The sequence below is a fragment of the Equus caballus genome, chromosome 5, assembly GCF_041296265.1.
Source record: "Equus caballus isolate H_3958 breed thoroughbred chromosome 5, TB-T2T, whole genome shotgun sequence".
In the NCBI taxonomy this organism is placed as follows: Eukaryota; Metazoa; Chordata; class Mammalia; order Perissodactyla; family Equidae; genus Equus; species Equus caballus.
In genome coordinates, this window is record NC_091688.1 from 12,621,192 (window position 1) to 12,909,549 (window position 288,358).

The 288,358-nt window shown below is 41.0% G+C and overlaps 2 long non-coding RNA genes across 4 annotated transcripts; both read right to left on the reverse strand.

Moving 5' to 3' along the window:
• Window positions 1–12,748: 12,748 nt before the first annotated feature.
• LOC138924013 (uncharacterized) lies at window positions 12,749–147,605 on the reverse strand. 2 transcript variants are annotated; one of them, XR_011438468.1, is made up of 6 exons: window positions 147,550–147,605; window positions 147,004–147,084; window positions 129,381–129,465; window positions 60,728–60,969; window positions 29,040–29,103; window positions 13,656–14,431 (listed from the first exon to the last, which is right to left on the reverse strand). It is a non-coding gene; the product is annotated as an uncharacterized lncRNA (long non-coding RNA). The 2 variants fall into 2 exon arrangements; XR_011438469.1 differs by lacking the exons at window positions 129,381–129,465; window positions 147,004–147,084; window positions 147,550–147,605 and having other exon boundaries at window positions 12,749–14,431; window positions 60,728–61,004.
• A 10,347-nt stretch (window positions 147,606–157,952) lies between these two features.
• LOC111773450 (uncharacterized) lies at window positions 157,953–197,550 on the reverse strand. 2 transcript variants are annotated; one of them, XR_011438470.1, is made up of 4 exons: window positions 197,516–197,550; window positions 197,179–197,384; window positions 196,114–196,215; window positions 157,953–158,227 (listed from the first exon to the last, which is right to left on the reverse strand). It is a non-coding gene; the product is annotated as an uncharacterized lncRNA (long non-coding RNA). The 2 variants fall into 2 exon arrangements; XR_002807867.2 differs by lacking the exon at window positions 197,516–197,550 and having other exon boundaries at window positions 157,960–158,227; window positions 197,179–197,502.
• Between the last annotated feature and the right edge of the window lie 90,808 nt (window positions 197,551–288,358).

The window sequence follows — 288,358 nt, forward strand, 5'->3', positions numbered from 1 at the left end:
CTTTTCCCAATTCTCTAATGGATCAATCTCTTTTAATGTAAAGTTCTTTGAGAACTACATATCTATCAGGATGAAGTGAAAACAGAAGTTGTGGCCTAAACACTCACCCCCAGTGGGAGGTTCAAGATCATGCTCTGGTGAAGCTCTAGTGATGGGTAAGATGTAAGAGCTCTTCTTAAAGTCATATTTTGGCATCTTCTGGTGCCTTCCTTGACAGCACATTAGGGGGTCCAATGCAAGGTGAAATTCATCTAAACAAGCAGCACCCACATCCCCTAGCTGGAAACTGGGACTCAATCTTCCTGTGAGACACCTGGTCCTCCACGATCTTGCTTCCCCATGATTGCTACAACAATATATAATGCTTGCTACATGACCTCAGAAGTGGAATCTTCAAGTCGTTTCTCATGGTATCTATCGTAAATACATAGAAAGAACTTAAGATAACAATTTGAGATATCAACTGTGGTTCCCCTACCACGTCCAATGACCTTATTGCCCTTTCCTCCCCCATTTAGTAGAAATATCAATTTACCTCAAGGGAAGATTGTTACAACAAAAATACTGAAGGACGGTAAGGCTTTTGAGTCTCGAAATAGTGTTTTGAAGTGATTGCCAGAGAGAATAGTTTGAGAAAATGGTTTTTATGTTCCAAAATCTTGGCTTTTGAGTATCAAAAGCCAAAGTTTTGAAAGACTCTGAGACTAAAGTTTGTTGTATGTAAACACAGGCTTGGGGTGAACAGACGAACGATCAGACCATCCTACTCTGACCCAGCAAGAGGTTTTCTGTGAGGGTGAGGAAAGATAACCAAAAAGGGGAAGAAATGATCTCGGATGCCAAGAGTTCTCTGAGAAAAAGCTCTGTCCTGTATCCTATGCCAAGTGTTAGTGAAGAGGAGGTTAGAAATCCCAGAAAGGTTTGGGAATTTAAGATCAGTGAGGACCTGTGCCTTATGGGCCAGATAGAGGCCAGGAAAGTGCCAAGGTACTGGAGACCCCCATGCGTGTATGAGGCACTGGCATCGGGGTAGAAATGGCTGTAACATGTGTAGAAAGAAAGGTCCTGAAGCGGCCCCTGAGTTTCCCCATCCTTGCAGTGCCTGTGGGGAAGCATGTGGAATTTTTCCACCTACTCAAAAGACCGGAGAAAGCAGCCTGTGCAGGACTGGTGATCTGAAGTCGCCCCCCAGCTTCCACAGGAAGGGGACAGAATGATCTCAGTGGAACTCTCACGTCAGGCCATGTGAACAAGCCAACTTCTCAGTGGACAGCTGGGGGCAATGTGGCAAAGAGCAGGCTCATTGGTGTTATATGGAACCTGGGAACTCAGAAGCCCCCAAGGAGAGAGTTAGGAGGGGAACACTCTCAATTGACTGAGTTTATCTTGAATTGTCTAATATTAAGTTTCCTCATCAGAGGAAATGTGATATAATTAAAGTGATAAAATAGATTATATCTTGGCACATTTGCCTTTGTGGACTTAGATTTTGTAACTCCTACATGTTTTTTGCTTAAGTGAATTTTTAAAAATATAGTAGGACCCTGGAAATTGGCAGTAATCTTATATGATGCTCAGGTCCCTCAGGCAGGCCCGACACACCAATTGGTCTAAATCTCCAAGCTTTAGAAGCCCTATCATCAGTATAACTTCCAACATCCACTCTCTTCCCCCGCCCTCCTTCCCAAAAAGACCATCCAGATGACTTACAGTATGTGAGAAATGAGGGTGAACCCTGGGTAGGGTGGGGCAGAGAGTCTGCCCCCTATCCCAGCAAATGGTCCCAGAGCCATAGCCTGAATGCAGTAGTTTCTATTCTTCTTTAATAAAAATCTATTGAGCAGAATGGGAAAACACTGCAAAAATGAGCAATCACACAGATCCCTTTTGGGACACTTGTTCTGCTGCTTTCTGCCTCAGAGCTACCGCTGAGTGGGGAGAAGAGGGTATCATTAGCTCAGAGCTGCTGGCAATGGTGCTCCCCCAGCCAGTCCTGCTGCTAAGGCTGCTGTTGTTGGCAGTTCCGCCTACAGCAACTGCTCCATCCTCCCACTGTGAGCCCACACCCGAAACCCATCCTTGGGCCGTCTCAGAAAAAGCTGCAGAATCAGACTGTAGCCTCCCACTGGGTTGGACTCCTGCTCTTCTGCATCCCAGGTCTCAGGGTTTCTAACTGCTTTCTGCAGGGCCATAGAAAGCTCAGCTACAATCTCATTGGATCGGGCCCCTCCTGTGGCTGAACTCTTCCTACTTTGAAACAGACTTGATTTTCTCAAGGCACTTGGTAAGACTGAGGAATCAAAGAAAGCAAAAGAGCCCTAAGATTCAGGGTTTAGCATCTGGGGCCAGCTCTAAACTAAACTGAGTCACCTGAATTTAAAAATCTCAGTCTCCCAGAACTAAGCAGGAGTTCCATCACCTACAAAAAGCAGGATGCTCTTGGCCAGCGGCATTCCCTTGAGGTACCGTGAGGATTAAGTTAAATTTGGTTAATGGAGAAAACAAAAACTCGTTGGTTATACAGTGATGTTTAACTGGAAGTAATTACGTGTTTCAACATTAAATCTGAAAGGTGTCCTCCGCTGTTTAAAATAAGTAAGAAATATGTGATGTAGTTGGATTAAAGGCATATTAATCTCTCCTAAAATAACTAATCACAGCTGGGACAGGTAAAGGATTTAGAGAAAACAAAGACTGCCTTCAATATTTTCTCTCTATCCAAATTTAAATGGAATGTTTGCAAGCTCATTAAATTTAATATTAGCAACTTGCTTGCCTCTGAATTTCCTTCTTCTGTCTTGAACAGGAAAAGAAAATGTTGATGAATTTGACAGACAGAGAATCCATTCCACCAACATTTCTGGGGCATTCACTATGGGCCAGGCAATGCTAGGGATACAAAGAGGACTAAAACACAGGCAGAGCATTCCGAGGACTCAAACCTATCGAAGGATACTTACCCACAAATATGTATAATATGATGCGAAAAGGATGTAACAATGATAAGAGTACCCTATAATGGGAATCCAGCAAAAGGAGCAATTAATCCACCCAGGGGTGGGTCAAGAAGGATGGAGAAATATAGGTGACTTTAGAAGGGAGGCTTCCCAGGGTAAGTAGGGGTTTCTCCAGGAGACAAGTGGAGAGCAAGCTTTCTTGGCAGAAGGAATCACAGGTATGGGATAGCCTTGGTGTGTTCCATCTCTTCAGTTCTTAGGGAATTGTGGCTAAAGCCAAAGGTATATGGGACAGAGTCACAGTGCAAGAGGCTAGAGAAGTACACTGGGGCCTCATATACAAGGAGACCCGTATGCCAGGCTAAACAATTTAGTCTTCATCCTGAGGAATCATTGATGTTTTAATGAGCGCCATGACTCGATTAGAGACTGAACAGGCGGTTCAGATGGGGGCAAAGAAACCATATGGGAAGCTATTATAATAGCAGAGGCAAGATGGGAAAAGCGGTGATTTTTTTTTCTAGCTTAATCTAGACTCAGAACAATGCCTCACCAACTAACCAATTAAAAATATTTACACGTGGGCTAACATAAAATAGTTTGGACCATATAAAATTGCCATTGTTGTAGATCAACAGTGGTTGAGCATCAGCAAGTTCATAGATTCAATCTAATATAAAATGACTGCCCATAAACGACTCTGAATTTCAGAGAGATCCAAGGACCACATACCTTAGAAGAATTAAATTTCCAGTCCTGGGGATCATATCTTTGTAAGTTGCTTTGTACATTACCTACAACAGAATTGCCTATAGCTAGGTCTTGATGTTCTGATGAGAAAAAAAAAATCTGTCAAAAATGTTGCTTAGTATTTTGCTATTTCTTCCATCTCTCCTTTGTTGTTTTATTTAGAAGCATGTCATAGAAGACAGAAAAATATCACAACATACGCAGAATGAGAAAGAGAAAGGAAAGTGAAATTTAAAGTAGTAGTAAGAAGAGAGAAATAAAGAAATCGAGGGCAGAATTTGCCCACTGTAACTAGAGAAAATGAGAGTTACATTGTGGGGGTGAATTTGCCTGAGGAAATTCGAAGAGGATCTTTCTGGATTTCAGCTGGAAAGAGGAAAGAAATTGGAGGCCAGGGATGAGCAAAGGCGATGACAATCCGATGGAGCTTATGGTGTAGGAGGAGAGCTGGAGAAGGTTTGGGGTGAATATTTCTTCTACCACAGATGCAGGAGGATTTAGTTTGAATCCAGTCTCAATAACAGCAACGCCTCACCCCGACAAACATTTGTGCACACGCACGTGCGTGCATGAGCACGCACACACATCCATACACAGTTCCTCTTTGACTGAAAATTAACATTAAACTGTTCTATTCAAGGAACTAAGATTTTGTTATCACACCCAAAGAAGTGACAAGTTGCAACTTCCCACCATGTGGTGCTACCCAGAGCGGGGAAGGAGGGAGAGCAATCTGAAGAGGCAGAATGCAAGCGGGCCTGGAAATGCCGAGGTTACGTTCTCACACTCCTCCTCAGCACCAGCCCGCACCCATGCCATATGACGTGCTGCACCTGTTCTGTGAAATGAACTTACACACAGAGCACACCCCCTTGGCTCTCCCCTGGAACCGCAAACATTCACGACCTACAGAGGGAGCAAGTGGTCCCAGATCAAAGAGCATTTCCAGATGGAGAGAAAATTCTGAAGAGCCAGCAGGCCTATGAGGTTTCGCCATGGGTCCTCCCCGCACCCGCCTGGATAGACCTACCACCAGTGTTAACCCTAAGGCTCCCCCATGACCCAATATTTGTGAGACAAAGCGCAGGGGCAGAGGCAGTACGACAGGTGCCTGATGAAGAGCCATCTTAGGCTGCAGAGCCTGCGGTTAGACAGGAGGCTCGTCTGCTCTGATGCACCAGAGGTTGCAAAATTGGCCACTGTGCTTTGTAGCTCCTCCCATAAAGAAAGGTCTATTTCTGTAACCTTTGAACCTGGCTGACTTGGTGACTTGCTTTGACTGAAAGGGATGCTGTGTGTGTTCTGAGCCTGAGCTTGAAGAGCCCTTGGGAACTCTGAAACCATCACTGCATGAACCAGGTCAGCTAACCTGCTAGATGACAGGAGACAAATGGCCTACTGCCTCAGCCAACAGCCGGCTGACCGCCAGACAACATGAACGAGGCATTAACTGGCAGCTGAATCTAGAGGGAGGAGTGAAGCGAGTTGAGACCAGCAGAAATTCCTAGCTGATCCTAGCCCAAGTTGTGAACTAAAAAACCAGTTGTTGTTTAAATCCACTGAATTTTAAGGTGGTGTGTTATCATTGCAAAACTAACCAGTAGAAAGGTGGTTGAAAAAAGTGCAAAATAAAATCACTATTTAGATTCCTACATAAGCGTATCATCCAGGAAAAATAAAAAAGATTTTTTTTCTGAATTTTCCAGAAAAAATTAATAAGAATTTCCTCTTTTATCTATCTTGGGTAGAAATTTTTCTAAAAGGCATTATGCACTTTCCTCTTCCCTTAACAAAATATATAGAGCACGATTTCACCTCTCTTCAGGGTCATAAAATGAACACAAAATGATCACACTGTGTTATCGTCACCTGAAGACTTCAAGGCACTGGAGAGGCCCCTGGGGAGACGCCAGAGAGGCATGAGCTGTTGTTCGCCCCAAAAGATGTCATCTAGATTTTCTGTGATTTTACCTTTTATCTTTACAGAAGTGCTGTGATTTTAAGTTTCAGAAAGAATCATGACCTATGTTTCACAATTTATATCACTGATTCATATTCTATCATATTGCCAAAAGGTACAATTTTTCTCCTTTTGTAGCAGGAAAATTCAGGGTAAGTGCTGGATGAAGGGGCACCTTATGATGCGGTCTGGGGCCCACGTCACCCTGTCTCTGCACGTATGCCTGTGGGTTATTTACCATTTAACGAATAGCCCCAGATCACTGTCATTTTTGAGTTCTCATTCTGATTTTTGTTTTGTTTTGTTTTTTGCTTTCTCTTACTGTCTAGGTTTAGCTGCCATATCTCCTTTCTTTCTACTAGTCTGCTCTAGAAACCCGTTCTCTTTCCTTCTTATTAATGTATTAAATCAGCTGCTGTTTAGGAAATCATATAATTAAGCATAAAATAGAGGGAAATGAATCCAGAATAAGGGTCTAAGGACTTGGCTATGAGGAAAGTGAATGAAATTTAATAACTGTACTAATATTATGGTGGACTAGACATTCTGAAGGCCCTTCCACTATGAGAGAACTATACCCAAATAAACTGTAATCCACATTATTTTAGAAGCATTGCTGGGTTCTCACAGAAGGAAGCAGGGTGGGGCGGGGGTAGGGGGCGGTAGTGCCTGAAACACAAATGATGAACAGAAGCCAAAGGCAAATTCAAAGAAACCAGGAGGACAAATGCCAATAACAGCACTAGAACTATGAGACTACGGCTGTGGTGTGCTGCAAAGTGGGGAGCTCAACTTGGGGGACCAGCATTAAGACAGGACCCTCCAGGGGGCTAAAGAAGTCCCAGTGAACTGTGTCCCCTAACTTCTGAAGAAGTAAATAAAACTCCTGTCTGGGAGAAAGCAAACCAAAGTTAGGCCCTCAATATTAAAACAGGTCGGAGTAAATCAAGTATGAGTTCATAATTTTGAGAGTTGCCAAACACATATGGAAACAAGCTACTAGGAATAAAAAGTAAGCTCGGGGGGAAAAACACAAAGAATTTAGAACCTCAAGGACTCTAAGTACTAGAATTATCAGATCGAGAATATAAAATAAGTACAAATGAGATGTTCTTAAAAAGACAGAATAAAAATAAACGTGGAACAAAATCCAATCAGAAATTACCAGGACAATTTATAAAATCAAATAAATAGAATTTTTAGAGATGCAAAATAGAATCATTGCAATTAAAAGCACACTGGATAGGCTTATTACAGATGAAGAGAGACTTACTGGGAAAGCATCAGAAAGACAAGAACCAGGAAACCAGTGATGAAGGAAAGAAGAAACAAGGAGGACAGAATGAAAAGGCCTAACTTCTCATCAGAATCTCAGTGAATAGAATAGAAGAGAGGAAATGTTTGAAGGAATAATGACTGATAGTTTTCTAGAATTTACGAACATCAAGAATCCAGAGAGAAAGGAAGAAAAACATATCCCAGCAAGATAAATACAAAGAAGCCCTCATGGAGATAGATTGTAGTGAAACAGATGAACACCAGAGACAGAAGAAGATCCTACAAGAAGTCGGGGAGAAAAGACAGATCACCTACAAAAGACTGAGTTAGACTGAGAGAAGACTTCTCAAAAGCTATCCTGGAAGCTGGAAGACAGGGAATAATATTTGAAGTTCTGAGAAAAAAATAAAGACACTTTCAGGTAAACAAAACCCAAGGAAGTTTACCACGAGCGGCTTTCAATAAAGAGGCTCTCAAAGGATGTGCCTTAGGAACAAGGAAAGCAGCCCCAGTGGGAAGGTGTGAGACACAAGAAGCAGTGGCGAGCAAAACACCTGGTACTTATTTAGGTAAACAAAAATAAACATTTTCTGTCAAAATAATAGTAATATTAATAGGAAAAACGCTTCAGAATAAATACTTAGGAAGTAGAAAGAAGGAGATGATAAAGATAAAAACAAACATTAGCGATACCGAAAACAAGAAAAATTAACAAAATCAGATGATGGTTCTTTGAAGAAACCAATGAAAGACACAAACTTCAGGTGAGATTGATAAAGAAAAATAATAGTAATACGGGCAATGGAGGCTAACTACAGAAAAAGCAAGCGTTAAAAGCAATAAGAAAGCGGTACGAGTAACTCAATGACAAACACTTTGAAAAACTGGCTAAATTGGGCAAAATCATTAAAAAATATCTTATGAAAACCTATCCTAGAAAGCCCACAACCACTAAAGAAATTAAATCAGTAGTTAAAATATTTTCACAAAATATTGAAAAAATTATTCCAAGAGTGTATAAAAAATATGGTGTCGTAAACAGATTGGCTCATTCCAGGAGTTCAAGGGCAGTTTAACTTCCTAAAATCTAAAAGCAGATCCACTTATTAACATATTACAGCAGTAAAACTATACCATTAGGTCAATAAATGCAGAAATAAACATTTGAAAATATTCAACACTCAATGATAATAACAAACTAGAACTAGAAGGAAACTTTCTTAATCTGATAGAGCCTACTAGCCCAAGTCTACAGATCACTCTTAAATATGAAACATTAGAAGAATTCCATTTTAAACCAGGAAAAGGATATGATTATTTCTGACTGTATTCAATATTTTACTGAATGTGCTAGTTATTGCAATAAAATGAGGGGGAAAATATGAGGATTGAAAAAGGAGAAAACAATCATTTTCACAGATGATATGTCTATCTATAAAGAAACCCATGTTAATTACAAATTCTTAGAATTTTTTTAAAAGTTTAACAAATTTTCTAAATGTCTAGTTTATATCAAAAAGACAATTTTATTTCTATACACCAGCAACAACTGTTTTTTAAAAATTTTTTAAGGAGACTGTTTATAATTGCAAAAAAAGAAGAAGAAGATAGCCATCAAGGAATTGTAAAATATCTATGGAAAAAATTTAAAAGTTTATTGAAAGATATTAGAGGAGACATAAGTAAATGGATATATATACCATGTCTGTGGATAGGAGCTTCAATATTATAAGCTATCAGTTCTTCCCAAATTAATCTTTATATTCAATGTAATTCCAGTAAAATATTGATAAGGCATTTTGAAGTTCATAGAAAGCCTATTCTAAAATCTACATGTAAGAACAAAGATTGAAGAATAGCCAGGACAATCCTATAGAAGAGAAAAATATAAATATCAAGATGTGTTCAAAGCTGTATAATTAAGTCAGTGTGGTATTGGTGTTGAAATTGATAGTTTAAGCAAAGAAACAGAAAATAGAACTCAGAAACAGACGCATGTAAATATGGACGCTTTATGGATGACTTAGGTGTCACTGCAAATCAATGTGGAAAGAATGGACGATTCAGTAAATACAAGTATTTAGGGATATTAGAATACACGCATATTAACCTAGAGAAAACCAAAAGTTGATCCATACCTCATACCACAATAAGGCGAATTACGAAGACTTCACTGTGAAACCAAATATTTAAGCATTTTAGAAAATAAGAGAATATATTTGCAATGAGCTAAAAACAGTTTTCTAAACAAGACACAAAGAGCACTAAGCATATGAAAAATGTATTAATTTGATCACTTTACATTTAAGACCTTCTATTTCAAATAAATCACAGAGTAAGCAAAAAGAAAAAGCCTAGAGTGTGGGGTTATTACAACACATTTAACCGACAAAAGATTAATATGCAGATAAATACAGTACAAAAAAGTCCTATGTATATTTAAAAAATAACCAAATAGGAAAGTGGGCAAATAACATAACCAGTTATTTTACAGTAGAAGAACCTTGAAACGTTTGAAAAACACTCAATGTCATTAGAAATTCTGGAAATGCACAAAAATGCATAACATTTTACCATATCTAGAGTGCAAAAACTACTAAATTTGATAATACCAAGTGATAGCAAGGGTGTGAAACAACAAGACCTCTTATGTTCCAGTAATAGAGGTGTCAATGTGTGCAAACACTTTGGTGTTATTTTCTCAAGCTGAATATGCTCAAAGCCTTTTATATGACAATTCTACTGCTAGTATATTCCCTAGAGAAACTCTCACACAGGTATACGACAACATATGAATAAAAATGTTCAAATTAGTACTATTTGTAACAGTAGAGAGCTGGATATCGTCCAAATGCCAATCAACAAAAGAATGGATTAATAAATTATGATACATGTAAAATATATAGCAGTGAAAATGGATTATCTCCAAATACATCAACAACATAAATGAATATATGTATATTTTCTTTAACAAATATATAAAGTATGATCTATATACCAGGTACTGTTCTAAGTGATTTACAAATATTAACTTATCTAATTCTTATAAAAATACAGTAAGATAGGTACTATTACTATTTTGCAGAGGACAACACTGGGCACAGAGAGAGTACTTAACTACATTTTAAAAAGCAAGTTCAGCAGACTACATACAGTATGAAACTTTATTTCAATAAAACTAAAAACAAAACAATACTCAAGATTATGCTGTTTCAGGATTTATATGTAAGAAAACATTTTTCAAAGAACAGATAAATTACATACCCCAAATTTAGGACAGTAGTTATATCCAGGAGGTTAGCAGGCCTACAGATGGGAGACAGTTTGAAAAGTATTGGTGATGTTCTAGCTTTTATGACAGGTGGTGGACTCCTAGTTGATGATTATATCATTATCCTTCACAACTTATATATGCATTACATATAGTTTTACTTCTATCTAAATTATATTTTAAGAAATTTAGCACCTGCATTTTGTGACATTTAGATTAACTGTTCAGAGGACTATTTTGCTTATTTCTGGTTTTTAGCTGCATTTCAAAGAGATAGGATTGCTAGATAGCTGGCTCCCAGAGGGGCAAAAGCAATATTATAATTTTTTTTCAGTGTGTATACAGTCATTCTGAAGATAAATCAGTGGTTATAGCAGAATAAATGGTTAAAACCTGATCTTTTATTTTTTCACACTAAATGCAAAAACCAATTTGATTATTAAGAAATATAAATTAGCAGCTTCTACCTCATCTGTCTCAAACCAGTGTGCCTACCTTATTCAGAGAGTTGGGATAATAATGGTAACAAAAGCAGTGATGGTTCTTGTTTCAGTTTCAGTTTCAGCTCCAATATGCAAAAAGGTGAGAAGTTGTCACACTTGTTCTTATGACAAGAAAAAGCTGGACAAACCGAAAATCAAAGATTTTTCTTGCAACCATCAGAGAACTGACTTTGTAGGGCTACCTGCCATCCTGCAATCTGGTTAGAGAGGCTCATTCAAAGAGACATATCCAAGGTCTGTTCATCTGGAACAGGAGCGCTGGAGCAACTGATAGGAACACTTAGATGGTAATTTTGATGAAATGTTGATAATTGAGTGTGGACTAACCTGAGAATGAGAAAATCCTGGAGATTACAGTCTAAAGGGTTCACCACATGTTCGTGGGATTTACCTGAAAACATCCAGGCTCTCACAGTGAAGATCCAAGAAAAATTCCCATGTGGCTCTGTCAGGAGTGGGGAAGGGAGAAGAATCACTGGGAAATGTACCCTGAGCATTCTCCATAATGAAGACCTACACCCAGCGCCCCCCCCGGGGAAAAAGTTTTTACCAGAGCCTTATCCCAGCTAGGGAAGAGCATTCTTCCCACTTCAGCGCCAGCTAGCCTTACTGTCTCACTTTAAAAGTGGAAAAAAAAAAAAACTATACCACTGGAAAACACTTGTGAAAGTCACAGTCCAGAGCCACAAGCCTAGTAAAAGACCAAGATTTAATCATAGCATTATAGAATGCTTCCTCTCCCCTAAATCTGACCACCACACCAACAGGGATCCAGAGAACAGTGAATTACAGCTGAAAAAGTTGCAGGATGTAAACTCTCTCCGAAAAGGACTTAGGGCTCCAAATCAGGAGAGACAATAACAAGGGCACTAGAGGAATTTGAAGTCTCCAGGCATCTATAGCTACAGCAAACACTGAATGCAGGCAAACTTACAGCCAGATGAACAAATGCTCACACTACTGGTCCAAATACCTCAGTACTGGTTACTTGATATAACATGTCCCCCTTTCAATAAAAAGTTACAAGGAAAGCAAAGAAAAATAAAAGAAGAAGAAGAAGAAAAGAAATAAAAGAGAAAACTTTGAAGAGACAAAACAACCATCAGACTCAGATGTGACACAGATGTCAGAATTATCACATGGAATTTAAAGTAACTATGATTAATACGTTAAAGGCTCTAATGGAAAAGTAAACAGTATGCAAGAACAGACAGGTAAAGTAAGCAGAGAGATGGAAACACTAAGAAAGAAGCAAAAGGAAATGTGAGAAATAAAAAACACTATAACATAAATGATGAATGCCTTTGATGGGCTTATCAGTAGAGTGTACACAGGCAGAGAAAGAATCAGTGAGATTGATGATAGATCAATAGAAACTTCCCAAACTGAAAAGCAAAGAGGGAGAAAAAAAAACAAGAAGCAAAATCTACAACAAAACATCCAAGAAATGTGGGACAATTTCAAAAGATGGAGCATATGCATAATAAGAAAAGCAGAAGCAGATGAGAGAAGACAGCAGAAGAAACATTTGAAGAAATAATGAACTTTCCAAAGTTACACAAAGACATTAAACCACAGATCCAATAGTCTCAGAAGATACCAAGCAAGATAAATAATAAGAACAAAAACTATACCTAAGTATGTGATATTCAAATTGCTGTAAACCAAAGACAAATGGAAAAATCTTGAAAGAAATCAGAGGAAAAATCACCTTACCTATAGAGGAACCAGGATAAGAATTACTGTGGACTTCTTCTCAGAAACCATGCAAGCAAGGAGAGTGAAGTGAAATATTGAGAGTGTTGAAAGGAAAAAAGACACGAAACCTAAAATTCCATTGCCAGTGAAGTTATACTTCAAAGGGAAGGAGAAACAAAAATTTTCTTACAAAAACTAAAAACTGAGGAAATTCATTCTCAGAACATCTGCCATTCAAGAAATTTTAAAAGTTCTTCAGGAGAAGGTAAATGATATACATCACAAACTCAAAACTACATAAAACAATGAAAAGCATCAGAAAGGCCATAAATGAAAGCACGACAAAGTCTTTTATTTTTTTGTTCTAATTGATCTAAAAGTTAACTGTTCAAAGTAATAATACCAACAATTTATTGGGTGATTATTGCATAAGCTTAAGTGAAACGAATGACAATGTTATGGTGGATGAGAGGGAGGAATCGAAAATACTCTGTCCTAAGGTATCCGTACTACACATAAAATAGCATAGAGTTATTGGAAAGTGAACTTAGATTAGTTAAAAATGTACGTTGTAAAGTCCAGGGCAACCGCTAAATTAAAAAAATATGTATAATTGGTACACCAAGAGGTAAAATGTAATCATCTTAAATGCTCAATTAAAACTGAGAAAGCAGATAAAGAGTATAAAAGAAACAAAGAACAAATGCAACTTATAGGAAATAGTTACAAATATGGTAGATATTAATTCAACTCCGTTAATAATGACTTCAAATGTGAATGGACTAAATATACTAATTAAAGACAGATATTGTCAGAAAGGAAACAAAAATAAGACCCAACTATATGACTATATGCTGCCTACAAGAAACATATTTTAAATATAAATACTCGAATAGATGAAAAGAAATGGGAATATGTATACCATGCTAACACTAATCAAAAAAAAGTTGGAGTAGCTATTTTAATATCAGTCAAACCAGACTTCAGAACAAGGAAGATTATCAGTTATAAAGAAGGGCATCTCATAATGAGAAAAAAAGGTCAATTCTCCAAGAAGACAGAGCAATCTTAAATGTGTATGCACATAACCACAGACTGTCAAAAGCTGATATAACTAAAAGGAGAAGTAGGCAAATATGCTATTATAGTTGGAGACTTTAATACCCCTCTTTCAGCAATTGAAAGATCATGCAAGCAGGTAATAAGGAAAGAGAAAGACCTAAACAACACTATAAATCAACTTGATAATTGGTTTTATAGAATATTCCATCCAACAACAGCAGAATATCCATTCTATGCACACTCATGTGGAACATTACGGCCTAGATAGACAACATTTTGGCCATAAAGCATACCTTAACAAATTTGAAAGAACGGAAATCTTACAAAGTATGTTCTCAGATTATAATAAAATTTAACTAGAAATCCATAACAGAAGGACAGCTGAAAAAGCTCCAAAAATTTCGAAATTTAACACCACACTCCTACATAACACAAGTCAAAGAAGAAATCTCAAGATTAATTAAAAATACTTTTAACTAAGTGAAAATGAAAATACAACTCATCCAAATTTGTGAGATGCAGAGAAAGCAGTGCTGAGAGGGAAATTTGTAGCATTAAGTGTATATATTAGAAAGAAGATCTAAAATCAATTATCTGAGTTTCCACCAGGAAAAGTCTAGGTATAATCCATCTGTATATGAACCTGTGAAACACAAGAAACACGATATATGTTCCCAAAAGACGATGGTAAGAAAGGCATAGGATAACAGTTATAGAAACTTATTCACAAAAAAGGGAGAAAATGAAGGAAAAAAAATTACCATTCCCAAGCAATTTTGAAATCCAGCCAGGAAAACTCCATTTGGTTTCTAGCCTGGAAATAATCTTCTGTGATTCTCAGCTCTGCGCTCTGGGGTTTTAGCTCCTCCCTCTGGGCTCGATGCACCTTCAGAGGCACCAGCAAGATGTTGTCCAGCCACAATCCTTGGCTTTCTCTCCTGAGCACACGTTCCTGACAGTGAATCACCGAATTTTAGTGTCTTTTGCAATCTGGACAGGCTGAGCATTTCCCAAATCCCCAAGTCCTGGCTCCTCCTTCTTTAAGAATTCTTTTCCTCAATGTCTCTCTTTCCCCTCACATTTTGCTATAAGCAGCAAGAAAAGTAGGCCACATCTTCCACACTTTGTTTGGATGTCTCCTTGGTTAAATATCTAAGTTTATTATTTATCAGTTTTGCTGTCCATGTAACTGCAGGACAAGGTCCAGCTAAGCTTTCTGCCCTATATAACAAAAATCCCCTTTCCCTCGGTTTCCAATAGAACATTCCTCCTTTCTATCTGAGCCCTCACTGGCAGTGACTTTAATACCCATATTTCTACCAACAGTCTTTTCAGAATGATTTAGGTATGCTTTAAGACTACATGCATTTTCTACTATGCTTCTCACTTCTTTCTCAGTCCCCACTAGCAGAGTCATTAAGATACACATTTTAATTTACAGTCTGTTTAAGGCAGTGTAACTCTCTTCCATCATCTTCTACATTCTTCCAGGTTTGTCCATTGCCCAATTCAAAAGCCTCCTCTCCATTTCTAGCTATTTGTTAAAGCAGCACATCATTTCCAGATACTAAAATCTGTATTAATTTCCTATTGCTGCAATAACAAATTCCCACAAACCCTGTAGTCTAAAACAATGGAAATTTATTATCTTACAACTCTGGAGGTCAGGAGTTTGAGATGGGTCTCACCGGGTGCAAAATCAAGGTTTTTGGGTCCGAAGGGCTACATCCCTTTCTGAAGACTCTAAAGAGAATGTTATCGTATGTGTGAGGCTGCCCATATCCCTCAGCTCGTGGTTCCCTTCCATCTTCAAAACCATGACTGGTCACTAAAGTCTTTCTCACGTGGCATCACTTAGACGTTGACTCTTCTTCCTCTCTCTTCCACATGTGAGAACCTGTGTGATTACATCAGGCCCACTCAAACAATCCAGGATAACCGCGCTCTGTCTTAAGGTCAGCTAATTAGCAACCTTCATTCCATCTGCTACTTTAGCTCCTCTTTGCCACGTAACGTAACATACTCACAGGTTCCAGGGATTGTGATGTAGCGGTCTTTGAGGGGCCATTATTCTGCCAACTACAATCATCAAAAACAAGGACAGTCTGGGCCAGGCTGGTGGCATAGTGGTTAAAATTGCATGCTCCACTTCTTCGGTGGCCCAGGGTTCATGGGTTTGGATCCCCAGTGTGGACCTACACACTGCTCATCAACCCATGCTGTGGTGGTGTCCCACATACAAAGTGGACAAAGATTGGGACAGATGTTTGCTCAGGAACAATCTTCCGTAAGCAAAAAGAGGAAGATTGGCAGCAGATATTAGCTCAGGGCCAATCTTCCTCACCAAAAAGAAAAACCCACAAAACAAGGACAGTCTGAGAAACTGTCACAGCCCAGAGGAGTCTAAGGAGACATGATGACTAAATGTACTGTGGGATTCTGGAACATGCGAATAATATTAAGTAAAAAGTAAAGAAACCTGAATAAACTATGAACTTTTGTTCGTAATATTTATCAATATTGATTCATCAATTCTATAGGCTATACAGGAATTCTCTGTCTTGACCCATCCTTTTGCCAGGCAACACCAGAGCAAGGGATCCCTCCTCAGTGCTACGAGATACACAAAAACATAGTAAGCTCTTGCTATAAAATGAGAAAACTGGGGAATGTGTTCTTGAATGTGGAAAAACTACCTCTGGGCTTTAACTCAACTATCAGGAAAAAAAAAATGAGACAAATTCCCGTGATGGGTTCTTGGGGTTTCATCAATTGTTTTACTTTATATATAGGACTTTTAAATGTGGAGGAGTCTGCATGTGTGTTCATGAGAGTGTGTAGAGAAACATAGAGAACAGAAAAGCGGCTGAATTCATTTTCATGGGGAGCCAGGGGTGCATGAACCAGATGTGTTTAGAGGTGAAGCCAGTTGTGTGAGAGATGAGTATACAAGTAGAATCTGCACTGATTCAAATAAGAGGAGGCTTGAAGAAAAACATTTAAGAATTTGGGCTGATTAAAATCTTGACCACAAAAGAGGATCAACGCACACTCTTCCATGCCTTCAACCTCGCATCAGCTATTACCCTGCTACATCCTGATCTTAGGAACTTCGACTCATGCCAGAAGATCCCATTCAAATGTCACCTCTGAAAACCAACCCCAAGCAGACTTACCTGCTCTGCCTCTTGACATCTCACAGAGCCTGGGACAGATTTCTATTATGACTCATCACAGTGCATTTTGATTTTTCTCATTTGCCATTATTATAAAGTCCATTTCCCCATCACCACTGTCAGTTCCCACACCCCTCACCACTAAACTTTAGGGCAGAGACTTTGTTTGATTCAAAAACAAAAACTGGCTCCAGCACCTTGCACAGTGCCTAGCAAATGGCAAACAGTGAAAAAAGAGAGAGAGAAAGAGAGAGAGAGAGATCAATCTTGACTAAGAGACTCCCATCAGCTCAAAGGGAAACAAACCTACTAAAGCTCAATAAATTCCATGTTGTGCTTAGTTTTGTTCCAGGATTTGCAAGAGCCCAAGAAATTAGGTTTTTCAGAACATGCTACTCTTGGCTCTGCTCCTGCTAGTCAATCTCTCCACACCCTGCAGGGCCTATTTCCACTGAGACCTTTCTCACATCCTTCTATTTTCCTCCCGTCCCTTATGCATGGCAGCACCCCAATGGCAGACCATTACTTGAGAAGTGCGAGCTCACTGTGATTTATATTCCAGGCGCCTTCTGGAAGGGGCTGTGGTCCAGCTGCACATTTGTATATTCATTGAGCCGTACTCCCTACTCCACAGCCTCCTGACAGCTGCAGATGGCAAAGCCATTTTTCATAAGGTGTGTGAGAAGAGGAGAAGGACAGGCTTAAATATCACCCGGAGGAGACAACAGCTTTGGAACAACCAAGAGAGCCAGGATTGATAGAGAATTGGAAACTGAACGGGGAGTAGACAGTATCTTCTCATTCTATTGACATCCACTGAAAGTTACTGTACGGTTTCATCATTATCAATTACCATTACACACTGTTCAGAATATTCTAAATACCCTGGAACTGTATTTAGGAGCTTACAAGCAAAGGCACTAAACTTTAGCTTTCTCTCTCTCTCTTATTCTTTCTTGCAGTATGATCTTGCTGATCATAAGCCCCAGCGTGAACAGTTCAAAAACAAGTAAGAAGAAGCTGAAATGGCTGAAGATATACAGGAAGCAAGTTAGCAAAGAAGAAAAGGGTCAGAAACCTAGTATTCTTGCCAAGAGTGGAGTTCACAGAGGAGGTATTACCCATGGGTGTTGGCTATCGTTGCTGTAACAGAAGCGGCACTTGACTCATCAAAAAGCAAACTGCTGGCTCACAGGAGAAGGAATCAATGAACCAGAGCTGAACCAAAAGATGTATTTCCACCGATGAATGATCCTGCACCTCCACCTGGGCTACTCTCTCCTGTCATCCCATGGTTTATATTCCACATTTTGCTTCCTGCTGACATACAGCCTAACAAGACCCACTTGAGCTGTTTCCTATATGTTCCCTTCATATATCTTGTTTCCAGAATTACATTCCTTTAGGACCAGAACTGAGTTACCCATTTTATTTTTCAACCCCAATATTATTTAATATGACTACAGGCAGGGACTTAACCCTCCTCAAAAACCTGTCCTTCTCATAAAATGTTCAGGTTGTAATAAGAACACTTTGTTTTCTCTATGATGAGGCATTGCATTTTGAAGTGAATTTTCTTTTGTTTCATTACTTTAAACTGTCTTGGACTTCTTTTAATTTAAACGTAATTCCTATTGACAAATTAGCTCAGATCTTGGGATCTGCAACTTTAATTTTCTTTCCTTTTCCCTCTGTCCTTTCTTTCCTTCTTATCTCTTCCATATATCTGTTAGATTGCTCCAGCAGATTGAAGGAGAGTATTCCAGATACTACTGAAATGGAGCATTTTTACCTTATTTAACTACAAGACAAATAAGACAGAATGTGAGAGAAACTACATTATCTACAGTAATGTTGGAGGATTAGGCCTTCTTCAGGACCTAGCAATGGCTTCATTATGAAGGTTGGTAATGGTGCCACCGAGGCCACTCTATCTTTTGTGCTACAAAGCCACATCGTGGACCCCACAAAGGAAGACTCATCTGTTGGGTACATGTTGAGGTATTTGATGATAATAACATATACACAGGAGCTATACTCCAAAAGAATGAGTGTTACTGTGGCAGAACAAACTTTCTTCTATCAGAGGACAAATTTAGGAATCAAAAAGACTCTGCTTGGGAGGGGCATTTTCATCACATATGACTCGGATGTCATTTTCTGCCAACCTGATGGCTCTTTGTAATAAAAACAGGCTCAAAAATGAGTCAAATGCTCCTTACACAATACTACTAGGGTTTTTACTTCTCAAGATCTAGATTTAGTCATGTCAATAGGAAGAATATGCTTTCCTGTTTCAGGGACTAAACTGATTGTCTTCGCTCGCTGTGCCAAGAAATGTTTGCATTTGAGAAAATTGAGAAGAAATTGATCTTAGTCCCCAGTAGTAGAGAGATGGAACTGGAATCAAAGCATTTTCCTCATCATCACTCTGTTCTAAGAGCCAGCCTGTCCTTATTTGGAGTCAGAAAATCCCCGGACAGAGTAAAGAATCTCCTTTTTGTCCTCCTGACCTATGAAATGCCAATGTTTCCAAAACATAAGCAGACATAGAGGTTCCAGATTCCTTTCTTAAAAGTTTCCTGAAAAGCAGATTGGCAACTCCATATTTGGGGAGAAAATCTTGAAGAGCAACACACAAAGAGGACAAGAGGGGATTGAGGAACTAGAGAAGGGTCAAGAGAGAGGGTGTATTCATGTAGTCTCCCTGCAAGGACTTTGAAAGCTCCTTATCGTACTTCATAGCTCTTCTTCCACATCTGCCTCTTAAATGCTTAATGTTCCCAGAGGATTCTGTTCTCAGGCCTCTTCCCTTTTCATTCTGCACATACACTCTGCATGAGATGATCTGTGTTCACAATTTCACTGACTGTGTCTAAATATATGGCTTCAAAACCTTTACCCCTTACTAGGACTCTCTCCTGATTTGTACCAAAGCTGCTCACCATACCTTTCCATCTAGAATCCTCTACATAAACCTCAAACTGAGCATTCTCCAAACAAATTCATCATCATGAAGCATAAAACCTGGCCTTTTTCTTTTATTTATGAACTCACTGCAAGCAGCCATATTTATTGAGTAGCCCATATCAGAAATCAATTAGTCACCTTCTACTCCTCCCTTATTACTATGTCTTGCCTTTTCTACTTTCTTAATCTGCCTAGTATCTACCACCTTCTTTCCATGTTTGTTATCATGTTTGTTATCAGTTTTTGGGTTCACATTTCTTGCTTAGACAATTGCAGAAGTTTCCTGATTGGTTTCCTGTATCTATCCTTACCCTTGTCCAATCCGCCTTATACGTTGACACCAGGGAGATCTTTCTAATATACACATCTGATCATGTCACTTTCCAGTTCAAGACTGTCCTCTGGCTCCCCCTTGCCCTTAGAAAAAGATCGAAATTCCTTAACACATCCTGGAAGACTTCGTTATTTGGCTGTGGTCAAGCTCCCTAATCACACTCAACACATGTTTGGTCAACTAAATTAAATGACTTAGCCAAGGTCACAGAGCTGGCAAATGGTAGGACAAGGACTGAAATTTAAAGTCCTTGGACTCCATGCCCAGCATTTTCTTCGTTGCTTCATCCCACCCACACCATCTTATTAGAGAAACTGAGAGATGTTGCAGGAATCTAAAAGCTATGAACAGCCCAGTGCTCCTAGTTCCTTCTACGTTCTGGGCTCCACAATTGAATGCTTTTGTGCTCAGCCAACCAGTCACCTTACCAGATGCAAGTTGGTCAGTTTAGGCAAAGGTAGCTTCAGGTTCCCAGTGAGCTCTTAGAGGAAGAGGACAGTTCCGTGGTGATTAAATATTAATTAGAGCTGCTGCCAAGGAGAGAATATGAAGTGGCAACCAATTTCTGTGCAGCCCCAAATTTTGCCTAACTTGGACTCATTTTCAAGTTTTCCATGTCTAGGTAAGACATTTTAAAACCTTGTTTGTTTAAGTGGGTGAGGGTGAGAATAATTTGTTTGAGTTTACCTGGCATTTAGATTATTGAATTACTTCCCTGCTGTAAAGAAATCAGAGTGAAATTTTCAGTCCTTCTGGCCTGTGATCCTATGAAGCAGTGTCATTAAAGCCCCTCTTTTTCATTTACCTTTTAGTGGGTTTCCAAGTCAGAATCCTCTTCTGACCTTTAATCATAAAGAAGAGGGAAAAATCTAAAGGAATCTACAAGACAACCAATACCACCCAACCGTGAAGACAGGGTAGACCTAGAAAGCTCTTCTGAAATTTTTCTAAGTTCCAGTTTATTTCACAGAACTTCTGGACTTACTCCCATGCTGTCCACTGCCAGGGGAAGCTGCTTTCGTGAAAGGAGAAGCAACTGCACACAGCAGACCCAGCAGAGGCTCAGCACCTCATGCCCAGGACTTGCTGGGATCCACTCCTCGGCGATCTGACCTGAGATGGGCAGAGAGGGGTGCCTGCTTGTTCCATGCAGGTGTGATAATGCAGTTAGTAACTCAGCAGGAGTCAGCCCCAGAACCCAGCCATGAAAGTGGGTTTTGTGAACGAGCCTGGAGGCAACTACCTCACCTCACACTAATTTTTTTCTCTCTAAAGAAGTTGGTGTAAAATCATTTAATTACTGAGTGTTAAGTGAACACCTAATTATGTCAAGTTGGTGAAATCTAGGCTCCCAGGAGCTGGTAGAGTTTCTGTTTTTTACCCCTCTTTACAGCATCCACTTTGCCTTTCTCTCCTCATCCTCAACAGTGTGGATCTTTTAGGCTGTCTTTTAAAAAAAGTTATATTGAAGAAAATAGTTATTCAATGCTAACAAAATAATGGCAATATTTTTCAAAGTTTTCACAACCTAATTGTTTAAAAACTGAGAAATGTGGCACAGTGGGAAGAGTGAGAGCTCTGGAATACAAGACCCAGGTTCAAATCCCCCCTTTACCATTTGCTAGCCACTCGTCTTGGGCAAATTATTCAACTCCTCTGAGCCTTAGTTTCTGGAAAATGGATATAAAAAACAACTTTGAAGGTTTATCTTCCTCTATCTGGCCAGTAAATTTGGAATTCCAAAAGACTCATAGCTAAGCCCTCTTGTCTTTTTTATGTTTTTCTCTTCTTCCTTGGTGATCCCAATCACACGTATGTCTCTGACTATCATCTTTGTCCAGGCACCTCATAAACTTCTATCTTTGACACAGATCTCTCCTGTGATTTGTTGATATATGCATCCTACTGCCTTGCTGATAACTCCATTTGGATGTTATAAATGCAACCCATCTCAGCCTCTCCTCTGCCCAAGATGGCATTCTTCTAGCATTCTCAGTCTCAGGGAATGGTTCACCAGATGTGCCGTTCCAGGCCAAAAACTTTGGCATTATCCTTGACTACTTCCTCTCCTCATCTCCCATATTTGATCCATCACCAACTCCTATCAAGTTTACCTCCTAATATTTACTGACTATGTCCCATTTCTCCATCTCCTTGGATGCCACACTATTACAAACTGCCACCATTTCTCACCTTCAACATCCTCCTAACTGCTCTTCCTGTATTCACTATTACCACTTCTCTCCAATCCATTTTCCTCCTAGGCATCCAAGGTGATCTCAGCAAAGAAAAACTTAGTTCTGTTACCGTCATCTACTTAGAACAGTTAAGCGATTCTTCAGTGCTCTCATGATGGAGACCAAAATCCCTTTCAAGGCCCACAAGTTCCAGTCTCTGCTTATTCTCCAGCTTTAAGTCCCATTTTTCTCTCCATTACTCTCCTACCTCTAGTTTCATCGCACATTTTCTGTTTTTCAAGTGGCTCCTGTTTCTTCCTGCTGTAGGGCCTTTGCACACACAATTCTCTTTGTCTGGGGTACTACTCCGACTGTCACCTCTACCAAATACAAACACACATCTTCCCATATTTACAGTTAGTTTCTCTCCCTCTCAGATAACAAGAGTTCCAATACCGTTTTCTTGGGGAAGCCTCCTGACCCAAAGCTGCCATGTACATTTGTGCAGTTGCACCCCACATAAGAGCATCAGGCTAAGGAGCAAGTGAAGGGTGAAATCCAGCCACGCTCTACTCGCCAATCCCTGTATTCTGGCACAGAACTGCATCTCCCAGGACACTTTTATCTAATTCTCTCAAAGGTGTGGTGTGAGCTACTTGGCAGCTCTGCTCTCCTTCCCAAGACTGGGTCAAGATTTGCATTTCTTGCTGCCGTGATATCATATATTCTCATTCATAATACTTCCCCTAATTGCAACTTTACCTTTACTTGTATAAGATTATGTATTTACCATCTAGCTCTCCTTGTAGACTGCAAGCTCCCAGGAACTATATTTGATTGAGTCACCATTTTATCTATTGTCTAACATGATCCTTGGCATCTAGTAGATGCTCAATAAATATTTGTGGGATGAATGAAAAATGATAACAATATTATTATATGGATAAATTTTTGTTTGTGAAAGCAGCATGTCATTTCCTAAAACCTAGCAAACACTCAACACATATTTGTTTGAAGATGAAAATGCGTTATCTGACACTCAAATAGTAAATGACTCAACAAGTGGTCCATGTAAGGAAACACCACTCAGGGTATGGAGAGGCTCGGGGAACAGTTTTCTCTCACTATATAGGGCTTTGGAGACTTAATATGTCCACTTGGGACATGAGGCCCCTGTCATTCTTCTCCAATATCGTATTCAAGGCAGCATACTGGGAAGAGTGGGCTTCAGGGGCTGCCCGCTTGCTCTTTATACCTTTCAACAATGGGAGATAAAGCTGGGTATTCGGTCTGTGCCACTTAGAAAAATGGACCTGAGGGCAGAAGTCCAATTAGACCTCAATCACTGTCTCAGATAAAAATCGTTAGGATTGCCATAGCCAGCATGGATGGAGCACTTTTGTGACAGGCATTATGATAAGTGCTCTACATGCATTATTCATTTCACCTAGGACAATCCTACAATGTATTAAGTTGAGCTCTCTGAAATTGTCAATATTTGATCCTTTTGACCTACTAAAATGGCAATTTTATATGTTTCAACCTAACAGTACCATTACCCCCATTTTAAAGATGAAGAATTGAGGTTCCAAGAGCTAGGATTAGAACGCACGCAGTCTTAGGCCCAGAGGGTGAACAGCCCTGCCTGGTTCCCTGAGGGGGCCAGTCATGGGCAGGAACTTGAAACCAAGAATCATGTCTTTGACAGTTATTACAGATTATCTTAAGCTTTATAACTTCCCTATATTTACTATTTCAGTTTCCCCAACTGTGTCTTAGTGCTGATTCATAGTAAACCTCTACTTGATGACATGGGCTTGTGTGCGTCTCTGCAGGTAGACGACGCCCCACTTCCTATCCAGACCTGGGGAGAGAAGGTGTGGAGTGAGCGGCAGCCACGCTAAGGAAGAAAGGACTGCAGGCTCTTTCCAGGGCCTGCGGGAAGGAAGAAAGGAGAGGACGAGGAGCCCTTGCCAGTACCGGCTTAGCAGCAGAAAGACCTGGGTGGAATTTCTGATAAGAACCGGAATCCACAGCCTCTGCGGTCATGCCCTTCCTACAGAGTCAGCTGCCTGGGGACACGAAGTCCTACTCAGGTCTCTGACTTTTTGCTAGGTCTGCACATTATCCCCAGAAACACAGAACTGGTAGGAACTTCACAGGTCACGTGCTCCAGACATCGCTTTTTAAAGATGAGAAACTAAGAAGGCAAGTGTTCACTGAACACCTACTATGAGCTAGGCCCTGTACGAGTTCTTAGTCCCAAAGGTGTGAACCAGAGAGATACAGCCCCATCTACCCTGACGGGGTTTACAAATTGAGCAGAGAACAGAGTCACACTTCATTATAGAATGATAACAGCCCATCTACCCTGACAGGGTTTACAAATTGAGCAGAGAACAGTCACACTTCATTATAGAATGATAACAGCTAAAATCCCAGGATGCAACTATAACAGTGACGTGGCCACCTATGGAAATTTCCCGAGGAATGACTTAAACTGAGACTTGAAGGATTTGAACAAACTAGGCAAGCAAAGAGCAGCTGGCCACTAGAGCAGTCACGTAACCAGCTCTACACTGCAGGACAACTTACAGGTGTCTCTGTGCCTCTTCAGTAAACAGGGTGATAGTAGTGAACCCATGGAGTTGTGAGTATCACGTGGGCAGGTAGATGTAAAATATTAGCACATAACAGCTGCTCAAGAAGTGTCTGTTCCCTTCCCACATTGGTTCCTGGTCCAGCAGATTTTCTGCTTTGTGCCTTTGCCTTTATTCTTAGGACACCGAGCCCTTCAGGGGCAGTCACTTCAGTCTGTTTCGATATCTGTTTAACCTGTTGTGATGTTGTTCTCAGGGCCCAGGCAGTATGATTTGAAAATATTGGCCTTTCTCATTCCCTGGCCAAGAGCTTTATGTTGCAGCCAGGGGCTGGATATGTTCCATTTTCAGCTCAAACTGTTGTTTGTGTCTTTCCACCATTAACACTATTCACAACTGACTTTAGAAAGTGGAAAAACTCATTATTTCTGGCATGTTCACTTTGCAATATCACTCTTCAAATACCTAGGTACTGTTTACGGGGGTCTTTTTCGTCAATAATGTACTAATTATTATTATTAATAATTTTATAATATAATAATTATAAATAATGTTAGTTATTATATAATTATTACATCATAATAATATTGTTGTTGATATTGTCATCCTTATAGCTATTAATGAATATGTTCTCTGCAACAGTCAGTGTTATCAGTTCATTGCACGGATTACCTTATTTAATCCTCCAAACAATCTTCTGAGATAGTACTATTATTATCCTCATTTTACAGATAAGGAAATGAAGGCTCAGAAAGGGGGCACAGATTCATAAGCATATGATTATGATTGATGATGCTATGATGATGAGGATGGGAAGCTATGAGGGCACCAGGGACACTGAGGAAGGACATCAAGCCTATCCTGGGGATACCAAGCAAGGCCTCCCAGAGGATGTGTATCACTGAGCTGAGTTTTAAAGACTCACTCAGAATTAGCCAGACAGAAAGGAGGAGGAAGGGCTTACCAGGCAGAGGAAGCAGCATGAGCACCAGCCTGAACCCCATGTGACTGGAGAATGAGAGGATATACTGCCGGGACATAATGAGCTGGAGTGTGAAAGATAGTGGAAGATCAGGACAGGTGTGCAGGGCACCACACTGGAGGGGTGGGCAAGGACCAGATGGTGAACTTCCCTGCCTGGTCTCCTGGGGAACCAGATAGCACACAGTATGTGACAGGGACCCTTTGGAGTTTACGGCAAAGGCATGGCATGGTCAGATTGCAGGACAGGTAGGTCCCCAAGGGAAGAAAGGCAATGGGTGAGAGGCATGGAGATGAGACAGGAGTCCAGGAGAGAAACAGAGAGGGCCTCAGCTGGGGCAGTGCCAGCAGGGATGGCGGGGAAGTGAGGAATTAAAGTCTCTTTTGAAGGTAAAATCATCCTGATCGGGTGAAAGACTGATGGGGAAGGGTTTGGGTGGAAAGAAGGAAGAACGCAGGATGGCTTTACACACTGAGAAGCAGAATAAAGAAAGAAAAGCAAACTGAGCCTACAGAAAAGTTGAGACAGCAAATTCAGTTTAGAAACTACTCCGTGTAAGGTCACTGTGGGACAACCAGGAAGCAATGCCCAGCTGGCAGCTGGTATAGCAGACTGAGGCTCACGTCAGAGGTTAGGCTAGGGATAAAGACAGGGGGAGAGGAGGATCTGCATATACACAATAGTTTCAGCCCCAGAACTGGATGAGAGCCCCAGGCACAGCGGAAAGGGTGAGAAAATAAGAGGGCAGAGCAAAAAGTCCTGGGGAACACCAATATTGGAAAAGCCAGCAGAGGAAGAGCTTGCAAAGGAGGGAGGAGGACTGTCAGAAGAGTAGAAAGTAGAAAGGCAGAGTACGATGTTCTGGAAACCAAGAGGTGACATGATGCCCAGTGCTGCCGAGAGTCGAGGAAGGTGATAACTGAAGAGCAGGCACTGAATGCCCACCGAGAGTCACTGACCACCTGGGCAAAGCGGGCTTCTAGTGGTGGGCGTGGAAGCCACCAGGTTGAGAAGGAAATGGGATTAGAGGGCAGGGCATAGCATTCATTTTGGATTGTGTTCTCTGGTGTGACTAGGCTGTTGTCAGGGATCCCTGTGACCCTAGAAAACATATCCCATTACTCTTCCTTCTCCACCTGCTTCTTCTCCTCCAACTTCACCTACTCTGACTTCCTTCGTAGGTTCCAGATTCAGCTCTGATCAGAACCTGAGGCCCTAGAATAACAAGACCACGATTTCAAAAGCAAGATCGGGTGCTCTAATTGTAATATGGTGTTGTAGAATAGGCATGCAGACTTGTCAAATAGAGTATAATCTTTCCATCTGACAGTGATTGGGACAATTTGGTAAGAAGGCCTCCCCCACCACTACCCCCTATTCCAAGCCACCAACATTTCTCTCTGGACCAAAGCAAGAGACTCTTTACACCCTTGCCTCCTTACATCTATATTCCATGCTGCAGCCAGAACAATCTTTTTGGGAAGGAAATCAGACCATGTCTTCCCTTGCTCAAAGCCATTCAATGTCTTCCCCTTTCACCGGTAGTAAACCCTAGTCCCTAACACTACCTAAAAGCACTAAGTATCCTTGCCCCTAGCCCTTTCACCTCATTTCCTATACCTCTCCCCTTTGCTACTACACTTCGGTCACACTGGCCTCTTTGCTGCTCCTCCAACACAGCGAGCAGATACCTGTCTCAGGGACTAGGCAATTATTTTGTCTGGAATGTGCTTCCTCTATAAATATGCATGACTTCCTCCCTTGCTTCATTTAGGACCCTGCTTCAATTTCATATATATCCTATATATATAAACACACACACTTTCTCCTCCCACAAGAATGTAAGCTCTGAGAGGCATGAACTTTGTGTATATCTCTAGCTCGTAGAACAATGTTGGCTATTTAATACACAATTACTGAATGAATAAGGGGATAAACGCCTAAATGCAGCTATGAAAATATGTCCCAGAATCCAAAACCAAGAAGAATGGAACAAACAGAAACCAAGCACAGATGTCAATCCTCTAGCAGGCGTACAGGACAGCAAACACTTCCCCCATGCCTACACTTTAACAGACACGATGTCAACAGAAAATGAGTCTGCTCCTTGCCCATAATGAGCAGGCTCTTATGCTGAGTAGACATATTAAATAACTCAAGAATGAGACAGTTTATAGAAAAATACTGGCAGTCTTTACATTAAAACTCTAATTAGTTAATGAATTTGTATCTCCTTGTCCTGAGCCACTGGGTGTTTCCTGCCCTCATCACTGCTCCTAACCTCTGCCATAAATGTCGCCTTCCTCCACGACTCTCCTTGACAGGACCAATAACTGAAGCCCTGGCTTAACTCCTTGCTCACTTCCTCGCTGAAGGAGCCTTCTCATTTAGCTACTTAGGGTTTTTCCAGTCACTGGCCTTCTCCCTTCCATCCTAACATACGCCCCCTTCAGGATGGAAAGAAAACTCAGGGATCTAAGCAAAAGGCCACATCCGATACATCTGAGTAACTGAAACTAGAGACTTAAGCCATCTGTTTTCTATTGATTCACAAAGATTCTAACACCAATATATTAGGGGAATTTTTGCCTATTATCTCTCCATTAGTCAGAAATTACCTTTATGGTTATTAATATTGCCTCACTGACCCTAATAAGACACCAAAAAGGAAGCAAGATATATATCGACCATTTTCCTGTGGACAGACCGGTGCAGAAAGAAGTGGGTTGCTGGGGATCAAGCTGTTGGAATAAGAGGTCAGGTCTCCCAACATTTGGCCAATCTCCTCTTTATGGTCACTATTGATTGCTGAGTGGGGTCTCAGGGTTCAATGGGGGAGAAAGAAGAGCAGAGTCAATAACTTTGATTTCTTGGCAAGGCCTTTGCCTAAGTAGGCTTTCCTTCAGATGAATCCCTGCAAGCAAAGTCTCATCAGATTACCCCACCACTCTGAAGACCATCATATGTATGAGGAAGTGTTAACTCAAAGACGAAACCAGCAAAAGCTACGATCACACTACAGTAACAGACTGAAGAATCTTTTCTTTTGTTAGACAAAAAGTCAATATATAATGATTGACCTCATTCACAACATTCAGTCAGTCCTATGTGGTTACTCCCAGGATAAGAAAGAAAATAAAGAACTCTAACATAATGTTTTGATATCTTTAGAAACAGGAGGTTTAGGATGCTTTATGTATATCCTTTCCTGAGTTCAGAGGAAAGAATTAGAATCATTTATTCAACTAACATGTATTAAATACAAACAAATAAGCAGCACTCAAGTCAATACAGTGGAAGAGGAGGATATTGGGAACATACCTTTTTCTTCCAACAGCATTTCTGAGAAGCAGACACAGAAGCTGAGAAGGGACATCAAAAGCATCTATGGAAGGAGCAAAATATTATAATGTAAGAAAGGATGAGATGTAAAAAAAGGGCCTGAGTAAATTAAGTCAATTCATTCATTTTATAGTTATTTCCTGAGTACCTACAACATCCCTAATACCTACTGTAAAGCATAAGACAAAGGCACCATCTTGAAAGATCTTAAAATTTACCAGAGAAGATAGAACACACACATTACAGCTAAATAAAAAATGTGCAGTATAAAACACTATGTGTGATTTTCAAGAAAATGGGAAGAAAAAGCCGCTCTGGATTGGTGAAATTGTAGAAAGCTTTAACGAGGAGACAGAAATTGATCGAGGAAACAGATACGTAAAACTTAAACTTATAAAGAGGAAACTTATTATAGGCAACGAGAACAATGCAAATAAGTTCATGTAGATGAGAAAGTATGTGATGTGTATGTTAGTAATCCTTGCTACTATGACAAGAATGCAACAATTTCAGTGACTAAACAAAATTAAAGTTTATATAGAGTCCAATTCAGGTGTTCCCAGTGAGTGAGTGACCTTCTGCCCGGTCATATAAGCACCCAACTCTTTTTGTCTGTGGCTCTGTCCTCCTCTAGGGTCTGTGGAGACCTCTCCCTTTAACTGATGGGTGGGAAAAAGAAAGAGTAAGGAGAACTGATTGCATGTGGAAAATGTTCACAGGTCAAGTAGAGAAGTGATATACCTTACTTTTGCCCACATTCCTTCGGCTAGAACTCAGTCCGAAAACCCACCTAACTGCAAGGGAGGCCTCATTGTGTGTCCCGGAGGACAAGGAAGTGCGCTGTGGTGAACACATAGCATGTTTGGGAGAAAGAAAGTAAACCTATTTGGTCGGATCAGAGGGCTAAAGAAATAGATTAAATCAAAGATGGAACATGTAAGGCACAAGACTGCTCTCTAGGAGCTTAGAGAGGAAGGATAGGCACACACAAAAGGTTTAAAAACAAAAGAATGCACTTGATTCTCCTGAGAGTGATGCATAAAGTAGATGGGAAGGGGTCTTATGGCATTGAGAGGTTGCTCAGAGTCACACGATTGGGAAAGGTGTCAAGGAAGATGTGGAAATAATGCTGAGCCTTTAAGGATGAATTCAGACAGGTAGACAGTACATGAGTGGATATATCTCAGGTGGGATAGGTATAGATGTGAAAAGAAAAGAGGGTAAACACTTATACAAATGAGGACTGAGGACAAAGAATATGAGCAAGGGCAGAGAAGTAATTAGAAAGCTGTCTGGGGCCGGCCCCGTGGCTGAGTGGTTAAGTTCGTGTGCTCCGCTGCAGCAGCCCAGGGTTCGGATCCTGGACGCAGACATGGCACCGCTCATCAGGCCACGTTGAGGCTGCATCCCATATGCCACACCTAGAAGGACCTGCAACTAAGATATACAACTATGTACCAGGGGGGATTTGGGGAGATAAAGCAGAAAAAAAAGAAACAAGAAAAAAGAAAGCTGCCAGAGGGAGATAGTAATCACACAAATGGTATTTATCAATGGGTGCCCTTTTTGCATTGGGAACAGGGGAATAATTCTCCATTTATAGGACTGCCACACATCACAGGACTTTTAACATCCCTAAACCCCACCCATCAAATGCTGGTACTGCCCCCAAGCAATAGTGACTATTAAAATCCCCCCATACTTGCAAATCTCCCTCCAGGAGGTAGGAATGGAGCGGTAACGCTTCTATTGAGGGCATTGGCCAGAGACTAAAGAGAGATGAGGTCAGAAAAGTGGTGAGGAAAACTTTCATCTAGGTCCTGATGTTAGAATAAGGAGGTTAAGGCAGACAAAACAGGAAAGTGGAAGCTACTACAGGTCTTAAATGGGGATTGTGCTGAAAATATTGTTCAAATCTGTTACCTCTAGGATTGATGTCCAAGATGGCAGCACCAGTAATCAGAAACTGTGTTTCAAACTCAACTTGAGGTATAACTCACAAAAGACTTATACCAAATCAAGTCGATTAATCCAAGTGTCACATGTGGGCATTCAAATATTAAACAATAAATTCCTGAAAATTCAAGATGCTCCTAAATTAAGACTACTAAATCAGTCTCTTACCTCCTGAGGCTAGAATGGTATGTAGATGGAAGTAACTTCCCCTAATGAAAGAAATCAATCTGGCAAGAAACCAAAGAAGTTAAAGTAATCTGAAAGTGTCTACATTTCCTGTCCACCAGGCCTTATTTTGTGAATGTTTCCACTATTTAGAGAGCCACTGCGGTTACTTCAGAAATGTCAGGCCCTTCAGGATAGATATATCTTGCCCTGATTCCAAAACCATTGGAAAATATTCTGTATCAAATAATAGGATTTCTGATTTGCCAAGCTACACTTTTGTACCCATATCCTTTGCCCCTTGAGTGGCTCTTAAAATAAGAGTTTTTAGTTGAAGAGCAAGCTGAGTGAAATAGTGCGAACTCATTGGCCAGGATTGCCTGCTACCCCACAATCACAGAGCCTGGCCTGGCCCTCATAGCACTGATGTGGGACAATCAGGGAGGTCGGTCAGATGCACCTGCAGACCTGATGGGAAATGCCACTCAGAAACGCCTCAGCTGCAAGAGAAGACATCTCAAAATGGATGTTTGAAAATAACCACGATGAGACCCAAAGACAGCACACTTACAAGGTTTTAAAAGGATAAAACATAGGTTCACAAAAAAACAATTCTAAGGGAATAGCTCTCATAAAGGGAAGGAGGCAATAATTTTCCCAAACTACCTGACTTCTTTTAAAATTCAGTAGAAGTTTTTCATGATATTCCCAAGATCAAAATACCACATTGATGAACAAGCCTCCTCTTTTAAAAATTCAGACACCCCTATGAGGGCTCTGATGTAATTATTGGGACATCAAAGTAAATTACTTCAATAGATTATTTTCCTCCTTTCTCAGGGAAATGCGCTCCATTGAGGGAATGGGGGCTTTGATTGAGGAAGAGAAGGAATGAGTAACTTTGACACATGTGCAGCTTTGAGGTTTGGGGACTTAGGAAAGTTTGCTCTTTAGGAAAAGTGGAAAGTGGGAGTTTGGAGAGAGGTGGTGGAGAATGGAAGGGGAGCTCCTCATGCACATCGCCACATATGTCTCTCTCTATATCTGGAAGCAGATTAAAGGGAATTATTTCTGCTTTAAGACCAGAGAGAACCACCATTCTTTCCACTCACAAATCTTTATGGAATGCTTACTCGGCACCAGGAAATTCCAGGTTCTGAGTATCCATATGTGACATCCGACAGTGGGTAACACAAACGAACAAATGAAAACTCCTGCTATCATCTGAAGGCAGAAGAAGGGATTTCATCAAATGGAAAATTTGCAGCTTCCCTGGAGAGTAGAAGTTTGGGAGCAACACAGAAAAGGCTGGTAGGGGGCAGGCAGAGAGTGTGGGCTTGTGAGAAGGAAGAAACACCTGTGGGACTATGTATAGGTGGAGGCAAAGGTGATGAAGCTAAGGTCAGAGGGCCATGACCTTCTCAATGAGGTTGGAGGTATTTCCAAAAGTAAAGTTTGAAAAGGAAGAGAACAAAGAAGGTATAAAGTATAGAAAATGTGTTCCTGACCTTGATAAGTCTAGCGGTTGGCCTGCCTTTCACCCACTGGAGGTATGAGGTATTGCACGCAGCCTGGTTTCAAAGAATTGACATGCAAACATCTGATAAAATGCTGGTGATCAGTCTGATGTTTTCACCTGCATAAACCTTCTATGATTCCACAACAACCTGCTAAGTGCTCCTTTTGGTTCTAGCAGCCTGTGTAGTTTCTGGTCTCATAAGAGCTCATCTAGGAATCTCTTTGGAATCAATCAATCAGTCTTTAGTATCAACAAATGATAACTGAACACCTGAGAAACAACACATAAACGTTCAATAGCAACTTCACTGGGAAATTCAGACCTGCTCACTCCATTCCAACTTTATGGACCCCTTTGCTTTTCTTCAAATACTTTCAGAGTACTCCCATTTCAGGGAGTTTTCACTTGACGTTTCCTCCAAAAATCTTCCCAGAGAGAAACAAACTTGCTCCTTCACCTCCTCTTCCATCAAGTTTTGCTCAAATGTTACCATCTCAGCAAGGCCAACCCTGAAACTCCCTTTTAAAATTGCAACCTTACAGCACTCCCATCCTCCTCGCCCTCCTGTGTTTTTCCACCGTACTACCACTTTCAACATACTGTATAATTTACTTTTCAAATTATATAGGTCTCTCCATCCCCTGCCAAGAATGGAAGCTCTGTGAGTGTGTATATGGTTTTTCTTTCCCTTTATTTTCACTGCCTTATTCCAGAACCTAGAAGAATACCTCATATGAAATAAATTATTTGTTGAATGAATATAGTTATGGCTCATTCTATCTCTGAAAAAGAGAGTCTAATAAAGCCACTTCCTGTAGAATTTCCAGTCTCAGAGATCTTTGGCAACTGGTTCTAGAGTAAGATTATAATCAGCATAGTCAAGAAATACTGGAAGTCATTAACTGAGAACGCTACATCAAAATGACTAAAGGCAGCCTAGAAAAAAAAGGAGAGGGAGGTGAGGATGGAGGGAAGGCGAGGGAGAAATGGAGAGACAAAACCACTGAGGAGTCTGTGCAATGAGAAAGACAGCATGCGATTAAAAACAAGAGAAGACCAGCATGTGAGGAAGTGGCAAATGGGCTGCCCTCTGCCACTTTCCTGCCCTTCGTGCCACTGGAGAAATTGGGACAAGAGGGCATGCCACAGCTGGGCTGGGAGCTTCCACTTGCCAGCCCCCTTGCCACCTCCACGGTGGGAGGCAGTGTCCTTTTTGTTGCTATGCTTTAATTGAACTGGGCAAGATCAGGGCATTGATTACCCATTTAGCCAGTTTCCTCAGAGAATTAAATGCACTCTAAACTGCAGATCGACAGAGACAAACTGCTGCTTTGAAGTGAATGTTAGGATGCTTAAGAGTTGTTTTTATTAGGTCTTGTATTCAAGACCTTGAATTTCAGTGTGTATATTTTCCAAATAGGAGCAAAGTTTCAAAATTATGTCAAAAGAGGTTTTACATACAAATATTAGCTTTAAATTCAATTTAATGCATCTAGTGTATAAAGCAAGGTCAACTTTTACTTTCCTGGGGACTTTTAAAACTCCCTCAGCCCTCATTACCTTCCAACAAAACAGAAATTGGAAAGTGTACAGTTGTTTTACTGTATACACTCCTTCTGCATCCCCTCCGAAAAAGAAATCTTTGAGTTTCTCTAGAGCTTTTTTCCCACTTTGCCTCATGGCATATTTTAAAGCCTGGGGTTGCAGATGAGCATTAGCAAGTTCGCTTAATCAGTGCTCCAGTCAACACCACTATTTGACACCACACTGATGCTAGAAGCAGTGTATGGCTCTCCACCTTACTTTGGAGGGCTATGTATAAGCTTTAAGCAGTGTTAAGTAATGGGTTTTTGGGTCTTACAGTCCTAAATTTGAATCCCATCTTACAGCTCACTTTAATCTTGGATGTACTCATCTCTAAAATGGATATAATAATCTATCTCACATAATATTACGAGTATCAGAGATAAAATATATAACATGCCTATCATGAGCCTGTCACACAGTTGAGTTTCAACAAGAAGTAATTCCATTCCACCTCCCGCTTCTTGACCTTCCCACCTTCTATGACTTTTTTCTCTTATGCAAGGCTGTCTTAGATACTCGGTTCTACAAATCTCCACCTCTTTTCAAACCCAACTTGATCTGATTCAAAGTACATGAGTGGAACTGGGATGCTGACTCAACACAGTTCTATAAAAATGTCCACATCAGATGGTGAGCAATTGAAGCTACAGTTTAAGAGAAGATTGTCTCACTCGGCTAGAGGCAGTCCCTGTTTTGTTTCCATTTTGAAGGGAATACAGCCTTATTAATGTTAGTCGATTTATCCAATAAAGACCGTAAAATATGAAGCCATTGGTTTCCACCTGTTTAAAATTTCTTCTTTATAAATACAGAAATAAAATAATATCAATTATTCTTCACTAGAAATTTAGCAAAAGCTCAGAAGAAGTACAGAAGTCTCTGTAATAATTAGAATGAATATCACATATTTAGTATTATGCATCAGAAAACATCTTCTCATCTGATTCTTGTAAAATAATTTTGAGGTTTATCTATTTCTACATTTACAACAGTATAGTTAAGGAAAGTCAGTTATAAGGTTAAGATGGAAGTAAATAATAAAAGTGAGAACAGAAAATTAAAAATAAACAATAGAAAAAAACAACAAGACCAAAAGTTAATGTTAGAAAAGACCAGCAAAACTGACAAAACCCTGAACATACTCATCAAGGAAAAAACAAAAAAGAGAGATGACACAAATTACCAAGATCAGGAATGAAAAGGGGATTCTCACCAAAGATTATACACACACTTAAAAGGATAATAGGGGAATATTATAAACAACTTTATGCTAACAAATTCTATAGCTTAAATAAAATAGACAAATTCCTCAAAAAGTACACTTTACCAAACTGACATAAGATAAACCAGAAAATTGGAAGACCCATATATAGACTAAAGAAATTCAAATTATTATCAGAAAGTTTTCCACATGGGGCTGGCCCAGTGGTGCAGCGGTTAAGTGCACACTTTCCGTTTCTCGGCAGCCCAGGGTTCACCAGTTTGGATCCAGGGTGCGGACATGGCACCTCTTGGCAAAAAACCATGCTGTGGTAGGCAGCCCACATATAAAATAGAGGAAGATGAGCATGGATATTAGCTCAGGGCCAGTCTCCCTCAGCAAAAAGAGGAAGATTGGCAGTAGTTAGCTCAGGGCTAATCTTGCTCAAAAAAAAAAAAAAAAAAGTTTTCCACAAAGAAAATCCCAGGCTCAGGTATTTTTATTGGTGAATTCTATCAGACATATAAAGAAGAAATAAAACCAAACATACACACCTCTCTGAGAAAAAAGAGATCACTTTGTGAGACCACTAATTTTGTGAGACCAGAATAACACTAACAGCAGGACCTAAAAAACACATTACAAAGAGACAGATAGACAGACAGACAAAGAAAACAAGAATTACTGACCAATGTCCTTCATGAACAAAATGCAGAAATACTTAACAAAAATGTTAACTAAATTGGATCCAGTAATATATAAATAGGATCATGATGCAGAAAAAAAATTTTGACAAATTTCAATGCCAAATAATATTTACAAAAAAAAAAAAGCTCTCATCAAATGAGGAATAGAAGAGAAATTTATTAATCTGATAAAAGACATCTAGGAAAAACAAAAATTATCATCACACAATGATGAAAGACTAAATATCTTTTACATTAGATTATAAACAAGGCAAAGATGCCCATTTGCCCCACTCCTATTCAACATTTTACTGGAGGTGATGGCCAAGGCAATAAGTGAAAAAAAAAGAAAAGAAAACACATAAAAATCAGAACAGAAAAAGTAGTACTGTCTCTTTGCAGATGATATGATTGTTAACACAGGAAATTCTAAGGAATTTGCAAAACACTTACTAGAACTAATAGCTGTATTTAGCAAAACTGCAGAATATAAAGAAAAATCAACTGCATTTTACATAGCAACAGCCACTATAAAATTTAATTAAAAAACAACTCTACTTTCAAAATCATCAAAAATCATAAAATAAGAATGAATTTAAGAATAGCTGTAAACTGAAAACTGCAAACACTGCAGAGAAATTAGAGACCTAAATAAGTGGAAAGACATACCATGTTCATGGACTGCAAGACTTGATTTGTTAAGATGTTAATTCTTCACAAATTGGTCTCCACAATCCTCCACAAATTGTTTTTAAAGTAATTTCAATCATAATTCAAATAAATTTATTGGTAGAAATTTACAATCTGACCATAAAACATCTATGGAAATACAAAAGACTTAAACATCCAAAGTAATATTTAAAAAGAATAAAGTTACATAACTTGTACCACGTGTTTCCAGATTTGTAAAGAGTGTAATCAAGAAACATGATTATAACATAAGAGTCAATAAATTGATGCAATGGAATGGACTAGAGATTAGAAATATACCCATACTTATATGGTCATTAATTTTTGGCACAATGTCAAAGCAATCCAAAGTTGTAAGGAATGTCTTAATAAGTGACAAACAATGCATATATGGGAAAAATGAACCTTGATGCCTACTTCACATAATACACAAACATCAATTTACAGTGACTCCTAGTCCCACAGGTAAAAGCTAAAACTATTAAAATAATATCATTGTGAGTTGGAGGTAATCAATGGTTTCTTAGACTGGACACAGAAATCAATAACTATAAAAGAAAGAATTGATAAACTGGGTTTCATTAAAATTAAAAATTTCTGTTCAACCAAGGAAACCACCAAGAAAAATAGACAAGCCTGGAAAAAAATGTTTTTAAAAATTGTGTTTGACAAGTATTAGTATCTGGTTAATGTAAAATATTCTTACAACTTGTTAATAAAAATAAAATAATCTAACAAGAAATGCACAAAAGATTTGAACAAGACAGCTCACAAAGGAAGATGTGCCAAAGGCCAATAAACACATGAAAAAGTGCTCACTATCATTAGTCCTCAAGAAAATGCAGTTGAAATCACCATGAAATCAAAGCATACAACCACTAGAATTGTTAAAAATTAAAAAGACAGACAACACCCAGTGGTGACAGAACAAACCTCTTATACGTTGTGGTGAAAATAATGAATGATACAACCACTTAGGAAAAAGATCTGACAGCTTATTATAAAAGTAAACATACATTTATCTTATATCCCAGAAACGCCACTCCTAGGAAGAACAGAAAAACAAAAATGTATGCCAAAAAAATAAATAAAAGGAATTAGACAAGATGATTCATAGCAGTTTTATTCATAAAACTGATTTTCCTTTTCCTTCTGCTCACCAGGACTCAAATTCCATTCATCAAGCAAGTTGACTACAACCCTAGTGGGTTGCCCAACTGTCTCACTCCTAGGAACACCCTGATCTACTAGCCATCGCAAGCCAGGAAGAGGAAGAAAGATGCAGAGACTTTGTGGAGCCTTTGCGGAGAGCCTCTGCGAGTATGATTTTATTGGAACTGAGGGCTGGGGTTGCTGACACCTGCCAAGCTGGAGAACGAGCTAAAGCTTGACCCTTATTTCTGGGCAGGCTGAAGTAGCTGAGGGTATTAGGAGATGAGGCACAGCACGTGTATCCAAGAATCTCCATTGGCCAAACAGCTGCGGACGAGGGGGCATATGCAGTAGGCACATAAACTGTATTTCCACATAGTGTATGAACCCAACTGCTAATGCTTTGGTAGCTGAAGTGGGAACTCCATCATTCACTATATAAACTTTCACTTAATAACCATGTGTCCTGTACAGGACTTACACCCAACCTCAGCTGCATTTTGTATTCCTGAGTCCAGACTTTCTATATTGCAATCTCGTCCCAGTTTCAGCTCCACATCACACTCAGCCTTCAGATGTATCTGGTGCCTCCACTTCCAAAGACCTTCTGAGGTCCTGTGGTGTCAGCAGCCTTCCTTCTTTGTAACTTACTCCATTGCATTAGTTATGCATTGCCTCTCTCCAGCGTGCTAAATTAGTTAATACTCATTTGTCTTCTTTTATTCTTCCAAATTTTGTCACTATTTCTCTTCACCAATCGTCCTATCTCCGAATATTTGTTCTTTTAGATTTACTATTTTTTAAATTTATTTACTGTAATTTTATTGACTTCCAGGAGTGTTGGATCTATAATTTTTAACAGAATATTCTCTTCTCTACATCTCTTTCCTATTTTTCAAATTGTTTAGCCCACTGAGAGCGTTTTTAAATTTCAATTATCTCTTCAGCTAAGCAGGATATGATTATTTAACCAAACTATTAAGTTTTATCATGTATAACTATTTTTTATCTGTAATTTTTAAATAATTCCTTTTAGAAACTCCTTAGTCCTTTTATAGTATCTTGCTCTTCTATGTTTTTTATTTCTTTTTTCTTTTACTTAGTCATATTAGACATACCTGTCAGATTGTTCAATAATCTGAAATTCTTAACAACCCAATTCCCTGATATTTGTTGTATCTGCTGACTTTTGCATATGGTAGAGTGTTTCCCTGTATTATATAATTTAGATTTTGATTTGATCTTCAAAAGACTTTTATCTGTGGAAATACAGTACAGCTAAGATTCAGAATTTATTTCTCAAGAACAGTTTTATATCTGATTCTGTCAGTCATATCCAGAATATCACCAGCATGGGACGGAATTTTATGTTAACTTCTTAATTTGACATCTCTCAGGACAAGAATCTAGTGTAAATTCAAAACACTACTCATGTAATTCATAGGCCTAGGCTTAAAATAAATCAGGAAAGGTTTTTTTCCTACCCAGAAGCCAGGCTGAGACATACAGATATCCTTGTCATCTCTCTGTGATCCTAGGGAGATTGTTTTTATAATGTACATTTTCACTAAAGTTACAGCACATTTTTCCTTTTTCTTTTCTTTTCCTTTTTTTTTTTTTTTTTGGTGAGGAAGATTGTCCCTGAGCTAACATTGGTACCAGTCTTCCCCTATTTTGTATATGGGATGCTTCGATGGCATGGCTTGATGAGCGATGTGTAGGTCCACACCCAGGATCCAAATCACGAACCCCAGGCCCCCAAAGTGGAGCTGGCGATCCTAACCACTAATACAACCGGGCCGGCCCCTGAAGCTACAGCATTTTAAGGCTTCCTATTTTACATGTAAACATGTGTGTTGAGGGGAGGGGTGCTGTTCGTCTCAGCTATTTGCCTCATTTAGGTCCAAAGCTTCATCTCTCATTGGTGCATGAATATCAAAAGCTAAAACATGAGCTATCACTCTAGGCCAATTAGAGTAACTAGAATTGGATTCATCGTCCCATCCTAAAGAACTAGGAAACTCAACAAAATAAACAAGGCAACTGTTCACAGACATGAACAGCAGGCAGAGGAGAACTGTGAGAGAAGGGAAACACTTGAGTCGAGCCCATGTTCTCAACAGCTCTTTGGGTGAACCGTGGTGCAGGGAGGTGGAGTCAAAGCAGAGCAAAGGTCTTCCTGCTGGGAAGGCAGAGTTTATGGCAGCTGTGGCAGCTGGAATTTGTGGGCCACGTTATAAAAGAGGAACAAACTGCACGAATATTAGGGCCCCAAGATCCGTAGGGAGGCTCCCCTTCGGTTCCTAGTCAGGGGCTGAACTGAGTTTGCACAAGGTGGGATTCTGTGAAGCCTATCAGAGGGCAGCTGCTGCAAGGGAAACAGCTGAACGGAGAAACTGAAGGTCGTGCAGTGCTGGAAGATGTTAGAGTTCCAGCCCAGCCAGGGTGGAAAGGCCTCACTGAGCGCCTCTTTATTTGTTTGTAACTCCAAAAAGTAGACACTTGAGAAGCAAAGACCAAGCCCCAGAGCAGCGTCACAAATATTTTCTGTAAAGAATCAGATACTGAATATTTTAGGAATTACAGGCCATTTTTGGTCATCTTTGTTCCTTCTTCTCCTCCTCCTCCTATTCTTTAAAAATGTAAAAGCCATTTTGAGTTTGTGGGCCATATAAAAACAGTCTGCAGGTCAGATTATGCCCATGAGCCACAGTTCACAGATCCGTGGCCTAGATTAAGGGCCATGTCCTATAATAAGGACAAATGAAAAACAGTCCTGCCCCATAAATGTATAAAACCAAGTCTGAAAGTTCAAAGAGAGCCAGTGTTTAACTGTCTGCCAGAACAAAACTAACACAGTATAAAGGAAGACAAGATAAACCAAATTGTCTACCACATATTATCTACAATGTCTACCTACTATCAAAAATTTTCAGACAATTCTTACTTCCAATAATGGCAGAATATCCACAGATAACAATTATAAGATCTTGACAAAATATTTTAAGAACAATTATTTGAAGGCATTGGTGACTGTTGAGTTGAATTGTGTCCTCCCAAGAAAGATCGTTTGAAGTGCTGACCCCAGTAACTCAGTTGTGACCTTTTGTGGAAAGAAGGTCTTTACAGAGATAATCAAGTTAAAATGAGGTCATTAGGATAGGCTTAATCCAAGAGGACGATGTCCATATAAAAAAAGGAAATATGGACATAGAGACACACACAAAGGAGAACACCACGTGAAGATGAAGACAGAGTTTGGGTGATGCATCTACAAGCCAAGCAATGCCAAAGATTGCCAGTAAATCACCATGGAATGGATCCTCCCTCATAGCCCTCAGAAGGAACCAACTCTGCCAACACATCGATCTCAGACTTCTGGCCTCCAGAACTATGAGACAATAAACTCCCATTGTTTAAACTACCTAGTTTGTGACTCTTTATTACAGCAGCCTTAGAAAACTGATATAGTGACCAAGAGCAGGAAAACACTTTAGAGAACTTGATCCTTGAGAGAGTAAAGTCCACAAGGTTCTTCACCCAAGCGCCCTTCCCAGTATATATGGTGCAGAGTTGAAGAAAGTTGTAGCCTTACTTGCTTGAAGGATCAGAGGAATAAATTGGGGCTGACAAAGCAGCTGGAGGATTAAAGGGAAAATTATATGAGGAATGGGGCCACAGAGGGGAGTAAGCCCCTATATCCGAATATAAATCCTGCTCAATTCTTGGCTGATCACTGAAATATATGTTCATGGGGAGAACTTCAGGGGGTCTAATGAAAACAGAAGTCGAAAAGTCTGAGAGGGTATTTCGACTGCTGACCACCACAGGGAAGACACTGTTTGGAGTTCAAATCCAGCCAATTAACTTCTGCCTAGAACAAAAACCGACACTCAACAGATGAAAACAGCAGAATTCAAAGTCTCTAAAACCTATCATACACACAGTATCCACTTTAGAATAAAAATTACCAGACTTACAAAGAAACAGAGAACTATGCCCAAAGTCAAGAGAGGAAGCATTCAATAGAAACTGATACCCAAATAATCAAAGGGTAAAAATACACAATAAAAACTTTAAATAAGCTATTTTAAATATGTGCAGGATTTAAAAGAATTTTAGATCATTATCGATGATCATATGAGGAATCTCAGCAAAGAAATGGAGACCAAAATAATTAAAAATACCAGAATTAAAATGTACAATCACTGAAATGAAAAATTTAATGGAATTTCTTACCAGCATATTGGAGAAATAAGAAAAATGGCTAATTTGAAGATATATCAATGCAAATAATCTAGAAGGAAGAACAAAAAGAAAAAATTTCATATAAATAAACAGAGGCTATGTAACATGTAGGAAAATATGAATCTGCCCTCTTGTCCTTGGAGTCTCAGAAGGAAAAGAAGATATACTTGAAAAACAATGGCTGAAAATTTTCCACGTTTAAGGGAAAATATCAAATGACAGAATCAAGAATCTCCACAAATCCAAATAAAGGTAAACACAAAGACAATCTCATCTAGGCATATGAGAATCATACCAGTGAAGACCAAAGACAAAGTAAAACCTTAAAATCAGCCTAAGGGAAAAAAGACACATAATAACGCAGGAAAATGATAAAAGAAACTACAGCTATCTTCATAGTAGAAAGAATAAAGGTCAGAGGATGTCTTCAAGTGCTGACAAAAATTGTCAGCCCTGAATCTTAAATCCAGTGAAAATGTCCTTTAAATATGATGAGAAAAATATTCAAAAAGAAAAAGTTTCTGAGAGAACTCATCTCCAGCAGACCTGTGCTAGAGAAAATGATAAAAGAATTTCCTCAGAATAAAGGGAAATGACAGCAGGTCTACTCAAAGAAAGGAGAACCATCAAAACTGCAAATATAACAGATTATATTTTTTTCTTTGCCTAATTTTTAATTTAATTTTTATTGAGACAAAACTCACAGAACATAATATTTACCATATAGCCATTGTCGAGTGTAAATTTTAGTGGTTTATAGTATATTCACAATGTTATGCAACCATCATCACTGCATATTTCCAGAATATTTTCATCACCCCAAAAAGAAACCCTGTACCTATTAAGTAGCAATCCCCATTCCATCCTTACCCTAGCCCGTGGCAGCCACTAATGTACTTTCTATTCTACATATTTGCCTATTCAAGATATTTCATATAAATTGAATCATATAATATGTGAATTTTTGTGTCTGGGTACTTCCACTTAGCATAATATTTTCAAGATTCACCCATGTTGTAGCACGTATAAGTACTTCATTCCTTTTTATGGACAAATAATATTCCATTGTATAAATATACTACTATTTGTGTACCCATTGATCAATTGATGGATATTTGGGTGGTTCCACTTTTTGGCTATCATGAATAATACTGTATGAACATTCATGTACAAGCTATTGTACATGGACATATGTGACCATATGTCGTCAGTTCTCTTGGGTATATGCAAAGTTCCATATGCACTTGAGAAGAATGTGTGTTCTGCTTTTGTTGGGTGAAATGTTCTATAGATGTTTGTTTGGTCTAGTTGGTTACAGTCAATTCCTTGCGGACTTTCTGTCAAGTTGTTCTATCCATTATTGAAAGTGGGGTATTAAGCCTCCAACTATTTCTCCCTTCAATTCTGTTGGGGTTTGCTTCATTTTTTTTAGCTCTGTTGTTAAGTGCATATATGTTTATAATTGATATATCTTCTTGATGAATTGACCTTTTTATCATTATGCAATGTCCTTCTTTATTTCTCATAAACATTTTTGCCTTAAAGTCTATTTTGATATCAGTATAATCACTCCTGCTGTCTTTTGTATACTGTTTTCATGAATATCTCTTTCTATCCTTTTACTTACAATATATTTGTATATCTGAATCTAAAGTGAGTCTCTTGTATGCTGTCTAGCATATAGTTGGACCAAGCTTGTTTTTATCCATTTTACTCATCTCTGCCTCTTTTTCTGAGGTAACATTAGTTTATAACGTTATATAAATTTTAGGTATAGATCACTATATTTTGATTTCTGTGTAGACTACATTGTGTTCACCACCAAAAGGCTAGTTGCTGTCTGTCGTCATACAAATGTGCCCCTTTACCCCTTTTGCCCTCCCCCCTTTCCCTCTGGTAACCACCAATCTATTTCTGTATCTATGTGTTTGTTTATTATTGTTGTTTTATCTTCCACATGTGAGTGAAATCATACAGTATTTGGCTTTCTTTGTCTGCCTTAATACCTTCAAGGTCCATCCATGTTGTAACAAATGGAAAGAGTTCATCTTTTTTTATAGCTGAGTAGTATTCCACTGTGTGTGTGTGTGTGTGTGTGTGTGTGTGTGTGTGTGTGTATACCACATCATCTTTCTCCATTCATTCATTGATGGGCACTTAAGTTGTTTCCAAGTCTTGGATATTGTAAATAATACTGCAATGAAGATAGGGGTGTATATATCTTTTCGAATTAGTGGTTTTGTGTTCTTTGGATAAATGCCCAGAAGTGGGATAGCTGGATGATACGGTATTTCTGTTTTTAATTTTTTGAGGAATCTCCATACTGTTTTCCATAATGGCTCACCAGTTTATGTTCCTACCAGCAGTGTATGTACAAGGGTTCACTTTTCTCCATATTCTCTCCAACACTTGGCATTTCTTGTCTTTTTACTAACAGACATTCTGGTAGATATGAGTTGACATCTCACCATGGTTTTGATTTGCATTTCTCTAATCATTAGTGATGTTGCACATCTTTTCATGTTCCCATTGGCCATCTGTATATCTTTGGAAAACTGTCTGTTCAGATCCTCTGCCCATTTTTTAATTGATTTGTTTGTTTATTGTTGTGGAATTGTATGAGTTCTTTATAAATTTTATAAATTAATTTCTTATTGAATATATGATTTGCAAATATCTTATCCCAATTGGTAGGTTATCTTTTCATTTTCTTGATGGTTTCCTTTGCTGTGCAAAAGCTTTTTAGTTTGACGTAGCCCCATTTGTTTATTTTTTCCTTTGTTTTCCTTGTCTGAGGAGACATATTCAGATAGATACCACTAAGACCAATTCACAGTACATACAGCCTATGTTTTCTTCTAAGAGTTTTATGGTTTCAGGTCTTGTATTCAAGTCTTGAATCCATTTTGAGTTAATTTTTTTTTTTTTTTAGATTTTTTTTTTCCTTTTTCTCCCCAAAGCCCCCCGGTACATAGTTGTATATTCTTCGTTGTGGGTCCTTCTAGTTGTGGCATGTGAGACACTGCCTCAGCGTGGTCTGATGAGCAGTGCCATGTCCGCGCCCAGGATTCGAACCAACGAAACACTGGGCCGACTGCAGCGGAGCGCGCGAACTTAACCACTCAGCCACGGGGCCAGCCCCCATTTTGAGTTAATTTTTGTGTGGTGTAAGATAGTGGTCTGCTTTCATTCTTTTGCATATGGCTGTTCAGTTTTCCCAACACCATTTATTGAAGAGACTTTCCTTTCTTCATTGTAAGTTCCTGGCTCCTTTGTCAAAAATTAGCTGTTCATAAATGTGTGGTTTTAATTCTGGGCTCTCAATTCTGCTGCATTGATCTGTCTGTCTGTTTTTTCTGCTGGTACCATACTGTTTTGATTACCACAGTTTTACAGTGTACTTTGAAATCAGGGAGTGTGATGCCTCCAGCCTTGATCCTTGTTCTCAGGATTGCTTTGGCTATTGGAGTTCTTTGGTTGTTCCATATAAATTTTATGATTCTCTGTTCTACTTTTGTGAAAAACATCATTGGTACTTTGATAGGGATTGCATTGAATCTGCAGATTACTTTAAGTAGTATGGACATTTTAACTATGGAATTAATGGATTTACAATGGATTTCCAATCCATGAGCATGAAATATCTTTCCCTTTCTTTCTGGCTTCAATTTCTTTCAACAATGTCTTATAGTTTTCAGTGTACAGCACTTTCACTTCCTTGGTTATACTTATTCCTGGTTATTTTATTCTTTTTGTTGCAACTATAAACAGAATTATATTCTTGACTTCTCTTTCTACTATTTTGTTGTTAGTGTATAGACATGCAACTGATTTTGTATGTTGATTTTATACTCTACAACTTTACTCCATTTGTTTATTATTTCTAATAGGGTTTTAGTGGATTCTTTAGGGTATTCTATATATAAAATTACATCATCTGCAAATAGTGACAGTTTTGCTTCTTCCTTTCCAACTTGGATTTCTTTTATTTCTTTTTCTTGCCTAATTGCTCTGACTAGGACTTCCAATACTATGTTGAGTAACAGTGGCAAAGAGGGCATCCTGTCTTGTTCCTGTTCCTAGAGGGATAGCTTTTGGATTTTCAACATTGGGTATGATGTTAACTGTGGGTCTGTCATATACAACCCTTATTATATTGAGGTGCTTTCCTTCTATACTCATTTTATTCAGAGTTTTTATCATAAATGGATGGTGAATCTCGTCAAATGCTCTCTTTACAACTACTGAGATGACCATATGATTTTTATTCTTCATTTTCTTAATGTGGTGTACCATGTTGATTGATTTGTGGATGCTGAACCATCCTTGCATCCCTGGGATAAATCGTACTTGATCGTGGTGTATGATCCTTTTAATGTATTGTTGTATTCAATTTGTTAATTTTTTTGAGGATTCATCTCTGCCTTTAATTAGAGAGTTTAATTCATTTATATTTAACACAATTATTTATAAGGAAGTACTTACTTCTGCCATTTTGCTATTTGTCCCTACATGTCACATCAGTTTTTCTCCTCATTTCTTCCATTACTGTCTCCTTTCATGATCTTTTCTAACGTATCATTTTAATTCCCTTTTCATTTCTTTTATTATATAGTTTTGAGTTATTTTTCTAGTGGAAGCCCTGGGGATTATAATTAACATCTTAACTTATAACGACTTAATTTATTATAATCTTAACTCACAATTTAATACCTGCTCAGTTTCAATAGTATACAAAAACTTTCCTCCTATATAGTTGTGTCCCTCCTTATGTTATTATTGTCAGATTATATCTTTCTACATTGTGCACTCATCAACATAGATTTACAATTATTGTTTTATGCAGCTGTCTTTTAAATAAGATAGGAAAAAAGAGGAGGTGCAAACAAAAATACATTAATACAACTTTTATATTTTCATATGTAATTGCCATTACCGGTGTTCTGTATTTCTTTGTGTGCATTCAAGTTACTGCATTCTAGTAATGAACTCTCTCAGTTTTTGTTTACCTTGAGATGTCTTAATTTCTCTTTCATTTTTGAAAGATAGTTTTGCTGGATAGAATTCTTTGCTAACAGGTTTTTTTCTTTCAGCATTTTGAGTCATACAACTGCCTCTTAGCTTCCATGGGCTCTGATGAGAAATCAATTGCTAATCTTACTGAGGATCCTTTGTTTATGAGGAGTCACTTCTCTCTTGCTGCTTCCAACATTCTCTCTTTGTCTTTGTCTTTCAACAGTTCGGTTATATGTGTATCAGTGTGGATCCATTTAAGTTTATCTTACTTGGAGTTCGTTGAGCCTCTTGGATGTGTAAATTAGAATTTTTCAATAATTCTTGAATGTTCAGTCATTACTTCTTCAAATATTCTTTCTTCCCCTTCCTCTCTCTCTTCTCTTTCTGGGCCTCCCATTGCGCATATGTTGGTATGCTTGATAGTATCTCATAGGTCTATTAGGCTCTGATAATTTTTCTTCATTCTTTTTTCTTTATATTCCTCAGACTGTGTAATCTCAACTGACCTATCTTCAAGTTCATTGATTCTTTCTTTTGCCTCCTTAAAATCTGCTGTTGAGCCCTTCAAGTGAATTTTTCATTTCAGTTATTTCACTTTTCAATACCAGAATTTCTATTTGGTTCTTTTTAAAAATTCCCATCTCTTTACTGATGTACTCTATTTGAGATATAATTCTCATGGTTTCCTTTAGTTCTCTGCACATGGTTTCCTGGAACTTTCTGAACATATTTAAAATAGAGGATTAAAAGTCTTTGTCTAGTAAATTCAATGTCTCTGCTTCCTCAGAGACAGTTTCTAGTGATTGCTTTTCTCTTCCTGTGCGTGAGCCAGACTTTCTTGTTTCTTTGCATATCTTGTAATTGTTCAAAACTAAACACTTTTAACATTATGATGTGGCAACTCTGGAAATCAGATTCTGCCCCCTCCACAGTTTTGCCATTGTTCTTTGTTGTAGTTGTTGTTGTTTGTTTAGTGGCTTTTCTGAACTAATTTTGTAAAGTCTGTATTCTTGTCATATGTGGCCACTGAAGTCTCTGTTCCATTAGCTTACTGGCCAGGTAGTGATTATATAAAGATTTTCTTAAATGTAGGAAACGTAAAAAGCCTCCTAGTCTTACAGATGAGCCCTTGGGTGTGCCAGGGCATGCCTTCCAAACTAAGCCACATAATTTACATCTCTGCTTTAACCTTCACTTCCTGCTTATATAGAGCCAGAAGATCAGACAGAGCTGGGAGCTTAGGATCTTATCAGGTCTTTCCTAAGTGTATGCACAGTCCTGGGTATGCGTATTTCCAAGAATATGTTAGAGTTTGTCAGAGTCCTTCTTCCCCCAAACATCTCAGTCTCTAATCATTCCTCTCAAATGTATTTATTATCCACTTTTTGCCTGAACTTTTATTCATTCCTTCTGTCAGCAACAACTAATACCTTTTCCTGTAAAATTTTTTGGCAAATACCCCCTGAATAGCTGCTATAACACTAGGATAATTCTGTGCTAGGCAAGAGAAAGGTAAGCTTTTTGAGCTGGTCTACCAAGGAGGCCAGACAGGTCGAGTCCATCACGAACTTTTGCTAACGAAGTCCATTCTGCTCCCTCTAGTACCAGTACCAGAATACAAACTGCTATTTTCAAGGCTACCACTGAGATGCAGAGTGGGGATGAGACCAGGAAAGTTAAAATGCCACAAACCTCAATGTACTTACTGAGATTAAGCTGGGTTTTCTTAACTAACTATTCCCTGGTTGCTGCAAGCTTTTGGTTAGTTTTCTGAGCTCCTAAAATATTGATTCTGACAGTTTTTTCATTGATTCTTTTTGGTGGTATGGGCTTTTGGACTTCTTTACTCCACCATTTTCCTCTTCACTTAAAATTTTTAAAGAAATATGGGCCCTTACTTTATAGAGAGAGAACAGAGTTACCCTCCAACCCAAAACAACTGAAAACCTGGGGAAATACATGAAACAACGGTTTTCAAGATATTGGATATTAATCAGTCAATGAAAGTGATATCTCAGATAATGCAAATATATTAGTTAAATCCTGTGAATGCTTAAGCTCATTGTCTGGAGAGTTTCCTGGCTGTGGAGCATAAAGGAAGAATCCAGACAGAACTTATTGGTCTTCCTGAGTTGATGAGACAGAGCAGGGAGTATGGGGAGGAAAGACAGCTAGAGTTCAGAGGTCAGACTACTACAAAAAGGAGAGCTGCCGAGAGAGAAAGAGAGAGAAAGTGAGCTCTGGAAATCTGCAGAGGGTTCCCCCAAATATTCAGAGTATTGATCCTCAGATTCACGCATGGAAACTACCCAAGACCCGGGAAACAAGCAACCAAAAAGATTAGAGGCAGCAGTTCCCAGAGCTCACCTAGGCTGAGAATAGTTCCACCAGCCAAAACGGAAAACCTCATAATCCAGGGAGCATCAGGTAGAATAGTAAGAATGATTTTGCCTCAATAGTGGAACAAAATTACCCCAAGACTAGTACATTCATAGAATTAAATACTACTCAGCAACATAAATAAACAAACTGCTGATATATGCATCAACAAGGATGAATCTGGCATATATTTTGCTGAGTGAAAAAAGAAAGCCGGATACAAAAAAGTGTATATCATATGATTTTATTTATAGTGAAGATCTAGAATAGTCAAAGCTAGTCTATGATGAAAAAAATCAGAATAGTACTTGTCTCTAAGCGTCTAATTGACTCAGAAGAGGCATCGGAGAACATTTTAGTGAGAGAAATGTTTTATATCTTAATGCAGTTGTTGGTTACATATCAAAACTCACTGATATTGTACACATAAGGTTTATTTCAATATATGTACATTTTACCTCAAAAAACTATAAATAAATATTGAATTCTTGTTAATAAATTTTCTTTTTAGAAAAGTATGGGTTGGCAGTTATGACATACTTCTTGTGCATTCCACGTCGTGGCATGTAAGTTTGACAACTGACTTATCCCACCTTAACTGTGCACATCCCCTCCCAACTCTGCATTCGGTGATGCAGTCATGCTAGCAGATTGAATTTGGCTATGGAGGAATTATTCACACTATTAAAATAGGCAAATGCTATAAATCAGGCTTTTTAATTTTGTTTTATGTTTTATTTTGCTTTGCTTTTTGAAAAGCAATTTGTTAAACATTTGCCAGTGCACCCCTGATTCTAGGCTTCAGCAATGAATACACGGAGGATATGGGGAGCCAGGCTTCCCACTGTTGAAGAATGGATTTAAAACATGGGGAAAAGGAAGAATAACATATATCCTGTGGTATTGGATTTGAATTGAACATATAAGAATAAACTCATGCTTTTTAATATATAGATATAGGTAGAATTAAGAATGTGTGTGTATGTGTGTGCATGAGTGTGTGTAGTTTTTCAAGCTATGTCACTTAGAGGGCCTAGAAGTGACGGTACATCAGTAATAATAAGCACACATTGTGCACCAAGCCCATATCTTGGTTTCTAAATATTATTATCCTTACCAGGAACTAAAGACCTCTTAGAGAAATGACAATTCCAGGGCTAATGTAGGGAAAGTACAAACAAAGCCTACACATTAGGCCAGAAACTGAGAAAATACTCAAAGACACATGAAGACATCAAAAGATCACAGGTACAGCCAGAGGAAGTCTCCACTGGTCAAATTTGGGACAATTTGAGTGTCGAAATAAATAATGATGATAATGTATTATAATTCACTGATAAAATTTAAAAATCCATGAGTTTACCATCACAAAAATAGGAGAGCAAGGAAAGTATATTTCCTCATAATAGAATCCAGCTAATAAACATAGAGAGACTGATAGAATTGGAAAATCATCATTGGATGCTAAAACTGGTAGGTAAAAGTTTGATGACAGCTACACATTCATATATTTTAAAAATATTTCACCAAAGTTACTTATTAATTACAAAGGGGAAATTTTTTAAATAGAGAAACTTGGAAAACACCATTTATCCAAGTCATCAAAGTTAACACAGCCAATTTGGGAGCAAACTGACATTATGTACCTCCTAATAAGATTCACTGAGGAGAATACTCTATTGCTTCAGTAGTATTCTTGCCAAATATGCATGTCCTGAATCTAATCATGAGGAAACATCAGATGAATCAAAATTGAGAAACATTCTACAAAGTATATGGCTTAAAAAAATATCAAGGTCAAGAAGCACAAAGACTGAGGAACTGTTCCAAATTAGACACTAAAGAGATGTGACAACTAAAGGTAATGCAAGATCCTGGATTTTATCCTGGACTGTAAATAATCAATTGCTATTCAGGACATTATTGGGACAATTGATAAAAAGGATGAGATGACAGTATCATATTTATATCAAATTTCCTGGTTTTTATCACTCTAATCTCGTTATGTAAGAGAATGCCCTTGTTCTTAGTATATGTGCATTGATATATTTAACTACAAAGGCACACAATGTCTTGATCATACTTTCAAAATTTTTTTCTAGGAAAAACATACAGTGAGAGAGAGAGAACAAGCAAATAGGCAAAATATAAATAATTGTGGAAATGAGTGAAAGGAACATTAGCATACCTTACAGTATTTTTGAAACTTTTCTGTACATTTGAAATTGCATCAAAATATACTTTCATTTGAGTCAACATGAAGTAACAGAAACTGGATTCATCCTATCACCTGAAACAATTTAAAAAATTCACAAAATATATAAAACAATGGTTTTGAAGGCATAGGCTATCATGCAGTAGAAGACAATTATCAGTGAGAAAAGGGAAACAAATGAGGGAAGAACTACAATTGTTCCATCTTAATGTCTGAAGAGAGCTTCCAAGATGCAGGGCAAGGGAGGAGGAACCAAGACCGAGCCCAGTAATTTCCTTGAGTTGACGAGATGCAGATGTGATACTGGAAGGTCAATGTGACCAGACTTCAAATGGCAATGGACTGGAGAGGAGAAAAATTCACTGAAAGAGAACTTCAGAGGGTCTGCCTCAAGTCTTCAGCTAAGTACTAATTAGAGTATACATGTAAAGAAATCACCCAAGACTGGGGAAAGAAATACCAAAAAAGAATAGAGAGAAAAATTAGAACTCACACATGGTTCAAAGTAATTCATCTTTCCTCCACTAGAGTAGAAAATCCTCGCAATTCACAAGAGTATTGCTGTAGCAGTGTAAGTAGGGAAAGTTATCTCTAGATAAAGCCTTCTCTAGTGCCATCTAATAAAGCTTAAAAGTATTCCTAAAATGATCAAATGGTTTTCAAGCAACTTAACTGTGCCCTAAAACCCAGCTCAAGAATGTTTCTAGAAATATGAAAATATCCAGCATTCCAACAAAGTAAAATGTAAAATTACTGTCATCTAACCAAAATTATAAGACATGCAAAGAAGCTTAAAAAATAAAGCCTATAATGAGGATAAAAATCCATCCTTGGAAAGAGATAAATAAATGACGTGAAGATAGAATTAGTAGGCAAGGACATTAACAGTTATTATAACTATATTCCATTTGTTCAAGTAGGTAGAAGAAAGACTAGAAATGTTAAATAGAGGCCAGATAGACATTAAAAAGACCCAAACTGTACTTATAATATTAAACATATGAGATGAAAAGTATACTAGATGGGGTTAAAAGCTGATTTGTTTCTACAGAAGAAAACACTAGTAAAATTGAAGACATAGCAACGAAAACAAAGTTAAACACAGAAAAAAGACAGAAGAGAAAGCAGCAGCAGTGATGACCTTCGATCATCCAGTGTACATGTAACTGGAGTTTCTGAAGAAGTGACACAGGGTGCAGAAAAAATATTTGAAGAAACAACAGCCACTACATATTTGATGAGAAATAGAAACTCACAGCTCCAAGAAGTTCAACAAACCTCTAGAAAGAAAAATTTATCAACAGAGAATTCTATACCCAGTGAAAGTATCTGTCAAACTGAAGGAGAAACAGTCTTCAGATATACACAAGCTGAAATAATTCCTTACAAGCAGACTTGCACTACGGAAGTTTTTAATAATAGCCCTTCAGTCAGAAAGAAAATACCAGGTAGAAATCAGCATCTATAAAAGGGAAAGAAGATCTCTGGAAATGGTAAATATATGGATAAATATATAGAACTTTTTCTGAATTTTAAAATCTCCTTAAAAGATAATAGACCATTTAATAGGCAAAAGTAAGAGTAGTGTGTTGTGGAGTTTATAACATATGTAGAACTAAAATATTTAACAATAATAGCACAAAGGATGGGAGAAGGGAAATGGAAGTATAATAATGTAAGATTCTTATACTATATGAGAAATGGAATAATATTTTTTGAAGGTAGAATATGGTCATTTAAAAATGCATACTATAAACCCCAAAGCAACTACTATAAAAGAAAAAACTTATAGCTAATAAACCAAAAAAAGAGATAAAATGGAATGATAAATATTACTGAATTAATCTTAAAGAAAGTAGCAAAAGAAGATAAGGGAACAAAGAACAGATGGAACAAAAAAACAAATAGCAATACAGTAGATTTAAACCCAACTGTATCAATTCTCATTAAATGTAAATGGTCTAAAGACTATAATTTTCAAATTGGATAAAAAAGCAAGGCCCAATTATATGCTGTCTATAAGAATTCCACTTTAAATATAAGGATGAAAATAGGTTAAATGCAAAAGGATGGCAAACTTATACCATAATAACACAAATCAAATAAAATTGTTATCAAAGTTTAAAATCACTAGACACGTAAATAAGCAGGAAAATGTGACTGTAATCTAGAGACAAACCAATCAATAGAAACAGATGCTAGAATTTGTGTACAAAGATCTTCAAACAGCTGTTAATATTATGCTCAGTGACATTAAGTAAAAGATATGGGGCCGGCCTGGTGGCACAACAGTTAAGTTTGCAGTGGAACTGCTTTGGTGGTGTGGGGTTTGCCAGTTTGGATCCCGGGTGCAGACCCACACACCATTTGTCAAGCCATGCTGTGGCAGGCATCTCTCATACAAAGTAGAGGAAGATGGGCATGGATGTGAGCTCAGGGCCAGTCTTCCTCAGCAACAAGAGGAGAATTGGCAGCAGATGTTAGCTCAAAGCTAATCTTTCACAAAGAAAAAAGAAAAAGAAAAAGATGGAACTAATGTATGAACCAATGGGGAAACCTCAGCATAGAAATAAAAACTAAAATAGAAACCAAATAGAAAGTCTGATAGTATACTGGAACAACATCATATCTGAAATAAAAAATATTCATTGGGTGAGTTGCTGCCACATAAACTACAAAATCAAAATTGAAGTCACAAAAAAATAATAAATTAAAATCCAAAAATTTACAAGTCGATCATAAAAGAAAAGGGACCCAGAGTTGCCTGCATTCTTGTTGAAGCAGTAGCAGGAGGAAGAAGCTGCTGTAGAAAGTGTAAGAAGAAAATAGTTGAGCTTATGACATATTTTTAAAGCTCAAGGATGGGTTGACATGGCAACTGATGATCCCTAGAAGCCTCAGACCCAAGGGGAGTCTGCACCACCCTCAGTTCTTTTCTAAGGGCCTTTCCCGAGTACTTCTGAGAAAGACTGGGGTCAGAGGAGGAGAGAAGTCACCTCCTATGGTGCCAGTAAGAAGGGCCTGCTGAAGTCTCAGGGTAGAGTAGAAGAGTGGAGAGAAACTTCATGATAGTTCCAAACCTTACACTGAATTCCAAGCAGTGATTGTCTACAATGGGGATACAGAAAGAAAGCTGAGAGATAACACCTGAGCTGCACCCTTAAGGGGCCTGATGAAGTCTGAAGGAAATGCAAGAGAACTTAAAGAAATCCCATGAGCATTTTAGGCCTTACCTTGAGTTCAGGAAGTGGCCATTGGTTGCTGGGGCAAGGGCAGAAAATAATAAAACAAAAAAGGGAGATAAAATGGAATTATAAATATTACTGAATTAATCTAAAAAAAAGTGGTAAAAGAAGAAAAAAGGAACAAAGAACAGATGAAACAAACAAACAAATAGAATACAGTAGATTTAAACCCCTAAACAGCAGCAGCATGGGTCCCACAAAGTCTGAAGATGGAGCATGAAAACTAAGAGAAACAACACAGGAACTCCAGTCTGTATGCTGAGTACAAAGCAGTAGCCTCTGCACTAGAAGGACGGGCAAGACACCAGGAAAAGAATCAGTGAGGCGCAGGTGAGCATAGCCACCTGGCGTCTAATGGCAGGCCAGAGAACAGATACAAACCCTTGGATTCAAAGCCTTGCTAAGGGAAAGGTTCTGTGCCTGCCCTCAGATAATCCTAAGACTTGATGAAATGAATCTAACAAAAGTAAAAACAGCCTAAACCAAGACCAACTCCAGATTAGAATGACTCCAGCCTCTAAAAGCACTTGACAAAAAAAGCGGTAAGCCATTTTTTAGTATCAATATTACTTAGTTCAGTCTCTACTGTTATTTTACACATGATGTCCAGCACACAGGAATAAGTAAGAATATGTAGCCCACTATCAAGAGAAGAAACAAACAAAACAAACAGACACAGAGAAAACCCAGGTGAAATAACATATGTTTATATTCCTAATGGAAAATGTAAAAGAAGAAAAAGTGTGAACTGATAGAGAATTTCAGCCAAGAGATGAGAACTATACAAAAAAAACCAGGGAGTTGAGCTCAATCTCTTTTCCTTACTACAGACCGCACTGTAGTAGTTTCCCTAAATAAAGTCTGGTTTACTACTGTCTTTTTAAAAAAAAGAACCATATGGATGCCAAACGTGAAAAATACCGTATCTGAAATGAAATTTTTTTTCAATGGGATTATCATTGTAAACTGGATGAACTATATTCAGCAGATGAAAACATCAGTCAGTGCTAACACAGGTCAATATATATTATCCAAATCAAAACAAAAACAGAAAATCAATAAAAATGATCCAGAGCATCTAAGATAAGGGAAGGCAGGGGTATCAGATAATCTAACATCTATGTAATTGGAGTTCTAGAAGATAAAGAGAAAAAGAGAAGCAGAATAAATACTTTAACACATAATGACCAAGAATCTTCCAAAATTGAACAAAGACACCACCCCACAGATCACAGAATCTCAGCAAAACCTGCATAATATGCTGTATTACATAATATCTTATATTTTGAAGTGTAATATCAAAAAAATCACACTTAGGCACATTATAGTCAACTTCAAAAAACCAAAGATAAAGAGAAGATCTTGAAAGTAGACAGAAAAAAAAAAACTACATAAAAGTTCATAACAATAATAATATTCACTAACTTGTCATTACAAAGATTGGAGCGAAAAGACAATGGAACAACATCCTTAAAGTGTTAAAAGAAAAATTCCTTTGATCTATAATTCTACATCCAGTGAAAACATCTTTCAAAAGTAAGAAAAACAGATATTTTCAGACATACAAATGCTGGAAGAATTGTTTTCCAACAGACTTTTAAAAACACCGAAAACTTTCCTTAGGTGGAAGAAAAATAATGTCAGAGAGAAGCCTGATTCTGCAGGAAAGAAAAGGCACCCAAAAGAGTAACAACGCCAGTAAATAAAAAATGTAAAAGATTATGCACACACGAACACACACGTGCAAAGTGTAGGAGGTGGTAAAAAGAAGTGTATTATTGTAAGGTTTTTAAGTTGATCATAAAGTAACAAAATATATTTTAAAGTAGACTATGGTAAGTTAAAGATGCATATTGGGATCCCTAGAGAAATAATTTACAAAAAACACAAACATGACTACAATGTCAATAGAGGAGATAAATACAATACTGAAAAATACTTGAATCACCAAAAAAAAAGCAGTAAAGAAACATAGCAGGAACAAATAATACATGGAATACAGTAAAACAAACACCAAGATGACCTAATCGAAATATAGAAATAGATACATTAAATGTAAGTAGACCCAACATGCTAATTAAAAAGCAAAGATTTTCATACATGATAAGAACGCTTTCAATATGAAGGAAAAAAGGTAAAAAGTAAAAGGACAAAAAGAAAAACACATTATGCACAATTCAAATAAGAAAGCTTATGTGAATTTTTAATATCGGACAAACTAAACGAAGACAGAGCATTCCAAAAAATTAAGAGGGGAATTTGAGAATGAGAAAAGGGACCATTCACCAAGAAGACAAAATGATCTTAAATATCTGGGCACCTAATAAAAAAGCTCTCAAATACGTGATGGAAAACTAGAAACAATGAAAAGAACATATCCACATGGTTGAAGGTGTTAACACCTTTCTCTAAGCAATAAAACAAGAAGATAGAAATCAATAAGAATATTTGAATAACACTGTCACAACTTGGGTATTTAACATTTAGAAAAATTGCACTATGTGCAGCAGAATGTTTTTTTTCCTCAACAGCACATTCAACATTCACCAAGATAGGCCATGTACTGGGCTATAACGCAAGTTTCAATAAAAGCTAAAAGGATTGACATAATATTCTCTGACTAAAATAGAACTGCATTAGAACTCAATAACAAAAAACATATTTGGAAAAATCTCTAGATATTTGTATATTAAAAAATACTCTTCTGAATAATTTCAGAATCAGTAAAGAAATCAAAATAAATTAGAATATAGTTTAAAGAAAAATGACAATGCAACTTATCAATATTTGTGGAATTCAGCTAAACCAATCGTTAGTGGGAATTTTACAGTTTTAAGTACTTATATTATGGCTTCTTTAAAAAAAAGGTGTAAAATCAATAATCTATGCTTTTACCTTAAACTAGAAAAAAAGTAAAAATAAACTCAAAATAAATACAAAAAGAGAAAACATAACTTTAAGAGCAGAATTCAATGAAATAGGTAACTGACTACCAATACAGAAAAATCAACAAAGCCAAAATTTGGTTCTCTGAAAAATAACAATAAAAATTGATAAACTCGGGGCTGGCCCCGTGGCCGAGTGGTTAAGTTTGCGCGCTCCACTGCAGGCGGCCCAGTGTTTCGTTGGTTCGAATCCTGGGCGCGGACATGGCACTGCTCATCAAACCACACTGAGGCAGCGTCCCACATGCCACAACTAGAAGGACCCACAATGAAGAATATACAACTATGTACCGGGGGGCTTTGGGGAGAAAAAGGAAAAAAATTTTAAAAATCTAAAAAAAAAAAATTATTTAAAAAAAAAATTGATAAACTCCTTAGAAGACTGATTCAGATTTAAAAATTTAAAAAATATACATCCAGAACGAAATAGGAAACAACACTTTAGATCCTACAAACATTAAAAATAACAACACAGATACAATTTGAACAAAGCTATGCCAACACCTCCAACAACTTAAAAGGAACAATTTTCTTTGCCAAAACTGACACAACAGGGGATAGAATACCTGAAAATGAATTCATTAAAGAAATTCAATTCATAATTTTAAAACTTTCCATGAGGGATCCATACAGCTTCACTAATGAAGTTTATCAAACATTTAGGGAAAAAATAATGCCAATATTACAAATATGTTTTCAGAAAATAGATAAGAAGAGAACATTTCACAACTTATTTTATCAGGCCAGAAAATCCTGATATCAAAACTGGGCATGGAAATTACAGACCATTATCCCTCATGATCAGAGGCTCAAAAATATTCAACAAAATTTTATTAGATCAAATCCAGCAATACATACGAAGGATAAGACATCAAAACTAAATATGGTTCATCTGAAGAATATAATATTAGTTTATAATGCAAAAGTGAATACATGTAATTCACAAAATCAAAATATTAAAGGAGGAAAATCCTGTGATAATTTCAATTGATGAAGAAAAAGTATTTGATAACATTCAATACTCACTTATTTTTTAAAAAGCTCACAGCAAATTAGAAATAGAAAAAAACCCAAATTGATAAAGGGCATCTACTAATAAAATGACAGCTAATATTATACTTAATAGTGGTATAGTGAATTCTTTTCCCCTAAAATCAAGAAAAAGGCAACAATGTCTTCTCTCACCATTTATATTTAACTTCAATATCCAGTGCAATAAAGAAAGAAAAAGATAAAAGTGGCAATGAAGAATTGAAATTGTCTTTTTTGCAAGTGATATGATTGCATATGAAGAAAATCAATGAATCTTTTAAAATTAATAGAACTAATAAGCGAATTTGACAATGTCACAAGATACAAAGTCTTTTTACAAAACTCAATTTATATATACTAGGAATGAACAATAAGAAAATACATTTTAAAAAGCAATACCATTTGCAATAGCATCCAAAAATATAAAATACTTAGGGAAAAATACAGTAAAGAAATATAAGGTCTCCACATTGAAAACTAAAAAACATTGCTGAAAAAAAGAGAATCCAAATAAAATAAAGGATATAGTGAGTTCATGAACTGAAAGACTTTATATCTTTAAGATGTCAGTTCTCCCAAAGTCAATCCATATAGTCAATAAAGTTCAAAGAAAATATCTGCAAGTATTCCCATAGAAATTGGTAATTACTTCTTAAATTTTATATAAAAATGCAAAGGGCACAGAATTGCCAAAACAGTATTGAAAATGAAAAAATAAGTTTCAGGATTTATTCTAGCTGACTCCAAGATTCACTGCAAAGATACAGCCATCAGGACTGGTAGTAATGTCAAAAGTATAAACAAATAGTTGAGTGAAGCATATGGTCAAGAAATAGTCCCACACATAAACCATGAAATGATTTTCAACGAGGGTTCTAAAGAAATTCAATTTTAAAAAGTGTTGACTATCCACTTGGAGAAATAAAGCAAATCTCTACCTCACACCATGCTCCCAAATTAACCTGAGATAAATATTAGACCTAAATGTAAGAGCTAAAGCTGTTAAGCTTCTAGAATAAAAGACATGAGAATATTATAATGACTTTGTGGTAGGAAAATATGTTTTTTCAGATTGGATACAGAAAACAGTAATCAAAAAATCAAGCAATTGAAAAGTGAAGTGGAAAGCAATATCACTTACAATAGCGTAAAAATATCCTTGCTATTACTCTGATACCAAAGTCAAAGACATCGCAAAAAACTATAGACCAGTAGGCCTCATTAACACACATGTAAAAATCCTCAACAAAATAGTAGCAACATGAGTTCAGCACAGTTAAAAAGGATTATGTATTGACCAAGTGGATTTATCCCAAGATCGAAAAGTTGGTTTAACATCCAAAAATCATTTAATGTAATATACCATTTATTAGCAATGTTAATAGAATGTAGAATAAAAAGAATAGTGACAAATCATATAATACCGTGTTAATAGAATAAAGGATACAAACCACATTATCCCGTGCACATAGGTCCAGAGAAAGCATTTGAGGCTTTCCAACCTTCATGTATGATAAACATTCTCAAACTAGGAATAAAAAAACTTTATCAATTTGATTATATCTCTACTGTTGCCATGACAAATCACCACAAACTTAGTAGCTTGAAACAACACAAAGCTATTTTCTTACAGTCCTGTAGATTATAAGTTTGATGTGGGTCTCTCCAGGTGAACACGGTGTCAGCATGCCTGCATTCCTTTCTGGACGCTCTAGGGGAGAATTCATTTCCAGGCCTTTTGTAGCTTCTAGAGGCTGCCGTATTCCTTGATTCACAGCTCCCTTCTTCCTTCTTCAAAGCCAGTGATGCAGCAGCTCTCTGACCTTTTTCCATCATCACATCTCTTTCTCAGATCATGGTCAGGAAACATTCTCTGTTTTTAAGGACATTTGGGATTAGAGTGGACCCTGTAAATAATCCAGGATAATGTCACCATCTTTAGGTCCATAACATTAAACATTTCTGAAAAATTCCTTTTGATATATAAGGTAACATATTCATAGTTTCTGGGGATTAGGATGTGGACATCTTTGAGGGGCCATTGTTTTGCCTACCACACTGATGAAGGGCATCTGTGAAAACTGCATAACCAACATCATAATTAATGCCTAAAGACTGAATGCATCCCCCTAAGGTCAGGCACAAGGTAGGGATGTCTGCTTTGATACCAATATTCAGCATTGTACTGGGGGTTCTACCCAGGGCAATCACTCAACTAAAAGAAATAAAAGACATCCAGAAGGGAAAGAAAGAATTAACTCTCTTTATTGTCAGATGATATGATCCTATATTCAAGGATTTCCCTGCTCTAACATGAACACAGACATACACAAACTGCTGGAGTTAATAAACAAGTTTATCAAGGTTGCAGGATACAAGATTGATCAACATAGAAACATCAATTGTATTTCTATATAGGAAGCAATCAACAAGAGCAAACTGAAATTAAGAAAATTTCATTATCAAAAAGAATAAAATACTTAAGAGTAAAATTATCAAAAGTAATGCAAATCCTATACACTGAAAACTACAAAATATTGTTATGAGAAATTAAGATCTAAATAAATGGAAAAGTATTTCTTGTTCATGGATTAGAAGACTCGAAATTTAAAAGGTGGCAAGTGTCCTCAAATTGGCTTATAAAATCAATGCATCCCCACCAAAATCCCAGCAGGCTTTTTGTAGTAATTAACAAGCTGATGCTAAAATGTATATGGACCTAGAATTCAAAGGACATAGAACAGCCAAAAACAATTTTGAAAACAAAAGACAAAGTTAGAGGACTTTCGCTACCTGATTTCAAAACTTACTATAAAGCCAAACTAATAAAACCAATGTGATATTGGCTCAAGAATAAGCATATAAATCAATGGAACAGGACTGAGAGTCCAGAAACAAATCCTTATATTTATGGTCATTTGATTTCACACAAAATTGCCAAAACAATTCCATGGGAGAAAAAACAGTCTTTTTACAAAAATGGTTTGGTGATAATTGGAAATCTAATTACAAAATACAATAAACTTGAACCCTTACCTCACAATATACACAGAAAATTAACTCAAAATGGATCATAGACATAAATGTACGAATTAAAACTATAGATGTTTTAGGGAAAAAGGTGAAAATTTTTGTGAGCAACAGTTGGGCAAAGAGTTGTTACATATGATGTTAAAAGGACAAGCCATAAAAGAAACAATAGACAAATTAGACATCATCATAATTTAAAACTTTACCCTTCAAAAGACATCATTAAGAAAGTGAAAAAACAAGCTGCAGACTGGGAGAAATATTTGCAAATCATCTATCTGATAAAGGTCTTATATTCAGAACAGATAAAGAACACTTACAATCCAAAAATAAGAAGACAAAAAACCAATGTTTAAAAATGGGCAAAAGATTTGAGTAGATACAGAAGTGGTTAATGAGACCAAAAAGATGCTCAGCATCATGAGTCATTAGGGAAATGCAAATTGAAACCACAACAAAGTACCACCACACACCTGGTAGAATGGCTATAATCGAAGACAGACAATAGCATGTTTTGGCAAGTGTGTGAAGCAACCAGAACCTTGTATACTGCTGATGAAAAAACAGAGTTTAACCATGTTGGAGAACAGTTGCAAGTTCCTCAAAAAGCTAAACACAAACCTACCATAGAAACCACTGATTTAACTGTTAGGAATCCACCCCAAAAGAAATGAAAACACATATCTACACAAAGACATGTGTAAGAATGTTCATAGCAACTTTATTCATAATAGCCAAAAACCAAGGAAAAAATGTCCATCAACTAGTGAATGAATAAACAAATTTTGCTATATCCATGAATTCTATTCAACAGTTGAAAGGAACAGACCACTGATACATCCTACAAGAATGAACCTCAAAAACATTATGCTAATGAAAGAAGCCAGCTGCAAAAGATGACCTGTTGTATGATTCATTTATATTAAATGCCTACAGAGACAAATCTATAGAAATATCAAGTAGATCAGCAGTTGCCTAGGGCTGGGAGGGTGAATGGGGATTATCTGTAAATGAATATGAGGGAACTTTTCTGGGTGATGGAAATTTTCTAAAACTGGACTGAGATGATGTTTACATCATCTATAAATTTATCAAAAGCGTTGAATTGTACACTTGCAATGGATGTCTTTCATATTATGTAAGTTACAGCTCAATAAAGCTATCAAAAATATCTTTTGGAATAAATTTAATGAAAGTAGGCAAGTCTTCTATATTGAAATCTACATAACACTGCTAAGAGAAATTAAAGAAGACTATTATGAGATTTAATATTGTTAAGATGTCAGATTTAGCATCATCCCAAACAATATTTCAAACAGTCTCTCTTTGCAGAAAATGACAAAATAATTCCAAAATTTTTCTGTAAATGCAAAGGGCCTAGATATACCAAGTAATCTGGAAAAAGTAAAACAAAGTTAAAGACTTATGCTAACTGATTTTACAACAATCTATAAAGCTGTAGTAATCAAGACACTGTATTAGGGGGTTAAGAATAGATTTGAAAAATATTTAAGAAATATACCTACACAATATTGGATCAGTTGATTTTGACAAAGGTGCCAAGATAATTCAACAGGGAAAATGGAAGTCTTTTCAGCAAACATGGCTGGACCAACTGAGTAACATAAGAAAAACTAAAATTTCAACTCCTACCTCACACTAGACACAAAAATATAATTCAACAAGGATTATACATTTAAATATAAAAGCTAAAAAACTTCTAAACATAGGACAATGTCCTCACAAACTTGAGGTTGCCATAGCTTTCTTTGAGAGGACAAAATAAAGCAGTAGGACTGGTAAGGATCACATATAAGAACTGTTAAGAAATAAAAAGGCATGTCACAATCTGATAGAAAATATTTGTATTACATATACCTGACAAAGAATGTGTATCCAGAATACAGAAATAATTGCTATAAACTAGAAGAAGAAAACAAACAACCCAATTACATAGTAGACTGCAGACTTGAACAGACATTTCACAAAAAGGATATGAGCACACACTATAACACATAAACAGCACGTAAGTGTGTTCAAAACCATTATTTATCAGGAAGTCGAAAGTTAAAAGGACAATGAAATACCACTTACCATTTCAAACTAACTGAAAGAGCTAAAATTAAAAAGACAGACAATATCAAACGTTACTGAGAATGTGGAACAACTGGAATTCTTGCACGTTATTGCTGGTAGAAATGCAAAACAGTCAATCACTTCAGAAAAGTGTTTGGCAGTTCCTTACAAATTTGATACGTACCCATCCCTTGTCCAATAATTCCATTCCTATATATGTAACCAAGATAAATGAAAACACATGCCCACAAAAAGACTTGCATGAAAATGCTTACAGCAGTTTATTTCACAATAACCAAAAATTAGAAAAAATCTAAATATTCATGAGAATTAATAAATGCATTGTAATTTATTCATATAATGGAACACCACTCATTAATAAAATAAAAAAACTATTGAAACATACAACAACATGGATAAACCTTAAAACATTGCTTGTGGAAAAGAAGCCAGGCAGAAAAAAGTGCCCCTAGTGTATGATTCCATTTATATGATATTCAAGAACAGGCAAGACTAAGCTTTGTGATAGAAAGCCGATCACTGGTTGCCAGCTGGATGTGGGAACTGACTAGAATTGGCATGACAGACTTTCCGGGTGATGAAAATGTTCTATATCTTGATGGTGGTGGTATACATATTTGTTAAAATTCAGCAAAATGAATGCTTGAAATCTCTAAATCTTGCATTAGGCTAATTTTGCTTCCCACAAAGAGAGTGAAGCTAGAGTGAAGCTGAAATTTTTCGAACTTTTACAAAGCAAGTAATTCTTAAAAAAACACTTCTTTCTTTCTGGTGTGGAAGACTGGCCCTGAGCTAACATCTGCTGCCAATCTTCCTCTTTTTTTTTTTTTTTTTTGCCCCAAAGCCCGGTACGTAATTGTATATCCTAGTTGTAAGTCCCTCTAGTTCTTCTATATGGGATGCCACCACAGCACGGCTTGAAGAGCAGTGCAGAGGTCTGTGCCCAGAATCCGAACCGGTGAACCTTGGGCCGCCAAGGCAGAGTGCGTGAACTTAACCACTACGCCACTGAGTCGGCCCCCAAAATTAACATTTCTTTGAAACAAGTTTCAATCCTAGTATTTGTATACCAGTGAATCATCTGAAAAATCATCATATACTTTGAACGAAATAATAAAGCCAGTCTTCCAAAAAAGAAAAAGCCCTATAGTACTGAAACTGTACTGTACTGACAACCCCCTCCATCCAAAGGCAGCTATACCAACAGACTACGCAGAAGTACAGCGTCTTTCTATTTCCCTCACTCTTCTTCTATTTCTCCTTTTACCTCTTGACTGCTCCTGCACAGATACTTGCAATGCAGGCTCACAGGTCACGTGACCGTGCCTGTATAATTCATCATATGCCTACTCCTGCTCCATAAGAAAGTAGTTTAGTTTTGTTTTGCTTTGTTTTAAGTCTGGCATGATTCTAAATGAGAAATAAATATTTTCTGGACTGCCTGGAAGACCTTCTCTCATGACTCAATAATGTCTAATTGTGTGTGACTATTCCTGCCTCACATAGAAAACGTCCTCAGCTAAAGATTGAAGTTAAAAGCTCTTATGTGTGATAAAATTTAGCCTTAATTCACTCTATCCATGTATAACTAGGGCTTTGCTTTTTAACTCTTTAATACCTATATACATGTATCTCCCTTGGGCCTAGTGGATGTCACCTCTCTTGGCGGAAAACACAGAAAGCAAAGCAATTACAAGGGTGAGAATCATTCCATTTATTTTCTGTTCTCTGACCTCACACCACAGTGAACCCCAACTTTCAACTAGTGAAGGAAACAGAACTGGCACCACTCATTCTTTATTCAATAAGTTTTTCAGTTCTCCTTAAGTGTCTAATAAATAAACTATTAAGGTATTTCCACCAGAAGTTGTTTTCACCCTATAATTTGCCTAGATTTAAAATGGGGCAATCACACACTGCCGATTAGAGTGATAGCTCCTTTGAATGTAGTGTCATCACTGTGTGCCTATAGATTCTGTGTGTCACTGTACAGCATTACTCCCACACAGCTCTCATGTCCTGCATCTGAGAGGTGGTCACACAATCGCTGAAGAGAACACAGGTGCAAGAGCTTGAACCTGTGACATATGTGGGTGGCTATTTGGAATGACATACATTCTAGGAACAACTCTAACATTGAGAAAGGATAAAAATGAGAACCAGACAATAAATAAAAAGTAGAAAGACAGAAAGAGACTTAAGGAAATCTAGGCAGGGTTTATGAACAGGAAGGTGAATAAAAGAGGAAGAGCCCCAGAAAATCTCCTGGAGGTCAAGCAGAAACCAGAAATATGCTGATGTGAGTGCAGAACGCAGGAAAGGTCTCAAAAAACCAATGCTACTAATGGACTTTCAAAAAGAGCTAAAAATACTAGGGGTTACTGACTTCTGGCAAAAGAAAGTGACATGCAGATTAAACGTCCTTCCTCCATTCAGGGAGGGAGGGATGAGTAAACAGCATTTGTTTTTTCCTGAACAAGATGAGAGGAATTATCATTCATTAGAATTTCATCCGCATGGTAGTAAATCCCGCTGAGTGAATTTCACCTGGACAGGAAGCTTTGAGTTATGTCAAGCTGATTTTATGAATCCAAAATGGAAACTCCTTGGGAAAACTTAGAAATCTAATAATATTCCCATTTATTTCTTGGTTCTGCAACTCAAGGTCAGAGGAAAACTTTTAAGAATATGTCATCACCAATACTCACAGTTCTGACTTCATAGCATTAGTCACCATCTACTGTGACAAGCCATGCTGTCTCTTACACAGGGAGATGAGGCCCTTTCTCAAACCAAGCATGTAGCATTATTTCAGAATGTTTGATGTTCTTGACTTTGTCAATTAAAGAAAAACAAAGCATATGCTAGATTAAAAAGTGGCTAAAAGGGTGAAAATTTCATTATTATTATGGAATTCATAAATTTCCTTAGTCACCTAATCTTCTAGAACCTGCCTCCCACATATGGTGAGCATTTTCTCTTGAACAGTGTCTATATTCATATTTACTTTATCCAAACCCCAGTAGTTTTGCTCTCCTTCTCCACCTCTATGTAGCATCTTGTATGGGCAAAACCATCCTGTATGAGATAGTTTTGATCCCCAGTCAATAGGACAAACAACGTTGGGAGCAGATTCACAAACAGCACTGTAATCGTCTCTCTGCTTTCAAACTTGCCTATGCATCCTCCCTTTTCCTAAATTCATCCACATTCCAAAAATGTATATCTGTTTATGTCACTCCCCCCTTTAAAACCTTTGGAGCATCTTAATGTCTTCAAAATAAATTCAGACTTTGTAACAGGGTACAGAGGACGCTCATGATCTTCTTCTTGCCCGCCTTCACAGCCTCATCTGTTGACTCTCCCAGGTCGCTCCATTCATGACAAACTTGTTCCCTGCACACATGATGCTGTCACATACCTTAGACTTCTCCTGTGCATTCCCTGTAGGTGGAGTACCAAGCCCAGCCCTACCTCCAACAGCCCAGCCAGGCTGAGGTCTCCTTTCATTTAAGACTGCTCAAGCATCTCTTCTCCTTTGAAGCACTTCCTAAGGCTCCCTCCTCAATAATAGGCCATGTCCCACTCCTTTCCCTCCTTCTTCTCTTTGCCCCACACCACGAAGGTTATATTTATAAAGGTGTATATTTCTCCTCTGTACTTTCACTTCACGCATAACTATTTTAAAGTGCTCGCACACCACACTGGCATCTTTTATTTTCTTGCTTCTCTTTCCCCACCACACCTCTTTGAAGTAAGACATATGTTAGCTTATTTTTGTACCAACAGTGCCTAACACCATAGTTCACCCATAGAAGATATTCAATAAATGCAGGTTAAATGGAAAAAAATAAAAGATTGAAGGGAGGAAGGCAAAAAAGAAGTGCTATCAACTGCATGTTTGTGTCCCCCAAATTCAACATATTGAAGCCGTATGCCCAATATGATGGGATTTGGAGATGCGGCCTTTGGGAGATAATTAAGGTTGGATGAGGTCATGGGGGTGGGCCTTCGTGATGGGATCAGGCCCTTGTACGAAAAGATACCAGAGAGCTTGCTCACACTCTTTTCTCCACGGGCACTGAGGAAAGGCCACGTGAGCACACAGCAATAAGTCAGCCATCTGCATGCAGGAGGAGAATCCTCACCGGGAACTGAACCAGCCTGCACCCTGATCTGGGACTCCCGGCTTCCAGAACTGTGAGAAAGTAAGTGTCTGCTGTTTAGGCCACCCAATCTGCGGTATTTCGTTATGGAAGCCTGAGCTGACTAACATAGAAGGAAGGAATAAACAAATAAATGAATGAATAAATCAAAAAATAATGAGCGAGTGAACTAGTGGTTCTGCCCCTTGTACACTGTAAGCACTGGCTCAGGGCTGCAGATGATTAGCCACATATAGAAATTCAGTTTGTTGTTCTTCTCTCTGCAGGGGTAATTGGCTCCCCTGGGGAGTCACATTATTGACCTTGCTCTCATTAGTACCCCCGCAATCTAATCAGAACTAACAGCACCGACAAAGGAGAGCCATTATGCAGATGATTGTCGGGGTAAAGACCACGAAGATCTCTTCTATCCTTTACTTGAAAATGTTAACCTCTCCTTTAGGAGACATATGTGGGGGCGTTAGAGACATATGTGGGGTCTGTAATATTCATGAAATCCTAAATTAGGAAGAATATTCATACTAAGAAAAACTCCTCAAAATTGAATTAAACAAATGGAAATACCACATTACGTAGGGGCATCTCAGCTTCCTCGCTTGCTTCCCATCCTGCCTCCCCTCCCCTTAATAGTCCATTCATTCTACCATTATTGAAGAAAATTGTCTAAAACTACCCTTCTTAAACATTTCAGCGGCTCTTCACTGCCTTAGCAATTCAATTCAAACTTCCTGGAATCCATGGTTTATCAACTCGCCTTTACCATCTTAGCCTCAAAGAACACCAAGCCCTCTCTCACTCTTCACCTTCATATATGCTTTTCTTTCTACCCAGCACTCCCTTCCACTCACAACCACCCATCCCCGCGTCATCCTCTAGGTCTCACCTTATATATCATTTTGCCCAGGAAGCTTTGTCTGACCTCCCAAAGCTAGGTTCTTACAATATACCCTCTATTTCCCTCTAGAAAACTGTAATCACACGTCATTTATTTGCTCATTTCCCCTATAGATAAGAAGCCTGCAAGGTCTATGCCGGCCAGGTGACTGGCAAATAATAGGTGCCCATTAGATAATTTTTTGTTAAACGAGTAACTTAATAGTAAGGTTCTAGAACTTATCAATAGTCATAAGTCTAATGACAACACTAAATTTTTATGTTATTTTATGGTTGACTGAGTGCATTCACACCTCATGATCTCATTTAACTCTTATAACAACCCAGTGAAGCAGGGCAGGGACTATCAAACACTGTTGATCGTCCACTCCATAGGACATCTCTCTGCCATATCAGCAGAGCCCTAGTTTTCTCCTGAAGTCCCCTCCTCCCTCAAGTAACTAGAACTAATCCTGATTGGTTTGAGGTAATTATAGTGGTGGCATCAACCTGTTTCCACAGAAAACAAGGCCTGATGCGAGGCTGAAGTGCAAATATGTACTGGGAGGTGTGATGCCAGGGTGTAAAGAGCAAAGGCAGAAAGAATGGGAGCTAAAAGTTGATGCTTTTCCAGGTTGGCCCCCATTTCACAAAGAGACACAAAGTTATTGAGCCACTCAAGATGTCTCCAGACAAACTACAACAAAAACCAGTGTTTCAGACCCGGCCACCAGAGGGGGGAATAGAGAAGCAATTTATCTACAAGTCCCTTCCAACCTCTGTCTTCCATTGGTAAGAGTTTGCCCCCTAAGGAGTAGCCCCTGGCATGGTGCTTCGCTTCAGTGCAGAAGTGGTGGCAGAAGCCAGAGACTAACCAAATGCAGTGGGCTTGCATGGAACTGGCCCACAGTGCTACACCAGCAGCTGCTAACATCCAAGGCCCAGGAGAAAGACCAGGAGGACATAAACAAAATAAGGCAGATACAGTGGTACTTCCAGGGATTGGTTTAAGGGCTGGCATGTGGGAAGTCTGCTGACAGAGGGGGAATGGTGTGGCAAAAGCTTTTAGAGACATTCTTACAGACACTAGGAAAATATATTGTACATTGTATTTCATTGATTAGCTAACTCAGGATGCATTTGACAGCAAATAGCTTGTCATAATCTAATTGGTGGTGCTGTTTCTTTTGTGGTGGTATATCAAATAATGGTGCATCTTATAGCCAATGACATCTTATAATTGGTGAAATGCAATAGGTCCTGTGTTTGCCTTCAGACATTGGTGTATAATTATGTGATGCTAGGAGCTGCAGCAGCCCTCTTGTAACCATGAGAGCAGCTAATCTGACAGTCTGAGGATAGCAGAGCAGAAATATGGAATGAGCCTAGGTCTCTTCAGTGAGGTCTTCTCCCCATCTGATAGATTAAGAAACTGAGAATTGGGGGCTGATGTGACTTTTCCAGAGTCACCTGGGTGTTTAAACAATGGAGCTGAGACACTAACCCATGTCCTTGGTATTCTTTTCCATACAACTACAGCACAATATTCAATATCCTTCACAACTGGCCTGTTTACAGCCCCATCTGCTAATCTCTTCCCACATGTCTTTCCTAATCTCTAGCTGTCTAAAATTTGGGTTTCCTGAAAGCAGTCTGTTTTCTCATGCTTCTCTAACTTCTAACATCTTAGAAAAGTTGGCCAAAAAAACTTTATTATGGAGAAAGTACAGGGATCTGGGGCTTTATCTGCAGCCTTTATTTTTTTACCTAAAAATTGTATATATTCAAGGTTTGTATCTCCAGAGTTCTAAGGTGCAGTATATGGAGAGCAACACCATCTTTCCTTCAAAACACCTGGGGGCCACTGTCAAAACCAGAGCACTGAGCTGCACGCACGTGTGACATTCAAGCAACGAAACAACCAGTACATTGGGTACCTGCTGTCAGAAGAGGTTCAGTAGGGCCCCGTCAGTCAGAGTGCACCCGCTGAACACCATCCTCAACCCTGGCTGCAAGTCCCCGGTCAGCCCCAAAGCTCTCATTCTCAGCTACCCAGTGACTTTTCCCCAAGTAACTTTCAGATGCTTACACTGTCTGGCTTTGGCTCATATTACTTGCACTTGCAAATATTTTGGCTCAGGTAAATTACTAAATAATGAAGGAAGTTTGAAAAATTAGAAAACAATGTCTATAACAATTCAGGCCCCGATTGTTCTGAGATGGGGAAATGATTTATCTCCAATTTGGCCAATTTGGCCAAGCATCAGAATGAAAATCCAAATGATCCAGAGGAAGCTACTGATGAAGCAACATATTGACTTAGCGGATTACTGCCCAAGAGAAAGGATTTAAAAAAAAACCAAACCACTAGGGTCTAAAAACGCTCTACAGAAACAAGGCCGCTGGTTTCTGCATGTGGTGCCTCCAGCATTTGAGAATCTGCAGCTGGCTGTGGATATTCTGGGTGCCATTGCACATCTTCACCAGAGGAGCCACATGGCTTGAGGTTCCCAAGTCATGGGAGTGCCCTGTGGCAACAAGTGCAGTAAGACAATATCCCCAGTGTGGCGGTCATCTCGTGTCAAGTTAGCAATCACTGCCTTTTTCTCTTTTCACCTAGCATCGTGTGACACTCCTCCGGTATTTCCTCTGATAGGAAGAGGAAAACTACATATATGTAGGGATCCCCTTCCAATAAACAGCTCAGGCTGGAAATGAAGCCAACAACTTTTGTCTGCATAGTCCAAGGAGGTAGAGACCTGATAGACCACTCAACAGTTTTCTCTTTTCTTCTTGTCCCTCTCTCTTAATTGGAGTGGGGATGCGGCAGAGGCACTCCGCCACCTTCACTTTCTCCAATTCTCCAATGGCACAGAATTAAGTAAACATTTGTGCATGTGTGCAAGGGGTGCTGCAAGCCACCTGCTGGAAGGTTCATGAAATCTGGTCTTCTTAGGAGGTAAATTGCAGGTGTTTAGTTCCTTATGTTTTAAACTGAGAACGGTTCTAAATGCAGAACCGAGGAGGGGAAAAGTGGGAATATGAGAGTGATCATAAGTGCACTTAGGGTCCTCTGCTGTGTGGAAGCTGCCAAAGAAAGAAACATATTAGTCTTGCTTCTCTATCCGCCTCTTCTTGAAGTAATCACTTAATGCGTTCTCAGAGTTCAGGGGAATTGGAAGAGCAGCAGTAATAAGAGAAATACCTTGAATTTTCTTGCAAGGCACTCCATGGGCTTTGCAGACATTATTACATTTACCAGCCCTCCCACATCCCCACGCTTCCACCCAAAAAAGATTTCAGCCTCTTGAGGGAGGAAATCTTCCCTTACAAACAAGAAAAAAAGGAAAGCAGAGGATTTGAGACTCGCCAGGCGTGGTTCCTGAAACTTCTGGAGCCCAGGATTCTGAAATCCCCATCCAGCCATGGCTATTTCAGTGTTTCAGAGTACTCCTTCCAGGAATGCGAAAGGCGGGTTGCAGTGTTGACCCCCAGACTCCCTCCCTGAAAGGGAGACATTTGGAGGTCAACCTGAATGCCAGCCTCCTCTTTCCCACGCCTGCTCCCCACAGCTCTGCGCACCCACACCCTTGGGTAGCTCGGAGCTATTCTGGGCTTCAACCTCATCTGCCTTTCACATTAGGCTCTGTGTTAATTATGACGCTTCAGTGAAAATGAGCCTTCTGACAGTCTCAGGCTTGGAGAATGGACGGAGGAACAAAGGCAGCTCCAATTACAGGCCGTTAGCCCTAATTAATGCCTGCCTCCCACGCTTGGTATTCTAGACACAATCACCCCACAACTGGGGGAAAGGACTCAATTCCCTCCATGGCACAGGGACCAACAATATTAAGCCAGTCACTTGCTGGTCCCCACAGAACATGATCTTTCAGGCAAAGAAGCAATTTATATGCAATAACCAGGAGGAACGCATAATCCTGTGTTTCTCCTTTTAAACTGTCTTTTGACATTCTGGAGGCACATCTTCTGTTAGGGGACAGAGAGTACAGTCTTTTAGAAACCAAAAATGCTTTTCCTTCTTGGTTCTAGACCTCAAGCCAATCAAAAAACCAAATACGTATACTTATATACATATATATTAAGCACTCTAATAGGCTCTGCGACAAATATGAAAGACATAGAATCTGGTTCCTCCTCTCGGATGTATGCCATAAGCACCATCCTCACTAAATCAGGATGTCTTCTGGGCAAGTGATACTTCCCTGCTGCTTTCTGAAGGGCTTCAGCAATTGGTTCTGCAGGAAGTAGCTTCAAATGAAGAACGAAGCTGCCTTGCAGCCCCTGACCGGAGCCCTCTTTAAGGTACCAAGCCGCTCGAATTTGCAGCGACTTCTGCCTCCCTGCCTATCCTTCTGCTTTCTCTCTCCTATCTGCAGTTCCATGCCACCCGTTCAATGCAGTTGCACAGATGGTCACTGAAGACCGACCACAAAGCAGCCCTGGGCCAGGAGCTGAGCAGACACAAAGGGAGCCACAGTCCCAGTTCCTTCATTCTGCTGTAATCGGAATCCACCGCAATCTGACATCTCCAAGTCCCTCTCACCACTAGACTGCAAATTCCTCAAGGGCAGGATTAGGCCCTAACCATCTCTGGATCCTCAGAGCCAAGGTCAGAACCTCACACTCACGGGCTCAACAATGATAAAGGAATTATCAAATGAATGAACAAATTAGATAAAGGAAAGTTAGCAGGCTGAAGGATTGTGGCCTCAGAAGCACCTGCCCAGAGCACCTGCAGATGATGCCCAGGCCTGCTCCACGTTGGAGAGACGACGACTCTCTGTGAAGCAGTCTCCCTACCCCACTCGCCCTTCACTCATAATTTACCCGCCAGGGCCTACCGTGCTTAGAGGTTCTCCTGCCTATCCATATGCTTATTTGATTATTGTCCATCCTATTAGAAAATAAGTTCCAAGAGGACACAGACCTGTCTGGTTTGTCTCTGTATCCTTGGCACTTAGCGTAGTGCTTAGTATAATGCAAAAACCTGTATTTGATGAATGAAGGAGTGAGTGAATGAGTGAGTGAATGGATGGAGAATTGCGTGTCTAATCAGCCTGTAAGAATACCAGAGCTAAGAGAAAAGTTAACATAGCTTAATGTTTAGCCGACTAAATATTTGTTGATATGGAGGGCAGGGTACTGCTAAGAACCGTGGATACAAAGATAAGGAAGACACTGTCTTGAACCTCAAAGAGTTTACAATTCAGTAGGAGCCAAAAGGCATGCACAAGTGCGCACATACACACACAATTCCATTTTAAGAGCTCTAACAATAATGCAAATCAAGACACTGTAACTGGGAGGTATAAAATGGTCTAAATCTCAAGGGACTTATGACCTAGTAGAGAGACTGACTGCATACATGGAAAGATAACTAATAGTATCGAACGCCAGTTGATACCAGCCAGGCGAATCATAACCTCATGGACTGCAGAAGGGAATGGTCATCACCATCCCTTTAAATGGCTCAAAGACTCGCTTCTTCCTTCCCCACCGTTAAAGGGACAGACTCAGCCTAGAACCAGGGGGAAGACATTCCTGATGACAGCTCTGTGAGATGGATGTGCAGGTAATCTCAGGATGGGGAAATCATTCATGCCACCCAGCTATTCGAAGAAGTCTGTTTTTTACCTTTATGTTCTTCAGAGCACTTAACACACCGCCAGTTTACAATAAATTACAATTAGCAATAACGGCATTGTTATTCTGGGTTTTATTATTAGAGGCATTAATTTTTAATGTTTGCTGTACTCAGATATTTGTGGAAGACTTGAAATGTATTTAATAATGATAACTACCACCCTCCGAGCTCTAGGGATGGTCTAGTGAGATACAAGCAAACTGCACCACATGTAATGCTCTGAGCAGAAGGCAGCGAGACAGAGCAGGAAGTGAGGTGCAAGCTTTGAGCTGAGGAGGAATGTACGCTCTGTAGGGCCTGAAGCCCGCAGGCCTTCGCTGCAGGTCGTCGGTGTGGTCTGTAGTCTAGAAGGGCTCTCTGAGCCAGGCGGGGAGGGCAGGCCCTAAGAACCCCCAAGGTAAACAGGCTCAGAAAGACTGACTGCATTTGGAAATGAACCTTCTTAAAGGGAGCTGAGGAAGAAACTTTCTGGAGGAGGTAGGAGATAAAAAGAAAGAACCCTCCCCCTACCACGACCACCACATTCCTCCCCACATCTCCAGGCTACGTTCTTCTTGGGGCCCTGAAGGCTGATGACTCCCACCAGTTCCAGCTCAGGCTGACAGATCACCCCCCTCTGCCTCCTTCCCCAGGCCTGACGAAGCTAGGTAAAGAGGCTTTCCCCTGTCCGTGTGGCAAGATGTTGGTGGGGGTAAGAGGCTCGTATCCAGGTTCTACCTGACTCCCCATGTAGTCTTGGCTATCAGTTCCCTCAGTTTGAATTATGCTTCCTCAACCCTGCGCAAAGACACTGGCCCCCAACTCTTGATGACGGTAATTCAACCTGGGCAGAAGCTGCAGTTGCATCTTCACAGATGAGATTGGGACACAACAAAATTGGTTTTCAGCCTTGGTGCTTGACCAAAATCTGCTATTCTGTTTGAGTTGTAGCCATTGAAAAACCAAAAAAACCAAAGACCCACTTTAACATGGCTCCTGGGCCCCCTGACACACGTGTCATCAATGATCTTGTAACCATCCAAGTCACTAGCTTTTCTAGTCAAGATAATCCCACCAGTAAAAAAAGACAAGCCATGTCATTTGAATTCATTGTTAACATCTAAATATTTACTCTCAAATATAAGAAAGCATTGCACACAGATTTTGGAGTGAAAATCTCCTTATGTCCTTTACGCGTTGAAATTCTACAAGTCAATTATGGTTTAAATATACATTTATTATTGCAGGAGTAAAATGCTACAAAAATTAATAGTGATTGTGAAAGCTGTTAATTTTAAGAACAGAACTAACTATTTAGAACTTTCAAATTGCTAGATAAATGGGAAAAGTGGTGGGGAGTTAATATGAGTGTCTTTTCTAGACAACTTTAGAAGGAGCTCTGTGGCTCTCTGCAAACACCAGTGCTTATAACAATTTAAATAACCATCTGAGGCAGAGTAACAGAGATTAGATAAAATCATATTTCTAATCTCTGCTATTTTTAAAAAATCTGACATTTATAAGGTTAAACAAAACACTCTTGAAGAAACGTATTGGCTATTTACTGACTTTCTTTTAGGCCATGCTTCCTACCCCTCCACCCAGCCGAGAGGAGCATGAGCTTGGCTTTTGGGCGGTAGTTGACTAACCTGGGGACCTCACAGCCAGTGGCTGGCAGAGCTGAGAGATTGTTGCCCCTGCACCCACAACGTCAAACATAAAATATGACTCCTAAAATTTTCCATAGTAAAATTTTGGAAATAACTAAATTTTTAAAATAAAATTTGCTATTTACACCGGTAACCCAGAAGTTCTTTCTCTCATGGGAATATTTGGCTTCAGCCAGATGCTGACTGTAACACATGACTATTCAACATTAGGCCAAAATGTGTATTCCCTGCACCCCTCAGGCTTGTCTCCCTGACCCCCCCTCTCAGCAAGAACAAGGAACCACTTCCCAAGGAAGTCTATACACAGAGCCGAAAATAATGATTACAGATCTCCCCAGGTTCTGGTTCCCCAAGCTTCTTTCCTCCCTCAGTAACGAGCTTCTGTCATCTTCTGAAGCTACAGGGCTAGCTGTCTGCCCCCTATCACGTTCTGCACACTCAGCCTATGTTTAGCTTTTGTAACACATCTCGTGACATCGGAAACAGAAGAGACTGTGCCTTCTTCAGGCTTCTGTCCAGAGGCTTCCAGGCCCTCTCTCCTTGCTCCTACCCAGTTCAGATGTCCAGGCTCCACCCCACTGTTCTCTTCTCTTCTCTCATGCAGGTCTCCCACTCACACAACAGAGAGACTCACTCTGGGGGGTGGCCTGGGGGAAAGGTCTACAAGCCTGTATTTGCCTAGAGTGTGACACGTTTTACATTTTTACTGACCTCTAGGACTGAAAAAGCTTTGAACTTGGAGCACTCGGTGTCTTCGTTTCATTGAGTCAACATTAAAAGAAAAGCTAATTCTTCTACATGTTGAATCCACATGCCTCCAGGAAGAGAAGCAGCAGGCCTTGACTTCGGCTCCCTCAGACAGCGCTGTGGGGCTCCCCAGACACGCGAATGTGACCCAGCCCAGCCGTGCCTCCCATCACGGCGACCTCCTTAGACACGTTACAACTCGCCATGGCTGAGCACTGCCTGTGCAACCTAGAGCAGCAAACATGCCAGTGTAATTAATGTCTTAACAACTTATTACAATCCTCAGATAATTAATCACAAAAGCTAAACGTGCTGTCTCACCCTCCTAATGTGCTAATGCTCTAATTATTATGCCTCAATTAAGAGGAAGTCAATGCTCCTTGCTTAGAAGTGCTTGCTTAATAAGGGCTCACGTGCGGCTCCAACAAACAGTAGTATGTGGCAAGAAGGGAGGAAGAGAGTCCTTTTTAATGAAGCTTTATAGGCAGCTTCAGGCAAGAAACTGACAGCCTTCTTTTCTTGAATTTCACCCTTGGATGAACGCTGAGTTTCGAGAATCTACTGGGTCTTAGGGATGTCTCGTGGAAGAGGGGAAACCATTGCCATCGATAGTGTGCACATGTGTTGATACACGTATGTGTATTATCTGAGGTTGTAAGCTAGACAGCAGTCATTCCTTTTAAGAGGTTCATGTATGAGTGTGCTCCAGTGGCTGGCTACCTCTTGGAAAACCCAAGATTCAGTGTCCTTGGCATTTGGGGAGGGGGCTCAAGGAACGAAGTGTCTCCCTCTAAATTAGATCTTACACTTGTCTCCAAATTGTCTTGATTAGTGGGTTTTTTCTTGTGAAATATATTTCAAACTTATTTGAAATAGATTTTACATTGTTACCTAGGACCTACACAACCATATTCATAAATACACAACACTGAAACAATGTTTCGCAAAATAAAACCATCATTCATGAAGGCATTTTTGATATTTTATAGTCTATGTTATCCCATTTTCTAAAAATGCAGGTTGCAACTCACTAAATTGATCTCATAACCTACTAATATATCTCAATCCAGAGGCTGAAAAACACTGGCCTAGAAGCTGAATAGCCCACAAGAAGGTTTCCCTTTTTCTAAGTCTCTCAACTGATTTTGAGACTAGGATCTGACTTCCTCGTCCTGAGGGTCATTTATCAACTAATCAACGAATACTTATGGAGCAGTCAGAAGTCCTCACCTCCTGGAGCTTCATCCATCTGCTTCCTTATCTGGCTATTTCAAACCAGTGGAAGGTCAAGAATGATCCATCATTCTTGAAGCCTAACTACATACACACACACACACACACACACACACACATCCCACAAGGTTTCAGCATACTAAATAGGAAGCTTCTCAAAGAAAAGAAAAGTTTAGGACCCAAAGTTTTAAGGGATCCTTTTAAGAAAATAGAACTTTTGAACCACTCTGAGTATTAAAACTAAGACAAGCTAAAACTCTCTCCAGCCCTTGCTTGGAGCCATTTTGTTTTGTTTTATTTTTATATTTTTCTCTTCATTTACCACTGTTGGAAAGTTCTCTCTTTAATACACCACGTGTACCACACCAGAGTGCATTCTGGTAGGAAGAAGCCTGGCCTCTCTGAGACGCACATCTCCTCCCGTGAGAGACTGGTCTGGCCGTTGTGCCTGCATACCCCAAGTCCACTCCACTAGTGTCCAGTCCCTGGATTCTTCACATGCACACACTGCCATCCTTGTGCTGTGACCTGCCTCTGGGATGGGATTACTAAGATTCCTCAATCCTATATCGATTCATAATTAGAAGACCATTTTTGTTCCTTTTGTGCTAAACACTATTTCTTGAACTTTAGGAGATGCTGAGGAGTATCAGACACAGGTTCAGCTCTTTAACAGTTCACAGACTTCTTGGGAAGATGAAACACAGAAGGATTAAAAAGGGAACAATCTCAGGTCAGGGCAGTTTTTGATAAACGGTCCATAAATGCTATTTGTTTGCAAGAGAGACAGAGAGATTTCTGGAGTGCTCGGCAAAGTCCTCCTAGAGCAGCGGGTGCTGGAGGTGGCCCTTCAAGGAGGACAGACACCACTTTGCCGGGCTATAAATCTTGGCATTGTCCCTGACTCTTTATTCTTCCATACTTCCATCCAAATTCTGTCGACTCCTTCAAAATATACAGAAGATGTGACTACTTCTCCCTGCCCCCATCGCTATTGCCTTGTCCAAATCCCCATCATCTCCCACCTGGATGATTGTAATTGCCTCTTAATTAGTTTCTCTACTTATTGGCTTGCCCTCCTACAGACTATTGTCCACACCGTAGTCAGGAAGGTCCAATTAGAACCGAAGTCAGATCATGTCATTTCTTGACTTCTCATCTCACTCCTTACAGTGCCCTACAAGGCTCAGATAATCTGGCCTTCTGTTAACTGTCTGACTTCATCTACTACAACTTTCCTCCAACCTCCCATTCACTGTTTCAACCACACTGAGCCTCTTTCTATTCTCCAAACATACCCAGTACACTCTTGGAGTCCCGTCAGACACCTGCCTGGCTCACCCGTACCTCCTTCAGGTCATTGCTCAGACAGCATCCTCTCAGTGAGGCCTTCCCATACCACCTAATTAACACTGCAACCCCTGCCCCAAGACTCTCTAATATTCATCTATATTATCTTTCTCTGTAACTCTTATCACCACCTGATGCCACTGATATATTACTTGTTTATAGTCAATTTCTATTCACTTAAATGCAAGCTTCATAAAGGGAGGAATTATTCCCTGTTTATTTTTGCATCATACCTAGAGCAGTGCCTGGCACACAGTAGGTGCTCATTAATTGGGGTGGCTGGGAAAGGACACTGGGGCTGGGGAATGATGTGAACAAAACCACAAAGGTGGGGAAAGCACTGGGTGTGGCAGGCGGGGGCGGCCACAAGGAGGTGCGCCTGGGAGGAGCAGGAGTTTTGCCTTGGAGGAAAGTGGGAATTGAGGCTGAAAAGGTGAAGATGAAGGTTCTTTTCTTCCAGGCTATGGAGGTGGCCCCCCTTTCATCTAGCACTGTCTGCCCCAGCCACAGAGACCTATCTGTTAACATCTATTAAAGATGCCAGCCTTTTTGTCAGGAGCAACTATTTTTCGTTTGTCTGAGGTCTTGGACAGACCGTATTCTCTGAACACAAATAAAAATAGAGGCTGCCCTGAACACTTCCTCCTTGGCAGGAAATTCAAAGATGGCTTTAATTTTCAGAGATAGTGGATCATGAGGTGGACAAACCAACATGCCTTTCACGTAAGTTCCTTCCTGGAATTCAGCATGCTCCCAAGGAGGGCTGTTTTGGGAAACCAGAGGTGTCTTTGGGCTTTGATACAAGCTCTGGGGGACAGATAGGAGCAAAGGCCATGGAAGCTAAGAGAAAGCTTTCAATCAAGAATAGGGTGGGCTCTTCCTTGAGGTTCCAGCTGAGATGCCTTCCCATCCTCTCATTCCCCTGACAGATTTACCTGAGCTGCAGAAGAGCAGGATTTCCATCATCTAGTGAGTGTGCGTGTGCACATATGTGTGCATGCAGGTGTGGATTTACCAAGAGCCAATAAAATACATCAAGAATTAGCTACAAAAATCAAGAGCTCTAGATTGAAAAGGAAGTTGCTGCTTCTGGGATCTCAAGAGAGCTAACTGTCTTCCCAAATGGCTGGCTCCGAGCTCTCTGATTGGCAAAGAAGGCAAAGTGGTAGACTCAAGAGGGCAGGAGCCTTCAGCAGAAGCTGATCCTTGCTGGCATTCTTGCTCTCCCACTTACTAGCTGTATGCCTTAGAGCGAGTTGGGAGACTTCTCTGAGGCTCCGTTTCCCTCAGAGGCAATAATTTCTATCTCACAAAATTGCTATGAGGTTCACGTGAGGCAATGTCCATGCAAGTGCTTAATAAGGTGCTGTATCAGTTAGCTATTGCCAAAAAATATGCTGTATAACAAAGCACCTCAAAACTCAGGGACTTAAGGCATTAGTTTATTCTCATTGATGTGTGGGTTGGCTGATCCAGGCTGGGCTCAACGGGGCTGGGTTGAACAACTTTCCTGATCTCAGCTGGCTTCACCCAAGTCTGGTGGTGAGATTGGAGTCAACCGATCTAGGCCAGGCTTGGTGAGGCAGGTCATCTCTATTCCACATGTTTCTCATCCTCCTGCTGAAATCAGCAGGTTAGCCCAGGCATGTTCTTCTCACGACAATGGAATCAGCCTAAGACAGCAAGCCCACTTGCACAAGAGCTTCTCAAGCCTTCGCTCACATCATGCCTGCTAGCATTCTATTGGCCAAAATAAGTCACACTGGTGAACCTGAAGTAAAGGGATGAAGGATAAGATCTGCCTCTATGGTGGGTAAAACTGGAATGTTCCATGGCAAAGGGCAAGGATTCAGGGAGGGGTAAACAGTTAGGGTTGTTAATACAATCTACTAGAAGTATTTTAAAACTGCAAGACATTATTGCCAATGTGTTCTGGAGAACACGGGAAGGAGCAGGAGTCTTTCTGGCTTCTCAGTGTTGGAGTCTTCAGCCCCCACTCTCCAGTTGGTCAAATCTAGGAAAACTATTCACCATCAGCCATCAAAGAAGATAGGGTGCTCTACCGGTGAAGGGCACAAGCCTGGTGGTCAGACGGACCAAGATTTGATCTGCCATTGCTATATGAGCTTGGGTAAGTCATTGAATTGCCCTAAGTCCTAGTTCTCTTATTAATATTACTTCTAACATTATTATTCTCATTATTATTTCCTTGGTTACCTTATCCAGGCTCAGGCTTTAAACACCATCCATACGCTTGATGATGCTAAAATTTATATTTTGTAAGGTGAACTTCTTCCCTGAATTCCATATTTGCACATTTCCTACTCCACGTCTATACTTGGATATTTCACCAGCATCTAAAACTGAACGTATCTAGAATGGAGCGCCTAATATTTTCCTCTAAATCTGCTCCACCCATCTCTTTCTGATCTCATTAACTGGCATCTTCATTCTTCCAGTGCATCAAACCTTTCTTTTATACCCCATATCCAATGTGCAGAGGAATCCTGTTGGCTCTCCCTTTAAAATATATCCTAAACCCAGTCTCTTTTCACCAAGTCCATCTACTTCCAGAACCCTTGTCCAAACCACCATCATCTCTTATGCAGACTATTGCATTCGTTTCCTAATTCTCTCTGCCCACCACACCTTCAGTCAAGCCATTACCTGATGGGTCAGATCATGTCTTTTTTTTGCTCGAAACCACCAATGGTTTCCTGTCTCACTGTAAATGCCAGACTCCTTACAGTACCCTACAAGGCCTCCTGATCCTGCCTCCCAGTACTCTGCTCTCTGCTCTTTCCACTATTGCCACAGGGCTCTCCGTGCTCTTCTCCAGGGCTTTGTACTTTTAGCTTCCTCTCTCTGCAGTATTCTTTTGCCTAAATACTTACACGGCCCACTCCCTTCCCTCCTCCAGGTCTTTACTCAAAGTTCACCTTCTCTCTGAGGCCTGCCTGGCCATCCTGTCTTCCTTCCCTGCTCTATTTTTTTCCTTAGACCTTATCACCGTCTAACACACTGATTATATTACTTATTTTGCTGATTATCTGTTTCAGCTATCAGAATATATGGTCCATATGAGGTGAAATTTTTGTCCATAACATACATTGTTGTACATCCTGGGCCTACAACATTGCCAGGCACACAGTAGGTGCTCAACACACATTTGTTAAATGAATGAACGAGTGAGAAGAAAAGGAATATTGCACAGATTAAATGAGACAATAGGTGTAAAACTTTAGCATAGTATCTGATGCATAGTAAGCACTCAAGAAATGATAGCTCAACAGAAACAGCAGATAGAACCCAGCGCCCTGGGAGCCTAAGGTTCAGCTCTGACTCTGTACGTTGTGAGCTTACTAAGGCTCCCTGATGTGTCTTTTCAATAAGGCCCAAATCAGCGCTCCTTCCCTGGAACCTGGCACACAGAGCAAACTCGATATACTTTTATTCAAAGTAAAAGCAGATGAGTCTGAAGTTGCAGGTGACAGGTCAGGTTGTTCCCTCTGGTATTGATCAGAGTCTAAACACAGCTGCTGCTCTGAGGCATCAGTGATCACCGAGATTGCACTGGGCCCTGACACAGAGTCAGCTGCAGGACTGAAAACCCAGGGGGCGCCGGGGACACTGGCTGTAAGGTAGGTAGACGGCTGCCTGCCTACCCTACAAGCTCTCTTTTTCTCCATCTCCAGCTGTCTGCAGAAAATCCTATTTCCCATGAGAGTGCAGACCTATTTATATTCATAGTTATCCCAAAACAATTATAACAACCACTGCAGAAAAAATTATATACGTCTTTAGAGTTCCTTTCCTCTTAAACTCACAAGGTACATGAGCATGATTCATTTTCCAAGAGGAGGTTGACAACGAATGTTTCTAGATGTGTTTGATGAGGCTCCAGCTTAATTCCCTGCCATTTCACTCACCAAAAGAAAAACAGATGGTGCATCTGTGAACAGCACCTCTCCTCTCAATGATGCACAAAAGTACCAACAGAGATCTCTCCAAACCCACACCCCCAAATCCAAACTCTTACAAAGGCAACTGTGTTTTGAGGCACGTTTTCATTTCTTGCTACATAATTCAGCCTCTACCCCTAACTTGTCTGGCTTTGGCACACATTCATCAAAATAATATGCATTTATGGAGCATCTACTGTGTGCTTTTCTCTAGGCCTCGGGCTGCAGAGCCCAGACATGGTCACAATAGAAGCTCAGCAATAATCCTAGAATTAAACAACATGAAACAAATGAAGAAATATTACAACCTGGTGTGTGACTAAATGTCTGGTAATGCCACATGGACATTAGTTCATTAGCAATAGACCGTGTAGGCAGAAATCCCCAGGGAAGTCTTCATGGAAGAGGCAGCACTTGAGTTAGAAGGAGAATCAGCATAAATACATAGATGGGAGTGAGCAAAGCTCATGAGTTTGAGGCCCAAATTTTCCATGCGTTTTACACAAAAAAATTGCATCAGGAATAAAATGTCAAATATAAAGTCTAGGTCCTATCACCAGTAATATCTCAAATGTACATGTTATTGGTAGTAAAAAAAAAAAATTGTAAAGGATAGTTGAGCCAACACAATTTTTTAAAAGGTACAGAACAATTAAAACTTTTTCCTAAATTAAAGTCTCCTCCTGGGTTTTATAAGACCGACTTCCTGAGATTTTACTCCTAGTCCTGACTCTGAAGCTGCCTTGGCATTACAGCCCCACCCCCAACAAGGTGAGCTGACAGCTTCCCTTCCTTTCACTGCCACAATGACCCCAGATCATTGAGACATCTTTTTTCCTCTCAATCTCCAAAGATCTTCTCGGCCTCCACCCTCTAAAGCCCAAAGCAGCTTTATATCACTGCTCGTCCCACTAGACCCCTGCAGCCAAAGAACTGCTCGCCACGCGTTCCCCATTCTCCAGGCCGATAACCTGCACTCCTTCTCCTACCGCTGCTTGTCCAGGGCAGGGGCAGAGAGAAGCTCAAGCCTCAGATCCCTTTAAGCTGCACCTTTCGTGGCAGACTAGAACATGTTTGATCCCTTCCAAGGGCAGGGGGATTTAAAAACCAGGGTCCTGGGCCTGGCCCTGCGGCCAAGTGGTTAAAGGTCCCCACACACTGCTTCAGCCACCCTGGTTCATCGGTTCCGATTCCAGGCGCAGACCTACGCCACTCACCACCATGTTGTGGCGGCATCCCGAATATAAAATAGAGGAAGACCAGCACAGACGTCAGCTCAGGGCCAATCTTCCTCAATAAAACATAAAAAATAAATAAAAACCAGGGTCCTGACATACTGTGATATACAAAATTAGGAAAACTACCAAACATACAAGAGAAGCATTTTATCAATCCACTTTCTTAGGATCAGTGAGTCTTACACCTGCAACGTGTAGCAGAGATATATCACTTTTATTTTCTTGAGGACATATGAAAACTAAATTTTCCAGCCTCTCTCACAACTGGCTTAGAGGCCATGTGACTAAATTTTGGCCAATAAAAGGCATATGGAAGAGATATAAGGCCACTTCCAGTCCTGGCCCTTAAAAGCATCATGCCAGCATCTGCTGTCCTTTGCTTCTCTTTCCATTGAAACCCCAAGTCCCAGTTGGCATAATTACGTGATGGAAGAATCCCAAATCCCTGAGTCACCTCCTGAAGGAGAGCCACAAAATCCATGTCAGAATATGACACAGGCAATGAGTAAATCATTCTCATGTCAAACCACAGATGTTTCAGAGTTTGTTACTTTTACATAGCGTAGCATATACTGACTAATACACCCTGGATTATTGTTTTCATTAATAATAACTGCTACTTAAGATCTTCTCTATGCCAGGCATCATGCTCAGCACTATATATATTATAGCACTATATATATATATATATATATATATATATATCTCACATATATACATATGTATACACACATATATGTATATACACATTACATGCACACACATTTACATACACATACAACAATGTTGGCATTTTATATCCATTTTACAAATGGGAGAACTGAGACTCAGAGAAGTTTACAAAAAGCTGCTCCAAGGTCAAGCAGTTAGTGACGAAGATTTTCTGATGCCAGAGTTCACACGATTTCACTGAGTTTCTAATGTCTCTCTCATGGTAAAGATTCCCACTTCCCATTTTTGGTAGGAAGAGATTACCTAAATTATATTCATTTTTCTTTATTAAAAGCCCACTATTATTTCCACCAAATTCAGAATTTTCTGCATACTGCCTTATTACTTGGTCTACAGAGTCACTGAACACAATAGAGTTTCCAGCACATTCTGTATTGTTAATCATTATGGAAGCCCGATGGGAATTGTCTATCACTCTTAGTCCTTATTCTGAACATGAGAATCTGTCCTCTGATCCCATCAGAATTAAGGTGTTATGGGAAAAGTCACCTAGGTGTTTTGGTCTATGTCATTGCAGTCATTAGAATGTTAATTATACCCAAACTAATCGAGATAAACCTAGTCAATAAAAATGGATTGAGCGCCCTCTGTGTATAGGATATCATACAGGCAAAATGCTTTCATGATTTACATGTGAGCTCTGGGTCCTTGTGAGACCCATCAAGCATAGCCTCAGGCAACAAGTTTGGCTTCCAAATTATATACACTTTTCACATTAAAAGAAAAAAAAATTAGCCTTCATTTCTACTAATAAGATAACATAAATTGAGATCTTATTTTGATAGTGGATAACATGTATGTATACCTCAGTGCTTTCATATCTATAAGTAAATTTTATAGTCATAGCAATCCTGTGAAATAGCTAGAATGGTTAGAATTATCACCATTTGCCTATGCCAAAACCGAGGCTCAGCGACTTGGTGAAGATCTCACAGTGGTAGAACTGACAATGGAGCTAGATCTCCAGAATCTTCGTGCGGGGCGATTGATGCATTTCTTTAAAAAGAGCGCTCACTATCAGGTATAATTTCAAAACCTTCCATCCCATCCTAATCATGCAGATCAGTAGAAGCAACCCTTTATCGGGAATCTGTATCTGTAGGACAAGCTTTTAGTATTTTTCAGTGTTCCACCTACCCCACCTTTTCTTTTCTCACTTAAAAATAAATCTGCTGAATCACATGGAGCTGATCCACTGTCTCTTCCTCTGATCTTTTTTTCATCAGTGAAAACGTTATTCATATCAAAACTTTACCGTCTTACATACTCCCATAAGCTATGCATATAAAACGTACAATATGTTTTGTCTCCATTCAAAGTAGAATATTCTGGCCCCATTTTTTTTTCAGAAGTAAGCTTCAATTTTCTATAATTAATTACTTCTGATGATATTTCCATAGTAGGCCCCTTGATGGTCTTGAAAGAAAGGTCCAGACAGGTGACAGACAAGGTGAACAGATAGCTATTGGACAAGCAATTTATTGGGAAACTGCAACATCCGGTGTTTCCATCAGAATCCCAATTGGAAATTCAATACACCCTAAGTGGCTCAAATGAAGAGACCTGTGTGAAGGGATTACCTCAGAGAATGAGCGAGGATACTGAAGCACCCAGGGACTGGCAACTGATGAAAGCTCTTACACCTCCAGGGCAGAAGGGACACAGAGAAGAATTAGTGTAACCAGAACCCAGTGAAGGCTATCGTCACGGCAGGGTGTAGCCACTGCCAGAAACACCACACAAAAGCAGGGAGAGAGCAAGAAAGAAATACCATAATCTCTCTCCTCTCATCCTCTGCTGGTGCCTCCCACTAGCAAAACCAAATCAGGGGCCAGTGGGCAAAGGTGCCCAGCTGGTGCAGTCTGCAGTGGACAGCCTCCCAAGCACAGAGCAAGGCAGGAAAGGACAGAATATGGATTTAGGGCAGGGGTGGGAGTCAGGGGGAGATGGTACAGAGAATAACCAGTCATCTGATTATTCAAGGGCTTCAGTTGTACATTCTGTCTACAAGGGTAGGAGATGCCTTTTATAAGAATGAAGCCCCTTTTCATCATTCCGCCATCTGACACACACATAAAATATTGGTGCAAAAATGGCTCTGGCCTGAATACACATTGATGTTTTTTAATGTGTTAGTAAATACTGTCGTTGGCTGTTCCAGGAGAGAATTATGCATCATCAAGTGACATAAAAGGGAGTCTAATGTCATCTTCAATTGCTATTAGATGAAATTATGAGCAATTAGGAAAAGAAATATTGTATCCCTATGGCAGCTCAAGTTTTACAGGAAATCCTGTCAGATTGGTTATGTGAGCCACCACATAAATGTTTGGGGCCCACGCCCAGGCAGAGGAAAGTGTTATAACCTATCAGGATGTTTCCATGGTAAAGCTTTGGGGAATTTAATGCCCCGAAGTAGGCTGGAGCACATCAATGGCACAAGGTCAATGAAGAAACCTGTTCTAAACATGAGGAGTGTTTTCAAGCGTTCCGTAAATGTGATTTAGGAAACTCTTATCTCACAGATGCCAATATTTAAGATAACAAATGACTTATGAGAAAAGCAAGATGAGGCCCCTCAAGGGAATCGTGTGCTAAGAAAACACAGATCTGGATCTAAGGGAATGAAACCCGGGGCTGTGCCTTAGTTCTAAACAAACAGTATCTGTCTTCAGAAGTGGATTTTCAATTTTGGATTGACCATATGTGATGACTCTGTAATACGAATGAATTAACTTTCTCCTTGAAAAAGGGTCACAGTTCTTCTAATACCCATTTGTTCTGAAATTGGGGAAGGCATGGTATTGTCCTCTGAAATACCGTTGAAAGAGAGCTGAGCTCTTTGAACTATGAAATCAAACACAATCTCTTCACCCTAGTATTCAAGGCTTTAATCCATCTTCTCAGGTTTACCTTCCAACGTTCCCCTACAAACCAGGCAAACTTAATCCTCTTTGCCACTTTGATTTCATTGTTTCTTCTATCACTAACCTCTACTATCTTCGCTGATCACAAATCTGTTCATTCTTCAAGATCATCTTCTCCGTAGAACATTTCTTGACCTCTGCAAACATACTAATTCCTCCATCTTTGGAACATAGCGCTCAATTTGTTAATGTAAATGGCACTTACTTTATTCCACTTTGCTTTATAGTCATTTATAGTCTTGCTTACTGTTCTCTAAGATGTTAGAATTTCTTTGAAGAGAAGGTTCACTCCTTTTGTAAACTCTGCAGTACCTAATACAGTGGCTTTCATATATTAGGGTCTTGGTCAGGATGTTGAATCAATTTGACCTAAATGGTATTATTGAGGATGAAGGAATGAATCAGAGATTCCCTTTAAAGTTCATGAAAGTAATCTCAAAATTTTCTATCTCACTGAGGCAGAGATTAAATGGATCTTTTCAGTATTAACAGAAAAGATGCTTCTAGACAAAGGGAACTCAATACTCTAGACTGCTTTATCAGATGAGATAGTTAACTCCAGAAAGGAATTTGCTAAGCCCTTTTAATGCTCTCCAAAAGTGACTTCACTCATACCCACATTACAGAAATCCTGAACGCTGATAATTGCTCTCTATAAATTCCTGGATCCCACTCCTTCCAAAGATCCAGTCCTATATCACAACTTGTCTCCTGAATACAACCCCTTGGATGTCCCAAAGGTATCTCAAATTCAACATGATGCATTTGAAATTCATGGTCTCCATCCCACTTTCGCCTAGCTCTCATCCTCATAACTCTCTTCATTCTAAATTTCCCATCTCGATTAACAGCATCTTTATCAATCATATTTCGTCTATCTAAGTGTCTTCCTGTGCTGTCCTCTGCAAACACTTGCAAGGCCACAGTGAAGAAGCAGACCTGGCCCATGCTCTCCCCTCCTCTAAATGCAGGCCTAATCTTGTTACATCCCCACCTAACCACATTCTCTGGTTTCCATCACCTACAAAGCAAAATCGAGTCCTTTAGCCTGACACCCAGGGCCCCATAACTTGGCCCCAACTCCCTTTCCAGTTACATCTCCCATGAATCATACTATTTCAGAACCCCACATTCCCCGCTCTTCATGCCCTTCCCCCCAAAATAAATTCCTACACATTTTTAGAGACCCTATTTAAATATCACCTCATCTACAAAGACTTTTTCTGAACCCCTTTCTCTACACCTCTCCAAGGAAGCCTTACACATTCTCTTTTCTATTTTCATGGTTTTATTCCTTCTGTCTCAAAATACTTGGGGAAAGCGCTTGTGTGCTAAGCGCGGAGTTAGGCACTGGGGAGAGAGGGATGAGCTGACAGATAGACTTGCCCTTTGAACACACCTTATTAAGAAGTGTGTGTGTATGCTACACACATTATGTAAAAACATTTAGCACATGCCTATCTCCCTTGATCCTCTCCCCCATCACTGATTATGATTCAATAACACAAGTCTGTGTCTTAGCTATTCCAGGATCCTCAGCAACTATTTATTGTATTCTAGTTATTTCTTTGTGAGCTCATCCTGTGGTACCTAATACTTTTCTAGGTGTTCAGTAGATATGTAATAAATACTGCTCATCAAAGTAAAGGAATGGCTCATTGTCTAATTTCCTAACCTCCCAGAGAGAAAGATAACTTGGCTTTACAAAGATTATGTGTTCCTCGCATTTATTGATAAGACGGCTCTGTTCAGTTGTCTTCTCCATACAAAGCAGAGAAAACTGGTTGAGATGGAATCCATTCAGATGCTCTGTGTCTACAATAAGGCTACATTTTGTTCACGACTCTTCATGGGAAAGACAAAGGCTCTGCAGCCTTACCCTACGGTGTCTCAGAGAGCGGAAGAAGAGGCAGATGACATGGAACTGACATTTACATAGAGCCAGAGACTGCAGGTCATAGAAAATGAGAAAAACACACTGGAGCCTCAAGCTCTTAGGCTAGCTCCATGATGCAGCAGAATAGGAACTTAACTTAGAAGACCCATATTCAAGTCCTAATTTTCTGTTTTCTAATTGCATTACCTTAGGAAAGTCACCTAACTTTCCTGGGTCTCTGTTTTTCTTCTTCTGTAAAATAGGGATAATAATAGTTACCTTATAGTATAATTCAGGGCGTCAAATTAGATTTTGATTATGAACTATAGTGTTATGATTAAAAGATGGGCTTTGGAGTCTGGTAGATACGGGTAGGCTTACTAATTGTGTGACCCCCAAGCAGGCTCCTAAAACTCTCTGAGCCTTGGTTCCTCATCAGTAAAATGGGCATAATAAGGGTGCGATTTATGATGATAATGTATACAAAGTGCTCAGCACAGCCCCACCTGATACAAAGCAAACACACAATGATTATTTTATAATCATTAATAAAATGTAAAATTCCATATGAATGCATGGAGTATATCCTTGGGACTGATGGAGGGATAGATATTACCACCCAGGTGCTCTGCTCAGACAGTAAACCATTATTGAGGAAGAAATCTAAGAATCATATCCAGAAACAAAGCTACGGATCTGCAATTGACACTTGGAAGGAGCCGATCAGTATTTCATGAAGATGGCGTTTATAAAAAAGACAGGATTAAACAATGAAGGAATTATGAAAAAGAAAAGACCAAACTACAAAAACTGCAAGCAAGTGACATGGAGGGAGCCAGGTATTCAATCCATGAACAATGAGAACCAAATGCATCAGGTTTATATTCTGCCAAGGTCACTGCTAGCCCCAGAAAGGACCCTTAAAGGAGCTAATCCCCTGGAAGAAGGACATGTAGGCAGGAGGAACACCATGAACAAAGCCGGTGCAGCAAAAAAGCGTTAAGCATGGACCAAGGAAAGATGGAAAATCACCTTCCCGGGGGGTGAGCTGAATTAGGTGTTTCCCTGGCTTAGTGTACTCAGAATTAAAGTCCAGTGAGACACAGCAAGCTGTGCTCTGATTCTTTGGACCTCCTTGAGCACAAAGTGAAAGGGGAGCTGAAAACATGTATGTGTTTTTAATCCTCAAATCCCACCGCAGAACAGAGGTCTTAGAAGGACATTATAAGCCACTTCTCTCTGCTACTGATGAAAACGAGGCAAGTCCCAAAGCAAATTCCAGCTTACTGCAGGGTCTCAGGGTGCAAATGGCTACCTGGAAAGTACATTGGACCAGCACTCGATGTCCCTGTCAATAGCAAAGCCATCAGCAGAGGTCTGCAGTTTGCTGATCCGCCATCTCAGGTACCCAGCACTTACATCCTTGGGGTGCCCAAGCTTCTGGCAGCTGAATGTGCCCTGTGTTCAGTGCCTTTCTCTCCCAAGTTCTGCTCAAGAAGAAAGGCTGAGGAAACCTCCTACCTGCCAGCTGGGATATGTCTGAGGCATTAAAAGAGAAGGCTCTCCAGAGAAGTTCGAGTTGGGAATCTCTTCTCCGCATTTTCTAACAGGGAAGAGGTGTGGGCCATCATTCTTTCTCCTCCAGCTCCAAGTGATCAACAACTTTTTTCACATCCCCTTGGCCTCCACCCCAGAGAAAATATCCCTGGTAGCTGCCATGCACAAAGGCCCAACACTGGGGATGAAGCCTTAGCCCCACCCATTAAATCTTGGGCCTAATGGATTTCCCATTGATCTTACTTCAGCCCAGGCATAAAACCCAGGGCTCTGTGCAGCTCAGTTACTTCTTAAAATATCCTTATAAATCATGGCCATCGTATTCATTAATTACAGCCTAGCCAAGACTCTGGCTGTTAGTTCTGGGTGGCAACTTCATTTATTCCCACATTAAATGCTTTATCTCCGTGGAGCTATTTCAGTCTCACTCCATTACTTAGCTCACTCACCATTAAACTTCCCCAGCCATGTCATCAAGCAATTTTTTTAAAAAAAGAGACCCACCCCATATCAAAAAAAAGAAAAGATCAAATATCCAAGTGATTCTAAAACTTTATAGGAAACAAGAACATGAGACAACAGCAGTGAAACATTTATAGAGTTTTACCATGTCCCAGACTCTTTACAAAGTGCTATGAATACATAAGCCCATTTAATCCTTGAAACAACTCTGTAAAATAAATACTATTACTATTGTCCTGGTTTTATAAATTGAGGATTAGAAAGATTAAGTAACTGGCTCAAAGTTAAGTGGGTAGGGTCACCATTGGAATTCAGGTTTGTCTGATTCCAAAGCGCAAACTCTTATCAACAGACCTATAGTGAGTAATTCCGAAATTGTAACTGCACGCCTTGCTAAGCCATAGTATGGACATATGAATTGAAAAACAAATATAGCATTTTGGAGTTAAAGAGACCTTTAAAGTGTTTTAATCCAATCTCCATACTTAGCAGATGGGCTCTGGGTCCCCTCGGGGTGAGGTGCTGTGCCCAGGGTCACAGAGCCAGTAGAGGTAGAGCCAAGACTGGGACCCAGGCCTCCTCATTTTCAGCTCCATGCTCTCCCCACTGCTGTGTGCTGCTGTCCAAATGCTCTATTACACCAGAATTTGTTTTCCCCTGGGTACGGAAGAGAGCAGAAGGATCTGTGGAGTGGTGTTAAGTGAATTGAATGTTCCTTCTGCAAATGAAAATGAGAGGCTAATTAGATTCCATAATCACTCTCTCCGATGAAAGCTGCCCTCCCTCCTCCACCAGCTCCACACCTCTGACGTCTCTCAGTTGTGACTTGCAGTATCCCCCCACTTAGTCTAAATTTGTCTCCTCGCACATCTGTCCTGATCACAAGGCCTGATTTATTTCATTCTCTAACAGCCAGAGACTGTACCTGGCTGGATGGGGGTTGGGAGCCTGAAATCATGCTTCTTCTTACTGTTGAAAATCAGCAGGTTCTTACTCTACGATGGTAAAGTTGTGACTCAGAGGGTTTAAACTTAAAATCTCACAGAGGCCAGGCAGGGAACTGAAACAAGAGAAGGCGGTAGGTATTAGGACATACCAATATCTCAAAGGAATACCGGGAACTATAGTGGACAATAGGGGCCACACACCTCCCTAAAAGGAGCAGCTGCTCCTCATCTCCAGTGTTTGCTGTGGATTCTGTCTCTCTGATGATAAAACAAGTCCCATGAGGGTAGGGACTTTGTCTCATACCCTGCTGCATTTCCAGTGGATGAAGAGGGCCTGGAACATAGTAGGAATCCAATCAATGAATGAGATTCCATTTTGGGAGTTTTACAGTGTATTCTGTACTCAGTGTACAGGTAGGTACAGTCCCTGATCTATTAAAGTAGTGAAGCCCATTTGACTGCTCTGGAATAAGGGGAACTATGGTAGGGATGTTAATTTCCACCACAAGGCACTTCAGGTCATAAGTGAGGGCCACTGCCAGGAGGGAGTGACGGAGAGTGGTACACACTCATCAGCACCGTTATCACCAGTATCAGTGCTACCAGCTGGGCACCCTGAAGCTTAGAAGGTACCACGTGATAGTAGGAAGAGCTCTTGGTAGGGAAGTCTGACTTCACGCTCTGAAAAGTTATGGGATCTTAAACAGATCTGGCCCCTCTCTGATGCAGGGTCCCTCTCTTTAAAAGGAGTGGATTATTAGACCCTAGAGCCTCTAGGTTTCTTTTGGCTTTAATAGGCTTTGCCACGTGTTTTGTGAAAGGAATACACCTAGGAGTCTTGAGAGTTATTAATAAAGAGCCAACTGATGCCACAGAAATACATGAAAGACTATGAACAATTATATGCCAATAAGTTGAACAGCCTAGAAGAAATGGATAAATTCCTAGAAACATACAACCTACCAAGACTGAATCATGAAGAAACAGAAAATCTGAACAGACAAATTACTAGCAAAGAGATTGAATCAGTAATCAAAAACATACCAACAAAGACAAGTCCAAGACCAGATGGCTTCACTGGTGAATTCTACCAAACATTTAAAGAAGAATTAATACTAATCCTTCTTAAACTACTCCAAAAATTTAAAGAGAATTGAATACTTTCAAACTCATTTTAAGAATTACCCTCACACTCAAGCCAGATAGGGACTCTATAAGAAAAGAACATTATAGGCCAGTATCCCCGATGAACAATCTATGTTCATCAAAATCCTCAACAAAATACTAGAAAACTGAATTCAGCAGCATGTTAAAAGGATCATATACCATGACCAAGTGGGATTTATCCATGGGATGCAAGGATGGTTCAACATATACAGATCAATAAATGTGATATACCACATTAACAGAATGAAGGATAAAAATCATATGATGGTCTCCATAAATGCAGAAAAAGCATTTGTCAAAATTCAACATCCTTTCATGATAAAAACTCTCAGCAAATTAGGTATGGAAGGAATGTACTTCAGCATAATAAAGGCCATATATGAAAAGCCGACAGCTAACATCATACTCAATGGTGAAAAACTGAAGGCTTTTCCTCTAAGATTAGAAACAAGACAAGGATGCCTACTCTTGCCACTTCTGTTCAACAAAGCACTGGAAACCCTAGCAAGAGCATTTAAGAAAGAAAAAGAAATAAAAGGCATCCATGTCAGAAATGAAAAGGCAAAACTGTCTCTGTTTGCAGATGACATAATCTTATATATGGGAAACCCTAAGGACTCCACCAAAAAACTGTTAGAACCAACAAATGAATTTAGTAAAGTTGAGGGTACAAAATGAACATACAGAAAGCAGTTGCACTTCTACACACTAACCATGAACTATCCGAAAGAGAAATTAAGAAAACAATCCCATTTATGACAGCATCAAAAAGAAGAAAATGCTTAGGAATAAATTTAACTAAGGAGGTGAAAGATCTGTGCATTGAAAACTATAAGACACTGATGAAAGAAAATGAAGAAGACACAAATAAATGCAAAGATATTCCACGCTCATGAATTGGAAGAATTGATATTGTTAAAATGTCCAGACTACCCAAAGCAATCTACATATTCAATGCAACTCCTATCAAAATTCCAAAGGCATTTTTCACAGAAATGAAAAAAATTCCTAAAATTTGTAAGGAGACAAGAAGATCTCAAATCGCCAAAATATCTTGAGAAAGAAGAATAAATCTGTAGGCATCACATGTCCTGATTTCAAACTATATTACAAAGCTATAGAAATCAAAATAGTATGGTACTGGCATAAAAACAGACACAAAGACCAACAGAACAGAATAAAGAGCCCAGAAATAAACCTATTCAGATATAGTCAATGAATCTTGATGAGGGTGCCAAGAATACAGAATGAGGAAAGGATAGTCTCTTCAATAAATGGTGTAGAGGAAACTGAATATCAACACGCAAAAGGATTACATTGGACGCTTATCTTACACCACACACAAATATTAACCTAAAGTAGATTAAAGACTAAAATGTAATATCTGAAACCATAAAACTCCTAGAAGAAAACATAGGGAGAAAGCTTCTTGGCATTAGTCTTGACAGTGATCTTTTGGAAATGAAACCAAAAGCAAAAATAAACAAGTGGGGTTATATCAAACTAAAAAGCTTCTACACAGCAGAGGAAATCAACAACAAAACGAAAAGGCAACCTAGTGAATGGAAGAAGATATTTGCAAACCTTGTATCAGGTAAGGGGTCAATATTCAAAATATAAAAGAACTCATACAACTCAATAGCAAAAAAACACACACACACACACACAAAACAGATACACAAAGAACCGTATTTTTAAAATGGCAAAGAACCTGAATGGACATTTTTCCAAAGATATAAAAATGGCCAATAGGTATATGAAACAGTGCTCAATATCACTAATCATCAGGGAAATACAAATCAAAACCACAATGAGACATCCCCTCACACCTGCTATAAAACGGCTATTATCAAAAAGTCAGGAGATGCAAATGTTGGCAAGGGTGTGGAGAAAAGGGTACCCTTGCACACTGCTGGTGGGAATGTAAATTGGTATAGCCATTATGAAAAATATTATGGAGGTTCCTCAAAAAATTAAAAATAGAACCCCCATATGATCCAGCAATCCCACAGCTGGATATATCTAGAAAGGAAATGAAATCAGTATCTGGAAGAGATATCTACATTCCTATGTTCATTGCAACATTATTCACAGTAGCCAAGATATGGAAGAAACCTAGGTCTCCATCAACGGATGAATGGATAAAAAAATGTGTTATACATATACAATGGAATATTATTCAGCCATAAAAAAGAAATCTTGCCATTTTTAGCAACATGGGTGGGCCTTGAGGACTTTATGTTAAGTGAAATAAGCCAGACCCAGAAAGACAAGTACTATATGATCTCACTTATAAGTGGAATATGAAAAGGTTGAACTACAGAAGCAGAGTAGAATGGTGGTTGCCAGGGGTTGGGGGGGGGGGGGTGGAAATGGGGAGATGTTGGCCAAAGGGTACAAACTTTCAATTATAAGATGAGTAAATTCTTGGGATCTAATGTACAGCATGGGGAACCACAGTTAATGCTGTACTGTATACTTGAAATTTGCTAAGGGGGTAGAACTTAAGTACTCTCACCAAGAATAAAAAAAGCAAAGAATGTGAGAGTATATGAGGTGATAGATGTGTTAATTAACTTGACTGTGAGGATCATTTCACAGTGTATACATATATCAAATCATCATGTATACCTTAAATATACACAAATTTTACCTGTCCATTATACTTCAATAAAGCTGAAAAAAGTAAACAAATAATAAATAAATAAAGAGCCAAACCCACCACCCACCTCACCTAGCTGCTCTCTGAAGCCCCCACGTGTAAGGCCACCTTGGACGTTATTCCCACAGGCAGCTTGACTCCCTCAACCCTAAGTTCAGAGCAGCAACTGTAATCCAGACCCACTGAGGAGTTGTAAAATGATATCAATGCATTGCATATGTAAATAGAGTGATTTGACTTATCTGTATGCATATAAACCTAGCCCAGCTAATGCTCATCATTTGTGGATTTAATTCCTCATTTCTCCATTTCATGCTCCTACCTTCCTTACTCCATCTTACCAAGACAGGCACTATTTACAGGAGACTCTGCCCCTGAGGAAGAGACCTCGTTCTGCCTTCTTCTCTCATTCTACTCTACATGTAATATGTGTGTGTGTGTGTGTGCACCCGCACGCACAGGTGTGATTGTAAGTCACTTTGTAAAACGTCAACTGTGATCTAGCCACTCATTAATAACACCTAACTCTGCATTTCTGGGTAAATAACTAAATTGCCACTTTTCTTGTGTCATCTCTTCCTGCCTGTGTTGTCACATTGGTACTTCAAGACATCAAAATGTGGAAACTCATTTAGATCTTAAAATGCTATCTTCAAAGGAAGATTCTACAACTGACTTGAGTTGACATGCGTGGCTCCATATCATTATTCTTTCCTACGCAGTCTTCAAATTTTAAAATGCAATTTGGTGGGTTTTTCTGATATTACACATAATAATTGGATATAATTAGGCATAAATTGCTTCCAGGAATGAGTGAAGCATCTAACTGTGTTTTAAAAAAAAAAGCATGCCTTTAATGTCGAGACAACTTAGTTATTTACATTAAGTCCAGAGACTCAAGTAAGGAACCTGGAAATTTCCTTAGATGACAGCTGAAACGCGTTTGCACTGCAGCTTCAAGGAGGCAAGACAGAGCATAGGCCAAGGAAACTAAGAATTCAGATTCTGGGACTCATCCCATAACATGCGACCTGGATAAAATGAAATCCAATGTCTAGTTTTTTCTCGTAAAAAGTAGATTGAAATAAAAAGTCCTATCAAAGGAGGTAATTTACGACACAGAAAACTGTAGAAATATTTGAATGATCCCAGAACTCTTTCTGCCTGCAAAGGAGGAATATTAAGCGACAGGTGTGACACAGACACAGAAGGAATCAAAGCCCAAGTGAGTGGGATTGTTTACCATCATGGACACTGCAGGAAAAAAACATTCTGGGAGTCAAGGCTCAAGGTATGGGGCCTCAGAATGAGGATATATGAGAAGAGACAGGGCCGAGAGACAGACAACCCAGACATCCACAGTGATGTTGAGAGTGAAATATCAGTATTTCCTGCTGTGGCTCTGTGCTCCATAAATCCCTAGCTAATAAGGTACCTATGACAGAGGTGCTCTTTAATAACTTCTAGGGGGTTATAATTGATGCCATAGCCAGGTGGTTACTGCGATCAGATATAAATTAAATCATCTTTATTGTTTTACGTTTCCTCTAACTCCCTACTCTCCACCCAGTCCAACCACCTTTGCAGCCCCTCTTAACCAATCCTGGGAGAAAAATTTGTCTGCATCACTTATCAATGGCACACGCGGGAGGCAAAGAGAGAGGGAAGAGGATGAGAAACAAGTTCTAAATGGTTCTCAGTTCCTTGGGCCAGAGATTAGTCTCTTGGTTTGTTTGGGGTTTTTTTTCCCAAATGCTGAGCAATCACTTCCTCCCTGTACTTTCTGTGCTCACCTGCACCAGTCTAGCAATGGCTAGGCATCCTTTCATTTAAGAAGCATGGCTTGAGGGCCTCTAGCGAGCCAGGGCCTACAGTAGACATTGGGCACAAGAGGATTAAGCCAAGGTCATTCCCTCAAGGGGTTCACTGTCAGCATGGTGAGGAGGGAGGGGTGACAGACGTGTACAGACTGTTCTGACAGGTGCAACAGGTGCCACAATGCAGCTATAACTGAGAGAACAAAGGAGGGTGAGATAAATGCAACCCAAGTGGGGAAAATTCAGGGCAGGTTTATAGAAGCCAATGGAAGAAAAGCGAGAGGGACAGTGTCAGAGAAGTTCCGAGTCAAGCAAGGCTCGCTCTGCAATACCTCACCTGCCTGTCTTACTTTCTCTGTGTCCTGAGACAAAGGGTCCAGGCAGCAATTCAGTGCCTTAAAGCAAAGGGACACCCAGGTGGTTTGCCCTGGCTGCCTCTCAGTCCCTCTCCAGTGATCAGTCTTCTTTTCCTCACTCACTGGACGTGTAATTCCTGAGTGCCTGCTAGGTACCAGGCGTGTGCCCAGAGCTGGGGACAAAGAGATACACACGATACCTACCCTGCCTTTGAGCTCGCAGCCACGTGAACAGGTAAAGCCCCCACTGAAAGCAGATGTGATGAAGGCCCAGATGCTGGCACCACACGGTCTAGGTCCAGAATCCCGGCTCTGCCACTTACTAGTTAGACAACCTTGAGCAAGTTACTGATCTTTCTGTGCCTCAGTTCCTCATCTGTATCGTGAGGATAGCATAGTATACACCTCGCAGGATTATTGGAGGATTAGATGGGTCAGTAAATGTTAAGGTCTTAGAACAAACCAAACCTGGTACTTGTAAGGAAGGGCTGTGCAAGCATTGCATAGGACATCCTATTAATAACATGAACAGCATTATCAATTGAACTAGAAAGATTGTGCTTCGCAAACACAGAGGAAGGAGCTCTGTGCCTTGGTGACAGGCAGGCTTCTCAGAGGAGGGGTATGCAGACTCACTAACAGAGAAGTCTTTGCCTCCTTTGTTCATAGGCACTTACCTAGGAGCCAGCCAAATGTCGCTATTGTGACACAGAAGACAGAGAAAGGGAGCTGACAAAGAGAGGAGAGGTCACGCAAGGGGTGATGCAGAGGTGGCTTATTGGAGCAGGAGATGTGTTCCTGAGCAGTCAACGTGTGACAGAATCCTACCCGAAGGCACCAAGAAAGCTTCCTCTATGAAGAAACTCTTTAGAATCTTGCCTAAGGTGAATTACTACCTAAAATTCTTTTATTTAAACGTACACACTTTAAGTATTCATCTTTGATTACAGAGACTTTTGCCTATTTGGTTAGCTTAGACCTGGCGCAGGTTGCTAAACGTCTCAAAAACCTCAGTTTTTTCATCTGTAATATGGGGATAATAACAGTGCACTTTTAAGGTGGTAAAGACAATTTAAAGAATCTATTCTCATAAAACACTTGCCAAAGTGACAAAATAAGAAATATTCAATAACTTAACAGTTATTGTATTAACTTAAGATGATGCCAATGATGTGATGTTGGTAGTGGTGATGGTGATGGCAGGAACATGAGAAAAAAGATCGTAAATGGGTCATAAAATGCCCTCTTATTCATTTTAGCTCTTCCAAGCATTTTGCATCTCTAATATTTGTAATACCTCCATTCAGTTTAATGTTCTCTGTAGGCTGGCAGTGCCTCTTTTCAAAGGAACGTAGTTCAGACTTTCGTTGATTACATAAAAATATCCAAAAGGCGCAAATTTGGGAAGAAGAGACAGACAGACAGGCTTGTTCACTCTGAGTCCTTAAAATGTCTGGCTCTGGCTCCCCACACAGAGTGCAGCCCAGCAGACAAGGGCAAACAGCAAAGTGATCTGGGTATGATCAGGTGGGACTATCAATCATGATGAGGGTTTCAATTGAATCAAATGAGGGCACCTGTGCACACTATTTAGCAGTGCAAGCAACATGGAAAACACAGTCTTGTGAAATAAACCAAATTGCCAGCCATTGGGCAGTAATTCCTTTCTACCCTTCCCTTGTGGCTTGAGCTGCTTCCTGGCTTCTAAGAGAGATTCACAGGACATTTCGCTATATATCTTACTATCTACAGAAGGTTTCTCAGCCAAAAAAAAAAAAAAAAGGAAAAAACAGCAAACTCCTGTGCAGAAAGGTGATTTAGGAAAAGCAGCTAGAGCTGAGCTGAGGGTAAGTGAGCAGCAGGGGCCAAGGTTGGCTCTCTGAGTAGGTGGCTGCCTACCATTTGGTGATAAATTTCAGGGTCCCAGAGGCTGAGAAGCTTCCCCCAACACCCCCATACCCTCTCCATTCCAGCTTAACGACACATGAAATGGCAAAATGAAAGAGAAATTCTTTTCCCTTCTATCAAAAAGCAGAACCCCTCCCCGGAAGAGGTAACCCCCAGGCTTAAGTTAACGTGAGTAAATTTATCAGTTCCTGGGGGAGAGTATTGATGGTTCATGGGGGTGTGGGGGCAGGCAGATTCACTGTACCACTGGATACTTAGAAATCAGGAACGCTGAGAGAGAGGCGTGGTAAAAAGAAGGGAGGCTGAGACAGAAGAGGGGCGCAGGGCTACTGAGAACACTTACCTATTTCTTAGCGTTATGTGCAGCTGACCTCGGCCCGGGCCCTGAGGAAACAGGGCATTGAGGGGAACGTAGGGGTGAGGAGAGACACGTAGACTTCCAACCTGGAATCTGTCCAGAGGTTTCCCTGCCCATCCCACCCCCATCAAACATATGCAAATGGCAGTGGTAATAAACTCAGATAATGATAGAGTCAGCATTTAAACTCATCATAGAATGCATAAATTACAGGGGAAGCTGTTACAGATGCAAAGGCTGGATGCTTTATTGCTAGGGAGAGGATATTCTGATTTGCAGGTGCTAACTGGGTATCTTAGGCCAGGCAGGGAGTCCCACTCCTCTGGAATTCCTACAAGAAATAGAAGTCTGAGGCCAGGCTATGCTTGCGTTGGGCATGGAAGTTGCTCTAGTAGGTTCAATGGTCTTTTTTCCAGCCAGAGAAAGCAGCTCAGACTCCCCCTTTTCAACACACCTGCTTACTCACACTGCTCCAGCTTCACAGGCTGCTTTGCTGTTCCTGGAACCTGGCAGGCACACTCTTGCCTCCGCACTGACTGTCTCCTCTGTCTGCATCCTTCCTCCAGACAGGCAAGTGTTTCACTCCTTCACCTCCTTCAGGTCTTAGCTCAAAGGTCCCTTTCACAGTGAGGCTTACCCTAACTACCCTATTTATAATTACAACCCTCAATCCCCCTTACCATTGTCCATAGAACTTATCATCTTCTAACATACTATACAATTTACTTTTTGCTATATACGTTACTTATTTATTGGGCATACTGTTCATCATCTGTGTCCCTCTACTAAAATATAAGCCTCTTGAGAGCAGGAAATTGTCTTTTTTCATCCCCACACACACACACACAAACACATACACACACACAAAGTATCCCTAAACAGGGTCTGGTACATAATGGGTACTTATTAATTAAATGTTTGCTAAACACATTAAAAGCTGCCTCCTTTTAGAAGAAGGAGAACTTTCTTCTCAATAGAGGTAACTGAAATTTGCGAGATGCTTGTAACACTCCTGTTTTAGGCATTCTCTCCATTCCCAAACTTGTGATTTGTTACTGACTCAGGATGGAATACTTTTAACAATTAGCACAACACACATGGTTCAGAAGCACATCATCTCCTAAGAGCAAATGGGGACCAGAGAGGCCGGGGACCTGGGGAAAATATGCATCAGTTTGATTTCTCCTGTGCTCACATAAAGAACAATAATGACCTTTAGAACTGAAATGAACTTGCATCCTATCCAATCATCTTATTTGACAAATAAGGCATGAGGAGATTAAATGGCTTGCCCAGGTTCACATATCAAATTACTGGAAACACTGATATCAACCCCCATGTCTGTTAATTCCCTATCTCTTATGTGCCTCTTTTCCCCATGGTGTCTCTTGTGCAGTTGTATTACACAGGTTTTACATCTACGTATTCCATGCATCACCAAGAATTCACTCTCCGAGCAGTCCATTTTTAAGGTCTCTGTCAGGGATCCATTTTTAACAGGACCAAGAGTATCCCTGTTTCAGCACCTCTCTATATGGACAGCAGCCAATCCAGTTTATTCTAGCCAATCTATGCTTTATTGAACATTTGATTTCTTTCATTTCTATTTGCACGATTAGCCAGTGCTCATCCTTAGCCTTCAAAAGCATGTCTTTTCAGAGGATTTGATGATCCATGGTCATTTCTCAGTAACTTGTATGTCTAGTGGTCTAGACAGATTTTTCAGCCTGTGGACATTAGAACAGCAATGCCCAAAGAAAACTCTGAAAACTAGTAATTCTTAGGAGGCTAATAGACACTTTGATATCAAATAAATAAGTATACGTATATTCATATAAACAAATATAAATAACTTTCCTTCAGTGCTTTTTAAAAAGTACATTACAAATTTCCAAAAGAGGTGTGCAATATGCATCATTTCTAAATCTACGTTGACCATGAAGCCTTTTGTTGTGCAGCATCTCATAGATCTGAAGAGAACGTGCTTGGGAAATGCTTCTCTACAGGGCCAAAATATGTAAGGGTAGGAGAGAAAGAGCTACGAGTAGCATTAGCGAAGTAAAGCAGGGGCTAAGAAAAATACAAAAAAAAAGAAAGGCAGGCATAGGAGTCCAAGAATAGAGGAGCGATGGAATCGTAAAAATATGAGGATGAATCAAAGATTCACCAGATCTTTCAAGACAAGAGGCCTCTCTCCTAGATCTGGGAAGTGGAACTTCACCATAACATGACTAGCTGCTCATTAGCAAGGCCCAAGCCTCTGAAGTTCTAAACACAAATCACCAAGGAGCTGAAATCCAACCCTAAGCCTCTGATTTTAGCGGCTTATGCCTTTCCAGAAGAATTACCTTGCCTACTGAAATGGCTCCTGCCCGGGGCTGAAAAAGTTTGAATAAAATGCATTTAGCTACTATCTAAAGATCTTAAGTCATTGAGCTAAATGCGAGAGGCTTTTGTTAAAAATCATACTCAACTAGATATTGAGGTTTATTACATACTTTCTCCAATTTCCCTTCTCCTTTTATGTAATCTCAGCTGGGCCGATTTGCCTGCATTCTCTCCAGTGAAATCTTCTTATTACTCCCAAGACACAACAGAGAATCACCAACCCGGTACAGAGGGGCACATGGCTGCATCTGGATTAGAAAAAAAGGGGCTATTTATACCCAAATCAATAGGCAGATTTTAGCATAACACTTGCAGGCTTTCTGCAAAGAGAATGAAAGAAAAGAAAATGCAGGTTTTTTCATTCTTCTATACTGTATTATTTGCCCCATAGTATGCTTGTCACATGGCCCAGAGCAGTGTGATCTAATAATGATAGGCCTACTTGGCACAAGGGAGGGCAAAATCCAGCTGCACTGGGGGTTTCAGAGGATGTCTCAGACAGCTGGCCCAGCCTCGCCCCCTGTGCATTTCAGGGTAAACAAGCAGGATGCTGCTGATCTCACTTGCATTCAATTCCTCCCAGGGCTAAACCTGACTCTGGATCATGGCTGTTCAGAGCCTCTTCTCTCTCTAACAACCAGAGGGCCAGAAAACCTTGGATAATGCCAAAAGTAAACAAACCTGAGGCCACAGAAGTCTTTGATTACATTCCAGTTGGGAGGTCCTCCAAGTTTGTCCTCAAACCAGCCAGACCGTGGCCTCCCAGCCCAGCTGTAAGGAAGAGCCAAACAGCTTGCCTCTTTCTGCAGCTTTAATTAACCCCTGAGCCTTGTCAAACCAGTGGGAAATGCTTCAAGATGAGAGATTCATGAGTCAAACTCTTGAAACTTGAAAATGGAAGAGCGGGTGGCCCCTTCAGGAATCTGAAGGAAGCAGGGTAGAGCATGGACTTCTTCTGCACCAGTTCTAGCAAGCACTTAGGTCATTTGAGCTGCTCCAGGAAGATCCATCAAGACAAAATGCCAGGGCAGAGCAGAACTGCTAGCCTTCTAAGTCTCTGCCAAACTCTGCCAGTGCCCTCTGTCATTCTCAGGACAAATTCCCTTCTTTCGTCTGTTTGCACCTGCTAAGTCTCAGTGCCAGGAACAGTAACCCACACCCACTCAGTCACTGCGTAAAGGCATATGAGAAAATTCCCGGCTGCTGTCACTCAACGCCTTCTCCCCTTCATCCTCCAGGACACTCAGCCTGAAGTGAGCAGTAACTACAGGAAGAGTTCTGAATGTCAGAGAAACAGAGTTGCATGGCCCTCCCACCTCCAAATAGCTGGTGAAGTTTCCATCTCCTCTTCCTCCCTCCTTGCACTAACTCATGAGGCTGGAATCTAATCAACTCAACGAAACCCTTTGTTTAGATCCAATTATAGTGAGATCCACAACTGACTACTCGTCAGATTATCCTCTCCTGAAATTGTCACGATAAACTGTTGTTATATGGTTAGAGAGATCTCTGCCAGGGATCCACTGTGTTCTCTCTTCAGAACTGCGAAGAAAGTGAGGACATCATCTTTCATCAAAACCCTGGGAAGAGAACATTGCAGGGTTCAAAATCATAGCACTAGACCATGTATCAAGTCTCAGGAAGAAATTAAATAAAAAGAACTTTTGGTACAGGAAAATATAGCAGACATAAAATATCTACAAGTTCAGGGGTTTTAAAAAAGCATTTTGTAAAATGTCTCAAGAAGAAGATAAGATGCATTTCTGTCGTTGCACAGAAATGTTGTGGACTGCAGGGGAATGTACTTTCTTACCATATTAGGAAACCATCTCCCAGGCAATATACAAAAAAAATAAAATAAAATAAAACCTTAAAGAAATAAAATAAAACCATGTGTTAGAAGGCAACTTCATTCAAGGACTCACAATTAGATGAGCATTAAAGATGACGGAAGGTCTTGATAAGCTTAGGATCATGCAGCATGGGACATCTAGTGTGATTTCCTAGCGTTTCTGACCACCAAAAAAAAAATGGGACTAGGTCTTTCAAAATGAATAGCTAGATTATGCAAGTTAGGGTAATGCACACAACTATAATAAACCAATTCCAAAATTTCACCACCCTTACAAAATAAAACTGCATTTCTCACTTAAATAGCATTCCAGTGTAGGTGTGTTCCTGGTAGATAAGCTGCTTCTCTTTCTCCATTTGGTGATTGAAAGACCCAAGTTCCTTCAAACATCTTGCAGCTTTGTTATTCCTCTAGAGCCTTGAAGCCATCTGTTCTACTCTGGCAGATGGAAAAAATAGAGGCAGAAAAGTCACACCTCTCTTAATATCCTTGGTCTTGAAGTGGCATCATTATTTTTGTTTATATTCCATTGGTGAGAACTAGTCACACGACCTCCCTAGATGCAGAGGAACAGGGAAATCTAATTCCCGGATACAGAGCTGCTTTACAGTGACAACTCAACAATATGGAAGGACAAGCACGAATTCTGGTTTAAAGTTTGCCATCTCTGCCGCAGAAATACATACCAAAGCAAACCATGGGGATCTGACTGAGCCAGGCTACAAGTATAGTGGTCCGAATGTTATCAATTATTTTGTGTTAGTGGAGAGGAGGTAAGAGGCTCCAAGAAAGGTAAACAAGCCAACAGGGGCCAGCCCTGTGGCCGAGTGGGTTAAGTTCGTGTGATCCGCTGCTGCGGCCCAGGGTTTTGCCGGTTCGGATCCTGGGTGCGGACATGGCACCGCTCATCAGGCCACGCTGAGGCAGCATCCCATGTGCCACAACTAGAAGGACTCACAACTAAAAATATACAACTATGTACCGGGGAGCTTTGGGGAGAAAAAGGAAAAAATAAAATCGTAAAAAAAAAAAAAAAAACAAGCCAACAAATTTTAATCCTTTGCCTTCTCCCATAGTTCTTGTTCCCAAACTGCTTACTTTGTTCTGATTGCTAGGCTATTAAACATTATAAAGGAATTTCCATGTAAAGCTGGCAGAGTATAGGCATTTCTACTCCTTCTAAACTCACGAAAACAGCAAAAAAGAATTTTTTAAAACTTTAATTGTCTGTGAAGAATGAAAACAGCTATAAACAATGAGGCACATGTGCCAAATACCGAGAAATCTGGACCTTACACGACGAAGGAGGATTCTAGGAGCTAGCATAGCTCCTAAGTTCTTCAATAAGATCCTTAAAAGCAATTACCCAGGAAAGGCCGGTTGATAGATCACTGGTCGACAATGTTTGGGAGAAGCATTTAGTACTCAAGGGAGGAGAAATTTAAGAAGAAACAATCCATTGCTATTGTCTCTGACCTTAACCCCTGGCCAAGGGAGATCACTGGGGTGAAACAAGGTGAGTAAGACACGTGACTGTGATCACCAGGTCACAAGGCAGAAAGCCTGCAATTCCTGAGACCCCACTTTAAGCTGAACGAACATCTTAAAACCTGAACATTGTGGCAGCTGTGACTCCCAGAGCAAAATAGGGAACTGAGTAAAGGAATATGAACAAAAACACGTGAAGATTATATGATACGTTCAAAGAGGAATCACCAAAGGAGGGGAAATGTTATTTTAAATAAATAATTCTTCTTCTTATCTTCAAAAAGTTAGACACAACCGATCTCTCTTGCTAAATAATAATGTTTAAAAATTGATACATACATTCAAAGGAGAAAAATAAGAGTTCAAAGAAAATCTTATAAAACAATAAAAGCTAACACAAAATGTTCTGGGGAAAAAAAGATCCTTCAATTCAGGCCCCTAAACTTCCCAGAGAGTATGTTCCAATAAATACGAGTTCACAATAAAAGTCACGAAACTCAGGGTTAAAAAGCCACCATTTGTGAAAACCAGCTAGGAACAACAGTGACAACAACAAAACAGACTAAGACACTGGAATTACCAAATAGAGGATTCTGAAATAACTATTTTAACATGTTTAAGAATTAGAAAAGGAATTTATAAGTAAGGAGCAAAGACTGAAAAACATAACCAGGCAGATTTGAAAAACAACCAACTATAACTTCCTGAAATTAACAATGAAATAACTGAAAAGTTCAATGGAAGTAACTGGAAAAGAGGCACCAAGAAATTTTCTGGGGTAACAGTAATGTTTTCTGTTTTGTTATGGGTGGTAGTTATGTGGCTATATACAATCGTCTAAACTCATCAAACTAAATATATAGGAACTGTGCACTTTATTGTATGTTAATTATACCTCAATTTAAAAAAAAAAAAAGAAGCTCAGTGGAAGGATTAAACAGAATAAATACATCCAAGAGAGAATTGGAGAATGAGAAAAATGTAGAATATTGCTCAGAGATGTTTAAAAAATAGAAAATATTAAAGAGAAGTTAATAAACTCAAAAGTACAGAGTCAGAAGGTCAAAGATAGATTTAATCAGAGACACTGAAACTAGAAGGTAAAAGAAAGACAATAGTCAAAAGCCAATGGGTGAGAATTCTCCAGAACTGTTGAAAGACACGAACTCTCATTTTAGGAATCTCAACAATTCCAACATTCATCACAGTAAAACTGCAGGACACCAAAAATAAATTGAAGAGTTCAAATGCAATCAGAGATAAGAAAGATTACTTGCATAATCATAATAATTAAATTGACAGCTAACATCTCAACGGCAGCGAGGAAGCCGGGAGACAGTATGATATTGCAGTCTTCCCCAAGTAATGATCAAAAATAAGTACAGTAAAATCCCACAGAGTAATGCATTTCTTCATAAAGTGAATGCATGTATAATACAATTGAAGATAGGTTCCTTCTCTGGTTCAAGTTCTAATCCTGTATAGATCAAAGGGTAAAGAGAGTGGAAAAAAAAAGACCAATCCCAATCTCCCCAGCTAACCGGGAGATCCTTAGAATCATTGTTACTCTCTTGAAAATCTCAGCCAGCCAGGGACCCAAAATCATCCCCCTCAATGTTTAAACTGAAGTACATAACAGCCACTAGATTGTGCCTAAGGAATGCTGGGATCTAGATAGATCTGGATCATACAGCTAGAACTAGGGAACTCCCAGCCAGCTAGGTTCAATGCAGTCATTTCAACCTTAAAATAATGTGATCCTGCATTTTATAAAAATGAACATTTGGGCTTGTGCTTATTGTATTATGCTAGGGTTTTACTGTATCAACCTAAAATTGTACATTAATATGGGCTATATCTCAGGAACAGAGATGAAATGAAGATATTTTCAGCTATAAAAATCTGAGTTTACCACTATTAGACCTTTACTAAAGAAAATTTTAGAGCATGTATCTCAAGAAGAAAGGAAATAGCAGAAAGAAGCTCTGACATACAGGAAGAAATATGAGTGAAATAAAACATAAATATATAGATAAATTTAAATAAAAGCTGACTCTATAAAACAATAATAAAGTGTCTAATTTATGATCTAATTAAAAAGAGAGAGCTAAAAGGGTAGATATCTAGGCACTGTTAGGGGTGACTAGAATTAAACCATTCTAAGGTCTCATATTTTGAGAGAAGACAGTAAAAATGTTAACGTTATATTGTGTTAAGTATACATTTTAAAAACTTCAAATGTAGTCGCTGAAAAAATGGGAATAAAATTAACATCTTCAAAGCCAGTAGAGAAGAAAAAAATGCTTGAATCAATTCAAATAAAGGCAAGAAAGGAGGAAAAAAGAACACAGCAAAAGCAAAACAAAGAGGAAGCAGAAGATAAAATAGATGAAATAGAGCTAAATATGTCAGTAACTATAATAAATAAAAATAGACTCCCTGGTTAAAAGGCAGAGATTGTCAGGCAGGTTTTTTAAAAAGCTGTGTGGTGTTTATAGGAGATATACCCGAAACATGAAAACACAGAAAGGTTGAAAGTAAAAATCTGGAAACACTATATGATACAAACATTAACCAAAAGAAAAATAATATAGCTGTGTTCACATCAGGCAAAAATAGACTTTAAAGTAACGGCATTACTACAGATAAAGAGAATCATTTTATAATGGTAAAAATGTTCACTTCTCCAGAAAGATACAATTTTACATTTGAATATGCCCAATAAAGTAGCTTAAAACACATAAAGCAAAAAATGAAAGAACTACAGGGAGAAAGAACATCTACAATGTTATTGGGAAATTTTAACACCTCTCTCTCAGAAATTGATGGTAAGGGTATGAAATATTTGAACAACATAGTAAACACACTTGAGTTATATAAGACATACATAGAATATGCAACCAACAATTTGGTAACATATTTTTCTACAAACACACAGGAAACACTTATGAAAATTGATCACATATTAAGCTACAAAGCAAATTTCAACTGCTTTCAAGAATTACTACCACAAAGACCAGATTTTTCTGAGCACAATCCAATTTTTAAAAAAATTCATATGAATGGAAAACAAGGGTGTGCACCTTCATACCCACGCACATATACATTTCTAAATAGATCATGGGTAAAGAAAGAAGAACCCCTAATGGAAATTACAGAATATTTAGAACTGAATAGCAATGAAACTACCAGTCATCATATCTTGTAGGACTCAGACAAGGTGATGCTTAGAGAAAGTTTTATATATTTAAATATGTAGAACAGAAAAGTGGAAACAGTGAAACCTAATAAGATAAGAAAACAATCTAAGAAGTTAAAAGAACGTGAAAATAACCCAAATAAGGTATAAGGAAATAATTAACAAAGGAAAAGGAAGTTAGTGAAATACAAACAGTCATTAAGAAGGGTTTCCCCCAGTAGACAGCTCACACAATTTGGCCCATAATGATGCTCAAAACTGACAACACAACTCATGCTCAGAGCTTCCAAATAAAGTTTTAGGCTCCAGCTCTCAACCATTAACATACAGCAAAAGATTATCAGATGTACATGGAGAGCCTCTAACATGGAAGGCAAATAAAATTGATCAAATGCAATGGGAGCAACTTATATAAAGCAGAGATTACTCAGAAATGAAAACAAAGCCCTTTAAAAACCTTACCATTAATACCTTCAGAGATATAAGGAAAGACAAGTCTTTGATGAAGCAATAACAGAATGCTAGAATAAAAGGAACATATAGGGCACAAAATTGAATGTATGATAGCAGAAATAAAAAAAAATCAAGAAGTGGGATAAATTTAAGAAACTTTGCCATAAAGTAAAAAGACAATAAATTGATCACAGTAGGAAAAAATGATAAGCAAATTAGAGAAGCATTTCAATATGCCCAGCTTCCAAAAACAGAGAACAGATAAAATAAAGGAAGATATCATCAGTGAAGTAATTCATGAAGATTTATCAGGAATGAAAGACATGATTTTCTAGATTGAAAGGGTACAGCACAGTGGATGAAAATAAGCCCACTCTAAGGCATATTACTGTAAAATTTCAGACCACTGAGAACAAAAAGAAGTTCCTAAAACTTCCAGAGGGAAAACAAGAGGTGACATAGATAAGATCAAGAAGCATAATGGCTTCAGATATTTCTACAGCAATACAGAAAACCAGCAGGCAATTAGGCAATGACTTCAAAATCCTGAAGGAAAATATTTTCTAAATTAGATTTCTATACCAACCCAATGCCAAATAAATGGAGGGCAAAAAGTGTAGATATTTTCAGAAATAGATAATCTAAAAGTTTTTCCTGCTACATTCTCTTTCTCAGAAATCTACCAAAGAATGTGTCCCATTAAAGCTAGAAAGGAGAGCAAGAAAGAGAAATATATGACATACAAGACATGAAGGGTCAGTACAAGAGAAAGATGAAAGTGATCCCCAAGGTGATGTTGGATGGGGAGGTGTAAGATGACAAACGGACTAAATTGGATCATGTTTAAAATGTTTGGACAAGGAAAGTTTGGAATCCCACAAAAACAGTCACCCTTCCCTCTAAAACATACAAATGGGCATAATAAAAGTCAATAGAACGACATTATCTGTCCTGATGAGGTCCAAAGGATGCTGGTGTAAGGCCAAGTGTGAAAACCGAGACAACAAAAAATAGGCTCCTAAAATGAGTGGATTCACTAAGCCTGGTGATTCTTTTTTAGCCAATAAATTATCAAAAACCTTCTGACACCCACAGAAAAACACAATTTGAAACATAAGAGTGTTTATCCTATATATGCATGTATGTGCATAGAATATCTCTGGAAAAACACATCTGTTTGCCTCTGGGAAGAAGAACTCGGTGAAAGGGATACAAGGAAGACTCACTTTTCACCATTTACCTCTTTGTTTCTTTTGAATTTTATAACATATGTTCATATAGCCTACCCAAGATGAATAAAATAAATACACCCTTTGATCCAATAATTTCACTTCTAGGAATTTATCCTGATACATCTGCCCAGGTACTGCACAGGTACAAAGCGATGCGTGTGCCAAGTTATTTATTGCAGTGTCATTTTTAGCAGCAGAAGATTTGATATAATTTTATGTCCTTTGATAAAAAATTGGTAAAATAAATTATATATATCCATATGCTATGCATCCATAAAAGAGAATGAAAAAACTCATTATTTCCTGACAAAGAAAAAAATCTTCAACATATACTATTAAGTGCAAAAGATTAGGAGAACAAAAGCATGCTACCATTTAAGAAAATGTAAAACTACTTACATATACTTATGTTTACTTATGTACTATGTATGCTTATCTAGAAGGATATATAAGAAAATGATATCACTAGTTATTAGAGGGCAATTTAATGGTAGGAAAACAGAACGAGAGAGATATTTTCTGCCTATATTCTTCTCTACCTTCTGAATTTTAACCACGTAAATATATTACCTATGCAAAAAAAATGCACAAAATAAAAATCAAAACAAAGAAAAAGATATAAAAGGACAACTTAATAATATTTAAAATAAAAAAGGACACAACTACTGATACAGCAAAGAGGTAAACAATATAGATTATAGTCACTAATTTTATACCAATATGTGTTAAAATGTAGAGAAAATTCACAAATTCCTGGATAAATATAGCTTATCAAAACTGGCTCAAAAAAGAACAGAGAAACAATTACCATAAAGACATCAGGCCAGTAATTTTTAAACATTCCACAAAGAAAACACTGGTCTCATACTGTTTTACAAGTAAATTCTACCAAATATTCAAGGAACAATAAAACAAAAGATACATAAAGCAGGGATTTTTATCTGTTTTGTTCTGTGCCATATCTCCAATCTCCAGAGCCACTTCTGGCATATAGCAGACTTTCAGTTCATTTTATGAGGTTAGTATGAGCTTAATTCTGAAGACAGACATAAACGGTATGTGCATATAATATTTTCCTAAACCTAGTAAATGGCATCTTACCAGAAACCTGGAAGAACTATCACCTCAATAGAGACTTGTTAGAATTATTTTCTGTAGAATCAGTAATAGTATAGGGTTTCCTAATAAAAGAACTCCTGTTCAGCACCAAAGGAGAGCCTAGCCAGTACAATAGCATTAAAGAAAATAAAAGGTATAAAGATTGGAATGAGAGAAACAAAACTGTCATTATTCACAGATGGTCTGATTATCTATCTAGAAAACTCAAATGATTTTGCAGACAAATTATTAGAATTAATAAGAAAATTTGGCAGTGGCTAGACTAAAATCCATATACAAATATTGTACTTCCATATAACAATAATAAACTGAAAATATTTTTAAATATATTATTTTACACACCATAAAAATATATAAGGTGCCTGGACATAAATACGTATATCAAAACACGAGCAATGTTTTCATGGAGAAAGTATAAACCAAAAGTGAAAGACAATAATGAGAACTACATAAATGGAAATTTATAGCATATTCGTAGATAAGGATACTCTCTATCATGAGAATTTCAGTTGTCCTATATTTTATATATACATTCATGCAAGCTCAATTAAAACATCAGCAGTCTTTCAAGTAAGGTTATAAGTGACTCCAAAATTCACATGGAAATGGAAAAGAAAATACAGAAGAGACCCCAAGGAGCCCAGAAAAAATCAAAAGTCAAGGAAGACTTGAACTAAACTATCAGCCAACTTGACCTAATTGATATCTACAGAACTTTCCACCTTACAAAAGGAACAGAGGAAACAAATTAAAAAATATAATAATAAGAGGGCAGACTTAAGTCTACTATGTAATTACTCTAAATATAAATGGTCCAAATACACTAGTCACAAGACAGAAATGGGCAGAGTGGATTAAAAAAAAAATTACCCAACTATATGCTGCCTACAACAAACTCATGTCAAACACAACAACATAGGTAGGTTGAAAGTAAGAGAATAGAAAAAAAATGTATCATGCTAATGTTAATCAAAAAGTAAACTGGGTTAACTGAGTTAAAAGTAAAACAATGAAAAAAGATATGAATGACTTAGAATAAAATATATAACGTAGCTATGTTAATACCATAAAACAGGACTTCAGAACAGACTATTATCATGAATTAAGAGGGACATTTTTTAATGGTAATAACCTCTTCAAGAAGACAGAACAATCCTGCATGTGCATGCGCCTAATAACAGAGCCTCAAAGTTCATGAAGCGACAACTGACAGAATTGAAAGGAGAAATAGACAAACCCGTAATTAGAATTGGAAACATCAGCCCTCTACAATTAAGTTTTAAACAGTTTCTAAACATAAATAAAGAAACTAAGAGAAAACTGAATAGAAATCTTTTACAAAAATGATTCAAGAGAAGCTGATAGACACAGAAGAGAAAGGAGAGCCAATGTACACATAATTCAGAATTTGTACCACGGAACACACCAAATGGTGCAGAATAAACGCTTTTTAAAATCCTTCATGAATGAGAAATTCTTGAACATGCAGACTGGCATTATCCAAACAAAAATATTAACTTATCTACAGGGGATTAGAAACCCACATTATCCTGAATGCCTTCACAGCAATAGTCAGTGCCAAAAGACAAGGAAACATGACTCATGGCTTTTTACTTTGTATTAGTCTGTGAAGCTTGAAGTAAAAAATAAAAGTATATATCTTATTTACAGCTTTATGGAGAAATAGAATGAACTATGGAGAACGTGCACTATGCTGTTAGAATTCTGGGACCCAGGTGCCAGATTTCTCATTTACTCTCTGTATCCTCGAGCAAGCTACTTGAATTGTCCTAACTCAAGGTGAAAACTGTGTGGAAATCACAGTCTCAGAGGTATCGTGATGGCCTGGCTGCCAAGATTGGCCCTGAGGAGCAGGACAATGGTTCCATATCCAGTACTTAAAAGGAGTAGTGAGACCAGCAATGATCCAGGCGAATGCCCCATACTAGGAAGATCTAATCTGGTGAGCAAAGAAAATGCTTCCAGCTGAGGTGGGCAGGTATGGGCTATGACTGAATGGCAATATAAAGTGGTTAAGAACATGGACTTTGGGGTCAAACCTTTGTGGATTTGAATCTGAAGTCTGCCACCTTACTGTGTGACCTTAGGTAAATCACGTAACTTCTCTAAGCCTCACTTTCCTCATTTGTAAATTAAAGATAATAATCCTACTCTAATAAAATTAAGTTTCATATTGTTTGCAAAACACCCATAAGAGTGCTTGGTACAGAGTTGGCACTTAATAAATTGTAGTTGTCATTATTTAACAAGTTCTAGGCCTACCCAGATGTGGGCCAAAGACTTCTGCTAAGTGTCCTTCCCTAGCTCGTGTTGACTTAGAAATGAACAGGGTTGAGCCTGTCGGAGAAAGGCATTCCTTATGCCTCTGTAAAGAGCTAGGTAAGGCAGGGAGCAGAAATAGTGCCTCTTAGCTTCAATTTTGTCATCTCTACAATGAAAGGATTTGACCAGAAAATCTCTAAGGACCTCATAGCTCATAGTTCTAAAACTCTTTGATCTGTGAACCAAATCTAATGTGTATTCTATGTTTAGAATTGATATATTGTTAGATCAGCTGGGAATTGCTAAAATCATATCATCTATTGATTTATATAAAGGGTTATGGTGAATGACCTTGGATAAAGAATATAATCTAAAATGGTATTTGTAACATCAAATGGAGTGTAAAGATTTAATGGCTTACCCTTTGGACTGAGGACCTCTTAGACTCATATATTCTTACAGTTTAAAGGGATCTTAAAGCCAATTTGTCAAACCTTCCAACCGTTGGAGAAACCACTTCTACTGCAGCCCTACAATGCTCACAACCTGGCTTGACTATATCTTCTGACAGGGACCTCACTGCTTCACAGATGCCTTTTCCAATTTTTTGGAATCCTATTATTGAAGCATTCTTTTATGTTTGAGCCCAAAACTTTTTTGAGGCCAAAACTTTTCCTTCTTGAACATAATGGTCCTCCATATTTGAAGCAACTATCAAGCTTCCCCTCAATCTCTTTTCCAGGCTATACATCCTTAATCACTTAGTCATTCTCCATATAAGTTTCCAGAACCCACAGCACCCTGACTGCCTTCCTCAAGGCCACTTTGAAGCTAGCTAAAATGTAGTCCCTGGATTAAGTACAGTACTCCAAATGTGGTGCAAGAAGAAACACTCATCCCCAGTATGTGGGACACAATGCCCTTCTTATTGCTGTCAAAGACTTGAATAGACATTTCTCCAAAGGCAGCATACAAACAACCAACAGGAATATGAAAAAAATGCTCATCACCACTAGTCATCACGGAAATGCAAGTCAAAACCACAATAAGATATTACTTCACACCTGTCAGGATGGTTATTATCAAAAAAACAGATGACAGCAAGAGTCAGCAAGGATGTGGAGAAATGGGAACCCTCATGCACTATTGGGAGAAATGCAAAATGGTGCAGCTGCTTTGGTAAACAGTATGGAAGTTCCTCAAAAAATTAAAAGTAGAACTACTCTATGATCCAGAAATCCCACTTCTAGGTATTCAAAAGAAATGAAATCAGGACCTCAAAGAGATAATAGCTTTCCTATGTTCATTGCAGTATTATTTGCACTCACAAGAGGTGGAAATAACCTAAATGTTCATTGACAGATGAATGGATAAAGAAGATGTAGTATATACACATAGCACAATACCATTCAGCCTTAAAAAAGAAGGAAATTCTCAGGAGCTGGCACCATGGCCTAGTGGTTAAGTTTGGCATGTTCAGCTTTGGCGGTCTGGGTTCAGTTCCCAGGTATGGACCTACACCACTCATTGGTGACCATGCTGCGGCAGCAACCCACATACAAAATAGAGGAAGATCGGCATGGGTGTTAGCCCAGGGTGAATCTTCCTTAACAGAAAAAAAAGAGAGAAATTCTGCCATATGTGACAAAATGGATGAACCTTGAGGACATTATGGTAGGTAAAATAAACCAGTCACAGAAAGACAAATACTGCAAGATTCCAATTATATGATGTATCTAAAATAGTCAAACTCATAGAATCAGAGTGAAATGGTGGTTACCACGGGGTGGGGGAAGTGGGGGGAAATGGGGAATTACTAATCAACAGGCATAAAGTTTCAGTTAAGCAAGCTCTAAGACCTGCTGTATATCTCTGAACCTATCATCAACAATAATAACTGTGTACTTAAACATTTGTTAAAAGGACAGATCTCATGTTAAGTGTTCTTACCACAATAAAATAAATTCTTTAAAAAATGGAATCATACAGTGAGAAAAAAGAAGAGGTTTTGTGTTCGGGAAGCCCTACTTCATGGTAGACTCACGTAATAATCAGTAGTTTGGCCATGTTGCCCTCATCTACAAAACAAGAGTTTAGCCTACAAGATCAATGGTTTCACTTCTTTTTTTAAAAAAATTATGTGAACTCTTACTTCAAATTAAACTGTGTATGGATCACCAACAAGGACACGGAACCACGGACGTGTGCTGGTTTACTTGCCCCATTTGATCCCTGCCCACTCGGTGCCCCATCCTGTTCCTCCCTGAGGGGTCTGTAAGGCAATGCCCAGAAAGCCCTAGGAATCCATGGACAGCCCGATCTCTCAGCTTCTTTCAAGCTTGAATATTCTAAAATTCTCACTGAAAAAACTTCCCATATGAATACAGTATAGTGGTTACCAATGTCAGTTCAAATCCCAACTTTACCATTTTATGGATATACGACGTTGGGGAAACTTTGGTGCCTGTTTCCTCATCTGTAGAATAGGGGGAATAATTGTCTTAACTCACAGGGGTGTTCTGAGGATTAAAGGACTTATCTCACACAGAGCCCTCAGAATAGTACGTGGTCCTTATTTAGCTTCACATCAGCTGCCAGCTCAAGCTTCCCTAATCTTGATTCACCTCATACAATTTCTGAACCTAAACTCAGGACATTAAGCTTTTCTATATTTAAATTTTTTCTTCTTGGTATGGACTCAGCAATTAGGATTCAGGCACAAGATAATTTTGAATCTTGATTCCCTCCTCGTCTCCTTAGCTCTCTCTCCCAGGACTCGGCAGCTGCATTTTTGATAAGCAAACCACCTGTGCCTTCGTCCAGGTCACCAGTCTCTTCCTAGAGATCAAATCTGACTTTACTGAGTGGCTATGGCTAGAAAGACAACATGGCAATACTTAGCCAGTGTGCATGTGGATATCATAAATGTCCTGTTTAGGTAAAACTTGCTAAATTCCAATTTGGACTTCCAGATGTCAGAAATTCTGAAAATGAGGCATAAATAAGCATTTTATTTATCACAATGAATTAGAAGTATATAAGACTCTAATAAGAAGTATATGGAGACTAGTAATTACCTAAACTTTGAAGTAGCCCAATCAATTTTTTGAATTGCTTAGAAACTAAGGAAAATGTGAGAACCACAACTGATCAGCTAGAAACTGTTAAGAAAATTTCTAAGAGAAGAAATGAGCTTTTGCTTCTTTACCAGTCTCCAGGGCTCTATTCAATTCAAAAACCTCTCTTAGCACTGACACCATAAATCTCAGCTCCCTAACATGGCTCACAGCATTTTTTACAACTCTGACCCACCTGCCTCTCTCACCACTATTCCAGTCACAGAAAATTTGCTCTCCTTTCCCTGAACATACCATACACTCTCATAATTGTGCCATCTGACGTGCTAGTCCTTCTGCCCATTAATATTTCCCTCCTTTCCTCTCTGTGGCAAACTTTCATCCATTCCTATAGACCCGGGTCAAATGTCACTTCTTCTGTGAAATTAACTCCAATTCCCAAATCCTCACTCTTTCTTCTGAGTTTCCCACTGAATTCTGTAATTCCTCTTTCATAGCCCTGGAAACGTTCTATTGTGATCAATCATCTCCAAGTGTGTCCCATTGGCAACAGGTCACTGGCAGACATTGTATATCTCAACTAACGCCCTCAGCTTCAGGCATATTGCAGAACTTCAGATGTTACAGGCCTTACCTACCGTGAATAGCATTGTGTCTGTGGGAAAATGTGAACAGAGTTACAAATAGCAGAATTTCAAATTAACTTTGGGAACACAAGCCTGTCACTTAAAGGCCTAAAGGGGAAGATAGCCTGGTACGTTCAAGGACATCAGCGAGGCAATGTAGCTGAAGTGAGAAGAGCAAGGATGCAAGGATGAGAAGAGAAACAACCAGAAGCCAACTCACGCCGAGCCCTGTAGGTGAACATAAGGACTTTGGGTTTTAGTCTGATGAGATGGGAATCCAATGAGAGCAATAAACAGAAGAGTGATATGATCTGATTATATTTTCATAGGGTCCGTCTGGCTGCTTTGATAAAAATAGGTTTGGGGTAGACAGAGAGGACAAAGACAGAAGTTAAGATACCAGCTAGGAAGTCACTGCAATAACACACGTGAGACGTGATGGGAGTGGTGAGAAATGGTCAAATTTTAGAAAAATTTGCCAGGATTTTCTGACGCATCAGACGAAGGTTGTAAGAGACGGGAAAGTCAAGGCTTATAATTAAGATTTTTTTTATCTTAGCAATTTAAAGACTGAAGCTACATTAACTGAAATGGAGAAAAGTGTAAGAGAAGCTGGTTTGGAGAAAGAGCCAAACCAGCTTTGGAGACTTTAAATTTGCAATCCCTATTAAACATCCAAGTGGAGATGTCAAGGAGGCTATAGGATATATGGGGCTGGATCAGGAAAGACATCTGGGCTGGAGATAAGGATTTGGATGATATCAGCAGAGACGCAAATTAAAGCCATTTATCTGGACTAAATCACCTATGGAGTAACTATAGAAAGAAAAAAGAAGTCCAAGAGCTGAGCACTGGGGTACTCCAATATTTAGAAGACAAGAAAATGAGGAGAAACCAGGGAAAAGAAAAAAAAGAAAAAAGACCAAGAAGGAGCATTTAAAAGGTGGTGGGAAAACCAGGCAAGTGTGGTAATTGGAAGCCAAGAAGAGAAAGAGTTTCACAGAGAAGAGAGTGAACAGCTGTGTGTCAGGTGCTGTTGAGATTTTAAGCAAGATGAAGACTGAGAATAACCATTGGATTTAGCAACATGGAAATCAAGGGTGACCCTGACAAGAACAGTTTCAGGAGCGTAGTGGTGGTGAAGGCCTGAGTGGGGTAGATTCAGGAGAGAAGAAGAGGAGAGAAGTTAAAGTAACTAAAGAAATTTAAGACATATTGAAGTAACGAGAAGGAGATAATAGAGAGTTAACTAGAATGGGAATTGAGGTCAAGAAAGGTTTTCTTTCTTCCTTTGAGGATGGGAGAAACAATGGTTTGTATGCAGTAGAGAGGGGAATATTCAGTAGAAAATATTCAGCAGAGAGGGGAAAATTCATGATGGAGGAGAGATGGGGAGAACAGCCAGACTGATGTCCTTGAACAGGCTTTACGGAATACAGTAGCATAAGCTACGTGGGAGCAGGGCTATGGGCAGGATATGGAAGCTGGTCAGATACTGGGAAAGCCACATAAGCAAGTTACCAACCAAGGTTACAGAACAAAGGCAAGGATCAGGGCTAAGGTTGAAGCTGGAGACCAAGTCAGGAGCATGCAGCCCAAGCACAAGCAAACAGGAGGAGCAGAGTCAGAGGAGCAATCTGAGACTACATCCTGGAGGTTGCTATGAAGTCAAGGCAAAGGAAACAAGAATGCACGCACTGTAGGACCCATGACACTGCACAGAGAGCATTCTGCTATGCCAAGACTCCTTTTGAGGGCCTGCAATCCTTTCCCATGGATTTTCATCCTCTGGTTCCTGAATCTGAGCACCAATATACCCTTTTTAAGAGAGTGCCTTTATCATTATTTTAATGAAGAGTTATATTTGTAGACAAAAAGTATTACTGAATGTGTAAGGTACTAAAAGCTCTGAAAATCACTTGGCTAGTCCAGAGATTCTCATCAATGCTTCCAAAACCCAGAGAAGAAATCATGCAGTGATAAATATCAGGAGGGCAGACTGTGGTCACCAAACCATTTTCAACTTCCCAGGCACTCACCTTACTACCGTTTCTGTCTTCATGCGTCTATCTATGGACACTGAAATGTCGGAGAAGCAAGAAGGAAACGGTTTGAGTCCCTGAGTCCCTGGAAGACGATAGCACAGGAGGGCTATCTCCTGTGTCAGATCCCGATGAAAACGAGAAATAAATCTTTGTTGTATTAAGTCGCTGCCACTTATTTTTTCCCACAGCATAGCCTAACGTGACCCTGACTTCAATAAAGACACACCACTTTAGCAGAGGTAACCAGTTGGCCTATAAAATGCTAATCCTTTAAGTCACAGCAAGCATCACAGATGCTTAAATAACAAGTTCCCTTAGGACATAAAACATAATTTGATCCACAACAATTTGGTTTCCACACAGCACATCTGGTTTTCAGGAATACATCTATGTAAATTGAGTTACCTCTATGATGATGTTGTATTTGCATCTGAGGAACTGGAAAGACAAGACTGACTGCAGGTTAAATAAAAAATGCCTAGGTCTAGCTTGATTTGCTCTGCAAACTCCTGTGATAACGTATGTAAACACCCTGTCGGCAATTAGATTCTAAATTCTTCTTCACCGTAACGATCCAGGTGTCATTGGAATGATGGTTTTAAAAAAAGGCATTTTCCTACATCAGGTTACAGCATATTTTTTTCCTTTTTTAATTAAACCTCTGCACAGTGAATAATGCACCTGATTTAGACATTCAAATCTTTCCAGAACCCTCCAACTCAGCTAAGAGAGCCAGTGTAGCTGATTCAGGCAACTGTGTTGCTTTATAAAATACTGTCCCCAAAGAGTCCTTTATAGCCACTCAGAGCCAGCATAGAGTCAATTATTAAGGTTTCTACCTGTATTGCTCAGTCTGCACTTTCCACCTTAGCACTGTCCCTATTAATCTGCTCGGGAACTAATTGCTATTTTTGATGCTGGGGTAGGAATTGTTGAGGTGTCCCTTTGGATTTTCTTTGCTTGCATAACATTGGAGGAGGAGAACAGAAACAGTAGCAGCAGGCTGACGTTTAGGTTTGGACCATGCCTCCTAAGCCAGATGTTGAAGAGAGGGTCGCTGGAATGTGTCCTGCATCACGAACCTCATATTGAAAGTACTTTGTCCTCCATTGATAAAATGACAGCATTTATTAACCAGAATTTATCTCTACTGGTACTTTTATCACCAGCAGTAAATTTCTATAACAGCATCACTGTCCCAAATATTTGTTAAAGCTTAAACAGTTTCAAATATGTGCTCCTGTATTTCATTTATAGCTGTTTCCAAAAATGCACCATTCAGTGTTACAGCTTATGCCTCCTGTCATATTTCACATTTTGGTTTATGCTTTGGTAGATTTCATGGTGATCTCTTTTTAACCAAAAAAAAAATTTGCTTTAGGGAAGAAGATACGTTTTCTTTAAACAGTCAGGCTGCAGAAAGTGTCCTATATCATGAAACCTTTCCACTGGCCTACATATCAACAGTGGATCCTGCAGACATTTAGAAAATTTCTGTGCCTCTTAATTCTCATAGAGGTTGGTTGCATTCTCTCATGACCTCATTTCACAAAAGCAACTGTGGTATGGTGGGAGGCATGCTGGACCTGGACTCAGTTTACCTGGCTCTACATCCTGACTCTGCCGCTTGCAAACTTTGTAACTTTGGACAAATCATTTGGCTTCTCTGAGCCTTATCATCCCCATCTGTGAATTGGGGCTAAGAATACTTGTCCACAGGGCTATTCTAAGGAGTCAATACAGTACCCAGGTACCAGAGCCTACCACTGAGCCTGGCACAGAATAGGCAACCAAGATTCATTATTAGAATCTCCAGGGCACACGCAATCCAGCTGGCATGAGATCACATGAGTCAATTAGTTACATGGAGTCCCCTAAGGTGAAGTGATATGGAGAACTCCAACCAATTTAAGATGCTCTGATCATTAAAGATTTACAGGAGATACCCAACCTCCTGGCTTATCCTTCATCAATACAAGTCCTATAGTTCAACTTGCTACTATTTCATCTCTAAACTTTTTATTTTTACCCTCCCCACCAAGGATCAGCCCTGTGGGTCCCCACCAGAGTTCTGGCTTCCTGTCTCTCCCTACCACCTATTCCTCACTCAGCGCCAACAGAGCACAAGAGGCTCCCAGCAAGACCTTGCTTTTAACTCAGAGATGCAAGTGTTTGGGACTGAGGTGATGATGGTGCCAATCTATTTTCTCTTCCTCGGACACTTGGCTTGGAGGAATCCATGTTTGGAGTACAGGAGAGTCTCCTCCAAACACTCCCTATAAGAACCCACTGGCTGCCAAGCTTGGGGGCTGGAAGGAACCCCTCAGGTTCAGGGCCAATAGTGACATTGAGCCTGCAGAAAAGCTCAGAAAGAGCGCTGTATCACTGATCCCTCCCCCTTTCAACCTACAGGCAAGTGCTTCTGGGGCAGAAAGCACTTTGAAATAGCAAACATGAGCCTTTGGTCCAATCTGTACCTAGCTGACATACAATCCCCTAACCCAACTAGTGCCCATGGGCAGCAGGGGACTTCATCTAAATCAGCTTGAATAACTCTTCTCTCCCTCTCACCATTTTTGGCCTTCTAGGTGAGTGGCTTTCAAACTCTGTTGACTGTAACCCGTATTTAAGAAATACATTTTACTTTGCAACCCAGTATTCACACACTCATGCATGCACACACACACACACACACACACACACAACTATTGAAAATGTTATACAACAATTCTTGCCCTTACTGTGTACAATGTGCGTTATTTTCCACTCAATTATATTTTATTTCATTTTTTAATACTAGTCATGACCTATCAAATTAATTTTAGGACTCACTAATGAGTCACAGTCTGTAGTTTTAAAAACACTGATCCAGGTATTTAATAAGGAGCTAGTCGTTTGGAAAAGGAGTAAAAGAGGATCATACTTTAAAGTATATGGAAGGTTTGAGTTTTTTTAAAAGTATATGAACAGTTCTGGTAAGAAAGAAAAGATGTCCTTTCCCCTATTCCTCCCACTAAATACAACAGCTCTAGGAATTATATATAAAATAATTATATATAAAATAAACATAAGAAGACTCTGAAAAATGGAGAGAAGAATGAAGACCGGCTAGGGAATATGGGATCCAAAGAATGACATACTGCTGAACTCTCGGTTTTCTGTTTGCCTCATATATCTCAGACTTAGAGATGAAGAAGCTTGCAACCTGGAAATACCAGTAAGTGCAGCAGAAGTCGACTCTCTCTAAACAAAGGACCAAGAAAAGGGAGGCCTACAGAGACAGAAAACTTTTAGACAATAACCACTCTATGACAAACCCCACAGGTAAAACTGTGGCCCCATCCCCACCCATGCCAGCAAAGGCTGAATGGAAAGCCTAGACCAGGCTATAAAGAGGCACCCTAACCCGCCCAGCGTGGTGATGTCAGAGAAGGCTGAGTAGGGAGCTGGAACTTCCATCCCTGTTGGACAGTAACGAGTTCCTCTCACCTGTCTACAGTGTCATCAGACACATTGTGAGGAGCCTGGGCTTCCACCTCCACCCAGCAGGACCAAGGCATTCCTCCCCTTCCCCACTGGGGTAGTGTCAGAGGAAGCCTAGTGGAGAGTCAGGACTTCCACCACGGCCTAGCGGTAAGAGGACACCCCAGTGTGGTGCCAGTAGAGATCATGTGAGGGCCAGAAATGAGGAACTTCTATTTCTCACAGCCAGAGAGGTATCAGAGGGAAGCCAGAACTTCCGCTGCTGCCCAGCATTAACAAGGGGCCTCCTCCTCAGCTGTCAATGGAGGTTAAGGGGGGGACCTGAACTCCCACCTCCATATGGCAGTAATGAGTTGGTGAACCTCCTTCCCTTCCAGGGGGATTTCATAAGAAATCAAGTAAAACCAAGAGTTTTGTTTCTGTTTTTTTTTTTTTTTTTTTTTTTTGAGGAAGTTTAGCCCTGAGCTAACTGCTGCCAATCCTCCTCTTTTCACTGAGGTAGACTGGCCCTGAGCTGACATCCATGCCCATCTTCCCCTACTTTATATGTGGGACGCCTACCACAGCATGGTGTGCCAAGCGGTGTGATGTCCGCACCTGGGATCCGAACCGGTGAATCCCGGGCCACCAAAGTGGAATGTGCTCACTTAACTGCTGCATCGCCAGGCTGGCCCAACCAAGAGTTTTAATATAACCTAGAGTCTCATAAAATAATACCCAAAAGGTCAGCCTAAGTTGAAAATCATTCATCATGCAAAGAAACAGGAAGATATCAAACTGAATGAAAAAAATAATTAATATATGCCATCATTATTTGATAAATATTTTAAAGCAGCCATCAAAAATATGCTTCAATTATCAATTACAAACGTGCTCAAAACAAATGAACAATGAAACTCTAGACAAAGAAATAGAAAGTCCCAACAAATAAACAGAAGATATAAAGAACCAAACGGAAATTTTAGAATGGAAAAATATAATAACCAAATTTAAAAATTCAACAGCAGAATGAATAAGGCAGAGGAAAGAATCAGTGAAGTGGGAGACAGAACAATAGAAGTTACACAATCTGAACAGAGAAAAAATAGATTTAAAGAAAAAGAACAGAGACTCAGGGACTTGTGGGACTATAAAAAAAAATATCCAGTATAAATGTAATTGGAGTCTCAGGAAAGAAGAGAGTAGCATGAAAAAATATTCAGAGAAATAATGGCTGAAAAGTTCACCAAGTAGGCAAAGAATACAAACCTGCAGATTCAAGAGGCTAAGTAATATACCATCACTTAGCTAAGTAATAAGTGTGTTTTATCCCAGAAATGAAAGGGTGGTTCAACATAAGGAAATCAATCAATGTAGTACACCACATTAACGGAATAAAGAAAAAACAAGAAGGATAATTATCTCAATTGATGCAGAAAAAGCATTTGACAAAATCCAACATCCTCTCATTATAAATATGCTCAGAAAACTAGGAACAAAAAGGAACTTTCTCACCACGGTAAAGGGCTTTATGAAAAACCTGCAACTAACATCATACCCAATGGTGAAAGTCTGAAAGACAATTCTCCCTAGGATTAGGACCAAGACAAGGATTTCACTACTGCTGTTTTACATTGTATTAGAGGTTCTAGTCAGAGCAATTAGGCAAAAAAAAAGAGATGAAAGACAGCTAAATTGTAAAGAAAGAAGTAAAATTATCTGTATTTGCAGATAATCGTATATACAGAAAATTCTAAGAACCCACAAGAAAGCTACTATAACTAACAAACGATTTAAACAAAATTACAGGGTACAAGACCAAGCCACAAAAATCAGTTGTGTTTCTATACACCAGCAATAAACAATCCAAAAAGAAAACAATTCCATTATAATAGCATCTAAAAGAATAAAATATCTACAAATAAATTTAACCAAGGTAATGAGAGACTATTTTATACACTGAAAACTGCAATGCATTGTTGAAAAAAATTAAAGAAGACCTAAATAAATGGAAATACGTCCCATGTTCATGAACTGGAAGATTTAATGTGTTAAGAGGTCAACACTCCCCAAAGCACTCTACAGATTCAACACAAATTCTTTCAAAATTCCAACAGCTTTTTTTCACAGAAATTGAAAAATCTATCCTCAAATTCACATGGAATTGCAAAGGACCCTGGAGAACCAATCTTGAAAAAGCAAAAGAAAGTTAGAATACTCACATTTCTCAATTTCAAAATTTACTACAAACTTACAGTAATCAAACAGTGTAGTACTGGCATAATAATAGACATATAGACCAATTGACAGTCCAGAAATAAACCAATACATATAATGCCAATTGATTTTTCACAAGGGTATCAAAACCACTCAATGGGAAAAGAATATCTTCCACAAATGATGCTGGGGCAACTGGATTTCCACATGCCAAAGAAAGAAGTTTGACTCCCAACCTCACACCACATAAAAACGTTGACTCAAAATGAATGAACAACCCAAATATAAGAAGTAAAACCATAAAACTCTCAGAAGAAAACAGAAGGCTAAATCTTCATGACTTTGGATTTGGCAATGGATTCTTATTTATGACATGAAGAGCATGAGCAACAAAAGAAAAAATAGATAAATTGGTCTTTATCAAAATTAAGAAGTTTTTGCCTCACAGAACATCATCAAGAAAGTTATAAAAGCAAAAACGCCTTTGACTTCCAGTTTCTGGCCCAGCATGCAATAAGCTTGTAAGTTTCCACTGCATCCTAACAGCAAGTAAAAATGCTGAATCAACTGGAAAATCAACAGCTCTTCTTAGATCCATGAGAGAAGTCAGGTCACAGGACAAACCACTGCCCCTAAAACTGCAGAGATTAACAGGTGGAAACAGAGAATTACAAGTCACCTGAGCAGAAATCCGTGAGCTTAAACCTCCAAAGGAGCCACTGCTTGAGCAAGAAAACAACTGTAATTGATAACTGCTAGAGGTTCAGTGTGCATAACTCTGAGAGTCAAAACCTCCAAGGGGACACGTTCATGGCAGGGTTAGGGCACACGTTTGTCAGTTTTACCTCCAGGAGTTTGACTCGGTTCTCACAGTGAATATTGAAGAAAAAATCTGCTTGTGTTTCCAGTAGGGGGAAGGCAAAAGGAACCATTTTGAAAAATGCCAGAACATTCTATTCTCAACAAGGTGTGCCCTCAGGAGAAATTATTTAACCAGAGCCTAAACTGTTGTGGTTTTTATCAGAGCCTAACTGACCTGGGGGAAAGGAAATATTAAAAGTAGCAAAGTTTAGCCTTCTACATGGAGAAAGGGAAATACTCAACACTGGACCCCTCTAATCTTCCTCACGAGAGATGAGAAGTATCCAACTCCAGCACATTCTAACCATCCTGTCTCACCTAAGGGCAGTGGAGTGGAGGTGGGGAGGGGGGTGGCAAGAAGCATACATGAAGTTCACAGTCCAGAGGAACTAAAACTCACTAAAAGGTTGAAACCTAATCATAAAACTATAGAACATTTCCCTTCTACCAACACCACATCACTAAAAACCTATTTTACAGCACTCTCTTTCACCCACTACATCATATCTGGCTATCAAGAAAAAATTACCAGACATAGTAAAAGGCAAGAAACACAGTTTGAAGAGACAGACCAAGCATCAGAATCAGATTCAGATATGGAAGAGACATTGGAATTATCAGACCAGGAATTTAAAACAACTATGATTAATATGATAAGGGCTTTAACAGATAGAGATAACAGCATGCAAGAACAGAAGGGAAATGTAAACAGAGAGATGGAAATTCTAGGAAAGAATCAAAAAGAGATGCTAGAGATCAAAAACACTAACAGAAATGAAGAATGCCTTTGATGGGCTTATTGGTAGATTGGAACATAGCTGAAGAAAGAAACTCTGAGCTTGAGGATATCTCAACAGAAACTTCCAAAACAAAAGCAAACGAGAAAAAAAAGACTAAAAAAAAGCAGGACAGAATATCCAAGAAATGTGGGACAACTACAAAAGGTGTAATGCATATGTAAGGCGAATACCAGAAGAAGAAGAAAGAGAGAAAGAACAGAAGAAATATTTGAAACAACAGTGACTGAGAATTTCCTCAAATTATTGTCAGATGCCAAACCACAGATCCAGGAAGCTCAGAAAACACCAAGCAAGATACATACAAAAAGAAAAAATGGCACCTAAGCATATGATTTTCAATCAAGAGAAAATAAAAAATAAAGAAAAAATCCTGAAAGAAGGCAGAGGGAAAAAAACACCTTACCTTTGGAAAATCGAAGATAAGAATTACATCGGACTCCTCCCCAGAAACCATGCAAGCAAGAGGAGAGTGGAGTAAAATATTTACACTGTTGAGAGAAAAAATAAACACCAACTTAGCACTCTATACCCTGCAAAATTAGCCTTTAAAAGTGAGGGAGAAATAAAGACATTCTCAAATGAACACAAATTGAGAGAAGTTGTTGTCAATAGATCTGCCTCACAGGAAATGTTAACAGAAGTTCTTTGGAGAGAAGGAAAATGAAAAAGGTCAGAAACTCAAATCTACATAAAGAAAGGAAGGGCATCAGAGAGGAAGAAATAAGGACAAAACAAAAACCATTTTTAATTCTTAATTGGTGTAACAGATAGTCTGTTTAAAATAATAATAGCAATAATGTATTTGATTATTTGATTATGCATGCTTTATATAGAAAGTATATTTATTATTATATATACTACATATATAGTTATGTATGCTTACATGTAAGTGAAATGAATGACAGAAAAGATACAAGGAATAGGAAGGAGGAAATCAGAATTATTTTATCATATCATAAAGTACTTGCACTACCTGTGAAGTGGTATAGTATTATTTGAAAGTAGACTCGGATTAGTTGCAAACATATATTGCAAACTTTAGGGCAACAACTAAAAGAAAGCTAAAAAAATATAACTAATATGATAAGAAAGGAAAGAAAATGGACTCCTATAAAATGCTCAGTTCAAACCAGAAAAGGCAGAAAAGGAGTGGAAGACAAAAATAGGAACAAAAAACAAGAGCAATAAATAGAAAACTGTAACATATGGCAGATACTGATCCAACTACATCAATAATCACTTGGAATGTTAATGATCTAGATGCATCAATTAAAAGAAAGAGATTGTCAGAGATAAGACCCAACTGTATGTTGTTTATAAAAAACCCACTTTAAATATAAAGACATATATAGATTAAAAGTAAATGGATAGAGACATATATACCATGCTAACACTAATCAAAAGAAAGCAGGAGTAGCTACTTCAATTTCATGCAGACCAGATTTCAGAGCAAGGAAAGTTATCAGGGATAAAAAGAGGTACTACATAATGACAAAGGCATCAACTCTCCAAGAAGACATAACAATCCTTAAATCCTTGATGTGTATGGACCTAAGAACAGAGCATCAAAATACGTGAGGCAAAAACTGATAGAACTGCAAGGAGAAATAGATAAATCCACTGTTATATTTGGAGACTTCAACACCCCTCTATCAGAAGTGGACAGAGCCAGCAGGCAGAAAATCCTAAGGACATAGTTGAACTCAACAGCATCACTAATAAATTGAATACAGTGAATATCTATAGACTATATCATCCAGGTAGAGCAGAATACACTTCCTTCTTAAGCTCATATGCAACATTCACCAAGATAGACCACCTTCTAGACCATAAAACATACTTTAACAAATTGGGAAGAATAGAAATCATACAATGTCTGCTCTTAAACCACAATGTAATTACCTTAACAAATTTAAAAGAATAGAAATCATACAATGTCTGTTCTCAAAGCACAATTACCTTAACAAATTTACAAGAATAGAAATTATACAATGTCTGCTGTCAGACTACAATGGAATTAAACTAGAAATCAATAACAGAAAGATAGCTGGAAAATGCCAAACTATTTGGAGATTAAACAGTACACTTCCATATAACACATGGGTCAATAAAAGAAATATCAAAGCATATTTAAAAATATTTTGAATTAAATGAAAATGAAAACATGGCTTTTCAAAACTGTGAGATGCAACAAAAGCAGTGTTTAGAAGGAAATGACAGCATTGAAAGCATATATTAGAAAAGAAGAAGGATCTAAAATCATGCATCTAAGCTTCCACCTTATTTAACTAGGAAAAGAAGGCAAATTAAATCCAAAATCAGCTGAAGAAAAAGTAATAAAAATTAAAGCAGAAATCAATGAAATTGAAAATGGGAAATCAATACAGAAAATCAATGAAACCAAAAGCTGATTCTTTGAGAATGTAAATAAATCGATAAGCCTCTAGCCAGGCTAACTTAAGAAAAAGAGAGTGGGGACACAAATCGCTAATATCAGAAATGAAAGAGAGGACATCACTATAGATCCCATGGACATTCAAAGAATAATCAATGAATACTATGAATAACTCTATGCCCAAAAATTTGACAACCTAGGTGAAATGGACCAATTCCTTGAAAGACATAATCTTTCAAAACTCACAAGAAAAGAAATAGACAATGTGAATAGGCCTATATCTATTAAAGATATTGATTCAATAATTAACAACATTCCAAAACAAAAAGCACCAGGCCCAGATTGGTTCACTGGTAAATTCTACCAAACATTTAAGGGGTAAAGTATCCCAATTCTCTACAATCTCTTTCAGAAGATAGAAGCAGAGTGACTACTTCCTAACTTATTCTATGAAGCCAGCATTACTGTAATCCTAAAACCAGACAAAGAAATTACAAGAAAACTACAAAACAATATCTCTCATGAACCATAGATGCAAAAATCCTCAACAAAATATTAGCAAATTGAATCCAACAATCTAGAAAAAGAATCATAGGCCACAACCAAGTGAGATATATCCTAGGTATGGAAAGCTGGTTCAACATTTGAAAATCAGTTAATGCAATCCATCACATCAAAAGCCTATAGAAGAAAAAAATCACAAGATTATTTACATATGTGCAGAAAAAGCATTTGACAAAATCCAAAACCCATTCATGATAAAAACTCTCAGTAAACTGAGATTAGAGAGGAACATCTTCAACTCGATAAAGAATATCTACAAAAAACCTGCAGATAATATTATTCTTAATGGTGATAAATTGACAATTTTCCCACTAAGATCAGGAACAAGACAAGGATGTCCCCTCTCACCATTGCTTTTCAACATTGTACTGGAAGTCCTCGTGGATGCAATAAAACAAGAAAAGGAAATAAAGGTAAACAAACTGAAAAAGAAGCAATAAAACTGTTTGAAGATGACATCATCGTTTATGTAGAAAATTCGAAAGAATCAACAAAATAATTTCTGAAACTAATAAGTGATTATATCAAGGATGCAGGATATTAAGTTAATATACACAAGTTATTTATTTTCCTATATACCAGCAATGAGCAAGTGGAATTTGAAATTTAAAACACAATACTGTCTATATGAGCACCCCCATAAATAAAATACTTAGATATGTCTAAAAATATGTATGTAAGATCTGCATGACAAAAACTACAAAACTCCTATGAAAGAAATCAAAGAAAAACTAAATAAATAGAGATAAATGTGCATGAATAGGAAGACTTGATATTGTCAACACTTCAGTTCTTCCCAAGTTGATCTATAGATTCAATGCAATTCAAACCAAAATCCTAGCAAGTTATTTTGTGGATGTTGGTAAACTCATGCCAACATTTATATACAGAGGCAAAAGACCCAAAAGAACCCACATGATATTGAAAGACCAGGACAAAGTTGGAAGACTGACTCTACCCCACTTCAAAACTTACTAAAAAGCTACAGTAATCAGGACAGTGAGGTGTTGGTGAAAGAATAGACAAATAGGAAGAACATAGAACCCAGAAATAGACCCACATAAATATAGTCAACCTATCTTTGACAAAGGAGCAAAGGAGTACAATGGAGAAAACATAGTTTTTCAACAAATGGTGCTGGAACGACTGAACATTCATATACAAAAAAAGTAATAAATCTAGACACAGATCTCACATCCTCCACGAAAATTAATTCAAGATATATCACAGACCTCAATGTATAAACCAAACTATGTAAACCATATATAGAGAGACCAAACCTATATTTGGACCAAACTATAAAACTCCTAGAAGATGACATAGGAGAAAAAAATAGATGACTTTGGTTTGGTGATGACCTTTTTGGATACAACATCAAAGGCATGATATACAAAATAAAGAATTGGTGAGTTGGACTTAATTAAAATTAAAAACGTCTGCTCTGCAAAAGCACTGTCAAGAGAATGAAAAGACAAGCCACAGACTGAGAGAAAATATTTGCAAAAGACATATCTGATAAAGAACCATTATCCAAAATATAAAGAACTCTTAAAACTCAACAATAAGAAAACAATATGATTTAAAATGGGCCAAAGACGTTAACAGACATCTCACCAGGGAAGATATGCAAATGGAAAATAAGTATATGAAAAGATGCTCCACATCATATATCATCAGGAAAATGAAAATTAAAACAACGAGATATCACTAAATATCTACTAGAATGGCCAAAATCCAGAACACTGACAGCATGAAATGCTGGTGAGGATGTGGAGCAACAGGAACTCTCATTCATTGCTGGTGGGAACACAAAATGATATAGCTGCTTTGGAAGCCAGTTTAGAAGTTTCTTACAAAACTAAACATAGTCTTTACCATAAAATCCAGCAATCACATTCCATGGTATTTACCGAAAGGAGTTGAAAACTTATGTCCACACAAAAACCTACACACGGATGTTCATAGCAGCTTTATTCGTAATCGCCAAAACTTAGAAGCAACCAAGCTGTCCTTCAGTAGGTGAATGGATAAATAGCCTGTGGTATATCCAACCAACGGAATACTATTCAGGGCTGAAAAGAAATGAGCTATCAAAGCTTGAAAAGACAAGGAAGAAACTTAAATGCCTATTACTCAGTAAAAGAAGCAATCTGAAAAAGCTACATACTGTATGATTCCAACTACACGACATTCTGAAAAGGACAAAAATATAAAGACAGTAAAAAGATCAGTGGTTGCCAGGGGCTAGGGAGGGATGAATAGCCAGAGCACAGAGCACTTTTAGAGAAGTGAAACTGTTTTGTATGCCACTATAATGGTAGATACGTTTCATTATACATTTCTCCAAACCCAAAGAATGCACAACACCAAGAGAGAACCCTAATGTAAACTATAAACTCTGGGTGATAATGATGTGTCAGTGTAGGTTAATCAATTGTAACAAATGTACCACTCTGGTAGGGGATGTTGATAATGAGGTAGGCTATGCATCTGTAGGGACAGCAGGTATATGGGAAATCTCTGTACCTTCCTCTCAATTTTGCTATGAATCTAAATCTGCTCTAAAAATAAAGTCTATTAAAATTTTAAAAAAACACCTTTTTTACAGAGTGGGAGAAAATATTGGCAAATCATATATCTGATAAGAGTTCAATATACAAACAACTCCCACAACTCAACAACAAAAAGACAATCAACCTAATTTTTAAAGTGGGCAAAGTATTTGAATAGATATTTCCCCAAAGAAGATGTACAAATGACTGGGAGAAGGGGGAAAGAGGGAGTTTTTGCTTAATGAATACAGAGTTTCTGTTTGGGGTGATGAAAAAGTTTTGGAAATAATGATTACAGTTGTACAACATTGTGAATATAATTAATGCCACTGAATTGCATACTCAAAAATCGTTAAAAAGGCAAACTTTATTTTATATATATTTCACCACAATAAAAAAAAATCTAAGGGGGACTGGTCTGGTGGCATAGTGGTTGGGTTCATGTGCTCCACTTTGGCAGCCCGGGGTTAGCAGGTTCGGATGCCAGGCATGGACCTACACACTGCTCATTAAGCCATGCTGTGGTGGTGTCCCATGTGCAAAATAGAGGAGGATTGGCACAGATGGTGGCTCAGCAACAATCTTCCTCCAGCAAAAGGAGAAAGATTGGCAACAGATGCTAACTCAGGGCCAATCTTCCTCACCCCCACCCCCCCAAAAAAGGAGGAATCTAAGGAAATTGCAAAAAGGATAAACCCAAAGAAATCTATAGCAAGACATACCATAGTCAAATTCTGAAAACTAAAGACTAAGAAATAATTTTGAGAGCATCCAGAGAATAATGACACATTGCCTACAGGCAGAAAAACAATTCAAATGATAGCATGTATCTCTTCAAAAACCAGAGCATTGAGAAAGAAGTGGCACAACATTTTTCAAGTGCTGAAAGATATCCGGTGAAAATATCCTTCAGGAATAAAGAGAAAATCACAGCATTTTCAGATGAAGGAAAACTAAGGATTTGTCACCAGCACATCTATTCTAAAAATAATGGCTAAAGAAGTTCTCTATATACAAAAGAAATTATAAGAAAGGAATCTTGGAACACCAGGAAGGAAGAAAGAACACAGTAAGCAAAAGTATGGTATTACTCAGATTGATATTTTGATATTGAACCAACTTTACATTCCTGGCATAAACTCCATTTGGTCATAGTGTCTGATTTTTTTAGATATTGCTAATTTCTATTCGCTAATATTTTGTTAAGGATGTTTGCATGAAGGATATTTGTCTGCAGCTTTCTTTTTTGTACTGTCTTTGCCTAGTTTGGGTATCAAGGTAATACTACCTTTATAAAATGAATTGAGAAGTATTCCTTCCTGTTGTATTTCTGGAAGAGTTTCTTTAGAATGGTTTCATTCTTGATGATGGTAACTTGTGTCTTCTCTGGTTTTTTTCCTTTGTCAATATTGTTAGAGATGTGTCAATTTTATTGATCTTTTCAAATAACAAGCTTTTTGTTTCTTTATTTTCTCTATTGTTTTTCTGTTTTCCATTTCATTGATTTCTGCCTTTATCTTTACTATTTCCTTCCTTTTGCTTGCTTTGGGTTTATGTGCTCTTCTTTTTCTAGATTCTTGAGGAGAGAGTTTAGATGATTGATCTGAGACTCCGGTTTTCTAGTGTATGCATTTAGTACTATAAATTTTCCTCTCAGCAGTGCTTTAGCTGTGTCCTACAAATTTTGACTCTCATCACTCTTATTCAACAAAGTTCAAGAAGTTCTAGCCAGCGCAATAAGGCAAGAAAAGGAAGTTAAACATGTACTTATTGAAGCAAGAAATAGAACAGTCCCTAATTTTTAGGTGATATGCTTGTCTTCATAGGAAATACCAAGGAATAAACCAAAAGAGAGTTTTAACTCATAGAGCTAACAAGTGAGTTCAGCAAGGTTAGAAGATATAGATAAACATACAAAAATCATTTCTATTTCTGTATACTGGCAATGAACATGTAGACACCAAAATTAAAAACACAATACCATTTACAATAACAATAAAAGATCTAACAAAACATGAACAGAATTTTTATGGTGAGAACTGAAAAATGCTAATCAATGAAATCATAAAAGATCTAAATAAATGGAGAGAGATACTGTGTTCATGAGTTGGAAGACAACATAGTAAAGATGTCAGTTTTTCCCAAATTGCTATACAAAGTTTAACGAATTTTCTACCAAAATCCCAAAAAATATTTTGTAGATATGGACAAGATTATTATAAAATTTATGTGAAAAAGAAAAGGAACTAGAATAGCTAAAACCAATTTTGAATAAGAATAAAGTGGGAGAAATCATTCTACCTGATTCTAAGACTTAGTATATAATGACAGTAATCAAGACTGTGTAGTATTGGTAGAGAAGTCAACAGATAAACCAATGAAACAGAATACAAGACCCAGATACAGACCCACATAAATACGCCCAACTTATTTTTGACAAAGGTGCAAAAGTAATTCAATGAAGGAAAGAAAGGCTTTTCAACAACTAGTACTGGATCAATTTCACACCCATCAACAAAATCCAAAAGAAAACAAAGAACCCGGACCAAGGTCTGAGTCTCATGCATTCTATGAAAATTAACTCAAAATAGATCATAGACTTAAACATAAAATATAAAACTGTACAGTTTTTAGAAAATAACATACAAACATCTTCAGAATCTAGGACAAAGCAAAGAGTTCTTAGACTTGACACCAAAAACACAATACATGAAAGGAAAAATTGATACATTGGAATTTATTAAAATTTTTTAATTATGTTCTGCAAAAGTTGTTAAAAGGATGAAAAGACAAGCTATAGACTAGGAGAAAATATGCGCAAATCAATATCCAATGAAGAACTAGTATGTAGAGTATTTAAGAAACTCTCAACAGTTAAAAAAAAAAGAGAGAGAGAGAGAATGCAATTAGATAACAGACAAAAAACATAGACATTTCATTAAAGCAGATATATAGATGACCAATAAGTACATGAAAAGTTGTTCAACATCATTAGTCATCAGAGAAATGTATATTAAAATCACAATGAGATTATTACACATTTATTAGAATGTCTAAAATCAAAAATAATGACAACACTGAAGGCCGGTGAGGATATGGAAAAACTGAATCACTCATGCAATGCTGACGGGAATGTAAAAGGGTACATCAACTCTGGAAAACAGTTTGGCACCTCCTTAAAAAGTTAAACATTCAACTACCATGCATCCCAGAAATTGCACCCCTGGGCATTTATCCCAGAGAAATGAAAACTTATGTCCACACAAAAACCTATATGATGTTTATAGCAGCTTTATTTGTGATATGTCAAACTAGAAGCTACCCAGATGTCTTTGAATGGGTGAAAGGCTGAACAAACCCAAATGGTACATCCACACCGTGGAATGCTAGTCAACAGCGAAAACGAACCGACTACTGATACGTACATCAACCTGGACGAATCCTCAGAGAATTATGCTAATGAAAAAGGCATCCCAAAAGGTTGCATGCTAAATGATTTTGTTTACATAATGTTCATGAAATGACAAAATTATAAAAACGGAGAGCAAATTAGTGGTTGTCAGGATCAAGGAGGAAGTAGGGACAAGAAAAAAGTGGGATCCTGTGGTGCTGGCAATGTTCTGTATCCTGACTGAATCAGTGTCAATATCCTGGTTGTGACATTGTCCTGTAGTTTTGGAAGATTTCGCCATTGAGGAAAACTGTGTAAACGGTACAGTAGATCTCTGTATTACTTCTTACAAGCACATTCTTACATTTATTCCTAAATTAAAAAGTTATTTTTTTAGAAAAGCGTATGGACAGCATGGGCTTGAGACCCGAATTCTTTAACTTTTATCCATTGACCTTAGGCAAGTCACTTCACCTTCCTGGGCTCCCGTTTACACACTTGTGGAGCAGAATGGCAAAAGCTAGCCTCAGGTTCACTAGATCTTGATGTTACACATAAATATAGAAAGTGAAAGTTGGATGAAGGAAGTGTGCCCACCGTGGTTATAAATATTACCAGCCTTGCCTACTTTACAGGGCTGTTTTGAAAATCATACGAGATAGAATATGTGGACACTACAAAGCATCATACCAATATTCATTATTGTTACGTTCTTTTTAGGCAAAAAAATGGGGAAGGCATTCTGGACACATCCTGAAGGGCATAAAAGTCAATCAAATAATTGGGTTAAACTGCGTTGCATTATCCTGTGGGAACAATAACACCTGCTACAGCTTTACTGCCCCTTGTCTCTGCCCTTGTACCTCCTGCTACTGCTACTCCCACCTCCAGCTTCCTGAGGCTGGGCAGAGACGCTGTAGACCAAGGCTGCAAGGTCTGGGAGTCTTCCACATCCACACAGTAGGGAGCGGGCCCGGTGCTGTACACGACAACCAGCAATCTCCCAAAAGCTTGTGTCAGCACCCACTCTTAAGATACCATCCACTTCACTTTGTTCAAGAAAAAATCAAAATAATATTTTATGTATTGGGATGAGAGAGGTGGGAATAATGGAGTCAGAACTAGGAATCTCAAGTCATTCAATGACCACCAGCAACCCATGTGATGAGCCCTGGGACATCCAAGAAAGCATTCTATTCAAGGTAGACCACAAAGCCAGAAAGAAAGGGAGAGAGAGAAATAAAGGGAGAAAGGAAAAGGCAAAGGTAACTTAGCACCGCAGTCTGGGAGAATTACAGGCTCCTTCTGGGACCTGGCATGCGGGGAAAAGGACAAAAGGATAGTCCAACTCCACCAGACAAGAAGTTACTCTGCCATCTGTCATAAAAACACGGTCGTCACCGCGTAGAGGTACATTTATAACCCCTTAATTTCAGAGAAAGCTGCAGCAGAAGACAGCAAGTCCACTCTGTCAAAGAGAGGGAGAATGGAGGGTTTTGTTTCATTTTCTCGAGGGCGCCTGAAGTAAAAGGAGGAAGAGAAAAGAGGCCTGGGGACGCTGAAGAGACAGAAATGACAGAAAAGACCACTGACCTCCACTGAAGAAGAAGTGATGTTTTCCTGAGCCCGGGGCCCTAATACCTCTAGACAATGAAGGGCAGGGCTTCATGCAACAAGAAAAGAACTGGGACAAGCTGGTAGATAATTGGGCGCAAAGCAAATCCCTTTACCTCAATTGGTTGTGGACATTAATTATTCAAATAATTTCCACAGTTCCTCACTTACTAGCACAAGTAATGATGTGGCCAATCTTGCAGGTTTTCAGAACTTTTAGAATTTTGTAGAAGCACCTTACAAAAAGGAAATATAATAGTTTTTTCTAAGGAAAAGTTAGGATTTGTCAGCAAATGGCATTATTTAGCAAATGGCCCATTCCAGGATACAAGAGAGTATTCCAAACATCTTGAAAAGAGACAACACAATTCACAAAAAAAAACAAATTTACTTCCAAGCGGAAGATTGTTGTTTCTCGTTTTCCCCAACTTTATTGAGATATAATTGAAATATAACATTGTATAAGTTTAAGGTGTACGATGTGATGATTTGGCATACTTATCTGTTGTGAAATGATGACCACAATAGAGTTAGTTAACACATCCATCATCTCACATAACTATCATTTCTTTTTTGTGGTGAGGACATTTCAGATCTATTCTCTTAGCAAATTTCAAGTATATAATACAGTCTTGTTAACTATAGTCACCATGCTGTACATTAGATCTCCAAAACTTACTTATAACTGGAAGTTTGTATCCTTTGACCAACATCTCCCCATTCGCCCCACTCCCGGTCCCTGGCAACCACCATTCTACTCTCTATTTCTATGAGTTTGGCTTTTTTGCATGGAAAATTGTTCTTAACTAAGTTTAATTCCATTCCAATTCACATACTGTTAGCACTACCCTAGAAGTATAAAAGAGAGGAAAAAACAATATCTAAAACTGTGTCTAAATGCAACAAGTTTATAATCAAGAACAAACCAAAGAGCCCTATATATAGTGTATAGATAATAACTAACCTATAGATTTCAATTTATTAAAGATGGCTCAGAGATTACATATACATATTTCCACAGAATATTTGAAAATGGGATTTTACACTTGGTTTCAAATCTATTCATTCAATAAATTTACCTGAAACCCTGCAATAGGGTCAGCAGTGTGCTGGGCACAGAGTTGCAAAGATGACTATGACACACAATCAAATATGGGCGAGAGATGGGTACTTATAACTACAAAACAGTGACCTCTTTTGGGATGATGGTAAGAACAAGACAGAGTTACTGAAAAAAGGGGATGATTAAATTGTCTGGCTGATGGAGAAGGTGCAATGGAAAGAGGGAATGGTGGCGGAAGCACGGGGTGGGGGAGGCAGTCAGAAAGAGTCAATGGTCACTGTTTAGTCATGACATAAAACTGGATTAAAATGAGAGGAGGAATTGTACAGGCTGGAGCAAGGTGAGTGATTGGTTCTTGCTGAACAAATTCCTAAATAATGATTATCCTTATTTCCCTAGTATTCCCTGGCTGTACTTGATTTATTTCCCAAAACATAGGAGCAGCATTAGACTGGCTTCTTCCCTGGGACTTGCTTTACTGAGCCTGATGATACTTGTGGATGAATTTTTCACTGCAATTTTCCCCCTCTAACTTTTCCCAACATAGTATTTATCTGAGAGTAATTGCAAGAAAAGATGTAACCATCTTGACTCAGGCCATGATACTCCTGATTTCCTGGTCTTTTATCTCTTTCCTAAACTTTGGTACTGACCACAAATACCAGTGACTCTGAAGCAACATATACAGAGATGGTTGTTGGACATGCTCTTCCTGAAAGATCTAAACTCTGCTTCCTATTTCTGGCCTGAAATGTGATTCTAGCTCTGTTTACTTCCTCTGTGGTACTTCCCAAGACAACTGCGACAGGATACCAAAGTTTGATTTTCGAGCAAACTGCATCCGACCATCTACAAGGGGGATTTCATATTAGCAACAAGGGGAATCTTTCCATAGCTGGAAGCCCATTTAGTTAGAGTGAGGCAAGGGTAAAATCAGAGCCACTGGTTGAAAGTCCCACGCCTTCCATTGTCTCCTGTATTCACAGTTTCTGTTATGCACTTGGATACATGCCTGTGCACAGATGAACAATTGTATTCTGCATTTTGCTTTCTGCTTTGTTTGTGGAGACCTGGAGAGATTTGCGGACACTGGGATAAATTATGTGAGGTGATGTGACTATTCTTTACCGTTCCGGCTGATGAGAGCTGGAAGCCTATGGACATGTAGAGAAATTATATTCAGAAAATGAGCAGTGGTGGTGGATCATGTGATGAACTCTGGGAACAGAAATAAATTATGGTCGGAGACAGCTTGGACATTCGTTATTACTGATGGAGCTGGGCCCTCATTTGGATTGGGATAGTGTTGTGATGTGTGTACCTCAGGCAGAAAATTCCTCACCCCTTTGTTACAAAATGAACTCAGGAGCCGAAGGTAAGGTACGAGCCACTGATCATCCTAAATTTGAGAGAAGCTATTTTCCTTGCTTTTGTTTCCATATGTACGATACATTGGAGAAGGGTCCTGAAAATTAACCCCTTCATCAATACATTAAGCCATAGGAAACTCTGCTTCAGACTGGGGTACATGAACTTGAAAGTCCTTCTTCTAAATTCACAAAGCCAGTTAGACATAAAATTTCTCAAGGGAAATTTGAAGGGCTTTTATTTTAAGGAACATAATAGGAACAATGGATCTTATTTTTCACTGGATAAAGCCAATAAAAATGGAGCATTTCATTTGGGGCCACTGTAGATGCATAATGAGCCAATTAGAAGATGCCCTGTCTTGATTACATGATGAAAGCCTGGGTAATCCTCTGGTGTTGACTTGTCATGAATTGTGGCTTCCATCTTAGAATAAGCTACTTAAAATAACAAAAACGGAAAGTTTACGTTTGCTGGCAAAGAACAGCACCCCTTTTTCCTTCCTTTCCTGATAACAACTGTCTCAGGGCATAGCATATTTTATTACCATCAAAATTTGGATCTCATTTCTGGCCTCATGCCAATTAGGCCTGGTTACATCCCAGTGCATTTGGGGGAATGTGTCAAGTGGCAGGTGTAATCACTTGCACCTTTATGCATCTGAGTTTTGGTGGGGAGGGATCCCCAGTGTCAACCCTCCGGATCCTTGGCCCAGGGCTGCAGCATGGCGGGATGTGACCTAGCTCTGGATGTGCATCTCATCTTTATGTTAGGAGATTCCAAAAAGCTAATTCTGGTTCAAGAACTCGGCTTTAGGGAACCAGTTGATTTTGTTTTCTGCTGTTCTGCCAAAGCTGCCATCCTGAGTCTCCCATGATATTTTAAAGCAGTGCATATTGGTCAACAGAAGGACCACTGTCAGCACCCAACTGCTGTCCCTAGTCGAGAAAACAGGACGCTTTCTGACTGCGGAGTCTGTGCAGCTTGGGAAGCTGGCCTGACTGCTTCTACTAGAGACCTCAGCTCTTCCAACTCAAAAGTGTACCTTGGGAGTCAAAAAGAACACTAACTATGCAAATCCTCTGCTAGGGCTGAGTAAGTGACAGCCCTCACAAAGAAAAAGATGATATGGGCCTTGTACAGAAAACCTCACTCTGAGCTGGCCTGCTGACCCAGGCATATTGGGGTGTGTCTTCTCTAGAAGCATCTCCCCCTGGCTTATCTGGGAGCACGGAGGACCTGGGATGCCTGGGGCTGGCTTATTAGTCAGCTCTACTGTGACTTCATGGAGATCACTGGTAACTGATACTCAAGTGTCCAGGTGGTACCCACAGGGACTTTGGCCTCTGTAGCCAAGGACTCAACTGATTGGTAGGATTCACTACCTAAGCTTATGTCAACGGGCTTAGGGAGCTGCTAAAATGACAGGGAACATGCACAACAGAGTAGGGAAGAGCTCTAGGGCCAGGTGCACAGGATTGGGTTCTGACTACAGCATTGACCATCTGGGTAACCTAATATCTGGGTAAAATAATATCTGGTCCTAAACAAGCTCCAAATATTGCTAGTGGCATTATTATTAGGAAAGTACTAATAGGAAACAAACTGTTTTTGCTTGGCCATATCTTTGCCAACAAGCATGTAATCTACTAAACTGGGGGAAGCAGGAGCTCAAAGGAACCAAACAAAGCACATAAAATATGACCTTTGAAGAATTACTACTCTGTCCTAGGCTTCCCAAACCTTCCCCTTACTCTCTTTCCAAAAACCTAAAGATTAGGGTCCTCTCAAGACCTGCCATGAGCCACCCAGGACACCACAAGCGTTGCTCTTCTCCAGTACTGACTTCGAGGTAGAAAGTGGTCTCTTCCCACCTCCTTCTAAAACATGGTGCAAAGTAAGCTTTGTGCCCTTTCCTTTAATCAGTTCTTCTGCTGTCTCCATAGGAAAGCAGTCATTGAATCATAAATTATAAACCTGGGGAATGGTACTCAAAGACCAAACATCTCCAATCCTGTTCTCTTTTCTCAAGACATTACCCTCAGTCTCCTGTCTTTTTATAGGTCCTCTAGGGCCTTTGCTACTGAAACTGTGGTCCATAGACCAGGAACACCAGCATCATCCGAGAGCTTGTTAAAATTTCAGAAGCTCAAACATTCTGAACAAAAATCTTCATTTTAATAATATCCTGCAGAGATCTGTATGCACATTAAAATTCAAGGAGCACTGTTATAGGTCCCCTTCTCTCGCAGAGTGAAGACAGGATAACAGTGTTAAATATTGATAAAGATGATAATAATAAAACAAGAATGGCATTATTACTTCTACTAACAATAATGATGATAGGGTTTATTGAGAGTGTACTGCTTGAAAGGACCATGCTAAGGGCTTTCCATTCATTAGCTGCTTTAACTATGCCCATTCTAGTATCCCTCTGTCTCAATGAATTTCAGGATCTCTCATCCCGGGACAGCCCTCATTCCATGCTTCACATGGGAAGAGTTACCTTGGGGCGTAAACTCACAGGAAGTCCAGGACTCAGAGAAACCAGAAGCCTAGCAGGGCACAATGTCCACACAAACAGTAATGAGGACTGCTGCTGGAGCTGCCACAGTGGGCCAGACAGTCAGCCAAAAGGAGAGTCACAGAAATCATAATCGAGGGACCAGGGCAGGAAGGAGAATAGAGGAGGCTAGGCACCGGGAACTAGGAAAGGACTGCTGGCGAGGCAACCTGGTCCAGGTCCACTGCCATTACCATCCCTCACCCTCCTGAGTCCATCCAGAGAGAGCTCAGCCTTTGACCTGCAGGTAAAGGTAATAACATCTAGAAACACACGCACACACCGACCTCATTGAAAGTGTGTAGGCAGAGCTGAGGGAGAGCAGGAAACAAACAGCTCACTGTGGCTGCAATGGGACTAGAATCCAGGTCTTTGAACTGCAAGTCCACGCCTCTCCACTCCACTCTGACACCTTCTTATCTGTGTTTATACATTCAGCTGCCCCTCAACTTATAAGGACAAAAACTCCAGAATTGGCAGGATGCTGCAGGAGATTGTGGTTTGGCAAATGGCTGGGCCACAAACAAATGAAGCCAAGCTTGTGTGTTCAAGCCCCATATGGGTCACGTCCCATGTGGTGTCCATGGCCACAGACACACGCCCTAGAGCTGATTCACTGTCCTGCAACCAAGTTGCAATTCTTCCCACTCAAAAAGAATTGAGTGGGAAAGTGGCCACTCACGAGCACAAATGCTCCCTAATGCTGCATAGGTCCTGCTCCTGAGAGTCAGTAGTATTGACCTCATGCATGAAAGGCCACAGAACTAAACCATGCTCTCCCTGAAGTCAGAGAATAAATATTCTTCAATCTAAGCAGGACCCAGTACAGCGACTAAACACGTCATGGGAAAGGAGTGCCCGATCATTAAAGAAGAGAAAGAGTCATTTCTAGACTAAGCTGGTGAAAGGGTTAACTTTGCAATTCCTCAACCTAAGTCTCTTTTCACTCAGGCTTGTCCCACTGTTCAAATAAAGAAAAATGAAGGCCAAATAGATAGGACATTATCTCTCCCTTCTAGATCTTGGAAGCTTTTTTCCTATTGCTGTTTCAGCTCTAGTCCAACTGACATGAGTATGTTGTTTATGTGTCTTAACCCCTCCTGTACTGTAAGCTCCTCACAGGGAGGGACAAGCTGGCTCCTCCTTATAGCTCACCATGCACTGGACGATGGTGAGAACAAAACAAGGACGCAGCAAGTAACTGTTTAACTGAAACTGACTTTGAATCCTGAGCCCTCTGACCAGCTTGAACCTAGAGGGCAGCTATAATAAACTCCACTCTAGGCTACAAGTCTTCTCAAGATGTTGTCTTCCTAGATCACTGATCTCTGCTCGTGGATACAAATGGGTTTCAGCAGCTCCTAATATCAGAACTGATGCCGAGAGCCGAAGCCGACGCTCATTTGGGCTGTCAATTACTATCTCATATGCTTAACCTAAACAATGTATTGATCCTGATTGCCTGGAAATGCACTTGAAAAGGGCTAGGTGACATTTCCAAGGAGAGACAAGATACTTTCAAATCAATTAGAAGCATCAGAGGATTCTGTGCGTGGGGGAGGAACTCACCTCAGAGAAGCAGCCCCTGGAAATGTGAATTGAATCAAGCCCCCTCTTGTACACCAAATCCTCCAATAAACTTGGACATCTAAGAGATATAGTTGCTTGCCCCATCACATGTGCCACAGTTAAGGTGCCACGGCTTTTTGCACTAGACATATAAAACACAAAGTGGTTCTGATTGTCAGAAGGACAAATGCAGAGAATACTGACTGACTTAGAATGCCACACTAAGTACCTAAAATCTTAGGTTGGAACATGGTTGCTTTGACTTTATAAATAAAACATAATCCCTTCCATTTGCAAAGCACTCTCTACTTTTCAGATAATTTTAACCTCTCATTTAATCCCAACGGTACCCACCCTACCCGGTAAGAGAGAGTGGGTATCATAATTATGCTCAGACGCAAGATGAGGATATTGGAGTCTAAAGAGATATATTGATATAGTAGGTAGCATCTGACTTTCAACTAGAATCAGATTATGCCAGGGATCTTCCCATTAAACCTCACAGGCTTTAACCCTGAATTTAAAAAAAAAAAAAAAAAGGCCTTAGGAAAGGCAAGATACTCCAGGGAATTTCAGTTCTGTGTATGAGGGTTTAAAGAAGCGATTGGGAGCGTTCATTCCTTGGATCTGCCTGTAGCTTAAACACCAGATTTACAGTCAGGCAGACAGAGTCCTGAGAAAGCGGGAGAGCTCCCAGGAGCATAGATTCCCAAAGACAAGTCAAACACTTGGGGACAGATTCCAGATTTACCAGCCTGAAGCTTACGCAATTTGGAAATTCCTCTTTTAGAAAAGAGTACAAAATGGCAAATTCAAAAGTAAGTGTAAAAGCGAATATTCGTTTAGAATGAGAAAACAAATCACAATAAATTACACATTTTAAAAAGTTTACAAACATCAAAAATTTTTTTAGTTTTTTAAAATAATCTAATACTGTTATTAATTACCTGACACACCTCTACATTGTTTCTTTTTTCATATATTATTAAAGGTATAATCACCTCTTCATATATCAGTTGTAACAATTTCTGTAGAAAGAACAAAAAGATACTTCAGTCTTTTCTCTGCATTAGCAACGAGCATTCATTTTCTATTATTAATTTAGAGAAGTTGCTTTCCACTTCACAACTTCTAATTAGAAATGTTTATGTCGATCTTTAGGATTTCTGACAATTTGGGGAAAACTTCTGTCACGTTTCTTTTATATATGAGCTGTAAGATTTAAAAGAATTTTCCATAGGCTAGCTTTGAACTCTGCACATTTCACACCTTGTTTCTGCTCTCCTAACCACATACATCCAGGACCACATCTTCACATCATGACATGACTTCCAGCCCCACAACTTTGGAGGCTGGTGAGTTGGCACAGTAGGTGGCAGAAATATTCCCGGAAGGCATTCCTATACTGGGACAGCTGGTAATAACTTAACAATGAATGGAAATAACAGTGATCTATATTTACATATCCACTAAAACCAAAGTATATGTCTCACCTCAGCTTCTCCTTAGTTGGATTCCCAAAAGCCCATGGACATCCCAACACCGCCGTGCCCAAGCGGAAGTGAGACAGAGGGGAAGTTTGAATTGAAAGAGGCAGTGACCTTAACAAATTGTTAAAAAATGTCTACCCAAAATGTATAATCACGTGAATGAATGTGGGTCTCTCCCAGGGCCTTGGAAGTGGCCTGTACTAGTGAGGAACTCTGCAGATGTCCCATTTGCCCATTGGTGGGTTTGCCCATCAGTAAAATACGTTACCAATCATTCTTACTCTAAGAGGAAATAGGATGGACCTGGATTAGAGACAGATCCATGGGAACTAAACATGGGTTCTTGGATCCTGATCCAGAATGGCTGGCATCTGCCACACCCATTCTCAGCTCAAGATGCGGGATATCAATTGAATGCTGTGTGGGTACAGAAAGCACTTTGAGCTTCTTGGAGAAAGAACAAACAAACACAAGTCAAACAGAAAAAACATACAAAAGGATGGTTTTGTAGACTCCCTGGGGTCTGCTCAGAAACCTGCTTCATTCTGGCACTGAAAGTCTGGTCAATGAATCCCACCGCACCCTGGCATCCTGGCTTCCAGGTCCCTCCAGCGCCCAGGCCTTAATGCAGATCTGGATAATGGCTCTCTCCTCCCTCCAACCGGGCCAGGCAGGCTCATCTCGCTTACTCCAACAAATCTCCTCCAGCCCCAGGAACTGCTGCCACTCACTGCTTCTTTAAGGGTCTTAACAAAACTCTCCTAATCCTCCTGGCATGGGGTCCAGCAGCAGCAGGGCAGGTTTTATGGCGCGTGTAATCACAGGATTTTGTGCTCCAGCTTCCTTAGCATGACGTGCGCTCCCCCGCCCCGCACACTGCCCCGCTCACTGCAGTGTCGTCTGGAGCACTGCTCTCCCTCTGCTGCCCCCACCACTGCCTTTCTTCGAGGACTGAGTTTTGTGTTACGCTGTGCAGGGTGGGGAAGCGGGAGGGGAGGGGAAAGGGAACAGAAACAGGAAGGGAAGGCAGATGTAGAAAAAAGACAGAGGCAGAGAGACAGAAAAGAGAAGAAAAAGTTAGAGAAAACTATATCAAGTCCCTAAGGAAATCAGATGGAGATGTTCTTTCAACTCAGCCAAAGGAAAGAGCGAGCTTGTGTTTTTAAGCCCGCAGGCTGTTGGCAAGGAAAGTAAACCTCGTAACAGACCCTGAATTTGATGGCAGCAAAGAGGAACGGATGGAAAAGTGAGGACAGGTGAGTGGGGGGAGTTGGGGAGATGAGGGGATTTTCCCTCAAGGATCCTAGGAGAAGGGTCCTCGGAACGCAGAGCTTTGCTTTCCTCAGCAGTACTCGGCACTGACAGACATCAGTCATGGATTTTTCCACAAAGGTTGTGGATCAATGAATTACACCAGCGTTTACACTAATGTAGAGATTAAAAGGGTGTATTCTGGGCTTGGGGAGGTCACATGGGAACTTCATGGCATGTCTGACCCAATAGTTATTACTGTCACCATTATCACCATCAACACCACCACTTTCATCGTTATTGATCTTTTAGTTGGGGGAATCCTTCAAGAATAGGTTCCTGTACTTCCAACTTCCCTTCCCACCCTAAGTCTTCTGCATGAACAGACCCCAGGGCATAGCAGCAATAATATCTTGCCCACGTAGCTCTCTCCTCTCTCGGCTCTCCTCTTCAAAGTGCTTCCATGTATGCAACCGTGTGGATTCTGGAGTGAAGCCAAATATCATACAGTTGTGGGCAGGAAAAAGAAGAAGAAGACAAAGAGGGAAAGACCAAGGAAAAAGAAACAAAATTTAAACTCGGAATTGCCTGAAAAACAGAGCACTGTTTGTCTAGGTACTCAGAAACCATATGCAGATCACATGCAAATGAACCCATGGTCCTCTTAACTAATTTGATGCACCTGGATGTGGCTCTAAGGAAAAGCCTAATGCAGACACCTGCTGTGAACACTGAAGGAATAGGCCCCTTGGTGGTATTTCACCCCTTCTGTCTCTGCTACCAATTCTAACTAGGGGAAGTAATGAGCTGGTGCAAAACAATAACTAAGAGTCAAAAAAAAAAAAAATAGTAACCATGGAATTTCATTCAAGCTGTCGTGATTTTGTGCTGAAAAATTACCAGGAGGCATCGACCTACCCATCAAACCTCAAAATGCAAAACACACTACACATCCTATGACAAGGGACTTAGGGCAAACTAGTCAGAGGTACCAGTGTTTCCAGGCTCTATCTTTTGCGATGGGAGTGGGAGGGGCCCAGTTTCTGCTGCCTGGGATAGGAGAAGGGAGTGTCAGCCTTCATCTCCCAGTTAGCTCCCAGCAGTCAGCAGGGAGCCAGGGGAGACAGTTGGACCAAGCTGGCTTCTTGTTTGGAACTTTCTCTGATCTTAGACTGAGCGACAGGTCTGTGATGCTCGGCACTGCAATCAAAGAAAGCAAATTATGCTTCCTCCTTCATCTGTCTGCCCCGCGCTGGAGGGGCTGCTATCGGGGTCTGTTGCACTGACTTCCCAGCTGGGCTCTTTCCTTGAAGTCTCCCACCTACCTGGCTCCTGCAGAGAAGTTGGTCTATTAGGCATAGGACAATTCAGGGCAAGACACTCTCAAATTTCCCCAAGACTCAAGTGGGAACAGGGATGAGAAGGAGGAAAATATGTACAATAGGGGGGACAACTGATAGGTAGCTGAAAGAGCCCTTTGTAATATAATCCATTTACCCATACAGCAAACATGACTTCCTATATGTGTGGAATATGTAGGGATGGCACCATTTCCCAGAAGGCAAAATGGGGAAACATGTTTCAGTGTGCCCAGTCATGAGCGCACTATCCTCAAGTCCCCAGATGGCAGTCTTAAGGGGATCTAGCCTTAGAGGATTCATGGGCTTCACTTCTCTATTTCAATCTGTGTCAGAGTTCTGTCAAAGTAGCAGAACCACTAGGAGAGTTGATAGACAGATATATAGACACATAGGTAAGCAGGCTGACAGATGGATGGATGGACAGACAGATCTATTCCAGGGATTTGACTTTATGCAATTGTGAAACCTGGTTGAACAGGTTTCTTCTGTGCATCTGTAGCTGATGTTGGAGCTTGGAGACCACAGAGCAGGCAGCTGGGAAGGTGGGGGAAAGTAAAAACAAGCAGGAACCCACAAGCCCATAAGGATGGACTGAAATGCATGTCAGTTCTGGCCTCTGGCCTCTGGCCTCGGTGATGTGGCTGTCTTGAAGCCAGGCTCCTTTGTCTTGGAGCCAAACACAGGCATCTCACCTAAGAGTCAGAGAAACTGGAAGACCCAGAAGACGGTAGAATCAGCAGGCCCAGTTGCTGCTTCATGCTGACAAGGTGAATCAGCAGATCGGGGACAAAGTACGTGAACTACAAAATGGCTGCTGCTTCACTTTCGTCCTCCAGTTCTCACACAAGAATCTCTTTTGTGGCTCACCCTAACAAGAAACGTACAGGAAAGGGAATTCTGGGAAAGGAAGTTCAGCCTACCCAAGTCCGTATGTTACAAAGCCTTCACACTATCTAAAGCCTCTCTCTGCAGCAATGGATTGGGCCCTGGGCTCAGCCATCTCTAGCAGGCTGAGTGTCAGAGCATCATAAACAGGAGCTCTAGGCTTGCAGCACTGGCCCTTGATAGGGCTGGAGGAAGGACACAGAAGCACATCTGAGTGAAGGAATTTGCAGAGTCATCCTAATGTGCCAAAGGCCAGTGATAGAGAGGGAGGCCTGGCCTGACAGCCTCCACTCTTCTTCCCCAGGCCTAGGGCACTTGAACCAGTGAAGTGACCACACACTGCCATCTTTCCAACCTCACTGGCAGATGTTGCTGTCTCCTCCCAGGCTGGGGACTGGTTCAATTCATTGTTCAGCTCTGACTACTGTAGAAGGGGACTTCAGTGCTGCTGAGGGAAGCAGACAGGAAAGCTCTCTTCATCCTCAATTTCCACTTTGATAATGGGTTTCATTGCAGGGACTTGCAACTAGCTGGGTTCTACCAGTGCTGCTGTGCAAACGAAGGAAAATTGCCTGGGGTTGGGTAGAAAGAAGTCAAATGTTATGGCCCCACGTTGGCATGCCCAGAGATTATTAAACTCCTCATTAACTGAATCGGGGCTTTGCCAGGGGCCCAGGCAGGTGGTCTGGGACTATGAGCACACGCAGGACTCACACAGGATGAGCGCATCCAAAAGGTGACGGCGATGCTTGGGGTGGGGAAGGGTGGCTAAGTCCTGACATTCCTCTCAGTGAGGCAGGCTGCAGAAATGCCTCCTTTCCCTGAGAGCCCCACGGGAACATCAGCAATTCAGTCCCAAAGAGGTCTGTTTCAGCACAACAGACACGCGCCCCAGTGCCGATGCTCAATCTAACTTACCAGATGGCATTGAAAAGTCACAGCTTCCGTTTTTCTTATCCTGACAAGGTTTTAGAAGGGTAGAAATGAAACACTTCTTCCAAGTGAAATAGTGTCTGTTCTGCCACTGAGGAGGCTTCATTCCAATACCAGAATGCGGAGGCCTGCATATGCGTGTGTGCACGTGTCTGTGAGCCTGCGTGAACAGGAGGCTGGCACAGGGATGGGAGGCAGTGTGACTCCTAAAACTCTGTACTCCTCTCGTGTCCTTGCAAGCTCGAATGCTGAAAAGTGAATAACTTGGGTCATAGAACAGGCACAAAGCACAGTCACAACACTCATCAGGTAAAAGCAAATTAAGCGTAAAAGTACTTAACTCGAAATCAGTCTTCACAGCCTAGAATATCAACAGCGTCATCTTAATCAAGGGCATCAAGAAAGTCAAACAGCCAGGACAGAGATAGCCCTAGGTTGGAGCTCTGTTCTCACTGATGTGGTGCCTTGTATTAGCAAGCCTAGCCACACTCTTGTAAATTATGGGTTGCCCTGCCAAACACTCCAGGGAAGCTGGTCAAGATCATCAGGGACGCCAGGGCAAAGAGTAAGCTGAGACTCAGAGAGGTGAAGAAAATGGTGAACTGTGGCAGAGGAGGCAGCGAGAGGTTCAGAAGGTGGCACTGGCTTTCCCAATGCTGCTACTTCCAGGCAATGACCAGAGGAGATCCTGAGCCTCAGTTTCCTCACCTGTATTATCAAGGTAACCACTTGTATCACAGAGATTTTTCCCAAATAAATAAGAGATGACATGTATACCAGACAAAGAAAAAATAAAGCTGATATTTGAGACTTTTCACACAGTAATAATTGTTAGTATTTATTATATTCATTGGCTGCTTGATCCTGTAAATGCTCTATTTTATCCACGAGGAAATTGAATCTGAAAAGGTTAAGCATCTTGTCCAGTCACAGACAATAAAGAAAATGGCTAAGATTTCATCTCAGGCTGTTAACTTCAACGTCCACCTGTTCATCTTCATTCCATTCTGCCTGCTTTCAATGCCATGATTGGCCTCAGTCAGCCAAAAGCAGGCACTTGCCCAATCACACTGCTGGGCTCAGGTTTTCACCGATCTGGGACTCTACAGAAAGGTCAGTAGACTGAGTTTAATATTCACATCACTGTTGCAGAGGCTGCATCTTTGTTGCAGCTCACTTGAGCCTGGATCTCAAAACTTTGGCCTGCTCCCACCTGCTCCTCAACCTTCAATTCGGGACCCTATATGCACCTCTTGGAAGAACAATTTCTTAATTCTTTTCTTGGCTGTCTGGGACCCTACTAGACCTTCTTACAGGGACAGTCTCTAGTAACAGTGGCCCCATAACTCTTTGTAAGACTTAGCCTTGCCTCTTAGCACAGCTAGCATCCTGTTTCTTCCAACATCAGATGAATGCATTCTGGGTCCTACGTTCTTCACATCTCGCCCAGCAAAATCATTAGAGGCTTTGCGCCTAGGTGCAAGAAATATTCCTTCTTCTTGATAATCCATGTGAATCAGTGGATAAGGTATCCAACAAGGACCAAGCTCCAGCCACTGTGAGGAAAGCTGATGCCGGCATTGATCAGTACAGGAGGAGGATATAGCCAAATTTTGGCATCATTAAACCAGTCAGCCAGCTGCAAGACATTACCAGCTGCCGTGTTAATCATTAATGAGGCAGACAGTGCCTGTTGCCTGCGTAGTGAACCAAACATTATGACTTGGGTTTTCATTTCATTTAAAATTAACTCACTGAATGAAGGATCAGCCTCCAGCTTGTGAGAGACAGAGCTGTTGGCACAAGGAGGGGACTGGCGGGCCAGAAGCACAAAAGAAACAGAAAGTCCCTCACTTATATGATCCAACTGTTTACATGTAGGCCGTGTCTTTTAATTCAATTCGATCTCAGCTCCTCAAAGCTGCCACTCAAAATATTTCTGTTCCCAAGCCGAGCCTCCACGTGTCACAGCTCCTTCCTGTTGTGGCATGTGCTGACGCTTCTCCAAATTACTTTTACTATGTCTTAAAATATAGGCAAAGTGGAACTGCAGTCCTACGCTTTATTTTTGGATTGTATTTTCTTTTTCAAGAAAAGCCAACACAATTTTTTAAACTTGTTATTGTGTTTAAAAGTTCACAAAGGTAGAGAGAGTAATATAAAGAACCCCTATGAATCCACCATTCTCCTTCAATAATCAACTGGCGAAAATCATTTTTACCAATCTTGTTTCATCTATCTCCCCAAAATTTGTTGTTTTTGTTTTTCCCACAATATTTTAAAATAAAACCGTGACGTGTCATTCCACCCAAAAATTCTTTTCTATGGATTTCTAAGAACATTACCTATCAATCAATGCGTATTAAACCATTATGTCATTATTAAACATAACAAAAATTAACAAGTGTTTATGATTACCATCAAATAGTGAGAACATATTCAAATTTCCCTTCCTGTCTCAAAGATGTCAGTTTACAATTGGTTGTTCTATTCAGGATCTAAACAGGTCCACACGTTGCATTTTGTTGTCAGGTTTTATTTTATAACACTCCTCCCTTCCTTTCCTCACAATCATCCTTTTTTCCAGCACAGTTAGTAAAACTGGGTTATTTGTTCTCTGAAATATCCTATATTCTGAATTTGGCTGATTGCTTCTTCATGGTGCTATTGAACTTGTTCTTCTATCCTCTGTATTTCCTGTAAACTGGAGGTTAAAGCAGGAGATTTGATTAAATTCAAGTTCAGGTTTTTTTTTTTTAAGTAAAATCATTAGTAGATGGTACCTTATACTTCTTATTGCCCCATATCATAAGGCACATGATGTTTGGAGTCCCATTTTTAGTGATGCTAAGATTGATCAATGAAATCAATGAATCCCTCCACTATAACACTTTTCATTAATCTTTCACCTAAAAATTGTGTATCACTTGGTCAATTGATGATCCATTGTCTCGTTAGGGGTTGCTCACAAAATTTCCATTCCATTATTACACTTACATCTGTTAACTAGAATTCTGTAAAGAAGCGCCTCTCCTTATTAGTCATTGATTTCCCTGAATATGGTTCCTACAGGAAAGGCAAGATAAATGCTTAATTCTTTCCCGTTATTTACCAGTCTTCAGCGCAGTGAGTTGTGCCTTAGAAAGGCCCAATGGTGACAATTTCTTTTTTTAGTATCAGTTTGGAGTCATAGGTTTTTATATTTTACATATAAAATAACTAAATGTAGTTTTCCTTTTTAATGATCAACTTGTCCCAATGTAAGCCAGTTGGGAGTCCTTTCAGGTTGGCTTCATTGTTCTTTTAACATGACCATAGTTTTTTAAAAATATGTCTTATTGTGGTAAAAAAGATGTATAACATAAAACTTGCTATTTTAACCTTCTTCTTCTTTTTTTTTTTTGGTGAGGAAGATTGGCCCTGAGCTAACATCTATTGTCAATCTTCCTCTTTTTGCTTGAGGAAGATTGCTCCTGAGCTAACATCTGTGCCAATCTTCCTCTGTTTTGTATCTGGGACACCACCACAGCGTGGCTTGATGAGCCATGTGTAGGTCTGCACCCAGGATCTGAACCCGTGAACCCTGGGTGGCCAAAGTGCAGTGTGCAAACTTAACCACTATGCCACTGGGCTGGCCCTTAACCATTTTTAAAGGCATAACTCAGTGGCATTAACTACATTTGCAGTTTTGTGCAACCATCACCACTATCTGTTTCCAAAACTTTTACATTACTCCAAACAGAAACTCTGTACACATTAAACAATAATTCCCCAGTCCCACCCCCAGCCTCTGGTAACTACTAATATACATTCTGTCTCTATGAATTTGTAAATTCTAGATATTTCATGTAAGTGGAATCATACCATATTTGTCCTTTTTTGTCTGGTTTAGTTTACTTAATATAATATTTTCAAGATTAATCTATATCGTAGCAATTATCATCTCTATTCACTCCTTTTTATGGCTGAACAATATTCTATCATGTGTACATACCACATTTTGTTTATCTATTCATCTGTCAATGGACACTAGTTGTTTCCACCTTTTGGCTATTATGAGTAATGCAGCAATGAACATTGGCGTACGTGTATCTGCTTGAGTCCCTATTTTCAATTCTTTTGGGTAATATACCTAGGAGTAGAATGCTGGATCATATGGTAATTCTGTGCTTGACCTTTTGAGGAACTGCCAAACTGTTTTTCACAGCAGCTGAACCACTTTACATTCCCACAAGCAATGTACAAGGCTTTCAGTTTCTCCACATTCTTGCCAACATGACCCACTAGTATTTGACAGCTTGCCAGTTTTCTGGCACAACATGATGCTCAAAATCATCTTGTACATTTATCGCCCTACACTTGGAATCAGCCATTTCTCCAAGGAGTCCTGGTTGTGATACTATTTAGAAGCCAGAGACTGGGTACTATGAGTGCTCACAGATACTGGGCTATTGTTGCTTCTGGGTCATTTCAATGAACAGAGATATTTACCCTACTGGTACTCTTAATGCCCAGACTTTCCAGCTGGCAAAAGTGCTTTAGGTAAGAATAGTCTCAGGGCAAAGACCAAATCTAGGGCACTGCTAGTACAATGTAGCCTCAAGGTAAAGATCAAACTAAAGGTATGGCTACAAGACCTCTTGTTAAGACTTCGTAAAGATTTATGATGGAGTCTCATAAACACCATCTGCTAAACAAACAAACGAAAAAAGCTTCTAAGGGTCTTTCAGGCATTGTACTGAAGCACCCCGACTTCCAGCACAAAGTGGAGGAGGCTTGCCTCAAAGAGATTTGTAGGTGTGGCTTTGTATAACTCAGTGAACCCCCAGTAGATTCATAGAAAAGAAAGTTTTAAAGATGATTTTACTAATAAAATCACTACAAGTTTGGACTAAAATGTACAGAAAGAGTACATAAGACTTTTATGGACATAAAGAGGGCTAAGGAAGCTATTCAGCTGAAAAATCAAACCATTTCCAAAAGAGAAAGAAGTATACCTCAGAGATCATAGCCCAGAACACAGAACGCAGAGCCAAAAGCTGCAGAGAATCAATCTCCAAGAGCAGAACTGGGCCAATGGAACCCATGGAATGTTCCATGCTCCCCAGAGCAGGGGTGCTGTGGAATATGCCCCACTGGGTTTCAGAATTGTTATAGACCATTGGCTGTTAGGTGCCTCCCATTCCTTTCTCTTTTTAAATAGGAGTGTCTATCACAGTTATTCTATCACTGTCTCATTATTTTATGTTAAGGGGGTGACTTTTCCTCCAGATTGAGAAGAGAAGCACTTAAGAAGACTCATCCACATCTGGACTTGATGCAGAGCATGAGATGATGGAGTTGGGCCTGATGCCATAATTGGAAGAGGCTTTGGTGACCTTGCAAGAGAGTGTGGTGTAGTTTTCACACGGGAGTGATGTGAATTGTCACTGGCAAAGGGAAAAGTGATAGTCTCCAAGAAGGCCACCATCAATTCTTCCCCTCTTGAATACACCTGCTATTCCACATACTAAGTGGTGAAATCTAGGCTGGACTTGCCACATTCTTTGAACAAGAGAACGCATGAGAAATTATGTTTTAGGACTTACGAGTCCAGATCACAGCTTCACTTCTTCCTTCTTGGAAACCAGGAACCATATATTAAAAACCCAACTACCCTGAGACCATCATTCTTTAAGGAAGCCAAGGTATAGCAACTTGGAGGGGCTCCATAGAATGAGAGAAAGATGACCAGCACCTCCAACACTTCTGGCAAACTACAATGGTTAAAGCACTGCAATTTTGAGCACCGAATATATGAATAAAAAAAGCCACCTTGGACATTTGAGGCCCAGCAGATACCACACGGAACAGAACTGCCCAACTGAGCCCAGCCCAGATAGCAGAATAATGAGGAAAAAATAAGTTGTTATTCTCTAAACCCGCTACTTGTGGCATCTTGTTACGCAGCGATAGATAACTGAAATACTGACTGAATGAACTCTTCATTTCTCATATTTTATTTTTTTTATTTCTATCATGTCCACTTGGTTCTTTTTTTACAGATTCCATTGCTTCTTGGAATTCCCCATGTATTAATGCATGTTGTTCACCTTTTCGTATATTTATTATAGTCATTTTAAAGTCCTTTGTCCGATAATTTTAACATTTAGGCCATCTGAGGGTCTGTTTCTACTGACTCTTTTTCTGTTGATTATGTGTCACATGTTCTTGCTTCTTCCATTGTTCCATAATTTACTATGCCAGAAATTCTGTGTAAAAAAATGAGATTGAAAAGTAAGTATTTACTCCCAGAAAATAGTGCACCCCTTCTTCTATCAGGCCACAATCGTAAGAGTCTATTTCCATCCATTCTGTATTAAACTGGGCTTCATGGCAGCTTTAATTAAATTCAGCTTAAAATTGGATTTAAATATTCTGAAGACAGGATTAGAACCTTTCCTACAGCATAACTTGGGATCTGAGCACCAGGGAGACTCTGGAGATTTTTATATGCTTTGCTTCCCAGGCACCATCTGAACCATGAGCCATCTGTGCACTGCAGCAGGACCACTAGCTTTTAGTCATTGGGGAGTTCTCTTTTCTCTCCAGCCCCACTTCTAACTTTCTGTACCTCAGAGATCCCTCTTCACCTTGATGCCCTGTCTCCAGTTTTTGGAGGGCTGCAGCAATGGATTCAGTAAAGTCCTCAAGGGTCTAGAAGGGATTTTTGCTTCACCTTTGCTACTCTTTGCCCATCCTTCAAGAAGCATCTTCAGTGCATTTGGTGAAGACGCAGTGTGTCTTAGAGGGATTTCTATAAATTCTCCAGTCCTGATGCCAGCCTTCAGTGTAAATTGCACTCAGGAAAGGCCCCTGCATCCAGGTGAGGGATTTTTTTCAGTTCCCCTGCCCTCCCCCAGGCTTCATCAGGCTGCGCATAGAGAAGGTCCCTGCCTTTCAGTTAGGGAAGATCCTATGTTTCTCAGGGGAATTTCCCTCAGTTCTTTTGCCTGATTTCCACTTTTGACATCCTTTCCCTGTGCACTTAGTGAAGACCCAAGGTAGTGTTGGCAGTTGGGTACTGACATGCTCTGTGACTGAGGATGCCATCACATCAGCCCCCATGTGGTCATGAAAGTTCATGGTCAGTTAGCTTGGTTTCTCTTTACCTGTCTATGGTGGACTTCTCCCTTTCCCACTCTTCTTCTAGTGATGAACAGTGCCATGTGTCTCCTTTCTCTACAAATATAACTCACTTAGGTTTCTTTGTATCTTCAGCTCTCTAATGGATTTTTTTAATATGATTTTTTTTTAGAAAGATTAGCCCTGAGCTAACTACTGCCAGTCCTCCTCTTTTTTGCTGAGGAAGCCTGGCCCTGAGCTAACATCCATGCCCATCTTCCTCTACTTTATATGTGGGACGCCTACTACAGCATGGCATGCCAAGCGGTGCCATGTCCACACCTGGGATCCGAACCAGTGAACCCCAGGCTGACGAGAAGCGGAACGTGCAAACTTAACCACTGCGCCACCAGGCCAGCCCCTAAAAATGATCTTATATCTTTCCCCGTTTGTTCTTATTGCTAAGGTGCCCGATTAAAAAGGAGACTGCATTAAGAATTGATGATATTTTCAGATTTGCTATTGACTTAGTGAGTTTCAATTCTACAAAATTCACTTTCTCTATTGTAAAACAGCTGCCACCTACCACTCAAAAGGCTTAAGGATTAAGTAGTAAAATATTTGAAAGTGGGGAAGAGGGTGAAATGTTTGTTTTGATTTAGACACAACCCACCTACTTGTTTGCTTCATCTCCCTCTTCTCTATACACCATGGCTCTGATTTTCTTTCAGTGAGTTCCTCAAAAGTGTCATGTCCTCTAACCCCTGAACATACGGTTTCCTTTGCCAGGAACACTTGCTTCCTCTTCCCTCCCTTTGCCTTACTAACTTTTAGCTTATATATTATTTCTTCCAAGAAATCTTCCCTGACCCTCAGCCCTCCAGTTAAGTGCTTCCCCATCAGGGCACTTATCGTTCTGTATTATAATTATGTATAAACATTCCCCACTGGACTATAGGTTCTCTGAAAGCAGGAACTATGCATGTCTTGTGAGTTCCTACACCACAGCACATAACAGAATCTATATATAGTGAGTGCACAAGAAGCATTTGTTCATAAATGAATAAGTGACTGAATGAACACTTCACTCTGAATAGTGCTATTTCTTCATTTAGAAAATATTTATTATGCACCAATTTGTGCATAGCATGAAGCTAGTTGCTCTTGGAACTACAATCTATATCTATCTATCTATCTATCTATCTATCTATCTATCTATAACATACAGTTCCCAGGCTCAGGGAACTTACATCTAGCCATCAAGAAGAGAGAAACACATGGAAAAGCTAAATTGCATCCAAACATTCAATAAAAATAAGATGGTCATATAGAAAAGAAAATAATTTCAATGAGGAAAGATCCGATCAACTATTTTAAGCACCAGTGTTGCTGACAGGACAAAGGACATAAAATCTGAGAATGAGCTCTTATGTTTGGCAGTTAGGAGGCTAACAGTGAACTTTGAGAGAGGAACTTTAGAATTTGGTGACAATAGAAGCCAGATTGCAGGGCATTTGGAGTGAAATAGTAGTGAGGAAGCCCAGTGCATGTGTGGAGCACACGAATTCAAGAAGTTTGGCAAGGGGAGAACAGAGGACCACTCTTTTGGAGGCAACAGATCAAACTGATTTAAAGGTAGATGGGAAGAATCCTACAGAGAGGAAGAGACATTGAAAATGCCCAGAAAGAGCAGAATGCCTGATAGAGCTAGGGACCAGCACTATCTACTGGGGCCGAGAGTGAGCCTAGGAAAGGAGGACTCCTCCTCCAAGTGGGAGAGAATGAAGGCAGAAATTTTGAGAGAGCAGGTGGAGAAGAAGAAACTGCCAGATGGCTTCCATAGTCTCAGAAAAGCACAAAGCAAGACCATTTGCTTAGAGGTCAAGAGGGAGTAGGCAAACGTGGGAAACTTAAGAAGAGTGGAGAAGGTTTAGAAGAGCTAATATGCAGCAGTGTCCTCTCTGGGAACACAGTCTATGTCAGGTGTCCTTGTTGTATTCAGCAAACAGGGCAGAAAAATGAGGGACATCTGACATAAAACCTTCCAGGGTGATAGGGCTGGCTTCTCCCAGACAGGCTGATGCAGAACACTTACAGGGAAGGCAAAGGCATATTCAAGTGCATCCTATGGTAGAGTAGAGGAGAAAGGAAGGAAAAGGAAACCCAAAGGAGTGTTGCATCAGATCCCAGGGGTACCTGAGAGAACTGCTCAGCACCTAATCCAAAAGGGAAAGGCCATGCTGAGCAGTGAAGACTGGAACAGGAGCTCAGAAGCAAACACAGAAACAGAAACAGGTATTAGAGTGCTAACCAGTGAAGTTCAGTGAACTCTGCTATTTCACAAGACCCAAGGCAGTTTCACTATATTCTTAAAAGCTGTCCACAATTGTGGCCACTTTCCTCCTAGAGCATTTTAAAGGTGTGCTTGGCCTTTGGCATCAAGAAACAAGCAGGTGGCACCAGAGAAATGTGTCACAGACAGAAAGGCTCAATGTCAACGTCAGGACTCCAGCACAAGGCAAGGTTACAGTCCCGGAAAAGACTAAAGCACTAATGCATTACCAAAGCAGGACTGGCACAAAGGGAAGAAGTCAAAAGCTTTACATTACAACTGAGATTCAGCCTGAAGATTGGCTGTTGAGCAAAAGGTACAGTAGACCATTTATTAGAATTTGGGACAGAGAGGTAACTGGGACTTAAAAATCTGATAAATCTTGGGGCTGGCCCCGTGGCCAAGTGGTTAAGTTCGCGCGCTCCGCTGCAGGCGGCCCAGTGTTTCGTTGGTTCGAATCCTGGGCGCAGACATGGCACTGCTCATCACACCACGCTGAGGCAGCGTCCCACATGCCACAACTAGAAGAACCAACAATGAAGAATACACAACTATGTACCGGGGGGCTTTGGGGAGAAAAAGGAAAAAATAAAATCTTAAAAAAAAAAAAATTGACAGGATTCAAAATTAAAAAATATATATATATATATGATAAATCTTGAGCCTCTCTTCTAACTAGCTACAAAAGTCATATTACATTAATTGCTCCTACCACCATGAACATGAGTTCTGGAAATTCCAAATGATTGAGCCAGCAACGACAGTGCATAGGCTCAGGACATAGTGCAGATGGATTTGGATACAGAATCCCAGGAGATGTGGTTGGCCAGAGAGAAGCCACATAAGACTCACGAACTAGACTAGAAGCACAAAGTGGAAATAATCACCACCAGAACATGCAGAAGTGAAGACTACCGATCAGAAGTAGGTAGACACCAAGGCATTCCTGAAAAGAGAAGTCTAGGCTATGGCAACGAAAGAAAGGAAAATCAGTAAATTTTAAAAACTGAAAGAGTGAGAGGGAGTAGAAAGGGAGGCAAATGCATTTACATGGTCAAGGATCCAGAACACAGGAGCAGGCTTGGAAAGATGTCTCAGAGGAGTGAGCTGGGGAGGTATGTGAGCCTATGGCCAAGACATTGTGCTATAAATAAGATGGGATAATTGTGACTGTCCGCAAGGCATTTTTTGCTCCCAATTTTTAAGGTCTGTGCCCAACCCGGGGAACCAGGCAGGCCTCCATAGGCACACAGAGTGTAGAAATCAAAAGCACACAAAGGATTCAGCACAAGGAAGCTTATTCAGTGAGATTATATGGGATATTAGTGGACCTGGGCTGTATTCTGAGAGACTTTGTGATCTTGGGAAGTTGGGATTGGGAAATTACAGGGCGTGGCCAGAGTTAACAATTGAAATGTGCAGTGGACAAATGCAATTTTTTTGTTGTCAAGCATTCATCTCCTTTCTTTGTGAGGAAATATCTTCCACCTGTGTGTATATGGTCTCAACATGGCTGATTGACTGACAGTGCCATCCACTACCACTTGTCATTACAGAAGCTGAAAGGAGCCAGATTCTGGTTCCTCCCATACTTTGCCATCCTTGGAAGTGGGCACTGGGCCCTATGCTCAGCCATTCAGACTCCAGGACTTTGAATCCTGAACATACAAGAGGAGGAGGTGGGGGTTGGTGGAGGCTGCAGTGAGGGTAACAGGATCCTTGGTTCCTTCTCATTTTTTAAGCCTGGTCCTGATCTCATCAATACTCTGAGCCCTTCACATCCTTCCAATATATGTCCCTTTTACTTAAAATTATCAGAGATAGTTTCTATCACTTGCAATCAAAACCCCTGACTGATACTCACAGTATGGTAGATGGTCAGAAGGATAAGAGCAAATCTAGTTGTCAGCAAGGGCAATATTGATGTAACCTTGAAATAGAGATTAGACTAGAAGTCAAGAACACAGAGAAAGATGGTTCTGGTTGAGGTGAAACTGAGGAGTCAAAAGGTAAGAAAGTTGTGGGTATCAATAGGTTATGGAGAAAGGGAGGCCACACATAAGTTAGCGGTCACTTTGGAAAGAATGAGGGGCTGGTGGATACAGAGAGCTACTGTCCAGCAAAGAAAAGAAAATTACATGAACAATTACCATAACACATCATAAATGTCATAGTTAGGAATATGAGCTTTGGAATAAAAATATCTACACTTAAATCCTACCCCTCATGAGTTAGATGAAGTCTCTGTACCAAATTGCTTTATTTGTAAAATGGGGTCATAGTATATACATGGGAAAAAATCCAAATAGTGCAGAAAACCTGGGACATACTCCAGAAAGTGTTATTTCTTCTTACAGAGAATGCAGAGCGTTCTATGGAAGCATAAAGTCATTCACTTGACCTTGTCTTGGAATAGGGGCGGAAGTTAGTGGTAAAAAGGAAAGTTATATTTGAACTAATACCTAAAAGATTAGTAATAACAATAGTAGTAATAATTATTAATATTTATCAAGCTTTTTCCACGTGCCAGGAATATGATCTCCTTAATTCCTCACCCAAGCCCTATGAGATAGGCATTATTATCCCTATTTTGCAGATGAAAGAATGTGCTGCTCAGAAAAGTTAAGTGCCTAGACCACTATGTTAACTACACAACAGAAAAATGAGAAGTGGGAGAGAGGCAGATGGATCAGCATACATGAAGCCACTCAAAATAAGCTTCTGATCTGGAGTCATGTGAAATCCCTCATTGTGCAGACACTACCTGCACCCCTACAGATTAAAGGTATGTTCCTTCCCATAAACATCCTTGCCTTTATAACATAAGATGTTAGGAGGACACGATTCTTTAGACGAAATTTTGTTTTCCACCTCTCTTTTCAAGAGCATGTATTTTTCATAAGCGAAGAGTAACTGATGTGGTTATTGATCATGATAAAATTAATATATTTTTCTTAATTAGATCCATATCAGAGCACTCTCAAAGCTGGCTCTCACAGAACCTGCTTCCAGTTGACTCCTGCTTCTGATGCAAGTGAGGAAAAACATGCCAAACGCCCTCCCTTCCGTTCAAAGAGAGGCCACATTTGTCCTGCACGCTAATCAAAGAAATGTGCCAGCATCTTGCCCAATTTGAGTCCTGACTTCATTACTGAAATGCGGTGTCTGCTGAGGTGGGTGACTGGGGCAGCTGTTCAACATATGCCTAGCAACACTGAACGGCCCCGCTGGTCCAGCAAGTGAGGGATGCTCTATCCCTTCGAAGCTGAAGGGGAAATGGTAAGTAAGCATAAAGTAATTACCCACTTGGAACCTGTCCAGGCTGTGTTCAATGCAATTGAAAGCTTTTGTCCTTGATGCCAACCTTCCCCAGCTTAGGGAGGTCAGAGAACTTGGAATATTTTCACCACTCTGTGCTGCGGAGACCTGATCTACTTTGAAGATCTGTCTGAAATTCACTGAGGTCACTGAGGGGAGGGATTACCGCCTTCCCAGCCAAAGAACATCCTGTCTCCTGAGAGTTAATATCATTTCAAATGCTCTTTGGTTCATGTTAACTGTTGCTGCCTTCTCTCTTCCTGTGTTAGCGGTGTACAGAGTGCCTTCCACAGACATTATCCTATTGAGCAGCACAACAACCATGTGAGGGAAACGGCATGCATTCTTATTCCCAATTTACAGGCAAGGGAACCTGATGACAGAGAGGGTAATCGACTGAATGAGGATGGAGTCATGGTCTTCCAAGTCTTGTCATCCGGGCAGTCCGTCTCTTTTCTTCTTTACCCAACTTCACCTCTAAATACCATGATTCCCAACTGTGATGGTTAATTTTATGTGTCAGCTTGACTGGACCAAGGGGTGCCCAGATTAAACATTGCTTCCAGGTGTGTCTGCAGCGTGTTTCTGGACAAGATTAGTATTTGAATCTGTGGACTCAGTAAAGCACATGGTCCTCCCCGGTGTGGGTGGGCATGATCCAATCTGTTGAGGGCCTGAATAGAACAGAAGAGGTGGAGGAGGGAGGAATCCACCCCTTTCGCTTCCAGCTTGCCCACTTGGGTAGAGAAGTGGGTCTTCTGCCCCTGCACTGGGATTTACACCCTGGCTCCTGCAGCTCTCGGGCTATCAGGCTCACACTGGAATTACACCACCAGCTTTCCTGGGTCTTGAGCTTCCAAACAGCAGACGGCAGGACTTTCCAGCCTTCAGAAACACACGAACCACTTTCTCATAATAAATCTCTTCCTATATATATATATATATATATATATATATATATATATATATATATATATACCATTGGTTCTGTTTCTCTGAAGAACCATGACTAATACACCAACAAACCCTCATTTGGGAAATCTGAGTTCCCTTTCAATTGCCTTAAAGGTCTTCAAGAAATAACCAAAAAATATATACATCTTTTTCAAACTAGAAATCACATAAAGTAATATTTTTAAAGACACACATTTAGGCTTCCAGATCTTATGAAGATGATGACCTAGTACCTGCTGACTCCTTCAAATTCAAACCTGGAATAGATGAAGAAGCAGGAGAGAAAGAGGAGCGTTTGAGCCACTAAAAAAGCATGTGATGCTCACAGGAGACTGAAAGATGTTTTGAACCGGTAGGCGGGGAGTGTACTGCATTCCGAGACAAAAGGCTGTGAGAGGTAGCAGCGAGAAGGTGGATTGGATAAAAGCTTTTCACTGTGGCTCTTGGCTTTCCCCCTCATTGTTTTGAGAAAATTATCACCAGCCTCTTCCCTGCAGAAGTCCTTTTACGTTTCAAATAATTAGTGTTGGCAGTAAAATCAAGGCAGTGCAGATGCATGCTGGGGTGAGGAGATGCTGAAAGCACGGGCAGCTGACCGGGCACTCTTGGAATGCTGCTGCTGGAACATATGATGACACTGTGCATTAAGAAAAGGCACCCTTGCCTCCAGACAGGCAGAGCCTCACGTGAGGGTATACAGTTTTGGAGTGAAGGTGGATTTCAGTGCCTGCTCCCCCCTCTCCTATAAGTAGGAGCCACCTGCACAATTATGAGCAGCAGCCCTGGCCCTTCAGTATCCTGATCCCCACTCGCTCCTCCTCCAAACTCCCACGCCTGGGGGAATTACAATGTGTGGAGACTGACTCATCCCAGTGCTGCTTGTCCCCAGTAATGCAATTTAAAGGAGAAATTCTGCCCAGGGAAGAAGCAGTGTAATAGAATGACACAAAGTGCTTTCTTGGTGCCTATGGTGCCATGCCATGAGGCTCACTTCTCATTTTTTAAACATGTCTGAATAGGTAGAGACTAGAGCCTGATATTTGTCCTTTCCCAACAAACATTGCCAGGCAGAGTAGCTGATATCCACAGTAGCACATGAGCTTACAAACACAAATAACTAGAGTCTAGTAAAGAAAGACAAAAACAGGGACTGGCCCAGTGGCGCAGCAGTTAAGTGCACACATTCTGCTTCTCTGCAGCCAAGGGTTTGTCAGTTCAGATCCCAGGTGCAGACGTGGCATCACTTGGCACGCCAAGGGGTGGTAGGCATCCCACATATAAAGTAGAGGAAGATGGGCACAGATGTTAGCTCAGGGCCAGTCTTCCTCAGCAAAAAGAGGAGGATTGGAAGCAGTTAGCTCAGGGCTAATCTTCCTCAAAAAAAACCAAAAGAAAAGAAAGACAAAAACAGAATATCATACACTCCCTGAAGCAGAACGATTTGAACAAATGAAAGAAGAATATAACATTACTATAATAACTATGCTTAAGGAGATGTGGGAAGATATTTGTAAAGTAAAGCAAGAATGAAAATCTTAAAAAGAACCAAGTGAAATATTAGATGCAAAAAATATGTAATTGAAATGGAATAAATAATAGAATGGAATAGAGCTAAAGAAAGAATTAGTGAATTGGAGGATCAAAATGAAAAATTTCCTATTCCTAAAAGCAATAGGAAAGAAAAGAGAGACAGAAAATATAATTAGAGAAAATTTTAAGCTAATAAGTGTGGAGGATAGAAGCAGAAGTGCTAGCATCGAGATAATAGGATCCCAGAAGGAAAGGGGTGGAAAAATGGAAAGGAGAAAATATTTAAAGAAATAACAAAGATAAATGCTCCAGGATTAATGAGTGATAGAATCCTTTAGCTTTTCATGAAAAGCCTCTTAGAGGACCAAATAGGACAGATAAGGAAAAATCCACACCTATTCACATTATAATAAAAGTAAGGAATATTAGAGAAAAAATAAGAATACTTAAAGCTTCCACAAAATGGAAGGAAAAAGGTCCCCTGTGAAGTAACAAGAGTCAGGCTAACCATAGAATTCTCAGGAACATTGAAAGCAAGATAATAATGGAATTTTTAAAAAAAAGATAATATAATTTTCAAGCATTAAAGGAAAAATAATTTCAGACCTAGAATGTTATTATCATTCAAATATGAGGACATAAGAAAGACATTTTCAACTATATAAGACCTCAGGATTTTTGACATACAAAAATCTCCACTAAAAACACTCTTGCAGGACATATTCAAATAAGAAAACAGTAGAAATGTTCCAAAAGATGGGCAAAGCAAATGTAGTTAAATATCTTGGTAATGTTTATTGTTCATTGTTCAAGTGCTTCTTTGAAAAGATCAGCAAGAGAAAGAGACCTCTGATAAAACTGATCAAAGAAGTAAGGGAAATAAATAAATAAAATACAGGGGGGAAACAGCCAAGAACCATAAATACAACAGAGATTCAAATGATAATATTGCGAACAACTACCTATTAATAACTTTGAGACCTAGAGGAAAATAGAAAATATGAAGTGCCAACATTAGTGCAAGAACAAATAAAGGACATGAACAGGAAAACAAATATTTTTAAAAGGTAAACTCTAAGTTCAAGACCTCTCCTTTGAAAAAAATTATAATTCCCATGTTCATATCATTTTAGAGGTGACTTCTGCCAAAATTCTAAGGATGAGCTATTTCCTAAATTATACAAACTTTTCAAGAGAAAATGAGGCAACAATAATCAGCCTTTTCTTTAAACCCAAATAAAAATAATATAAGAAATTAAAGTAATCATGTTAAATGTAGATTAAAAAAATCTAAATAAAATTTTAGCTAAATGATTAAACATAAATACATAATAATGATATAGTGACTATGTGGTTTTAAAGCTCTTTTCCTTGAAAGAGACATACTAAAGCACTTTTTGATGAAATAATAAAATATCTGGAATTTGCTCAAATGATCCACTCTAGGGGATGTGAAGAAAGGACAATAGATGAAACAAGATGGGCCACAAGTTGATGAGTACTAAAGTTAGATGGTGGGTATACAGAAAATGTAGTCAATGGTTATACTATTCTCTGTACTCTTTATTCTTAATTTTGCATAAGAAAAATAAAGAAAATGATTACGTGTGTCCTAGTATTGAAACAGTGGTTTGAAAAATCAGAGAAATCACAATAGTAATAGACAAGAATAAAAATAAGATTTTCTCAATTGAGGAGAAAGAGTATTTGACAAGATTCAACACCTCCAGATATGATGACATTTTTTAAAACACATTCGTATCAAATGAGGAATCCAGTCAATTTCTTTAACTTTTTAAAGATTATATCACAAGAACTTCTAGCAACATTAAATTTAATGGAGAATTTTAGGTGTTTTCCCTGTAAAATTGGGAGCAAGAAAAGGAAGTCATCATTAGCACTACTTTTTAACACAGTACTGGCAGTCCTAGCCAGCACTATAAGGAAAGAAAAGAAGAAATCTGAAAAATAAGGTATTCCAAGAAAGAGATAAAACTGTCATTATTTGTAGACATAAAAAAGAGAATTCAGCAAATTTGGAGGATACAAGAGCAATTTATAAAAATCAATAGCATTTTAATATCATAAAGATGTCAGTTCTTCCCCAAATCAATCTAGAAATTCAATGCAATCTCATTCAAAATACCAGCTGGAATTTTGAGAAACTCAATAAACTCGTTTCAAATCCTACCTGGAAAATTAAAGAGCCACAAATATTTCAGGCAACCTTGAAAAAAGAAGTTTAAAGAATAGAAGCAGGAAGTTCTTCTATCAGATATTAAAAATAATGATAAAGCCATAGTAATGAAAACAAGGTGATACTGGCATGAGAACAAAATGTGGACAATGGAACAGTATCGTTCCATCAAGAACAACAGTAGTTCAGAGTGAGCCATGGGTGCGTGAAAACTTAATGTATGATCAAGATGGCACCACAAATCAAAGTGGAAAGAATGGCATTTTAGAGTATGAGGTTGGGGAAGCCGGATCGTTATATGGAGAAAAATAAAACTGGATCTCTACTTAATACCTCAAAGTGAATGGATTAAAGATCTAAATGTAAACAGCATTTCTCATAAACTTAAGCAGAAAAAACCCTAAGTGACTATCTATGTGGCCTAGATGTGAGGAAGGACTTCTTAAACAAAGCTACCAAAGCACAAGTCATAATGACTAAAAAAAAAAGGTTTGCATCAAAATTAAATATTTTTCTTTGCAACAAAAGGCATCACAAAGTTAACAAAGAGACAACAGATTAGGAGAATATATTTACAATATCTCAAATTAGAAAAAATCCATCTGGAATATACAAGGAATTCCTACAAGTCAACTTTTAAAAAGTATATACAAGAACGTAACTTTGCAAATGAGCAAACGACAGGAACATACAATTCACAGAGAGGAAAGCTAAATGGTTACGAAACATGAATGCATGCTGAAAATTACAAATAATCAGACCATAAATTAAAGCCACAATGAGATGTCACTTTACACCAATTAAAGTGGCAAGAATTAGAAAGCCGGTCAATGTCAATGTTAGCGAAGGTGTGGGATTGTAGGAACAGTTGAGCACTGTGCAAGGATATTCGCTGAAGCATGGATTGAGATAGTGAGCAGGAGGAGATCATCCGAGTGCCCGTCAATGGCAGAGTGGATAGGCAATCCATACTATGATATCCATCAAGAAGCTAATAACATTAGTATGACATTCTTTGCCTAGATAAATGCACTTCATGGAATAAATCAGAAGCAATAATGCGTATGTACATATAGCAACATGGATGGATCTGAAAACACAGTGCTGCTGTGTATAACAGAATACAATCTATGTAAATTGAAAATACATATATACAAAACAATAATTTACACTTTAAGATAATACATCCAAACAAAAGGATACATATTTAGACATTAGAATGGTTACCTATGGGTACAGGGAAGGAAATGAGGTAAAAGGGAATGAATGAATACATGAATGAATAACTAACCTTACACAGATCAATGACAAGGTACCATGAACAAAGGGGTATGATTAACTTAACATTCACCAACAGACTTCATAAATAAATTCATAAGTACCCATGTCAGATGGCATCCCTAAGACAGAGAAACAGTGAAGAGATGAGGCAGGCCAGTTAAGCATACAAGGCAAAATCAACTACGTGCAGCAAACAATCAAAGGTTAAAAACTCTTGGTTTGGTTTATGGTTCATACACTTGCTTGGTCTCCAGACCACATCCTTCATCAAGGCTAGAGACCCTGAGAAGCACCAATCCTACCCACTCCTGCTTCATCTCATCTCTCTAAACCCTCTCTGAGGGCCTGGGAAGATGACTGGCTTTTTATGAGAGGCTAAGGAAGACTGACACAAGCAAATGACGATTCATACCAGGAACGTTATAAAGACCTGCCATGGTTCCAAACATTTCTCATCTCAACCCTAAATTGCAAAACAAAGCTGTGGAATCCTAAAGTCTAAAGGGGAAGTAAAAAGGTAAAATCTTTAATTAATGGTGAAATTTGTGCCACCAATGACTGCTGCAATATCAAAAGAGACTTACCCTTAGGTTTGGAGTCCAACTTTCCCAAGACTTGTTTCTCTTTCTCCTTCCATTCTCCCCTACCCTGACACATTCAGAAAACCAATGAGGAAGCAAAAATTATATAACTTGTTTCTGCCTAAGAAGAGCTCCCAGTGGACCTGTGCATTGCCGGGGTCTTAGAGCAGCTTGAAGAGGTGTCTTCACTGCTACAATGGGTGAGATCCTTGCATTGACGTTTTCCTCCAGCCAGCTCCTCCCCACAAAGGAAGGCTTTCCCAGAAAGGAAGCCTACTGTCCCCACGCAGATCCACTCTTAATTATGTTCCACATGGCTCTGTTGTCCACAAGTCTATGCAGACTACATCTATGGGTCCTCTTGTCCTCTAGCTTCCAGCTGAGTTTGCCCAGTTAGGAGCAATGGCAGGAGACGAGAGGGAGGGGGGAATTCCCCCACTTCCCCTCCTGAAGGGTTGCTGTAGGCTGGCTGTGTTTCCAGAGATCGCAGCTATGGTCAACGAGCTCTCTGGAAGGCCCGTTTGTCCCAGGGTTTCAGGAACCGCTTGGTCTCCCCACTCCTTCAGACAGAGGGGTGGTACTGGAGCCCACTGTTCCCAGCCCCAGGGTACTGCACTATCACTCATGGTTTTCCTACACCCTTACTTTGAAAATGGTTCCTTTAACAAAAATCTCCTAAAATTATTCTAATGTAATCATGTCATCCATTTCCTACTGCAACCATGACTGATGAACCCAATCTGCTCCATATTTGGCAAGGGGGTTAGAAATAAGTTCATCTTTCTTTGCAGACATTTTTTAGGCCCTCTGTAAACATTTAGAGTTTCAAATTTTGATGTTGATTAGAGGCTGTGAACCAAAGTTATAAATAATACTGGTTCGGGGCCCTGGCCTGGGATCATCCAAATATGCTGAGATGATCTTTGAGAATGACTAACCAAAGCTTTCCTCAATTTGCTCTCAGAGGTATCATCATCCCCCTCTGGGACGTTTTACCCAAGACTATCCTCTGTGCTTTTATGGGTTTCATTACAATTGTAACAGTTTTATGTTTCACTGTTAAGAGTTGAATAAAACTTTACCCATAAAAAGTAAATCATTGCAAAACTCTAGACAAATGGAATGGTCTTAGCATCATAATATTAACTTATATGGCATGTGTGGCATAACTTTCATCTGCAGAGCATCTCAGATTAAAGTGACTTACAGGGTTAAAGAATAGTTGGGGCAGGCTGAGAAGGAGCTAGTCTAGAAGACAAATGTACCAAATGGATATCGATAAGCTAACACAGGGATCACTTCGCCACACCACTGGGCACCAGACAACTCAGAGGTGAAGCGCCACAGCTGTTAACTGCTAGAGCAAAGAGTCTCAATTTACAAAAGAGAATAAAGAAAAATGGCCTGCCCACACTTTCTGCACAAGGGCAGTGTAGAAGGCACAATACAATGAACACACCAGAACCACTCTGGAGACCCACAGAGTTTCATCTCATGCAACTTAGCCCAGTCTCCTAACTACGCTATTACTTAAAGGTGTGGTGCTGGTGTTACTTTTTAATAAACCCTCTTCTCAGTGCATACCCAACTCAGAGACACACATTCATGGGACAGATACATGAGGCAGTGTTCAAGAGCACCTACCAGCCATTTATTCATCCAGCATGTCCTGCTATGTTCCTAGCACTGTCTGAGCTCTGAGAAATGAACAGTAAATAAAAGAGAGTCCCTGTTCTCATGATGCTTATATTTCAGTTGTCTATGTTGTTGGGTGGGGTGGAGGAGAGATAGACAGTAAATATCAAACACATGAAGTAGCAGGTAGTATGAAGGGTTAAGAAAAAAAATGAGCCAACTGAGAGTAATGGAGGATGCTATTTTACAAAGTTTGGACAAGGAAACCAGTATCTAGGAAAGAAAGACAAATCAGATATGATCTTCTCTGCCAAGGTAAGTATTCCCACTTCTTACTACAGTGGTACAATGGATATACTTAGTACACAGTGGGGCTAATTAAATACTGTAGACTAGGTGACCACAAGTTGACCAGACTTCAGCCTCTCCTAAAATGCCTCCTGCTGCTGCAGAAGACAGGTAGGTCCTGGAGAAAACAATGCATTGACAGCACCAGCCCCCATGAGCCTGATTTTATACACACTTTTGATCCTGAGATGCAGTGACAGATAAAGCTCTGTAGGAAGGGATCGAGAGGAACGTAAGTGACAGGAACCAAGTGAGTCCCACAGGCTATAAACCTGTCACAAGGAAAATAAGGATGATAAGAGTTTGTATCTGCAAAGCGCTAGCCTCCAAGGAAACCATGGGTCTCTTCAGATTGCCTTTTAAGTAATTAAACACCAAGACATCCCTTACTGACACAGGGAAGCTGTCCTCGGCTGCATTTCATAGATGGTAAAACTGAGGCCCAGAGACATTCTTTCACGGCCCTACCTAAGGTTAACTCTGACTAGCACAGGCAACACATAGGGCCAGGGCAACTGGGTACTTTATTAGAAGGAAAGTGGACACACACACCAGACTGCTGCAGGGAAAATGGGGGACTTTCACCTGAACTGTATACAGTGACTACACATACATAATAAGTGTTTCCCTCTCCTCTTCACTATGCTTATAAGGTCTTGCCAGAGACCATTAATGCAGTTTGAGAGATCCTATGTCAGGGCTGAAAGAGCATAGGCCATTCAAATGACCACACGTTTCACAAGAACACAGAAACTATATACATACATGTAGATCTGAGTAGTTTCCAAAGGGAGTGGGAGGGGGTGGCTGGGCCTGAGTAACAGAGGTAAAAGGGAATACATAAATAAATCAAACCATTTAAAAAACAACTCAGTTTGGATTGATGATAATATATACAGTGAACACAACTCTTTGTACCTGACGTAAAAATCAAATAGACACGTAGTCTATGTATGAGCGTCAAACAGACCTGCCTTGAATGTTGACCCAGTGGCTCACTGGCAAGCCCTTAACTTTTCCAAATCCCAGTTTCTCACTCTGAAAAACAGGGCTAATAAGTCAGACAGCCCATATCTTTCATTTTCACCATTACAGCACATGGGAAGAATGCTGTGGTAGACAGCACCAGTAATCGCCAATATGCAGTTATCTTATTCTCCCAGGGCTTGTGGAAGATCATGAAATTTAGCCACCTTGAAGTCTGCAAAATCATACTATGTGATCCAGGCAAAAAGTTTCCGTGAGATTCTCCAACTTCTCTCCTTCCCTTTGGTAGAGAGTTTGGAGGCCAGAGGTTGAGATGATAGGGCCAAAAGATGGAAGCAGCCTGGATGGATGCATGCATGAATGGATGGAGACAGCTTCCCTCACAGTTGCTGGGAACCACAGTGGACCTTGCAGGAGCAAGAAATAAACCTTTGTTGTTCAACTACTGAGATCTTGGGGTCGTTCATTACTGCAGCCCAGTTTAATCTCACCTGGTGTATACACATGTGGTAATCATTAGTGTCCTTTCTCATATAGCCAGGAGCAGCTGACCGCAGCTCCTGCAGGACATGAACGCTAAGAGGAAACCAACCATTGATCTACTGACCTTTTGAACTTTCAATGTGAGGTTAGCGGCTGGGTATGAAGAGTGGAGAAGGGGAAAGAGGCCACGATCTACCCCTGGAATTCAGAAAGCTCAGTTCATGTTCAGGAATCACTGTAAATCTGACTGGCCTGCCTCTGGGAGGGAGCTTACTCTAATCCCTGACACTCTCCCTGAGATCTTCCGGTCCCCTGCGCATTTTTCCTCCAGGAGCCACTGAAACCCAGAACAAATCCTGTTGTGTGAAGATTTTACAGTAGCACTTCCCTGCCTCAGAGCAATAGGAGTTGTCTGTTATCTGTAGCTAGAAAATTAGAGTTTTACTTGGCCAAAGCCAAAAGGTAATACAATTCTATAACCTTGTGGTTTCATGTGTTTATTACCTACTGTTTGGAGAGAAGACAATAAATAAAATATCTGTGCCTGTAATCTCACCTTTTCCCTCCAGGGACTCATATAGGTTCCAAATTCCTAAACAACCTCCGTGTGAAGCAATGTTTGCAAACAGTCTACCAGCTTCTTTTATGACTCTCTCATTAACCTGTTCAACCTTCCAATTCCTGTTTCTTGAGTCCAGTCACTTCTATTTAATAATATTGGTACGAACTATTGCATAGACTAGAATAACAGAACGGGCATGTCTTCACACATACGCAAACAGTGTGTCAGCCCTCGTGTAATTATAGGGCTATAAAACACCAAGCGTGGACCACAGAACAAAGAGGGGGCTCTACGGATGACAACATAAGTCACAGAAAAACTGATCCTGGTCGTTATATCGAGCAGCTGGTTCCACACCCCAAGACATCTACCTTCCCTCCCTCCCAGCTGTTTCAGCGGAAAATGCAGAAGCCAAGAACTGTGCTGAGAAGAAGAACCAAAAAGCAGGAGAGCCAAATCCTTGCACCCTGCCGCCTTCTGACCTTAGAGTTTCTAGATGCCCTGGAAAGAGTGAAGAGATCCTGAGGATACTGGGAGGCCCAGGAGGGGCAACTCCTTGTTGTTAGAAGGGTAGCCTGTCACTTGCCCTCTCCACTCTCCTCGCCTGCTGCTCTGGCTTGGGCTTGCCACAATATTTCTATAATATGAGCCAGAGGGACACCGGACCTCCAGCATTTTCATTTCTTAAAGACTCATGAGAAGTCGTTAAGATTCCAGGGTAACAGTCTCCCTAATGTGGTTCTTTCCAATGCGGTCTGCCCAGTCTTGATCTCTTGGTCCTTCTGCCTTCTTATGGCTTCTACCAAAACAGAAGAGGATTCCACAACCTTAAGTCTTTTATAATTTGACAAAAACACCTTCATAATAATCCATTAGTCCCCCTGGGTAATTTTAAACCTCTTATCTTTAACTGTAGAATTAGGGATTTTATCTCCCATGAAAGAAATTTCATGCATCAACTAAGCAATGTGCAGGGTAGAGGTGGAAGGGAACTGCCTAGGGGTCCTAAAAACCATGCTAATCTTGGGGGCCCAGAGCTGACACTGCTTCAGGAATGTGAGGGATGGAGGTCAGGGGAGATGGCATGAGTCAGAGAGAACTGACTCTGTGATTGTTGTGTTCTCTTGCTCACTTGGCTGTCCTCAGGTGCACGTATCTGGGCTGCTCTCTGAGAAGCTATTTTCTGCAGTGGTCGCGAGGGGAAAACTCTGGAATTGCTGGTTTCTTGCACTGCAGCCCTTGAGCCTGGAGCCAGAAGTATTGGAGCCGCCTTCCCCTCCTTTGTCTTTCAGGATCCTCTCTAATCCCTAGGCCCTGGGACTAAACAAGCCAGTCCTTCTGTCCTTTCATCTCCCCTCCCCTCAGCCACCATTACTGACTTGTTTGTGCCTCTTCACCAAATGCCACCCACACTGCTGCCACTTTCCCTCTAGAAGGACTGCCCCCTCAGTGCACAGAGTTCTCTGCCTTGAGGTCTGTAGCAAAGGGACACCTGGGAGTGTGGGAGGAGAGAAGGAGCTGGAAAATTCCTTGGTTTGGTCAACAAACATCAGCTCCAGAGACAGGAGAGCCTAAGTGATCACAGAGGGAGCTTCAGTCACGGGAGAGGCAGGTAGAGACAGCAAAGACATGGAGACTGATCTAGGACATTCACCACTTTCCCTGCATGTGCGAGTCCTCACACGTGTGTGTGAACATGAGCATGTTGAGAGAAAATTGACATCTTTGACAATAATTATAGTTACCAAGAAATTTTAAAAGTGAGAAAAATAACTGAAACTTTGGCTAGCTAAAAGTAATACTAATTACAGCCTTTATGCAAATTAAGTCTAATTATCATGCAACACAATAATAATATGTCTATCACTATAATGTGTCAGATTAACTTTCCTGTAAATTTTCCGTAACAATTCTGAGCTTTCCTCATGTACAAGAGTCGTGCAAGTAAAAAGAGTATAAATTAATAGGACTACATTGTCTTTTCGAGTCCTGTGTCCATATTTCGACACAGTTTATCTTTTGCCTTAGCGACTTTTAAATGGTCTTTATGCATGGAGGAGAGAATTCTTTCATCTATTACATGTGCTGCCAATATTTTTTCCAGTTTGGAATTTGTCTTTTAGTTTTGATGGTGTATTAGAGTACAGAGAAGAAATTGGTCTGATTAAGTCTTTTATAATCATACTTCATGTGCTCACTTTCCATGCAGCATACACACCAGCTCACAATTTTTTAAAAATATAGAAAAAGCACCCATTATATCCATTTGCTGAAGCCTGAAATTCCTCTGAACAGGATATAATCTTTCACTCCACAATTAGAGATAAAAGGTTTACAAATGCATAGAGCCTTAGAGATAACACACGGGTGTGTTTCAGGTAAATGAGTATGATGAGAACAGAGTCTTGCCTATGTTCATGGGGGGGTGGGGGGGAGTCCATTTAGAAAGCAGTAGAAAATTCAGCACCAGAATGGCTGAGGGAGTGAGGCCGCCAAGAGGAATTCCAGAGACCAAGACAGACCACCTCCCGAACCTTCCCCAACCTTCTAGGTCAGAGTTAGGTACCTCTTGCCTGCGGTCCCGCAGCACCCTGTCATAGCCCACTGATCCCATTGTAATACTACTGCTGCTTGTGTCTCTGTCTTGATTTTTTCACTATAAGGTGCTTAGAGGGCAGAGATGGCACCTAACTAGTTCACCATCATATCCAGAGCACCATGCCTTGTAGGTTTTTAATAAGCATTCACTGAATGAATGAGCAAAGGAATCAATAAGTCAATAAACCAGTGTTATTATTTTCCTCGGGGCTTATGTGACTGGATCACTACTTCTGTCGTTGAAAGATGGAAGTGGCTGGATATTAAAGGAGAAGATTCAAGCTGGGAAGATGATTCCCTACAGAATGACCCTACCCTTCCAAGATCTAGCCAAAAGGCCCCAGAGATAAATACCCCAACAGAACTCCACTCAAAGACCATGCGCTCGCTTGGAATTCAAATTCCAGTATACCAAAGTGAATGGGGGAATGCCTCCCCTGTCCTTCCCCAAGAGACACTGAGCTTCCCTAACTAGCTGAGACCCTCTAGTGCCTCCGAACTAAATCCTGAGGAAAGGACAACTGGATTTTTAGGGGCTATGCAGAAGACAAGACCTCTCTCAGCAGGAGACCTTGTCCAAGCCAGGGCTCCGCAGGTGCTCTCCCCTGTATTTTATGATTCATCTGCCTCGAACCTCTTTACCTTCTTGGAAGTTTGCTGAGCTTTCAATCCTCCATAAGCTGACCTCGGATAACATCACCTCCCGCTCTCTGTACCTGTGACCCTCTGCAAGGATCTCAGACTCCTGTCTACCCTCTGAAGGTTCTGCCTAGCCCACCACCAGGGCTGACCTCTTTTCTGGCCTTCCCGGCAAGTTCGGCCTGACTGACCCTGGCTTCTGCCTAGTTCTGGTACCTTGTGCAGACATGCACTTCCCCACCCCCTGCCCCACACTCTAAACATACTCAGCCCTGAACAAAGACCCAGGACTGCTCGTGTCTGAACCTGCCCTGGACACTGTCAGCTCTTCCCAGCCAGGTCTGTGCATGCACATTGCACACCAGGGAGATGTTTGCTGTTCTAGTTTCTTCTTACCTCCAGTGCTGTGTGTGTATCCCCACCTGCCTACCTCTGTTTTCAAACTCCAGTAGCCCATGTGCTGTAAGCTGGGTTTCTAGACTCCTATTGTACTAGCATTACCATGAGTTCTGCCTCCTGGTTACTCAGTGATTAGTTTTTCCTGGGAACCATCAGGCCGCTTCTCAGAATTCAGGACTGATCCCTGCTCTGATAGCAGATAACTGCAGACATCTTCAAACGGTGCCTGAGCACCCTCCTCCCTGCACACTCTGCTCCTAAGTCCCAGGGGGCACCCTCCCAGCACTGCTCACCTGGTTCGCCATTGTCCAGACCTGCAACAGGGACATAAGTACTTGTGCCACACAAAACAAAACCAGATTTCCTCTGAGAAGCTCATCAGCAAGCAGCCGAGTGCACAGGTTCCCATTCTTTTGCCATCCTGGGGAAGAGGTTTCTGGGTGGAGCACAGCTGGGTACACCATGGAAAGGGCTCCAGTAGAAAGAACCCAGCCCATAACGTTCTAAAAATGTATGGGAAAAGAAGAATGGGGAACATCTAGTTGACTGCATGACAAGGAGCGCTTTAGGATTGAAGAGATCAGCTGCTGATGTCAATCTGTTCTTCCTACTGGCTGCTCCCTCCAGAGAGCTGATCAGCTTCTGGCTAAGCCACCAAAAGCAGGGAGGAAATGAGCCTCCAGGCTATCTAGGCCTGTCTCCCCTCAAGCCCCTTCTTCGTGTCTGGCTCACCATTAGCCCCTATCCCCAACCTGTGCCTTGCCTATACTCAGCTCTTACACAGATATCCATAGCCTGCTTCCTCCGGAGGCCCCAGAAGATAAGAGGTTCACAAATGCATAGAGCCTTAGAGAGAACATATTAGCGTGTTTCAGGTAAATGTGTATGATAATAGAGTCTTTCCTATGTTTGGGGAGGGGGCTTCATTTAGAAAGCAGTAGACAATTCAGTGCCAGACTGGGTGAGGGAGTGAGGCCACCTAGAGGAGCCCTTGAGCTGCTCTGGACTTCCCAGTCTTTCCCATTGCTTGGACTCTGCCCCAGCCTCTTAAGTCACATTCTCAATCTCCTCCCCTCCTCCCATCAAAATTCATTCATCTTCTCCCTCACTCTCCTGGGACCCTGCTCTCTGATGGAACTGTAGAATCTCAGAATTCTAAGTATACATGATCTAACCATAAAATGGGAACATAAAGATCTCTACCTCCACATAGGAAAGTTAGAGGAAGATTCTGGAAGAGGAGATTTTCGGTCTTTGGAGCCCCCCCCTTCTTGGCATGTCCCCTCTCTCTACAGCACCCTGTCCCCTTCCTCCTTGTGAATATCAGCTCTACTCTTCATCAGCTATTTGATCCCGGGCAACTGTTTAAACCTCTCTGTGCCTTTGTTTTCTCATCAGCAAAATGGAATTATATTGTACCTTTTTCAAAGCATTAGCCAGAGGATTAATGAGCTAATCTTATGTGAATCACTTAGCATGGTACCTAGCACTCAATAAATGTTAGCTCCTATTATTTCTTTAAGCCTTTATGTCTCTTATTCTTTAAGAAAAATCAATCCAAATCAATCCCTCTATTAAATAGTATTTAAGGGCAGTGTGTTTTACCCCTCCCGGGTAATATAATTGCATTTAGCCTGAAAGGATGTTTTCATCCAATGAAGGGCTATGCTTGGAGAATTCCACACTTCCTGGCAGATGGAAAAGGAAAGTGCTTTGGGGCAGGTGGGAGTCATAGATCCTTGATATCAAGTGAGGTAGGTAGATGCCTATTGACCTAATATGGAGAAAGACCTGGGTTTTGCCTAAATTCCTTAAAGCCTGAAGCCTGGAAATTGACAACCAGGACTTATTTTCACAGCTCTCTTAGAAAAGGAAGTCATGACAGATCATTTTATGTCTCCTGTTCATACCACATAGCTCATTTCTTTTTAATTTTGCTTTAAAAAGTTAAAGCATGACCTGACTAACTTAAATACTTGAGTTCTTTAACAAGTATAGCAGTGTTTATCCTTCATACATTTATAGATTTTTTTCAATATCCAAATCAATTCCATTATTCTGCTAAACATTGACATCAGTTTGGGCAGACATTTCTTACACAGGTGCTTCTAGCTTTTCCAAAGACTGATATTTTTCCTGGTTTATTTCCTAGTTTATTTAAATTCTACAGAAACACTAAAAACCCTCCTAAGGCGAGCCCTATCTGAACTGCCTTCCAGTTTTGATTAGAAGGGCTATTTCTTAATGGAAAGCCAAAGTTGTAACATGTTTCTTTCCCTGCTTTTTATCAATGCTCCCTCGGAAGAGTCTTCATTGCCTTTTAATTGGCCAAGTTCATTTTCTTCATTTCTCTTATTAATGCAGAGCTGGCAGAGGGGGCCAGGGGGAATGTAGCTGAACCTCAGCAACCTTCAAAGTCACCTGGAATCTTATAATCATCTTCATCCATCAGCCAGCATCCCTTTTCCCTTGCCTCCATTTTTTTCTTGGTTATTCAAAACAGCCTTTCTCATTCTCATTTGCTCACATTAATTCACCCTGCTCTTTGGCTGGCCTACCCTGAGTTGCATATTCTCATTTGGTTCCCTCCTGTCCCTTTCCTTTCCAAGTCAGATTTTTCTCTGCTCATAGGTTTTTAAGCCACCCTTTGTAAATCCACTTTGCAAAGAGCAAGCAATCTCCAATCTTCTTTTCCAGAGCAATTGTAATCCACTATGCTTTAATTATAGTATCTATTCAGATGTTCAAAATTCCATCCAGTTATAGAATTTAATACTTCTTCCCACTGCACCATATTTATTAGGTTGATTAATTCCCCAAATGTGCTTTTTTGAAGTTTAATACCCTAGGTCTTTGAAGCCACTGCTTAAAGAATTCAAGAAGATCATGAGTGCTGGTAACAAGGCAGCTGCCTTGGATTTAACTGCATAATTCAGCTGTTGCTATTCCCAGTAGCTCTAGTGCTGTTCCACTCTTAGCTTGATTTCCCAGCATCTTAGTCAAAACACTGTCTTCTCCTTATACCGGGACACACTGTGACGAATGTAGTTTTGCCTATAACCCATGGAGTTCTACACTTGGGAAGTTTCACAGAAAGATAAACAAGGAAGGATCGGCTTCTTTCTTTATTCTGGTTCACCCTCATCTTGGATGACTGGTAATAAGTAGGAGCACCTCACATTATTTATCTGGACCTTCATTTCCATGTAAGCGAAATGAAGAAGGAGGGCCAGGTGGTTCCTAAGATACTTTCTTGTTCTTGTACATGCTATGCGTCTACGATTCGAAGTTTTCTCCACAATTGTAAAGCTGTATTTCTGGACATTAATCTGAACTATGGAACACTTTATTGTTTAAAAATAAATATTTTATTATATATATGTTGAATAATTAAACCCATCTTATCTTTTTTAATAGCTTTACTGAGGGAAAATTGACATACAATATGCACACACACTGTACAATTTGAGAAGCTTCGTCGTACGTATAGACTCATTAACCCATCACCACAATCGAGGTAACATTCATATTCATCACCTCTACTTTGGGATTAACTGGGGATCCCTTATGTTTCCATATTATCTACCCTGCTAGATTTTCAGCTAGAATTCTTGCAGTTTTATTTCAGTGATGGCTCTGAGGTTTATATAACACACATCTCTAACTTATTACAATCTCCCTTCAAGTGATACTAAACCACTTCACGTATAATACAAGAACCTACAACCACATAATTTCATTTCTCCTCTCCTGGCCTTTGTGATACTGTTGTCATACATTTTGCTTCTATATATGTTATAGACTCCAATATACATTGTTATTATTTTTGCTTTAAACAACCATTTTCTTTCACAGAAACTGAAATAGTTATTTAAAGTCTTTTACCCACATAGTTACTATGTCCAATGTTCTTCATTCCTTTGCATAGATCCATATTTCCACCGTATCTTTTTCCTTCTGCCTGAATGATTTCCTTTCTTGTAGTGAGAGTGTGTTAGCAACAAGTTTTTTCAGTTTTTGTATATCTGAAAAAATCTTTCTTTAACATTAGCTTTTGAAACATATGTTCACTGGGTACAAAATTCTAAGTTGACAGTGTTTTCCATCAGTACTTAAGAGTCACTCCCCTCCCTTCTCTTGCATTGTTTCTGACGAGAAACCTATTGTCATCTTTAATTTTATCACTCTATCCGTAATGTATCTTTTTTCTCTGGCTGGACTTGTAGGATTTTTCTCTTTATCACTGAGTATTAATTTGATTATGATGCGTTTTGGTGTTGTTTTCCTTGTGTTTCTTGGGCATTTGTGGAGCCTTGGAATTATGGGTTTATAGTTTCCATTAAACTTGTACAATGTATGGCCAATATGCCTTCAAATATTTTTTTTTGTGCTCTGCCTTCCTTATTTTGGGTATTCCAACTACATGTATCTTAGGTCACTGGAAGTCCATCACAGTTAACTGATGCTCTGTTCATTTTTTTCCCAGTCTTTTTTCTCTGTGTGTTTCATTTTTAGAAGTTTCTACTCTGTTTTCATGTTCAGTAACCTTTTCTTCTACATTGGTTAATCTGCCATTAATCCTATCTAGTGTATTTTTCATCTCAGAAATTGTAGTTTTTATCTCTAGGTTTTTTATATATTTTCCAGAATTTGATCCTTAATATGCTCAATCTTTTCTCTAGCTTCTTGAGCATATGGAAAGTCTTTTTCTAATAATTTGTCATCTATGCCATTTCTGGGTTGGTTTTGATTGACAGATTTTTATCCTGAATTTGGGTCATATATTTTCTTGCTTCTTTGCATGCCTGGTAACTTTTTATCCGATGCCAGACACTGTGAATTTTATCTTATTGGATGTTGTATAGTTTTGTATTTCTATAATTATTCTCGAGTTTTTTTCCGCTTCACCATTAATTTTCTTGGAAACAGTTTGATCCTTTCTGGGCATGCTATTCAGCTGTGCTAGGCAGGACCAGAGTGGTGCTTAGTCGAAGGCTAATTTCAAACCACTACTGAAGCAGGATCCTTCTGACTGGTTCTACCTGATGGCCCATGAATCATGAGATTCTCCACTATAGTGAGGACAGAATACATTCCTAATCTTGTGTGATCTTTGGAGATCGTTCCTTCTAATCTTCTTAAACTGTTCTTTCCTCAGCCTCAAGTAGTTTCCTTACAAGCATGCACGCATCAGCACTCAGCTGAAGACTCACAGGGGACTCTCTGTAGATCTCTAAAGCTCTCTGGACAGCTCTCTCCTCAGAGCACTCTGCCTGAAAACTCTAGCCACATTGGCCTCCTCCGACTCCCAGCTGTCTTCTCAAACCAGGGAGTCCACCAGGATTTTCCTGCATTTCCCCACACTATGCCATGGCCTGGAATATCTCTCTTGGTAGTATGTTGGGATAATCACAGGACTCACAGCATTTGTTTTCTATCCCGCAGGGATCATTGTCCTTTTTCTCTGATGTTTAACATCTTACAAATCACCTTTCATACAAGTTGTCCAACTATTTAGTGGTTTCATGAGAGTGGGTAAATTCAACCTCTGTTATTCCATCTCAGCCAGAAGCAGAAGTCATCCACCTTAATTTGAACTGCTATAACACTGCCGCTTGGATGAGCATCCCGATAACTATTTGTCATAGACCACCCATTTGCCTTTCAATATAACAATTTCAAGTCATTCTCAACAATCTTCCTTATTATATAAATATATATTTACACTTACTCTTTCATCGAGTGTTTTGTTTCTTCAGTAAGCAGCTTCATTGAAACATCATGAATTCTTACTGGGTTTTTTTTCTATCTTGGTTTCCACTATTCATACATCTCGTTGTTAGAGAAGTCGAAGTAGAGGCGAGCTCGTCAGTGTTGGCTTAGTTTCAGTTTCGAGAACCCAGAGTAGAGGCTCAGTCATTTTGATGGCCTCGTTCTGAGTCCACTTTACATGTTTCATATTTACTCATTTGGTGATGACTTCCAAGGATAAGGGGAGATTTTCTTATGGAAAAAGCAAAATTGGCCTTTGTGCATAAGAGAAATATTCCTTCTCCCAATTGTTCACCAATTCCAAAGTATAAACTGGCACTGATTTGCGAACAATGCCACAACCAAATTATAATGATTTGTGCAAAATTGTTTATTTCTTTAGCTCCCTTCTGTTCATTACACATTCTCCTATTCCGTCTAATATTTAATGGTTGAATTTAACACACATACACACACACACACACACACACCCCTATCTAGACTTCCGTTCATGCCAATATAGACTAGTTCTCAGTTCATTTTTTTCATGCACTATAGGAAATTTTTAAAACCTAATGCTACAAAATAAATAAATGATATCAGAACTAAGGTCCTGGGAGAACCCACTCAACTAAGAGTCTGTTAATAGACAGTAAAGCGCCCTGTGTCCTAGGGAAGAAAGGTGCTACAAAAATCCATGATATTGTTGCCACAGTTAGACCAGTCCTACCATACACAATAGAGCCAGAGACATTTCCTTTAATCTAGTTCCTGTGATTTCACCATGTCCCCTTGATTTTACCTCAGGTGACAGAATAAAAAGTTTTCTGTCCCAGCTCCTGTCTTCCCAGTGGGGCAGTCCGCCATGCCGACAGGCCACTGTTTTCTGTTCTCCCAGCAGCAGGGCAGCATTCAACGCTGTGCATGAGGCCCAGGCTGGCAGCCTGTCAGGAGCCCCAGGGCCCCGCCTCATCATCCAGGAACAGAGGCAACCACACTGCCAGCGTGTTCTGAGGCTCAACACATGCTCCCGGTGTGGCATCAGGGCAATTAGGATCAGTCAGACCCTTTCTGAACTCAGTTTCCCAGAGACATGGAAGGGTCACCCTGGTCCACTGAGGGCCCATTTCTCCCAGACCCTCCCCCTCTCGAGCCCACCAGATAAGACAATGAGGAATTCTTAGACCTCACATTTTCTCAAAAGCTGTTTTCTGCCTGCAACTTTGAACCCCCACAAATTAACACAGCCAATCTCACAAAGCAGGCCTTCCAAACAACGTTCTCAGGGACGAGTGACCAATGTAGTCTCCTTCCCATCCCTGGAAAAGTGCACAAGGTGTCGGAGAAACACCAAGGGCCTTCTGGAATGAAACAACTTTATTTGTTTCTTCTTTAAATTAATAACGAATTTCCTCTACTGAAAAAAACATACCTTATATTTGAGTAACTCCTTATATTCACTTATTTAACAAATATGTATCAGGCCCCCATTCTGTGCCAGGCACAGTGTTAGGAGGTGGACATGTGGAAGTGAGCAAGGCAGATGTGCCCCCAACAGTCACAGGGCTCACGGTGTGTTGAAGAATTCAGACAAGCCAAAAGCACTGGCAATAGCAATGAAGGCCTACCTGATGGGAGAAGCACAGGATGTAAACACGCATAGGAGGGGCACTGTGCCCAGGCTTTGAAAGTTCAGCAAAGACATCCCCATGGAAGTCATGGCTAAGCTGAAACCTACAAATGAGGAAAAATAAAGACTAAGGGAGGTGGAGAGGGAGAGGCAGGAGGAGAAGAGTGCTCCAGGCAGAGGGACCAGCAGGAAACAAGTAAAAGCTCTGTGAGTGGTTTCTCAAGACTGGAGTCCAGTGTGGGCCTCAAGTGAAGGGCAGGATATAAGGAGAGGGGAGGCCTGGGGCGTCAGCAGGGGCCCAATCCAAGGCTTGGGATTTTAAAGTCCAAAGTGTTTGGATCTTAACCTGGTGACAGAAGGGTACCACTGAAAGGTTTTAAGGAGGACCCATCAGGAAGAGATTCACACTTTAGAACAATCACTCAGCTTGGGAGAGTAGGTGGCACAAGGAGCAAGGTTGGAGATAAGGAAAAGAATTAGGAAACTCTATCGCCTAGGCAAGAAATGATTCTAATCCAAATCAAGTTAGTGGCAGTGGAGTTTTGGAAAAGTAGATAAATTTTGAAATATATATCAGGTAGACGCAACATGAGAAAATGCTTGGCTGAGGGCAGAGGTACAGGAGAGAGAGGTTGGAGCCGAGCAAGGTGCTTTCACTAAAGGGGGTGCTGCCCTTTGATAAGACGGGAAACGCAAGAGGAGGCAGAGGTCCCCAGCGGGTACAGAGTTTTTCTATCATCAACCTGGTTAAGGCGCCTGTGGGAAGGGAGGGAGGGGGAGAGGTCAAGCGACCTCCTAGCACCCCTGTGCCTATGAGGGAGTGGCTGCCAAGGAGGGCATTCTAAAACAGAGAAGCTGAAGCACGACACAAGGAGGGGATTTCCCTCAAGGACTAACAGGAAGTTCATAGCTGGGTCCTCAATTTCTGGTACAAAGCTCCAACCTTCTGATCTGGCATCCTTTATAAAGGGATCTCTGATTCTACATTAATGCCAGGTAGTGGTTTGGAGTAGGGCCAGAGGCCCCAGAGCTGGAGATATATTTTAAACAAGTCAAATAGATCAATAAGTCATGTGGAAGTACTGAGGCCAGCTTGTTATATATCAAGCCTGATATATGCCAACCACTCCCCCTGCTTAGGATGCTGGGGGCAGGTGCAGGCTGATCCCACAGCCCTGGAGGCTGCATTCAGCCCACCTGCCACTTCCCTCTGTCCCTTGCTCCTTCTGTTGAGGATACAGAGCATCCTGGTCATTTGAATGCCTCCTCCTGTTATTAGTGCTGTCTCACCCTCTAGATGCGATTCTTGTCTTCTGACCCCACTCCCGTTTCTTTTTCACCTGTGTGCCACACAAATCAGAAGAAATCCACTTTCTAAACGACCTGAAAATGTGCTGCCCTTCCTTCAAGCCCCCAGTCCTGGCTAAGGGCCGCAAACAGATTCTTTAGGACACTACGACCACCCTCTGTCTTCTACACCTGCAAAAGAATAATTGGGCTGTGACTCTGCTGGGGAACTGTCCTTCCGCACAGGCATATCAGACTGTGGAATCAACTGCTTTTCCCATAGAGCTGGAAATGTAAATAGAGAGAGAAAAATGACTGTGCCACTGAAATGCTCCACAGGGCCCCTGAGGACCTAATTATGAATGGACATTAAATATTTAATCTCATCTTTAACCCTCGAGGCAGAGGCCGAGCATGGGCCTGACACTCCACTGGCAAAACTCCACAAGGTTTTCCCACATTAATTTCTCTCCCACAGATAGTCAGCCTCACGGTCAAAATGCACCCTGTTTTCTCCCACTTATGAGAATAGACTTGCTCTTACCCTCACCCACAACGTCCTTTGGCTTCTCTTTCTTCCCAGTTGATCCTTCTTTCTCAGTTTAAAGATCAGTGCTTTTATGTTAGCACCCATCTTTATTAAACAATAATACAAAGATAATGACAACCACTAACATCTGCCGGACGCCCACCATGGAGCGGGCCCCGGCGGAGGCTTTAGGAGGCTTACGTGGGGCAACTCATGCACTCTTCATAAGACCCTAAGAGGTAAGTTTTACTATTCCTATCTCATAGATAGAAAACTGAGGCTCAGAGAGAACACTTGGCCCGTGTTATGTTATGTGTAATTGGCAAAGCCGGCATTCCAACCCAGGCCTCTGACTTCAAAGTCCACGCTCATCCACTGGATGATTAAAACAAAAAATTAATAAAAATTCACTCTAGAGCCCACTGAAATCCTGATATCCCTATTAAACATCAGTGATCCTGCTTTGACTTCAGTTCTCCCTAAGATCACATGGGGAGATGTGCACCACAAGGCAAACTAGGCCATTTCCCAAAGTATAGAGAAGAGGAGGCAAATATGTTGCGTACCGTCTAGGTGCTGGGGCCTTTAAGCATGTTATCCTCCTGAGTCTTCACAACCACCATGCAGGGTAGGTACCATTACATCAATTCTTCCAACGAGGAATTTTAGATACCTTGTACCCACCGTCACAGATCAGGCGAGTTGTAGCACAGCGTTGATCTGTATCACTCACTACCAAGCCCAAGCATCTTCCTTCTTCTAATTCCAACTATCACCACACACAGAAAGCAGAGGCATCTCCCTCTTCATTAATTTTTATAAAATGCCTGACATAAAGTTACCAGGCAATGTCCTCCGTCCTTCTGAGGTGGTGCCACCGAAACCTCGACTCCTGACTCTGTCCCTCATTTCCGTCTACTCCAAGAGGCACATGTTTCATGAGGGCCTGGAGCCATGTCTGCCCAAAAGTAAAGGTAATTTTCAGAGTGTCACTTCCAATGTAGCCCAGTAAATGGTACGCTCCTAACATACCAGCCCTCTCTCAGATAACAACTATAAACTCTGGACAAATAATGTGTGTTAAAAAAGAAACAAACAAGATGTGTGTGTATAGAGAATGCAAGGCAGACCTTGGCATTCAGGGAAGGCTTCTCTGAGACGATAGAGTTTGTATTAGAGCCGAGCATGAACAGAAGTTACTGAGTGCTGTGGCCACAGGCATAGAGAAAGTTATGTGCAAAGGCTCAGAAGCAGGAAAACCTTGACATACACTAGAATCTGAAAGGATGTCAGTGTAGTGTGAGCATGACTGAAGGGAAGCTGTGGTTGGAGACAAGATTGCAGAGGTAAACAAGACTGCCACCAGGGGAAATATCTGAGCAGGAAGCCACTGAAGTGGCATAATTCAATTCAGCTTTGAAGGCATTATTCTGACCATATTTGGTGAAGAAATTGGAAGCGGGTAAGATTAAAGCATATCACTCAATAAGTAATTGCCCAAGTGAAAAATATTGGTGGTAAGAACTAGGGTAGTTGTGGAAGAATTTGAGAAAAGCAGATGGATTCAAGGCGTTAGAATGAGTATATTCAATGAGAGAAGAGACCATGTGTGTTTTGCTTAGCAGTGTATCTTCAGTTCCTAGCACAGTGTCTGGTATGTAAATATTAATACGGTCAATCCTCATTATTCACAGATTCCATATTTGTGAACTTACCTACTCACTAAACTTCATTTGTAACCCCACAATCAATAGTGTGGCACTTCTGCCATCGTTTGTGGATACGCACATGAGCGGACAGGTGAAAATTTTGAGTTGCCCAACTCACATGTTCCTAGCTGAGGTCCAATAAGGACCTGTTGTGCCTTCTCGTTTCAGCTCTCCTTCCATAAACAAGTGTCCTTCTCACTGGCTATTTAGTACCTTTTTTTTTTCTTTGCATTTTTGTGCTTTCTAAAGGGTTTTTCCATGTTTAAAATGACCTCTGAGCTTAGTGCTCAAGTGCTGTCTAGTGTTCCTAAGCACAAGGCTGAGATATGCCTTATGAAAAAATTAGTGTATTAGATAAACTTAATTGAGGCATGAGTAACAGGGCTGTTGGTTGTGAGCTCAGTGTCAATGAATTGACAGTGTATATTAAAGAGGTTATCTTCGAAGAGGAACACACATAAAATGTATTAAGCAGTTGGCAAAAATGTTGTGAACAGAGGCTCAGAGGAACCTAACCCCGTATTTTCCCTAAGAGCAACAGTGCAGTATTCGCTAAATCAACGTCCTCACTGACTTTACAGCACAGAACTACGGCAAATAAGGAGAATCAACCATAACTGCTAACTGAACAAATAAATGTGATAGAAGTGACAGAAATTGTTCATGAATTGAGGGCCTTAGGCTGGAAGAAATGCACCAATGGTGGCATCATTTGTGGAGATAGGATATTGTGGGAAAGGAACAGGTTTGAGAGGAAAAAAGTTCCCTATTTACAGGTTTCTTTTGAGATGCCTGTGAGACATCCAAGCAGAGACGTCAAGCAGCCAGGGGGATGGATGAGTATGACTCTCAGGGAGACTTTTGGACTGGAGACACACATTTGTAAGGCATCTGCATGGGTGGCACTGAGAGCTACAGGGGGAGGAGATCACATAGGAAATAAGTGTAGGGGGAGATGAGAAGAGAGACCAGAACTAAGCCCTGGAGCAGAGCTGCACTCGGGGAGCCCAGACTGAAGGGAGGAAGCAGAGGTGAAAGGACGACCAGGAAATGTGTGGCATGACAGGATTACACTGAGAAGAGCACAGCCAGCCCTGGAGAGGGTGGCAGGGAGACCAGTGAAGACAAAGACTGAAACGTCACCCTTGGACCGTGCAATGAAGAAGTTGTCAGTGACCTTGAGCCACCTTCTGGCACAGGAGAGGACTGAAGAATGAATGGAAAAGGAGAGAAAATAAAAACATGACTTTAAAACTTTTAAAAGAAATTTGATTTTGAAGGGTAGCAGAGAATTTAGGTGTTGGCTGGAGCGAATACGGGGTCACAAGAGGGTTTTATTTTGATTTGATTTTAAGTTGGAAAATACTACAACATGTGTGCAAACTCTTGGCAATGATGCCGTAAGAAAGGCAGAAATTGATGATACTGAAGAGAAGAGAAGACAGAAGACCTGATGGAGATCAGAAGGAATGGGCCCTAGGGCATGTTTGGAGGAACTAGTCTTTGTTCAGAGGACAAACACACACCCCCATACCTCTGCAACTGATATCATAGGTTAGTGTAAGACTCTGTACCTATTCCTATTATCTTATTGATTTTCACCAAAGTGCCAATAGGCACAGGTATTTTGCTTCCAGTCTCCCTAAGTTTGCCTCCTTCTTTTTCCCCATGTTTCAACCTTTGGACCTCTGCACTTGATCTTCCATGAAGCTATCCTTCTGGGGTTCTGATAAGTCTCTTTCTGACTCTCAGTTCTTTCTAGAAACTTATCTTCTGTTCCCTTCTCCCAGCTTCTAAAGATCTGAGTCATGTCTTTTTTCTACTGGAGGCACTGCCTGAAGGCTGAGAACTAACCTGGGACAGCTCGCTCTCTCCTGGTTCACTGCCACTTAACCGGCAAAGGCAACGTCCCCTGAGCATCCATCCACAGCCCACGAGAAGTGCCAGGCTTGGCTTCCAGTAGAGCTCTGGTTTCCCTAGAAACTTCCTTTCTGGTGGTTCTTGGCTCACCTATTTTCACCAGTGTTCGGAATTCATTTGAGGATGACTGTGCTAAAAATTTTTCAGTATTACATACCCCAAAGATATCCACCTCTCTCAATCTACTACAGCACATGATATCCATGGACCTACTATGTGTTCTGCTAGCCACTTCAAACATATTATCTCACTTATTCCTCGAAACACCCTGGGAGGGAGGTATCGTTAGTACCATCTTATGAGTTAAGAAACTGAGACTCAGGAGTCCCTCAGCTAATAACTCAGGGGGTCTGGATTTGAACTCACATCAAACTCTAAAGCCTAAAACCTCCCCACTTTTGCCAGGCTGTGAATTAGGTGGCAGTGCTCTCCTGGCACATCTTTTCAGCCACCATTTTATTCCATGTAGGTTCCACCTCTCTAAATCAGCAGAGATTGCCGTGAAGAAAAATACCAATTCAGATCAACTGCTGTCCCCACCCAGCTCAAGGCCTGACCCAGTAGCCGCCCGCCTACACAGCCCCTGGCTGTGCTTCCTTTTTGTGAGAAACCACTCCACTCTGCGATTTTAACCACCCTGTTCAATCTAAGTGATGGAAATAAGATGGAGGTGGAATTATTTTAACTCCCTCGTAAATTTTTTGACACACTGTGAAAAATGACGTTGTAGAAGAGGACTTGTCTATGTAAAAGTGAGGGATAAATAATGAACTTCAGAACAAGGAAGAAATGACACAGCCATGATGGGAAATGGGGCCATCACGGTTGGGACATGCCCTGCTCATGCGTGCATGCGGGTTGTGGGGAGGGACGTCCTCCTGCTGTAGATGCTGGAGAGAGCCAGTTGTACCCAAGCCACACCAAGAGAAGAAAGATAGCTTTATGCAAAAGAGAGCAGCAGAGGAGAGCTCCATGGTAAGAAACAGAGATGGGAGTGAACCGGGGGTGTTCAGGAGGCCTCACAGCTTGCTGGCGGCACCGAGCCTAGAACTGGGGCCGAGGGAAGCAGCAGCAGGAGAAAAGGACAAGGCGGGCAGAGAAGCTGCGGACAGACTTAGCAAACCTCAGAGGGCCAAGAGAGAACAGTAAGGGCTTTCTTTGAAGCCAGATAAAGGAAGTACAGAGGCAGACTAAGAAGTGATTGATAACAATTAAAGATTAGAGCAGGTACCCATCTCATTCCACTTGACATCCTTTTTTCAACCAGGAGTACAGAGTTAAGTTGTTATAGTACAATTTACACTTCATTCTAGTTTAATAAAGAGGGCTCTGATTTTTTTTTAAAGCAGATGTGATTTGATTATGTGCTAATCTCTGCCCAATTAATAGTGTTACTCAGACTGTCTCCAAAGTGCATCAGAGCAACTAGCGAAAAAGGCAGAATGAAGTCAAATCTGTTTTCGGAATCAGGGGGCGTACCTGGGGACACTTGATTTCACAACCTCTTTGTGACATTCAAACCACCTTGTGTGCACAGCACAGGCCCAAGACAATGACAGCCAGATTTTCAAATCTAGCTCCTCACAGACCTTTCAGCCTCCACAGAGGCAGGAGAGGGTCCGGTGGGGAGGTTTGTCTAATTAACAGCAAAAATGTGGGAGTAAAAACTCACACCACAACCCAAACGCTTCATCACCCTTCACACAAGTTTTCTGCACTAAGCAGTCTGTAACGTGCAGCTGCACAAGACAGAGGGGACGAGGACAACGGAACGCTCACCAAACCAGGGTGCGTGTGCGTGCACCGCACACGTATACACACGGGCGTGACACACACAGTGTGCATGCACATGCATGCAGAGTGCACAGCATTCAGGGCACACCTATGCTGATGCAAGATTTGGTGAAGAAGAGAACAAATCTAACCTCAGGAAATGAAAAGTTTAAAATGAAGGTTCTCCATCCATTGTTACCTGAAATCACCTGCTCCACAGCAAGGTCATTACCATAACTATTACTGTTAATATTAATAACAAAAATAGTATTTGCATAACACTTTACATAAATTATCTCATTGGGCTTTGAAAGATATTTTGTTAACATTTCCAACAAACAGCCAAGCTACAGGGAACAAAAAGAAATAATCCTTTTTATCCTGGGCTCCCAGGCTGTCACCGAAGACCCTTTTATTCTTTTCCCCATAAGGTTTCTTATTTTTAACGTGTTTTTGTCTAATCGACAACCTTTGTTAAAGACTATTCCATTTCCCTACCTTTATGCATCGGAGAACAATCAGTATGCAATAATCCTCATTGCATCACTGAGCTAATACAATCCCATGAACTTGCTGTTTGAGTTACACTCTGAGGCCTTATTATCACTAAATGCACTAAAGTTCAGCTTTTTGATGTACTGAAGTCCCCACGACCCCCTTAAAGGACTTCCAGGGGTCTTAGGGCCTTAGGCAGGGAAGCGTTGATTGAAATCTCAGATAATATTTTCTTCTTCCCCATTCTTTTTAAATTAAATATGTGCCAATAGAGGAGTTTAAAATTTTTAAAAGAAAACTCAAAATCGGACATCACAAAGCAATTATTTGGGGACACACACACACAAGAAGGAAGGCAAAGAACGAACCATTGCCAATCCTATTGCCTCACCAAACACACGTTCTGGCCTGGCACAGCCATTCCCAGCACCAACCAGCAGGGCTGGGCTCTGATGCCAATTTGCCTGACTGCCTATTCTGGCTGTCACTTCTTGCTAAATGCATGGAAAGTTTCTAAACTTCTGGGGCATTCAGTTTCTTCATCTCGAACACGGGTGCATAATAGGCCCACTTTTTAGGGCTATACAGGGCTTCTATGAGTAAATATATACAAAAAGCTTAACATAGAGCCAGCTCTGATGGCCTAGTGGTTAACGTTCAGCACACTCTCCTTCAGTGGCCTGGATTCAGTTCCCGGGTGCAGAACCACACGATTCATCTGTCAGTAGCCATGCTGTGGCAGTGGCTCGCACAGAAGAACTAGAAGGACTTACAACTAGAATATACAACTATGTACTGGGGCTTTGGGGAGAAAAAAAAGGAGCTTAATGTGGCATCTGGTGCATAGCAAAGGGGCACTACATTTTATCTATTATCATCCTAAGTACACACTTTCAGGACCTGTGGCTAGTTCCCAAGCTTTTTCAGAGGCATGAAAGGAAAATCTAGTCATTCATGAAATCTGTTTTTGTTGAACCTCTTGTTCCCGATGTTGTTGGAATAACTTCACATCTCTGCTGAGATCAAACCTGAAGCAGCACGCGTGCAAGTTAGGGATGGAGGCTGTGGAGGCAGAATGCCTCTGTTCAAAGAACTTCGCTAGCTCTTACCAGCTGGGAACAGCTGGATATCACCTGGCATATATTAGTCAACCTCTCTAAGCCTCAGTTTCCCCATCTGTAAAACAGAGATCATACTGTCTCCTGATGCTTTGGAGATTTAATGAGATAATCCCCTCCCCCTCAAAAAAATTAGCTATCGTGATGGCTATCCCTTAACATACGAAAGTCTATTTGCTGAATCTAGTCCCTGGTGCAAAATAGAAGACTTTTGAAATCCAAACACATTCTCGTTTACTAAGGCAAAGCACTTAGATAAACCGATAATTAGACTTGGATATGGAAAGCTAAAAAGAAATATTACTAGTTAATTTGTTCATTTTTCTTTTCCCCTTGCACACATTTAACTGTGGCTTCATCTTGATCTATGTCAATATACATCCACTGGTTCAACAGCTTTAACTGATCTACTTAGTCATTTCGCTGGTTGCTTCAGTGAAAAGACTGATTAGTAGTCAATTAGTTGCTGGCCAACATAGTCAGAAGCACCAAACTAGTCCTTCCCTAATGGTTCTGTTGTATCATAGGTCCTTCTGGAGACCTATGAAGAGAAGAAATTCTTTGCAAAGATGACCATCTATTTCCTTGCTCCTAAGACTGCTCAGGCGTCGCCCACGTCCAGCCCCTCCCCAGATCCCCTTCCTCAGCCGACAGCACATTTCGCCAACTTCCCTCTTCAAATCGAATCTGACAGGGAGAGGCTTTTCCTTTCTTCTTGACTCTAACCTAAAGCCTTTATAGACTTGCTCCATGCTTCTGCGGGGAAAACCAAACCCAACCTCAATAATAAAAAGTGGAAAAGTTTCCCCAGGCAGACTGTCTCTTCCGCACCTTGATTAGCCGAGCAAAATGTAGACATAAAATGCAATTGCTTTTTTTTCCCAGATGCTAAAAACGTCAGCCTTGATTTACCCCGACACTCTGACTGACTCACGGCAGACATAAATCCTTCATGCCCAACGCAATCATTTTTTGACCTGCTCAGCGGTGGAGAGAGGCAGGGCTCCACGTTTATCTTCCCGGTGCCAACACCTCGATCGCAATAACTTTTCCTTCATCTGCCCCGTGAGGAGCAGGGGCTAAAGGAGTAAAGGCAGAGAAACCTCTGTTTATTATATTTTTTCTCAAACATCCTGCAACTAGGGTTATTTTTAAAAATTTATTAAAAAGGGAAGGGAAGAGGAAAATAAAAACTATTTTTAATAGATTTATTTCCTCTCACCTGACCCACAACCTCCCTCAACACTGCTTCATCCTTGATTAGGAAAATTCAGGAACACCCTCCACTTGGACAGCAGCTGTCTTTCTGCTGTAGGAAAAAAATGTGATGCCTTTCTGCCAGATACTGTCCGAGGGCGACACAAGTGACTTTCCAGGGACTGATAGCAGAGTCATGAAAATTGCCTTTGTGGGTGGTCTGCCCAAACACAGTCAGGTGGCCTTTGGTTTGGAAGCATGGCCTCCAGAAACTTGGCGTGTGATGCACAATCCATTCAGCAAATGGGCACTGAGTGGTTAACGGGGAAGACATGGGATCTGACCTCGCATCTGCCCCTCCCTAAGCACGACTTTGGCCCAACCATCGCTTTCTTCATAATTAGGTCCCCAGATCCTTAAAATGGATCCTTACATGAGTCCCTCACCTCTTCCCCCTCAGGTATCTTGTTGTATTTGAAATGCTTTCGGCTCTCCTGAAGCAAGAAAAAATGAAAACTGATGGCACTGTTGCCCCTGCTCTCCATGGCTATGAGTTGGAACAAGGATGCCCACTGCTCCCATAAGAGATGGTCTCTCCCCTTCCAAATTCACAAAGTGTACTGCATTTGTGAGCCACCTGTGCCTCCCATGTAGCTGACGGCATCCTCTCTCCAGCCCCTCATCTACACCCCTCCCCAAGGCCGTGATGGCCAAGAGCCCTTTCGCAGTGTTCCCATTTCTCCTTTTACTCCTGTGCCTTGCCAATGAGGTTTTCTTTATCATCCTCCCTTTAACTGAGTTTCTAGACTGGGAGTTTCTTAATAGCAGAAACTGTATTCCCTTACCTGGCATATAGTAGGTGTCTAATAATGAGTTATTGAACTGGGCTCTTGTTTGCCTATAGCCCCAGTCTTCCAGCTCTTGGCCAAAAATCCTTCTATCAGAAAGACCCTCCTAAATCTTTGCAGATCCAAATGCTTGAGGATTTGCTTCCTGCACACATACGCCTGCATATCCTGATTTTCTTCTCTTTGTCTCCTTCTCTCCCAACCTACAGAGGTAAGAGTGAAATTAATTCCCGGGCCACTGGAGGAGGGCAAAGGCACACCTCTCCCATAGCTCCATGACCCCCCCTCAGCAGGCCACCTCCTCCAGCCCGCCCAGCCCCCTGCCCACCTCTACCTCCCCGTAGCTACTTTAGAAGGATGGTGACTGTTGACAGTCTCTGGGTTCTCTGGAATGTGGGCGGTCTCAGAATTGAGAGGGCAGGACACTCTGAAGGTCCGTGTGCAAAACTGCCTCCAAGCCCACAGTCGAGTGGGCCTCCAACTTGGCCTTCCAGGGAGGATGGAGCTTCAAGAAAGTTGTACCTCTTCATAGCATCAGGAATAAAGACGATTGAGTGTTAGGCACCACAATAGGCATTGGTATGAGTTCTTGTTTATCCCCAGACCACTGCAACACTGGAGACAAGTTTTCCCTAACATTGTGAAAGGTGAAGTTGAAGGTCAGCAACTTCAACCACAGCTCTCTGGTTGGGGATGGTCCTAGCAACTCTTTACCTAACCCCACAGCTTTCTCCTGGCTCCAGCTTGTCGGGGGTACCAGGGCAGGGGAGGGGTGGTCAATGTCACCAAAGCCCCTTTCACTCATGCCCAGGTGGCCTATGAAGACCCAGGCCCCATGTCAGAAAGAAAGGGAACCCTTTAAAGCAGCTATCTAGGCCCTAGCTCAAAGCATACTGCCATGCAAGCTCCGTTCTACAAATCCAAGAGGAAAGGGGAAAAAATTAACACCAGCACTTAAGATGTTATGGAAACTGTGTGACGTGCTCTGCTAGCCAGCCCCTGGCCTTGGAATCCACACATTATTTAATGGGAGGGAAGACATACCCTAAATGAGCCTGAACGATTGTTTAAGGGGGAGAGGGTGGAAGAGGAAAGATTGTCTGTGTATTTTTTTTTAATTTCTCAGACCATGCCCGTTAGTTTTGTTTCTTATTTAGGATACAGCATTAATCATGCTAATATTTTACAGCCGGGCTTCACTCTTTAGTCATTACTTTAATCAAAACCATCAGCGAACGAAGGAACACGTTACCAGGTGGGAATAACTGCTACCGCTCGCTGTTAATTACTTTGCATTTTACAGCAATCAGCAGCAGGGGCTGAGATCATAATAAATTCATGACTTATGGGCCTATAAAATCATTACCGTAGGAAAATATGTTTTATCGGGGATTCGATGGGCCGCTGCTCAGAGAGAGATTTCTTGAAGGAAATGACACCCATGAAATTAAACTGATCCTTGTAGTCAGCAGAAATGCAAATGCACAGAGAGCAAAATTTTACTGTGGAAGAAAGGGGTTGGTGGGAGCCGGGTCTGGGTGCAGGTTGAGTGGAGAGGGGTGGGGCCAAGAGGTGCTGCCTGGAAGAGGATGCGCAACTAAAAGGTTCCTAGGCAGGAAAAGCCCTTAGAGAGAGCAGAAAACGAAAAAGCCTCAATGAGCCTGGGCTGGTCCAGAGGTCTCGGTGAGGAGTCCCTTTATTGTCATGGGCTCTACCCTCTCCCATCCTTCTTTATTTCAGCCAACTTTTTCTCATTGCCTTGGGTACTGAGATTTAGGTGGGCTCAGAGGCCACGAGGATGATGATGTTAAAGGCACAAGGACAAGTCAACAAATCATCCCTGAGTCAAGAAGGGAGGAAAAGTCACTCCTTATGTCTTCTTTCCCTCCTCCTGTCCCCACCCCCAGCCCATCCTCAGGCAACTCACACAAGCTGTTGGATGGACAGCAGCCCTCCTTGACTAAGGCAACCCTGCCCCCAGCTTCTAACCCCCACTGCCACCCTACAGTCTCCAACCTAGCTGTGTGGGTCTTTGTGTTCTTAAAGGCCATCCCTGGCCTGTGGGAAATGTTCTCCAAAGAGGATAATTAAACCCCTGGTGTTTGTTTTATTTGAAGGGTTCTCTATCCTCAAACTTCTCCCAAGATGCATTCATGGCATTTGTTTGGAAGTAACTTTTTCCCTTTTCCTTTGCTTCTTCCAATTATGCTACACAAACACAGGCCTTTATTTAGTGTTATTTAAGCATGAAATTATAACAGATCCTTTAAATGCTAAGACACTAAAAATAAGTCCTTTTATCAAGGCACACCAGGTTCGGATCTAGTAGCTCATTAATTTTTCTAACTCAGACAAGATGAAAGTCAAACAAAATCCAAGAGCTTCCAATGGAAGGTTTATTCTTCCTTCCCAGGATGATCACCATCCTTGTTCATCATTATCATTATTGTTCACATTTTTAAAAGGCTGGGGAGGGGTTGTCCTCACAACTAGAGTGAATAGCACAGCTGAGAGGAATCAACGTAATCAGAAAGATGACAGAGAGCCAAACATGTCTGAATCCCACTCTTACCACTTACTAGTTGTGGGGTCTTAGGGAATTTATTTAACTTCCTAGACCTCAGTTATCAATTCTGTAAAATAGTGGAAATTATACCGACTTTTAAGTAAAGAGTAATTGTGGAAATGAAATGAGCTTACTGTATACGTGTAACACAAAATAAAACAGTAGGCAGGTCTTCTGACAAAGTTGATCCACTTCTCGGAAACTCTCCAGCACCCTACCCCAAGGTCAGTCAAGGTAAAACCGCCAGCTCCCTGAAGGAAATCAGGATGCTGAGGAACTGGCTGGGACAACTGGCCCAGGGGAACCTTGCACAGTAGCAGCCTGGTACACGGAATGATGAATGAATGGTGTGGGTCATTTGGCCACATTCCCACCTGTCACTGTGACTTTCAGGAATATGTACTGCACTCCTCAGTCCTAGGGAGATTCTGAGCCTCATAAAAGAGAGATTTGCTTCAGGAGCAAGAGGCAGGGACAGAAGGCACCAGCCTCATCGGGACAGATGGAGAAGCCCTGAGAAGCTGAGCCAGGGCTCCAGGCTGTGTTTTCTACTTTTTCTCGTTATGGTCTCCTCCTCCTGCATTTACCTTTTTGAAACTATTGGTAATAAAGAGAAAGAGGGAGATCTCTTATCATCATCTGCCCCAGCATTCCCCCCAACCAAGGGATGGCCCCAGGCATCCCCTTGCCCAGCTCCCCCTCTCCAGAGGCAGTGCTGGCAGCCAAGTTCAGCAAGGGAGCCTGCTCTCCCTAAGCTGTGAACTGCCTTCAGTGCCAATCAAAGCAAAGCTGGACCTGCCTCCCCTCCTAGCTCCTCCCCCTAGGCCCCAGCCCGGTCCACCACCTTGGCACTAGGGAAAGAGAAACAGATGAGGACTTACGAAAAAAAGTGATTATTTCTAAGCAACAAACTAAAGAATGCAATAACCCACCAGCATTTCCTCTCTCAGGAGATCAGAGTTCAATCTGATTTTGGATCACAAGTGAAATGAGTTAGATGGATACTGACGTTTTAGCCATACACACGTCGTTGATAAGTTGTATAAGTGAGCCCCTTAGAGTGAGCTGAAATAAAACAAGGGAAGATTCAAAAGGATATGGAGTTTTCTTCTCATTTAAGTTCTTGAACTTAAACATGGAGCTGTTGTGGGACAGTGGAAAGAAGAAAAGTGCCAGAGTCAGCAGAGTCAGATTCAAAATCCTAGCCCTGACACCTAGTTAGCTCACTTTGGGTGAGTTCCTTCACTTCTCTGATGCTCAGTGTCCCCAGCTGAATTCTTGGGATTCTGCGTCTACCTTTAAGGGTAGTTGAAAAGGATTAAATGGTTCATGTTTACAAACACCTATAGCAGGATAAATATTCACAAATGCTCACGATTATTACTAAATTAGCACCTTATTACTAACCTAGCACCTTGTTACTGAAAAAGCTCTGAGCAGCTATTATAATGAGTACAAGTGAGGCTTCTAACCTGTGTTAGAGACCCCAAAACAATTTGTACTATAAAACCCAATATGTGGTACCAGAACGCCGCTATCAGTGAGAACCCTTTGGCTACAAGCAGAAGACAGTTATTCTAGACATTTTCCATAGAAGACATATTTATTAAAATAGATAACATAAAGCTCAGTAACTTGACTTTAAATCTCAACTACCATTAAATGCCATTATGAGGGATTTAAAAAGAGGAGATTTTACCTTACCACTAAGTAAGCAAAGGAAGACCCAATGTTCAAGGGAAAGAGGAATTAAAGCTCCACGTTTCTCTGGGTCTTCCATGTCTTCACATTTATGCTTTAAATACGTCAGGTCATCTGGACTACCACAAAAACGTTTATCCATCACACTTAAAGAACAGCATCGAGGTATTGTTCTCCAGACATCACGCACATGTGCCATTTTCTATTTTCTATGTGCTATAACACCTTATAGGAGTTTAATAAATACACTGATTGATACTGTTTTTAATAGAAAAACTTTCAATTATTAACATTTGTTTGGTGATAAAAGTAGAGAAACTTTCCCTTGAAAGGGGAAAGGGAAGTAATGTTATCAGATATCTAGTTTGTGTCATGCATTGTGCTAGGTATTTACACATACTTATCACACTGATCTTAACAACAACCTAGGAGGTGGGGGTAGGGGAGGGTGGTGATACTAAAGTACAAGAGCATGCCAACGTTTCTGTGTTATTAGAAGGAAGACAGAGAGAGAGAGAGAAAGTGAAGAAAGAAAAAGAAAGGAAAGAAGGGAGGGAGGAAGATAACTTTGAAAACCAATAGAGATAAATAAATCTGAGTCTGGGTCTTAAGAGAAATCATCACAAAATCAAAATTAGGAGTGTATCCAATGAAAAGCAGGAATGAAGAAAAAGGAAACAAAAAGAAAGTATAGTAAATGGAAAAAATAATCAAGATGACAGAACTAAGTTCTACCATAGTAGTAATTAGAATAAATATAAATTAATTAAACTCACTAATTAAAATGTAGAACTCTCTGATTTTTTTAATCCAACACTATATTGACTGGTAAGATACAGGTGTAAAAACACACAGACAGGTTAGACATAAAAGGATGGAAAAGACGCATTAGTAAAATATGAACTCAAAGAAAGCTTAGTAGTGATCTTAATATCTGGACAAGATGGAATTTAAAGCTAAAAAATTTGAAAGGAACAAAGAATATCACCTATTTATAAAAGCAGAAAGAAATAAAAAGAAGGTAGAGCCAACACAAACAGATGTATCTAATACAGCTTCAAATACATAAAGCCACAGTTTTCTAAACTACAGGAAGAACATTAATCAACAATTGCAGCTGTGGTGGATTTATTAGAAACCAATACAAAAAAACAGAAGAAAATAGCAGAGATATCAAAAACCTAAATAACATAATTAGCTAAATTCTAGTAAGTATATAAAGAATATACATGGGAACTTTGCCTCAATAAATAGAGAATATGGTTCTTATCACATCCCAGTTCCAATGATGGACAACATATTAGACCATTAAAGCAATTTCAATAATTACTAAAGAACAGTATCAAACAGACTATGTTCTTCAACAATAATGAAATAGAATTAGAAATTATCTACAAAAGGATACCTTAACATATTTGGAAATAAAACCACATTTTATTAAACAGTTCTTGGGTTAAACAGGAAATGATAATTTAGAAACAGGAAACTTAGAAACATTCAGGACTGAATGAAATTAAAACACCACCTGTCAAAATCTGTGGGACATTAGTAAGGCCGTGCTTAGAGAAAAACGTACAGTTTTAAATAAACATCAGGAAACAAGAAAAGTTAGAAATAAATCAGCTAAGTGTGCAACTAAATAAGTTGGGAAAAGAGCCTTAGAGCAAACCCCAAAATGGAAAGTAAGGAAATAACAGCAGTAAAGATAAAAATCAACGAAATGGACAACACACAGCAACAGCAGAAGATTAACAAACTCAAAAGATGTTTCGCTTGTTTCCTAATAAAAATAAAACGTAAAACTCTCTGGCAAAACTGAACAAGAGAAAAAGAGAAAAGCTGCATGTCCTCCTCATGAAAGCAGGGAAGGAAGGAAGGAATTATGAAAAGAAACAGCTGTAAGTGAAGGTATTTGAAAACATTGATAAAATGAACAAAAGATGAACAATTTTTAAATGCCAAAATTATAACAACAAGATTTGAGGAGCTTAAAGAGACTAACAAATATTTGAAAGTGCTAGAAAGGAAATTCAATGACTTTTCTGCCCCAAAACTAGCCAGGTGGTTTATGGGAGAGTGCAAAAAAAAATTATTGAGGAAAAATTAATTACAATTTTAAACACTGTTTCTAAAAAATAGAAAAAGAGGGATATCAACCTAGCTCATCTTATGCGAAAAATATAATCTTGATTTTGAAACCAGATAAACACAATATAAGAAGAGAAGCTTTTAGAGTTTTCACCTATAAATTTCGATGCAAAGAGACTAAATAAAATAGTGGCTAACAGAATGAATATGTGTGCGTGCACGTGTGCATGGGTGTATATCAACCTCAGGTGAAGTTATCCAGGAATGCATCAAAAATCAAACAACATGATTTATTTACCACATTCAGAATGAATAAAAATTTTATAATAATTATATATAAATTATTTAAATTTTATCAGTAAACTATATAATAATATCAATTGATACGGAAAGAGCAGTTGATAAAGTTTGACACCTATAATGATGCACTCCATCATCTCTACTATTTTAACTTAGTATAGGAGGTTCATGTTACAAGGAAAGTGAAAGAAAATAAGAGGTATAAGGATCGAAAGGCAAGCGTTTAAATTGTCTTCTATGAAGATGTGATAATCTACCCAGAAAAACTGACACAATTAACAGCTGCCAGATACAAGATCAACCTACAAAAATCAAAATAATTTCTCTATACTAGTAAAACCCAACTGGAAAATTTCGTTTTAAAAAGAGGAAAACACCAATCACAATGTCAACAAACAACTACAAAACGTCTAGAATTTAACTTCACCAAAAGTACACAAGACCTCTATTAAAAAAATGTAAAACTCGAATAAAGGACAAAGAAGATAATATGCATGTAAGAAATACATGAAGAGATACCATGCTCTTTCTAAAGATAATGATTATCTCTGAATTAATATACAAACTAAAGCAACTGAATTAAAATCAAGTCAAATTTCTGTGAAACACGATAAGCATACTCTAACATGTATGGAAAAATAGCTCCACCAATAGATAAGCCATCATTAAAGGAGATAACTAAATAGGAGGGACTTGCCTTGCAAAATATTGCTGTAAGATGATAGTTTTAACAAATTACCCTATGTACAACATGGTGACTCTTGTTAATAGTACTGTATTGAGTATTTGAAAGTTGCTAAGAGAGTAAATCATAAAAATTAAAAAAAAAAAAATACCGTGTGGTATTAACACAAAAACAGGTAAACAGACAAAAGGAACTGAAAACCCAGAGATCTATGACATTATAGGAATATAATAGACGGTAAAGTAGCACTATAAATTAATGAAGAAAGAGAATTATTCAGTCATTTGACAGAAATTGATTCACTAGAGAAAAGTATAACTGAATCCCTAATTAATACCACATAGAAGAAAATACAGGAGAATATTTTTGTGATATAAGAGTGTAGGACTTTCTAAATAAAATTTCTAAGTGTAAATCCTAAAACAGTAATTCAATTAATTTTATGGCAACAAAATTTATTATGTCTGTACAAAGTTAGTTAGAAGACAGAGATTTTCAATGTTTCAAACCGTAAGAAATTAACATCTAGAGTCTAGAAGAACTGCGAACTAACATCGAGAAGAGAGCACCTCCATTAGAAAAGTGGGCAACTAATACAAACAGACAACTCATAAAAGAGGAAATCCAAAACCTGAGAAGCATATCAAGAGATGCTGAAACTCATCAGTAGTCAGAAAAATGCAAATTAAAACAACAGTGAGATTTCACTCTATACCACTTAGACTAGCAAAACTGAGAAAACTGGATAATGCCAAGCATTGGGGCAGGAAATATAGATATATTGGTATTGCCTTGCATTGCTGGTGGGAATATAGACCAACACCGTTTTCAGAGGAAATAGTCTTGTGCTATTTACACAAACTAAATGCACATACCTTACAACCCTTCCAGTCTGTCCTTAGATTGTATATCTAAAAGAAAGTTTCACACAGGTTCCAAAGGGCGTGTGTTCAGGCCTGGCCCAGTGGTGTAATGGTTAGGTTCGTGCAATCTGCTTCAGTAGCCCAGGGTTCGCAGGTTCAGATCCAGGGCATGGACCTAGCACTGCTCCTCCAGTCATGCTGTGGCAGCGTCCCACATAAAACAGAGGAAGACTGGCACAGATGTTAGCTCAGCAACAATCTGCCTCAAATAAAAAGAGGAAGATTGGCAACAGATGTTAGCTCAGGGCCAATCTTCCACACACACACAAAAAGTTATTTTGTTTTGTTTTTAGAAAAAGGGGATGTGTTCAATATGTACACTGTAAGGATTATTTGTAATCTATGCAAACGGAAACTCCTGGAGTGGTGCAGGTGACAACCCAGTAGGCCTGAACTTGGTCGTCCATCACTGGGAGAGTAATTAAGTAAAATGCTGAGGATGTGCACTATGTAGCACCATGCAGCATCAGATACAACAGATACATATGCATATACCAACACGAAGAGACCTTAAAGCATCGCTCTTAGCGGGAAAGTCAGAAATATAATGAGATACATAATACATAATATGTACATCTTTCAAAAATTAAAACTACATGCACACAAAACAAACATTTTATAGGAACACGTAAACAAAATGATACACATTTACAAAGCAGATGATTACCTACAGGAAGGAGGGGAACGGAGGTTGAATATGGGGATAAAATTTAAACAATAAAATATAAAATAAAAGGGCCCGTCTCAGATGCATGGTAATAATATTCATTCTAAAGAGTATGATTAGTTCAACACTCTCTTCTTGAAGATTACTCACCAAAAAAGGAAAGAAGAAAGAAGGAAGGAAAAGGTTCTGAGAAGTTGATATTGGAAATGGTCTTTCTCATTAACGTGTCAGTCGTTTAGACCAGGAGTTGGCCAACTTTTACTGTAAAGGGCCAGATAGTAAATATTTCAGTCTCTGCAAGCAATAGTTTGTTTCAACTACTCAACTCTGCCATTGTAGCAAGAAAGCAGCCATAGACCGCATGTAAAGAACAAGCATGGCTGCGTTCCAATAAAACTTTATTTACCAAAACAGGTGGTGGGCCAGATTTGGCCCACAGGCTGTAATTTGCTGACCACTGATTTAAACCCCCAAGGTTACATCAAGTACGTTCATTAAAGGACTCTTTGTTATGAAGACTACGTTTACAGATGCAAAAATCTGATTATGTGGCCTAAAATATTCCAATATACTTTGTGAGCAATAGAATGGAGTAAAGAACCAAAACTTCCTCAAACAACCATTGGGTATAGACTGTCTCAGACTCCAGTCAAGAAGAGGAGATAGAATTAAAAAGATCTCTAGGTAGGGGTATTCTTATTTAAACTCCACTAGTCTTTTAAATTGCTACTTCCATAGGAGCTACCAAATCCATAAGAGAGGCAGAAGCTGGTCAGGTTCTGAGCCTTATTACTAGAAGTTTTGTATAAGCAGAAAATGACAGATACCAGGATTCCATATTATAGTCCTAGAATCCTATAAATATCTTTCTCTTCTTCTGGGAGTGTGTCTGACCAAAATATACGAAGCAATGTGACAGGCCAGTAAAAGAGAATAGAAGTTTAAATGTCAGCTGAAACAATGTTCATTTCCTTTAAAAAAAAAAAATCATTTGCACAGTTCTTTGAGCCACCAAGCGAACCTCTTGCAGTTTGAAATTCATCCAGAAAATCCTTTTACAAAATATTTGCTGAAACACTGTAATGTAGGAATTGTAAGGGATTAAGGCTTGTTCAGTTTCTCCGCCCCCACACCTATCTTCCCTTCCCTAAGCTGACTTCTGCAGCCCAGAAGCTTAAATGCACGTGTCGGAGACTCAGATTCCAAAGTCAACATATCGCTCTCCACTCCCACCAGGAACTGAAATGTTACTGAAATGTCTCAGAACTAAAATCTGCTTAAGTGAGTAGAGTAACCATCTCACAAATGGTTGGCCCCCAGACATTCCTAACACAGCCTTTCGTCCTTCACTTGTTCTAATATCAATGGGATCCTTGCACTGTAGTGTTTCAAACACAGTGTGGGTCCCCGCCCTCAAATCATCACCCAGCTCAGCCACTGAGGCTCGCGGACAGAACAGCCGGGTGGCAATGACTCCACATGCAACGGTTCAAAGAGGAGAGAAATGAGTGTGGGCTGCAGTGGTGTGAGGAGACTCATGGAGGGGGCCGTCCTTTGGCAGGGCAGAACGCCCTGGAACAAAGACGTCAAAGGATGAGGAGATGCCTGGCAGGGAGAAATGGCATAATGTCTTTATTTAACAACAACAAATCAGAAGGTGCACAAGCACCCTTGTTTAGGTGGTGGAATTTTAAAAGGCTTAAGGATTTTTCACTGGCTGCTTGCTAACTTTTGTTTTTGTACATTGTTCTCAGTAGAAATCCCTGTCACAAATATACACGTTGCCATCATATTATTTACTAGTCAGGTATTTTTAAAGTAAAAAAGGTCTCAGCTTCTTACACTGCCGTTTTATCAAGTTTTACAGCTTCACCTCAGCCCTCGGATTCACACTGACCTTTATCCTACATGGAACAGACCTGGGTCTTAAAATGTATAAACAAAATCTTCTCTACATTGAACTTCGCCCCTTTGGCCTCTGCCACATTATTTTTCATAAAATGTTCTTCAAATAACTATGATCTATAATGGAGGCTGTATTCAAATACACCCAGTCTTGAGCGGGATAGTGAATCCACAAACCCAAGTTTTTTCATCCCTGCAAGTGACCTTGAACTTTGTCTTGCTACAACAAGTGTCATTCATGTGCATATGAATGTGTGTGGCATGAATATATATGTAACAACATGTAGAATAAGATTCTGCCGTCCTTAACCATTGCCGCAGCCACTTGTGCGCCTCTGCCACCTCCCAACTGTCCATGAAAGCAGAAGACTATGGGCAGTGTGAGAGGAGAGGGAACCACTGGGAGGCATGAGATGGAGACTAACATGGTGGTTATGAGCGCTGTCAGTGGAGTATTTCTGATTCTTCCCCTTCTGGGCATACAGTAGAGTTGTACGTCCCAACCCTTTTGTTAAAATGGGACCATGTGACTAGCTGTAGATCATGTGTCACTTCTAAGCCAGAGTGGCAAACTGCCAGCGCGACACCTTCCAGAGCTCTTTTTCCTCCCTCTGACACAGTGGCCAGCACCATTCACATGGTGGCTTCTAAGTCATCAATGATAAACAAAGCCTCCCTACCAACTAGCAGTGGACAAGTAACTCAAACTAGAATTTTTTCTCAGTTGTGTTTAGCTCCTGAGAATTCGGGGATTTTGTTACCACAACAGAACTTAGCATATCGTGATTAAAAGAGGGAGTACATGGTTTTCTCCTTCCCTCCAACTTAGGGTTTTATCATCCTCCAATCCAAACGTGGGGGCTCAAAGAGAAGCATTTTGAGAGACTGAGATACCAGCAAAAAGGGAGAAGTGCTTCTCTTCCCTGCTGAATATCTGCTTAGGTAACAGAATTGATGCCTCTTTGAGCAAGTGAAAAACAGATGAGAGGGAGGCAGCAGAGAGAGGAGGAGCAGTTCAGTTGACTAAACATCCACTGTCATATCAAGGATGTGAGAGATTCATGCGGGCCAAAAGGAAAAACCTTCCATTACCCAGGCTGATTCTACCCAAGTGCAGATGATCAAGACCATTGCACAAGCAAATGTTTACCTGGGAAATGTGATCTAGTATTCCCTGTGTGCAGGCTCTCTCAGCTTCCAGAAATGATTCCTTGGCACCCTCTCCTCCACTGTCATCACACACACCTCATTTGGCTGAGCAGGATGGTAAGCAACAGTTGACTACGAGATATGTGTCTGTTTGTTAATCTCAGTCCCTCTTCCCAACATGCTGGAGGGTAAAAGGAATGCCAAAGAGGGCCCCACCCCTTCCTCCTGGTGGATCCCTCCATCATGGTCAGTCCAAGATGTAGGACTGGGAAATTAAATAAGACTTTTAACAACTGAAAGAGATCAAAATGCTGTGGGGAAACATCTCTGATACCACTCAAAGAAAAGAAAGTTAGGGAAAATATGGTCGAAAGCAATGATGAGAGGAAGGAAAATTCTTTCATGCTTATACGGCACTGAGTTTGAAATGTTCACTAAAATAATCACGTATTTAGCTAAAAACAATGATTAGTTTTTTTCTAAAGCACTCAGGAACTCACACAGCCAAATGAGTATTGTACTCAAAGAGATTCCAAGGCTGTAACTCTCCATCCAGTAAGGTGGCCATTGCTCAGAACATTTCTGAAACTGCCGTCAGAGTCAGTTTATAAGCCATGGAATAAAAGGGCTCTTTATAGCCACAGCTCAGCCTTCCTTGGATTACTTCTTTATTTGCTCTCTTATCCTCTCTTCTGAATTTATTCAACCTCACTCCACACTCCTCCCTCCCATTCTATCAAATAAGGCAAGTGAATTCCATGCTTGCTCTAGAAAGGTCCTCTCTGTGAGTTGAGGATATAGAGGGTGGGAAAATGAAGCAAGGAAGCCAGGGAGTTTTATGAGGAGAGGTCCATTTGGACACTGCCTACTGAAGAGCAGTAAATTGTTAACAAGGGCAATGCTGGCTGACCATCATAAATGTGGTCCCCAAAAGTTTAATCCCTCTGATTTTAAAAAAGCATTCTGGGCTGTAAAACAAGTCTCAATAAATGTAAAAGGCTTCAAATCATACAAAGTATGTTCTCTGACCACAATGGAATTAAATTACAAATCAATAACAGAAAGATATATGGAAAATATCCCCCAAACATTTGGATACTAAATAACACAGTTCTAAATAACCCATGGGTCAAATAAGAAATCAATAGGCAAGTTAGAATTTTGAGCTGAATGAAAATGAAAACACAACATACCAGAATTTGTGGGATGCTGCTAGCATGGTATTTAAGGGGATACCTATAGCACTAAATACCTAAATTAGAAAAGAAGAAAAGTCACCAATCAATGACCTCGGTTTCAAACTTAATAATCTAGAAAGAGAAGAGCAAATTAAGCCCAAAGTAAGCAGAAGAAAGGAAATAATAAAGATCAAAACAGGAATCAATGAAATGGAAAACAATGGAAAAAAGCAATGAAACCAAAAGCTGGTTCTTTGAAAAAAAATCAATAAAATTAATAAATGTCTGGTAACACTGGTCAGGAAACAAAAAGAGACAGAAAACACTAATTACCAACACTGAGTATGAGAGGTGACATCATTACAGATTATATAGATAGTAAAAAAATGATAAAAATATTATGAACAACTTTATGCCTATAAATTCAACAACTTAGATGAAATGGACAAATATCTTGAAAGACAAAATATCAGTCTCACTCAAGAATAAATATATGGCCTGAATAGACCTACTTATGTTTAAAAAATTGAATTTGGGGGCCAGCCCAGTGGCAGAGTGGTTAAGTTCGCGCGCTCCGCTTCAGCAGCCCGGGATTCACCAGTTCGGATCCTGGTGTGGCCCTACACACCACTCATCAAGCCACGCTGAGGTGGCATTCCCCACAGAAAAACTAGAAGGATGTACTACTAGGATCTACAACTATGTACTGGGGCTTTGGGGAGAAAAAATTACAAAGAGGAAGGTTGGCAACAGATGTTAGCTCAGGGCCAATATTCCTCACCAAAGAGAAAACAAAAAGAAATCGAATTTGTACTTAAAAATCTTACCATAAAAAAACTCCAGGCCCAGATGGCTCCACTGGTGAATTCTAACAAATACTAAAGAAAGAAAGAACACCAACTCTAAACGAAATTCCTCCAAAAAATTGCATAGAAAGAAATACTTCTCAGCTGAGGCTATGAGGCCAATGTTATCCTAATACCCAAAATAGACAAAGCATTACTAGCAAAGAACACGACAGACCAATATCCCTCATGAACACAGATGCTAAATCTCTAAACAAAATTTTAACGAATCAACAATATATATAAAGGGTAATACATCGTGACCAAGTAGAATTTATCCCTGGAATGCAATACTGATTTAACATTCAAAAATCAATCGATACAATTCACCATATTAACAAGCTAAAACAGAAAAGAACATGTGATTATCATCAACATAAGGGAAACAAGAGGGAAAGAAGAATCAAGGATCAATGCTAGGATTTTGGCCTTAAAAATGTGTCAAATGTCACAGAAAATTCCAGTAGGACAATCCAGCCATTTACATTGATATTCAGGGGATCATTTATAGACTTTTTCTTAACGTTTCAGTAGAAGGATGGTGATAATAGGGATGATGAATCAAGGGGCAGGGGATAAATATCACCCATGAATAAGAGATCACTGTTATGTCTACACAATCCCCAACCTCAAACACAACCCTTCCTGGGAGAAAAGGAATATTTTTCCCTACTTCCTATCTGGATATAAACTGTAACAGATAATATTCTGAGCCTTTAGCCAATATAAATTCAGTCTTGGTGCTACATAAACCCCAGCTATACTTATAAAGTGCTTACTGAGAAATATGCTGAAGGAATTCTTAGCCACAAATTATCTTTCAGAACATAGAGATTAGGAGAAAAGAAAATGTGGTGTAAAACACTAGATGCTTTAGGCCTAAGTGACAAATTTAGAAACAAATAAATTACCAGGAGTGGATGGCATCCACCCAAGGGTCTGAAGGAACTCAAGGGTGAAATTGTGAAGCTGTTGGCCAAATTGTAACCTTGCAGTTACAAATGGCCACATGCCACCAGAGTGGCAGATTGCCAGAGTGACTTCTCTCCATGACAAGGGCTGCAGAGAAGACCTGAGAACCACAGACACATAGGTCTTACTTCCAACTCTAGTATGTTGTTAAAAACTATAACGAAGTGGAGGCCTGCTGTACACTTAAGAAGCCTAATATCTCCTTTAGGGTGTGTCCCTCACTCTCTGAGGGGAAGCAGGGTGGTCCAGTGGAAGAAGCAACAGCTGGAAATTGGGAGAGCCACTCTGATGTCTGTTCTGCCCCTACTGAGACTGTGATCACTCCGCATCTCATTGTTATCTGCAAAATGGGAATAATATCTACTCTACTTACTTCATAAAATTGTTGGGAGGCTGAGAGGAGAAACAGAGATTACTATGTTAAGAAAAATAAGCCTAAACCCATGGGTGGTATTCATGTATTAAGAAGAGTAATAATAATTCTGTTCTACTAAACGCCTGTAGAAAAGAGGATGAATCTCTAGTGATTGCTCTTCCTTTAAAACCTTGCCAGCCACTGACTTCTGTCTCTCTCTCCTCCCTTGATTTTCGTTACTTTGAATTTATCACCTTGCACCCCAGGCTACTATTTTCAGTTGCCTCTTTGACATCTGTATGTCTTGCCTGAGCCGCAATCCTGAACTCACCAGCTTTGTTCCCAATACTGTGTCTCCATTCATGTTTCCTGTTTCTGGTAGTGGCACTGCAATCTCACCTATGACCCACGTTCAAAACCTCAAGGAAGGCTTCGAGACCTTCCTTTCACTTCCACTAAACTCAAAGGTGCACGTACATGTGCACACATGCACACGCATTAAAAGGGTGGCTAATTCTTGTCAATTCTCTATCACGATGCCTCTGGAATACATGCCTTCGTATTATTCCCCCACAGCACTGACCTAATTCAGCTCCTCTTGTCTCAATCATTCTCTGAATATTTATCGAAAGTCTTCTATGTACCAGGGATTGTGAGATGCTGAGGATACGATGGTGAATAAGACTCCCTTGCTTGAAAGTTTCTCAGTCACGTGCTGTTGATGGAAGCTTTCTATAAAAAGGAGGTCACATTATGTGTCGGGTTTAATGATGATGGTAATAAAAGGGTATTGATAGAAGAGGGTATCGATAATGATAGAGGTTCTATGAGAGATGAGGAGTCTAATCCAGCGTAAGGTAGTCAGGGGAGGTCTCCTGGGGGAGGAGATTCCTGAGATAACTCTTCAAAGTGGAGGCCGTAGGGCCATTGGCGTGAAAAGGACAGAGGAAAGTGTATAAGAAGGAAAGAATTCCAGTCAAAAGCTGCAAAAACTGTTCAGGAAATTACAAGCATCTCTGGAGGGTTGGAATATTTTTGCAAAGGAAGTGGCAAGACAGAAATCTCAAGAGGAAGGCGGTAGCCCAATGTTTGGGGCTCTTGTAAACCATATTACCTCACTTTCACTTTAGGATGAAGGGGAGGTGGAACCCTGTGAGAGGTTTTATGCATGGAGGTGACACAGATTGTTTTGTAGCAAAATTATCCTGTCAGAGCCCAGCCTCACATCTCAGAGCCTGGTATCCAGCCTTACATGCTCGGAGCATGTCTCCCACCCAGCTTTGTCTCTGCACCCAGAGCACACCAGGCCCTAGAATGCCTCTCCAGGCTATTACCACCGAGAGACCGGGCCTCCCCTTTGGGCTGCAGATGAGTCCCGCAGGGCCAAACAGCACCTCACCCCCAGAAGACTGTCAGGAACTCTTGCCATGGCAAACACACAGCCACATGATCTGCCTTCCTAACCTGAGGACCCTCTCACGGTTTATCCTCTTCTGTTCTCTTATTCCCAACAGCTTAGTATTTCTTCTCCCCTGATCCAACTTCTGGCACTCACATTTCTCCTACATTCTTGCCCTTTGCTCTCTAGAATTTCCATTCCTTGATTAACAAATTCCCTTACACCCTTAACCTCTCCACTGAATGTCCCTTTACTCCCTTATCTTGACGTGCTTGTCCCCTGAGAACCCTACTTCCTCTGTAGCCATCTCAAGTGGAAGCTTCTCATTCATCCAACACTCCATGTCATCAGAATTGGGAGTCAGGTCCAAAATCCTCTTACCTGCAGCCCCCAGATCTTTACTGCACCCTCTTACATTAATGAGCCCAGCTCCTTTCCCTGTGGCACACTGAGCCATCCCCAGCTCTGTCACCTACTGCCCTCACGGACATTGTTCTTCACTTACTGAACTAGTCAGGATCTTCACCAAGTCCCGCCACCATCCTGATTGGTCCCAAATACCCTGAATCAAGTTCTTTGACTTTCTAACCTCCAAAGAATTTCTCTATCCAGGTTCTTGTCTTTGCCAGAAACTCTTCTACCTCCAAAGAATGTATTCGATAATCAAACAACATTTCATCCTTCTATTTCCTCACTCAATTACTCCCATCATACCAGTTCTTGCCCCTCACTGGGACTTCTAGTCCACTGATCTCTCTGATGTCTCGACTCCTCCCTACTCCACATGCATCTTCTCCTCCATGATCCATTACTTGAATGACTCTTTTGCTGATATGCTATATTGAACCAATTCAATTAGCAATTCTATTTTCAGAAACCTACGCCCTGTGCTAAACGGGGTATCCATGTATCATCAAAAGACTCCTGACAGGTCTCTTCACATTCTAAGATTCTTTCCACCTGGAAACATCTAGTACATCACTTCCTAATTCATTCTCCTAAAGCCGAGCTCTGATCACCTACTACTCTGCTCACAAATCTTCAAGTGACGCCCACTGCCTATCAAAGTAACTTCACCCATCTGAGCTTTACATTCCAGCGCCTCGCCAACACAACCCACCTCTCTGGCCTTATCTTACTCTGCTCCTGTCCACTTTTAGTATTCTCTAGTCACCCTGATCTCACTTCCCACCCGTATCTCCAACACCCCACACTATGTATCTTGAATCATTATTGTAAAGCTAGCTCAGTGTCAGGTCTCCCCAAAGTCTTCCCAGTTTTTCTGGAAGGTACTACAAAGTACCTTCACCACCTGTTACAGCCAGCACTTTGTCTCCTCTTCTGCTCTAGTCCCGTCAGCAATGTTGGCCACAGTGCACCACGTGCTGACACCTCCCCCCAGTGAGAGAGCCATTCCCAGAATGTAGTCCCACCCAAGTTTCCCTCAGTCTGTACCACTCTGAGCTGCAGTCAGGCCACCAAAGAGGGGAGACTTCCCTTCTCCCAACATACCCCAGAAGACCATGATCCGAATTTGTAATCCTAAAAGAGAGCTTCTGGCTATCCCCAACGTCTCACAGAAAGTTTGTGTGAAGTCATGCTTGCAATCGTTCTCTTCCTAAGAATCAGACATAAGGCCATGGAGACCGGCTGGCAGAGAGGATCTCTGTAAGAAAAATCAAGTGTTTTTCTCTGAATTCCTTTCTATCCCTATCCCCATCTCTGCCATCCATGTCTCCCCTGGAGCTGCATCACAGACCCAGTCAATACAGGGCTTTCTTTTCACAGTGACGCTTTCTGTGAAGTTTCGTGGAAAACACTAGCCAGTAATCCAAAGACCATGCTTCATCACTGGTGACCTTGAGAGAGCCACTTGGCTTTTGAGCGGCACACCTCATCTAGAGCCGCTGTGAGAACCATCCCAGATGATACATAAATCCCAGATTTGACATAAATTGTCAAATGTTACACACATGCAGGCTTCCCAAGGGCACAGAACTTCGTGTGTGACCTTGGGCAAATTAATTAACCTTCCAAATCTCAGTTTCTCAATCCATAAAATGGGCTAACAAGGATCATCTCATAGGACCACTTTGAGAGTGAAGTATTGTCTGGAAGATCACTAATAGTGTGCTTGTAACCAGAAGGCAATCCTGCAGCTCGATGTTGGTGTGATGGTGATGGTAGTGGCAGAAGTCCATGGAAGAAGATAATGATGACGTCCCTGTTTTGAAATGTAAAGGTATTAACCTGCTCATATAAAAGTCCAGATGGATCTTCATTGATTTGCTGATCTTACCCAAAGAAATAAACTACCAATAAGCACTAGGAATCTGCCAAGAGAGATTCCTTGTCGCTTATACAACATTTGAAGATTTTCTACTAAAGGAGTTTTAAAATTCTTCTATATTATGATATTATCCAATAGCCATAAAACATAATTATATGTATTGGCATATATAATTTGAATGTTTCAAAATCTATTTAAGATATTATAAAAATTCTATTGCTATAAAAATATATTTGCAATGTTGGCATATTATACAGACATACTTTTATAACACCAGTTTAATTGTTCAGGGCCAAGTTTAACTCCTTTTTTGCTTGGTATATTTTTGGACAAGATTTAATTTGGGGCTAAACAGTCCAATATAAGCAGAGCAGAAAAGGCAGCACGTGGTAATTTCACATTTTCAGCACATTGTGTCTGGCCATACATTTTTAATATCATAAAATTGGCTTGTTCTGTAATTTTTTGATTGGAGATTTATGCATACTGTTGCCACATTCTTTAAACAGATGTGCAGTAAATTTGATGGAAAAACAAATCTCTTTCTCCTGAAACTAGGACACTTGCTCATTTAAATAATACAGAGCAACAACAGTCATCGCTGTGGATGTTTTAGAAACACAGGATGTTCTCCAAAGTAAAAGGCCTCAAAATGTGTAATCAGTTTTATTCCCAATTCACTACAGATCTTCAAAACTTCCAACTGATGTCCTGTTATGTTTCCCATAGCGGTCACTCCTACTCATATTGTCTCAAGTTCAGTGGCAACACAAAGCACCCTGAAGCAAGGAGAAGACTGGCCTTTTTAGGTAGAAATTGCAGTCCAAGATGGAGGTCGAACTGACTCTGTGTCAAGATCCTAACCACAGCCGTTCTGAGAGGCTGTACAGAAAAGTGGAGCGAGTCCAGGCTTTGGCATTAGACATCCTGGGCTCCAATCCCAGTTCTAGGACTTACTATCTATGGAACGCTTATCTTCAGTTTCCTCGTCTGTAAAATGGGGATAATAAGACCTACTTTGCATGGTGGTTGAGAGAGTTTAAGGAAATTGGCCATAATGCCTAAAACAGTGCTTGTCACACAGTAGGTTCTCTATAATTATATTCAGTAAAACTTATATTTTATTGTTATGATCATTATCTTGCTAACAGGAATCCTTAGTCTAAATGAGCTCTAGGAGATAGAGTGAAAGGATCTTTAGAAATCTATGCCAGCTACTAGAAAAACAACCACCACAGCAACAACCCAATGCCCATTCCTAACGGTAATAGATGTCGTATGCAGAATAACAATATGTTAAAAGCTTTCCAAAATCCACCATCTTCAAGAAGTTTTCTTGAAAGTTATGGTTATAAGTGGCCTTTGCACATCATTTGGAGGAACCTTCCTAACTCCAGAAACCATGCACTGTAAAATACCTGAAATAATTTGCACATTCTGTGTGATGTTTTTATTCAATGCTCCATCTATATTAATCCACAAGTAATCCCAAACCTCATTTAAATGAGTTATTTCCAACTCCTACTCAAGTGAGGCTTTTCCTAAATTATTTTCACCAGTATCCAAAGGGACTGATTTGAGTTCTTCCTCCCCTGTTGAAGATGCTAATGAACACCGATAGTCAAATACCAAAACACCAACGGGAAACCAGGAGGTTTGGGTTATCTGCTAAGGTTAAATAATTAAATATAAACCATATTTTAATTTCGTACATTACTTGACCTTGGCAAACTTTACATCTGGAGTCACTCTGTCAATCAAAGCCTCCTTTATCTGACACCCCCCTCCAGCTACCACTCCATTTCTCTGCCCCCTTTACAGCCAGAACTTCTCTAAAGAGCTGTCCTTCATCATTTTCACTTTCTCCTTCCTTTTCTCTCTCAACCCGTTTCAGTTGGCTTGCCCTGCAAACACCCCTGAAACTGCTTTTGTCCTGGTCACAAACAATTTCCACAGCGACAAATTCAGTGGTTAGTGTTTTTCTTTTCATTTAGAATTTCTTTGGCAATATTTAGACCACATAAGAAGTATAAATATTTCGGTGATTATCTGTGTACCCACCACCAAGCTTAAAAAGCAAAATATCACCAATATTTCTTAACATCTCCTGTGTACCCCTCCTGAATCACTTCCTCTTCCCTCCACTCTTAAAGTAGCTGGTATCCTGAATTTAGTATTTGTCATCTCCATGTATTTCTTTATACTTTCACTATGTAAGTTCCTCTAAACAATACATTTGTTTTGCATGCTTTAAACTTTAAATGGTATTTAACTGCACATATTCTTCAACTTTTTCACTCACCACCATGTCCATGGGATTCACACATGTGGCTCCCTAGCTCATTCACTTTTTCAGTGAGGAGAATTCCATTATGCAAACGGACCACGATGTATTTGCCCATTCTCCTGTTGATAGACACTTGGGAATGCTCCCAATATTTTGCTAAGAAGAAACAGTGCTTCTATACAAGTGCATTATATACAAGTGCATTCTTGTGTGTATCCTGTATGGCCTCCAACAGTCCATTCTCAGTGCTCACCTTACTTGACCTCCTGGAGACATTTGACACAGACGATCACTCCCTCCTTCAAACGGACTTTTAACTCGACTTTGAGGACACCACATTTTTCTTACTTTCTTCCAACATGGCTGCCACGTCTCACTTTCCCTTGCTGGCTCCTCCTCTTCCCAACCTCTACATATTGAGAAGCCCCAGGACTGAGGCTTTGCCGCTACTCTCTTCCCTACCTATTTTCACCCCCTAGATTATCTCATCCACTCCTATGGTTTTAAATCCCATTTTTTGTTGATAATTCCAAAATGTGTATCGTTAGCTCTGTCCTCGAACTCCAGGCTTCTCTATCCATCTTCCTAGTCAATATTTCCACAAGGAAACATAAATTTAACATATCTAAAACTGATTGCTTTCCACAGTTCTTCTCCCAAAGCTTTTTCCTCCCTATATCCTCTTCATTTCATTGCGTCAAATCCTTCAATCAGTTGCTCCAGGAAAAAAAACAAAACAACCTTCCTCTTTTAATCCTGTATACTGCTTCAAATCCATCCAAAAATCCTAGGGGATCTACCTTCAAAATATATCTCGAAATAAACCACTTCTCATCACCTCCACCTCTACCAAGCCACCATACGTTCTCACCCAAATGAAGTAAAAGCTTCCTAACTGGTCTTCCTACTTTTGCTCTTGTCCCCCTGCAAGCTGCAAAGCAGCCAGAGAGATCTTTTAGAAAAGTCTATCATGTAAATCCTATCTTGACTTTCCTCTGCTCAGAACTCCCCAGTGGCTACTCATCTCATTCACAACACAAGCCCAAGTCCCCACCGTGGCCTATGAAGCTCTTGATGACCTAGCACCCAATTCCTCAGCTTCCTCATCTCCAACCACTTCCCTCTGCTCGCTGCATTCCTGTCACACTGGTCTCTTTATTGTTCCTCCAGCACACTTAATACTTGATGCCTCAGGTCCTTTGCACTTGCTAATCCTTCTGCCGGATTGCTCTTCCTCCCCCTAGATTTGCATGGCTTGGTTTCTCATGTCATTCAGATCTTTGCTCAAACATCTCCTTCCCTAATCATCGTATCAAATATTTCTCCCCCGCGACTCCCTATTCCCTTAACCTCATCACTCTGCTTGTGTTATGGTCTGGCTTCCTTTGGAATTCTAGGTGCTCTGATTTGCACTTCAAGTGTTTGGGAATCAAGGTCAAAGCAGAGTTTTTCAGTATTTTTGTTTGACATTTGCATTACTATGATTCTTCTCATGGGTAAAAAGAAATGGATGACAGGAGCTTGAAGGAATGTTGTGAAGGGTACATTTCCATTCTGTTTTCAGGTCAGAAAACTGTTACCCAACTCAAGGGTCCCTGGAATACTGAAGTAGACAAAAATCCCCAAGTCCAGGAGCTGAAACCTGCCTCAGACTTCCGTGGAATCATCGTGGAGATCTGGTGACACAGACCTCTCCTGTGGGAGCTGCAGAAATAAACTGATTCATTTAAATCCTAACCACCCATGAGGCACAGAGCACCACTCCCACCTATGCAAGGACGCAAAGCGTAAGGCACAGTCTCTACCCACCCATGTCCAGAGGCTCACCGCGAGGTAAATGATGCACTGTGATATCTGAGAAGTGGTACACCAAGTGCAAACAACAAGAGATGTGCTGCAGACGTTCAGAGCAAGGAGGTCAGCAAATAACAGCTAGCATTTGTTGAGCAGTTAGAGTGCACCATGCTCCGAGCTAAATAATTTACATCCATCATTTCAGTTGACCTTAAAAATAATTCTTGAAAGTAGACATTACCATGATCCTCACTGTGCAGATAGAAAAACTGAGGTCCAAGGTCAAAGCACTGGGTGAAGATGTAACAGTGACCAAAACAGATGATGTCCCTGCCCCCATGGAGCTTGCACTCTAGATGAGGGAGACAGAAAATGAATAGATAAGTGCATGATGCAATGTCAGGTAAGAACCGTGAAGAAATATAAAGCAGGGGAAGGGACTAGAGGATGACAGAGGCAGAGGAATAATGTGAGAGAAGAAATAGGTCATGGAAGACCTCTCTGAGGAGGTGTCATTTGAATACAGACACCTAGGAGATGGAGAGAGACGCACAAATATCTGGGAGGAGAGTAATCCTCAATGTGCTCTTTGAGAGCAGAGAGAAGGCCCTGATTCAGGAATGTGCCATCCATGTTTAAGGAACAGCAAGGAGGTCGGAGTGGCTGGAGCACAGGGACAGAGAAAAAGAGAGATGGCCAGAGGCTGTTCCCTCAGTGTAGGGCCAGGTGGGAACATGATGAGACCTGAGGCACAAGGCCTGATGGATAATTTTATGTGTCAGCTTGGAGGTGTTTGTGGATGAAATTAACATCTAAATTGGTAAAGTCTGAGGAGGCAGACTACCCTTCATAATGTGGGTGGGCCTCATCCAATCAGTTGAAGGCCTGAATAGAACAAAAGACCAGCCTCCCCAAGCAAGAGGGAATTCTCTAGCAAATTTATTTCAGACTTCTTCTCCACCATCAGCTCTCTTGGGTCTCCAGGCTGCCGATTTGGCCCACACTGCAGATTTTGGATTTGCCAGCCTCTGCAATCATGTGAACCAATCCCTTACAATAAATCTCCTTCCATGTACAGACACATCCTATTGGTTCTGTTTCTCTGGAGAACCCTAATACACATGGGAAGCACAGAAGGTTCTGAGCAGAGGAGTCTCACAGTTTATTCATGCTTTGTAAAGATCAGTCTAGCCCCTATGTGGAAAGGACGCTCTAGGGAGGCAGAGAGGAGGTAAGGAGACTGGGTCAAAGGAGCGCTCAGTAATCACAACAAGAGATGACAGTGGCCTGCACTGGGGGGGCAGAGGTGGAAGTAGTGGGGAGCTGTCAAATTTGGGATATATTTTGAAGGCAGTGCTGACAAGATTTGCTGATGGATTAATTATTATAATTATTGTAGAAATTATGACAGAAATGTGGTAAGAGTCATAATTAAGGGATACATAAGGTTATACAGGATCAAGGATTAAGGAGAAATCAGTTCCTCCAGGAAGCTGAGGGTTCCCAGGCAAAAATGCCCTGAGACATGTTAAAGTGACTTTGGGGTTGAGCCTTGAAGAACAAGTCCTGTGTACAAGGCGGGGCAAAGGGACATTCCAGGCTGATGAGAGAGACACACACGGAAGTATGTGGCAAGAACACACAGGGCGCGCCAGGGAAGGTCCAAGCAGCCTAGTGAGGCCTGAGCAGAGGATCTGACAGAGAAATGCCTGGAAAAGGGTGTGAAAAGGAGACCGGAAAGGTAGGCAGGAGTGTCAGCAGGTGCTTTACCCTATTCTAATCAGACGATGGGATGTGAGGTGACGCACTGAAGGGGCTGGTAACGGACTTCTGGGGCCTCCCAAGCCAATGGAACAGCCTGAACCGGCATCTCCGACCCCAGCTGAAAGCAGCCAGTGACTCCGAACAGCTCACACTGTCTAGATCCTGGAAGCACTTTCTAGGTCTAATTCCAGCGCTTTCCAAATCAATGCCAAGGACGCAGACTTATATTCACCATCTAATGCCAAAGAAAAAGTTGCTTCATTCTAAGATGAGAAAAGCAGTTGGGCTATTCATTCCTACAGCTTAAATTTGCCCCCACTGCCCGCTAAACACATTTTTTACAATCTGGCAGTGATCTCTGCCCATTATGCATCTCTGGCCACGGAAAAGTGATGTTGATTTATTTCACTTTTATGGCTAGAAGCATTTATTCCTATTTGTACCCTCGCTTCTTTATCCCAGTTTTTAAAATGTCTCTGGTGGTGGTAGATCCTGGAGTTGATGATTCATGGATGGGGGACGTTCGAAGGAAGAAATGCCTCAGGGTGGATGGATGTACGACAAGTCTTCTTTTTGGAGATGGACCAAGCTGCATTCTTTTCTGGCATGGCTAGACAAAGTTGAAAGGACTCAATACCCATGCACAAAGAAGGGTCCATGGTTTCCAGACAGTTATCTCATTCTTTAGACCCTACCATGTGCCAAGTGCTGTGCTCAGAGCTGAAGATATGGAGACAGAGGCAGACAGGGCCTTTGCCCAAAGAGTTTACAGAGGGGATCAGATGTGCCAATAACACAAACCATTATGACAAAAGATAGGTATTGCTTTCATGGATGTGTGAACGCTGTTAAGGTCAGCGGGAGCACCAAAGAAAGAGCACTCAGATCGTTCCAGGGAGTCAGAGAAGGGCTCACTAGGAGGTGACTTGAGCTGCGAGGCAAGAGATGCAGCCACGAAGCAGACAGGGGAAGGGAGTTCTGTTCAGAGGCAACAGCGGCTGAGCAAAGCACACTTCTCACACAGTCCAACAAGTAAATTCCAGCAGTATTTCTGCTCAGATCGACTTTACCAAGGACAAAAGTTCAGCAGCTCATTTCACATTGAAAAGACACTAGGACATTGGTTTTGTAAAGAAATTCATGGCGAGCACTTTATATTTCCAGTTTTAATCAAAGTGTCTCCATAATTGTCTTTTATTTCTACAAGTGCCAAATTTGTGGTCAACCCTCCTTCCGTGATGCTTTCACTGGGATCAGAAAGGACTTCGAGGGCACCAGCAGAGTGGGGCAGATCTGAGGGAGCCACTGGCTTCTCCATTGATAGACAAAGCCATAGGCAGGACAGGAGGTAAAAGAGAGCATGAAAAGAAGCAGAACAGGAGAAAGACAAATAGAAAGGAAGATAGGCCAAGAAAAGAGAGAACCATGCTTCATTTGAGAGCTGAGGAAAGTCCCATTAACTGCCTGATAGGTTACTGTCCAGCCACAGGACCTAAATCTACCCTCATGTGGCTCAGTGACAGCCGTCTCGAGGGGTCCACCTCATCAGGTCAGCCTCAGAGGTCATCAAGGTTGAGGCGACGGGTAGGTGCTAGCCTGCAGGGGATACCTCCTGCTGCCTCTGGGTTCCTCATCCAGGGGCATCCCGCCTCCAGCCTAAGAGCTCCTCAAAGGCCTACAGCAATGTCTCAGACCCAAAAAACAAAACAAAAGGAAGCGGCTCCAAATACAAAAAGAAAGTGTAAAACTGAAATTATTAAGTGTTTAATTGAATGTCTACAAGATGTAATATTATGTCAACTTCATTAATTGTTCAATTTCATATTCATCAAAAAAAGTCATTATATTAGAAAACCAGTTAAGATTTTCTCATCCCATGAGAATTCTTGAATATGGATGTAATTTCCAAAAATCACCCATCATAAATCATTTTAAAACCAAAATTAGAAAATAATTTTAAATTTTACAGCAAAAATAAATAAATTTACTGGGGAGTATGAAGGCATTTCACATCCCATTATATATTTAGGATGTTTGATAAGATCTAGGATAATGCCTCAAATGTAAGAGGGCCTACAAATTCTTAGAAGAGCCCTGGCTATCTTCCAGGGTCTTTTTTTTTTTTTTTTTTTTTTGAGGAAGATCAGCCCTGAGCTAACTACTGCCAATCCTCCTCTTTTTGCTGAGGAAGTCTGGCCCTGGGCTAACATCCATGCCCATCTTCCTCCACTTTACACATGGGATGCCTACCACAGCATGGCTTTTGCCAAGTAGTGCCATGTCCATGCCCAGGATCTGAACTGGCGAACCCTGGGCCACCAAAGCGGAACATGTGCACTTAACTGCTGCGCCACCAGGCCAGCCCCTTCCAGGGTCTTGCTTGATCATTTTCTGGGGTTTCTTGACCAGCATCTTTCACCAAGACAACAAAAGCTACCTTGAACCACTTCTGAGTGATTCAGAATATCCTCTGGTAATAAATAATACTCACTTGGAGCTATGCTTGATTACACTGTCAGTGCAAGCTCAGGTCCTTGGAATGTTTTCTGGGATTCCCAATAAGTACAGAATGCCTTTCCAAGACATCACTTTTCCCAAGGGTGGAATCTACTTGACAAGTAAATAACTTGATGGATGCCTATTGCAGTGCTTAGCACATAGTGAATGCTTAATAAATGCTTATTTAACGGACTAAAGTTCCTCCTACAACACTTTATAGACCCCCACCTCTAACACAGCATGTGTCATACAGCATGTTAGTTTTTTCCTTTTTGCATGATTGTCTCTTCCACTTAATTGTGACATCCAGGAGGATAGGAACCATATTTCATTCACCACTGGATATCTAGTATCCAACACGGTGCATACTGGGTGTTCAAAAAGTATCTCTTGAGTAAATGAGAGGATAAAAGGAGAGAGAGAGAGAGAGAGAGAAATGGATAGAGAGTCATAAAAGATTAAAGCAAGATTTTCTCCTAATGGGTCAGCCCATGCTAATTCCAATTCTAAGAATAATTTTAGCTGCCAGTTTCTGAATGGTTACCACGTGTCGTTGCAGGCTACATGCTTTTCAATATGGCCTCATTTAACCCTCACATGTCTGTGAAGAAGCTAGTAGTAAGATCATGAAACTGAGATGCAGAGACATTAAGAAAGGTGCCCAAGGTCCCAGACCTAAGAAGTGAAGATGGCATTTGAACCGGTTACACTGACCTCCTCCCAAAAAACAAGCTTCCTTCTACTCTATTCTGCACTGTTGCCTTGCTCTTTGCAGGAGACTTGAGATCACATGGATATAAAGTGGGTCAGAATTCCCACCCAGAACCAATAAACACTGAACAGCTCCCCCGACCAACTTTGTCCTTATGACTTCCTGGGCCTCGATTCTCACCATATCCTTCAGTAGGGGACAACTAACAGCCCACTCACGGTGTAGTGGGCACAGAAGTGGGAAAAGAGCAAGGCAGAAACAAGAGTCAGCACAGTGATACTCTGAACCCTTCCCAGGGCCATGTGCCGTAATGGAGAGGACACTGGTGGAGGAGCCAGAAGCTGGGATTCTGGGTTCTACCCCTAAGTGGCTGTGCCCCCTCAGCAAGCTTCCTAGTTTCCCTGGATCGTTTCCATGGCCTCTCGCAGTACTAATCTCTCCATCTGAAGGCCCAATCTCACCTCCCCTTCCTTGCATCCCAGGGGATGTGCCTTTTCTCAACCTGGCGATCATCTTCTATCTTGCAGCAAAGGATGAAGTGCCTCAGAAACTGCAGCCTTAACCAGCGTTAACCACCAAAATGGCTGTTATTCCTCCAGCTGCCTGAAAGTGCGGCTCACCGCCTGCCTCAGTTAACAGCGGGCGGGTTAGGTTCCTTCACAGGTTAATTATACATTGTGCGGAGAGCACTTCCTTTCATCAGTGCTAAATTTGCTCCCTTTTAATTTTGTCAAGTGCCGCCTCTTTCTCCGATTAGGGGAAAGGGCAAGAGGAGTCTGCCCTTGGCTTGCTGCTCCCCATTCATTACACTCACCACCTCGGAGAGTGCTCACCCTTCTCCTCTGCTCCTTTCAGAAGGAAATATTGCATCTTTCTTGGTGTGGAAGTCACCGCTTCCCCCATATCCATCTGCTCTGCCCTTCCAGGGACCTTGTCTCTTTCTGCTGTGTCCTATCCAAGATTAGGAGAGCCGCAAAGTGAATGAGGTAGTCAAGGTGAGCAGAGAGCACGGATCTCCCAGATGGAATAACAATTCTCTCCCAGGGTGCTCCAGGTCTTTCTTAATACCCACTAATGTCTTGCTCACCTTTTGAAGTGCCCCTTCCCTTTAGAAACGAAAGCCAGTAGCATATCCAAGACAACTAGCGCATCCTTCTTACCCAAAAGATGCTAGTAATTTAAGAATCAAACCCAGCAGGTTAAATTTTTCCCTCCAGTGACATCCAGGACCTTGGTTACTTTGCTCTTCATCTCTCGAGAAAGAGAGAAGGGCATCTCTCCCTTCGGGTGAAACAGCATGCTCCTCCCAGGCCCAGAGATACCAGGCCCAGTAGGTATCTGTGACCCAGGCACAGAATCCCTCTATTTTGATCTGCAAGTGGCACTCAAGGCCATCTAATAGGACGCCCTCCATGAGGGCTAGTAAGCCCAAAAATCTTAGTGAGTTGCCCCAAGTCTCACATTCTCCATTTGATCAAATATTTCTTGAGTACCTGCTATAAGCAGACACTGTGATAGGCATTGAAAATACGGGGACGAATAAAACAGATCTAATCATAACAGCTAACAGTTCTGAGAACTTGCCAGGCATTCTATTAATCACTTCATATGTCGTCTCATGCCATCCTCTCAGTGACTCTACGAGGAGAATGCTGTTATCATCATGCTCGTTTTTCAAGTCTGGAAACTGAGGCTTAGAAAGGTTCTAAGCTTTGTCCTAGGTTCCACAGGCAGTAAGCTGTGCAGCCAGGAGCCAAACCCAGTAGGTGTGACATCACGCTGAAGCTCTAATCGCTCCCCCTCCTGGCCGTGCCCCCACAGGGCTCAGCCTGGCCATCTGGAAGCCCACTGAGGCCGTCCTTGAAGGCCAAGCTGCAGAGCTTCCCTCTTGCTGTCGAAGTCAGTGACTTCTCCCAGCTCTTCTTATCACTCTGCCACATCTCAATCCATCAGTGGCTTTTGGCTGTGCCTAAGGCCCACGTTAACATCTGAGCCCTGGGCTACACCCATGCAGAGGTCTTCAGGCTTCCTAAGTGGTGCCAAGAGGTCAGAGATTCAAGACTATGGGTTCAAAACCCCCACGTGAATACGATTCTCAATGCCATCCCCAAATCAGAAGCCAGAACCCAGGGCAGCAGAGTGTCTGGGGCATTCCTGAAAGAAGGTGCTCACAGCCCTGCTCCCGGCAGGAGCTTCCACGGGGCTGTGTGGGGCACCTGAACAAGAGGCAATGTTGATACGTGCACACGCGGGTTCCAGACGATGATGAGAGTAGTTAACATCCAGTGAGCATTCACTGGGAGCCAGGGACTGTGCCAAGCACTTCACACACATTACCCCATTTAAGACCCACAGCCACCCTCTGAAGTAGGTACCACTACCTTCTTTAACAGAGGAAACTGACACTGAAAGGTTAATTCACTTGCCCAAGGTTGCACAGCCAGGTAGGATTCAAAGCTGGGCTGCCTGATTCCAAGAGAGTGAAAGAGAGAAAGTCTCAATGATGCTTAAAGAAAAAAACTCATTGACACCGTGGAGGTCAGCGGCCCATTGACACAGGCTCCCGGGTCTCCTACAGAGAACCAGCACGTGGATTCTCTCTCCCTGAGCCCAGACCAGCCGTGTGCCTGGAATCCAGGAGCAGAAAGAGCCTCTGCCCTTCCCCAGCAGCACGGCCTGCCTAATGCTCCGGCTGTTTATTCCTGACTCCTCCTGATCTAATGGGAGTTGAAATTTCCATTAATTAAGAATATAAATAAATAAATGGGTAGGAAAGAAAGCGAGATGGTGGCATGGTGCCCAGAAGGCTCTGCGGAAAGCAGCCAGTTCATGCTTCATTAGCATCTTTGCTCCCTCTCCAAAGCTGCCAGCACAGCCTTTCTTCTGAGACACACTCAGGGAACTCCAGCTTGAAGGGGAGGCTTTAGTTTCAGCCTACGGATGCTTCTGTGCATTTCTGACTGGACTTTCAGGGTCTTTAAATGGCCAGCTTGCCCAAAACCCAGGATACCTCCTCAGCTCCTCGCCCACCTTCCCACAGTGCCTTCGAAAAGAAAGAAATCATTTCGGCAGGTCCCCCAACAGGAGCCCTCATGAGGTCACCATGCAATGTTGTGTGACAGTGACTTAGCTGGTTGTGAACATTTTCTTGGTTAAATTTTCCCCTCAGCTGGGTCTCTATGTTCCTCAGGTCAAACCTCTCCTCTCCAACTTGGGTTGAGACAGCGTTGCTAGAAGTGAGCATTTTACCAGCAGGCTGCTGTTGTAGACCAGAAGCAAGTGGTGGAAGGGAGAAAGGAAGAAGGCAGGGCACTGGTAGGAAGTCCACTCCACCAGGAGCGTGCACGGCTTACCTACCACACTGGGCTTTTGGTCAGATACACAAGTGGTGAGAGCAAGCCCTCTGCACCCCACATGCAACCATTTCAACAAGAAGACCTAACACAATGGCAGGCAGCATATAATAAGGACAAAATTGCATGCTGTAGACTTCATACAATGGAGTTCATGAGGGAGGGAGGGGCGGGGCGGGAGAGGTAGGTAGGAGTTTCAGAATGTCTTTATGGTAGAGGCACGGAGGGAGGAACTACGCTGTTTCAAAGCGCATCGCCAGCACAAGCACACTGCTTTACTTTGCTGCAGCTTAGATGGAGTCAGTGGAGATGCAGGTGCTGTCAACATCTGCCAACAACCTGTCCTTTGGTGCTGTTTCTCGCACTGAGGGTTACACAATCCTGGAAGTTGAGGCATGTGCTTGGCCAAGAAAGGGTGGTAGACATTTCTTTCTCTTTCCTCATGAAGAAATAGGATTAGCAGCTAAAATGAGAGAGCGGAGCTGGAATCAATCGAGAATTGTTTTAGAAGCAGAGACAGAGAACTCAGCCACATGCAGAAGAATGAAGCTGGACCACTATCTTGCACAACACACAAAAATCAACTCAAAATGAAAAGGCAACCTACCCAATGGGAGAAAACATTTGCCACTCATATATCTGATAAGGAGTTAATATCCAAAATACATAAAGAACTCATACAACTCAATAGCAAAAACAAACAATCTGATTTAAAACAGGGCAGAGGATCTGAAAAGACATTTTTCCAAAGAAGACGTATAAATTGGCCAACAGGTAAACAAAAAAGTACTCAACATCACTAATCATCAAGTAAATGCAAATCAAAACCACAATGAGATAACACCTCACACCTGGTAGAATGGCTATTCTCAAAAAGACAAGTAAAAAATGCTGGTGAGGATGTGGAGAAAATGGAATCCTTGTGCACTGTTGGTGGGAATGTAAATTGGTGCAGCCACTATGGAAAACAGTATGGAGGTTCCACAAAAAATCAAAAATAGAACCACTATATGATCTAGCAGCTCCACTTCTGGTTATTTATATGAAGAAAATAAAAACGCTACCTCAAAAAGATACCTGCACCCCTATGTTCACTGCAGCATTATTTACAATAGCCAAGACATATAAATAGCCTAAGCATCCACCAACAGATGAATGGATAAACAAATGTGGTATATTATGACCCAGTTATCCCACTATTGGATATTTATCCAAAGAACATGAAATCAACAATTCAAAGTGATTTATGCACCCCTATGTTCGTCACAGCATTATTCACAATAGGCAAGATGTGGGAGCAACCCAAGTGCCCAACAGCAGTTGAATGGATGAAGAAGATGTGGTACATGTGTAGATATATATACAATGGAATACTACTCAGCCATAAAAAGGGCAGAATTGTGCCATTTGTGACAACATGGATGGAACTTGAGAGTATTATGCTAAGTGAAATAAGCCAGACAGAGAAAGACAAACCCTGTATGATTTCACTCATATGTGGAAGACAAACACATGGACAAGGAGAACAGATTAGTGGTTACCAGAGGGGAAAGGGATGGGGGAGGGTGAAAGGAATAAAGGGGCACATACGGATGGTACCAGATAAAAACTAGACCATTGGTGATGAACATGATGCAGTCTATAGAGAAACTGAAATACAATAATGTACACTCGAAATTTACACAGTGTTATTAGCCAATATGACTTCAATAAAATTAAAAAAAAAGAAACATGGTAAATATATACAATGGAATATTATCCTGCCATAAAAAAATGAAATCTTGCCATTTGCGACAACACGGATGGACCTTGAGGGCACTATGCTAAGTGAAATAAAGTCAAACAGAGAAAGACAAATACCGTTTAATCTCTCTTATATGTGGAATCTAAAAAAAACAAGCTCATAGATACAGACAACAGATTGGTAGTTGCCAGAGGTGTGGGGTGGGAGAAATGGGTGAAAGGAGTCAAAAAGTACAAAGTTCCCGTTATAAAATAATGAATCCTAGGGATGTAATGTACAGCATAGTAACTAGTTAATAAAATACTGTATTGCATATTTGAAAGTTGCTAAGAGAGTAAATCTTAAAAGTTCTCATCACAAGGAAAAAAATTTGTAACTATGTATGGTGTCAGATGTTAACTAGACTTATTGTGATGGTCATTTCACAGTATACACAAATGTTGAACCATTGTGTTGTACACCTGAAACTACTATAATGTTATATGTCAATTTTACCTCAGGAAAAAAAAGAATTTGATTTAGAGAAGTTGCCAAAACATCAAAAGGTTTGAACATTTGACTAAATAGAATCATAGATCGTTATGAAATAATAATTATCTATTGAACCAAAGTGACAATAGAAGATTTTAAAGGTAAATACAGAACGTTACATATCCGTGAACAAAACTTAGCTCTTTTAATATTTACAAGACTGAGTTTTCTTAAGTAATCAAAGACCTGACAAAAACCTTTCTGGGAACAATATATACTGGGGTTTTTTTTTAAATAAAATTTGTCTGGATCCGAGAGCTGCATGTAAGGGAGTGGAGCTCAAATCAAAGAGTGACCTACCCAGGGACCCTCGGGTAGCAGAGCAGTGAATTCAGAGGTTACAGGAGGCACCTCATCTGTGCATCTTCTTGTCCCACACGCCATTAGCAGGCAACTTCAGATCCCATTCCTTAGCAACAAAAACTGTTAAAAAACGACTAAAGAAAAGAATTTAGGTGATACAGACAAACTTTACCACTTTGTAAAGCAGACAGTCTCCTTCAGGAGAACTGCAAAATGAGGAGGAAGGCAAGAAGCTTTTATAGGATAAATAATAAGGAACACGAAGAAACAAACAGAAAATATCCGAATGGCTGGAGCCACACGGTCAACCTTGTGTAGGGTGACAAGGCCCAGAGTTGGCTTGGTTTCTGGGGACTGGCTGACTGCGTAGGCTGCGTTTCTGGTCAAGCAGAGCATTTATGAGGACGTGAAAGTTATCTAAGTTTCAGTTTGCTGAGGTGGCACTCCAAGCAGGAGTGGCTCCATCTTGGGCCTAGAAATTTATTTCAACAGACCCCAACCCTATTCTTAGCCCTGCCTCCCACACTTGGCTTAACTTCCCTATTTCTTTGCTAAGAAGCAAGGATGAGACAGCAGCCATGGTCCAGATCTGTCTCTTGCTTCAACCCCTTGACAACACAGACCCCAGGACCCCACCTCTTCCAGCCTCTGACCACCCTCTAACCTCCTTTCCAGTAGCAACCTCTGGCACCATCTTCTAGCCATCCTCTGCCTCCAGCTAACGGTTTCTGTGGCCAGTTCCTTATTGCTGACGAACCAGGAGCTCCCAGGGTCCTCAGAATTATTCCTCCCAGGTGGAGGCTGCTGTCAACTGCCTGGTCAACCATCAACCACCTCCTACACTGACCTCTCTCTGGGCTTCTATTTCGGCCTTGACAATGTGGCTCCAGAGGCCGATAGCCTCTTCTTCCGCGAGTAGACTGAGGAGGAGCATAGGCAGCCCGGTGCTCTTGAAGATGCAGAAGCAGCACGGTGGTCCAGCGCGGCCTCTGCTGAGCGAGGCAAGGCCCCCGACACTGCGGCAGCTGCTGTGGCCCGCAGAAGCACCTGAACCAGGCGCTTAGGGGTCTGCGTGCCCTGGGTTCTGCCCGCACAGACCCCAGCTCTGTGACTTCCTGGAGATCACTTCCTAAATAGGAGGAGGTGAAACACATCAAGCAGATGGCAAGCACCTGCCTAACCTCCGCAGGCTGCCCAGCTGGTGGTGCTGCACCAGGGTCTCTTCGAAGGCTCCCCCTAGAGCACGGCTAGGAGCCTCCAGAGCCCAGCGGCCTTTGCAGGGCACCGCCTGGCATCAGAGCTTCTGCCTGCACCTCTCCCTGCAGCCACGAGGCAGCTTTTTAACCATGCTGGAGCCCTCGCTGAGGACCAAATGGAAACAGTACAGCTTTTTGCAGCCAAAAAAAAAAAAAAGATAAGGATAAGATTCCCCACGGTCTGCCTGCTTCATGGGTTAGCCTCATCAAAAGAACTCTGCAGCATGGTTATTATAAATATTGTTGTCCTATTTTGGATTCTTTGAGGTTAGGGTTAAACTTCAGTCATTAACTTAGTAGTTCAGAGGTGTTGGGTGGGAATAAGGACAGGGACACATGTTAGGACGTTAGAAAGAGCTTAGCCAGCATTTCCAGCTTTCTTCCAAATTAAAGTGCAGACGCATCCTATTTCCTTCCTTCTCCCTCTCAGGCCCTGCCTGGTCTCCTCAAAGTTTGAGAGAATAAGCCCACCTGCTTGACTGTTTAAATGAGAAAGGAGCTGGCATCCTTAGCCAGGAGATTCACTTGTGTTGCTCTAACAACTTGCCTCTCTATCCTTTGGCTGGAGAGCAGAGAGTGTCTGTTTTTCTAATGCAGTGGTTCTCAGCACAGTTACATATTAGAATCATGTTGGGGTGCTCTTTAAAAAAGTACCAACACCTGGACCCCACCTCCAGCGATTCTGGTTTAATTGCTCTGGAGAGTGGTTCTAATATTCAGCCAGGTTGAGGACAACTGCTCTAATGTGTGAAATAAATTCATCACCCATGTCCCTCCCCTTGACAAGCAATGAGATTCTCGCCCACTCTGCTGGCGTGAGAGGCTAGTTCTGCTCATGATTTGCCTAGCTGTGGACTGACTGGTTTTGTTGATTAGGTTTGGGCATGGTTTTTAATGAATTAGAGAAATAAGATCTTTCAGAGAGGTGTCAGGATATGACATGAACCAACTCAGCCCTCCCCTGACAACAGTGAAAGAGGGTGAAAAAGTTTTTTAAATATTAACTGAAATCTAAGATTCTCTGAGATTCCCAATTCAATGTAGCACTATGACAGATGTTAGAGTTATTTAGTCTAGTATTTTCCAACGACAATACAGGCTGCATCAGAATCCTCTGTGCCCTGCTCATTACCCCATGTTAAAAACCCAGACTGTGGGGAGTGATGTCAGCATCACGGTGGAGTGAGCTTGCCCAGGACTGCCTCCCCTCCAACATACAACAAAAAGCACCAACCATATTTCAACAGAAAATATCCTAATAGCACAGGAATCCTCGGAGAGTCACGGCAGACAAACAACAGAGGGCGGAGAGGCTGGAGCCCCCCTCAGAGGAGCTGGGATGGGGTAAGAGAGATCTTCGCTGCCTCCCCTAAAGACTGGGATCACTGCCATGGGAGGTTCCATAAGAGAAGGAGTTGGGGAGGGGTCACCTTCTTGGGTGATGCCTTGGCAGGATCACCCAGGACTCCCTAGCACCCTTGCAGCCTAGAGGGAAGCCCTCTAATGGGGCAAAAGCTTTCACACGGGGTGACCTCATCAAGACAAGACCCCAGAAGACCAGATAGTGAGAGCTGATCAGGAAACCAGGGACTGCACACAGGAGAATGTGCAGCCCCCCCACCTGCACCATGCTGTACCGTGCCATGAGGCGCCATCTCAGCTGAAGGCAGAGGGCTCAGAATATGCAGCTCTCGACTCCCATCCAGTGGCGATAGGCTGTAACTGCAACCGAATAATATCACAATGGGAAAACCCTGTTCTTCCAGCATCAGGCACTTCATCAAATCTCCAGAACAGAGAGAAACCAATAAATACCCAAAATTCAGTCCTGAAGACTCAGAAATAAGTAAACTAAACAACAATGAATTCAAAATAGCTATCATCAAAAAACTCAATGAAGTAAAAGAGAATATAGAGAAACAATTCAATGAGTTCAGGAGCTACTTCACAAAAGAGATTGAAACTATAAAGAAGAATCAATCAGAAATACTAGAGATGAAAGACACAATAGAAGAGATAAAACAAAATATGAATTCCCTGAACATTCAAGTGGACACCATAGAGAAGCGAATCAGCATAATCGAAGATAGACATGTTGATTGCTCCAGACAGAGGAGGAGAGAGAAGTGAGACTAAAAAGAAATGAAGAAAGTCTCCAAGAAATATCTGACTCAATGAGGAAATGCAACATAAGAATTATAGATATTCAAGAAGGTGAAGAGAAGGAGAATGGAGCAGAAAGCGTGCTCAAAGAAATAATAGCAGAGAACTTCCAAAATCTAGGGAATTAAATGGAAATATGTGTGGAGGAAGCTTTCAGATCTGCTAGATTTGTCAATGCAAAAAGCCCTACTGCAAGGCATATAGTAGTAAAGCTGGCAAAAATGAATGACAGAGAAAAAATACTCAAGGCAGCAAGGCAGAAGAAAATAACCTACAAAGGAACCCCTATCAGACTTTCAGCCGATTTCTCTGCAGAAACCTTACAAGCGAGGAGAGAATGGAATGACATATTCAAAACTTTAAAAGATAAAAATCTTCAGCCAAGAATACTCTATCCAGCAAAAATATCCTTCAGATATGAGGGTGAAATCAAATCTTTCCCAGACAAACAAAAGCTAAGGGACTTAGTAGCCATGAGACCTCCCCTACAAGAAATCCTCAAGAAGGCCCTCATACATGAAAAAAACAAAAAAAAGGGGAGAAAGGGGTCACAAAACACAGTAAGGAGACAAATAGATAGAAGAGGATAGCAAATATTCAACTATAGCATTAGGATAAAGGGAAGGAAAACACCAAAAACAAAGACAATGTTGTCACTTTATTTATTTTTTTTTTTTATTTATTTTTTTTTTTTAAAGATTTTATTTTTTCCTTTTTCTCCCCAAAGCCCCCCGGTACATAGTTGTGTATTCTTCGTTGTGGGTTCTTCTAGTTGTGGCATGTGGGACGCTGCCTCAGCATGGTCTGATGAGCAGTGCCATGTCCGTGCCCAGGATTCGAACCAACGAAACACTGGGCCGCCTGCTGCGGAGCGCGCGAACTTAACCACTCGGCCACGGGGCCAGCCCCAATGTTGTCACTTTAACCACAAACTCACAGCACAAGTTGGAATAAGATATGAGAATAATAACTTAGATGGGGAGGAGGAAAGGGACTGAATCAGTTTAGACTAAGGAGATAAGAGGCCATCAGAAAATGGACTATGTTATGCACAAGATTCTGAATACAAACTTCAGCGTAGCCATTAAGCTAAAAAGCAGAACAGAGACACAAAAAATAAATAAGGAAAAAACTAAGAAACACAGCATAAAAAACTGCATAATTCAATGGGTAGACCAAAATACACAGGATGAGAAACAAAGGAAATGCAGGAAAGCCAGAAAACGAGTGATATAATGACAGCATAAGCCCTCATACATCAATAATCACTCTCAATGTAAATGGAGTGAACTCTCCAATAAAAAGACATAGAATGGGGGGCCGGCCCGGTGGCGCAGCAGTTAAGTTCGCACGTTCCGCTTCTCGGTGGCCCGGGGTTTGCTGGTTCAGATCCCGGGTGCGGACATGGCACTGCTTGGCAGCCATGCTGTGGTAGGCGTCCCACATATAAAGTAGAGGAAGATGGGCACGGATGTTAGCTCAGAGCCAGGCTTCCTCAGCAAAAAGAGGAGGACTGGCAATAGTTAGCTGAGGGCTAATCTTCCTCAAAAAAAAAAAAAAAGACACAGAATGGTAAGATGGATTAAAGAACAAGATCCAACAATTTGTTGCTTCCAGGAAACACATCTCAGCTCCAATGACAAGTACAGGCTCAGAGTGAAGTGGTGGAAGACAATACACCAAGCTAATGGCAAACAAAAGAAAGCAGGTATCACAATACTTATATCAGACAAAGTAGATTTCAAGATAAGGCAGGTAAAGAGAGACAAAGAGGGGCAATATATAATGATCAAAGGGACACTCTATCAAGAAGAAATAACCCTTATAAATATCTATGCACCCAACACAGGAGCACCAAGTTCATAAAGCAACTATTAACAAACCTACAAGAAGATATTAAAAATAACACAAAAATAGTAGGGGACCTCAACACCCCACTCACATCATTGGACAGATCATCCAGACAGAAAATCAACAAGGATATCATAGAAATAGAACAAAGAATCCTAAAATTTATATGGAACAACAAAAGACCATGAATAGCCAAAGGATTCCTGAGAAAAAAGAACAAAGCTGGAGGTATCACACTCCCTGATTTCAAAATATACTACAAAGCCATAGTAACCAAAACAGCATGCTACTGGCACAAAAACAGACACACAGATCAATGGAACAGAATTGAGAGCCCTGAAGTAAACCCACACATTTACGGACAGCAAATATTCAACAAGGGAGCCAAGAGCATATGGAGAAAGGAGAGGCTCTTCGATAAATGGTGTTGGGAAAACTGGACAGCCACATGCAAAAGAATGAAAGTAAACCATTGCCTTACACCATGCACAAAAATCAACTCAAAATGGATTAAAGACTTGAAGGTAAGACCTGAAACCATGAAACTTCTAGAAGAAAACATAGGCAGTATGCTCTTTGACATCAGTATGAGCAGCATATTTTCAAGTCCCATGTCTGACTGGGCAAGGGAAACAAAAGAAAAAATGAACAATTGGGACTACGTCAAACTAAAAATCTTCTGCACAGCAAAGGAAACCATCAACAAAATGAAAAGACAACCTAACAATTGGGAGAAGATATTTGTAAACCATATATCAGATAAGGAGTTAATATCCAAAATATACAAAGAACTCATACAGCTCAACAACAAAAAAACCAACAATCCAATTAGAAAATGGGCAAAAGATCTGAAGAGAGATTTCTCCAAAGAAGATATATGGACAGCCAGCGGGCATATGAAAAGATGATCAACATCATTAGCTATCAGGGAAATGCAAATCAAAACTACAATGAGGTATCACCTCACTCCGGTCAGAATGGCTATAACTAACAAGACAGGAAACAACAAATGTTGGAGAAGATGTGGAGAGAATGGAACCCATGTACACTGCTGGTGGAAGTGCAAACTGGTGCAGCCACTATGGAAAGCAGTATGGAGTATCCTCAGAAAATTAAGGATAGATCTACCATATGATCCAGCTATCCCACCACTGGGTATTTATCCAAAGAACTTGAAAACTCAAAGGCATAAAGATACTTGCACCCCTATGTTCATTGCGGCATTATACACAATAGCCAAGACTTGGAAGCAACTTTGGTGCCCATCAAGGGACAAATGCATAAAGAAGATATGGTATTTATACATGATGGACTACTACTCAGCCATAAGAAATTATGAAATCCGGCCATTTGTGACAACATGGATGGTTCTTGAGGGTATTATGCTGAGTGAAATAAGTCAGAGGGAGAAAGTCAAATACCATATGATCTCACTGATAAGTAGAAGATAAAAACAGCGACAAACAAACACATAGCATTGGAGATTGGATTGGTGGTTACCACAGGGGAAGGGGGGGAGGGCAAAAGGGGCGGTTAAGCTCAGATGTGAGGGGATGGACTATAATTAGTTTTCTGGTGGTGAACATGATGTAATGTACACAGAATTCAAAATGTATTATGACGTACATCCAAAAATAAACAAATAAATGGAAAAATAAATAAATAAAAAACAGAAAAGAAAATTCTGTAACTATATATGATAATGGATGTTAACTAGGTTTATTGTGGTGATCATTTCACAATATATACAAATATTGAATAATTGTATACCTGAAATTAATATAGTGTTACATATCAATTATACCTCAATTAAAAAATATCCATTTTGTTTAAAAAAATTAACAAGGAAACAGTGGAATTAAACAAAAAGCTAAAGCAGTTGGACTTAATAGACATATATAGAACACTCCATCCAAAAACAGCAGAATACATATTCTTCTCAAGTGCACATGGAACATTCTCAAGAGTAGACCATATGTTGGGAAACAAGGCAAGCCTCTATAAATTTTTAAAAATTGAAATAATAATGAGCATCTTCTCTGATCATCATGCTATAAAGCTAGAAATTAATTACAAGAAAAAAGCTGAGAAAGGGACAAAGATGTGGAGACTAAACAATTGCTATTGAACAAGCAATGGACGATTGAAGAAATTAAAGAAGAAATCAAAAAATACCTGGAGACAAATGAAAATGATAACATGCCATACCAACTCATATGGGATGCAGCAAAAGCTGTATTAAGAGGGAAATTCACCGCAATACAGGCACACCTTAACAAACAAGAAAAATCCCAAATAAGCAATCTCAATTTACACTGAACTGAATTAGAAAAAGAAGAACGAACAAAACCCAAAGTCAGCATAAGGAGAGAAATAATAAAAATCAGAGCAGAAATAAATGTTATTGAAACAAAAAAGGCAGTAGAAAGGATCAATGAAACAAAGAGCTGGTTCTTTGAGAAGATAAATAAAATTGAAAAACCCTTAGCCAGATTTACAAAGAAAAAAAAGAGAGAAAGCTCAAATAAACAAAATCAGAAATGAAAGAGGAAAAATAACAACAGACTCCACAAAAATACAACGGATTATAAGAGAATACTATGAAAAACTCTACGCCAACAAAATGAATAACCTAGAGGAAATGGATAAATTCTCAGACTCTTACAACCTCCCAAAGCTGAACCAAGAAGAAACAGACAATCTGAACAGACCAATCACAAGGAAAGAGATTGAAACATTAATCAAAAGCATCCCAAAGAATAAAACCCTAGGACCAGATGGCTTTCCTGGGGAATTCTACCAAACTTTCAGAGAGGATTTAAGAGCTGTCCTTCTCAAGCTATTCCAAAAAATTAGGGAGGATGGAACACTTCCTAACACATTCTACAAGGTCAACATGACTCTGATACCAAAGCCTGACAAGGACAGCACAAAAAAGGAGAACTATAGGCCAATATCGCTGATGAACATAGATGCAAAAATTCTCAAACAAAATTTTGGCAACCAGAATTCAGCAATACATCAAAAGGATCATACGTCACAATCAAGTGGGATTCATACCAGGGACACAGGGATGGTTCAACATCTGCAAATCAATCAACGTGATATACCACATCAACAAATTGAGGAATAAAAACCACATGATCATCTCAATAGATGCAGAGAAAGCATTTGACAAGATCCAACAGCCAATTATGATAAAAACTCTGAACAAAATGGGGATAGAAGGAAATTACCTCAACATAATAAAGGCCATATATGACAAACCCACAGCCAACATCATACTCAATGGGCAAAAACTGAACACCATCCCCCAGAGAACAGGAATGAGACAAGGATGCCCACTATCATCACTCTTATTCAACATGGTACAGGAGGTTTTGGCCAGAGGAATTAGGCAAGAGAAAGGAATAAAAGGAATCCAAATAGGGAGGGAAGCAGTGAAACTCTCGCTGTTTGCAGATGACATGATCTTATATACAGGAAACCCCAAAGAATCCATTGGAAAACTATTAGAAATAATCAACAACCACAGCAAAGTTTCAGGTATAAAATCAACTTACATAAATCTGTAGCATTTCTGTACTCTAATAACAAATTAACAGAAAAAGAACTCAAGAACACAATACCATTCACAATCGCAACAAAAAGAATAAAATACCTTGGGGTAAATTTAACCAAGGAGTGAAAGACCTATACGATGAAAACTACAAGACTTTCCTGAAGGAAATTGATGATGACATAAAGAGATGGAAAGACATTCCATGCAGATGGGTTGGAAGAATAAACATAGTTAAAATGTCCATACTACCTAAAGCAATCTACAGGTTCAACACAATCCCAATCAGAATCCCAGTGACACTCTTTACAGAAATTGAATAAAGAATCCTAAAATTCATATTGGGCAACAAAAGACCCCAAATTGCTACAGCAATACCAAGAAAAAAGAACAAAGCTGGAGGCATCACAATCCCTGACTTCAAAACATACTACAAAGCTACAGTAATTAAAACAGCATGGTACCGGTACAAAAACAGGTGCACAGATCAATAGAACAGAATTGAAAGCCCAGAAATAAAACCACATGTCTATGGACAGCTAATCTTCAACAAAGGAGTGGGAGGCATATAATGGAGAAAAGAAAGTCTCTTCAACAAATGGTGCTAGGAAAACTGGACAGCCACATGTAAAAGAATGAAAACTGATCATTCTTTTTTACCATTCAGAAAAATAAACTCAAAATGGATCAAAGACCTAAAGGTAAGGCCTGAAACCATAAGGCTTCTAGAAGAAAATATAGGCAGTACACTCTTTGACATCAGTATTAAAAGGATCTTTTCAGACACCATCTCTTCTCAGACAAGGGAAACAATAGAAAGAATAAACAAATGGGACTTCATCAGACTAAAGAGCTTCTTCAAGGCAAGGGAAAACAGGATTGAAACAAAAAAAAAACCCTCCAATTGGGAAAAAAATATTTCTAAATCATATATCTGACAAAGGGTTAATCTCCATAATGTATAAAGAACTCACACAATTCAACAACAAAAAATCAAAGAACCTGATCAAAAAATGGGCAGGGGACATGAACAGACATTTCTCCAAACATGATATACAGATGGTCATAGGCACATGAAAAGATGCTCATCATCACTGATCATCAGGGAAATGCAAATCAAAACTACACTAAGATGTCACCTTACACCCATTAGAATGGCAAAAATAACCAAAACAAAAAGTAACAAATGTTGGAGAGGTTTTGGAGAAAAATGAACCCTCATACACTGCTGGTGGGAATGCAAACTGGTGCAGCCACTATGGAAAAAAGTATGGAGACTCTCAAAAAATTAAAAATAGGAATACCATATGACCCAGCCATCCCACTACTGGGCATCTATCCAAAGAACTTGAAATCAGCAATTCCAAAAGTCCCATGCACTCCTATGTTCATTGCAGCATTATTCACAATAGCCAAGATGTGGAAGCAACCTAAGTGCTCATCAACTGATGATTGCATAAAGAAGATATGGTGTATATATATACAATGGAATACTACTCAGCCATAAAAAAGGATAAAATCGTCCCATTCACAACAACATGGATGGACCTTGAGGGTATTATGTTAAGCGAAATAAGCCAGATAGAGAAACACAATCTGTATGACTCCACTCATATGTGGAAGTTAAACATGTAGACAAAGAGAACAGATTAGCGGTTACCAGGGGAAAGGGGGTGGTGGGGGGTGGGCACAAAGGGTGAAGTGGTGCACCTACAATGCAACTGACAAACAATAACATACAAATGAAATTTCACAAGGTTGTAAGATATCATAATCTCAATAAAAAGTTTAAAAAAAATCCATACTGTGGGGCTGGCCCCATGACATAGTGGTTAAGTCCCCTGCACTCTGCTCCAGCAGCCTGGATTCACGGGTTCAGATCGGGGCGTGGACCTCCACTGTCAGCCATGCTGTGACAGCAACCCACATACAAAACAGAGGGAGATTGGCATAGATGTTAGCTCAGGGCTAATCTTCCTCAAGACAAAAGAAGAGGAAGATTGGCTACAGATGTTAGCTCAGAGCAAATATTCCTCACCAAAAATAAAAACCCAGATTGCCAGGTCCCATCCCCAGAAATTCTGATCCAGTAAGTCTGAAGTAGGAACCAGGAATCTGAAGCTAAAACAAGTTCCCCAGAATATTCTCATGCACAGCCAATATGAGGAACCACTTATTTTGACAGTTCTCTCTTGCTTGAATAGTTTCTATCGTAGCGTTCTTCAACCGTCTTCTTTTAAAATGGTGCCCAAACTTTGAACTGTGTTGATGCCCCTTCCCCAGCATCCCTCCTAAAAGTGTTTATAGCATTTCCTTTGTACAGTTAGAATTTATGTTGAAGTATCTGAGAAAACGTTTAGGGCTAGGGTTAGAGTTGATTTAGGATCACAGAACTCCCATTGGAAATGACACCAGACAGGTGGCTACAGTGACAACACACTTGACGCAGGAGAAAGGGGAAGTGGGAAAAGAGATGTGAATAAGAACTTAGCACTCTCCCTACTCAGTGGCCATGAAAGGGTCCCCTTACCAGGTGCTGATGGGAGTCTATCCCGTCCCCCCAACCCCTATGTGAACTCAAAGAGAATGAAAGAGGAGCCTTGAAAGGGAAAACGGGGGAAGGCTAAGTTAGAGGACAGAATGGGAAGGAATGGAAAAGAATACTGTAAGGAACAAAATTGAGAAGCCCCAAGGAGAGTATGACATTGGGAGAGAAAAAAATCAAAGAGAGTAGGATAAGCCACACTCCCCAACCCCTAGCACTCTAACCGCAAGTCTTCGGAGTGTCCATGGGTCACTCCCACTTCTGAACAAGCAAAAACCTGATGTGGCTGGGAAAGTCGTTTTTCCTCAGAGCAGTGTCTATCAGACAGATGTGAAATGGGACTCCACCACCTCTGCCACAGGACTTCTTTGCCCACTCATAACGTCCCTCTATTGCTTCTTGCACGCAGAAATCTTGAAGGTAGAGAAAGTGGAGGGGAACCAGCCTGCAGGTAAGAGTTACACAAATATGGGTTGAGGCTGGGATCCAGGGAGACAGTGTTTTTGGCATTTGTCATCAAATCCCTTTGATTTTCTCTTTCTGCAAAGTCCCTGAGCACTTGTTAGGTATCGTGCATTTACACACGCATTATCTCATTTCATCCTTGACACAGCCCTAAGAAGTAGGATTACCATTTACATTTTACAGAGAAGAAAACTGAAGCTTAAAGAAGAGGCGTGACTAATCCAAGGAGGTGGAGCCAAGATCGTACCCAGATCCTCCTTTACCCAGAATAGTGCTCTTTCCACTGCATCCCAGCTGCCTTTGGACTTAGGCTTCAGGTTTTGGCCCAAGAGAAAGAGAACATCATTTTTTTCCTATTGACTTCTGCATTTAGAATATGAAAGAGCCACTCACATTAGGCAAGTTACTAAAAGCTGTAATAGATTTAGGAGACAAATGCATCAGAGGGCATCCCTTTGTTATTTTCTGGTCTCTTTCCTAAATTTCCCTCACCCTGTTGGTGTCCTCACAATAGCCTCCGACTGTCTCCTGTCTTTCGTTCAGAATAATTCTCCAGCAACCTCCCATCCTGATGGATTATGTCCAGGGTTATCTGTAAATGTAAGAATAATTACTATAGCCACCATTTATTTTTAGTGAGTTCTTATCATCTCAAGAAACTGAACTAAGCCCTTCGTAGGCATTATCTTATTTAATCCTCATGATAAACTCTTGGGACCAGTTCCATTAGAATCTCTGTTTTACATGTGAGGAAACTGAAGCATAGAATTCATGTAACTTTCTCAAGATCTCACAGCCATCTGATGATTACTCCAGAGATTCAGACCTATGGTAAACTTTGAACACGTCTCAACCAACCTAGATGAGTCGAGAGAATCCTGAAGCTCTTGGACCAGACCATTCAGAAGAGGCACATAGCCCACACCAGAGTTCCACAAAGAAGAATGAACATGAGATTAAATTGTTAAGAACTAATTTGAATCCTAGAATTTGTATGGAAACACAAAAGACCCCACATAGACAAAGCAATCTTGAGAAAGAAGAACAAAGCTGGAGGCATCACACTCTCTGACTTCAAACTATATTACAAAGCATAGTAATCAAAAAAATATGGTATTGCATAAAAACAGATGCATAGATCAACAGAACAGAATAGGGAGCCTAGAAATAAACCTATGCATATATGGTCAATTAATTTACAACAAATGAGCCAAGAATACACAATGGGGAAAGGACAGTCTCTTCAATAAGTGGTGTTGGGAAAACTGAACAGCCACATGCAAAAGAATGAAACTGGATCACTATCTTACGCCATACACAAAAATTAACTCAAAAAGGATTAAAGACTTGAATATGAGACCTGGAACTATAAAACTCCTAGAAGAAAACATAGGCAGTAAGCTGCTTGACATCAGTCTTGATTTTTAAACCATCAGTGATGATTTTTTTGGATTTAACAACAAAAGCAAAAATAAGCAAATGGGACTCCATCCAACTAAAAAGCATCTACACAGCTAAGGAAACCATCAACAAAATGAGCAGGGAACCTACTACATGGGAGAAAATATTTGCAAATTATACATCTGATAAGAGGTTAATGTCAAAAATATATAAAGAACTCATACAACTCAATAGCAGGAAAAAAAATCCAATTAAAAAAGGGGCAGAGGACCTGAATAGACATTTTTCAAAAAGAAAATACAGATTGGCCAATAGGTACATGAAAAAGTGCTCAACATCACTAATAATCAGGGAAATACAAATCAAAACCACAATGAGACATCACCTCACACCTGTTAGAATGGCTATTATCAAAAAGACAAGAAATAACAAGTGCTGGTGAGGATGTGGCAAAAAGCAAACACTTGCGCACTGTTGGTGGGAATGTAAATTGGTGCGGCCACTATGGAAAACAGCATGGAGGTTCCTCACAAAATTAAAGACAGAACCACTATATGGCCCAGCAATTCCATGTCTGGGTATTTATACGAAGAAAATGAAAACACTAACTCAAAAAGGTATCTGCACCCCCATGTTCACTGAAGCATTATTTACAGTAGCCAAGATATGAAAACAACCTAAGTGTCCATCTATGGATGAATAAAGAAAATGTGAGATATATGTGTGTGTATATATATTTTATATATAAGTGAAATAAGTCAAATGGAGAAAGTTAAATACCACATGATCTCACTTACAGGTGGAACCAAAAAAGAAACTCATAAATATAGAGAACAGATGGGTGGTGGCCGGAGGCGAAGCATGGGGAGTGGGTAAAATGGGTGAAGGGGGTCAAAAGGGAAAAACTTCCAGTTATAAGTCCTGGGGATGTAATATACGGCATGGTAACTATAGCTAATAATACTTTATTGCATATTTGAAAGTAGCTAAGAGAATAAAAGTTCTCATTACAAGGAAAAAAGATGTAACTGTGTCGTGACGAGGTTAACTAGGCTTATTGTGGTGAGAGAAAAAACTGACTTGAAAATAGATCTGGCTCTTATATTTGACGAGAGAATGAGAGGCTATCGGAAGCTCTTCTGAAAAATTAACTTGGGAGACGAGGAAACAAACGAAGACTATTAGGGGAAAACCAATGGCTCCTGGACGAGAGTGACAAGGAGTTTACACTTTGTAGCATTCTCTCTGCTCCACATACTTACGAATGAAAGACAAAATATGAAAATAGAAATCAAAAAAAGGTTGAGGCAAGCTCAATAACAAGATAAAGTTTCCTGCGAACCAAAAACAGAAAAGAAATACAAAATGCTGAGTGGAGCAGAAACTGAAGGCTGCTGGAGCCTGAGTCTGAATACAAAGAATTGTGGCCGGGAAGTTAGCCATCTAAACAGAGGAATAGAAAAGTGCTTATTGCTTCAGGCCAGGAGTTTAGTGGGAGACTTCCCTGTCCCACAGCCTCCCCATGGCTAGAGCTTTTAGCAAGCTCTAGGCCTAGAGTGGCTAGAAGACCCAGCCACATCTTCTCCATCAGAAATTGAAGTCAGTAGCTGATGATGTGATGAATGGATTTGTGCTATCACCAGTGTCCCTTCAGAACAAGAGTCCCAAATGGTTTTAACCTGGGGTGCCACAAACAAGGTGGAATAAATGACAGAACCATTGGACAGGGAAGATGGGTAAAGGGAGGAGGGGGAGGAAGAGAGAGAAACAGAAACATGAAGCCACTAACTTTAGCCAGAAAACTAAAATTTCAAAACACATGAAGAAATCTAATGCTAAGACAACAGTCAACAGAATCACCCATTGGAGCATAAATTCATGCTGAATTAAACTGATTTTATGAAACAGCCTGACAAAGACTTTAAAGGAGCTATGTTTAGAAAACTCAGTAATAAAGTACAATTTCCACTTTAAAAGAGCAAGTAATTATGAGACTACAGGAACCAAGTGGAAATGAAACAGTCCCAATTAGCTTGATTGTGGTAATCACTTCATTTCATAGTGTATATGTGTATCAAATCATCACATATACCTATAATATATACAATTTTTATTTGTCAGTTATACCTCAATAAAACTGAAAAAAAAATTATAAATCAGAGATGTCATTGAATTTAAATCTCAATGGGATAAACTCTAGAATGGACATTCGAAGAGGTAATTCATATATTGAAAAATTTTTGTACAGAGAAATTGACTCAAAGTATCACAGAGAAAACAAAAATATAAATTAAAAAGCAATTAAGAAACAGAACGGAATGAGAGATTTCTAATGGTGTTCCAGAAGAAATAAGAACTAAGAATTTCCCAAAATTAGTAATGCAAGAGTCATCAAATCAAGACTGCCCTCTGACTACCAAGCAAGAAAAGTAAAGATAAATCCACATCTGACACTACTAAACCTGCGGATCAGGGAGAAAAGAGAAAAATACTTCAGAACTACCAGAAAGAAAAGCCAGGTTGCCTGCAAAGGAATGATGTTTAGAATGACAGCAGACTTCTCACCAGCAACAAAGAAGATAGAAGACAAGGGAGTTTTGTCTTTGAAATGCTAAGGAAAAATAAATGTCAGCCTAGGATTATAGACCCAGTTAAAATACTTCTCAAGAATAGGGACAAGGGGCTGGCCCCATAGCCCAGTGGTTAAGTTCACGCGCTCCACTTGGGCGGCCTGGGGCTTCGCTGGTTTGGATCCTGGGCGTGGACACAGCACCAATCATCAGGCCATGCTGAAGCGGCATCCCACATAGCACAACCAGAAGCACTCACAACTAGGTGCCAATCTTTAAAAAAAAAAGTAGGGACAAAATAAAGGTAGTTTTCCATTAAAAAAGACAAAGAATGTATTATCCATATATCCTTACTAAAAGATGCACAAAAGGTTATACTTCAGCAAAAAGAAAAAGTGAATATAAAGGGAAAACAAGAAATAAGTGAGAAAAGAAAGTAATTTGTCAATAAATTTAACTATTTGCCATAAAAATTGATAACATTTTTGTATGTTTTTAAAATGGGGTAAAACTAAACTTTAGACAAAAATAACAAGATAGGATGCAAGAGCTATGTTCAATGGAGAAGGGTATTATGTCCATATTCTGTTCCAAAGAAAGATAAAAGTACTTAACTTGAAATTATTTATAAATATTTATAGTGAAGTGCGTATTTTTCGAAGAGTAAGGGAAGCTACTCGTAAAAGAATAGTACCACAGTCTTTATCTTCCAGACCAACAGAGGAAATATAAGAAGTTGATGGTGGAGATATAGAAAATTTATCAATCCACAGAAGGCAAGAAGGGAAAAAATAAAAGATGCAAGGAGAAAAGATAAAAACACAAAACAAAAATATCAAAATAAGTCCAAATATATCACTGTGTGTATATACAGATTAAATTTTCAATAAGATAGGAGAGAATATCATATTAGAGTTCTTTTTAAATACAACTATTATTGCTTAAAACAGACACAGCTAAAGCAAAACATCCAAAAAATTAAAAATAAGGGGTATAACACTTAGGAGAGCAATTTACCAATATCTAGTAAAATTCAAGATGGCCAAAATTTTCACTTCCTGGTAATGTATCACCGAAAAATATTTTTCAAACTGCATTCTGTGACCCATTCCTGGGTCATGGAATCAATTTAGTGAGTTGCAACCAGCTTTTTTAAAATTAAAAAAAAAAAAATAGAATAGGAAAAGGAATAAGTAGGATAGGACAGGATAGGACAGGACAGAACAGAATAGATATCAAAGTACATAGCAGAGTGCTTCACGGATATGAGGAGTACTGTCTTATGAAACTTTCATTTGTGGTGTGTGTGTATGCAAACGTGCATGTACTATGTTGTGATGTGAAGTGCATCTCTTCCCTTTTTTATTTGAAGGTTGAGAAACCCCAGCCTAGAGAAATTCTTGGAAGTGTGTGCAAGAAGATGTCTACAGGGATGTTCACTTCAGTATTATTTTTAATCAGAAAAAATGGAAATATCTTGAAAGTTCATCACAGGAGAACGAATAAATTAATTGAGATAAATACACATACAACAAAGAAAACAAACTAAACCTATGTATTTCAACATGGATAAATCTCAAAAACAAAATCTTCCATGAATGCAAGCAAGCTACAGAAAGATATACTATAAGCTAAAACTCACACAAAGTTTGAAAGCAAGCAAAACTGTATTGTTATAAAGAGTTATGCATCGCTTAACAACAGGGCTGCATTCTGAGACATGCGTCGTTAGGCAATTTTGTCATTGTGTGAACATCATAGGGTGGACCTACACAAACCTAGATGGTCTAGCCTACGACAGCCCTAAGCTGTATGGTACTAACTTTATGGGACCACTATCATATATGTGGTCTGTCACTGACCAAAACATCATTACGTGGCGCGGGACTGTACACACATATATTATGTAGAGTAATGGTATAAAAACCTGGAAGAGCTGATAAATACCGAATTCAAGAGGGTAGTTAACTCTTGGGAATGCGATGGGGGCAGGTAGTGGGGTCAGGGAGGGCTACATAAAAGGCTTCAACTAAATCCATAATGTTTTGACAAAAAATATGGAACTAAACATAAGGGAAATGTTAAGATTTGCTAAGGCTGGGAGGATAAATAAGTGTAAATAATTTACTCCTTATACTTTTCTATATATTTGAAAAATTTTATGGCCAAAAATTGTACACCTTACAGAGTCTGTGATTTTTAGTCCCTGGGCTAATCACAAGGGCTGGCATGAGCTTCCACCCTCCCCAAACCTCCTATTTGGCTGATCAAGGTTACAGACATAGAGTTACTGTCTTACTCCTAAATAAGCAGACATAGCCACCTTTTCCATGGTCACATGACGCAAAAGAAAACTCTCTAACTTGAGTCGTGGACTTCACAGATTTATTTTTACGTGCACCAGAGCAGAGTTAGAACTCAGCTCTGTGTATAAAGAAAGGCCAGCATATTAACCCTGAGTGCAATAGGGGTGCCACTGTGCTTCTGATGAGCAGAAGATGAATGTATCACTTTACTCCACGTAATGAACATTTCAATCTTCTAATAAACACCCTAATAAAGAAAAATTGAGACTTAACTCACTTTTAGTATCACAACTGACATGTCGCAAGGTCTTAATTGGACTGAAAACAGCGTCCAATAATAATACCCTCCTTAATTGATTCATTAAAAGGGCGCCTACTGAGACATAAGTGCTAGTTCCAGGAAAAGGAATGAAATAGAGCCCCGATTTCCCACTGAGTGGCTATGATCCCTCTGCCATCAACTCCCTGGGCCACTGAACAGGATGTTAAGAGTGTCCAATGCCTGGAATCGTTCTTGTAGTCCCAAAGTGGGCGCGGAACTGAAACACGATCTCCACACACTCACCACTCCCTTAGTGCCAGAACAAAAGAGAGATGGAGTCTCAAGGAATTCTCTCTTAGTATGAGATGAATCTGCAAAAAAACAACCAGGTGAGGGGATGCATTGATAGCAAGAGATTAAAGCTGTTTACAAGATTGAACAAAAATTACCACATCCAGCCTGACTGGACAAGGAGAGGAGGGGCAGGTGCAGCAGACGGAGACTGACAAGGAGCAAATGAAAATCGTCCGTTTGCAGCAACGGGTAGTTTTGAGCATATTATGTAAATAATAGAGTGTAGTAGTTTAAAGGATGGGAACTGAAGTCAGGTAGACCTGGAAGTCTGTCCTGCTCTTCCACTTACCAGTTCTGTCACCCTAAGCAGATGAACCCATCTAAACCCCAATTTCCTCAGTTATTAAATAGGAATGATGGACTAATAATCTACCACAACAGCCAGAGTAAGTCAGGTCATATTCTTTTGCTCAAAACCCTCCAATGGCCCCTCATTACATTCCCGCACCGTCTGCCCACTTCATTGCCGCTCTGACGTCATCTACTCGGCTCCCCCAATTCACTCCACACGGCGCCACCCCCCAACCCCTGTTGTTCCTCGAAAGTACCCGGCATGCTCTCACCTCCAGCCTTTGCTGGTGCCCCCTCCTCCAGCTCTCTGTACCACTCACTCCTTCACCTCTGTCAAGTCTTTGATGCAACGTCACCTGTTCCATGACCACCCTATTTAAAATTGCCAACTGTCCCTCCGCTTACTCCAGATACCCCTCTCCCTGACTTTTTCTTCTTCTACAGCACTATCACCTTCTAGCATACCATACAACTCATGCATTATGTCTGTTTATTCTCCCTGCTGTTTTATTCACTGATCTATCCCAAATGCCTAGAACAATGAAGAGCATATAGCAGGTGCTTAGTTTTTGTTATAGGAAAACCTCGTAAGATTGTTCTAATAACTAAATTAGATAGTGAATGCAAAGCACCTAGCTTGAGGCAGGCATACAGAAGCATTCCATAAATATTATCTGTTGTTACCACAGTGGATACTATTACTGTGATGGTTATTATTTTCCATCCGACATGAGGAATTTTTTTTTTTTTTTTGAGGAAGATTAGCCCTGAGCTGACATCCGCCACCAATCCTCCTCTTTTTGCCAAGGAAGACTGTCCCTGAGCTAACATCCATACTCATCTTCCTCTACTTTATATGGGGGATGCCCGCCACAGCATGGCTTGAAAAACAGTGCGTAAGTCCCCACCAGGGACCCAAACCTGCGAACCCTGGGCCACCGAAGCAGAACATGCGAACATAACCGCTGTACCACCCAGCCAGTCCGTCCAACATGAGGATATTATTAACTAATCAGGTCATGGTTCTTCCAGCCCTTGGTTCCTGGAGACAGAAGACCTAGATTTAATTAGCTAGAGTTTTCCTACACTATATGACATCTTGTTACACATAGACACCACTGGCCAATGATTAAAGGTGCCAGGTCACCTGCAGACCTCACCCCTACCCCATCTACTCTACCAACACACACAGGGCTGGGGGCAGCTGCTACGTGAAGAACGTAAATTGAGGCACATCTAGAAACTGTTGCCCTCTCTTGTCCCTATAGACTGCATGTAAATACCAACTCGACAGCACCTACATTATAGCAAGAGTCTAGAAAGGGTTTTATTTCACATTTAACAAAGGGTAAGAAAGGAAACAGGGAGAAGGATTGGTCTAACTTGCTTTTGGAGTTTCCAGATTTTAAGCTTCCACCACCCTCTCTGAGACGTTTGAGTTTCTGTCCAGGAAAAGAAGAAAACAGCAAGCATCTGCCCACCTCATAACCTCCCGGGCACTAATGAGACGCTTTCTTCCTTGTCAGACACTTAGGAGCTCCTGTGATAAAGCACTGTCCTGGGTAAATAATGAATGGAACAGACCCATTAGCTCCAAGTTCAACTGCATCTTCTGTTTCCTGAACGTGAAGGAAGACAGGAGCAGCCAAGGCAATGAGCCGTTCAACACTCGGAGCCAGCGCTCGCTCTCCACTTCTCAGCTGATAAACCATGTGAGGAGCACACAGCAGCCAAGACGCCAAATGCAGGTTTCTGTGTGTTTTCTTTCCCCGAGGTGCCCACCTCCCTTTGTCCTGTAGATGCACCTGTGCAAGGGCACATGGGCTGGTGTGTGCAAGAGCACCGATAGAGCCATCAACCTGGCATCTGCAGGGACTTCAGGAGGCAGGAGAGGGCAGTGATTCAAAAGCACAAGAACCTGAGCAAGAGAGCCCTGTGTTCAAATCCTGAATCTACCAGTTAGCATCTGTGTGATCTCAGGCCAGTGACTTTCTCTCTCTGAGCGTCAGTTGCCACATCTGTAAAATGTGATGATGATAACACCTAACTTACAGAGTTTATGGAGGACTAAATGAAATCAGTGAGCACTGAGTCTGAGTCTAAGTCTTATTCAAATGGGTTTTAGTTACCATTTACAAAGTATTCTTAAGAGAAAAGAAATAAAATGTGCAAAAATAAACACAGAATGCTTCAGGAAGTTAGAGGCCTGTCTTGATGACCTGTAGTCTAATCATAGACGCCAAGTGCAGGCAAGGATATGAGAAGTCTTCAGCGTCAAAGGTCTTTATGGCACTTCAAATTATAAAAAGCAGCACACTGGAATTCCCAAGCCTTTGAGCTGTCCGTGAAAAATAGCCTGTAAGGCTTCCAGGACACTGAGTTTAATTCAGAAACCATTTGATAGATGTTTACTCCCTTTCTCAGAGGAGATCTAAGAAAGCAGAGAAGTCATCTGTAGTGTAGTAGAAAAAGAAAATTACCATTGAGTCTGAATCATAGTAAGTGCTCAATAAATATTACCCTTTTTTGGAGAGTGGGGGGTCTAAAGAGAACAAAAAGCTTGAATGCCTTTGTATTCAATCAACAAATATTTATTCAGTGCCTACTGGTTCCAGGCCCTGGTCTAGCTGCTAAAGATACAGCAGTGAGAAAGCAGACAAGATCCCCCGTTCTCACAGAGCTTACGGTCTAATAGACACTTATTATGTGTCAGGCAGTGTTCTAAGTGCCTTACCTGTATTAACTTACTTAATGCTTACAACCACTCTATGAAGTACATACATTATCTCCATGTGACAGAAGAAGCAACTGAGGCACAAATCAGTTAAGTAAATTGCCCAAGGTCATAAGGCCACTAAGCATCAAAGGCAGGGTTTGAACCCAATTAGATGGACTCCAGAGTCCATTTTCTTAAGCATTACGTATGTTGCCTTCTTGCAACTACCAGATAGTGAGCTCTTTGTAGGTAGAAAATACATCCTATCCATTTTCGTATCCCCAACGCAGCACCTGGCTTGTGAGAATGCTCAGTAAGTGCTTATTGCAGGAATGAAGGACAGACTTTCTTTGAGGCACCAAAGCCACTCTTTTTGCCAGTCTCACAACACCTCTCTATAAACCCTGAATTTACAATGAAAATATACTATTCCTCCTATGCATAGAGAATATTATTGATCTTCTGTCCTTAGTCTATTAAATGTAAGACTATTTTTCCAGAAATGGTGATGAATTTTCCTTGAACCACCTACACGCATTTGAGAGGGATCTAACAGGGACTGAACTATATTTCAAAAGTCCAGAATATGCGGTGCCGAGGAGACGAAATACACAACACTTCTGCTATCTTATTTTGGAAACCAATGCCACACCCCAACCACACTCAACATCTCTCGCTAGAGCCCTGGGTTCTCCCACTTAAACACCTCTAACTCTTCAGTATTCTCAGGATTATTTATGGACAAACTAGTTGAAGTCTAAGTGGGCCACAAGTGAAGAAAATGACAGAAGAAACTACTACACTGAGGGAGATGGAGCAGAAGAAAGAGGAGTTCCCCAGGGAACCAATATTGAGAGTTCAGTAGAGCTAGCTAATCTGCACTGGATATGGCCAGTACTTGATCAGTAGTAATAATAATAATTATTATTATTATATTAATTGTATTGTATACATTATATTAAATATGTTTACATTGATATCAATTATATTGCAAATATTATTATTACAAATGCCATTTATTCAGAAAGTTTAATAGGTTCTGATTTTTTTTCCACATTATCTCATTTAATCCCTTCAACAACCATGCATAGTAGTACCACAATCTCTATTTGTTAAGAATAAACTGAATTCCTTTAACAAAGACACCTGAAAATGCAGTGGCTTAAACAAGATAGTTTTCCCCTATTGTGTAGCAATCTAGAAGAAATATTATGTGCAGTCTAAGCTGCTGCAACAAAGATAAAAAAAAAAAGTCACTCAACAAGATCAAAGTTTCTCTTCCACATAATAGTCCAGGATTAGGAAGGCATTCTGCCATCACCAACGTGGCTTCCATTTTGGGGATCAAAGTGAATCTTTAACTCCCATCATCACGTCCCAGCCAGCAGGAGGTATCCTTCTTTGAAGGATACAATCCAGAAGTGGGACACGTCACTTGCATCCCATTGGTCAAACTTGGTCATAGGATTATTGTGAGAAATAAGTTGAAAAACCAGATGCCTTGAGTAAGGCATTTGATAAATGTTCACTTCTTTTTCTTCTCTTTTTGACATCAATGTCTTGAAAATGAATCCTAGTGTGATCATTTGAATTATTACTCAGCAAAAACTTCATTCCTTCCTCTCCCCACTTTGGGCAGAGTGTACTTCCCTATTCCACTGATCTTAGGCTCAGCCATGCATTTTCTTTGTCCAATGGAATGTCAATGGATATGATGCAAGCAAAAGATTTAACTGTATTTTATGATTCAACTGGGCTAGTGTTCCAGTGATACACTATAATAAGAGCAGTTACGAGTAGTCGCTGCCCCTTTACAGCCTGGGCTGAAAGAAACAGATATGGAAAAGGCCTGAGACCAGAACATCACCTGGAGCCACCCCAGTTAATGTGCAACCTAAAACATGGCCACTTGCCGACCTCGGCCTAGACCAGTTGAATAACAATCAACCCACAAACCTGTGAATGTGAGCATAAGTGCTTGTTAATGTAAGTCATGAGTTTTGGGGTTAGTTTATTATGCAGCATTATTGTAGCAATAGCTGGCCAACACAGAAATTGTTATCAGAAGTGGAGTACTGCCATAATAAAAATCTGAAATATGTGACTGTGGTTTGGTGATTAGGCGGCAGATGATGAGGAAACTGTTATGGAAAGCTGGAAACATGCCATCCCACATTATTTAGTGATGAAGCACTTGGCAAAACTCATCTGTGATAACTTGGAACAGGAAATGTGCCTAATGAAGTTGAAGCATTGGTCAAGAAAGTGTCAAGGCAGAAGGTTGATAGTGTAATTTGCTTGTTTCTAGCTGGATAAAGTATTGCAAGGCAAAGTTGAATTTATAAAGGAATTGACCAGTTTGCGAGCAAAACTGAGAGAGAGTATAAAAAGCCCAGAATTTCCAGGACTTGCAGGTTTGAAAAGTGAAACTGTTTTTCACCTTACGATCTTATCAGCCTTTGGACAAAGACTAAATGTGGTTGTCACATCCTTTGCTACAACTTTTGAAAAGACCGAAGTGGTGCCTATCAGTTCTTTTCAGCTGAACAAAGTGTTCTTAGAAAGATGAAGGCATGATCCCACAGAGCCCTAATAAACCCAAGCTAGCCAAAGTTAAGTCTCAAGAGAGAGACATGTCTCAAAATGAATCATAGATGTAACTAACATGGAGTTCACTGGAATCAAACATAGGAAATTCACCCAAACTTTTGAGATATCTGGATTGGTAAAATGCCATCAACCTGAGACTGTTTGAGATGTAAAAAGATCTCTGGTCCCCAAATTTCTATAAACGGACTGAAAAAACTTCTGACCCAGAAAAAAAAAGCTTATTCTCTAAAGTTCTCTTCAGAAATGGCCATGCATGGTGAATGATGGAAAAGGAGGGACCTCTTGAGAGCTGGACCCAAAAGACGTGGAGAACAATGGACCCATGAGTCACTGCCAGGGAGCAGAACCAGGGCCTAATCCTGGAGTCAGTGAACCATGGCCCACAAGCCAAACCCTGCCTGCCACCTAATTTAGTAAATAAAGCTTTATTGAAACTCAACAACACCCATATATTTACATATTTTCTGTGCTGCTTTTGCTACAACACAAAGTTGAGAAGTTGCAACAGATACCATATGGCCTGCAAAGCCTGAAATATTTACTATCTGTCCCTTTACAATTGCCAACCCCCAGCCTAGTAAAAGAACACTCTCCACCTACACAATAAGGAAATCTGGCTGCATTTGCACAGCAGGATTTCAGAATTGCCGCGGATCAGTAGCAGCAGTGTGCCTACCCTTCTTCCCTTTTGCAAACGGGAATATTTATTGCAGTTATTTTACCCCTGATAACATTGTATGTTGGGTGGTTGGAAAGCAAATAACTAGTCTCTTTATTTCATAAGTGTCGCGGTCAATAGGAGCCATATCAGGATTTGGTATAATTTCAAGATCTTAGACCTCAAGCCTGATATAGATTGGGTGAGACATTTAAGGGTATTGGGATGGGGCTAAGTACATTTTGCATGCAGGAGAAGGATGAATAAGAGGCCAGATTGTGATGGCTTGTATTATTATACACTCCGCTTCCCCTCCCATTGTGGGTAGCATATCCTTCCTCATTGCATGGGCTTGGCCATGTGACTTTCAGCAATGGAATGTCACCAGGCACGGTGGGAACAGGGACTTTAAATATGCTTATATATTTCATCATAGACCTTGTATTCCAGTGATCTGTCATGAGAAGAGCATCCTCTTCTATCTGATCATCAAAATAAACACAAAGGGAAGAGATGTAAACCCGAGACACAGGCTTAAGCCAAATTCAGCCAATCTGAAGCCTGAAGCAGAGCCACCCAGGGGAGGCCAGGCTACATCAGCTAACTGTAATCCATCTGCAGAACTGTAAGTGATAACATAAACACTTGCTGTGAGCCACTGAATTTTGAGGTGGTTTATTACACAGCATTATTGTAGCAATTGCTGATTGATACACAGGGCTCCCTTAAAATGATGAGGTGGCTGGAATCTAGTAAATTGCACTTTAGCTCTGAAATCAAAAGACCTCAGGTGAAGTCCTAGCCCTGCCACTTACCTGCTATTTAATTGGAGGAAGTCACTATACCTTTCTGAATCTCAGGGTTTTTTTATTATAAAATGAGGGTAATAACAACCTAAATCTTAAGATCATTATAAGATTAAATAAGATGACACACCTAAATGTGTTTTGTAAACACAGTAAAGTGGACAAATACAATATATTTTGATTATCAATTTCAGTTCACATAAACAGCCCTGATTTTTTTAAATTAGTAGTGAAGAAGGAGTTATGCCATTTCTACCCTCTGAGCTCAAAAGGCGGCCATGCTTAGTCTGGAAAGATAAATATCTGTAAGTTGTTAGCATTGTGGTGTTTTAATAATTGTTTCTTGATTTTGTTTATCTGATTTCCTGATTTTTCTCTAGTGAACATGTATAATTTCATAATTAAAAAACAAAAGAGTACAAAGGTTATTCTTTTTTTTTCTTTTGAGGAAGATTAGCCCTGAGCTAACATCTACCATCAATTCTCCTCTTTTTGCTGAGGAAGATTGGCCCTGAGCTGACATCCGTGTGCATCTTCCTCTTTATTACATGTAGGATGCCTGCCACAGCCTGGCTCAATAAGTGGTGTATAGGTCCATGCCTGGGTTCCAAACTAGCAAACTCTGGGCTGCCAAAGCAGAGCGCATGAACTTAACTGCTGAACCACTGGGCCGGCCCCTAAAGGTTATTCTTTTAAAAATCGACTATGCTACCCAGGCATACACTTCTGAGGACTTTCCCTCTCCCCACTCCTCCCACATGAGGAACATATAGTGCCACATACAGCAGCAACCTAAGTACTAAACTAAAAAGAAAGTTCCCTGAGCCTGCACTCTTCCCTTACTGCAAAATGAGGGAAAAATCAGAATATTCCCCTTTCTGTACCACCCAACCAATCAACTGGATTCCCAGCAGAGATGGAGCCTCCATCAGAGTTAAAAACCCACATTAGAACTGTGTCCACCGAGTTGTTTTCCATGGACTCCAATGCACCACACACCTAGAGCTGTGTCTGGGGTGTTTCAGTCCCATTATTCTGTGCTCATATCAAAAATGTTTTTCTTTCTCCAAAATGCCAAAAAGAAGAGCGTGGGTTTCCTAGAAATGGCTCTAAATTGTCTCACTGAGCTCAAGAGAATGGAGCAGTGAGGGCACAGACACTGTCCACCGGGAGAGGGGGAAAGGTCAAATCAATAACCCTGGCGATATCCATTTGTTCCACAAAGAAAGCCAACACAGGTTTCTGGGGAGGATTATTTGAGAAATAAATCTACCCACACGGTTCTTGCAATCCTCCAGCCAAAGCAGCAGAACCCTCTAGAAATTAGATCACGCCTCCCTGCTTGCTTTCTAAGAGGGCAGCCAAGCTGGGCAGTAACACCACAAAGTGGAATCATTGATCAGATTAGCATGGCACAGAGTGCTGTGGGGACGGGGTGCTGGACACAAGAGCTTTGACAGTAAGGAGAGAATGGCCCCCGAGGGAAAGTCAGACACCTGTGAGCAGAGGCCTCCCTAAGGCACAGCAATTATGGCGACCACCGCAGGACGAAGTTCTGAGGGCTGCCGTCCTGCTGTGGGCACCTGCGGGCACAGGACTGGAGAAATCAGCGAGCAGCAGAAATGGTGATCTGCCAGCTTGTCCTCATGATGGCCTCTAGGCTGATGATGGAAGATAGAGACCTGAGATTACTCACTCCCCCTACAAATACTTGCTGTCTACCTACCACATGCTCATACTGTGCTAGATGCTGGGTATTCAAAGATAAACAAGACACAATTCCTGCTCTAAAAGTCTGGATGCCCCATTGTGCCTTGCACACAACAGGGGCTCAATAAGTGGTCACTGAGTGTTACCCAGTCATTCAGCTTTATGTGGCCTCTTTTCTCTGCCCTCCATGACACTTTTTTTAAATCCTTGTTTAATAAGCTCTTACAGTGCTCTGACTTTTGGTTACTGGTGCACATTTTATTTCCCCTGTGACACAACAGGATTGCTGAATATAGGATCTGTGTATTCTTGTCATTGTATCTGCTCAATAAATATCTATTGAGTGAATCACTATGCAACCTTAACCAGTGTCTCACCCCTGCCACCATCATGAGAATAGGATGGGAAGCCTAGGGCTCGCATCTGCAGGAGAAAGCGTGCTGGGCTAGGAGTCAGGAGAAGCTGCTGTCATCACCTGGCTGAGTGTGGACAGCTGCCTGAGTGTCTTGTGCTCAGCTGTAAGAGGAAGGAATGGGTGGATGACCCCTAAGGTAGCTTTCAGTCTTAAGATTCATCATCTTACTCGTAGATTGCAGGTGACATTCACAGACCACTTGGCATGCTTCAGCCACTGTCTTAAGAACTTCGCCTGTGCCACATGTATTATCTCAGGAGATGCTCAGAATAACCCTTTGAGGTCCTGTGATTATCCTATTTTATATAAAGAAAGGAGGCCTCGAGAAGCTATGTATCTCTCCTAGTGCCACACAGGGGTGGACTGGGGATTGGAAACCAAGTGTAACCTACTTGGAAACCCACACTCTCAACCACTAAGCCATGCCGATCCCTCTTCCACAGCCACGCCTCAGGCTGTTGGGTGTCTTTTGGGGCCGTCACTTCTCCTAAACACCTTCATTTTCCATCATACCCAAATTATTAGAAAACTGCTAGCAATGACTTTGGCAGATAGGGACACAGCAGGCAGGCTCGGCGCACTTCACACTGGTGGGCAGTGAGTTTCCATATGGTCCCCAAGGCTCTGGAGCCCTGGTCAAATTGCAAGGAATCCTACGACAGGAAGAGAAACCCAGCAAGGAGTTACAGGGGGTGCCAGCCATGGCCCAGGGGCAAGGCACTTTGAGCTACGTTTGAGAAACCATCTGAGAAGGCAAGAAAAGGAAAAGATGGATATTATTTTGTTCAGGGAGCTTTGGGGAACTATAAAGACTTTGAGCATATTCCAAATCCATCTGACAGATGCTTCTATTCCTTCTCCCCATATTTAAAGCACAGCGAAGGAAGAAGATTACTCTCCAACAGACAGCAGTGCTACAGGGCTCTAACCAGTTTCAGGAGAACATGGTCCCTCACACATGGGCCTCCACATTCCCAAAGCATGGCAGAGATCAATGACACTGATCAAACAATTTGGTACAGAAGTAAAAACAGATTTCTGAAAAGGAACATTTTTTGTTTATTTATTTTTTGGTGAGGAAGCTTGGTCCTGAGCTAACACCTGTGCCAATCTTCTCCTATTTTGTATGTGGGATGCTGCTACAGCTTGGCTTGACAAGCAATGTGTAGATCCGCACCCAGGATCCGAACCCACGAACTACTGGCTGCTGAAGTAGAGCATGTGAACCCAACCACTACACCACCGGGCTGGCCCCAAAAAGGAACACACTTTTATAAGGAGACAGAAAAAATCGAATAAAGCTCTGAACCTCTTTTAAAGTTGTAGCCAAATTTTTTTTAATGGTGAATAACAGCAATGCAATCAAGTACTGAAGGATAAACGCATTGTCCCCAAAAGTTATAGATAACAAACACGTGCCGCCTGAAGGAGAAATGAGGGGAAATACGGCTCACGTTTAGAAAGCAAAAGATGCTGAGGAATTTGGCAGGAGGAGAGTCGGATTAATTAACTGCAGGCAAGTAGAGGGCCCCTCTTCCAAACCAAATGACCTCAAACCTAAGGCAGGACAAGAATATAGGAACAGGATTTGGAAGAAAGTGAATGGATTTTTAATTGTTTTGAAGAGAAATTTATAAGTGGAAATCTGTGGTTTCTTTGTTGTGAGAGAGAGAGAAAGGTGCTCTTGCTGACAGAAAAATAGAAACCCATGGAACACGGTGGCTGCTCTTCTCCCGTGAGAGGCAGTCCCATTACATTTCATAACAAATGAGCAGAGTGAGCCTTCCTCTTAGTACGGGGCAAATGATCTTCCAGAAACGCCTAAACCTAGACCACACAAAAGGAGCCAGGGCATAGAAAGGCAGTTTGTTCTGAGGCAAAACGACATTTTTCAAGCTTAAATTACCAATTCCCTCCTCCACCATCCCCCTTTGCTGACTTGTTAGAGCAGTGGGCACTATAGAAAAATAGGCAGGTAGAGATTTAGATTTGTTACCAGAGAGCCAAGCCCGGCTGCATTCCCCTGCCTTTCTGGAGCTCTGCCACTGCTCCCACCCTGCCTGGCCCTGCCACCACCTCTCTCCTGCCCGCCGCCGTCTCCTCCTCTGAGTTGGCCTCCCAGCACGCTCGGCCAGTCCACCTCCGTCCTGAGTTGAATTGAAACATCCTCTGTTGACACAGCCCTCCTAAACCTGGTCAACAAGTCCATTTCAGATCTGTCCAGCAAAGCCCAGGGCTCCACTCCCCCCTGACACCTACGACATGTCCAGGAGCTGAGGTAGATAGCCAGACGTGTGGAGAGGCCTTTTTGAATTATTTCCTTACCTGCTTCTAAAAACCAACTACTTAACTACTTCCTATCTCCCCATCTCTGAAGATCAGAATCCGCCCACACCTCCAAAATTTGAATGGAATTTATTAGAAATAATAAAATTTAAAATTCTACACAAGGTGTGCGAAGGAGGAGACAGGGTCTCCAGGGGGCCTTGTATGTTTTCCTCAGTCCACGTTGTTTTTAAAAATCTGTGAGGAGATTTTATAGGCGAACAGACATGGAGGTGGGAGGAGAGGGAAAGGAGAAGACAGATAGGCATGAAGAAAGGGAAGCAGGGAAGGAGAGGAGGAGGAGGAAGAGGAGACGGGAAGGCAGGGACCCTAAGGGGTTGATATCATTTCCCAACTTGACAACAGCCGCACTTTGAACACAGTAACAGTGCCACCTAGAGGCTTAAAAGTGCCTTCCTGAACTTGTACACCAGCGTGCAAGGTTTATTTGTTCATGTAAGTAAGCTTGCTGAGGAGCTTTGAAAAGGGGGAGGTAGATGATAGCAAAGTGGGGTGGGGTGGGGGGTACCGTCAAAGCTTCAACATCTAACCATTTCAAAGTAGCTAACATTTAGTAGGCACCTACTATGTGCCAGGGACTGAGCAAAGTACCAAGAATACAAACACAGATAAGACATTCCTCTGCTCAGGGAGCTCAGTCTAAGGAGGAGACAGATACACACAGAGATAATGGGATAATGACCGTAATGTACGGAAGCATTGTGCTCACAGTCTGGGTGAGATTCATTCTGACTAGAGCTGTCGAGGGAGAAGCACGATCTGGAAAGGACGCAGGGAAGAGATGCAGTTGAGCTAGGTCACAGAAACGTGGACAGGTGAGCAGAACTCCAGGTCAAGGTAACCGCCCAGCTAGGCACGAGAAAGGACACCAAGAAGGCTCAGGGTGAGTGGATGACAAGGAATGTGGATGTTACCTGCAGGTGTATGGAGAGATGACAAAGGCCAGAAAGCTGAGCTGAGCCAAATTGTAAATGGCTTTGAATGCTAGGCTGAAGAAGGTGCACTTCTCAAGCTGAACGACCACAGGGTTTGTAACTACTTTGTTCACGCTGGTATGCCCAGCACCTAGAAGAGAGTTTGGCACTTACCAGTTGCTCAATGAGCATCTGAGGAATGAATGACCATAACAGAAAGCCGATGAAGATTTTGGAGAAAGAGAATAATTGGATAAAATCTTTATTTCTGGAAAATGTAACTTGAGACAATACGTAGGAATGGAAGAGGAGTAGAGATGCTCCATTAGACATCTACTGCCAGGGTCTGGCCTGGTGGCATAGTAGTTAAGTTCACACACTCCACTTTGGCAGCCTGGGGTTCACCAGTTCGGATCCAGGGAGCAGACCTACACACCGTTCATCAAGCCATGCTGAGGTGGTATCCCATGTAGAAGAACTGGAAGAACTTAGAGCTAGGATATACAACTGTGTACTGGGGCTTTGGGGAGAAAAAAGAAAAAGAGGAAGGTTGGAAACAGATGTTAGCTCAGGGCCAATCTTCCTCAGCAAAAAAAAAAAGACATCTACCACCAGAGGTCAGCTCAAGTGAGTATGTGCTTGTCCGTGTGTATATGGGGTATCTGTGTGACAAAAGCCCTCCCGGAGCTCTGGGTCTGACCTAAGGCACAGCAGTGGGAATAGAAAGGCTGGAATGGCCAGGAGCAGTTTTGTTGAAGTAGAATCTAAAGGTCCTCAACACCAACACCTGTGCTGAGCCTGAGTCATGGCACTGGCCAAGACAGGAATGCAAAAGGAGGAACAGTGCTGGGGAGAAGGGAATGAGTTGAGTTTGAGAAATGGAACATTTCAGTTTCTGGGAGAATAAGTAAGTGGAGATGCCCAGCAGGCAGTTACAGATGCAGTGTGGAGCTCTGGGAGGGCTCCTGGCACACACACTCCCTACACACAGACACGCACCTGCTCACCTGAGCTGAATGCTACTGACATTGTTTTTCATCCTGGTGTTCGAGATGAAGTGAGCCTGTAACAACCTTGAGACTACGCTGCAGTCTATACTTCGGTAGAACCAGAGGCTGGAGGCAGCATCCTCAGTTTCCACAACTGGCAAATGGGGATTGTTTTAAGAATTGAATGAGCTAACCCATGTAAAGTGCTTAGCCCAGTGTCTGGCATGAGATAAATACACTGTAAGTGCTAGTTTACCATCTAATCTCTCATTATGATGTGGGAGGAAGACCACACGATTCAAGCGCAAAGCCCAGCTCGTCCACTGTCATGCACGCGACCTTGAACGGGACACTTGTCCTCGCTGGGTCTGGGTTTGCTCATCTGGTAAATGGAAAGAGCATTATCTGCCACACCTGCTTCACAAGATAAAATGAGATAACGCACATAACAGTTTTTAAAATGAAGTCGATGTATAGATACCATGTATGATTTATCAAATGGAAGATTGAGGCAGAAAAACCTCTGAACACCTTCAAGAGCCCGCAGTTCTAGGTAGGCATGTATCTTTTAAACCCCCTCCGCCCCAAAGGAAAAGATTCTTCTCTGCCCTCTTTTAGCAAGAAAGTCCTCACTTGCCACCTTTCTTACATCCCAAACATGTTTCATCACGGCACATTTCCTTTATCCCATCTTCAATTGAGATTTAAAAGGAAATCTTTGAAACTCCCCAGCTGGTGGACCCACCAGGGAATGAAAGCGCATTTGTTCTTTCTTCTACATATTCTCCAAGCGGCTGACCAATCAAACTCACGCTGTTAATCTGAATTGATAGGAAACGGGATATTATTTAAAGGAGACAAAGATAATCACAGTGGAGGAATAGGAACAAATAAGATTATTCAACTTCTAATCCACAAAAGGTTTTTTTGTGGGCTCTCTGCCCTGTCGATTCCCTTTAGAACATACCTGTAATGAGAGGCCAGGAATCTGGACAGCTGCTGGTTTTAGTCTCGTGGCCATCAACCCCTCTGCATCTGTGTTTAGGCGATAGGAGAATCATGGAATCATTGGGCTGGAACTTCGGGAAATGAAATATGATGTGACTTTCTTCGACCCAATTTATAGCACAGTATAGGAAGTGACCAGCAATCATTTAGCTTCAACTTAATCGCGTTCGGGTCAGGTTCTCACCACTGTGTAAGAGGCTCGTCCCACCAATGGGCAGAGTGAATTAACATTTAGCAGGCCCTTCTCTATTCTGAGTTGAAGCTGACCTCCATGACAACGCCCCTCATCGCTCTCAGAGCTGCCCTCTGCCGTTGCACAGAATGAATCTCCTTTTCCCCTCAGCCTTCTCTTCTCTAAGCTAAGTAGCCCTCATTCCCTCAAGACGTCTTCGTGTGATATATTTTGTGGCCACAACTCATTTCTAAATACTAACTACATCTGCAAAAACGATTTGAGATCTCATTGTCATCCAGCAACCCCCAGAGGGCAATTGTGGACTCACTCTCTGAAAGTACCGAAACTGCACTGGGTGATTGCTAAGTAGCCCCCTCCACAGAAGAGCAGCACCTCTGAGTGACATCACAGGCTCGGGACTGATGGATGAATCATTTCATACTATTTCATACACAGCCCCCCAACGCAGACAACCATGACCACAATTTATAGAAGATATGAGGCATTTTCAACTTATCTCAAACCAAATGTAACAGTGACTGCCCTGCCCTTTCCCAGTCCTGCTTGTGGCACCACTACCCTCTCACTTAGCCTGGTGCTGGAGACGTGGACCCAACTCCAAAGGTGCCCTCTCCGTTTCTCACCTGTCCAATAAGTTGCCGTTTCCATTACTTCTCCACGTTTGCACCATCTCCTGCATTCACTACTCTTTATTCTGACTGCTGCCACGTACCTCTGCTCGAGTCCTTCCTGTGTTCAGAAACATGTAATGATTTCCAAGTTGCCTGATTAAAAAAAAAGATAAAATCTTGAGCATAGCCCTCAGTATTCTCCAAAATCTAGCTATGTCCAGTCTTTCGAGACTCATCTCCCAGGACTCGCGGTATTGGTCAGGGTTCCACCGGGAAACAGATGGCACACACACTAAAGGGGTCAACTGCAGAGAAATCACTCAGGGGACTTTATAGGGCTGTGAGTAGGGTTTAGGGAACCAGCAAGGGAAGGCAAATCCTACAGGAACCAGCAAGCAATGAGAAGCCGTAAGTACCACTCAGTCTGCAGGAGTGACAGTGAGGAACGATGTTAGCAGATCTCAGAGAGCTACAGCTGAAGGAAGATGAGTCTGTAACAGAAGTGTTGCTAGAGGCCTGTAGTTCTGCCAGAAGCTCAGCCCACTTGGGAGGAGGGAGAGGAACAACAAACCAACCTCTCCTTCCTCCCATCCCCTGATGGCTTTACCATGCCTTCAGTTGGTCAATTCCAACAGGAAAACTCAGGGGTAGGGAGCCCGTGTGATGGAACCATAGAAGTCAGCCTCCTGGGGCACAGAGCAGGGACAAGAAAGGCAAAGAATAAATATCAGCGACATCAGGAGAGTAACCCATGCACTCCCTCACTAGCATGCTGTCTTCAGGCAAGCGCATGAGCTCCCCATTTCCTAATTCATGCACAGTTTCCTGATCTCATGCCTCTGCTCACACCACCTCCTGTCTTTATGACATCCTTCCGCGCAGGAGAGGAGACTCGTTCAGGGTCGTGTGAGAGTCATTAAGGGTTATATGTTCACGTATGAGATTCTTGCTGCACGCCTAGTACGCAGAGATGTATCTGGTGGAATGAAGGATAGAGGAGGAGAGCAGTTACTGCAGGCAAAGCCCCAAGGGTGGGGCTCCTCAACTAGGAGGCCTGCTCCAAGGGATCCCTACAGGCCCTCAATAGACTCTGTTCATAAAAAAGGAGAAGGCTCTGGAAATGGAAATGTGGACCCGGGTGTGGTGAGATTTGTCATCGGCAGCTGGGAGGCAAACCCTGTCTCTCGCAGCACCTCTCACACCTCAGGTCAGGGACCCACAGCAAGATCACTAGGGAAACTGGGGCTTCAGATCCTGGGTCCTCTTGAGCTGAGCCCCCTGCCCCTGCTGCCGGGCTCCTGGGTCCTCCGCACTCATCGGTGGAACGGTTAGGCCAGCTCCACACTTAACAATTCTTTTCAGAGTAAAGGTGCTCCTCCCTGCACATTTTTTGCCTTTGTCAAGGAAAAGAAAAGAAGCATCAACCCAGAGTGAAGTCTTTGTAGCAGGATGTTTGTAGGCAGCGGATGCAGCCAGGAGCACACAGGGCGCATTTGTCTAAAACCTACTCCTGCTGCACAAAGGCGGGAGGCCCCTGCCTCCACCCCATCAGGGCCGCCTGGGGGCTGCAGCTTGCTTTCCAGCCTTCAGGGGGCCAGACAAGCCACATTTCCTTCCAAGGAGGGTAAGTGGGGCAAGGTGGGGGGCATCCAGGCATTCTAGATGGATCGAGAAAGCTGGCAAAGGCTCCTGCTATCATGCAGAACACTTTCAGAGAGAAATCCAGAGGGCTCAGGAGGGAGCTTCTCAGTTATGTATTCAGCGGAAAGCCCACTAGAAAGAGTGGTCAGGGTGTCCCAAGCTGAGACTTGAAGCAAGAGAAGCAGTCAGTCTTATGAAGAGCAAAGGGAGAGAATTCCAAGTGGAAGAGAGATGCTGACATGGGAAAGAGATCAAAAACTGAGAGAAGGCTAGAGTGGCTGGAATGGGGAGATCAAGGAAGAAAGGGAAGTGGGGTGAGTCTGGAATGAAAGGCAGGATCTGGATGGTGGCAAGACTTCATAGCTCATCATTAAAAACCTCAGATCCGAATGTAACAGGAAGCTACGAGAGGGTCTTAAAAGGAAGGGCAAGCTGATCAGAATGTTTCCATGGTGTGAGCCTTGAATGAAAGCATGGGGGCCCTTAGAAGGCAACTGTAATAGTTTAGGGATTTGGGCCAGGGACATGTCACATCTATTATAGACAAAGGATGTGCCTTGTGACCAGTATAGAATAAAAGCATCACTCACATCCCCAGCTTGGACTTGATAAAACTTTGTTTGTGTTTCTCCATCACCACCATCATCATCACTGCCCTTGCCATCACTATCAAATTGGGGGCAAAGGTCAAAATGGCCCCAGGCTAATCATGACCCCATTCAGACTCCCATCTGGGATCACAGCTCACTGCACAGGGCCCCAGCCACAACGCACACACAAACACCCAAAGAGCCCACAAACGGAGCATGTGCCAACAGCCCCAGGCACAGACAGAAGGATGAAGACTTACAGCAATCATGGGAACTGCGTGTTAGATACGACTAACTATTTATCGAACTCCTTTTGTCTGTACTGCCAGTGAGGGACCACGAGCACCCACTGCCCCATTCTCGGTATCTGAATGCTTGATACATCACTACAGAATGTTAGGACACTTATCCATTCATTCATACACCAAAAATGATTGAATAAACCTGCTGTATCCCCTGTACTGGGTGTTGGGGAAATAGTAAGAAATTTAAAGTACCATCTTTGCCCTCTAGGAGCCCAAGGCTTCTTCCTTAACAGACAAGTAAAAGGGCAATTATGACGCCATATGATAGGAACCGGGATAAAAGGGAGAGCAAGGAGCCATGGAAGCACTTAAGATGGGTGTTTAACCAAGGGGCAGGGGCAAAGTCTAGGGAGGGAAGGCGAGGCAGACAAAAGAGGGGTGGGGCAGCACGGACAAGATTGACAGCACTTCCGGGCCATTCAGGGAACGGGAGCACTTAGTGTGATTCAAGCCTGATGTCAAGGACGTGAGAAGGGGACATGAGGCAGGGCCCACATCAGGAAGGACCCTTAGGTTATGCTAAGAAATTAGGACTTTTTCCAAATGCTATGGGAAGACTTTAAGGATTTTAAGGTCATGTATGATGGTCATATTTCACTTTAGAAGAGCATTCTGTGAGCAGTGTGAAGAGCAGTGTAGACGGGGAAGAACTGGAAGTGGAAAGCCAGGGGCAAGTCTCTTGTAGTCATTCAGTCATCAGGAGGGTGTGAGCTAGGCAGGAGCAAAGCGGGTGGAGAGGAAGGCCAGTCGGTGTGATAACAGCGGGATAGAATCAATAGGAGACCGTGACTAATTGGATTTAGTGGGAGGACAGCAAGAGAAGGGTTAAAGTTTCCTCTCTTGTACGGCAAATGAGGCCATGCAGGAAAGGCCTTGTGTGCCAGCCCAGGGTGCCTGGGCTTGACATGGTAGGTGGTGGGGAGACACTAAATGTTTCTGAGCAGAGGAGTAATATATCATGGCTATAACTTAACATGATTAATATGCTAAGAATGTATAAAACTTGTTGGAGGAGAGACATTGCAGGGGAGAAGATAAGTTAAGAACTCTTTTATGACAGTCTATTAAATGGGGAGAATGAAGGGCCTGAACTAGGGGCATGACCACGGACATGGAAAGCTGGGGTGTGGGGGCCAAGCACAAGCAAGTTTCTTGAAGGGAATGTGATAAAGAGCAAGGGTTGAAGCAGGAGTCCTGACAAGGAGTGAGGGCCCTTCAACCTCTGAGATGGAGCAAAGCAGAGGGAGGTGGAGACCAGGGAAGAGCAAAGCTGGTGAATCCAAACCAGCCCCAACCTTCTCAGTGCATCAATAGCCATGAAGAACCAGCTAAGAGTGAGCGGCATACGTTAAAAATTATGTTGAAGGCAAATATTTAAAGACATATAAAAATGTTTCAAATTGGTGGTTAAGTAAAACAGCAAGTTACAAAATGACATAGGTGTTACAATCCTGTTTGCTAGAAACATATGCATGTGGAGGGCAAAGCCCCATGCCAGAATGTTAACAGTGGCCATCTCCAGGAGGGCAGTTCTGGGTGATTTTTATTTTCTTCTAGATGCTTTTTTGTATTGTCTACAATGAACAAGCATGACTTTTGTAATCAAAAACCCAGCAGAGTTTAAAATATATTTGTTAAGCTTATATAGCATAGCTGTCTCCCAGAATTGAAGAGAGGGACCTGTTTGTTAACTTCTTTTTTCCAGTACATTTATGGTTCTTGAGACAGAGTAACTTAAATCCTTCTGATGGGAAAAGCTGTGGGTCCATTTGTACCATACATGGTGCCGCCATCACCTCACTGCTTACCAGAGGGTCTTCTCCAACTCTTTTCCCAGTTTACAGGGCACTGGCTTCAGGTCACCCTCCCGGAAATTCCAGGCTGGAGCAGCCAGACCCAGCAGGGTCTGAGCCCTTGATCTCCCCACCGCTCAGCCACGTCTCCCTTCCTTCCTCCCAAAAGACAGCACGATTCTTCTTTTCCTCTCCCCCAAGGCTCAACCCCAAAAGCTCCAGTTCCCATCACCAACTCTCCCCTCTCATCTCCCTGCCTTCAAATTTTCTCTTTCTCAAACTATTAAAAAGGTTATTCAGTCCCAAACCCTAGTGGGAGCCAGCGACAGAGTAAGTTAAAAGGACTCAAATTTCTTTAAAGGAGAAGGGAGGACTGGGAGAAAATGAGCACGCCAATCAGAACAGGCCAGGTTATGTATCCCCACTAAGGCTGGCTGTGTTCACAGAAGCTTCTTAAAGATTCCGTATAACTACAGCGCCTTGGACCCCAGTCGCAAGTAGTTGTTTGCAGAGGATTTCCAAAGAAATGAAGGCTCAAGCCTTTTCAGCAGGATAAATTCTACCTGTTGGTGGTGGAGGATAGTGATGCAGAAATAAACAGGGCTGAAAAGAGAGAGTCCCTGGAAGTTCCCCGACTCTGTGAAGGATTTCCCCAGGAGTGGGGTACCCGAGCTTCTCCATAGCCCTGTGAACAGCAGACAGTAACAATAATGGTCCTCTTCCCTGTTCTCCTCCAGACAGCCTCAGAGGTCAGTTAAGGGGGCACATCATCTCTTCTCACACTACCTTCTCCTCAAGAATAGAGATGCTTTATGTCCTGTGTCCCACACACAGCCTAGCCCTGAATTCTCTGAGTTAATGTAATAAGACACAGAGAAGTTAAACAAGGTGCCCAAGGTCACTCAGTTATTTGTTTATTTTTATTGTTTTGTATATTATTTTTTATTTATTATTAGATACTTATTATATGTCTGAAGCACTTCAGGCCCCAAGGATTCAGTCCAGGAGCTGTTCAGGGTGCTGGGGAAACGGAGCCCTGCCCTCAAGGGGCTTATAGTCCAGGTATGACCAAGCTGGGACTTGAACCCGGAATCTCTGACGCTGGAGGAGCACACTTGCTCCTCTAGCACATCACAGTTCCTGAGTTTGATCTCCTTACTTATGAAAAAAAATCGTTTTAATATTTTTCCCAAAATTTTCAAATATCTTACGAAAAACATGTAATTGTAAGACCAATTATTTCTAACTCCAAGCATACAGTATGAAAAGAGTATCTGTAAATTCTGGGGCTGCGTTACCTGCAGCCTCTAAAAACAAATAAGATACTCTTTTGTTATATCAGAGACATCTTAAAATACTAGTAATAATGCCTTAGGTTTATAATAATGGCTTTCTTATTACATCATGAAACACTCAAAGTTTTCTACCAACAGTATCCCATTTCTTCTCACAGTATTACTAGGACTTTTAACAGAAGATTCTATGAGAAAAAAGAGATACAGAATTTGAAATCATATGATTAATGAAAATATTAGACTACATTGCAGTTGTCTGAATCCTACCTATATGTAGTTATTTGGCTCCACGACTCTGAAGAGGAACTTCCTAAAACAAGTATTTACAGAATCATAGAAAGTTAGTGCCAAAAGGGACCACTGATATCATTTAGAACAGCCCCATGCTTTTACAGATGAGAGAACTGAGGACATTCAGACAAGCCACCATCCCCTGTTCCCAAGTGGCTTCTCAACACCACATCCACCATTAAAATGCAGCCCACGCTTGGTTGCTGGAAGTCAGGTCACAGGAGAAAGCCTTTAGGTAATAAAAGACAAAAGGATGTGTCTAAGGTCTATGATAAACTGGGCGGAAGGAATTAAGAAGTGGAGTAGGCCAAAAGGGCACAGCGATTTGGGGACTGTATTCTGCTGACACTCCCAACATCAAAAACCAGCAGAAGGAGGCCCACTTGACAGGGCTAACAGGCTGCCAGGCTCCCCGCCCAGGCCGCGGCTGAATGCAGTCCGGATAACAAGCGGCAGAGAAGCCCCAAGGACCTTGGACAGAGGAAAGCGTGCACTCTCTGAGGAGAAGGTGGTGTAGCTAGAAAAGAGACAAGGGTTTAAAACATAAGAAGAACGAAGCGAAACATCTGACATGTTTGGTTTCCAGCTTTGTGTTTTTCCAGTTCAGGTCAACCAAGGGCCACGATCTTGCACGAATCCAGGGCCTCCTTTCACATATGCACATGGTGGCCTTAACAAATGTGGCCAAGGCCACAGTGACCTTAGAGAGGATCCTCTCCATCTCCAAGCTGAAACGAGGAACCTCTAGTGGAGACGCAAGCAGCGGGGGCAGAGAGGCCAAGGGCCGGAGCTGCTGGCTGGGCAGACAGGGGGTCTCTGTGGCCACAGGCCCACTGGGGCTCAGACAATTGACTCTCATTTATCCATGGAAACAGCGAGAAAGGTAGCCTAGCTAATTTAAATCCATGGTTATAATCAAAAAACCCCACTGTAGCTAAAAGTCAGCCTCCCCATCCACCACATCTTTTAAAAAGGGCTGCTAATAAGGAGCAAAACTGAGTGGTGTAAGTTTTATTTCTCTTTACATTTCCTTTCTGGTCGAGGTGTTAATGAGGACGGAAAGGCCCAAAGTGCACAGAGAGAGAGATGAAAATGGTCTGGAAAATAGGAACTGTGCAGTCAGCCTTCAAATAAGGGAGGGCTGGTGCTAACATTAGTAGGTGACAGACATTTGCAGACAGTTCAAAGAGCTTCCTTCAGATGAACATGCAGATTGTAACGCAAATGAGGGGGAATGTTAAGTAATTAAGGAGACCTGGCCTCAGTCAGGGAACCTGGGTTGTGGTCCTGACTCCATGACTTCTCTGTCCCTTAGTTCCTTAACTGTAAAACAGTAGGTATGGACATAGTGATGTAAAGTTCTAAAACCTAGGATAGAAATTCTCCAAAATCTATAATATTGGGTTCTCTATATAGAATGATGGGATAATCATACCTACTTTTCAGGGTCTTGTGAAGATTAAATGAGAAAATGAGAACAGATAACATAAATTTATGATGTGCCCGGTAATACAAGCACTCAATACGCACTAAGTCATTTATTTCTATCAACAACCCTGCCAGATGGGAATTAATATGATCCCCATTTCACAGATAAGAGTATTGAGGCTTGGAGAAGTTAGTGGACATGACTAAAGTTACACATGTACCAACTGATGGAACTGGGACTTCAAACAGATCTGTTCGAGTTCAAAGCCCTTATTGGTAACCTGTATGTAACATAGCCACTCCAATAATGTGTGCACAAGCTCCTGGAACGTAATAGATTATCAATAAATATCAATAACGCCTAGACTATCACCCAATAAGATGAATTTTAATATATATTTATTAATTTTAATATTTTATTTTAATACGTATTTATTGAATGGAAGAATAAATGAGCAAATAAACTGTATGTCGTAGAAGGCCATTACACTGAGATCCTGGACATCCAGTGGCCACCCAATCCCTGGTATAGTAAATCCAATTCCTGGGAGATTTCAGGGCAGCTGCCTTTTCAAAGATTTGGGAGCCAGAGTCAAGGAAAGGTCTATCCAAGGACCGAAGCGTGGAAGAGTCTCACTAAAGCACAGCAACCACATTATAACACAAAAGTACCCAAATATACTTGGGGACAAAGATGCTGGCTCTAGTTGAATCTTAAGAAGAATAAACAGATCAGGAAAGAAAGTATCGCATTTAATGATATTTTCCTGCTTGACTAATTCAAGAGAGAGAGGAAGGAGGGAAGGATGGAAGGACGAAAGGGAGGAAGGAAAGAAAGAAATGGAATTCCCATGAAGAATTTCCCTCTGTTCATATAATCACGCGCCACCTGACGACATTTCGGTCAATGACAGAACATATGGATAACAGTAGTCCCATAAGATTAGTACCTACAGCCTAGGTGTGTAGTAGGCTACACCATCTAGGTCTGTGTAAGTGTACTCTATGATGCTTGCACAAAGAAATCACCTAATGATGCATTTCTCAGCCTTCCTGAAGTTCTTTTGACTTTCCATGACCATACGCAAAAAAGCCTCTCCAGTACGGGGGTGACATTTAATGAGGAACTGTTGGGCAGGTACGTGCCTTTACTCATCCTCCAGAGCAGACAGAAACTAGGCCCCTTCTGGAGCTATGGTTATAAACTTCAGCCCTCACTCCCACCCCATAGCAATTGCAGGCTGCATGGCTAATGAGCAGGATAAGGGGTTGTCTAAAAGGAAAGAAGTGGGCTTCTGAGAAGCAGGCATCCGTGCAAGTAGCAACCCCTACCTTTCCCTCCTTCCTGTTCAAACCAGCCTCATCTCCCCTGTCCCCTCCTACTGCCATTGCTGAAGACCTGGGTTACTGGGTGCTAAAGAGCCCTGTCTCAGCTCTCAGAACTCCCACAACCAGTCACAGCATCCAATTCCAAGAAGCGAACTCTCTCTGCTTCACCAACACAACCAGCAAATGGCTTGAGAAACAAGAGAGGAGAAAATAACATTGGAAGTAAATAAATTACTGGAGCATGAAAGGAACCTTCTCAAAACACACAGACAGACACAAGGGCACAGGGAGGCAAGGGGATGAAGAGGAACAATGCGTGCTGTTCTCCAGGGCACAGAAAAAGAACCATACGTGTGTCGGAGCCCACGGAATGCGTTGTTCCAAATTGCTAATCAATGTTAGATACCAACACAGCAACTGCTCATAACGAAGGAAGAATCACCTCTCTTGAGCTGTAATTATTTCTGACATGGGTCTCCAGGAGGAGTGTCAAGACTCAGGTTAGCAGCTCCGAGTGATAATAACCCAAGATTACCAGAAATTCGCAATGTCTGAAAAAAAACGAGGGCTTGGAGGAAGGGAAGTGGCAATTAGAAATACTTGTCATGGTAATTGCACTGTGAATAGCAGGCATCCACTTTTCAGAGCTAGTATAGGTTTTCTTCTGCCTGACTTTAGAAAAACATCTTCCAGGCAGGTACAGCAGTGGAGGAATGCATTAAATTTTCAGAAATAACACGGTGTGAAAAAAGTATTATTTCTGTCCAAATAATGGTGTGCTGGATAATAAAAATTCTTGAAATCCATAAGGCTGAGAACAGTGTTACTTGGCCAGCCAGTGAAGCTGCCTTAAATCAACCAGCAGCCCCCTGATCTTCTCAGTTAGAGTGGTGATTTCAGTCCATGTCAACATGTTGTCCTCTGCCAAGACCAAGATAGCTCTCCAAGGACAAAGAGTTGAGGCTCTTTGACATAACTCCTCAATCATTCACTCTGTTACAATGGGCACATCAAAGGCTCTCCGAGCTGGAGCTAGTCTAAACATGGAAACTGAGAACAGTCAACCAAAGCCTTTCAGATGCCAATCCTGGAGGATTCACAGTGTTAGCTAATGGCTCCAACCAATGGGATGTGCTTCTCTCCTGTGCGCTTTGAAAAACCATGAAGAAACAAGAAATGCAGATACTCACTTGAGTCTCCAACACTGCCTTCAAGACCGAGTTCTGTCTCAGCCCTAATGGTGAATGACGCAGCTACTATTAAACTTGGAGCTTGACTGAGCAGCGAGCATTCTAAAAGGCAAGTCTAGTCGAGTCAAACCTATGCTTAAAATCAGTCAATGGTTTCCCATTGCTTTTTAGACAAACTATGGTCTCCTTAGTGTGACATCCTCCACCTATAAGGCCCTCCATGATCTGGCTTGAAGTCTCATATCTCAGCCCTGATACACTCACATCAAATTTTTTAACTGCAGTGACTTAATGACAGTTTTTCAGACACATTGTGTTCTGCAAGGCTCCACACTTTTGGACAGATTGTTCACTCTGAGAATCCCCTTCACCTGATCAATACATTGAGCATTTAAGACTCAGCTCTAGAGTCCCCTCCACTCTGAAGTCTTCCTTAATCCCACCCCTCACCCACCCCTGCCACATCTTGTTTTGGCATCTCTTCTATCTGTTTTTACTTCATCTCTGTGTTCCTGTATACCAGCCATCACACACTATGCCATTGTGACCCACTAGACAACGAGCATCTTGAGGGTCAGGGTTTGCCTTTCATCCCATTTTCCCCAGGGGCAATTATTGTGAAGAGCTCCTATGCCAGGCTCAAGTTGAGTGGAATCCAGGGACCAAGGAAGAAAGTTCAATCAGGTAACGAAGAGTGACTAGTTGGTACATTCAGAAATAATTAGACCTCTTTAATAGATAACGGCTCTGCAAAGTCTAGGCACCGGAGGCTAAGCTCTATTAATCAGGTAATATCCTCTCCAGCTAGGTATCTATATTTTAAAACATCTGAAGAGTTTTTTAACTTGGGAATTTATTAAGGATTTTTTTTAAAGGCTTTATTAAGAATTTGTAGAGAGAGGCAGAGGATTCTTATGTACCTCTCCTGGCATCCTCTCTGAAGAACCATTGATGAAGTGAATGCAGAGAGTAGCTCTGGGCCTGCCTGGGCCCTCTTCTGCAGGCCCACACGGTCTGCCTTTGTGGCCTGGTCAGGCCTGGAATGTAGTTTGAGTCTTGTCGTAAGCACTTGGCCAAGGAATAATCTTTTAAGAACCGGCCTCAGTTACTTTCTAGGAAGGTGCTGCTCTTCGCAGCCCTGCCACATGCTGGCTGTGCCTCTTTAACACTAGAGCAATAAACTCCTATCCTGAGCTCTCTGTCTGTGGTCTCTCTGCCCAGCAGTCTCTGGGAAGTCTCCATATTCCTCTGGGCAAGAATGGTTTTAGAGTCTTGTCGAAAGAGTCTTTTCCGGCTCCTGGTCAAACTTATTTGGACCATATTTGCACAGTGCCACATTATTTCCTGCATAACACCAGTAAACATCCCCTGGGCAAGGCAATTTGAGACTTGACGTTAGTTGAATTACTTGATGCTGGGTGATCTTGGCTAAGGCCAAAAAGGGCCTACGTGGGGCCAGTGACACCCTCACCACATATGCCAGATACTTACTTAGACTGGGAGAAAGCGGCCTGCAAGGAGAGAAGTTCGGGGCTCTGGGCGTGGCGAGATAAGGAAAGTAAGGAAATGGAGAAGATCCTGTGTGTAGCATTTCCAGTCGGGCTTTGCCTAATACAGGCAGAGGCCACAAGCAGACGTGAAGGAGCTTTTTCACAGGAACATTTGTGATACTCTGGGGGCAGCAGTGCCACACTAAGGCACAGAGGAGGAAGTACAACACTTTATTACTTTATTAGCACAGTAATGTCAGGAGAGTTTGCAGGTGAGAGTAACAGAAGACAGCACCCCAGTCAGGAAAGCAATTTCCCATGGAGGGTTCCAGCAGCAGGGTACCCTCCCTCCAGTGTCTTGTGGGTAAAAGACACCATCAGGAGCCTGGAACAGAACATGAGAGGACCATTCTTGGTCATTGATGAGCTATCCCCTGGGAATGCCCAGGAATACCTGGATGGGGGATGGAGGGTGGGCAAGATGTAGAAGAGGCTGAGATCTCACAAATGTAGGTGAAGCTAAAGTCTTACACAGGCAAATTAGCATTCATAAGCCAGAAAAAGAATTAATATTATAGTTGAAGCAATTTTAGTCATACCCTTCATGTGCAAAATTACCAAAAGTACTTAGGACCATTTCCGGCATAAAGTAGATACTCAATAAATCTTATTATGTATGAGGATGAAGAGGGATCATGGACTATGAGCCCAGGTCTAATACGCAGCCAGTACACACAACAGCACTACCAAGTGCTTATGACTGATGTCTGCTCTGAATGGTGCCTGTGCTATTCTGTTTATTGTTTTGAATGTCGCCCCTGGATGAGATACTAAAAAGTCTATGAGAACTCCATCCTGTCCTGGGTGATTGTCAAAGCAGTTCCAGGCTGGTTCAAAAGCCTGCAGGTTCAGCTACCTTCCCTGGAAGAAAGGACTGGAAGCTGCTTCCTCACGGCCCCTCTTGTCCCCACCCTCCCCCTTCCCTCCCCATCCACACAGGAACCAGGCAAGTCCCAAACCAAGTTCTCGACGGGCCTCTCTCGCAGAAAGACTCAACATCTGCGACTCGGGAATAGCACAGCTCATCTTTTGCAGCGTTTTGTAAGTTTTGCCCTTAACGTGGGTGTCGGCCCGTCTGACAGTTGTTTCGTGAAGAGCAGGGAGGGGTGTTTTACAGCTCGGCTGCTAGGAAGCACAGATGTTGCAGGCTGTGTCGTGGTGAGGTGGTAAAGGCTGCAAGGAAGGTGGGAGAGCATTAATTATCTTCCCGCAGCTGTTCATTAGCCCGCAGACGCCTCGCCTTGCCATCTTCAGGATTGACAGGCACACGATTCCAAAGCAAAGCAAACCAGGAAATTTGAGGAGGAAGGGAAGAACTACCTGAAGGTTAAACTGGAAAGCAACGTGCAGAGCAGCTTGAGATGCCCTGTGTCGGCTTCCTGGAGCACCAGGTGAGCACACGGCACTCTGGGAGGTGGCCTAGGGCTCAGCCCCAGTCAGTGGAGCAAACCCCAACACAGGCTGCAGAGAAGCCCCTTATGCAGATGCTGGAAGACCTATCATACAGGTGGACGGGAATAGGATGCAAGGGCAAAGCCTTCTCCTTTTTAAATTTTAGCTTTCATGGGTCGGTAAAAGATGCTGATTCAACAGCCCTGTTAACTCAAATGCTGAGCCGATTCAGTCAGATTCGAAGCACAGTTCCCATCAATGATCTGAAGAGAAGCATTTCAGCCCTCGGTATATTTAACCTCTGAGATCTCACCTAAGCTCCGTTTTATTTTACTCCACACAGGGAAGACACCAATGACAGCCTCAGACAGTGATAGAGCAATGTTCAAACCAGCACCCGTGAGCTGCCCCTTCTGTCACCAGGCACCTGGTCCTAAAATAGCACAGTTATGTCAGTATCTTTATTCTTCCCAGATGGTGTTCCCTTTGGTCCAAGGCCTCTTCCCAGAACAAGTGCCTCTCTTGCTTCAAAAATGACTTCAAGCTCCCGTCCCTTCATGAAACCTTGAAGTCAGGGTGGAAAGACAAATACTTCTCCTGGTCTAACTCTTGCCATACACTTTGTCCCTCATGTGACTCATTCAAAAAGGAACCAAAAGAATAATCTGGTGTGTGGTGCAGATTAAGAGTCTCTACTGACCGAGCCAGATAGCCCCAGAGTGGGGCGTGTAATATGCTCCCTGTGCAAGGTTGCAGGCAACTGGGGCGAGAAGGGCCCTCAGTCAAAGATGTGGTGGATGAAGCCCTTCCCTAGCATTTCTGCAGGTAGGATGTGGTTCCCAGCGCTGGAGATTGCCCACCCTTGTCACCTGTGTTGGAGCCCTCCTGTGAGCAAGGAGCGGGCTCTGTCCTGCCCCTGCCCCTCCCCTTCCTGCAGGCCCATCATGCTAACCCTTCTCTCACTGAGACTGTCGCATCACAGACAGCCATGTGGGCTTTTACTTGCCACATCCTGTCCACAGAATAAGAGTGAAGGACAGTGTTTCACGGCTCTTTCCTTAATGACCTTGTTTATGGTTTTGGTCTAAGTGCTGCCACATGCCTCCGAATGACACAAAACGTAACAGAACCCAGGATGAGGGGAAGTCCCCGATGCCATCTTGTTGGTCCCATCACCCCAGACGGGGCCTAAGTCATTCGAGAGAACTGATTTTCAATTTAAAGATTTCTAAGCAAACAGACTCATTCTTTCCTCCATCATCGTCATCATTTGGCCTCCTCTAAAAAAGTTCTCCCTCGTGTCTAACCGGACTTTGTGGAAGCTTGAGCCTTCTCTCCCAGCTGTGCACATTCTCTGTCTCTACCAAGATCCGGTGACTTAAGGCACATGGAGGCGATATATGTTAAAGTCTGCTCTCCAACAAATAAATACCATCAAGGACAAGGGATGAAAAGGCTACTTACATCCCAGGGCCAGTCACTCAGCCACTTTTCTCATCTAAAGTCCCTAATCAAACAGAGAAGATATGGGTTCTTTCAAAAAGGAGCACTGATTCCTCTTCTTTTCCTCTCCTTCGGCCTCTACGTGGTAACTCAGAGCTATCCATTTTTAAGTGGTTTTCTTCTTTCTCGGTAGTTCCACTTTGGGCACTTGGCTATTTTTATATTATTTCTATGGGTGTGATCCTTTTGTGATGATTATCTGTGATTAATCCCCACAGCTATGGGAAAATCAGTGTAACGGCTTGTACCACATCTAATAAGAGTGGATGTCTGCGTAGCTTTTTTGTGTTAAGCAGCTTTGCAAGTTCACTGTAATTGACAAGAGAAAAAGAGGAGATGCAATTAAAAAGGTGTTTATTATTTATTTTTTTAATTTATAATTTATAGAAATTATGTATATAGTAGGCAGATAATAAGGCACGCTTTCCGTGGATTTAATGAAGCCAGGTGGCACAGCAGCGGGGCCCTAGTGCCCTCCAGAGAAGGGCTTCACAAGCTCGCCACCCTGGGTCGAAGCTGCCATCAGACTGAAGTCACCCTCTACCTCGTTGGAGGCAGGAGAGATGGGGACATTGTGATCGTCCTAGGAATATGATCACAGCATGGATCTCAGCATCCCACTTACAACAGGAGCTGCGTCTAAAGCATCGTACCCCACCTCTGCCAACATGGGACAGGGAGAAGCCTGTTCTCCACCCGAGAGTGGCCAGCCCCCCAGACGCTGGCATGAGGGCCAGCACGACCCAGCCCTCGAGTTTAAAGGGTTAAAGGGGAGATTTACGGGACCATATTTCTTCCCTGAGGCATCAGGCAGTTCATATGTACACATTTCTCTCCACTAAGACCTAATTTTCCACCGTTTCTCTTGATTTGCAGCTCCCTTTTCCCCATTTCCTTGATTTAATGCCCAATTATTTTTTGTCCCGTTGCCAGTAAAACAAAATATTTCATAACTGCTTCTTGTGAGGTTTTCGGATACTGTTTTAAACACACGACTTACATACCTTATATAGCAAAATTTAGAGAAATTCAGTGAACACCTAGATATGAATTCTGCATTTATCTTAACTAGCTGACCTAAGCTTGACATTTAAAAGCATCATGCCATACTTTAACAAATTGCCTGCATTTTTCTGTCTCTCAGCTTCCACTCAGCATCCTTGGTGTCAACTTGAGAGCAGGGACATTGAGACCTCATTTCTCCCACCTTTCTGGCTTCCTTTCCCTCCTCTGGCCAGGAAGTGACATACGTGGACAGAGAACTAGCTGCATGGTCGGGAGACTGGCGTCGAGTTCGATGCCTGCCATTAAGTGACTATGGAGCCTTGGCTGGCTCACGTCACTAATTCGGCCCTTAGTTACCTCATGTATAAAACAAGGGTTTTGAATCAAATCACTTCTAATTTTCTTACAGCTCTAAAAACTCTGGATTCCCTTCTGCCCTAGAAACAGAAATTAAAGTCTCAGACTTATGGGCCTGGTTTTGGTATTTGAGGAGGGAGAAAATAAAACATCAAGAGGCAAGCCTTCTCTACTATTAAAATCTTTTTTCCTTACTTAAGCCTCTTTTGGCCTAATTTTCACATGCATAGATACAAGGACAGTAGGACAGAAAGGAATCTTACCGAAGTTGTCTCCAATTTGTTTGACAATCCCACTTCTTTTCCTGCTCATCCTGTTTTACGGCTTATTGTTCTGTTCTCCATAAAATAAAGGTAAAAGCAACTTTGTTTTGAGAAGCATATGAGAACTTCATGAAAGCTATAAAAATACGGGAGACACACTGGAGTATCCAAAAACCATTATTGCCAAACCCACTCTGGAAATGTCACAGGATGTGGTCACTCAATTCCAGGCCTGCTAATAAGAAGGAGCTACTTTCATTCAAAGCAAAATTCCCTTGAGGCAGCCCCCAGGTTCTGTCGTGTTTGACATCAGGCACCTGTCTGACTTCTACCACTCACAGAGGGACAGCTGGCCCCATCCAGGTCCCCAGCCAAGCATCCAGGTTGGGATTGGGTTCTATGGAGGGCACTTCCTACTAGAGACAAGATCTAGAGAGGCAACCAAGACAAAGCCCCAGAAAAGATGAGATTCAAACCCAAGTCCAGAGACCGGAGGGACCAGAGGCAAGGAAACCAGAAGTGCAGAGCTGGACAGAGAAAGCACAAAGGGAAATTAGATTGGACTAGGTAAGAAGACTTTCCTGCAGCCACCAAGACAAGAGGGAAGCCTCGACAAATTACCAGGCCCAGCCTAGGAAGCGGTCAGATTATAACGCATGTCAATCAAATCAGCCCTTGCTGGAGGACCTGACTTTTTTTCCATTGGGGCCAAATATGCTCTCAAGAGCGTAGGGATTCCAAGATGATTACTATAAACCATTGGGATATTTGCTTCTTGAGGACAGACAAGGGCCTGATACCTGGTTGGGATTGGCTAGAGTCAAGAGGATTTGGGAAAGATGGTGGTTTGGCCACAGAATGTACCCCCTGTACTTCCATCTTCAACTTACCTCTATTTCTTGAGCAAAGGAGCTGTTGGAGCCTGTTGGCACCAGGATAAATATGGGGAAGGCTCAGGGACTCTGTGAGAGAAGCTCGTGAGACTTTCTCCACAGGGGGCCTGCTAAGAGCCTAGAGACCCAGCTTCAGAGTGCCCAGGTCAGAACCTGCAGATCATAGTGAAGCTTGATGTGCATGGGGGCCCTATGCGCTCATGCACACACACACACACACACACTCTCACACCCCAGCAGGGAAAGGTGTACATCCGTCCTGGGTGAGGGTCTTGTTCTCCTTGCCTCCAAGGACAGGTGAGCTAAGTCCTCCCTGCTCTTGGGTTGGGAAGGCCGAAGGAGACCAGGAAGAAAAGAAAGCCTTCCCAGAGTTCAGCTGCCACACTGTTCCTCAGGGGTGGAAATCCTTTGGCCTTTCTCCAGAACGCTTCCACTTAAGGTTCTCCAACAACCACCCCTGAGCCTCGGTGAGGAGGCAAAGAGAAATAGCAATACCTCCAGCAGCAAAAGAAGGTGCGCTCACAGTGCACAACACAGTCCTGCCCTGTAGGAACTTAGGCTCTAGGGGAAAACAGAATCACAGTGAACGTTGTGTCCATCAATTCTGAAAATAACCCATCAGAGACGATCACCCTCTCTTACAAGGGGCACGTAGAGTTGTTCACAACCCCCTTGCTTAAGAAGGAAGTGGGCATTTCCCTCTTTTTCCTTATATTCTGGAGGAATTTTTAAAGTTAATAAAGCAAAAGGATAGAGCCAAGAAAGACTTTCTGTGGCGCTGGACTTTTTACTGTGTCAAGCATAACTATAATGCAAGGAAGCCGATCTCATAATAAAGGCAACAGAAATTTATACCTCCAAATGAACATGGCTGATGGTGTTTTAAAGGGATAGTAAATAACACCTTTTTCTTCATCACCTGAGGATTAAAACCAAATGAGAGAGATACACAGGAGTCATTTGGATAGAATTCAAAATATCACCAACATTATTGACCATGAGGTTTTAGATCTGTGGCCAAGAGGGTTTGCTAATACTTTATCTCCAAGTTAATCAGACCCGCCTGTGCAGCCCTCCTACTTCAGGCCCAAGAGATCTGCAGGCTGGCAGATCCGGATATAGAGCCGAGAATGACTGAGCACCCACGCCTGGTCCTTCTCCCAAACTCACCATCAGACTCAGTTATTCTTCGCTCCTGGGAGGAATTGCGGGGGTCGGGGGTAACGGCCGTCAGTGTTATTCTAGAGGATGGCCCCCCACATGAGTACATGAAGTCAGGGGGAAGATACCTCCTCAGCCCCCAACCCAATAACCATCGCCTTCAAAGTGACTCCTTTGGGACGTAATCTCTTTTCAATGTGACAATTGTTCAGAACATTTTCGAGCTCCTCTCTAGGAATCCTATTCAGAGCCTATAGCTGTTCTTTGAATACCTTCAGTTATAGCAAAGTTTCATCTCTGAGCATGAGCTAGTCAAAAGTCACTGGAGTAAAGTGCAGAGAAACCTTTTGGGCCACTATGAAGGTGACAGTGGAGAGATGAACGTGGTTTTCTTACATGACGTATAAACCGATCCTGAAGTTCGATCAGGGTTGTTACCTAATGGCGGCATGCTGGGCATGAGGGTACGGTTATTGTGGTGACACTTTCTGAAGCTAAAAATCAGGACCCACGGCCTGACAAAGACTTTTTAAGCCACTTGCAGGTATAAGAAGCTATCCTGCAAGTATAACTTAGATGCAGAAATATTGGACTTTCTGACATATATCAATTGTGAACAGAACCAGACGAAATTTTGATGAAGAACCTTTGCATCATCAGTTCTAAACACAAAAGTGGCCTGTGGAAAGTACTTATCAGCTGACAACTTTGAAGAGGGTAATTTTCATTTCTCAAAATCCTGGTATATTTGCGTAAAAGAATCACACCCACTGCTTTATAGTAAAACCTCAAATGGAAAGGTGGTGGGAGAGTCCGACTGCTTGTACAGACCCTCCCCAGGGAGCCCGAGCACTACACCAGCTCGGCTGTTCATCAGAGGAAGGACTGAGCTGCAAACGAGCACATTCTTAACCAACGCTTTAGCTCTGGATGAGGGATTCATCATATTTTCTACAACATTTACATTGTCCATTGCTTTGCAATTAATTTTGTGAGACAGACTCTTCTATAAGGCTGGAAACAAGTAGTGGATTCAAAAGGTGGATAGGAGAAGAAGATGAGGCATTAAAAGGCAATTAGGAGTTAGAAACCCACATTCAGGAGCCACATCTGAAAAGCCCTGCCAGGTGAGAGGACATCCGTGCCCCGGGGGTCAGAGGAAGAGAGGGACAGGACAGAGCGCTGGGGAAAGCAGGCAAGGCAAAGTTTGGGATGATGAGAAAGAAATGAAGGTTTTTCCTTCTACCTCCTCCTAAGGAGGGAGAGAGGGGGCCAGGGTTCAGGGAAGCAAGGCAGGGGGAGGCCCAAATAAATGACACCTCTGGAATCAGGCCTTAAGAAGTCTTAACTCACTCCTGTCAGCCAGTAATGACATTTAGGAAACAGCTCCCGGCACAGCCAGCCTAGTGGCTCCCATCTGCGTTGTGCGGGCCGGGAACACACAGGCCCCCAGAGCCACATTACCATAACAGACTGCTCTCCTATGGCAGGCTGGAGGACTCCCATCAGAACTTCAGACTGTTCGCCCCTCTGCTCAGAAGATATTTTGACTGCTGTCCGGAAGACAGGAACAGCTGGGCTGTTAAAGTCAACAGGCTCCCACTTCCGCACCGACCAGATTGTGTCATAATTGGAAATGTGAAATATGCCTTCCGCTGCTTAGACTTTAAGGCAGGGCAAGGTCTGTCTGTGTTTCCTCCAAACCCTGGAAAGGGCCATCCCAGTCTTGAGTAAATGTTCCAGCCTGGTCGGGGAGGAGATGGGGCCATGGGTCCCGCCAGCTCCCTGTGAAATGTCCGGGCTCAGCAGCCCTGTCTGGGGGAGGGGAGTGTATAGGAGACAGGAGGATGCAGGAGAGGCCAGGACCAAAGGCATATCAATCACACTAGTCTTGCACCTGAAATGTCCTCACTTGTCCCCTTCACCCATCTATGAAAATCTTCTGGTCCTTCAGGGTTCAGCTCAAATCCTGCCTGTTCCTCGGGGCATCCCTGGCCACTTCAAGATACTCTCACTTCTCTGAGGTTGAACTCCCATAACGCCTGTAGATTGCACACGGACAAATCCCGGAACCCGGAAAGATCTTCCGTGAGACCAAGCCCTCTTTCCCTGAGCTGCTTTTTCTTCCTTTTCCTTCAGTCCCCGTCTCTTTCAACCCTTTCCTGAAGTTCCCACTCCTCCCTTACTCTCCCCCCACCCATTACAGAACCCACTCCCTCCCTCCATGCACGCTGTAGCCCTGGTCCTCCTGGGTTGCTCAACCTCCGCTCTCTGTGGTGAGTCAGAGATGGGTCTACTCGGCCCCCAGTTTCTGCTGCTGGGCATGTGTTTGGGGGCCGCGGGTCCATGTCAGGGAGAAAGGACTTTAGGGTCTACCATTCCAGTTTGCAATTTGCTCTTTCCCCAAATACCTAAATATACTAGACACAACTCAAACTGCAAGGATTCATTTCCTGCTGAAACCCTTCACCAAGTCTACTGAAGAGACACATATTTCTCCTTCTAATGTAATTTTGAATTAATTACTCTACCAAAAGCCTTTGTCCTCTCCCAACCATCCTGCATGGTGAAAGATACTGTGCCCACTTCCTCCTGCTCAGTTTCTGGGTTTCTCTGTGGCTTATTTTGGGGATAGAGATGAGGAGAGCAAGAGAACTATCTTGCTACCCAAACAAGTTAGGAATTTTTTAACTTGCAGTGAAAATGCAAATTGCTTTTTATCCCCCACAGGCTCTAACATAGCACCAGGTCCATTTAGTTGCTTGAAAGCTAGCTGTGCGACAGAGGCGGGACTCAAACCCAGGTCTGTCAGACTCCAGACTTCCACACTACCTCTGCTCCACACCACGTGCCTTCCTCTGTGCCATAGTCTTCCAAGGCTGGGCTGACCAGAAGGGCCTCTGGGGAAAATTAAGGTGCTATTGGGTCTGAGGGTAGGAGGGCAAGAGTGTTCAGAGCCAGCAGAGCTCCCCTGGTCCCTGTCTGCTGTGCACGGTCTCCCAGCAAATGCCCAGGCTCTCAGGTGAAGAAGTGAGCTCCACAGCCATTCAACAGCTGTGGCAATGTTATCAACCACTCTGTCCCAGCCTTTGCCAAAGAGTTTGACCTTCAGCCAAAACCCAGCCTGTGGCCAAGGGAAAATGGTGAGGAGGCCAGTCCAGGAACCCTACTCCTGCATAACAATTTGGCTGAGAGTAAGAACAGGAAGCATTATTAATTTGTATTCTTTTTTATTGACAAGAGTCCTGCCACAGAGTCAGTGCAGCCAGCCAGGCCCCCACGCTCAGACTGAGATCTAACCCTGGGTCAGTAGACAGAGGGTTTCATGCATTTTTTAGCATTACGACACTTTTTTCTGGTGAAATCTTACACCGAAGCCCAAAATAGAAAAGCAGTACAAGTGGTGGAAGAGGGAGAGGGGTCCCAGAGCCCCCGCTATCTGGTCTTCCCCACTGATCCACTTCCAGCTCCTTCTGCCCGCCCCCCTGGCCCCTGGGGTGCCGGGGTAAGGAGCGATCTGAGAGCGGTGCAGCAGAGCAGTAGGGTGGCTGTGGGCAGCCGGAGGGGACAGGCAGGCGAGTTGAACAGCAAATTTGTTCTGCACGAGGCCCCTTGAAGTGAGCTTCTTTTGTTTTTAGAGAGTAAATAATGGGTCTAGGGATCAGAATGAAGCCTGACACAGGACCTGTCAACATTTCTAGCATTCAGAGTCTTTAAATATTCAAACACCAAGATTTTGAAGGATCTCTGACTTTTCTCTTCGCTTTTTTTTCCTCCAAATGTCAACAAATATTGCTTTTGCTGAGTGAAGAGTCTGGCCTTGCTTTTCCTGTGTAAAACAAAAGAGGTGAAGTGAGAGAGAAGGTCAGAAAAAAATGAGGATAAAGGATGAAGATTCTTAGGTGTCCTGAAGGAAAGACCCAGAACTTCGAGAAGGCGATGAACGTGGAAGGGTTCGGAGGGTTACAGCCCAGAAACCCCTCTTATGTCGGACTGTTCAGTCATTTTACAGATTTTACAGATAAGGAAACTGAGGCCCCGAGAGGTAAGTGGAGTTGGGTTAGATCACAAAGCCACGTTTACAAAAAATTAATTAAAACTGGAGCCCACAGTCTCCGGCGCCTGCTTTTCACATGGGGAATGTTTTAAAAGGGAAAGGCAGTTTGCACAGGCTAAGAGAAAAGGAGACATCGACATGAATTAATCCTGTCAACAAGCATTTGTCAAGCCCCTACTATGTGTCCTCCACTGCCCTGGGTCCCGGGAACAGAGATGATGAGACAGTCCCTGCCCTCAAGGAGTCCACAGGCCAGCGGTAAGGCAGACAGCTAAAAACAGCAGCAGCCTAGTAAGTGTCACGACGGCGCTGTGTGCATGTTGCTGTGGGGGTGTCAGCGAGACCAGATGCATAATTTATGGGCCTCAATGCAAAATAAAAATGCAGGGCTTGTTGTTAAAAAAATTATTAAGAATTTTAAGATGGGGACCGAACAGCATTAAACCAAATGCAGGGACATTCTGAGCATGAGGCTGGGTGTGACTGCACAGGTGGCAGGCCCATGATGCCAGCCCTGGGTGTCAGGTTCCACTTCACAGAGGAAGTGCTTCTACAGCCATGTTTGAAAAGACGAAGAAGTCACTGACAGATAGAAGAGGAAGAACATTCCAGAAAAAGCTAATAGCACGTCTAAAGGCAGGCACAGGTGGAAGCACACACTATATTTGAGAACTCAAGGCAAGTTCAGTTAGGCCAGAAGATGAGACGCAGGTGAGCGAATAATAAGAAATAAGACTGGCAAGGAAGCAGACCCCAATCATCAAGATTCTTTTAAATCCTACGGGGCAGTTATCTTGTGGGTATTGGTGAGTCGTTGAAGCTTCCAAGGGATAAGATCTAACTGGTAATTGAGGAAAAAACACCTGGGCAGCAGGAAGCCAGTGAGCCTGGAGCTGGACCCAAGTGAGGAAATCAGTGCAATAATCCAGGCAGGAACCGAAGAGGAAATATCCAGAGGGCATCCAAATATTAAAGAAAGAGTTTCTGGCTGGAGAGAGAGATTTGGGGCTCATCCAAGCACAGGGGCGATTAAAGTCTTGAGTGCGGGTGCAGTTACCTGTAGAGGGAAGGAGTGGCCACCAAAAATAAAGATGCAGGTGGAGGAAAGAGACTTCAGAGGAA